This window comes from Neoarius graeffei, chromosome 23, assembly GCF_027579695.1.
Source record: "Neoarius graeffei isolate fNeoGra1 chromosome 23, fNeoGra1.pri, whole genome shotgun sequence".
Classification (NCBI taxonomy): Eukaryota; Metazoa; Chordata; class Actinopteri; order Siluriformes; family Ariidae; genus Neoarius; species Neoarius graeffei.
In genome coordinates, this window is record NC_083591.1 from 39289508 (window position 1) to 39577865 (window position 288358).

The window sequence follows — 288358 nt, forward strand, 5'->3', positions numbered from 1 at the left end:
GCGTGGCGCTTGGTTGATCAGTGTTCGCACTAATCTCGTCGCAATAGTTTTGTGCATATTTTGTGGGATCCAACGACTGTGGGGTTTTGTTTTGTGTAAAGCTGACTAAGTTTATGTCGCAGGGCTTGGTTGGGATTGGGTCGCCTTGTGAGAGCCGTGTGTCTGAGAAATGGTGGTGAAGACTTTAGCGCACATGAGAGGTGCGTCTTGTGTGTTTGCCTTCGCCACCAGGGGGGGCCCTACATCCTGACCCTCGCCTGCTGTTTCAGAGGGATCTCCTCCCCCTTTCACGAGATATACCCGTGGTTCCTGGCCTAGTCATGCCAGTGAATGGCCTTTTGCCATTTTTCTTGGGCTCTTTTGTTTTATCTGTTGAGGGGTCTGACGTCTCCTGTAACAGTTCTTTAATCTCAGCCAACTGGGCTTTTAAAGAGTCCAGCTCTGAGTGGAACTCACCAGGTTGGTCTGAGTCACTGTGTTGGTCGTCTCTACCCTTGCTTTTAGAGCTACGGTCGGAACGCTTCTGCCGTTTCTGGTCAGAGCGGGGATGACGGTTTTGCTGCCAACCGTTTTGTTCCCTACGACCCTTTTCATTTGATGGGCGATTGCCATCGTCACTGTGGACTCGCCCTCGGTCCCTCCTGGCCTTACCTTGTCGATTTTTCCACTCACCATTGTGATGGTTCGGCAAGGATCGGGCTGGACCGGAATTCTTCCAGGTGGGTCCCCCTTTCGGTGCTTCACCTCCTAAGGTTAGCGGGGGCTTGTCCTCACCCTGGAGACTAAGGACTCTGGGTTCATCATCATTTCCGTTTGCGGTTTTGACGATGGTCTCCCAGGTCATTTGGGCTAGTCGCCTAATTTCCCTCATCGAATAGCGACCTTGTCGACACGTCAGTGTGACATGGGTCCGCACGCTTGGGTGGAGGTTATGCAAGAAGAGAGATATGAAACCTCTATCTTCTTCCAACCCTGGTGCACTACTACCTTGGAAATAGGCAGTACGTAGCCGTCTGTAATATTCACGAGGCGCCTCAGACCGTTTTTGTTTGACTTGTAATGCACACAATATCGCGGAGGTTTCGTCCGTGTATGGCGCATATTCTTCCCTCATGTAATTGCGAAGTTTCGAATAACTATCGCGAATGTTTGGGGGTAGTGTCTCTAAAAAGGCACGAACGCTACTACTGGAGGTCTTCCAGATTAGTTTAAGTTTTTCACGTGTTGTGGCGTTCGGCAGGTCCATCAGGCATCGATCAATTTCTCGTAAATAGTTATTTACATTTGTTCTTTGATTGTCGGGATCGAACTGTTCGACATCTTTGGCAAGTAGGTCAATTTGCCGTAAACGAAGGGTTTGGTGCACGTCCTTGTGCGACCTTCTTGGCTCTTCTGAGTACTCACTGTCTGAGCTACTCTGGAATCGCTCCCGCTTCGCACGAGATGCGTGGTCTGATTCGTCTGGAGATGGATCAGGGAGACTGAAGCGCACTGACCTAGGTGTGCTACGGGCCTGGGCTCGGGATGAGCGCAGGGCGGCTCCATCCTGGCTAGATGACGACGGAGTCGTGTAGCGAGTTGATGGAGTTTGGCGGGGTGTCTGGTCCTCGACCAGATCATTTACGGTGTCCGGTTCGGACGCCTCTTCCCGCTCTGAGCTTTGGCGCATTGTTGGGGGTCTTTCACGCCCCTCGCGCTGCTCTTGGGGGGTCTGCTCCTGGGCAGCCCTCTTAGCAACCATTTCGGCTTTCTCTAGCCGCTCGGTGCAATCATCAAGGGAGGTCTTCAAGAGCTCATACTCCCTATGTAAATCATTATGATCGGCTGTCAGCTTGGCGTTGCTGGTGGTCAGCCTTTCAACCTCTCCGCGAAGGCATCTGATTTCTGAATCAGCATTTTGGAAGTATGATAGGAATAGCTTACCTAGTGCCACTTGGATACTAATAGTTGTTCTCTTTGGATCTCTCATATGTTTGTTTGAATTGTCTAGGTTGTTTTGGCATTCACTCTCACTCATGTACTTAATGTTTGCCTTTTCGGAGGCAGAGCAGTGAATGAGGTCTGCAATGACCTCAAGGAGAGACACGTCTTGAGCGTTGTCTTCCATTTTTGAGACATGAGGGGATGCCATTTTACTTAGGCTGGATGTTAGATAATTAATCAAGTTAATTATTAATTTAATCATTATTAATTAACTATGTAATTAATTATGAAGGTTTATTTGGAAATGCTCTCTTATCCTAAGTTGAATAGGTTATGAGTATTGGTGATATGGTTATCACACTACTGTTATCTGTTTTAACACACCTGGGGATATACCTTAGCAGTTGCTGAATTAAACTGATAGTTTATTTGTTGTTGAACAACAATCCAGAAGTCAACAAACCAATCTCCTCACACGGGGCACCATTTTAACTGTGGGTGCAATCAGTTAATTATTGATATTAAGTGATCAATCTCGTTAAATCAGTCTCATTAAATTTTGAAGGTCAATAATTAAAATGAATCAATCCCATTGAATCATTTAATTTGACTCGTTTGAATTGAATCATACCATAGAATCACTCTCATTTGAAGTGAATCGTTCAGTGAATCGTTCAATGAATCATTTAGTGAATCATTTAGGGAATTGTTCAATGAATCATTTAGGGAATCATTTAGTGAATCATACCATTAATCCTGGTGCTTAATAATAAATTACCAAACAGCTAAATTATGGTACATTTCCAAATTATTAAGATCACTTACCATATTATATAACATTTGCACCCTTTTTGAATTCTTTGAGAAAATTGGGGACTTCAGATGTTGTTCACACAAATAAACACAGTTTGTTTAATAAATGAATTTATTATACAAAGATAAAAAGATAAATCAATATATACAAGCAGTGAAGTGTGTGTGTGTGTGTGTGTGAGAGAGAGAGAGAGAGGGAGTGTGAAGGACTTGACCATGTGTTTAGCCTCGTGTAGCTAACTACACGTGGTGGAGGCCTAGCTTGTTGGTAGCTAAACAAAAGAATGTTATCTAAACAGAACAAAGGATTAGCTCTGTGTTTAGCCTCGTGTAGCTAACTACACGTGGTGGAGGCCTAGATTAGCCTTGTGTTGCTAGTATGTGTTTGTGAAAGGCCCTATAGCCTAGCTAAAGTGTGTTTGTTAGGCCTGATGGCTTGCTGAGCACATGGTAGGCCTTGATTAGCTTTGTGTTGCTAAGCAGACAAAAGCGAAGCTGTAGCTAACCCACTAGCTCATAACCATACTGAATCCACTGAAATCTTAATGACATCAAGATGTATAATAATGAGAACTATATGTTAGTAGTAAAGAATAAAAGAGAGAAGCATGCGCAGCCTATCTATTAAACAATTGAGAGAACATAGAACCAAAATAAATCAACACGCTGCGTGTTCAACAGTGTAACAATAAACCTGGGTTTAAATTCACACTATTTCAAATAAAAGCAAATTCCTAAGACTATCCTAATTATGCCCAAATGCCAAAATCTTACTTAATCCTGCCTTTAGCAAGATATGAAGAACTATTCGCCGGTGTAGTCTCGGGCCTCGCCGTGGGAGCACGTGAGCCGCTCGTGATGGAGGCGGAGAAACTTTCGGGTCGAACGGAGCACTTGGGTGGTTCCCGTGAAAAGCAGAGGGTTCTTGGTCCGAACCTCAGCGTTCGTGAGGAAAAGTCTCTGATCAGAATAAGATGCACAGCGCTTTTGAGTTAAAAAGGATTCAATCGCTTCTTAACTTCTGACTGCCTGGGCTGCAGTCGTGACGTCACTTCTAATGCAAGTAAACCGGTTGTAACTCAGGCTGAGTTTAGAGATCGCGCGACTCTAGAGTTTACCTTTGCCAAGGGTAAGAAGCAAAATCGCGCTGAGTGATGGATCTTGCAAGAAAGAAGACGTCTTTTTGGGGTGGAGAGCGCCTCTTTATACGTCCAGATCCATCGGGAGCCAGCCGTGAGAGAGCAAAGATGGAAGCGTTGTCCCATTGTTTTATGTTTCCTTGTATGATGACGTAGTTGATCCCGCCCACGCGTGACGTAGGTCACACGGAAGTGGACTGGGAATTGTAGTTCTGACACAAGATGGCGGCATGATACCTACAGAAGACATACAAGACCACTGATAATCTCCCTCGATCTGGGGCTCCACGCAAGATCTCACCCCGTGGGGTCAAAATGATCACAAGAACGGTGAGCAAAAATCCCAGAACCACACGGGGGGACCTAGTGAATGACCTGCAGAGAGCTGGGACCAAAGTAACAAAGACTACCATCTGTTAGGGTTTTGCTGGGATTCGAACCTGGTTCGTTGGTGTGATAATCCAGCAAACCCCCACTAGGCCACCAGGGGGATGACTCAAATGCAGAGGCGGAAGTAGAAAAAGAATCAAAAGGTTTATTTAAACTATATACACTATATACAGGGCAAAACAAAAGACAAAAAAAAAAACAAAGAGTATAATCCAAAAGAAAAGCAAAGTGCAAAAATTCAAAAGCTAAGAAGATCAAAAAACACAGTACAAAGGAAACTGGAGATAAACATAACAGCACAAAGACTCCGTGACAAGAGGACTGAACTCAGGGGTATAAATAGACAAACTAATTAAGGAGACAGGTGAAGATAATTAGGCAATTAACACAAACACAAAACACAGGAACAGTGGCGGCCTCTAGAGGCCAAAATAAACACGACATGAAAAGGAAATAACAGCGGCCTCTAGAGGCCAAAACAGTCCTAGTCCTAACAGGACCCCCCCCTCTAGGAGCGTCTCCTGACGTTCCCAGGGCGATCCGGATGGGCCGAATGGAAGTCCCGACATAGTTCTTTATCAAGGACATCCCGAGCAGGAACCCAGCAGCGCTCCTCAGGACCATAGCCCTCCCAGTCCACCAGATATTGCAACCCGCCGCGGACCCGGCGGGAGTCAAGCAGGCGATTCACAGTGAACACAGTCTGCCCCTGGAAGATGCGGGGGGGTGGGGGGTTCCTAGGGGCAGGGGCATACGTAGACGTCAGTACGGGCCGTAACAGGGAAACATGGAAAGTGGGGTTGATCCTCAGAGTCCGGGGCAACTGGAGCCGGTAGGAGACAGGGTTCACCCTGCGCACCACCTTGAAGGGGCCAATGTAGCGAGGAGCAAGCTTGCGGTTCTCCACCCGCAGTGGAAGGTCCTTAGTGGACAGCCAAACACGCTGCCCAGGGCGGAAAGCGTGTGCAGGTCTTCTATGGCGGTTGGCCTGAGTCTGGTTGGTTCTGGAGGTCTGTATGAGGGTCTTCCTGACCTTGCTCCAGGTCTTGCGACACCGTCTCACATATTGGTTGACCGAGGGCACCCCCGCGTCCTCCTCCTGGTCCGGGAACAGAGGTGGCTGGAACCCGAATTGGCACTGGAATGGCGACAGCTTGGTGGCCGATGACTGCAGGGTGTTGTGGGCGTACTCCGCCCATGGCAGCCAGGTGCTCCACGATGTCGGGTTATCCATAGCCAGGCCTCGCAGGGTGGTTTCCAGGTCCTGGTTGAGCCTCTCCGTCTGACCATTGGACTGTGGGTGAAACCCAGAGGAGAGGCTGGCAGTGGCTCCGATGACCTTGCAGAACCCGTGCCACACTCGGGAGGAGAACTGGGGCCCTCGGTCTGAGACGATGTCCTGTGGAAGACCAAAGACTCGGAAGACATGATTAAACAAAAGTTTCGCAGTTTCAAGAGCAGAGGGGAGTTTGCACAGTGGTATGAAGCGGCAGGCCTTGGAGAATCTGTCAACTAAGACCAAAATGACCGTGTTACCTTGTGACTCAGGGAGACCCGTGATAAAGTCGACTGCCACGTGGGACCAGGGACGCCGGGGAATGGTCAGAGGATGCAGGAGACCCTGGGGACGCTGTCGTGGGTTCTTGGTTCTGGTGCAAACCTCACAGGACAGGACAAATGACCTTACTTCCTTCTCCATGTTAGGCCACCAGAAGCGTCTTTTCAGGAAGTCCAGGGTCCTCCGAGCTCCCGGGTGGGCGGTGAGAGGGGAAGAGTGACCCCACTGGAGAACCTTGGCCCGGGCTTGATGTGGGACGTACAAGAGGCCTGGTGGCCCCGTCCCAGGACCGGGGTCCTGGCGTTGGGCTCGTCGGACAGCCTCCTCAATACCCCAGCGGACAGGGGCCACAATCCGGGACACAGGGATAATAGGCCCGACTTCATTCTCCCTGTTAGTGGCAGAGAACAGTCTGGACAGTGCGTCAGGTTTGGTGTTCTTGGAGCCGGGGCGGTATGAGAGGGTGAAGTCAAACCGACTGAAAAACAGGGCCCACCTAGCCTGTCGAGGGTTCAGTCTCTTGGCTTGCTGGAGGTACTCCAGGTTCTTGTGGTCAGTCCAAACCAGGAATGGATGTTGTGCTCCCTCCAGCCAGTGCCTCCACTCCTCAAGGGCCAGTTTGACCGCTAGCAGTTCTCGATCCCCCACATCGTACCGGGACTCAGCAGGACTCAGGCGGTGGGAGAAGTAAGCGCAGGGGTGCAGCTTTCCTTCCGAACGTTGAGAGAGCACCGCGCCGACACCACTGTCCGAGGCGTCCACCTCCACGATGAATGGTTGGGAGGTGTCCGGGAGAACCAGAATGGGTGCCGTGCAGAAGCGGTCCTTGAGGTCTTTGAACGCCTTTTCTGCCTGAGGAGACCAGCCATAAGATCCACCTGTCCCTTTAGTGAGGTCTGACATGGGTGCTGCCACAGAACTGAAGTTCCTGATGAACTTGCGGTAGAAGTTAGCGAATCCTAAGAACCGCTGAACCTCCTTAACGGACTTGGGAGTAGGCCAATCCCGGACGGCCAGGGTCTTGGCAGGGTCCATTTGGAGTTGGCCTGTCCGTACAATAAATCCCAGAAAGGAGACCTCGGGAACATGAAATTCGCATTTCTGGGCCTTGGCGAACAGATTGTTCTGTAGCAGCCTCTGGAGAACCTGGCGGACATGGTGGTGGTGCTCCTGCACGGTCTTGGAAAAGATAAGGATGTCGTCGAGGTAGACAAAAACGTATAGGTTAATCATGTCCCTTAAGACGTCGTTGATTAGGGCCTGAAAAACAGCTGGTGCGTTGGTGAGTCCGAAGGGCATCACCTGGTATTCGTAGTGCCCAGACGGGGTGTTAAAGGCAGTCTTCCACTCGTCTCCCTGTCGGATACGGATGAGGTGGTATGCGTTCCGTAGGTCCAACTTGGTGAAGACGGTGGCGCCTTGGAGCAGGTCGAAAGCTGTGGACATCAGCGGAAGGGGATATCGGTTGCGCACAGTGATCTTATTCAGGCCCCTGTAATCAATACATGGTCGGAGCCCCCCATCCTTCTTGCCGACAAAGAAGAAGCCGGCTCCAGCAGGTGAAGTGGAGGGTCGAATAAACCCAGAGACCAGGGCATCTTTGAGGTATTCCTCCATGGCCTTGCGTTCTGGCTGAGAGAGTGAAAACAGTCTGCCACGAGGAGGGGTAGTCCCAGGGAGCAAGTCGATGGCACAGTCGTAGGCCCGGTGCGGAGGAAGAACGGCGGCCCTGCTCTTGCTGAATACCTCCTTGAGATCCCAGTACTCTGTGGGAACTTGAGATAACTCGGTGAGATCAGGGGGCTCGGCAGGAGACACAGGAGAGCTAGAGAGCAGACAAGAGGCATGGCATGCAGGGCCCCATTCCACAACCTGGCTTGTTACCCAGTCTATGCGAGGGTTGTGGCGAGTAAGCCAAGGAAGGCCTAGAATAACTGGGAACTCAGGTGAAGGAATCAGGTGCAGGGATATTTCTTCCTTGTGACCTTGAGACTGGAGGAAGACTGGAGAAGTAACTTGGGTGACTCTTCCATCACCTAACGCTTGGCCATCGAGGGCAGACACAGACAGAGGGACTTCAAGAGGTGCAGTAGGTATATTGATGCTTTGGGCGAAGTGAATATCCATAAAGTTCCCAGCCGCCCCTGAGTCTATCAAAGCTTGACAAGAGTGGACAGACTCACCCCAGGAGATGGAGACCGGGATGTAGATTCCTTGGCCAGGGAGTCCGGGAGAGAGGGTAGGCCCCGTCACAACCCTCCCTCGGCTGGACGGGGCGGTCCTTTTCCCAAGAGTTCGGGACATGATGCTCGGAAGTGACCAGGCTTGCCACAGTAGATGCAGCACTTGTCCCTCCTTCTGCGCTCCCTCTCAGATGCGGAGAGGCGAGTACGACCCACTTGCATGGGTTCTGGACAGTCACTGAAGGAGGTAGACGGTCTCCAGGTAGAGGTAGGGAGGCTGGGGGGGCTCAAGGCTTGGTGGCGTTCTCTCATCCTGTTGTCCAGACGAATAGCATGTGAGATGAGGGTTTCGAGGTCACTTGGGCATCCAATAGAGGCCAGACCGTCCTTGATGGGGTCAGACAGACCATGGTGGAAGGCTGACACCAGGGCAGTCTCGTTCCATCCACTTACTGCTGCGAGTGTTCGGAACGAGATGGCGTAATCTGCGACGCTTCCTCCTTGCCGGATGGACATGAGCTTTCGGGCTGCGTCGGTACTGATGTCTGCCTGATCGAAGACCCGAAGCATCTCTTCAGAAAACAGCTGGAAATCAAAGCACTCAGGTCCCTGTCTTTGCCAGATAGCAGTAGCCCAGGCTCGCGCCTTACCAGCTAATAAGGTGATCACAAAGGCAATCTTGCGGCGATCCGTAGTGTAGGTGGTAGGCTGAAGCTCAAAGGTGAGTTGACACTGGGTAAGGAACTCTCGGCACTCACTGTGCTTGCCGTCATACCTCTGTGGTGCAGGAAGGCTGGGTTCGCGAGGTGAAGAAGGCAGCATTGCAGGAGGCACTGGAGCAGGAGTGGGAGCTGGATCAGGAGCAGGAACTGGATCAGGAGCAGGAGATGCAGGCAGAGATGTCAGCTGTGCCAGGGTTTTCCCAATTTGCTGAAGCAGTTCCTCGTGGCGAGCGAGGGCCTCACGTTGGCTGGTGAGCGTACGTCCATGAGCGTCCATGGTCGCTCCGAAGCGTGTCAAAGCTGCCATAATTCCCTGAAGGTTGGCCGGGTAGACAGTTGAAGCAGCCTCTGCTGAGTCGGTCATGACGGAGTCTTTCTGTTAGGGTTTTGCTGGGATTCGAACCTGGTTCGTTGGTGTGATAATCCAGCAAACCCCCACTAGGCCACCAGGGGGATGACTCAAATGCAGAGGCGGAAGTAGAAAAAGAATCAAAAGGTTTATTTAAACTATATACACTATATACAGGGCAAAACAAAAGACAAAAAAAAAAACAAAGAGTATAATCCAAAAGAAAAGCAAAGTGCAAAAATTCAAAAGCTAAGAAGATCAAAAAACACAGTACAAAGGAAACTGGAGATAAACATAACAGCACAAAGACTCCGTGACAAGAGGACTGAACTCAGGGGTATAAATAGACAAACTAATTAAGGAGACAGGTGAAGATAATTAGGCAATTAACACAAACACAAAACACAGGAACAGTGGCGGCCTCTAGAGGCCAAAATAAACACGACATGAAAAGGAAATAACAGCGGCCTCTAGAGGCCAAAACAGTCCTAGTCCTAACACCATCAGTAACACACTACGCCGCCAGGGACTCAAATCCTGCAGTGCCACCAGACGTGTCCCCCTGCTTAAGCCAGTACATGTCCAGGCCCGTCTGAAGTTTGCTAGAGAGCATTTGGATGATCCAGAAGAGGATTGGGAGAATGTCATATGGTCAGATGAAACCAAAATAGAACTTTTTGGTAAAAACTCAACTTGTCGTGTTTGGAGGAGAAAGAATGCTGAGCTGCATCCAAAGAACACCATACCTACTGTGAAGCATGGGGGTGGAAACATCATGCTTTGGTGCTGTTTTTTTGCAAAGGGACCAGGACGACTGATCGGTGTAAAGGAAAGAATGAATGGGGCCATGTATCATGAGATTTTGAGTGAAAACCTCCTTCCATCAGCAAGGGCATTGAAGATGAAATGTGGCTGGGTCTTTCAGCATGACAATGATCCCAAACACACCGCCCGGGCAATGAAGGAGTGGCCTCGTAAGAAGCATTTCAAGGTCCTGGAGTGGCCTAGCCAGTCTCCAGATCTCAACCCCATAGAAAATCTTTGGAGGGAGTTGAAAGTCCGTGTTGCCCAGTGACAGCCCCAAAACATCACTGCTCTAGAGGAGATCTGCATGGAGGAATGGGCCAAAATACCAGCAACAGTGTGAAAATCTTGTGAAGACTTACAGAAAATGTTTGACCTCTGTCATTGCCAACAAATGGTATATAACAAAGTATTGAGATGAACTTTTTGTTATTGACCAAATACTTATTTTCCACCATAATTTGCAAATAAATTCTTTAAAAATCAGACAATGTGATTTTCTGGATTTTTTTTCTCATTCTGTCTCTCATAGTTGAGGTATACCTATGATGAAAATTACAGGCCTCTCTCATCTTTTTAAGTGGGAGAACTTGCACAATTGGTGACTGACTAAATACTTTTTTGCCCCACTGTATATGCAAGTACCATTTATAATAAGACCCTGTAGTTCTAGTAAAGTGGGTGATGTTATGAATCTTGCTTGACTAATAAAGTCATGGGTGGTACCAGTGTCATAGTCCAGTCACTAAACCTTGAGTCCGAGTCCAGTCTCGAGTCCCCAGTGTTCAATTCCAAGTCAAGTCCAAGTCATTAAAGAAAATTTTGAGTCGAGTTCAGTACTGATCTGAGTTGAGTCAGACACAAATCCCGCTATGAACAGGGTAAGTAACATGAGAGAGGGTTAACACTAGCTAGTTCATTGGTCAGCAAGCAAGCCCCGCTATCAACAGAGCAATGAACATAGCGTCTCACTTCCTTCTCTGGGTGGAGTCTTACCAAATGATGACTGAAGTTTGAGGTTGTCCCCGTCATCTCCTCGATAGTTCTTCTGCATATGGAACACCTAGCAGTGCAGTTTTTCCCACTGCATGAGAAGTCTGTATAAGCAAAGCTGACAATCCTACGGGCATTCTCTCCAGGCATTTTAGCGTCATTAACGTTTGTTTATTCCTGAACATGACGTATGAACAGGTGAATGTGCATTCTCTTGCACGAAATTAGTATAAAATTAATGTAGATATAAATATAAATATGCTAAATTATTTACAAAAATAAAGAAAAAATCCGAGTCCTCATCTCCAATTTACGAGTCTAAATGCAGTTAATGCAAGAGTCCAAGTCCAAGTCATCAGTGCTCAAGTCCAAGTCAAGTCACGAGTCCTTAAAATTAGGGCACGAGTCGGACTCGAGTCTGAGTCCTGGACTCGAGTACTATAAGCCTGGGTGGCACAGTGGCTAGAATGACATCTTATAGCTCCTGGTTCGATCCTAGACTTGGGTTATTGTCTGTCTGGACTCCCTATGCCCATATGGGTTTCCTTCATGTTCCTCGCAAATACCTGCATGTATGTGAACTGCATGGATACTCTAAATTTCCACAAGTGTGTGTGCTCTGTGATGGTCAACTGTCCTATCCAGCGTGTATAACTCACGTTTATACTTTACACACTATCTGCCTGCCTCAGACTGTCTCTGTTTATCTTTACTGTTCTATTTTTATTATATTTATTAACTCAGTGTTGCTTTATTACCTGGACATTTCATTTCACTTGATGCTTTATTCCACATGACACTGAAGGCATCTACTGTACCTTACTTACTGACTTACAGATAAGTGTGTCTTGTTCGTATTTGGTGTCTGGAATTTTATATGTAATGTTTGTAATGTAATTGTCTGCTACTGTGACAATACAGTTTTTCTTAGGGATCAGTAAAGTACTCTGTCTGTCTGTCTGTCTGTCTATTCCCTCCTTTTGTCCTGTGTTCCTGGGATACATTCTGGATCCACAGGAATCCTGTACAGAACAAAGCATTTACTCAATGTAAATGAACGTACAATCAAAAGTCACAGTCTTCTGATATATAACTATACTGAGCTAAATTAATGCCATGGCATATGGCACAAGCCTACATATGTTAGGTTGATTCAGACATGCTTGTGTCAATACCCAGTCACACCCACCTCCCACACACACACTTCCCTCCCTCAACCCCTGCCTTGTTTTCTGAACCCCCACCCACCCAAGAGCTTTGATCCTGACCTCGACCTTCAAGAACTCTCCAGTGTTTTGCTCTTACCATCATGACCGGTTTAGATGTTGAAAATGCATCATAATCGCATGCCATTGACTGCATTTTCACTGTGTAAATCAGCGCATACCTGAGAGGTGACAAACGTTGCCTTTCTTTCTTTCCTAGAACAGAAGTAAACAAGTCTTTCAGGATTCATTTCAAAGAATAAATCTTCAAAACCTGATAGACGGCTGATTTTGTTTTTGCATTACGTGTTGAAGCCATTAATTAAAATGAATAGCAAGAATAAGTGTCATCACGTTAATAACGTAATGACACGCATCTTTGCAAATGCATTCTGAAGGATTAAAAGCTACTGAGCCCTTAAAGTCCAGTAAGGGGATCTTTTGTTGTGCATACACAAGATATTAACTTGTGTCTAGAGGATAAGAATTTGTGTGGATAAGATAATAACTTGTACCCAGAAAAAAATAAAAACTTGTGCACACAAGATAACTTATTCCTAGAAGATAATGACTTGTTCCCAGAAGATAACTTGTGCACACAAAATAATAATTTGTGCACACATGACAGGGGCGGATCCAGGAAAATGGGAAGGGAGGTGGGGGGGCGTTAACCCAGTAAGGCTGGGGGTCCGGGGGCCACCAGAGGCCCCTGGAAGCTCTGCAGTTTTTAAATGCCCGGAGATGTTGTAAATCTCTTAAATAAAATTACCATATCAAAAATATGTTTTCAAAGTAGGAATTTTCAAAACCATTTTATGAGTCACTGAAAATTATATTGTCAGAGTTGCAGGTATATGCATAGAATATAATTACAACTGATATATGGTAATATTTATGAAAGTTGCATTGTCATATAACACATTACCACATGACACACTACAGTGTAGTACACTGACCACAAAACACCTTATATCAATAAATTATTACTATTTTAGCAACTGCAATCTGAGCTCCTGCTCAGGACATTCAGTGTACATATAAGACAGTGAATATACCCAGGTAAACTGAGGGAATGCAAGTGGCCACTTAAGGCAGAGCTTAATACCGAGATAACTATAAACAAAGACTGCAAGAGTTGCATGTCTATAATACAAAGTCAGTAACTGCAATCTGAGCTCCTGAGTCCAACAGACTGAGATAACTGTACAATGATTGTGCGAGTTCATGTGAACAAGTCCGATAAGAAGTCTTAGTTCCCAAGACTCAGTGGATTTCAAGCAGATTTTCTTCAGAGCCATTGCAAAAATCAACATCTCTCACAGACCCATCCAGCCGCTGTCATAATAATCAAAGTGAGGTTCACCCCCAAAACAGCACGTGTCCCATGTACATACACCGGGTATAGTGAGTACAGGGATACCCTGTTAATGAATATGAGCAGTAGACGGACAGCCGACACGTGTGTGTACGTCGTAAGCCTGCTGCAGCATCTTATCATTTTGGCTTGTGAACATGCGTGTTAACGATACCATAAACATAAAAGAATGGCACACACCCTGTACATGTAGTCTATAGTGCAGTTTGGGAATACAGTAGGCTATTATGTCAATGCACGAAGTTCCCATGCCCTGTTAAAATCCAACAGGACTCGCCCAGCTTGCTTTTCACTGCATTCGTCTCACGAGTGAAAAAAACCTAAGCTCAGACCTACTATTAAATAAAATATAAATGTACAGCATGAACTCTTCAGATCAATCCCACATAACAATTTATTTTGTTTATTTTAAAAAAACTTGTTAATTAAAAAAATGGTGGGCATTTCTCAGTATCTGCAATACAATCAAGTCACAATTCCAAGTAGCCATGTACTAAAACTTTTTTTTTTTGACAGGGGCCCCACCGGATGCCCCCCTTAATCTGCACCAGCAAGATAATGACTTGTGCACACCAGATAATGACTTGTGCAGACAAGATAACTTGTTTGCACAAGATAACAACTTGTTCCCACAAGGTAACTTCTTCTTGAAGACAACTTGTGCACACAAGATAAATAAATATTACCTTTCGGTACTTTAGGGGCTCCTTAAAAAGAAAATAGCACGCTGTTAGTTCAGTCAACCCTGGATCCAACCCTGGGATTGGAAAACTTTGACTTAAAAATGAGGGGCGGCACGGTGGTGTAGTGATTAGTACTGTCGCTTCACAGCAAGAAGGTCCTGGGTTTGAGCCCAGCGGCCAGCGAGGGCCTTCCTGTGTGGAGTTTGCATGTTCCCCATCCCCTTGGGTTTGCTCCGGTTTCCCCTACAGTCCAAAGACATCTCTCAGTCTTTTACGTCCTGTCGGACGGTCTGTTCAGTGCCGATGGTCACGACCGTGGGCAACTAGCCCAGCTCAACTCTTACAGAGCTTGCCGCAGGTTTCACAGATGAATTCCATTGTTTGGCAAGGTTCATGTCTCTTAAGTCTTCTGTCAGACTCCTTTGTCACCAGATCATTTTCAAGTTTTTTTGGCGCCTTGGTGGAGCTTGTGCTGCCAAGAAATATGATCTTGGGCGAGGTTCTCCCAATCAGCTCCGATGTTGAATAATTTCAGGTCATGCTTGCAAATGTCGATGAAGCGAAGCTTTGGACGCCCCCTGTCGCGTTTGCCATCTGCAAGCTGACCGTACAAAATTTGGTGGGGAAGACGAGACTGGGCCATGCAGGACATGTGGTCCAACCAATGCAGCCTACGTTGTTTCAGGATTGGATACAGGCTTATGGTGCCACATCTTATGTGGATCTTCAAGTTTGGAACTTTATCGATCCATGTAATCCCACAGATCTTTCTGAGGCATCTAAGGTGGAAGCTGTTAAGTTTCCTTTCAATGTGAGCATGAGAAGCCCATGTCTCACTACTGTAGAGCAAAGCGGACAGTACGCAAGTTTGGTATATGCGCACTTTGGTATGAATTGTAAGGTACTTTTTGTCCCAAGCATGACTTTTCAATTTCTCCGGTTTCCCCTACAGTCCAAAGACATGCAGGTCAGGTTAACTAGTGGCTCTAAATTGACCGTAGGTGTGAATGTGAGTGTGAATAGTTGTGTCAGTCCTGTGATGACCTGGCAACTTGTCCAGGGTGTACCCTGCCTCTCACCCATAGTCAGTTGGGATAGGGTCCAGCTCGCTTGCGACCCTGTAGAACAAGTCAAGCCAAGTTTATTTGTATAGCGCTTTTAACAATAAACATTGTCGCAAAGCAGCTTTACAGAATTTGAACGACTTAAAATATGAGCTAATTTTATCCCAACTCTATCCCCAATGAGCACGCCTGTGGCGACGGTGGCAAGGAAAAACTCCTTCAGACGACATGAGGAAGAAACCTCGAGAGGAACCAGACTCAAAAGGGAACCCATCCCCATCCGGGCAACAACAGACAACATGACTATAACATTAACAGTCCTAACATAAAGTCAGCTTCGTTGATGCTATAAACCCCCCACTGACGGAAACCCGAGCGCAAAACCGTTCACGACAACCGTAGTCCCAAAGTCAGCAAGTCAACTGCAGTCCCCAGCCACAAAAGCACCACTGCAAGAGTCCAGAGTGTCCTCCAGGCGCGACCCTCAACTGTCCACATGGGGCCGTCCTCCACAGGAGCAATGCGATGAGACTCCAACCAGACACAAGGCACCAGGATGGATCAGGCAGGTCCGAGGAGCAGAAGAGGTCAGCATCTCGATCCCAGGACCGACATGTAACTCAGAGGGACAGAACACAGGTTGTTAGGTATGCCCAAAGTCACCTGAATAAGTAGGAACAGTATACATATTGCCCTGAGTACAAGCAGCGACTCCTTGCAAGATAAGCGGCTACAGATAATGGATAGATGGATGGATGGATGGATGGATGGATGGATGGATGGATGGACTTAAAAATGAAATATATTATTGTTTCCCGGCGGCACGGTGGTGTAGTGGTTAGCGCTGTCGCCTCACAGCAAGAAGGTCCGGGTTCGAGCCCCGTGGCCGGCGAGGGCCTTTCTGTGCGGTGTTTGCATGTTCTCCCCGTGTCCGCATGGGTTTCCTCCGGGTGCTCCGGTTTCCCCTACAGTCCAAAGACATGCAGGTTAAGTTAACTGGTGACTCTAAATTGACCGTAGGTGTGAATGTGAGTGTGAATGGTTGTGCCCTGTGATGACCTGGCGACTTGTCCAGGGTGTACCCCGCCTTTCGCCCGTAGTCAGCTGGGATAGGCTCCAGCTTGCCTGCGACCCTGTAGAACAGGATAAAGCGGCTAGAGATAATGAGATGAGATGAGATTATTGTTTCCCCACTGTATTTGATGTGCACACAAAAGCATCAGCAGTTCCACCTTAAGAAGGAACAGGGATGCGCGTCCCCGTGAGGACTTGTGCGAGATCATGTGCGAGTCCACGCGTCCGAAAAGTAGGTTAGCAGGCTGGATTGAGAGAGAGAGAGAGAAAGAGGGAGGGACATACACACACTCCTCGCTCACGGACAGCAACTCTAAACCCACACAAAACGTGTCATCAACGTGGTTTGTTGCATTATTTTTATTCTCAGCGCCACAGAGACGGTTCAGGAAGTAGACCGCTTTAAACGCGTTTGGTTTGGTTTGTTCCCCCCCGATGATGCGCTCCATCAGAGATGAAACATTAAATTGGTTTAGCTTAATAGGATTAGTTCAGCAATCTACATAGCTCTCCAACTTATTTCCTTTTCAGCATCTTGTGGACTTCCAAATTCTATACTGGGGGAAAAAAAAACTCCCAAAAATGAGAGGTAAGGCTGTTTATTTATTTATTCTCTTTTCTAAATCTGGGATTTAGGCGCACCATATGGCTCTTCCGCTATGTGGTGTAAATAAGTAAATAAATAGGCTGTGCAGTATTTAGATTTGTTTGTTGATGTCATTTGCGCGTTCTCGCACGTGCGGTGCGCGTGTTTACAGCGCCGGTATTTCAAAGTGCGTAGTCAAGCCTACTGAGCTCATCCTTCCTCACATTATTATTATTTTTTTTTCTGATCAGATGATCATCCTGTGATCATTTGGAAGTCTTATTCATGCATTTGCTGCATGTGCTGCTGTTTCTGACTTCCATATTATTATTATTATTATTATTATTATTATTTCTGATCAGATGATCATCCTGTATTTTTTTCTGATCCATTAGAAGTTTCATTCATGCATTGCTGCATGTGCTGCTGTTTCTGACTTCCATATTATCATCTATAACATTTCGTCTAGCCATGAAACAAACACCTACATTGTGGCAAACACGTGAGATCAGACTGCTGCATTCCTGGATCTGACACTTCAGGAAAACGTGGATGGTTTATGGAGGGTTGATGTTTTCCAGCTCCATTCCATACGTGATTTTGAACTTTTATTAAATTTAAGCGAAATAAAACATAAGATCTGAAATCATTCCCCACTACTACTAGTACTACTACATCAGAAGTGCATTTACATTCATCACACTGAGATGTCTGTATATATACAGTATTATAATTGATATATATCTTGATATAGTATATAATATTGTTGAAACGTGTGTGGTGGTGTGATGAGTGTTGTTGTTGTTTGGGTACCAGCATGGCCGGCTGTGTGAGCAGGGGCTGTTCCACTGACCCACTTACGTCAGCGCGCATGACACAGCCAGGGGAAAGGGGAGGGGCTAATGAGGCAAGGGGTGGAGCTTAACCCAGAGTCGTGCAGAGCCACGCGGTTTGTTTGCACATTCTTACCTGTGTGTTTCTTTTGATTTAATCATCAGTTCCATGTGGACTCAAGGAAATTGTGCTCTCAACTATGTTAGAGCTTTGTTTTATTATCCATCCATCCATCCATCCATCCATCCATCCATCCATCTTCTGCCACTTATCCAGAACCGGGTCGCGGGGGTAGCAGCCTAACCAGAGCAGCCCAGACTTCCCTCTCCTCAGCCACCTCCACCAGCTCTTCCGAGGGAATACCGAGGCGTTCCCAAGCCAGCCGAGAGATGTAATCTCTCCAGCGTGTCCTGGGTCTGCTGCGGGATCTCCTCCCGGTGGGGCATGCCCAGAAAACCTCCCTTGGGAGGCGTCCAGGGGGCATCCTAACAAGGTGCCCGAACCACCTCAACTGACTCCTTTCAACGTGGAGGAGCAGCGGTTGTACTCTCCCAAATGACCAAGCTTCTCACCCTGTCTCTAATGGCCCTTTTCCACTACCCTTTTTCAGCTCACTTCAGCTCGCTTCAGCTCACTTCAGCCCGACATGGCTCGCGTTTCGACTACCAAAAAACAGCACGACTCAGCTCGCTTCAGCCCTGCTTAGCCCCTAAAACTCGCACCGTTTTGGAGTAGGGCTGAAGCGAGCCAAACCGAGCCGAGTGAGGCTGGGGGCGTGAGCAGACACTCCCCTGTGCACTGATTGGTGAGGAGGAGTGTCCTCACATGCCCACACACGCCCCACGAGCGCGCTGGGATCTGTAAACACCGCAAACCCGGAAGAAGGAGAATTACGAATTACGAGAATTTCTGAAGCCTTATGCGCCTCGCCTCATCTATACGCTCTTGCCAGTATCTGTTGGCGTTGTCGGTGACAACAAGCCACAGCACCAAGACCAGCAACACTAACGACTCCATGTCCTCCATGTTTATTGTTTACTATTCGGGTCGTGAGACTACCACTTAAAAGCTCACTGATGTCACTGTTTGCACCGCCTAACGACATCACGTGACGTCCACCCACTTTCGCTAACACCACCCAATGTGTCCACCCACTTCCAGCCAGCACGGTTCAGCGCGGTTGTAGTCGAAATGCAGCTCCAACAGCCCCGCTCAGCCCAACTCAGCACGGCACGGCTCAGCCCGACTCAGCCGCGTTTGTAGTGGAAAAGCGGCATAAGGGACAGCCCAACCACCCTGCGGAGAAAACTCATTTCTACTGCTTGTATTTATGATCTCATTCTTTCGGTCACTACCCATGGACCAGTAAATTGAGAGCTTTGCCTTTTGGCTCAGCTCTCTCTTTTCCACAACAGACCGGTTTAGCGTCCACATCACTGCTGACGCTACCCCGATCCGTCTGTCCAACTCCTGCTCCCCTTTACCCTCATTCGTGAACAAAACCCCGAGACACTTAAACTCCTCCGCTTTAGGTATCAACTCCCCCCTGACCCGGAGTAGGCACTCCACCCGTTTCCGGATGAGCGCCATGGCCACGGACTTGGAGGTGCTGATCCTCATCCCAGCCACTTCGCACTCGGCTGCAAACCGTCCCAGCACATGCTGTATGTCACATGAAGCCAACAGGACCACATCATCCGCAAAAAGCAGAGATGTGATCCTGATGCCACCAAATCAGACACCCTCCGCCCCTTGGCTGCGCCTAGAAATTCTGTCCATAAAAGTTATGAACAGAACTGGTGACAAAGGGCAGCCCTTTGTCACCTCAATAAAACTCAATAAAACACACCATGTTTTATTATTATTATTATTATTATTATTATTATTATTATTATTATTATTATTATATTTTGACCTGTTTTGTCAAATATAGACTAGTATTTGGGATTATAATTTAAAAAGAAGGGATTTTAAAAATTCAGTTTTCAGCACTCTCGAACAGCAATCGGGTTCTGGGTTGGAACCTGCTGGTCAACTGGGTGGAGTTTGCATGTTCTCCTTGTGCTTGCGTGGGTTTCTTCAGGGTGCTCTAGTTTCCTCCCACATATGTGGATTAGATCAACTGACTACTCTAAATTGCCCATGAGCGTGAGATCGAATGGCTGTCTCTGTGTTAGCGCCATGACAGATTGTCCAAGGTGCACCCCGCTTCTCGCCCAATGTCAGCTGGGGTTAGCTTCAGCTCAGCTCCAGTCCACAATGGATGAACGGACAGATGGATGGATGCTCATCCATTAATTAAGTGATTTAGTGTACTGATTGATTTTTATTATTATTTTTTTTTTTTGCCCTGTGATACATTACCTTTTTGAAATCCCTTTTTGTACACTGTGAAAATGTCATTGTTACTGTGACTCAAGAGTAACAGGAACACCAACATTGTGACAAGGTGACAAGTGTGCCAAAAAAAAAAAAGAAAAACACAAATACAGATGGAAATTAATATATTTCCATACTTCTGACAACAATATGTGTTCCAGTGGCATACTGTCTGCAAGATGAGCTTTATTTTGGCCCAAATGCACCATAACAAGCAAAAACTAAACTAAACTAAAATAATTTAAAAAAAAAACCCTCAAAAATCACAGTGTAGCTGAAATTTTATTATATCATGAAAATTCATGTCAAGTTCATGCAGCAAAAGGAAACACCAAGCCAAGATTCAGTCATTCAAAATTAAACAGACCTGTATTTTTTTTTTCGATCTACACAGAGTTCGCTTTAATCAGCATTTACATTCTCTATTTTTGAACTACTTTTTGAAAGGAGATTGGTAAGAAGATTTGAAAGGGGATTTAATGGTGGGTTTTAATTTTACACGAGATGCACTTTTATTTTTTGACACACAAAGAATATTATATAGCATGCTCCACATCTAGTGCATTAGCAAAGCACTTACCATGTAATACACTGGAGCATTGTTTTTAATTGGAAAAAAAAATCAGTACAATTAAATAATCTCCTGTAGAAATGGAGACATTTTATGTACATTATAATGGCCCCATGTTACAACTGGGGCTCTGTGATGACCTGTTATGCCACAAGAGTGTGTTGTTAATTAACATGTTTTTTGATGCTCTACTTCCTCATATATCATTGTTTGTGTTGTCTCATCTCATTATCTCTAGCCGCTTCATCCTGTTCTACAGGGTCGCAGGCAAGCTGGAGCCTATCCCAGCTGACTACGGGAGAAAGGCGGGGTACACCCTGGACAAGTCGCCAGGTCATCACAGGGCTGACACATAGACACAGACAACCATTCACACTTACAGTCAATTTAGAGTCACCAGTTAACCTAACCTGCATGTCTTTGGACTGTGGGGGAAACCGGAGCACCCGGAGGAAACCCACGCGGACACGGGGAGAACATGCAAACTCCACACAGAAAGGCCCTCGCCGGCCACGGGGCTCGAACCCGGACCTTCTTGCTGTGAGGCGACAGCGCTAACCACTACACCACCGTGCCGCCCTGTTTGTGTTGTATTTCTTCAAAGTTATATTTAAAATTTGACCTGCTATACTAGTGGGCTCACTGCATCAAGGAACACGGCTATAAAGTAGCTTTTTGGCCTATTTTATTTTTTAAAGCTTTTAAACTATTTTACAAAATAATTTTTATTCTATTCTTCGACTGGCCAAATGTAAATAGAAGGATTCATACATGTAATCAGAGGGCACTTTATTAGGTACATACTGTATGGTACTGTATATAGTGTCACTATACTGATGTTAGATCTGCATCTATCTATATTACTGCATATTTTCCTTTGTTGGTAATAATGTTTCATCAGTTGTATTCTACGACTGAAATCAGGCTCTTTTATCCCTAAAAATGCATTGAACAGTAGTGAAGCATAACCTTGTGATTTTTTTAAGCTCTAAACAAATATGCAAATAGAAGGGAAGCTGATATAATCTAATATGCTTCATTAGCTGCTCATTTTCCATGATTTGCAGTGAGAGACCCACTGATAATACTATGAGTTGAACACAGGGAATAAATCCATTTACTAATAAATAATAGCAGTTTGACATTTTGTCATTTTTCTATAACTGCAGAACCTGAAGTGTGTTATTCAGTGTGTAAGTCCTCTTAATCCACAGCTATTTGCCAACAATTCTGAATTTTTTAACAAATGAAACAATGTGCTTTTATCCATTTCTAGTTACTTTACTGCTCTGGCACGTCCCTGAAACAAGTTAGGTCCTTTTACCACTTACGTTATATCAGTGATAAATAGTAATTTCATCACCAGGCTCTCTTTTCCTCTTACTTGAATTTAATATTATGAAAAAAGCAGCATAACACATGAGAATTGTGTTTATGTGCAGTGTACACTGTTCTCAAAAATGAATCCACAGCTCCACACATGAACTGTTGCCACATAGTTGGTAGCACACAACTATTTAGGAGGTCTGTATGCTGTAGTAGTACAGTTTCCCTTCACTGGAGCTAAGGAGTGTGAAACCTGTGTAATATTGTTATTTAATCCAACAAGTCATGTTGATCATATCTTGAGATAATGAAATAATTGCGCTATTATTGTTATGCTCTGGCAAGAAAAAAAGTGATGTCTCAAAACTATTTGTAGGTGTGGTTCGTAATTTAAAACATAACTTTCCAGTAACGCCTCAGTGTTATAAACCATGTCTTTAAAGCCCTACCTGTTGTTGATTGTAGCATTATTTGGATTTAAATGAAAATGTGCTTCCCGTAATTTTACGCAATGCTGCTATTTTCTGCACATCTTAATTAGTCAGCCATTAGCATAGACCATAATAGCATAGAGTGTAATGTTTAAGGACTATAACCTGCACTTTACTTTTTAACAGCTAATTTCACAGGCATGCTTTGTTTAAATGTTTATAACTGATTGATTTGACACTGAAGACATTTGAACACATTTGGGTTTGAGATCAAAAGATGAATTGCTTGCAATAACTGAACCAAGCCTTTGACCAACTGACATCACCAAACTCTTGCATTCTTCTTTATGATGTTTTTCCAGGCTTGTACCACAGCTTGTTTCAGTTGTGGTTTGTTCTAGGGGGTTTCGCCCTCCAGGAGGTGAAATGCTGCTCAATTGGGTCAAGATCTGGTGACTGACTTGGCCAGTCCAAAACCTTCCACTTTGTCCCGCTGATGATGTCCCTTATTGTGTTGGTATTGCCAGGTTTCGGTCACGTGACTTTTATTAGTGGTTTTACCGGAAGTGAAATAGCTGGTGGTCTAAACGACTGCCATTGTGCAAACAACTAGCGATAACTTATCAGAGCATGCTCGTAATCTAGAAGCCACTGCTCGCTTTAGGTATATTCAGGAGATCGCTATGTGCAATGGAATCGACCCCTACAGTCTGGGAAAGAAGGATTTGTCATACGATCTCAAAAACTACCCTTCAGTCGAGTTCCCTGACATCTCCAACTATCTGGTGTTGCGGACATCCTTCTACACCGCAAAACAGATGAAAGTGTGGAAGAGTACGGAGGCTTACAACTTTTTTTGTACGTGGCTGGGTAAAGGACCTCGGGATCAACTCGCTGCCGAATGAATCCTGTATTGTTTTTGCCTGTATAAGTATGTTGTTGTTTTTTTAAGCTTTTTGTTCGCGTCTTTACAACGAAGCGCTGCAAGTTGAAGTGTAAACAAACAACAGTTGGCTTGATTCTCACTTGTGTTGGCTCTTATCTCCCAGGTAAATCATTCACAAAGATCATCAGAAACCCCTTTAAAGACCTGGATCTTAGTTAAACAAGACGGAGAAGTGATCACGGCACATTGTAACTGTATGGCTGGGTAAGAATTTTGTCACGACCTTCATGCATATGGACTTTGTGAGGAGTGAAGAGTAAACAAAGAAACAGCTGGGGACTTTAGCGCTTCGTGACTAAAAAGAGTACCGTAAAATAAAAACACATAGCAAGAAAAGTACTTGGAAAACTCTAAGGACATAGCTGAGAGGGAAATACAAACCTATCACCAAGTGATTACTGCAAACTCGAGCATGCTTCAACTCGGCTCCCTTCGATTTCAGTGAGAGGTTCAAAAGCCACCTTTCTCGACATCTTTTTCTGAAATCCTGTGTTTGTTCACCCTTTTTTATTAGCTCAAGGGGAACCCTGAAGAAACTTTTATCAGTTTCACGGTTTGATCAATTTGAACAACCTAAAACAACGCAAGCGTACACTGTAAAATATAATAAGTTGACTTTACTTAAAAAAAATATGCAAAGTCGTTGCCTCAAAAAAAGTCATTTATGTTGATTTAGATAAATTAGATTGGGTTAACTTATTTTTTGTGAGTTTGCAGTACTCAAATTAACTTAGATTAGTTTGATTACATTAACTTATTTATTTTGAGTTTGCAGTACTCACATAAACTTATATTAATTTGATTACATTAACTTATTTATTGTGAGTTTGCAGTACTCATCTTATATAATTTTGATTACATTAACTTATTTATTTTAAGTTTACAGTACAAGTTAATGTAATCAAAATTATATAAGATGAGTACTGCAAACTCACAATAAATAAGTTAATGTAATCAAATTAATATAAGTTTATGTGAGTACTGCAAACTCAAAATAAATAAGTTAATGTAATCAAACTAATCTAAGTTAATTTGAGTACTGCAAACTCACAAAAAATAAGTTAACCCAATCTAATTTATCTAAATCAACATAAATGACTTTTTTTGAGGCAACGACTTTGCATATTTTTTTTAAGTAAAGTCAACTTATTATATTTTACAGTGTAAGGCATTTTTCATGCAAGCCTTTCACCTACAAACCTTTGTCAACTAAGCTTTGGTAGACCACCAAATAAAGTTTTGAATAAATAATGAGGTGGATGTGATGTCACGTGAAACCCAGCTATTGTGTTTTGTGTCATTGTCTGCTGCATGATGAAGTTCCTCCCAGTTGCATTGGGTGCATTTCTCTGTAAAGTGGCAGACAGAATGTTTCTGTAGACTTCTGAATTCATTCTGCTGCTACCATCATGAGTTACATCATCAGTAAAGATGAGTCTGTTCCAGAAGCAGCCATGCAAGCGCAAGCTATGACACTACCTCCACTGTGTTTTGGATCATTAACCATCCTTTCTTTCTCCACACTTTGGCCCTTCCATCACTTTGGTCGAGGTCAATCTTGGTTCCAGAACTTTTGTGGCACATCTCTGTATTTCTTTGCAAATCTGGCCTTCTGATTCTTACTGAGGATGAGTGGTTTGCACCTTGTGCTACAGCCTCTATATATCTGCTCTCAAGTCCTTCTTTGAATGGTGGATTATGATACCTTCACCACTGCCCTGTGGAGATTGTTGATGTCACTGATTGTTACTTTAGGTTTTTCTTCACAGCTCTCACAATGTTTCTGTCATTGACTGTTGCAATTTTCCTTGGGCAACCTGTTTGATGTCTGATTGTTCGTACACCAGTGGTTTCTTTCTTTTTTCAGAACATTCCAGATTGTTGTATTGGCTATGCCTAATGCTTGTGCAATGGCTCTGATGGATTTTCCCTCTTTCCTCAGTTTCAGAATTACTTGCTTTTCTCCCATAGTTAGCTCTCTGGTCTTTATGTTGGTTTATCCTTTTTAACAACAAATGCAGTCTTCACAGTAAAATCCCAAGGCTCAGACCAAGAGTAGACATTAAGAGCTATTAATTATTATTTGTTTAAACAATCGATCTAACAGGGCACATCTGTACAACAAGAAAAACCTGCCAGTCACATCTTCCAGTATTTTTGATCACTTGAATAATGGGTGGATTCAAACAGAAGGTGCCATGCTCTGTTTCTGAACAAATCTAGATGTAAATATCAGGAAATTAAAGCTCAAATTCTTATCTATCGTCTCATATTCATCTTTTGATCTCATACACAGATGTTTTCAGTGTATAGCAAAAACAAGAATTGGCCTTGCCGTTCCAGTACTTTCAAAGGGGACTGTAGATACTGTATAGTGTATATGGTGTATATATAGTACATTTATTTTTGTACTCTTCATCATTGTAATACAAGGATCACAGTTGTTGTACACATTCGAAATGAGTAGAACAGATTTAGGTAATTATCACACAAACTGTTTTTGACAGTGCTGCAGTTATGGGAACAGATTTTCGCTGTAGTAATAACAGAACACACAGAACAAGACATGAACATGTTGGAAAATTAGGCTTTGAAAGATGAGAATGATTATATGAAAGTATGATCTGTCTTTCTTATTTTTGGGAAGGAAAGTTCCAGTAAGATTACACAGCTAATTAAGGACTTTTATCGCAAATGCCCTGTTTCTCAAGAAACTTTACATAATTGCAGTTACTAGATAGAATGCACAGTTACTTCCTGGATATGCTATGTAGTGTCATTAGTTCAACGGCGAACTTGAAGTCCTTTGCTTAAAATATAAATTGTCATAAAATGTCATTTTATGTTTTGAGTCATGAAATGAAATTCAGAGCAATGTAGGTGAGCCTGTGATAGGTAACATGACGAAATACTTCATTTCTGTTTTTGGAGTGTGTACAGAGTCCAACACAGCAGTTGCGTCTCTCATTCAGACACCACTTAACTATGTTTTGCTTTTTGTTCTGTGATGACAAAAGGACAAATTAGGTAACAATGGCGATCTGTTTTGGGAAAAACAAATCTCTGTTGACACAGCACTTGATATGTGGCTATACGAACTATTCTGTGATATTATATACATATTTAGGTCAAGATTTACATGCAAGGAAGTGAATGAAAAACTCGAATTCTCAGTATATCAGATTCTTCTTCTTCCAGCTGCACCCATTAGGGGTCGCCACAGTGGATGATCATGATCTGCATATTTGATTTGGCATAGGTTTTACACCGGATGCCCTTCCTGACACAACCTCCCAATCTATCCGGGCTTGGGACCGGTACAAAGTATACGCTGGCTTGTGCAATCCCACTGCCTGGGTATTTTTACCTCATCTGCATGTCCTGGTGAAAATTGTTCAAGGTTCTTCAAGGATCCGTAAAGTTCTTTGTGAGGGTCTTTGAGAATCCTGTTGAGGATCCCAATAAAGATCCTCAAAAGATCTTGTAACTTCTTGCCAAGATCTTCAAGGATCTTCAATTTTCTAAGATCTTTGAAAGATCCTTGAGGATCCTTGCAAAGATCTTTGCAGGGGTCATTATGAGGATCTTTGTAGGATCCTTAAAAGATCTCTGTCAAATCCTTGAGGATCTTTACAAATGATTTTGCATCTGAAGCTCTTTCGAAGATTCTTTAAGGATCTTTGGCAGGTCTTTGAGAATCCTCATGGATCCTTAAAGATCCTGTGAGGTTTTTCACCAGGGTGCCTTTGAACAGTGAGAGGTAATCCATGAAAACATGGGGACAGCATGGAAACTCAAGGTATCTTGAGGTTCGAATCTGGAACCTTGCTGCTGTGAAGCGACAGTGCTAGCCACTGCACCACCATGCTGCCTTTTTAGTATATCAGATAAAGCATCAATAAATCAGATCGGTGCTTTTGCAGTCCTGTTCGCTTCATCCCACTTGCTAGAGACACATTGCAAGCCGTACTGCACAGTCCTGAATTCTTCATCGGATCCGATCTTTCTGCTTTGGTGAGTCACATTTGTTTGTAAGTCATTTGTGTTGAACAGACCTCTGAACCAATGTGCACTCATTTTCCAAATCTATAACGCCACATCTGCCATGAACAATAACACAATAGCCATATTTTCAACACAATCCATAATTGCGAAGGCAAAAAAGACAATTACATCGATAGTACAAGAACTTTTATGTGGACAACAATGTGGATGATGATGTGTAACCAAACATGATATTAAAAAAAAAAAAAAAATATATATATATATATATATATATATATATATATATATATATATATATATATAAAATAATTGTGTATTTATGCATACTATGTACAAGCAAAACACACTGTCTCTCATTTATCAATCTAGAGTAGAAACCAGCAAATTCGAGTGAAATCATCATATGACCGGGTTCACGTGTGATTCATGAAATTGTTGTATCTCACCAGTCACAGAGTAAGAATGATCAGATGTTGATAAATGTGGTAGCTGAAAACCATCATCATTTAAATATCACACCCCTAAATATTCTCAGTTTAGAGGCCATGACCCCAGACGTTACAACATAGAGAGACGTAAGATAGCTAGGAAGAGAAACTTCTCTGCCCTCAGAATAGAAACTCTAATGTTTCAAGTCCAACTGAACAAATTATTTACAAGAAAAACACACTAGTCAATCTAGAGTAGAAACCAGTGCTATGGTCTAAAGATTAGTGAAGCAGCCTTGTGCCCAAAGGGTCACTGGTTTGATTCCCTGGATGAGCAGGAAAAATGTGGGGAGAGTGATTGAACAGAACCCTCTTTCTGTATCCATGGCTGAACTGACCTTGAGCAAAGCACCCAACCCCTAATTACGCATAGCTGCCTACTGCTGTGGGTTTATATGTGTTCACTGCTTCAGATGGGTTCAATGGAGAGGAAGAATTTTGCTGTGCTCTAGTGTGCATGTGACAAATAAAGGCTTCTTCTTCTAAATTATTTCTAATTGACAGCCTGAAAAGTCGCATCATAGGACCGCAGTATCGAATGAAATCACTGCTGTGGTCGATAGTATCACCATAAACAACCAGAGTTTCTTTATTTCCTCATTTTAATGATATTTCAGATCAATCAGAGCCAGAAACCAGTGGTGTTCAGCTAGACAAACTAGCCTGGAGCCCCATAGAGCCAGGAAACCGCAAGCTGTGAGAGAGAGCACAAGTCCACCCCCATGCTGGCACACCTCGGCCCTGGATGCTTTGGGAGATGAAAGCGACTAAATAATCACTTGTCATTCTCCATAAAATTTTTTTTTAAAAATCAGTGTGTTCTTGAAAACCTCTTTCATGTTTTACCGACATGTAGAGGTCTTCTAACAGAGTCAGATGTGCCATTGCCGAGATTTGATGTCTGGTAAAGCTCTTGTTTAAATGGATGACTGAAAAGGCATCAAATCTATCACATCGCAAATTGGTTAACCTACCCATTGCTTTTAATTGCTATTAATAATTACAAATTTTATAATAATAATAAGTTCAATTTATATAGCGCCTTTCACAAACCCAAGGACACTTTACACAGGAGTTACCAAAAAAAAAAAACCCACTAGGAAGATTAGTGTGAGGTAAAGAGAAAAGTTTTCAAGTTAGCTTTGAAGGAAGAGAGAGTGGAACAGTCACGAAGCGATTGTGGTAATGAGTTCCAAAGTTTAGGAGCAGCAACACTGAATGATCTGCCACCCATAAATTTTATTTGTAATTATATCACCAGTAGCCGAACCTAGCCTCAAAATGAAAGGGAAATTGATCTTACACACACACACACAAATAAATAAAAAAACCTGTTAACCGTAGTCGTCAACTTACGACTGTGTTTGGTTACGACTGACCGGTCGTAAACTGATCTGGTCGTAAGTCGGCCTATGTTAAATGAACGTAAGTATATTGTGATGTGTAATGATATTGTAATCATCTTAAAGTCTTATTTTATCAACATTTTCTTATTTCATTACCTTGGCTCATTATTTGGTTTAAGTCAAACACTGCATACTACACTGCGTACAGTGCAATTCGTTTAATATGTGCAAAACAAAAAATACGAAATACAGGTGTGAAAAATAGAAAACATTTTAGTTTGAAACATACCAAAATACAAATGTAAAATATAGCCTCGTCTCGTCTCGTCTTCTTCCGCTTTATCCGGGACCGGGTCGCGGAGGCAGCAGTCTAAGCAGGGAAGCCCAAACTTCCCTTTCCCCAGACACCTCGGCCAGCTCCTCGGGAAGAACACCGAGGCGTTCCCAGGCCAGCCGAGAGACATAGTCCCTCCAGCGTGTCCTGGGTCTTCCCCGGGGCCTCCTCCCGGGGGGACATGCCTGGAACACCTCCCCAGGGAGGCGTCCAGGAGGCATCCGAAAAAGATGCCCGAGCCACCTCAGCTGATTCCTCTCGATGTGGAGCAGCAGCGGCTCTACTCCGAGCTCCTCCCGAGTGACTGTGCTTCTCACCCTATCTCTAAGGGAGCGCCCAGCCAAATATACGAAAATATATATATAAAATATAGCAAAATACAAAATTTAGTGACCGCTGGCATCACTGGTGCTTGGCTGTGGGTCGTCTACGTCATCATCAGCTGTTGCAGCGCTCGGGCTGGTGGGAGCATTTGCTCGTTTCATAAACCAGGAGCTGGGGCGGAAACTGTATGACGGAGTGCGCGAGAGAGACTGCGCATGTGCCTGGAGCTGGGGCGGAAACTGTTGTACGCGGCGAGAGGCGCTGCCGGGAGTTGGGGCGGAAACTGTCGTACGCTCAGCTAGCTCAGCTGGGAAACACTTGCCAGTCATAACCAGCCGGTCGCAAAGTCGATCGGTCGTAAGTCGCATAGGTCGTAAGTCGACGACTACCTGTACATTATGATGCATAATCCATGTAGGCCTTTAATATTATATTTAAATATAATATTTTGCCAAACTACTGAGCTCCTGGCATTTTCACACACACACACACACACACACACACACACACACACACACACACACACACACACAACTGTCTTTTGGAATTTACACAGAATGGTGCAAAAATGTCTTGTGTTCCAGAAACACCTTGTTGATGAGAGAGATCAAAGGAGAACGACGAGAGGTGACAGGAAGGCTACGGTAACTCAAACGAGACAGCGTAGCTCACTCCGGCCCCGTGAGAAATCAAATCTGAGTAGAAGTTATGGGCACCCTAGGTACCCCTACCTTCATGCCAGAAAGAATCAAAATCGGTGAAGAATTGAGGGAGAAGACGCAATTTGTGTAGAAACTGCTCGTTAGGACTTAATTACTCCATATCTTCATTATTAACTGCAATTATGCAAATTTGGGTAGAAGCTATATGCACCCCAGGCAGACCTACCTTCCAGCCAAAAAGAATAAAAATTGGTGAAGAATTGAGACAGAAGAAGCGATTTTCATGAAATGTGGACAACAGACCCTTCCATTATGTAAAAATTAAATACTGTATGATAGTCATTTATTGTTTTATTTATTTATTCATTTATTTATTTTTGTTACTACATCACCACTCATATGTTTCAAATATTTTCGAATTTTAGAGAATAGGTCTGAGGTGCCGGATAGGTTCCACCTTAACAGACAAAAGAGGAAAAGCCTATTCAAATGAAGTGCGCTAGTCCGTCTCCTGCTTTTTGAGTGAGAAAGTGTGTCAGTAGGACATCAGGCGCACATGGGCTGACAGCCAAATGCTGCTGAGTAACATTTCTTCCAGCCAATCACAGATGAGGCTGTATACGCCTGTACCAATATGCACGAGAAAGCACTGAGTAGGTGGAACTGGTGTGTGTCGAGAACGAGCACCACTGAATCTGTAGACTGTGCGTAATTACACTGGGCTGGAGAAAATGACGCTGTGTTTGTAGATACATAGTTACAGTCTGGAAAGATTTGTAGTGATGTGGATGGGTTTAAAGTAACTGAGATGAAAAACAATCAAGGCAATCTGCCCACAGATGGCAGTTATATAACTGAAAACATCAGAGCGGGAGGGGCCGAGACGCTCAGGGCTTTACCGATTTTTCCGCTTCATGCCCCGGAATACAATGTCGTGGTCATTTGCCTTCAGCAGTCTGATGTGTCAGAGACAAGAATAGAAAATGGAGGACAAACCGTTCTCTAGATTGTACATTAGATTGTTAAGGTTTATCATCTTCCTTTTCGCACTCTGTAAAATAAGTCGATAACCAGAGAATGCTACAATGCCTATGTTAATATATTATGTCATTTTTTATTGTATATTGCAAACACACCACTTGTTCTTTCCAGTACGTTTTAAACAAGCTCAACAAGAGCTGATAGAGAAACATCTTTTCTGGTGGGTGAAAAAATTCGACAAAATAAAAGGCAACGATTCAAACCTGTAGCCTACAATCACCTTTTATGCTATCCACAATATTCCAGGACATTTTTCCATGTAGTTTGAGTGATTTATTATTCTAACCCAATACTAGTTTTAGCTCCAATAAGAATAGAAAGGCTATGCAATGATGCACATCACATTAGTGAATTTAAGAGGAGTTAAAGCTAGACTACCTTTCAGATTTTTCAAGTTTAGGTCATAAAAAGAATTTTCCGACACCCAATTACTTTTGTTTAGTGAACTGAAAGCTCCTGAATTCGAATCACAAACTTCCAACTGTATTATTTTTTTAAAAAAAAGAACAATTAATGAATTTAGGGCCACATGGCCCTAAATTCTCCGCTATTTTTTCCTGCTTCACCATGACCCAATTCAAAATACCACATCATGCATGATGTGGTGGGCTTTTCCCCGTTCATGCAAGGCATTGTGGGATACAAATTTGAAACAGGAGAGAAAAATGGAGGACGCGAATGAAACATGAAAGACCGACTACAGTAATGGAAAGCGAGAAGAAAAGACGTTATGTTGCAAAGGAAAGGAAAGGCAGGACCAAACTAATAAATATTGGCAGGCAGCGAGCACCTCGGTGTGATCAGCTGTTCGTTTAGCGACAGAATGATGGAACTGTCAGTGCACGGTCAAAGTTAAGCCTGCGCATGTGCACACGGACTTCCTCTGTCTGCTTGACTGCACAAAGTGAGCGATTTCATGCACATTATTTGCTCGGGAATCCGCTCAAATTAAGTAACTTCCCTGCCACAGAATGGCCTGGGTTTTTTTGTTTGTTTGTTTTTTTTGATATTACAGAAATAAACATATATCACAATGACCAAATTTCACCGATTTTATGAAATCGAAAGGCTGTCTACTTTTAAGTGAAGTGAAGTGAGGACGTGGAAGTGGTCAAAGCTAGTTTTTCACACATTTCATTACATTACGTTTACAACTTTTCACTCACAAACCTAGTTCCTATATGTTAAAATGTAGATTTTTTTATTTTAAAAAAAATTACTAGTTTTATTCAAAGCATAGTTAATCTAGTTAACCTAAGTTGCAATTATTGATTTATTATTTACATGTAAGAGTTGCATCATTAGGTTTCTTACTTGTGTGTATCAAAGCTTTGAGAACAGCAGATTGAATTAATAATTCCTGTGCATCTCCCACTCAGCGATTATTTTCCTTACAGGCCCAGGAGTGACATCACTGAAGACAGAGATCAGGTTCCGAGATGTTTCTTGATTTATTGAAAGACAAGCTTGAGTATATATTCACACATAAGGGTGCACTGAGATAAACATGATTGGTCAGTCCGAACAAAGAAACGCATGTATTCCTCTACGACTGGTTAAGACATGGCGGCAGATAAATGACGTGCATAGAAACGGATCCAGGAATTCAGAGCACTACCAAGTAAGAAGTTGACCTTGGGAGTAGAAGTATAGACAATAACAGTTTTGTGTGCTGTTGGAACATCCTGTGTGTTCTGAAAAACTGAGAAACAAGTGTGCCCTAAATATTAATTTTATCACCCATTTAATTAAATCCAAGTGTCTATCCGGTTAGGCTTCTGACGAGAGTGATTTGTTTTCTGAGGGTTTCTAATGCTGAGTAATGGCATTATTATTATTATTATTATTATTATTAGCATATGAATTGGAACAGCAATATAAATGGTTTCAAATATAAGCAGTGATTGATTCTAGATGTACAGTACCAGTCAAAAGTTTGGACACACCTTCTAATTTAATGGGTTTTGTTTGACAATTGGTAACTGGCTTTGCCCATTTCATAACTGAGTTTTATATTATGTTTTAACAAAATTCTGTACATGGATCCTCACATTTCTACCAACTCTGGTGCCATGTTATACAACCCCGATTCCAAAAAAGTTGGGACAAAGTACAAATTGTAAATAAAAACTGAATGCAATAATTTTCAAATCTCAAAAACTGATATTGTATTCACAGTAGAACATAGACAACATATCAAATGTCGAAAGTGAGACATTTTAAAATGTCATGCCAAATATTGGCTCATTTGAAATTTCATGACAGCAACACATCTCAAAAAAGTTGGGACAGGGGCAATAAGAGGCTGGAAAAGTTAAAGGTACAAAAAAGGAACAGCTGGAGGACCAAACTGCAACTCATTAGGTCAATTGGCAATAGGTCATTAACATGACTGGGTATAAAAAGAGCATCTTGGAGTGGCAGCGGCTCTCAGAAGTAAAGATGGGAAGAGGATCACCAATCCCCCTAATTCTGCGCCGACAAATAGTGGAGCAATATCAGAAAGGAGTTCGACAATATAAAATCTCTGTGCGTAAGGGTCAAGGCCGGAAAACCATACTGGGTGCCCGTGATCTTCGGGCCCTTAGACGGCACTGCATCACATACAGGCATGCTTCTGTATTGGAAATCACAAAATGGGCTCAGGAATATTTCCAGAGAACATTATCTGTGAACACAATTCACCGTGCCATCCGCTGTTGCCAGCTAAAGTTCAAAGCTATAGTTCAAAGAAGAAGCCGTATCTAAACATGATCCAGAAGCGCAGACGTCTTCTTTGGGCCAAGGCTCATTTAAAATGGACTGTGGCAAAGTGGTAAACTGTTCTGTGGCCAGATGAATCAAAATTTGAAGTTCTTTATGGAAATCAGGGACGCCGTGTCATTTGGACTAAAGAGGAGAAGGACGACCTGAGTTGTTATCAGCGCTCAGTTAAGAAGCCTGTACCTCTGATGGTATGGGGTTGCATTAGTGCGTGTGGCATGGGCAGCTTACACATCTGGAAAGACACCATCAATGCTGAAAGGTATATCCAGGTTCTAGAGCAACATATGCTCCCATCCAGACGACGTCTCTTTCAGGGAAGACCTTGCATTTTCCAACATGACAATGCCAAACCACATACTGCATCAATTACAGCATCATGTCTGCATAGAAGAAGGGTCCGGGTACTGAACTGGCCAGCCTGCAGTCCAGATCTTTCACCCATAGAAAACATTTGGCGCATCATAAAACAGAAGATACGACAAAAAAGACCTAAGACAGTTGAGCAACTAGAATCCTACATTAGACAAGAATGGGTTAACATTCCTATCCCTAAACTTGAGCAACTTGTCTCCTCAGTCCCCAGACTTTTACAAATTGTTGTAAAGAGAAAAGGGGACGTCTCACAGTGGTAAACATGGCCTTGTCCCAACTTTGAGATGTGTTGTTGTCATGAAATTTAAAATCGCCTAATTTTTCTCTTTAAATGATACATTTTCTCAGATTAAACATTTGATATGTCATCTATGTTCTATTCTGAATAAAATATGGAATTTTGAAACTTCCACATCATTGCATTCCGTTTTTATTTACAATTTGTACTTTGTCCCAACTTTTTTGGAATCGGGGTTGTAATTTACGTTGGCATAAAATCATAGTACTGAACTTCTGCTTCACCTCCATCTATATAATAAGCAGCAAAGTTTGTTTGTTTGCCTTGGGCTAATGTCACCATTTCTCAACGGATTTTCACCAAATTTGGCAAGTAGGTCCGGGGATGACCCGGAATTTTGCAGATATAAACAAAATTCATGTACAGGCCCCAGGGAGGTCCCTGGTGGGCACAACATCCACCCACCCCCTTCCTCAATGCCTTTCATGTTACATTTATCAACACAAACTCTCAACAGATCTTCATTAAACTTGGCACATAGGTACTGGAGATAGCCACAATTTGGCAGAACTCAGAAATTCCATATTTGGGCCTCTGGGTGGTGGATGTTTGGATTTTTGTTTGTCTTGGGTTAACATCACCATTTCTCGATGGATCATCACCAAATTTGACATGGAAGTCTGGGGGCAACCCAGAATTTTGCAAAACCCGGGCAACGCCGGGTAACCTGCTAGCATATAATATACCGTACCAGTCAAAGTTTGGATACACCTTCGAATTCAATGGTTTGACAAAATACAGATAGGTCACAGACTATGGAAATATAACAAAAAAGGATACAACATACAGACTGGTTACGGATTTTAATACGGATGCATCACAGATGGTAATAATTTATGGATCGGTCACAGACGTTTCAGTATATTACAGATTGGTTAGATTTCATACGGATGATGCATTACGGATAAAAAAATTAACAAGTTTAAAACAAATGCTTGGACTGCCAAAGTTCATAATTAAAATATCTTACCTGCATTTATATGTTTACTTTATTAATTTAAATTTTCATGCTTTGTATTATATATATTTTAGTTTCCATGAATTCGTATTCCGTGACTTCATGATGCAACAAGGATGTACAAAGATGCCCAAGGAAAAATAGCACATGCTTACGACAACATCACATGTAAACAATTACCTGATTTTATCGGATCAGGTCCAGGCCTGGAAAAATCGCTCCAGAAGCAATCTCACTGATATGGATAAACCCAGGCCTGGGCTATAGGTATCGTTATCGGTCTGGTGTGAGCACCAACCACATAAACCGCAGGGGATTGATTTATTTATAGTTATCGTTATTGTGGGACCAGGCCTTAAAATGATCCAGCAATCATTTTAACATGAACGGATTCATATGAACAAAAGACTCTTTCAGATTTGGAGATGGTGTGAGAGTAGGACAGAGAGAGAAAATGCAGGGGGGGGGGTATTCTTTAAGTAAATTGCATTAATTTGTTTTCTTTCTCTTTTTTTTCACTTCACTTACTGTATGCATAATTAGTTAGGGCTCTTTGGTCAAAGACACCAGTGTAAATGTATTTCACAGCCCATCTGTTCATTACAACATTTAAATGTGCATGTAAGTGCTCTATCACAAAAGCAGCCATGTTAATGAGCTGCTGTTGGAATGTCTAACCTTTGCTGCTTCACTTTGTGTTTAATGTATTTTACTCCCAAGTACAATTCATCATTAGATTACTGTCAGAAAAGTGTGACCAACCATGGTACCACATACCGTTGCCCTTTGTCTTGTCGAAATGGCCTTCCGCGATTGTAGTATCTTTTAAAAATGTTAAAAACATTTTATGTTTAAAAGGCACATTGGTAGTCCATGTTTTTATTCTGCTGGTGAAATGGCCGAATGCATAATTCGTGTGGGTTTAGAGATCTTTAGGAAGAAGCCATTATGCTGTACATCAACAACAGCACTGGTTTTCTGTAGCCCCTATTATATGTGTGTGTGTGTGTGTGTGTGTGTGTGTGTGTGTGTGTGTGTGTGTGTGTGTGTGGCTTCCTGTCAGGCTCTGAATTTGTTCTGTGTCTATTCATGATATTTCTGCAGCTCAAATAGAGGTGATTCCATGTAAGATCTGTGGTGACAAGTCCTCTGGGATCCATTATGGTGTCATCACCTGTGAAGGCTGCAAGGTAAAAATTGTTTTCCATCTTATTTTCCATTTTCATGAATTTCAAATCACAGCCCACAGAATAGAATCTTATACAAGACCAGATATATAAGCCATATTTGAAAAAAAATTCTTAAAGAAGCACTAGCAACATAATTATTTGTCTATGTATGTTTATATATACACAGTCGTGCGATCAAAAAGCTCCGAGACAGTTCCTTTTGCGAGCGAACAGAGCAGGGTACGGTTATTTGCATGTACGAGGAGCAAGCAGTAACTCAGTGCGTTTACATGCACATCCAAATCGAGCTACTGTCGGTAATCGAGCTAAGGGTCCCAGCAGGGGTGCCAGAGAAATCCAATCCTACATGCACACAAGGAAATCGAGCTATTGTGTGAGGTACATTGTGCCCCCGAGCCACAGGTGGCGCTACACGCCCCATCGTGTTGGTACACTTCCGGTTGTCGTCATGAAGAAGAGCTATTCAAGAGTATAAACAAAGTTATCAGTTCCTTGTTCACAAGAAGAACGACGACGAGGACAGCAACATCGATATATATATATATATATATATATATATATATATATATATATATATATATTAGTGCTGTCAAGCGATTAAAATATTTAATCGCGATTAATGTCGCGACTGTCATAGTTAACTCGCGATTAATCGCAATTTAATCGCACATTTTTGTCACATGAAAAACCATTGTAATTCTCTTATCAGCATAAAAAAGTGAATGGGCTTGCTCACCGTTCGAACTACGGGGGTACTCGGGGGATCCGAGATCCCCTGAAACAGACATGAGATCCCTTGAAAACATGATTTGGGAAATGTTGGGGGGTCTCTAAAATATTGGCAAAATGATGTTTATTGACATAGCAATCGTGTGTAACGGGAAGTATTTGCATATCCAAAGTGAGCGCGCAATGGAGATCCGCGCTCTGAGACAAGCGCAAGCACCACCCCCCCAAGGGAAAAAAAGGGGCCCCCCGAAAATATCGGCATAGTTCGAACACTGGTTGTACCAATGTTTTTTTTTTTTATTGCAGAGCATAACACGTCTTGTCACAGCCACTGCAAAGTCGGGCTGGAGCCGCCGATGGGAAAACGAAACCTAAGCCGAGCACTGTGGCTCTTCGTCCCGAGGCGCGGGGCTAGCGCGCCCTGCCCGCGCTGGTTCTTTGGGGGGAGGGCAGAGGACTCTGGCTGTGCGGGGCGTGGCATTACAGTCTAGCTGCTATCGTTTTTCTAAGCAAAGTCTCTGTTCCAAGTTCCTGGCAGTTTCAAAAGCTTATGAAAAACCTACATCATGTCACAGAGCGTTAATCTCGCAATAAAAAAATTATCGCCGTTAAAATTGAGTCAAGTTAATGTGTTAATAACCCGACATTTTTGACAGCACTAATATATATATATATATATATATATATATATATATATATATATATATATATTTTTTTTTTTTTCCAAGGGCGGCACGGTGGTGTAGTGGTTAGCGCTGTCGTCTCACAGCAAGAAGGTCCGGGTTCGAGCCCCGTGGCCGGCGAGGGCCTTTCTGTGCGGAGTTTGCATGTTCTCCCCGTGTCCGCGTGGGTTTCCTCCGGGTGCTCCGGTTTCCCCCACAGTCCAAAGACATGCAGGTTAGGTTAACTGGTGACTCTAAATTGACCGTAGGTGTGAGTGTGAATGGTTGTCTGTGTCTATGTGTCAGCCCTGTGATGACCTGGCGACTTGTCCAGGGTGAACCCCGCCTTTCGTCCGTAGTCAGCTGGGATAGGCTCCAGCTTGACTGCGACCCTGTAGAACAGGATAAAGCGGCTAGAGATAATGAGATGAGATATATATTCAGCTCCTTAAGCTGAATGAGCATGAACTCTATCTCCTCATTGCTCCAGAAGTGCACGTTTTTACTACTGTTGTCATGCCGACCGAGGCTGTTGTGTTTCCCGCTTGTGGTCTCGTCACTCGTCACTTCCGGAAGGGGCAGTGCTGAAGTAAGTAGCTCGACTACGTAGCTCAATAGGGTTTACATGCACTAAGTAGCTCGGCTACAATCGCATAATCTAGGTCGCGTAGCTCGATTACGAGAAATCCAGTTCGGTTCGATTTCAGCCGAGCTAAGGTGTTTCCATGGCATTTAGAACTTCGATTTCAGTCGAGCTACGGCAGAAATTCGATTTTCTCTATGTGCATGTAAACGCACTGAGTAACTTTTATGAGTCAGTACACCATGTAATGTTGCGCTGTCAACATCTGGACCTGTGTTACACGATTTTGTGATAACGTGCATACGCAGGTTGCAATTTTATGCAGAAAACAAGCATCAAATTCTCTGTCAAACCCAGGAAATCGGAAACAGAGATGCTTCAGCAAACCTACAGCAATGAAGCAGTGAGTAGGGCGAGGTCTTTTGAGTGGCATTCGCACTTCAAGAGGGGCAGAAGTCAGGGTGATATTTTCGAGAGTTGTACTTGTGAAGCATTGAAAGGGTCTGTGTTGCCGAGTTCCTGAGTTTGACACAGAATTTGATGTTTGCTCTCTGCTCAAATTTGAGGTCGATAGTACAATTGCAAATGTCCATACATACATTTTCACAAAAACGCATGTAACACAGGTACTGATGTTGATAGGGTGACGTCATACTGACTCAGAAAAGTTACTGATCACTCCTTCTGCATGCTCCATTCGTTCGCAACAGGAATAGTTTTGTCTCGGATAATGGTTATTTCACGAAATCGAGTAGTGCATGAGCTGATAGCCAACGAGGCACGTAGCACCATATTGGCTATAAGTGATGTACGACGAGATTGAGTGGAATAACTGTTTTATTCTATCCACATTCAGTGGATTTTGAGAAACAGAGCATTTTTATTTGATTTTTTTTTTTTTTGCAAATTCGATAAAGAAAAACTTGATACAAAACGTCCGACAAAATAATTTCCGCTTAGAAAGTAAACAAACCGGCAAAATGACAGTAGCAATTTGTGAAAAATGTGATAATAATTCTTTAAAAAATTTTAAAAGATATGTTCTTATCATCACATACTTTCGTTCCATATTTTGTTGCTTTTTTGGGGGTTTTGTTTTTGAGAAGAGTTTTTATTTCGTCCTCGGTTGTTTCAGTAACACACTCCACCATTTTCTTTTCTTCTTTCTTTGGCAGTCGGCAAACCAACTTAAAGGTGCATTACTGCCACCGACTGGGCTGGAGTGTGGAACGGACGATACGGGGGGGGGGGGACTATATTCTTTTATTTAGCTATTTCTGTTTCTTTTAAATACTTGATAACTAAGTGATATATCTGACTTGATGCGCTCCGTCATTTTGTTTTTCTCTACTCACGGACTATGAGCTGATAGCCTAGTAGTAGAGTAGCCAATCAGAGCATGCGATTTCTTATATCCAGTGAATGTGGATAGAATATATATATATGCATTCTATATCTAATCTATTGACCTATAAGCAACATCATTCATAGCATCATGAAAGATCCTTTTTGTATCATTTGCCAGGGATTTTTTCGCCGCAGCCAGCAAAACAACGCTATGTACTCATGCTCTCGGCAGAGGAACTGCCTGATCGACCGCACCAACCGCAACCGCTGCCAGCACTGTCGTCTCCAGAAGTGCTTGGCACTAGGCATGAGCCGAGATGGTAAGATATCAACCTTTCCACGACATATAAATGAAGTTGAATTGAATAGAATTGTATGCGAGCCACCAACTAGCAGCTGTAGATCATGATGAAGTTCAATCCTCTGGTACATCAAGCTTAATTAAAGTTGAAGGTGCTTTTTTTTTTGTGAGGTGGCTGACTGATTAATAATCCAAAAGTAGTACATAATATGACTTTGGTTGAATTAGAAGTGTAATTCTTCAGCAAATTTCTGGGAGAAGAACTCTCACTAAATATTACAGTACTCGAGGCAAAATTTATCAAACCAATTTAACGTGTTCATGTTTGTTCTCCCATAGCGGTGAAGTTTGGCCGCATGTCTAAAAAGCAGCGTGACAGCCTGTACGCAGAGGTGCAGCGGCACCAGCAGCTGGCACGGGAGCCCATAGAGGCGGGCGAGGACAGCGGACACAGCCGCTCGTACAGCAGCACAGGCTCCAACACCACCCTCAGTGATCTAGACGACATCACCACACTGCCTGACGGCCTGCTCTTTGACCTACCACTCACACCAGGAGAGGCAGCTGAATACTGTGCTCTCGAGCTGTTTGAGGGCGGGGCCAGTAGTGGAACAGCGAGTGCAGTGAGCAGCAGCTCATCCAGTCAGAGCTCTCCAGAGCCTAGTGTACTGGATATAGTAGAAGCAGGTCGGGTGAAGCACGAGTACCAGCTGCTCCCGGATCCCAGCCTGCTCTCACACAGCCTGCTGGGGGCGCTATCCAATGACTGCTCTCTGATCGATATCGGTGAGTGTTTGGCTCAATATAGATGGTCCAGGGCAAGGTTTTGATACAGAACTATTCCAAACACTGGTCCTGAATGAGTTCCTAGTTTGCAGGGGCTGTGATGCAAACTGCAGGTCATTCTGTTTGATCAGTCAGAAATGTTCAGTCCGATTTAGTTCACCCTGACAGAAAAAACAAGTTCCTGAGTTTCCATATAGGTTCCTGCACTGGAAACGTTTTTACATTTCGCATCGGGAGGGAACGTGAAACACAGCGATCCTAGTGGTAGCGTTCCTAAGCCGAGAGCCATACTATTGAAAATCCCATAGACCCGATTTTTAAAAAAAATCCCACGAAGTTATGACGTGGAACTTGTACACCCCCAAAAAATATGTTGTATATGTTGGGATTATCTACTAACTGTGAAAGTATCAGGTGAAATTTCGCTGTCTTTTAAAAGATCGAAATTGCACCTAACCTGTCAGAAACGGACTACAACCAAACTGTCCAGTCAGAGTCGCTCATATTACATCAGCAGTAGGCTTAGCTATCCCACGACCGGGAAGATCTGTGTATTTTGATCATGCTATGTTCTGCGCCAGACTGCAACCACCGGTCAGAGACAAATGGTTGCAAATTTTTTACTTGATGCATTTCTTATTGGTACAGAAATACTCTGCCAACCACGCTATACAAATCAGCATGTTGATGTAGGCTACTCGCCGGCCGCTACCTGCTACAGATTTGGAAAGGCGCTAGACTTGTGGTGACGTCGCATACGCGACGTCGGGTCCGTGTAGTCTTTGATCAGCTTATTAAAAAACATTCAAAACAATTCAAATCGGTGGAAAAAATAAAGTATGATCACCAGGATCGATAGAGCTGCCCGACATGCACAACATATGGAAGCCATTGTCTTAACTTTGCAGTGTAACCCGAAATGTAATTTTTTGAAAAGATATTCCCATTAATTTTGCCATAGAGGTTGGAACGCATCCAGTAGGGGGCGATGAGATTACTTTCTCTCCCTATTCACACATAGAAACAAAAATTCTATTACTTCTTCAGCATAAATATGTTAAGGACATATACTTTAACATATCATTACCTCGCCCACGACAGAGTAAGCAGGGTGAGGGATTGTAATCAGTGCGGTTTGTTTGTTTGTGTGTGTGTGTGTCTATTAACAATCTAGCATCTAGACGGTGGTACCGATTGACTTCACATTTTCAGGGTAGGTGGGCAATGGTCTGTAGATTACCTGATTAAATTTTGGGGGTAATCGGGTCAAGGTCACTGGAAAGGTCAACCTTTTGGTCAAAATAACATATTTTCCATTATAACTCAAAAACGGTTGCCGATAGACAAATGTTTACTTTTATGAGTGTATAGGAACTCCCATATGGCCTTTCATTTGGCACCATGATCTTTGACCATGAGTGACCCTGAAAGGTCAAACTCAAGGTCACAGATTTTCAGAGGGCTGTAACTTGAAAACGGTTGATGGTAGACAGATATTTACCCTTATCAACTTATAGGCAGTGCCATATGGGCTTTCATTTGGCACCATGATTTTTGACCTTGAATGACTTTGAAATGTCAAACTCAAGGTCATGGATTTTCATAGGACTATAATCGGACAGCTGATAATTGAGAAATATTACCATTATCAACATATAGGTATAAAATAAGTGTTGCCGTGCGAGGTTTGTTTTGCCTGGTGACACTTGTTAATGATGTGTTCATTTTAATTGATATCTTGGGAGCAGATTAGTTATTGGAACTCTAATGTTGAATCTGGAATCGCAGCCATGAGTCATTTAATTGCCCAAACCTAAGCAGGTAAAAAGTGACAACACAAGCCGAGTTAAATATGGATAAGGTGTGGTTCAGTTATGTGTGATTCTAGAAGAAGAAGAAACCTTTATTTGTCACATGTACACTTCAAGCACAGTGAAATTCATCCTCTGCATTTAACCCATCTGAAGCAGTGAATACACACACATACCCAGAGCAGTGGGCAGCCACACTACAGCGCCCGGCGAGCAGTCAGGGGTCAGGTACCTTGCTCAAGGGCACTTCAGCCCAAGGCTGCCCCACGTTAACCTAACTGCATGTCTTTGGACTGTGGGGGAAACCGGAGCACCCGGAGGAAACCCACGCAGACATGGGGAGAACATGCAAACTCCACACAGAAAGGCCCTCGCCCGCCGGCCACTGGGCTCGAACCCAGAACCTTGCTGTGAGGCGACAGTGCTAACCACTACATCACCGTGCCGCCCCATTCTGAACTCGGCCCATTATTCTTGCGCAACATCGACTCAAACGAGAGGCAGTATTAAGTCCAGCACCGCTGTCTAACAGCTTATTTTAACCACCATATGTCACACTGGAATTTAGAGTTTTGGCCTTTGTAAATAACTCCAAAAAACTATGGAATTCCACTTGAGACCAGTAGTAGATATGCAAATATGTCACTGCTTATTAATTCATACTGTGGGCTCTTTTAATTCAATGAAATTTTTTGTTCGGACATCGGTGGAGAAGCGTCTTAATCAAGGGCATTACTTATCTGGACAATTGATTTTTTTCTTTTTTATTTATGGATAAAAGGTCAACATCTGAAACTGGTCAGATTTTCTTTCCAAGACAATGCATCAAATAAACCAAAACATTGTCACTGTTCAAAAATTAAAAGTGATCAAATATCCAGCACACCTCAGAATAGTAGCGCATTACTTCATTAAGTTGTGAGAATCTGTCAGAGCACAAGAACTATAAAAACATAAAATTCAATAACAGTATCTGGATCAAGTGTTATTTTATTAGCTTTGTAAGGCGTTGTGTTTAAAGGTATTGATCTGACACTGTGATAAATCCCCATCTTAGACTCTTCTATTCAAGCAAAATCTGCCAACCTGGGAGGTGTGAACTACAGTATATACAGTTTGTCTACAGTATATGTGTCAGCCCTGCGATGATCTGGCGACTTGTCCAGGGTGTGCCCCACCTCTCGCCCATAGTCAGCTGGGATAGGCTCCAGCTTGCCCATGACCCTGCACAGGATAAGCCGTTACGGATAATGGATGGATGGATGGATGGATGGATGGATGGATGGAGAATAAAATGATGAGGAACACACTCTCACATTCTCTCCTGATATACTGTATCTGAGTTTGAAATACAAAAATAATGCATTTGAAGAACTTGTTCCCAAATTAATGAAGTACATATTCAGTCCATATTCTTAAGTACATATTCCATCGGTTCCGACTGTACACCCTCTCACTATGAATTATTAGTTCAGGATTGTCAGTACCCATGTCATGACCATCATATTTTAACTTCTGTTTTCCTCCAAAATCAGTAACATTCTTAATTTTTTTTCCCTCAGAACCCTCTGTTTTAATAATGCCCATTACAGTGTGTTCTTTGAAATAGTTATCGCTGATGTTGTATCATGTTCTTATATGATGTAACACGAATGTATCGATCTTTGTGTCCAGAGCGGGTCACTCAGAATGTGGTGAAATCACATTTAGAGACGTGTCAGTACAGCGCAGAGGAGCTGAAACGACTCACTTGGAACCTTTATACGCCCGAGGAGACCCGCTCATTCCAGCTCAAGGTACACACAATAATCAGCTGCTATTCAGCTTATTTCATGCAATGACAATAACATTGATGATGACTAGTGATTTTGGGATCAGACTGTACGAATTCAACCTGATTTTAACACGTTATGTCTGAATATGAACGTTGGGAGCAATGAATGGGCCTTGTAGTGTGGCATAATTGAAGAACAACAATGTACTGTCACGACACAGTGATGAAAAGTCTAGCATGTGAGAATTTTTTTGTATTTTCTCACCTGCTCCTACACTGTGTTCCTTGACATTCTGTCTGTAGCCATGACTGACAATTTCTTGCCCATCTTCCCCGAAAACACGCAAGGATGTGAATGATGATTGGTCGGGGTCACACTTGTAGTGTTGCCAGTCTCCCAACCAAGAATTTATGGCACTATGATCGCCTAATCTGACATGGCGATCATTTTGAAAGACAAAAAAAAATCTTGTAATTTGATCCCAGCATTAGGCAAATGAATAGCGGATGAATGAGAAAGCTGAGCGTTGAACTGTGTCCTTAACTAAGTACTATTTTTATTGGCCTTTGATGTAGAAGTGAATATTATAGAACCATGTTATAATCACTGTATTAACTAGGTCTTAACTCTGGCTCTGTTTTATACCTGTAATGCTAGACAAGTAAAACTTTGAGATTTGGTTTGTTTCCTTTTGTTCCTGTTTTGTCATGCAGCAATGACAAAATCTAACATATTCTCTGATAATGTTGCGTTATCATATTATTATTATTATTATTAGTAGTAGTAGTGTATATATATGTATATGTGTGTGTGTATGTGTGTGTGTGTGTGTGTGTATATATATATATATATATATATATATATATATATATATATATATATATATATATTAGTGCTGTCAAGCGATTAAAATATTTAATCGCGATTAATGTCGCGACTGTCATAGTTAACTCGCGATTAATCGCAATTTAATCACACATTTTTGTCACATGAAAAACCATTGTAATTCTCTTATCAGCATAAAAAAGTGAATGGGCTTGCTTTGTACCAATGTGTTTTTTTTATTGCAGAGCATAACACTACGGAGCCGTAGAGGGGACATGGTGAATAAAAAAAACAAAGCGTGGGAACGACTTATAAGGCGTGTGCACGAGATATTAATGCGCGCGCACGAGTTATAACCCATGCGCACGCTTTGTGTTAAGGCGTGCGCTCGGGTAATTAAAAGTGAGGGGACGAGTTACTATGGCTCCGTATAACACGTCTTGTCACAGCCACTGCAAAGTCGGGCTGAAGCCGCCGATGGGAAAACGAAACCTAAGCCGAGCACCGTGGCTCTTCGTCCCGAGGCACGGCAGCGCGAGCTGCCCGCGCTGGTTCTTTGGGGGGAGGGCATAGGACTCTGGCTGTGTGTGGCGTGGCATTACAGTCTAGCTGCTATCGTTTTTCTAAGCAAAGTCTCTGTTCTGTTCCAAGTTCCTGGCAGTTTCAAAAGCTTATGAAAAACCTACATCATGTCACAGAGTGTTAATCTCGCGATAAAAAAATTATCACCGTTAAAATTGAGTCAAGTTAACGCGTTAATAACGCGACATTTTTGACAGCACTAATATATATATAGTAGTGGTAGCAGGGCTCTACGTTAACTGTGAGACATGGTTGCCCATTCGGGCAACCATTTGTAGAAATCTGGTTGCCCGAACTCAGAACATGGTTGCCCAAATATTACATACTTTTTTCCTTTGAATATGCCACAAACACATATGCTTACAACACAATGTTCACTCGCATGCTCTACTAATGCCTCTTAAAAGCTTATTTTGTTGATTTTCTTATCCTTCTTTGTGTTCCCTTGGTTTCTGGGTTCAATTATATCGTGTCTAACCACTTTTTGTGTAAACCACCATGGATGTGCATTGTGTTCTTCCTTTGTGTGCTCATAATTCTATAGTTCCACAATTACAATTTGCTCTCTGGTGATGGTACCATTAAGTTTTCATTTCTACGCCATTTGAACAAAATAATTGGTTTCAAATTTGCACATTCATACCTGTCCCAAGTCATTAAATTTTACCTCATACAGTTTCTTTGAATTCACTGATGAGCTTGATTGAGTTTTCTTTTTCTTCTCTTCCTGGTCTTTGTTTATTTTAAAACCAAATTTCTCCAAACCAGACATAATGCCAAAGTTTGTGACTTTAATGTTTATTTTATTTTTTTTATTTATTATTCAACCTTCTCAGACGCTGTCTGTATCAACAAGCATTGACACTAGCGCCCCGTGCGAGTAATGCGGTAATTAGTCATGTAGTGAAGGACATACCAATAGAACACTGAATATGCACTACGCGATAATTATTAGCAATGGGAAACTGCATTGCGAGCCCGCGATGTGCAAATGTGAATTCCACTAGTTGTTGAACATCCCGTAATGATAACATGGACGCGGTCTTTCCGAGTCAAACAATCGCAAATCGTGATGGAATTTCATCATAATATGAATGAATAAACATCGTTTTTCACGCAAGTTGACATATTTGGGTAGTTGCCTGATCGGGCAAGCATTTGTGAGAGTCTGGTTGTCCGAATCTATTGAATGGTTGCCCCGGGCAATCGGGCTACTGTTAATGTCGAGCCCTGGGTAGTAATATAAATATGGTCCTGATCAAAATTAAGCCATATCAGTTTGGTAACTTTTTAGACATTTTTAATGACTTTATTTCAAAAAAGAGCCTAATGACAATTCTGCACACTTTTTAAGCTGGCAATAATGACTGTCTTGCACTCGACATGGCTCTCCTAGCTCACAACACAGCTGCTGATTAATACAAGTTGACAGACTTGGTTTTGTCGACTCACCACCAGTGTGTAAAACCCAAATGAATTGTACTTGAGCCCTTGTTCCCTGCAAAGTCACTGATCACTATTGTTTCCAGTGACCAATCACTGATCACCATCATCCCCAATAACCAATCACTGATCACCATTGTGCCCAATGCCCAATCACTGATCACCATTGTTCCCAGTGACTAATCAGTGATCACCATCGTTCACACTGAAGTCATTGATCACCATTGCTCCCTATGACCAGTCACTGATCACCATCGTTCCCAGGTGGGGTTTACATTAGACCGTATCAGCGGATCATCAGATTAACGTTTTTAAAACGATTAGTGTGCACACAGCAACACCAATACACGATTTGCGTGCACACAGCAACACCAATACACGGATACGCTCGACTCCGCAGGCATCCTGCGCTCCGAATCACTCCGCCCTGAACAGTGAGTGCCCTCTGGAGGGTGCGCACTCCGGCCTTGCGCAGCTCACAGAGCGTGCGAGTGAAGTGCACAAGCAGTGATTCGGGACTGAGCCGCTGTGTGTGTGATCCCAGCGCATATCACTTACCACTTGCAAGTGGAAGGATGGCAAGCCTAAAGACAATCATAACTACACAATGGGCAGTATTTGCATCAGTATTTGCAGTATTTTCATACTTTTATACTCTTTAATGAAAGGTGATACAAGGCGGAAGTCCGCGCCGTTTTTCAGCAGTCGCATCACATGACCAACGCCAGCGAATCAGGAAGGTGGAGGTCACAGTGACGTTGTCCAATGACGACGCCAGCTAGAGCTCAGCACAGCGTATCCGCGTATTCTCAATGTTTACACAGCACCGGACCAGACACGATCTGGATTGAATACGTGGACCCTGGCGGATTCCCGTTTCCCGGCGTTTCCAGGCGGTTTAATGTAAATGGACAGTGCATCCGCGAAGAAAACGAGACAGATACGGTCTAATGTAAACTTGGCCCCAGTTCCCAATCACTGATCACAATTGTTCACAATGACCAATCACTGATCACCATCATTTCCACCGAAGTCACTGATCACCATTGTTTACATACATTTCCATGCAATTTAATTTAGACACAGACACGTACATATGCGTGCTTACTTTTTTGTCGACAATCTTGATTTAAAAGAAAAATAGATTTTTTTTAAATACATACTGTATATAGTTGGAGCGAGATTATTTTCCAAATAAATATGTAGTTAGTTTGTGGTGCCATAAACATACATGACCTCTATCTATTCTGATGTCTTCAAAAAATGCTCCTTCTTCATCTCATATGATTTGATATGCTTATTAGTCTATGATCTCATCTAGCAGCTTCTAGTGACTTTCTGAACATGCATATTTTCTGAGCATAGCTATTTTCCTCTCAAAGACTTGGCAAAACTGGATGGATAGATGAGTGCTTGCATGAATGTTTGGATGGATGTGTGAATAGATAAATATATGGCTATGCAAGCTGGATAGTAATAAGTCTGTACTTTAAAGCTACATACTTACTAACCGGGCTTTGAGTGACCATTTCTTTGTTCCTGAAACACCAGACAAGCATTACATGCATCACTGGCTCAGCATTGACAAAAGGATTAATTCCCTGACGTATTCACGTTTGATCTTTGGAGCATGCATTCAAGATCTATCGCATTATCGATTGTCTGATTAACACATTGATCATGTCGTGTGCAGTCTGCTGAGTGGATGTGGCAGCAGTGTGCTGTGCACATCACCAACGCCATCCAGTACGTCGTGGAGTTTGCCAAGCGCGTCAACGGCTTCATGGACCTCTGCCAGAATGACCAGATTATCCTCCTTAAAGCAGGTCAGTGGTGCAGAACACGGCACACTGACCACCACTGAACTTATATTACATACATATATACACTTTACAGATTTCTGAAGGTCAGAATACAGCATTTTGCTCAATTTAAGTTTAAGACTTAAAACGAGTAAGTTGAATCAGAAAGGGGGATCATTAATATTTAATAATTAATACTTAATACTTAAATAGACTAGCAGAAATGGTCTGGTTCAGCTAAGTGAGGAATAAAACATGACTGGGCATGCTGTTATAGGAAAATCATCAACAATGAGGTGATGTAATGCTGACAGCACATCACAGAATGTTTTATTCCTTCTTATACCACAGCAATTCGCCAACCTCAACAATAATTTATATATTAAAGTGTGAGACATAGTTTTTATCCAGTTATGGTTGCATTTAATGTTGAAGTTAGGTCTTGTTATTGCTTACAGTATAGCACACACTAAAAAACAAAACACACACACAAACAAAAAAACCTCAGCTTGTCATGCTGGAGAGGAACTGCAAAATGCAAAGACCTCTGTCCTGAAGAGACAGACTTTCCCATGGATGAAAATTTAAAGCTGAACCTCTGATCATTACAAAGTGCTGACACTGGAGACTCCTTCCTTAAATGTTCACTAAAGTCAACATTATTTGTATTTGTTGATTTAAGCTTCGCGAAATCAACAAATTTGATGCATTTTAGCTTCATTAAATCAACACCGACACTGATTTTTAAAAAATAAATATGTTTACATGGCATGTCTGCCCCAAACGTCTCTGTGTAAGTTACTATAGAAATGATAACATGTTTGAAAGAGCAGATTAAGTATCACCCTGCGAGATCAACACCATCTGTCCAGTCGGAATTTAGGATTCAGCAGCGCTGTGGTATAAAGCACTATCCACATTGGATATGAGCAATGGTGCGCTCTGATTGGTTACTCTACTACGAGGCTATCAGCTCATATACCGTGAGTAGAGAAAAACAAAATGGCGGGGCATGTTGCTGAACCAACCGAGGACAAAATAAAGACTCTACTCGAAAACAAAACCCCCAAAAATACAAAAAAAAAAGCAACAAAATATGGAATAAAAATATTTGATGGCAAAGACGTACCTTTTTATTTTTCAAGAATTATTTATAGCATATTTATAAGGCCACCCATTTTTTATCTTTAGGTTCACGGATTTTTTCAACATATTTTTGATGATGTCGGTCGAAATAAAAAAAAAAGTGTCCTTGTCTAATTTTTTTTTTTTTTTTGCATGGCAAAATTTCAATGTCAGATTAAGATGATAAAATAATTTTAATTCAAGAGACACACTTTACATACATACATACATACACACACACATATATACAGTAGTGTGTGTGTGTTCTTGTGTATAAGTTTATAACACGGACTAGCATTCCAGTACCGACTTCTCTGAAGGTATGTGGTCATATGACCATTGAGCTCTCATGAGCACATCGAAGGCTGATACGTTCGTGCTACTTGATTCGATAGGACTCTCTGCGGCACCATCCTCTTCTAACTCCACAGTCAGATACTTGCAGCCAAAATCGCGAACTAACGTTATGGCAGGCATATTCGGCATCGCGCTCGTTACATCACCACCTTCTTTCTGAGAACCAAAGATCGTTTTGATCTTTTCATTGTTTACTTTCAACGCTTGAGAGACGAAATTGCCCACGTTTTGGTTAGTGAGACAGTGAAAAGACTTTTTTCTTTACCGCACTTTATGCTTACGTACAGTTGAGGCGATAGCTCGGAATCCATGCCGTCAGCGTCAGCCATGGTCAGCACGAGGTTGACACTGTCGTAAAGCGGTCGTAAATACCATAAAAACATTCAAGTCAATACTCAATGTTGTAAATAGTTTTGTTTTCGGACTCGGCTGAAGTGGATATATACAACACACATTGTCATCTGTATTTGCGATTCTAATACTTTTTACTTAAAGAAGTATGACCTAGTACCAGGGATACAGTGCTGTTACAAGAAAAATATGTGACTATTTTTTTTTTACATTTCTTTTTATACGTTTCGGCGGTAAAAATAAAAATACGCACAGACTTTTTATTTTTCTAGCAGTAGTATTTAACTGCCGTCGGCGGATCCGTGATCCGAAAAATCTAAAATGAGTCGCCTAACATAGCATTTTTCACAAATTGCTACTGTCATTTTGCCAGTTTGTTTACATTCGAAGTGGAAATGATTTTGTATGAAGTTTTTATTTATCGAATTTGCAAAAAATAAAAATAAAAATGCTCTGTTTCTCAAAATCCAGTGGATAGAATAAAACAGTTATTCCACTCAATCTCATCGTACATGGCTTATTGCCAAATCGGCGCTACATGCCTCGTCAGCCATCAGCTCATGTATGACTCGATTTCGTTGAATAACTATGAATTAGTCAGATCAGCTTAACATAACCACCAGGTCATATACACATGAAACAAAGCAAAGATGTCCATGAAAGAAAGCTCTGTATGTCTTTCACTGTTTACAACCGTTAAAAAAATATGTTTGCTAACATTTCTCCCTTCTTGTCTTTTTGTCTCCAACTTTCTTTTTCTCTATACATAACTTTTACATTGATAATAACATCCAAATTCTTTGGAAAATTATATTTTATATAATTATACTCTCATGTGATCTACAAACATTTTCCCCTTCTCTCCATTTCTATATTTAACATACCTTAACATACATTAACACTAACATGAACCCCCTTATCTGGAGAAAATCTTTCTTTTATTATCATTTTTATTTGCATGTTCTTTTGGCCTGGTGGAGCATGTCCTCCTCCGTCCCCTCTTTCCTCTGCTCTATCTCTTTGGCTCTCTGTCTCTATGTCGACACTTGCAGGCTGCTTAGAGGTTCTGCTGATCCGCATGTGCCGTGCGTACAACTCCAGCAACAACACAATGTTTTTCGACGGCAAGTTTGCCAGCCCTCAGCTCTTTAAAGCACTAGGTAAGTAAGTGTCTGTTATATCTGCGGGATCATGAGAACCTGGGCTGTCGTATTCATCCATTCTAACATGTAACTCCAGCAACACATATGTGCAGTGATATATGTGCTTTCTCAGTGATATTAAGTGATGTAATGTTAATGGTGTGAAAGCAATACTCCAGCATTTTCCAACCTGATCCATATCCATCACAGATGTAGTGTATGTCTGATTACCATGAACAAGAATTTTGGCACATTTTAGCACAAGAGCAGACGATCCATTGATTGAAGCACATTTACAGTACAACCCCGATTCCAGAAAAGTTGTGACAAAGTACAAATTGTAAATAAAAACGGAATGCAATGATGTGGAAGTTTCAAATTTCCATATTTTATTCAGAATAGAACATAGATGACATATCAAATGTTTAAACTGAGGAAATGTATCATTTAAAGAGAAAAATTAGATGATTTTAAATTTCATGACAACAACACATCTGAAAAAAGTTGGGACAAGGCCATGTTTACCACTGTGAGACATCCCCTTTTCTCTTTGCAACAATCTGTAAACGTCTGGGGACTGAGGAGACAAGTTGCTCAAGTTTAGGGATAGGAATGTTAACCCATTCTTGTCTAATGTAGGATTCTAGTTGCTCAACTGTCTTAGGGCTTTTTTGTCATATCTTCTGTTTTATGATGCACCAAATGTTTTCTATGGGTGAAAGATCTGGACTGCAGGCTGGCCAGTTCAGTACCCGGACCCTTCTTCTATGCAGCCATGATGCTGTAATTGATGCAGTATGTGGTTTGGCATTGTCATGTTGGAAAATGCAAGGTCTTCCCTGAAAGAGACGTCGTCTGGATGGGAGCATATGTTGCTCTAGAACCTGGATATACCTTTCAGCATTGATGGTGTCTTTCCAGATGTGTAAGCTGCCCATGCCACACGCACTAATGCAACCCCATACCATCAGAGATGCAGGCTTCTGAACTGAGCGCTGATAACAACTTGGGTCGTCCTTCTCCTCTTTAGTCCGAATGACACGGCGTCCCTGATTTCCATAAAGAACTTCAAATTTTGATTCGTCTGACCACAGAACAGTTTTCCACTTTGCCACAGTCCATTTTAAACGAGCCTTGGCCCAGAGAAGACGTCTGCGCTTCTGGATCATGTTTAGATACGGCTTCTTCTTTGAACTATAGAGTTTTAGCTGGCAACAGCGGATGGCACGGTGAATTGTGTTCACAGATAATGTTCCGTGGAAATATTCCTGAGCCCATTTTGTGATTTCCAATACAGAAGCATGCCTGTATGTGATGCAGTGCCGTCTAAGGGCCCGAAGATCACGGGCACCCAGTATGGTTTTCCGGCCTTGACCCTTACGCACAGAGATTCTTCCAGATTCTCTGAATCTTTTGATGATATTATGCACTGTAGATGATGATATGTTCAAACTCTTTGCAATTTTACACTGTCGAACTCCTTTCTGATATTGCTCCACTATTTGTCAGCGCAGAATTAGGGGGATTGGTGATCCTCTTCCCATCTTTACTTCTGAGAGCCGATGCCACTCCAAGATGCTCTTTTTATACTCAGTCATGTTAATGACCTATTTCCAATTGACCTAATGAGTTGCAATTTGGTCCTCCAGCTGTTCCTTTTTTGTACCTTTAACTTTTCCAGCCTCTTATTGCCCCTGTCCCAACTTTTTTGAGATGTGTTGCTGTCATGAAATTTCAAATGAGCCAATATTTGGCATGAAATTTCAAAATGTCTCACTTTCGACATTTGATACGTTGTCTATGTTCTATTGTGAATACAGGATCAGTTTTTGAGATTTGTAAATTATTGCATTCCGTTTTTATTTACAATTTGTATTTTGTCCCAACTTTTTTGGAATCGGGGTTGTAGAAGCACTTGGTGAATTCCTTTTAAACAGACAAAAGAGAAAGTTAGAAAGGATATTTTTAGCATTCCAACTTTTGAACATCAGTGGGCTCTAATTTACTTACACCAAGGTGTTGCATTTGAGTTGCATTGATGACTTTAGTAATATTCTTCTTCCCTCTGAGAAAGTACCGTAGCTCCATCTCTTAAAGATGGAAGTATACAGACTTAGAGGTGAGCTTACAAAGCTATAAATACTTCTGACTGAAGAATTAAAAAACATGAGCAGCAGAAACATGTATTTCAACTGCCTTATCAATGCCCTTAGACTTCCATTATGGGTGAGTTTTTGGCTCAGCCTTTGGCTGAAGCCTTTTGAGGCACCTGTCTGTATGTGTATGTTTAACCAAGTTCGAGCATGTTTAAGAATGTAAGATGGTCATTGGCATGCCAGCCTCAGATATCGATTCCACAGTTGTGGTGTGACGTCGCTGCGTACTGACTATGTAAGTGCCACGTTACATAACCTCAGTTCCTGATGGAACCTCAATCTGTGGCTGAGTAGTCTATAGTGCTGTCCAGGAAAGGAACAGATTTTGCAAAGTCGGTTCAAATCCTGGTGTTGATGTATTTCTGAGTGCGCTTTTTTTTTCCATTTATGTGCCTTTGTGCCAGTTCCTGAGACTTATTCCCCACAGATTAAGCTAATGGAAGAATTTACCATACTAAGTTGCTGATGTATAAAGCCTAGGCCATACCACTGCGTTACTGTAACCTTCTAGAGCCTCTAGTAGGTTATAGCAATTAGTCACACTCACTGGCATACTTCAGTCTACAGCTACTGGGCACTCGACCACTGGATGGTGGTGAGTCCAACCCTGAACAGGTCTGAACATAATTATATACCAGGCCCAGAAATTCATATATCTTTTCACCAGCCAGCCGGACTAGTTCCCTTCCAAAGTAACTAGCCAAACAGAAAATCAACTAGCCAAAATTTGTTCATGTATGAATTTTACTTCTGTCAGAAATAACATAAAAGAGAGTAGTTACCATTGTTCATGACTAATGTGCATTTATTTCAAGACCTGAGTATTTTGATACTGTTGTTAAATACATAAATGAGAACAACACAGAGCACCATAATATAATATCAACAAATAATAATATATTGGAAAACTTGGCGTATGAGTATTGAAAGCAAAATATACTTACGATCATGACTATAGCACCCAAAATATATCCAACATGCTTTCTGTATTTAACCATTTATGAGAGAGAAAGCATTAGGAGCTTCATATTGACTAGGAATCAACTTGAAAAAAATTAATTATTCCATAAAAATCATATCGCAGCCAAGGCCTACCCTGCTCCCACATTTGCTTACAAGTCCTTTGTTGTTTCTCCTTCTCGTATGCTTTATTGGCGGCCTTTTTCTCCTCTTCAGACCGAGGTTGCTTTGTCCCCATCTCTGGCGGTTTCTGTACACCTTTCAGAAAATTCCACATCGCAACGTAGCTTTGGCAAATGTAGATGTAAACAGCAACAAAAACGTGTTTAAATGGGCGATAATGTGGCCACATCTATTGAATTTGATAACGTGATTACTGCGATATTCAACGAGATGCGTTATATGCATGCGCAGTAGTGAAAAAACCGACAGCCTGACTCGTACACAATATGATTCGGAATTCTTCGGCATTTTCCGTCCTGCCGATAAACACATCGATTAACACAGACGCGGCACGCGCTTAATATGTGGCAGCTTTAGTTGATGGTGTGTCTGAATCTTCGCTTCATATATATATATTTTTTTCAACTAGCCAGCTGGGCTGGCTAGTGACAGGAATTACCCGCCAAATGACAAATTAAGTCGCCTCAGGCGACTGGACCACCGCGAATTTTGAGCCGTGTATACCCAGGCTCATGACGTACCATAGCTTCTATCTCCCAGTCAGAAAAAGGCTGAGCTCAGACTGGCACAGGTCTCTAGTTGAAGAAACCGTTTTCCTCATCTTTGCTCAGTAAAGGGAAACATGTTAGTTTATATCTATGGTAATCACACACCTATAGTGCAGATGCAGCAGAGAGAGTACACTGGGAAAAATGGAATATGTCAGTCAGATTTAAGAGGACATATTACCGGTACCTATAGTTTACATAAAAATATTACATTGTCTTCAAAATGTGATTTTGTTGTTTATACGAAACTTAATTGAGACAAGTTTCCAGTTACTAGATTGGATTCCACAAGGGGCGGCATGGTGATGTAGTGGTTAGCACTGTCGCCTCACAGCAAGGAGGTCCTGGGTTCGAGCCCAGCAGCCAATGAGGGCCTTTCTGTGTGGAGTTTGCATGTTCTCCCCATATCTGTGTGGGTTTCCTCCGGTTTCCCCCACAGTCCAAAAACATGCAGGTTAGGCTAACTGGTGGCTCTAAATTGACTGTAGGTGTGAATGTGAGTGTGAATAGTTGTTTGTCTCTATGTGTCAGCCCTGTGATGACCTGGCGACTTGTCCAGGGTGTACCCCGCCTTTCGCCCATTGTCAGCTGGGATAGGCTCCAGCTTGCCTATGACCCTGTACAAGATAAGTGGCTACAGATAATGGATGGATGAGTGTAATTGCTCCACAGTGCAAAATAAAGATGAGTGCGATTCCTGACAGATGGATGTTTTTGTTGAGTGAGTTGATCCGAGCTATTGGTGGCTTTCTGATGAAGCATGACTGAGCAGGAAGACTTTGATTCCGAAACTCCATTCATTTCAATGGGGCCAAAAATACATTGCTGCCAATGGGAGAAAAAAGGATGGACGAAAAAGATGAGTGTAGGTCATAGTTGATTTTATGTATGTGTTGGCAGAAATGGCCTGAGGTGTCATATTAAATTTGGTGACTTTTTGATGAAGCATGACTAAGCAGGAAGACTTTGATTCTAAAACTCAGGAAAACGAGAGAACGAGTGCATCTTTCCAAAAACTGTCTTCAAGCACAGGATGGACGAGACGAAGTTGGCTTGGGGTCAATATCTTGAAAACTGCAGGGGTAGAAAGTAGACTGACGGATTGCACAATCACACTAATAATGTAGATTGAGTGTGAACGATTCACATAGTATTAACATCAACCTGTTCCATTCTAAAATCTTGTTAGGATGTTGGTGCTGATGGGAACAAATAACTATAGTATTATATTAACGTGTTTAAAGCATGTGTGGTAGAATACCACAGGGGGAATGCAGCTGTTGCAGCCCCCCCAGTGACCTGGGTTCGATCCTCAGTGTGGGTGAGGGCACAGAGTTCGATTTTATTCAGGGCTTTGAAAATACATGATCAAATCATGTTGGGTGTATAAAAATAAATTGTGTTGATGTAACTCAGTTCAATCACAAATTTGAATTAAGTAAATTCAATGAGCTTTTTTTTTTAGTGTAAAAATGCAGCAGATGGAAATTAGGTTGAAAATGATGGTGTATTCCTTTAAAAATAAACTATTGAGTGATGGATATAAATGATATCCACTGAGTTGGAGCAAATCTAATGTTGATGATAGCCTCATGAATTAATCAGGTTTACTTCTTGTGTGTGTGTGTAGGCTGTGATGACCTGGTGAACGCCATCTTTGAGTTTGCCAAGAATCTGTGTCGCCTGCAGCTGAGTGAGGAAGAGATGGCCCTGTTCAGTGCCGCCATCTTGCTATCACCTGGTAAGCTACCCTCAAACACACAAATATTAGGGATGTAACAGAATACGACTGCGTTATATGAACAGATAATGTGTTTTAAATGGATACAAATACAGGTGTACTAGTGGGTTTTTGTTTTTGTTTTCTTAAAGATCGCTTTTCAATGAACTGTTGTATGTTTACACTTCAACTTGCAGCGCTTCATTGTAAAGACATGAACGAAAAGCTTAAAAAAAAAAACATACACGGGCAAAAACAATACAGGATTCATTCGGCAGCGACTTAATACCGAGGTCCTTTACCCAGCCACATACAAAAAAGTTGTAAAGGCCTCTGCATGCTCTTGCGACAAGGCTTTCGCAGATAGCTTTTCGCAGACAGTTGTAATTTATCGTTGAGCGGGGAGTAATAGGCGTGCGCGATGTTATTCAACGCTACAACGCAAGGGGGCGCGAAGTCGCGAAATCGCTAGGAGTAGTTGGTGGGTGTGGTTAGTGGAGTGTTTATCCTCCGGTTACTTATAATGACTAGAACTGGAGTCGTATAGATGTACGTACTTCCTCACTTCCTTGATCAACCGCTCTTCGTGCTGCTCCATCTTCGCTCGTGTTTTTAAAAATGGCGGTAGTGAAAACAAACCAAACCGGGAAAGTAGGGAAGCGGAAGTGCGTGTACAGCGGATGTAGAGTGGACCAATCAGAGCCCTCTTGTCTGCGACGCTGTCTGCGAGGCTTCTGCGGTGGTCACAATTTTTGGGAGGTGCGTGCAGAGCGTCTGCGAAGGTGGGGGGGCTACGCAGATGCTATCTGCGACACCGTCTGCAAGGACTGGGTTGTCAGCCTTAAGCCTCCATACTCTTCCACGCTTTCATCTGTTTTGCGGTGTAGAAGGACGTCTGCAACACCAGATAGTTGGAGATGTCGGGGAACTCGACTGAAGGGCAGTTTTTGAGATTATATGACAAATCCTTCTTTCCCAGACTGTAGGGTTCGATTCCATTGCACATAGCGATCTCCTGAAAATATCTAAAGTGAGCAGTGGCTTCTAGATTATGAGCATACTCTGATAAGTTATTGCTAGTTGTTTGCACTACGGCAGCTGTTTAGACCACCAGCTATTTCACTTCCGATAAAACAGCAATGGGGGTGTGCGTCAGGACTGGGATCTTGCACAGAATGCAACGAAAAAAGTCACATGAGCAATAAAAATCAGCAAAAAAGTCACTCATGGGACAAAGAAAGACCATAGCAATGTGATGCACTTTGAGTATCCTTTGCCACTGCCTGGTCAGGGTGTATGGCCCATTCTATAATTGCGGGTACACTTCAAGTGTTAAAAGAAAACAAAAAATCAGAACGATTTTTTTTCCATTAAACTTTTTTTTTTAAATTGACACAGAACACACTTCATTACACTTCATTACATTACACTTCATTCTAACATTACAAGTATTTTCAACTTTAAACCTGTATGACTAAGTATTTCTTCAAAAATTCACATCAAAATTTATCGTCAAACTGGGCAGTCCATTAACAGAATTGATGATAACAGAGTTGACATTTCCCACCATTTTGTGTCTTAACTCCACATGCTCACCTCAAAATAGCTACTGTATGGCATGTATAAAAACAGAATTTTATGGATTTTAATCATATTATTATTATTATTTTTTAAATCAGCGAGAGATTCACTCTAGTATCACAATAACAGATTTGACGAATAATTAATCTTCTCTTGGTGTATCCTCAACATTTTGTTCAAATTAATGAGAGAAGAAACGTAACATACACTACCGTTCAAAAGTTTGGGGTCACTTTGAAATTTCCTTATTTTTGAAAGAAAAGCACTGTTCTTTTCAGTGAAGATCACTTTAAACTAATCAGAAATCCACTCTATACATTGCTAATGTGGTAAATGACTATTCTAGCTGCAAATGTCTGGTTTTTGGTGCAATATCTCCATAGGTGTATAGAGGCCCATTTCCAGCAACTCTCACTCCAGTGTTCTAATGGTACAATGTGTTTGCTCATTGCCTCAGAAGGCTAATGGATGATTAGAAAACCCTTGTACAATCATGTTAGCACAGCTGAAAACAGTTTAGCTCTTTAGAGAAGCTATAAAACTGACCTTCCTTTGAGCAGATTGAGGTGGGGTTTACATTAGACCGTATCAGCGGATCATCAGATTAACGTTTTTAAAACGATTAACATGCACACAGCAACACCAATACACGATTCGCCTGCACACAGCAACGCCAATACACGGATACGCTCGGCTCCGCAGGCATCCTGCGCTCCAAATCACTCCGCCCTGAACAGCGAGTGCCCTCTGGAGGGTGCGTACTCCGGCCCTGCGCAGCTCACAGAGCGCGCGAGTGAAGTGCACGAGCAGTAATTCGGGACTGAGCCGCTGTGTGTGCGCTCTCAGTGCATATCGGGCATGCGCGTCACTTACCACTTGCAAGTGGAAGGATGGCAAGCCTAAAGACAATCATAACTACACAATGGGCAGTATTTGCATCAGTATTTGCAGTATTTTCATACTTTTATACTCTTTAATGAAAGGTGATACAAGGCGGAAGTCCGCGCCGTTTTTCAGCAGTCGCATCACATGACCAACGCCAGCGAATCAGGAAGGTGGATGTCACAGTGACGTTGTCCAATGACGACGCCAGCTAGAGCTCAGCACAGCGTATCCGCGTATTCTCAATGTTTACACAGCACCGGACCAGACACGATCTGGATTGAATACGTGGACGCTGGCGGATTCCCGTTTCCCGGCGTTTCCAGGCGTTTTAATGTAAACGGACAGTGCATCCGCGAAGAAAACGAGACAGATACGGTCTAATGTAAACTTGGCCTGAGTTTCTGGAGCATCACATTTGTGGGGTCGATTAAATGCTCAAAATGGCCAGAAAAATTTTTTGACTATATTTTCTATTCATTTTACAACTTATGGTGGTAAATAAAAGTGTGCCTCTTCATGGAAAACACAAAATTGTCTGGGTGACCCCAAACTTTTGAACGGTAGTGTACTTCACTGCCTTTCTGAAGTTTCCTGCCATAGGAAGTGACGTCTCTCGGTGCAGGTGTCATGCATATGTTAAAAGTCTTTGTGGATTTTATGCGATTTTATAACGGAGTTAACAGAGTTGACAAGAACATTGGGACGGATAAAACAAAAATCTATATTTTTTTATTACTGAAATTTTACATAATACAGAAAATAAACTTTCTATGCAATTGATTATATAACAGTTAATAGAATAAGTCCCCCCCCCAAAAAAAAACAAAAAAACAAAACCAGATCGTTAGACTGAAATATTTCATGTTTATTCGAGTTGAATGTATGAATCAGGAGTCGAAGACGGCCAGTAATGTGGGGGGAGGGGTGGGGGTCAATTAGTTAATGTTTTATGGATAAATTGGGTCTAAAATGGACATCAAACATTGCTATTGATGAAAGATTGTCATAATTGTTCAAAACTGATTCAATAAAGATTACTTTTGTGGAAAGTAACAAAGGGTTTCTCTCAGAGACGCGAAATGTACCCCAAATTCTAGAATGACCCAGATATAAAGTTCAACACACATCTCTAATTGAGACCAATTATGAATTTGCATGATGTAGCTGAGGTTGAGGAACAGTCAGAACCAGAATTCACGCACCGTGCTGACAATGCTAGCATCTGGTTTCTACATCTGGGTATATCCCCCCCCCCCATGTTTTCAGCAGCATAGTGGTAAGGTTCTTTTTTTTTTTTTTATTAGTTTGTGCCACACTCACATCAGGCTTAAATCTGAATACAGGTACAGGTCACTGCATCGTGTTCATGTGATAAAGTCTCATAAGAAAACTCTTCCAAATGCAAATACCCATAGGCTATGATTTCCTGCATTTCTCTCAATTCAATTCAATTCAATTCAATTCTAAACACTTTATTTGTCCCCTGGGGCAATTTAAAAGGCACACAGAGAAGTACAGTTAAACACACAAATAAAAAACAAAACAAACATGAAAATAAAAATGATGACAGTGTGCAAGGTGGCAGTGTGTAGATAAATAACTGCACAGTGGTACAATAGGTATAAATATGATAATTAAAAAAATTAAAGCATTTGAAAAAGCATTATATACAAAAATACAGTGTGGTGCAATTTGCTTATCATCATCATCTCTCTCCTCCTTCTGTCTTTCCCTCTCTCAGATCGCCCGTGGTTGTCAGAGAGTCAGCAGGTGCAAAAGCTGCAGGAGAAGGTTTATTTGGCCCTGCAGCACAGCCTGCACATGGGGGGAGGCAGTCAAGAGAAACTGGACAAGGTGAGGGCGATCACCTTGATTTTTTTTTCATCAAAAAACAAGATGCAAGCCTCCAAAATTAACATACCATATCTGTATGTAAATTCATAGTGTTCATTATTAGAAATTATACAGTTAAAAGAAAATGAAAACATGGGACAATTTACCTATCAAGAGCAAAAATTCGTTCCAGCGCTTCAGTTTATTGTTTAGCAGAAAATGACAGCGGCTGTTAAGTTTAATTGCATTTCCATGACTTTTCTTGATCAACAAATGTTTATTCTTTGGTGCAGTTTTGAGCTGATGAAGAGTTTTTGGGGTTAACTGTAATTCTCATTTCATTCTCATTATCTCTAGCCGCTTTATCCTGTTCTACAGGGTGGCAGGCAAGCTGGAGCCGATCCCAGCTGACTACGGGCGAAAGGCGGGGTACACCCTGGACAAGTCGCCAGGTCATCACAGGGCTGACACATAGACACAGACAACCATTCACACCTACGGTCAATTTAGAGTCACCAGTTAACCTAACCTGCATGTCTTTGGACTGTGGGGGAAACCGGAGCACCCGGAGGAAACCCACACGGACACGGGGAGAACATGCAAACTCCGCACAGAAAGGCCCTCGCCGGCCACGGGGCTCGAACCCGGACCTTCTTGCTGTGAGGCGACAGCGCTAACCACTACACCACCGTGCCGCCCATGTTAACTGTAATTACTGGTGGTAATTATTAGCGTTTTATATTTACACACCAAAAGAACTGTGGGTTAGTGTTGTAGTCAAGACCACCTAAACCGAGCCCAAGTCATGACCAAGACCAAAGTGGATTAAAACCAAGACAAGACCAAGACTTTGAGGGGTTGAGATCAAGACAAGACCAAGACCAAAGCAGGGCAAGAACGAGTCAAGACAACGACCAGACTAGTAGGTGTGAAGGGGGGGGTGACGGCTGTTAAAAGGAAGAAGATTTTCAAATTAACAATGAGTCACGTTATCGGTTGTATTTGAAGCAGGAAATTTCACATCCAATCACAGTAACGATGCACGGGCAATTTCGTGAAATTCCTACAGTTGTGGTCTTGATCAGTGTTGAAATAAAGTCCCGAGTCCTCTATGTCTGGGACTGAGGCAAGACCGAGTAAAATGCGGTTGATGCCGAGACAAGACCGAGACCTTCAGAAAGTGGTCTTGAGACTGGACTCAAGACCAAGATCAAGTACTAAGAAGAAGAAGCCTTTATTTGTTGCATGCACACTCAAGCACAGTGAAATTCGTCCTCTGCATTTAACCCATCTGAAGCAGTGAACACACGCATTCATACACACACACACACACACACACACACACACACACACACACACACACACAAGTGAGCAATGAGCACACATACATACCCAGAGCAGTGAGCAGCTATACTGCAGGGAGCAGTTAAAGGTTAGGTGCCTTGCTCAAGGGCTGGTTAGAGTCTCATCACATCCCTCTTGTGGAGGACGGCCCCATATGGACAGTTGAAAGTCACACTTGGAAGATGTTCTGGACACTTACAGTAATGCTGTTATGGCTGAGGACTACAGTTGACTTGCTAACTTTAGGACTGCAGTTGTCATGAACTTAAGTTTCCATCAGTTGAAGAGTTACAACATCAACGAAACTGACTTCATGTTAAAACTGTTAATGTTTTAATCATGTTGTCTGTTGTCGCCCGAATGAGGATGGGTTCCCTTTTGAGTCTGGTTCCTCTCGAGGTTTCTTCCTCATGTCATCTGAGGGAATTTTTCCTTGCCACCGTCGCCACAGGCGTGCTCATTGGGGATAGATTAGAGATAAAATTAGCTCATGTTTAAAGTCATTCAAATTCTGTAAAGCTGCTTTGCGACAATGTCTACTGTTAAAAGTGCTATAGAAATAAACTTGACTTAACTTCAGCCCAAGGCCACCCCATGTTAACTCCAACGCTACTGTGGGCTACTTGTTAAGTTTGTAGAATGTAAAGGTGTTGACGCTGTTTAACTTGCTAAGAATGGTATGTAACATATTTGCTAGGCAGGTTATAATTAGGAAAGTTCTACTCTTTCTCAAAAGAAGTACCTGTGAGAATGGAAATGCCTGTGGGTGGAGACATACAAGCAGAGAAGTGGCGTTAGTTGGATCAGATTGCATTGGGTTGCGGATGTTGGAATGTGATGGCTTGTTTTTGACCCCTTTCAACCACCTCGTATAGTATAAATGAATCTGGAAGGGTGGCAAAAGGTAAAAATCACAGACATCCTGGCTATTTTTCACAGAGCCCTGGGGATCCCTGGACTTGACATGAATAGCCATAAATTTGAGAAGCACCATCTACCTCTATGTTTAACAGTTTCTTACTAGCTCCCCCTGCTGGACATAATACCTATGGGACTATGTCAATGAAATTGAACACAAGTATTGACAGAACGATGTGTTTCAGAAGCATTTTCTAATTTCGCAATTCCTCTTTTGATCTCTGTCTTCGTAGATGGCGTCCAAGCTGCCGCAGATGAAGTCAATCTGTAACCTCCACATCGATAAGCTGGAGTTTTTCCGGCTGGTTCACCCTGAAACAGCCTACAGCTTCCCTCCTCTGTACAGGGAAGTGTTTGGCAGCGAGATCAACTTCCCTGACTCCACTAACAGTTAGAGGCGAGAAGAGAGGGCTGGAGGGAAGTGGGGGTGGAGATGTGGCAGAAGAGGAAGAGAACTAGATTCACTGGTGCACAGAGAGGATGTGTGAAAGAGAGGATGTTAAAGGTGGATGAATATAAAGAATAGTGGAGGCCTGAGGTGTGAAAATGTTTGAGTGTAAAAAAGAAAATCGAAAGCTGTAAAAACCACTTAACAGCCCAGGCAATCTGGCGTTTTTAGTTATGCTTGTGTACAAAGAGCACCACAAATTGGTACAGCGTCCAACACACTGTACTCCTCTCTACACACATGACAAACACATCACACACTCCTCTTTAAAAAAAAAAAAAACACCACTACAACACCTGAAAGCACTTTTGTATTATTTAGGAATATCTATAAAGGCAGAGGTTCATAATCCTGTCCTCAGGGATCCTCTGCCGGTACGGATTTTTGTTCCTGTCCTTTTCCACTTAATTCCATTGACGAATTATGAATGTATGTCCCTATAACAGCACTTGCTATAATGCGGCCGAATGTATGAACTGCACTTTGGTTCGCAGAAACGCTTTACAAAACCCACGTCGGTTACACGTGACAATCAAGAATCTCCTTCAAACCATTCAGTGCCCAGATGTCTGGTAGTATAAAAGGACCAACCTCCATGATGCTGGTAGGGCTGGGCGATATGATGATGTGATATTGATCTTGATGTTGATATCATGATAAATTCCATCACAAGACACCTTTCTGAAATATGAATGGTATCATGAGTGAAACACTATCTAAATTCATTGTTACTGAAGATATCAAGCAGAAATACAGTATATTAGTGTTCAAAATTGTTTATTTTTCAAGTTAAATTATATGTTTTTGTAGTCAGAAATTCAAAGTGCAACTTCAGGGGTTCACTACGACTATGCAAGCACTACGGGTGTAATGATATGGTACTGTACATCGTATCATTCAATACAAGGCTCTCAATTCGATATGTTTGTGTAAACAAAGGTAATAGAAAAATATTATTTTCGTAAAATACCACTGATATCACATGAGGTATAATAAACATCCATCCATCATCTGTAGCTGCTTATCCTATACAGGGTCACGGGCAAGCTGGAGCCTTTCCCAGCTGACTATAGGCGAGAGGTGGGGTACACCCTGGGCAAGTTGCCAAATCATCCCAGGGCTGACAAACAACTATTCACACATTCACACCTACGGTCAATTTAGAGCCACCAATTAGCCTAACCTGCATATCTTTGGGGGAAACCGGACCACCTGGAGGAAACCCACACAAACACGGGGAGAACATGCAAACTCCACACAGAAAGGCCCTTGTCGGCTGCTGGGCTCAAACCCAGGACCTTCTTGCTGTGAGGCAACAGTGCTAACCACTACCGTGCCACAGGTATAATAAACATTTAAACTTAATCAAGCCAACGGTCCATTGCAAGAAGTAAACTCCTCTTTATCTCAAATCAGGAGAGGCTATTTGAGTTTACAAAAAGCATGTTTATTCTAAGCATGCTGTTTTTCACGCACTAATATACTAGCATACAATCCTAGCTAGAGAAATTCATTCAGGCAGCGATACTACCATGCAAAGGCAAACTGCAGTATCTGCATATTGTGTCGGTGGCAAAAGACGGTCCAATGGCGAATAGGTGACACTCATTGGCTGTCCATCGCTAGCGATGATGACTGCTTCATTAGGATGCACAGAAATCTCCTTTCCTAATGAAGTGCCTTGCACAGTAAGATAAAACAAGCAATGTCGTGCCACAGACCTGACGGGTATAGAAGTTGCCCCACAGTGACAACTGACTTGCTGAGTGATGCCATCTGTTGGTCATTTGAGTGGCTCTTCCGCATGCCATCTAGTGGTGTGCCATTGATCCTGTTGAGTTCATCTGCCACATTGCACCGAAAAGTGCCCTGCTGCCAGCGCCTTATTGGTGATGTACTATTTAACCCATAGCTGGAACCCAGGCAGGTGCTCCCATTCCAGGTCAGAGCAGACCTGGGAGCAATGGTGATTAATAAGTAACTCCACTTGCCCCAATACTCAAGTCCTCCTGAATCTGAGACTCGCCACCGGTTGCAGTTCAAAGTCATACCCAGGACTAGGTGACACTATTGGACCGTCTTTCACCACCGACACAATATGCAATTTGCCTTTGCATGGCAGTATAAATCTCCGGTTCAACCCAAGCTAAAGAAATCTCCATGGTAATTGGGAAGTATGTATCCAGTAAAGGAAAACACAGAATCAGATCCACAAATGCATATAGGGCTACAGATAGCTGCTTGACTCTGAAAGGAAAGCGAGCTAACAGCAGAATGGGACAGGGTACACCCCCTAGTGAGTCAAACCAGTAGAAGCGAGCCATGTACTTTTACAATATTGAATGGTGGCACGGTGGTGTAGTGGTTAGCACTGTCGTCTCACACCAAGAAGGTTCTGAGTTTGAGCACAGTGGCCCACGGGGGCCTTTCTGTGTGGAGTTTGCATTTTCTCCCCGTGTCTGTGTGGGTTTCCTCCGGGTGCTCCGGTTTCCCCTACAGTCCAAAGACATGCAGGTTAAGCTAATTGGTGGCTCTAAAGTGACCATAAATGTGAATGTGAGTGTGAATGGTTGTTTGTCTGTATGTGCAATGACCTGGTGACTTATCCAGGGTGTACCTCGCCTCTTGCCCATAGCCAGCTGGGATAGGCTCCAGCTTGCCCGTGACCCTGCACAGGATAAGCGGTTATGGATAATGGATGGACAATGTTGAATGTTTTAATCAACCGAGAATGAAATCCGAAGGCACATATGCATGCAATGCTCATATCATTACACCCCTGGCTCGCACTTTCGAAATATCATGATATCTCTTATCTTCAATATGATATATATGCCATATCGCCCAACCTTAAAAGCTGGGTTTATAGTGTGCAATAAAAACATCACAAAGTAGTACGTCGGGCAAAAGAAGGCTTGTACAAGCTCGCACTTCCTCAGGCATGAGTGTTCAGATAGTATTCGGTGCTGCTCTTTAGTTACTTTTGTTTTTATTATTGAAAATGCAATGAGAAACCTCAGTCCCAGTGCACCTGTCTTTGTAAATGCCACTTAAAGAAAGTGTAAGAATCGTGTTCCTTTTTATTATGCATTCATTTAGAGATATTTTGGTTAAGGATCCATATAAATAGATACATATGTATATGAACAGAGACACATAGAGCAGGAGTAGAAGACAGGAGGACTAAAAGGAGTACACATCAGGGCTTTAAAGAAAGCGTGGGTCCTGGACTCGGGAATCCAATGGACATGATCAAGATCAACGACCAGGAGGCAGGAAACTAGACGGTGCAAGCAAGGAACGTTCTCTTTGAAACACGTTACAGTTGTCATCGGATATTCTGCTTTTCTGAGTATTTTGGGCGCTGTGTTGTGAACACTGCAAAATCTGCTCTGTAATACTGGACTTATTACAAGCCTACATGATGAACCTCCATAAGATGTGTATTTTTGACCCAATGAAGAAGCAAAGAAGGACAACGTTCAGGGACCTGCACGACATTCAAGAGCCCTTTCTCATGGCTGATGGTCTAACGAGCATCTGAATGACTGACGTGCTGTTCCAAGAGCTGATGCATAGACTATCATTGATGAAAAGCTGACTGTCAGTGTGTAACACTGTATAAAATGCACGTTCATGCACGCGCACACACACAGGGTCAGACTGAAGTCAGGAAATGTTCAGGTTTGTTCGCTGTATTGTTTTTGTAAATTGTGGCTATCTTTTACCTGTCTCAGTGTCCCACTTCCTGTTTCTGCACACCTCTCTTCCTGCTTGCAGAAGGTTTCCTAGTGAGTAAGGGTTTAGCATAGTCGAAAACACTCTCAGATAATTCTCAGATATTTTTCAAACACTGTTCTTCAAAATCCACTGTAATCTGAAAGCACCCCTCGCTGCGGAACCAAAAGTCCAAGGGGTGGATTCGGACCTGATCTAGCTTGGACAGAGTTGAATCAAAAGGCCAAGGGGTGGAGACAATGCAATGTGTAGTGTGTTTGTTGTGCTGTGTTATACAGCATCTTATGGGTTAGGGGTTAGGCTTATAGGACGAGCTGGATCAGGTCCAGCTCCACCCCGTAGACTTCTGGTTCTGCACCAAGGGCTATCTCAAATCCCGAGCAGCTTGAAGCGTTTAAGAAAATTAAGAGAAATTAATACATCATTAGCAGGAGGGTTTGCACAGTATGGATAGCTTTAAGCTATGTTGCGAATGATGTAATAATAATTACTGTACAGGTACCGTATTTTGGTTTTAGATGTATACTATGGCATCATTTTTGAAGGTACATGGACATCACAAGCAGACTAATCTCTCTGTGTGCTGAGTTTGATCTAGTTATTGGTTGTAAGAGGAAAAAAAATTGTTTTCCATCCACTTGTTACAAAAATGAGCAATTTATATATAAACCACTCAGGGAGCTACCTGGTCTCTGTTCTACCAGTCTCCTCAGACACTCAACACACACACACACACACACACACACACACACACATTTGTGCACATATAAAGGCACCCCACTTTTTTGCACCGAACAAGAGACCCGTATCCTCAAACACTGTGTCCTGTAGCTTGGTGTGTGTATATATATATATATATATATATATATATATATATATATATATATACAGTATATATTTTTGTGAATGTCAAGCACAAAGTGTCAGACACCCTTTCCTCTTTCTTCTAATGTTAAACTGTAAGTTTTTTATTCTGAATTATATTAGGTATAGTCTATGAACTAGTTTTAAAAAACAATGATTAAAAATGAATCTTATTCATTGACGTATGTTGTTTGATGTGAGCTCGTTTGGTCGGACAGTAGTCATTGGTCCATTTATAATTGTGTGTCCACCAAACCTGTCTTGTTTGTTTCATAGTCTGAAATGCCTAAAAAATGTCCTTTTACATCTACTGGATGTTTTATAACAAAATCGTTGAATCTCATAACAGTTTGTCTCAATGTACCATGTAAAGAAAATGTGCTTTAAAGAATGTAATAAAGTGTTTTTTTTCTACTATTGAAGAGATACAACAGTTTTCAGTTTATTAAAAAACTTAGACAACCAACAGGGCGGCACAGTGGTGTAGTGGTTAGCGCTGTCGCCTCACAGCAAGAAGGTCCGGGTTCGAGCCCCGTGGCCGGCGAAGGCCTTTCTGTGCGGAGTTTGCATGTTCTCCCCGTGTCCGCGTGGGTTTCCTCCGGGTGCTCTGGTTTCCCCCACAGTCCAAAGACATGCAGGTTAGGTTAACTGGTGACTCTAAATTGACCGTAGGTGTGAATGTGAGTGTGAATGGTTGTCTGTGTCTATGTGTCAGCCCTGTGATGACCTGGCGACTTGTCCAGGGTGTACCCCGCCTTTCGCCCGTAGTCAGCTGGGATAGGCTCCAGCTTGCCTGCGACCCTGTAGAACAGGATAAAGCGGCTACAGATAATGAGATGAGATGAGACAACCAACAATACTGAAATTGCTGTTTAGTAAAAAAAAAAAAATCATCTGGACAAATACAGTTATTCAGAAATGTGCAAAAGTCTTAGACACCCTAATTTTGTTTATTAGTACAAATGTTGTACAAAAATGCTTATTTTGTGTCTTCTGCATTATTGAGTCAGTAAAAGACATTGTATATTACTTAAATATTACTTAAAGATTCTGACTACAAAGTTGAATTCTGGGTGAAATGTTCTATTTCTGTAGCTGTTGGAGTTTCGAGACGTTTTGCTGCTGCACACACCATGTGTCCTATGTGTAAATGTTTTGCCGAGATAAAAAGCGTCCCACGTTTTACGATTCTGGAGATTGCCGAAGTAACTGAGCAACAATATCACATGACCACTATGGGGCATGTTTGACCTGCTTTTAACCGAAACAAGTTGGCATGGGCAAATATGAAGGACTCGGCTCTCCCTCCAGCTAAAAATCAGCAGAAAAGAAAAGGCTGCCTAGTGAGTGCAGCTGCAAGATAGAGCAAGGTTAGATGACTCAATCATTCCAACTGGTGTTTAGCTATCTTAGCCTTAGAATACATGGACTCGACTCCACAGTAGCGAGTATGGAGTTATACACCTAATGTTTTGATCTGACAGAGAAAGAAATGATAACACAAAAGCAGTAACAGAGAAAATATATAATTATTCGTCTTTTGCTTCACGGATCTATTTGCGAATGTCAACCACAAATTACATTCTTGTGACTCAAAATTCTCAGAGGTCAATGCAGAGTCACGATGTTTTCCACGCATCGCCATCTTAGTGTGACGCAGTTCCATAGTTATGCTAATTAGTTCACTTTCCTCGCATTCGGCTTTTCCTTAGAGCCATACTGTTTACCTCAAGAGTGAGGATATTCGGTCCCAAAATGGAGAAAAGCGACCCTCATCATGTCAAAATGATCACGTCTCGTCCGCACGATATTGTTTTTGCGGGACATGGGAAAATGCCATGCACAAAAAAACAGCAAGCATTTCAGACGACTTTGCAGTCGGCACCTTTAATTCATTCATTTCCTATACTGCTTATCCAGGTGATCTGGAGCCAGTATTAGCTGACATCAGGCGAGAGGCGGGGTACACTCTGGACAGGTCACCAATCTATCATGGGGCTAACACGGAGAGAAAGAGACCGACAGCCATTCACACACATTCACATATATGGGCAATTTAAAGTAGCCAGTTGAACTAATCTGCATATCTTTGGACTGTGGGAAGAAACTGGAGCACCCGGAGGAAACCCACACAGGCACGGGCAGAACATACAATCTCCACACAGAGAAGCCCCAGTTGAAACCAGAACTGGCTTGCTGTGAGGTGACGGTGTGAACCTCTGCACCACAATGCTGCCCCTAAATATTACTTTTCCAGAAAAAAAAAGAAATATAACAGAAAAATGTTTGTGTGACTCCAGAAGAGCTGCAGCAGATTCTCCATGATGCTCAATAAAACTTACCTGATAACTTTCTTAACCAGCGAGTGGCCTAGTGGTTAGTGTGTCCGCATCTCGATCGGGAGATCGCGAGTTCTACTCACGGTCGGGTCATACCAAAGACCATCATAAAGATGGTACCTACTGCCGTCTAGCAAGGCATGCTGCAATACAGATGCGAGTGGGGAGTCAAACTCTCGCGGTTACCAGAGGACTAGCCCCCCACTGTAACCCTAGCTATGTAATAGGCGAGAGGCCGAGGGCTATGGAAACGGAGATCGGCGCTGCCCTATGCGCCACGTGGTGTGGGAAAGACTTTGATTTGATTGCTTTGATAACTTCCTTATCACACAAATTGTACCTGAGACTGGTTAGCACTGTTGCCTCCAGTTCCTCTGGGTCCTCCAGTTTCCTCCCACAGTTCAAAGACATGCAGATTAAGTAAAAAACACCCAGTCATTAGGGTTGTACAAGCTAGTGCATACTTAGGCCAAGTTTACATTAGACCGTATCTGTCTCGTTTTCTTCGCAGATGCACTGTCCGTTTACATTAAAACGCCGGGAAACGGGAATCCGCCAGGGTCCACGTATTCAATCTAGATCGTGTCTGGTCCGGTGCTGTGTAAACATTGAGAATACGCGGATATGCGGATACACTGTGCTGAGCTCTAGCTGGCGTCGTCATTGGACAACGTCACTGTGACATCCACCTTCCTGATTCGCTGGTGTTGGTCATGTGACGCGACTGCTGAAAAACGGCGCGGACTTCCGCCTTGTATCACCTTTCATTAAAGAGTATAAAAGTATGAAAATACTGCAAATACTGATGCAAATACTGCCCATTGTGTAGTTATGATTGTCTTTAGGCTTGCCATCCTTCCACTTGCAAGTGGTAAGTGACGCGCATGCCCGACATGCACTGAGATCACACACACAGCGGCTCAGTCCCGAATCACTGCTCGTGCACTCCACTCGCGCGCTCTGTGAGCTGCACAGGGCCGGAGTGCGCACCCTCTAGAGGGCACTCACTGTTCAGGGCGGAGTGATTTGGAGCGCAGGATGCCTGCGGAGCCGAGCGTATCCGTGTATTGGTGTTGCTGTGTGCACGCGAATCGTGTATTGGCGTTGCTGTGTGCACACTAATCGTTTTAAAAACGTTAATCTGATGATCCGCTGATACGGTCTAATGTAAACCCCACCTTAGTGCTGGTCCCAAGCCCTGATAAATCTACGGGAGGGTTGTATCAGGAAGGGCATCTGGTGTAAAAACCTACACCAAATCAAATATATGGATCATAATGATCTGCTGTGGCAACCCCTAACAGGATCAGCTGCAAGAAGAAGAGTTCCTTGATTCTCTGAATTGGGTTTTAAAAAGGAAAAGGATGTCACACCAAATATTGACTTGTTTACTGCTCTTTATAGTTTTTTGTTCATGTAGAAACGTTTGATTTCATTATTTTTGAAAGCATCTTTGATTTACAGTGTTTCTTTGATGTACCCAATACTTTTACACAGCAACAAGACAACAACACCATGACAGCTATTAGACAAAATTATAGTTTGAGATGCAAGAAGGTCCGGGTTCGAGCCCCGTGGCCGGTGAGGGCCTTTCTGTGCGGAGTTTGCATGTTCTCCCCGTGTCCGCGTGGGTTTCCTCCGGGTGCTCCGGTTTCCCCCACAGTCCAAAGACATGCAGGTTAGGTTAACTGGTGACTCTAAATTGAGCGTAGGTGTGAATGTGAGTGTGAATGGTTGTCTGTGTCTATGTGTCAGCCCTGTGATGACCTGGCGACTTGTCCAGGGTGTACCCCGCCTTTCGCCCGTAGTCAGCTGGGATAGGCTCCAGCTTGCCTGCGACCCTGTAGAACAGGATAAAGCGGCTAGAGATAATAAGATGAGATGAGATGAGATGCAAGAGAAGGGGCGTGGTCATGCGATGGGCGTGGTCTCCACGTGGCCTTCTAAAACCTTCCGGAAGTTACCTTGGCTGCATCCCATTTGAATATTATTCACTACTTAGGGGATAAACATTTATTATTATTATTCCTTCTTAGTGCTTTTAGAGAATGAGGGAACCCGTTTTTAAAGTTTCGTTTTGTTAGTGTTACTGTCAAATTCTAAAGCTTCCGGTTTCTCTAAATGTAAACAAGAATGTTACTAAATATATTTAAATGTAGTACGGGATATGATATATGATTTTAAACAAATCTTGAAACGTTTTTTTTTTACAAATAGTGTAGACCGTTGGAAAAAAAAAAGAAAATAGTATAAATCCGAGAACAGGAAGTTTCACAACGCCTCGAGAAATCCCGCCTTCTGTTCTGTGACTGGCTAATTTTTCAAAATTCTTCCTGTTTGGCAGTGTTTAATAGGTGACTTTGGTTGTCAGTATGGAATCTTAGCCAATCCTTGCTGAGGAGGAGGGATATTCGGAATACGGATAGGAGAAAAAGATATAGCCGCTGTATAGTTTCTCGGAAGGTAGTGGTGCAGGAGGGAGTGTTAGTTAGTAACAACCAAAGAGAAAAGAACAAGTTTCATATTTTCCCTGGTGTAGTGTGACAAGCCGACGCAAAGATGTCTGTCGCTGGCTTGAAGAAACAGTTTTATAAAGCGAGTCAGGTGAGTCTGCTCACTTTGAAACTTTTCTCTTCTGATTAGTCTATAGAGTTGGTTTACATTGGTGGTAAATAAACGCCCGTTTCTGTAAACACAGCTGAGATGCAGGGTGTGTTTCACCATATACCTGTGAAAAATAATGGTTATTCAGCATGTCATGTTTGCTTCTTTTGCTAAATCTGTGTAACCTCAGGCTGTTCAGGAAGCTCCAACCTGGAAACTTCTAACTCCTGCTGAAAATCCAGCTTGGTCTGTCAGAATGCCTAAACACAGGTCCAGCTGGTCAAACTGGTGGATTGAAACCGGCTTCAATTTCAGGTTCCAACATTTAAAGAGAAGTTGTTTTTAAAGAAAATAATGAGGGATTAGAAAGTCTTCAAATTCCTTGTATGTGAGAACGTACTTGGTTCTGATGAAGCATACATTGATCAGTGTGAAGTAACGAGGAAGCTGGAAAATAACTTCAGTTGGCAAGGAGAACACAAAGAGCTCCGAGGAAAATTCCACCCTGAACCACATGAAATATCTCGACATTCTAATCTCTTTATGTGCTTGGAAGTTTGAAGGATAACTTCTTGGTTGGTGTTGTATTTTTGTTGTTCTTGTGCTGACATCACAAGGGGGCACTGCACTCCCCCCACCCCCCACCCCGTTTCCACCAGTTCAAGACCTGGTTCAGAGCTGGGGCCTAAACCTCAAACCAGTTCTTCAGTTTCGACAGCTAACAAACTGGCACTTGGTGAGGAAAGCTGATTCGAGAGCAGCATCAACACTTTGCTGATCTAGAGCCAAGAACCATTTACGTTAGGGGCTGGGGGTAGGATTATCGTGACCAACAAGACCAAGTAAAACTTTGTGAGATGCCCATTTAGACTCGCAAAGCCAGGAGCAACACTTGTAGACATGCTGTCTACACACACACCTTTTCCACCAAATCGGTTCCAGGGCTGGTTTGGGGCTGGTGCTGGTTCACAACTTGTTCAACTTGCGAGCCAGCTGAGAACCAGTTTGCTTTTCCATAGCTCGGGGTGCTAAGGGGAGCCACGTCATTACGTCACTGTATACGTCAGTTATGTCGCTGCGTTTGCATAAACCTTGGCACGAACATCGAAGCAACAACAACAACACAGAGAAGAAGAAGCAGCGGCAACAACAATGGATGACTGCTGCTTTACTGCATCCATGATATCTCGTCGCTTATTTAAAAATGGCGACCTTTCGTGGTCTTGCTATTGTTGTTGGTCTTAACAACCCTCCCCCGCCCGCTGATGTAAGTGGTTCTTTCCTCTGGCCCAGCAGAGAGTTGGTGCTAGCCTGGAACCGGTTTTTCCGGCCCCAGAGCCAGTTCTTTGTCAGTGGAAACAGAAACCCCGGTTCCAATCTAAGCACTGGCCCCGAACCAGCCCTGGAACTGATTTGGTGGAAAAGGGGCAACAGTTGTTCTACCGCTTTTTCACCAACATGGAACGGGTTCTTGAACCGGTTCCATTCAGGATTCTTTGAACCTTGGTGCCAGCTAGTGAACTGGCCCACGTTTTCACCAGTTTTGAGTGGAACCCTTGAAATCAAGGATGTATCATGAACCAAGGACATTGCACAAATTACAACAGAAGTAAACAGTAGTAGCAAGATGGCAGTGTGCATTGATTGATTACCTGCAGATTTTTTGTTCTGTTATTACAGATGTTTGTTTTCGGTCCTTTTTTCCTGAAGATGTATCCTTTTCCACTGTTGCACTCTACTTCCTCTCCAAACTAATGACACGCCCACTGATGTCATCGTGGTTTGTGCTGAAAAAAGCAGCTATATTTTGGTTCCAGCTGGGAATCAACTTTTCAGGTTCTGAACCATTTTATTTTTGGTCGAAATTTTGAACCGTTCAGAACATTTGGTGCACGAATCAGAACGGAACCCATTCCCTGTTGGTCAAAAATGGGTAATATTGTTGTTCTGCTTGGTGCTAGCATTGCTGGAAAAGCAGTGATGTAATGACCTGGTTCTGTGGTGGCTCTCAAGCCTGTGGAAAACCAAACCGGTTCTTAGAAGGTTCTCAAGTTGAACTAACTCCAAACTAGCACCTAGTTCACATTGGTGGAAAGGGGGTAAATGAGATCATAGGAGAAATTTCAAAGATTTGGGATTCAAACACGCGTTTCAAAAGAGCTTCTTTTCTCACTCGGTATTTTCCAGTAACATTTGGTTTCCATCCACCCATCCATTATCTGTAGTCGCTTATCCTGTTCTACAGGGTCGCAGGCAAGCTGGAGCCCATCCCAGCTGACTACGGGCGAAAGGCGGGGTACACCCTGGACAAGTCGCCAGGTCATCACAGAGCTGACACATAGACACAGACAACCATTCACACTCACATTCACACCTACGGTCAATTTAGAGTCACCAGTTAACCTAACCTGCATGTCTTTGGACTGTGGGGGAAACCGGAGCACCCGGAGGAAACCCACGCAGACACGGGGAGAACATGCAAACTCTACGCAGAAAGGTCCTCGTCGGCCGCTGGGCTCGAACCCAGACCTTCTTGCTGTGAGGTGACACCACTATGCCGCCTGTTCGACGTCCTATTAACGAGAAATCCATCATAGTAGTGGGGACGGCAAATACGAGACTCCAGGTTCCAGAATGCTTTACTATTACATCACGTCGTTGCACTGAATTACAATAGAGACTCTGTTCGTTAGCAATCTACAAGATGACGATTGTGATGCTGTCAGGCTTGATGAATTTTTTTTTTTAATATAGTGCGTACGGATGAGGAGGTGAGAGCTGGACGGATGATGGGAGTAAAGTGCTGCTGCATCGCTCTGTTTATGTAAAGATGAAGCAAAACTTAACACTGGCTCCAGTACAGCAGCTTGTTTCTTCCATTAGAGGGCATATCATGGGTAAATTCAGGAGCAAGATCAGTGCAAGTCTCCTATTTTATATTAAACTATAGTCAAATATCTGTAACATTTCTGCATTCTCTGCAAATTTTTTTTTTACCTTGCACAATACCAGAAAAATTCAGTTGAAATCAAGCCATTTGAGGCGAATTGGTCCGCCTCTGGAAAAAACTTGCTATTTGGATTTCCCGGCAAACACTGATTTTCGTGACGCCGCGTGCGGGACGCCTCCTTCTGAATCCTATGTCAGCGCTGGTTTGTTTATGAGAAAACAACCTGGTGGTTTTCTGCAAATTTCTTCGTTATCGCGTAATTATTAAAATGGTTAACAGATGTATCATAGGAGGGTGTAGCAACACCAATCTTGACGGGATTAGTACTCATCGTTTCCCAAAAGACCGGACAATGAGAGAGAAATGGGAGCGCTTGGTCTACACAGGCTGTGCACTGAAACCGTGCAAAGCTCGCGCAGCCTGCTGGCGCTTCCGCAGGTAACGTCACGAATCTGGCTCCAGACTCCCTTGGGGTTTTTCCAGATGCGTTTTGTTTTATTTTTTTCAGCTGAAGACAGATGGCCTTGTGCAAAATTACCCTTCTGGATGAGTGTGTAAAGGGACATTCTTTCATATGAAAAAAAAATTGGTCCAGACTATGCCCTTTTACAGTAATGTAGGAAACTGTTAACCAAAGGGGAAATGGACCAATATGATGAAACTATAAATGGGAGGGGGGGAACCCTCAGAATTTTCATACACGATAAATCTTGGAGGCTTTTTGATGCCAAGTTGTTCATGCTGGAATTTTCCTTTAGGACTAAACATACATTTTGGAATCATGAGGGCGTATTTCTTTCCAAGTGTAGCTTGGATGTTGGACTGGGTATACCTCAAATAGTGCTTTGAAACCTGGATCCACCCCGTAAAGTGTGTCACGTATCCAGTACGGAGTCTCTTGGGACTCTGCCGTATAATAGGATGCTGTTTAAGCTGCCTAAAGTACCATGTCCACTCTGGGATGATATCAGAGTCTCCTCTTTTCTTTTTAGCTTTTCTTGTTTTGGTTTGAATGGAACAGTCAGTCTTGTATTGTTAATTCTAGACTCTTTACAGATTATTTTGGTTCCTGGGCGGCACGGTGGTGTAGTGGTTAGCACTGTTGCCTCACAGCAAGAAGGTTCTGGGTTTGATGTTTGCTGCTTCAGATGGGTTAAAGGACATGGGACATGAATTTTTTTTTCTGGGTATAATTATGTATAAAGGACATAAGAAATGCCATCTAAATCACTGCAGGGCGTCAAAAATGTGAAAACCATCACATTATTCAAGTTTTTTATACATCAGCGTAAAACAAGGATTCGTTAATGAGCTAGGCGGTCACGTGACCCGTGACGTCACAAAAACTTTCCAAGGAGCCAGCGCTTGGGTATCTAATGTAAACAGGTTACCGAAATGGACACCATCGACAGTGACATTCCCGATGTTTCACAGAGATGTGAAGTTAGACCCTATCAATTCGAACCAATAGCTGGAAATTCACATGAACATAGATCTTGTCTTTACTCTGATGGGTCAGATGATTGAGTGTGAGGGTTCATTCAATCCCCATGAAACTGAAAGCGGTTGGCTCGATAATGCATCCTGGTAAGTTAAAAACAATTCTGCTCAAAGGCTAATGATCTGTTGAAAGAAGTATTATTTTTGTATCATACATTGAAAGTTCATCATAGATCTAGCTAAAGTCCGTTGCAAGCTAGTTTTTTTTTTTTTTTTTTTTGCTGATATTTTTCGAGATTGATTGAGATATAATGCTTCCAGAGTCCGAGATGAAAACATTCAAAATGGCGAAACGAGTCAGAATTATGATTATCAATAATTGATACACCCAAAATTATAATACTAATCCTTACCGCATGAGGCCCATGGTAAAACCACACTTCCAGGAGGGGCTGCCGTCTGCCTCCCAAGCCGGCCGAGAGCGCTCCTCGTCGGGCACGGCCAGGCGGGTGAATGCCCTGGTCCGTCCGCCCTGTCTAAAAAATAATGGTACAACTCCGAGTGAAGGTATCAATGCGTTGTCGAAGCGCACAGAAGGTGTTAGTACGCCTGTCATTATAGTGCGGACTTTCCATAGCATAGAAAATCGCCACGTTTCAATTTGTGTAACTGAACTTGTTTCATATCACTGGTCATATAAACCTATGTAAACAGGAAAAACGCGGAAGAGTTTGGTCGCATCTAACTACAGCCCCAAAAAATGCCATTGGCCATACTGAGCCTAGCTACATTGCTAACAGGAGTGACAGCGCGTCTGACTGACTGGGAGGTCGCAATACACCATGATGTTCAATGTACGTTAAACACTCTAAAAACGAAACAATTTTCTTGTCATCCAAGACACAAAAACTATTTTGTCGCATTCGTCGTCATCACGATTCACACTTCTCCATATTCATCTACCCGCTTGTGCTGTACCCGAAAGTTTTTGTGACGTATGATCACGTGACAGCGGCTCTTCCGGTTGTAAAATATGCATATCGGAGCTCGAGCAGAAATGCCATATAATCATCACGAATATAACGATTTTGCTGAATTTAATAGATAATTTTGTATTTGTTGATGCAATTATTTCATATTTTTAATGGAAAGAAACTGATATAGCGTGCATTTACGTTTCACGTCCCATGTCCTTTAAATGCAGTGGACGAATTTCACTGTGCTTGAGTGTGCATGTGACAAATAAAGACTGCTGCTTCTTCATCGTTCAGTCTGCTGTGTATTTACTGTTTTCAGGACCAAACAGAAATGAAAACTATTAGGCATGTATTACGTCCCGTAAAACCCTTGGTGTTACATTTTTGTCCTATGAAATCCAGAATGCACATGGTCTTAAATGGTCTTTCTGTCCATGGATATTTTGAGCATTCAAGACCCGTTTGAAAAATTGGTCTCTCTATATTGTTTTGGATAGAAATGATTTAAATGGCAGCTTTTTTAATTTTTTTTTATTCAGTTGATCAGCGTTTTTAGATGATAAATTATTCATTTGATTTGTAATGATTCATCTTACTTGTAAGAATAAATATAATACATATTTGATCAGTTATGTTTTTATTTGTTTACCTGTGTGGGAGTTTTTTTTTTTTAAATAGAAATGTGATGAGTGATTTGTAATCCTTCAGAACTGATTGCTGAAGGCTACGGTTAGACTACAGCTCACGATGGATCAGGGCTTTCCACTAAGGGCCTCTGCATGCTCTTGCGACAAGGCTTTCGCAAATAGCTTTTCGCAGACAGTTGTAATTTATCGTTGAGCGGGGAGTAATAGGCGTGCGCGATGTTATTCACCGCCACAACGCAAGGGGGCGCGAAATCGCTAGGAGTAGTTGGTGGGTGTGGTTAGTGGAGTGTTTATCCTCCGGTTACTTATAATGACTAGAACTGGAGTCGTATAGATGTACGTACTTCCTCAATCAACCGCTCTTCATGCTGCTCCATCTTCGCTCGTGTTTTTAAAAATGGCGGTAGTGAAAACAAACCAAACCGGGAAAGTAGGGAAGCGGATGTAGAATGGACCAATCAGAGCCCTCTTGTCTGCGACGCTGTCTGCGAGGCTTCTGCGGTGGTCACAATTTTTGGGAGGTGCACGCAGAGCGTCCTGCGAAGGTGGGGGGGCTACGCAGATGCCATCTGCGAGGACTGCGTTGTCAGCATAAATTGGCCTTAAGGCTCATACTAGCCAGCCATGACAAATAAGTAGCCAGCCGGGGGGTAAACACAAAATAAACTCCTGTGCATGCAGTTCCCAGGATTAAATGTATTTTCCACAGACCATTTATTTATTCACTTTACTCAAATACAAAGTAAAATGGCAGTAAATCATCTTTCTTTTCTTGCATATTGCATCATGAGGCGTTCCTGGCTTGTAAATCTCTTATTTTCAGTGCATGACACATTCACGCAACTGAGCATGCTATGAATTAACGACAACGGTCTGCAGTGGGGCTAGACAATTACACACTCAGTGAACATTTCTCCATTTGTGTATGAAAATACACTCCAACCACTCAGTTTGGGTTCATTTACAACCAACGGTGTCTTTTGATGCCAGCACGTAATTGAACGAGAGAAGACTGGTTTACCGGAGACAAAATAAGCGTCATCTCTGCTTCTGTCCCCTCCGACGGCCCCGACACACTACTGCCTCCGCCGAGTGCGCGCGCACACCGCATGTCGGGGCCGCGGATGAGTTACTCTCCCTTGATCAACAAAGTCCGCGGGGAATTTGTGGTTATTATCGGTACAAACAGCGCGAATCACAACTTAAATGAGTGCGGTTCAGTTTGACATTATTGTCAGTCCGTTAGATAAGCATTTGATTTTATTAAATTGAAAATTTTAATATTTAGAGCCTGTGGGCTACAAAAATAAATAATTAAAGTAGCTGGCTGGACTTAATTGTGTAGTCGGCTGTATGGCCGGCAGCCGGCGCTTGTGGAAAGCCCGGTTTGCGAATACTTGATGATAAATGGTTCCCATCACCACCAATCGGGCGATACGTGCCATATGTTCTCCGAGCTTCGCCTGTTGTTGTTGTTGTTGTTGTTTGGTGCATCTCCGCCTCATGAGTGGCCAAAAACATTGTGAAAATTTTCAATCCGTGCATTGAAATTTGGTGGCACTGTTTTCGTCGGCAAACTGAGCAGCAAATACTCAAATGGGTTTGAGAATACTTCCCAAAGCTTAGGAAAGCATTGCCACCAAATGCCTCATTTTCATCAATAACCTTCTCTTCCCTCTTCTCCTCCTCCTTCTTCAGCAGACTGAAAATGATGAGTTGCCTCTCGCACTCTGTTATTAGTTTCAGAAGCATGGGAGGTGTGACGGTCTCGCTCTTCACTCACTGCTATAACCGAGGCCAGGTTTGAAAGTCTTAATTTACTGGGAGCTAAATGTGAACTACTTCACAGGAATAGAAGAAACAAGATAGTCTGGTGTTTTTGTTCTACGTCATGCTGAGGTTTTATTCTGAGCTCAACAAAACGTGAAGCCTCTTCACCATGACGGGTGGCGAATTCTTGTAATTCCTGAAGAAAAGGCCACCGAGACGGGTGTGTTGCCCAAGCTCGCGTTCACGTTTGGAGGAATTGGGATGAAGGAGAAATTTTGTTGTATTTTATGAACAAAGTCATTCAATCCAAAACTACAAGAGCGAACCACACCCTTCCACGAACATGAAGCATTCATAACTTTTTGAAGAATTTGGAATGAATGTACAGTCACATGACTGTACTTTAACTGTTCTGCATTGTTCTACAGTATAATATTTGTCCTCTGCTCCTCTTTATTTATGATGTCTGGAGTATTGCATAGAGCCTGAATGTGTGTGCGCGCTTTGTATCCATGTAAATCCATCTGTATCTAATCTCCCAAGCAAGCTATCGCACACTGCTACATCAATATCATACAGTACTGAAGGCATTTGCATGATCCGAATAGAAAACATGCCAAGGTGTGCTGGTGTAGGAAATTATTATACACAGGATTTTTTTTTTTTTTTCGATGGAGTAGAAACCTTTCTTTCATTTGGTTTGATAGCATGCAATATCGTTAGCATATCACTTATCCTGCGTGTATTGCGTCACACTACCCAATGGAGAATGAGATTACATGGCTGTCAAGACATGACGTCACACATCGGAGATGTAAAACTTCCGCACCAGCGAGTGACTGTGACAATGTGTAAACAAACATGGCCGCCAGGTTTGCTTGGTTAAATACGGAAGATTTTGAAAGAGAAAGATGCGTTAAACACCCAAAAGGAATGTGTAAGGATTTATTCTTGATCTCAGTTTAACCAAGAAGGTATTAACTTATTTGTAATCTTTTGTTCTTATATGCTATACTGACGTGCAAATATTTTGTCTTAATACCAGCTATCTTAAAGGAACAGTCCACCGTACTTCCATAATGAAATATGCTCTTATCTGAATTGAGACGAGCTGCTCCGTACCTCTCCGAGCTTTGCGCGACCTCCCAGTCAGTCAGACGCGCTGTCACTCCTGTTAGCAATGTAGCTAGGCTCAGCATGGCCAATGGTATTTTTTGGGGCTGTAGTTAGATGTGACCAAACTCTTCCGCGTTTTTCCTGTTTACATAGGTTTATATGACCAGTGATATGAAACAAGTTCAGTTACACAAATTGAACCGTAGCGATTTTCTATGCTATGGAAAGTCCGCACTATAATGACAGGCGTACTAACACCTTCTGCGCGCTTCGGCAGCGCATTGATATCTGAGCTCAGATATCAATGCGCTGCCGAAGCGCGCAGAAGGTGTTAGTACGCCTGTCATTATAGTGCGGACTTTCCATAGCATAGAAAATCGCCACGTTTCAATTTGTGTAAGTGAACTTGTTTCATATCACTGGTCATATAAACCTATGTAAACAGGAAAAACGCGGAAGAGTTTGGTCACATCTAACTACAGCCCCAAAAAATACCATTGGCCATGCTGAGCCTAGCTACATTGCTAACAGGAGTGACAGCGCGTCTGACTGACTGGGAGGTCGCGCAAAGCTCGGAGAGGTACGGAGCAGCTCGTCTCAATTCAGATAAGAGCATATTTCATTATGGAAGTACGGTGGACTGTTCCTTTAAGAACAGGCTGTACATCAGAAATGTCTGAACATTCTGCTTATTATTGCATACCATTTGCCATAACGTGTCCTGCTCTGCTGCAGATAACTTGACCCACTTAGACCAAGGTGTCCTCACTCGCACGCAGCCTTCACACACACACACACACACACACACACACACACACACACACACACACACACACACACATATATATATATATATATATATATATATATATATATATATATATATATATATATATATATATATATATATATACCGTAAAATACCAAATAATAGCCCGGGCTATTATTTGTCTCAATCACGTAAGAGACCCGGCGCGTATTAGAGACTAGGCGGCTATTTGGAACAGGCGATTAATTCCTTCTTCACAAACACCTTCCCCAAAATCTACCTCAAAACGGGGAAAAATCATTCTCAGATAGGCCTACTTTTAACCAGTATAACTTAGTTTGTTTAGAGTTAGATTACAGATAGCACGGTGCCGACTTCGGGGAATTTTGAAGACGCCAGAATGCATCTTCGCATGGCACAGTCGGGGTGGATAAAGGATAAATCACACACCTTTTCCTGTTAATGACTAGTTAAGCGCATGCTTTACAAAATAATCAAGAAACCACACCATTGTCTGTGCGCAGCACTGTGATTTAATTACTCTGCAAAGTTATGGTCACTTGCTATCACCCTCACCCATGCAGCCTCCACCCTTTGCGCTTCGTGATGTCTGTCAATCTGAAATTGCATGGAGGGCGCGACGTTGAAGCAACATAATTAGGGTGCGAAGTGTCAAACCAAAGGGTTTTTTCTTATGCTGAAAAATAAGTGACCTGCAGTGGCTACATACTGTCATCTTGCATTCTCACGTTTCTCTCCAAGACGTCTCCCTATTTGGCCGATATGAGCCTATTCCCCGAGTGAGTTGGTACGGTGGCTCGACCCCGTAGAAAACTTAAAGTTCGGATGAAAGTTAGTTGAATAGGTTACTGACTTGTAGGCCTACATGTTGCCTGCCTGACGCGTGCTTCTGCCCAACTTGCACGACAGATTACTTGTTGAAAAGGCCCCTTGGATTAGATTGGCCGCGAGCAGACTGAAATGCATGTTAGAACGCTCTCACCTTTTTTGTAAAGCGTCTCCAGATCCGAATGGGTAAGGGCAAGTGGAATGGTATAAGGTCTTTAATAAAACTCAGTGTGTGCTTTGACGCATGCATTCGGCAATTTAGGTCGTTTAACAGAAGCAGCAGTCCAACCTTGGAAACCCGCAGTCCTCAATGTCACCACACACGCTGGCTTTCGTTGGGTATACCCAAAGGAGTATTCCTCATTCGATGACGTAAGTGATATCCCACACACCCATGTCAAACGTAATTGGCTAAGACATCTGTCAGAAGTTACGGAGTTGCATTCCTCAAGAAATATTACGGTAGACCAAGATTATAACATTGAAATGGCATGTTTATTATCACGTAACAAAATGTTGTAAACAGTATTATAGAAATAATTTCATTTTTCATTCATTCATTCATTCATTCATATTGTTTCGGTAGAAAACTATGCAATGCAAAATCGTTTAAACACCAGAAAACCAGAAAAGTGCTGGGCCTCAAGATTCTAGATAGAACGTTCGGACGCTTTTTTTTTTAGACCCCGGCGAGTATTCGGAACCGGCCTTTATTTGTCACAACACACGCGTACACCCGGCCGTTAAAGGGAACTCGGCGGTTAATTGGAACTCGGCTATTATTTGGTATTTTACGGTATATATATATATATATATATATATATATATATATATATATATATATATATATATCCCCTCCTTGAACTGCCACCTTATTGTGGTGGAGGGGTTTGTGTGCTTGAATGATCCTAGGAGCTATGTTGTCGGGGGCATTATGCCCCTGTCAGGGTTTCCCAAGGCAGACAGGTCCTAGGTGACAGGCCAGACTAAGAGCAGTTCACCAAAACCCCTATGGAGAGAAATCCAAGGACCGTGACGTCGCCCGGGATGACGCAGCCGGGGCCCCACCCTGGAGCCAGGCCCGGGGTTGGGGCTCGTATGCGAGCGCTTGGTGGCCGGGCCTTTGCCCATGGGGCCCGGCCGGGCTCAGCCCGAAGAGGTGACGTGGGCCCGACCTCCTGTGGGTTCACCACCCACAGAGGTAGCAGTAGGGGACTGGTGCAATGTGGATTGGGTGGCAGTCGAAGGCAGGGGCCTCGACGACCTGATCCCCGGACACAGCGGCTGGCTGTTGGGACATGGAATGTCACTTCGCTGGGGGGGAAAGAGCCTGAGCTTGTGCGGGAGGTTGAGAGGTACCGGCTAGAGATAGTCGGGCTCACCTCCACGCACAGCTTGGGCTCTGGAACCCAGCTCCTCGAGAGGGGCTGGACTCTCCACTTCTCTGGAGTCGCCCGTGGTGAGCGGCGGCGGGCTGGTGTGGGCTTGCTTATAGCTCCCCAGCTCAGCCGCCATGTGTTGGAGTTTACCCCAGTGAACGAGAGGGTCGCCTCGCTGCGCCTTCGGATTGGGGAGAGGGCTCTTGCTGTTGTTTGTGCCTATGGCCCAAATAGCAGTATAGAGTATCCGGCCTTCTTGGAGTCCCTGGGAGAGGTACTGAGGGGTGCTCAGACTGGGGACTCCATTGTGTTACTGGGGGACTTCAATGCTCACGTGGGAGATGACAGTGACACCTGGAGGGGCGTGGTTGGGAGGAACGGCCTCCCCGATCTGAACCCGAGTGGTGTTTTGTTATTGGACTTCTGTGCTAGTCACGGTTTGTCCATAACGAACACCATGTTCGAGCATAGGGGTGTCCATAAGTGCACGTGGCACCAGGACACCTTAGGTCGGAGGTCAATGATAGACTTTGTAGTCGTTTCATCTGATCTCCGGCCCTATGTCTTGGACACTCGGGTGAAGAGAGGGGCTGAGCTGTCAACTGATCACCACCTGGTGGTGAGTTGGATCCGCTGGCGGAGGAGGAAGCTGGACAGACCTGGCAGGCCCAAACGTATGGTGAGGGTCTGCTGGGAACGTCTGGCCGAGCACTCTGTCGGGGAGGTCTTTAACTCCCACCTCCGGGAGAGCTTTTCCCAGCTTCCGAGGGAGGCGGGGGACATTGAGTCTGAGTGGACCATGTTCTCTACCTCCATTGTGGATGCAGCTGTTCGGAGCTGTGGCCGCAAGGTCTCCGGTGCCTGTCGTGGCGGCAATCCCCGAACCCGGTGGTGGACACCAGAAGTAAGGGATGCCGTCAAGCTGAAGAAGGAGTCCTATCGGGCCATGTTAACCTCCAGGACTCCCGAGGCAGCTGACGGGTATCGGCAGGCCAGGCGTGCTGCAGCTCGGGCAGTTGCGGAAGCAAAAACTCGGAACTGGGAGGAGTTCGGGGAGGCCATGGAGAAGGACTATCGGTCGGCCTCGAAGAAATTCTGGCAAACCGTCCGGCGCCTCAGGAGGGGGAAGCAGTACTCTGCCAACACTGTTTACAGTGCGGGTGGGGAGCTGTTGACCTCGACTGGGGACATTGTCGGGCGGTGGAAGGAATACTTTGAGGATCTCCTCAATCCCACCGTCATGTCTTCCACTGAGGAGACTGAGGCTGATGACTCAGAGGTGGACTCGTCCATTACCCAAGCCGAAGTCACTGAGGTGGTTTGCAAGCTCCTCGGTGGCAAGGCACCGGGGGTGGATGAGATCCGCCCTGAGTATCTCAAGTCTCTGGATGTTGTGGGGCTGTCTTGGTTGACACGCCTCTGCAACATCGCGTGGCGGTCAGGGACAGTGCCTCTGGAGTGGCAGACTGGGGTGGTGGTCCCTCTTTTTAAGAAAGGGGACCGGAGAGTGTGCCCCAATTATAGGGGAATCACACTTCTCAGCCTCCCAGGGAAGGTTTACTCCAGGGTACTGGAGAGGAGAATTCGACCAATAGTCGAACCTCGGATCCAGGAGGAACAATGCGGTTTTCGTCCTGGTCGCGGAACACTGGACCAGCTCTATACCCTTCATAGGGTGCTCGAGGGTTCATGGGAGTTTGCCCAACCAGTCCACATGTGCTTTGTGGATCTGGAGAAGGCATTCGACCGTGTCCCCCGTAGTATTCTGTGGGGGGTGCTTCGGGAGTATGGGGTTCGGGGCTCTTTGCTAAGGGCTGTCCGGTCCCTGTACGAACGGAGCAGGAGTCTGGTTCGCATTGCCGGCAGTAAGTCAGACCTGTTCCCAGTGCATGTTGGACTCCGGCAGGGCTGCCCTTTGTCACCGGTTCTGTTCATAATTTTTATGGACAGAATTTCTAGGCGCAGCCAGGGGCCAGAAGGAATCCTGTTTGGGAACCACAGGATTTCATCTCTGCTTTTTGCGGATGATGTTGTCCTGTTGGCTTCTTCAAACCAGGACCTTCAGCATGCACTGGGGCGGTTTGCAGTCGAGTGTGAAGCGGCTGGGATGAGAATCAGCACCTCCAAGTCCGAGGCCATGGTTCTCGACCGGAAAAGGGTGGCTTGCCCTCTCCAGGTTGGTGGAGAAGTTCTGCCTCAAGTGGAGGAGTTTAAGTATCTCGGGATCTTGTTCACGAGTGAGGGAAGGATGGAGCGTGAGATCGACAGGCGGATCGGTGCAGCCTCCGCAGTGATGCGGTCGCTTTACCGGTCCGTTGTGGTGAAGAAGGAGCTGAGCCAAAAGGCGAAGCTCTCAATTTACCGGTCGATCTACGTTCCGACTCTCACCTATGGTCATGAGCTTTGGGTAATGACCGAAAGGACAAGATCGCGGATACAAGCGGCCGAAATGAGTTTCCTTCGCAGGGTGGCTGGGCGCTCCCTTAGAGATAGGGTGAGAAGCACAGTCACTCGGGAGGAGCTCGGAGTAGAGCCGCTGCTGCTCCACATCGAGAGGAATCAGCTGAGGTGGCTCGGGCATCTTTTTCGGATGCCTCCTGGACGCCTCCCTGGGGAGGTGTTCCAGGCATGTCCCCCCGGGAGGAGGCCCCGGGGAAGACCCAGGACACGCTGGAGGGACTATGTCTCTCGGCTGGCCTGGGAACGCCTCGGTGTTCTTCCCGAGGAGCTGGCCGAGGTGTCTGGGGAAAGGGAAGTTTGGGCTTCCCTGCTTAGACTGCTGCCTCCGCGACCCGGTCCCGGATAAAGCGGAAGAAGACGAGACGAGATATATATATATATATAAAAGTGTGTGTGTGTCTCTCCTGTTGTTTTTTCGTTTTCTGGCGGATTGTGAATAAAGACTGTGAAACTAATTTTTGGGTTCCTGTCTGGCTTCACGATTCGCCCCAGAGCTCTGGGTGACACGGGGGGACCGATCTGCGAGAGGGTGATCGCTCTGGTTGGAGCAAGAGGAAGAGATGGTGAATCTCTGACCTAACAGAATGTGTGTGTGTGTGTATAACAGTATTGTAGTAGAGTCACTAAACCGTGAGTTTGAGTCCAGTCTCGAGTCCCCAGTGTTCAAGTCCAAGTCATTTAAAAAAAAAAAAATCGAGTCGAGTCCACTATTGGTCCGAGAACAAGACTCCAACCGCACCATTTGACGGTGGTTGTTTTAGCACCATTAACATTAGTTTGTTCCTGAACATGACGTATAAACAGGTGAATGTGTTTCTCTTTATCAGGGAGAGCAAAGTATTCTGTCAGAGATGGTTGGGAGATGGATGTAAGTGTAGAAGGTGTGTTTATTAATCCAAGTGAAGACAGATAAACAATCCAGAACAGCAGGCAAAATCGTAAAATGGTGAAACAGGCAATAGGTCGAGCGAGGCACAAACAGGCTATTGTACACTCGGCAGAATCAAAGACAAGAAACAGGAAATCAGGGATCAGGAAACCAAACAAGGAAATAAGGCTCGGTAATGTGTCGGCAGCGCAACTCAATACTTCACAAATTTAAGTGTGTTTTTTTTTTTTTTTATTTGCACACTGATTGCACCTTAATCCTGTGCAGGTGCGAGTTGTTTACGGCGCATGCGCGAGAGTCTGTTTGGCATGCGCGCTGTCCAGAGTGCGCCCGAGAATTTATCTGATGCACGCAGCAAGACGTGCAGGTGTGACCCTCTTACATGAAATTAGTACAAAATTAATGTAGATATAAATATCTTGTGGCAAATTATTATGGCATGTTAGCAAAAGAAAAAAATCCAAGTCCTCGTCTCCATTTTCCGAGTCCTAATGCAGTTAATGCACGAGTCAGAGTCGAGTCACGAGCCCTTAAAATTAGGGCACGAGTCCTGGATATACCACGAAGAAAAGCCGATATTATTTAGTCAATGGGATGTGATATGTCCCGAACTGTTTTACTGTACTTATACTACAGCAATTCACCAATGATGGATGGATTATTTTTTTAATTATTAAAGAATGATTGATTGATTTGTATGGTTTTTGTTTTATCCATTTGGTTACATTTAATGTTGTTTAACGTCCACAAAAATTGGCATTCTGTGATTTGATATAGCAGCGATTAAACATTCACTCACTAGCCATCTCTCTCTCGCATGCACAAAGTGAATTTTAAGAAAATGCAAATGTGCAATCATGCTGGAAAACCTACAGACTGTTCGAAAGTGACACTGGAGACTCCTCCTATAAATGTTTAATAATAAATGGAGATTTAAAAAAAAAAAAGTGAGACTACATGGAAAGACGACCATACTAGTCCATGTGAATATCGTTTCCATAGTAACGGCTGCCGGTATTAGATCGAGCGCATTTTAATATAAACCTATGATTTGCATTAATCGTGTGGTTAGGTTTTTTTTTCTTTATCAGACATCTAGTTTTAGGTTTGTTTACCTGACATGTTTCGACGTACGTAACTGTCGTCTTCCTCAGAGTGTCACCGGATGTTGTTGGTGACGCATCTTATCAGCTGATGTTTCCGAAGGCGTGACCTTCCTGTCTGGGTTTTTTTTTTTTTTTTTGGGCCCTTTTCACCTCCACTGGACAGGACAGTGCAGAGACAGGAAACGAGCGGGAGAGAGAGACGGGGAGGGATCGGGAAATGACCTCGGGCCGGGGCCAGACCCACGGCACAGCGCCCCAGCCACCCGAGCTACGACCCCCCCCCCCCCCTGTCTGGTTTGACAGGTCGGTCATGCCTTCTACTGTCTGTTCGTCCCCTGCAAAATAGCACTCCAGGTATGGGAGAGCATGTATGCTCCCTCATCCCGGTTGATGGTCCTCGGGCTCCGCTTTCGGATCTCCATGGCCTCCCTGATCCAGCGCTGATGTTTATTATCTTCTGCATTAATTATTATTAATATATAATTATCTGTGCATTAATCGTGGTTTGCAGTCATGATAGAAAATTTAACCAACACCTTCGGAGCAATGACTTTCAAGAATTCAACAGTGTCATGGTGTAAATCACGATGTTTGTAGGTATCGGACTGCCCGGTGGTGGTGGGGGTATTGTAGGTATTAGGGCTGTGCAGTACCTTTTGAGTAACAAAGGGAAACTTTGACATGGAAACTTGATCAGGGTGAGAAAGAAGAGCAGCGTTTGTCACATATGCAAATGTGGTACAATGAAATTCACTGCTTTGTAGCAAGCTGGAGTCGGAGCACAGAGTCGGCTGTGAGCCCATGTCCATCAAGCACACACGGCTAGCTGCGTTGCCCAGGGGCCCAACAGCGGCAGGTCATGGGATTTGAGCTGGGAATCCTGGGACGCGATTGGTCATCCAGAACCTTATTTGCTTAACTTTTAACCATGAGCATACACAACTGAAACCTGGATGACTTTTTTTATCTTGTAGTCAGTTAGGCAAAATGTGTAATCCATCAGAAGCAGAGGAACTGTGTCGGTCATTGGGGTTCGCTGGTTTTATTACCAGTGCCAACTTTTGTTGAAGGTTATGTTTTCGCCTCCTGTTAATTTTTGTTTATTCTTTTCCCAATGTAACTTAAAGTAGAGAACGGATTTGGATGAAATTTTGAGGAAAGGTGGGTCATGGGCCAAGGATAGAGCTGGGCGATAAATCGATTTTATCGATTAATTCAAATTTACAGGGCGGCACGGTGGTGTAGTGGTTGGCGCTGTCGCCTCACAGCAAGAAGGTCCGGGTTCGAGCCCCGTGGCCGGCGAGGGCCTTTCTGTGTGGAGTTTGCATGTTCTCCCCGTGTCCGCGTGGGTTTCCTCCGGGTGCTCCGGTTTCTTCCACAGTCCAAAGACATGCAGGTTAGGTTAACTGGCGACTCTAAATTGACCGTAGGTGTGAATGTGAGTGTGAATGGTTGTCTGTGTCTATGTGTCAGCCCTGTGATGACCTGGCGACTTGTCCAGGGTGTGCCCTGCCTTTCGCCCATAGTCAGCTGGGATAGGCTCCAGCTTGCCTGCGACCCTGTAGAACAGGATAAAGCGGCTAGAGATGAGATGAGAATTCAAATTTACAGTTAAAGACAATGTAGGTGGTTTTTTTTTTTTTTAATGAAAATCCGTTTTCTCTCGGTTTTAACTTCCGCCACCGACCCTCCCCTCTGTGCATGTGCAGAACGGATCGGGCAGCAGGGACGGATCGGGCACTGACACTATAGCCCTCGTCCTGCACGCTTGCCATAGACACACACAAACATGGCAGCGATTGGGGGGAAGCCACAGCTTGTGCCCAAGAAAGGAGTAACGACGTCGGACGCAGACCAAACAAGTCCTCGTTGTAAGGTGTGTTTTTGAAAGCGGTTGCTTCCAAAGGAAGCAGCACGACGAATTTATTCCAACACCTTAAACAGAAGCATGCAGCGGAGTGGGAGAAGCGCTGCTCCCAGCGGAACGAACACAGCCCCAGCACAAGCGCACCATCCACAGTAAAGCAAGAAACCATCCCTGACACATTTTCAAACTGTTTGCCTTATGATAAGACTGGGGCACGGTGGAAGGCAGTCACAGATGCTATCGCGATGTTATCTCCAAGCTTGTTTTTTGGCTTCTTTTTGGTTTCTGGTTGTGCTTTAACCCCAAAGGGGAAATTTAAGTGAAAACAAAATAAAGGTGAAACTTGTTTTGAACCATTTCTTTGTCATCTGTAGTTTGATTTTTAGTAGGGGGGAAAAAATCTATGAAAATCGGGTTTTTTGTGAAAAAATCGAAGGTTTTTTTTTTTAAGGCCATATCGCCCAGCTCTAGCCAAGGAACAATCGATTTAGATTTTGATGCAAATCTGGATATGTATGTAATCCAGATGTTAACTAGGATATTTTAATCTGTGGTTTGGCAGAGGTATGCAATCTACCAAGTGCCCTTGTCTAAAAATGTTTTAGTGAGATGTCCTGCCTTTTTTTGTTCCTTTTAAAATGTACAAATCTTAACCCATCAAGTTGGCAATCAGACAATCTAACATTTACACCGTGATCAAATTTATAACTACACTTTTTCTGACACATTTTGAGATTATTTTATAATATTACACACACCACATGCGTGCGCACACAGTACTGTATGCAGAAGTATTAGGTACATGTAAAGAAATGCTGTAGACCAAAAATGGCTTTAAAAATAAGGAAACGAAATGTGGCTCGCTCTTTAAGGGGTTGCATATGCCAGTTTTGTGTGGTTGTGTAGCATGAGTGAGAATAAACAGAAATAAAAACAAAAAATATCGTTTGTGGTCTTTGTACAGTGGTGCTTGAAAGTTTGTGAACCCTTTAGAATTTTCTATATTTCTGCATAAATGACCTAAAACATCAGATTTTCACAAGTCTTAAAAGTAAATAAAGAGAACCCAGTTAAACAAATGAGACAAATATTATACTTGGTCATTTATTTATTGAGGAAAATGATCCAAGATTGCACATCTGTGAGTGGCAAAAGTATGTGAACCTTTGCTTTCAGTATCTGGTGTGACCCCCTTGTGCAGCAATAACTGCAACTAAACGTTTCCAGTAACTGTTGATCAGTCCTGCACACCGGCTTGGAGGAATTTTAGCCCATTCCTCCGTACAGACCAGCTTCAACTCTGGGATGTTGGTGGGTTTCCTCACATGAACTGCTCGCTTCAGGTCCTTCCACAACATTTCGATTGGATTAAGGTCAGGACTTTGACTTGGCCATTCCAAAACATTTAACTTTATTCTTCTTTAACCATTCTTTGGTAGAACAACTTGTGTGCTTAGGGTCGTTGTCTTGCTGCATGACCCACCTTCTCTTGAGATTCAGTTCATGGACAGATGACCTGATATTTTCCTTTAGAATTTGCTGGTATAATTCAGAATTCATTGTTCCATCAATGATGGCAAGCCGTCCTGGCCCAGATGCAGGAAAACAGGCTCAAACCATGATACTACCACCACCATGTTTCACAGATGGGATAAGGTTCTTATGCTGGAATGCAGTGTTTTCCTTTCTCCAAACATAACGCTTCTCATTGAAACCAAAAATTTCTATTTTGGTTTCATCTGTCCACAGTGTTCTCCTGATGGTGGACTCATGAACATTGGCTAATGTGAGAGAGGCCTTCAGTTGCTTAGAAGTTACCCTGGGGTCCTTTGTGACTTCGCCAACTATTACACGCCTTGCTCTTGGAGTGATCTTTGTTGGTCGACCACTCCTGGGGAGGGTAACAATGGTCTTGAATTTCCTCCATTTGTACACAATCTGTCTGACTGTGGATTGGTGGAGTCCAAACTCTCTGGAGATGGTTTTGTAACCTTTTCCAGCCTGATGAGCATCAACAACGCTTTTTCTGAGGTCCTCAGAAATCTCCTTTGTTCGTGCCATGATACACTTCCACAAACACGTGTTGTGAAGATCAGACTTTGATAGATCCCTGTTCTTTAAATAAAACAGGGTGCCCACTCACACCTGACTATCATCCCATTGATTGAAAACACCTGACTCTAATTTCACCTTCAAATTAACTGCTAATCCTAGAGGTTCACATACTTTTGCCACTCAGATATGTAATATTGGATCATTTTCCTCAATAAATAAATAAATGACCAAGTATAATATTTTTGTCTCATTTGTTTAACTGGGTTCTCTTTATCTACTTTTAGGACTTGTGTGAAAATCTGATGATGTTTTAGGTCATATTTATGCAGAAATATAGAAAATTCTAAAGGGTTCACAAACTTTCAAGCACCACTGTAAGTTACGATCGTTCAGATAGTGTTTTTAAAAGGGTATTTTTAAAATTAAATAAAAACCGTACGTATGCGTGTTTTAAATCTGAGTGCTGTCGAGTGGTTTGTTTTTTTTTTTTGGCAAACAAATTCTGACACATTTGTCTTTTTATTTGGATTTAAATGTGCGGTCGTGATCCTCCGTCCAACTGTTACACGCAAAGCAGGTGCCCACTAATTCCTCCTCGGAAGTGTTAAGACTGGGCTAACAAGGTCATGGGGATCTTCAGACACACTCGTGATGTGAGGTCACTGTGCGAAACATCCAGGATGCATATAATGGCGGTAAGGTAAGTAAAAGTTGTAGTCTGTCCAACAAAATTACGATCATGTTACAGGCGTTGCGCACCAGTGACTCCCTGCAGTTTCAGTTCATAAATATTTTATGAATAAAGGTGGGGCGTGGTTTTTTTTTTTTCTTTTTTTCCCTCCCCCCCTCTGGGTGTTTCTCAGGTTAAATAACAACCTTACAAGGTACATTTTAGTGTTATCACCTATATATAACAGTTGGTGCCAATTTATGCATTTTTAAAAAAATTTTCCTGCATGATATTTGAAATTTTTATTCTCGAATAAGAAGAGTTCCTATATTATATCCCTATGAGAAATCATGACGCTGACTATTTTTGTAAATTTCTTGGCTCAAAAATTAGTATTCAGGTTACAAGTGTGACGCCAGATTTTGACGGTTTTCAGTGTGGCCTCCTGCACACCACAGCGGGAGAGTCATCTCTTCCTTATGATGTGTATATACCAGGGGAATATAACTATTAATTATAATCCATATTTAAAGCGCTCTTTGCTGTTTTAAATTGAGTAGTATGTCACAAAGTAGTAACCTCATCATAGAAAGAACCATGTTTCAACCTCTCATCTCATTATCTGTAGCCGCTTTATCCTGTTCTACAGGGTCGCAGGCAAGCTGGAGCCTATCCCAGCTGACTACGGGCGAAAGGCGGGGTACACCCTGGACAAGTCGCCAGGTCATCACAGGGCTGACACATACAGTAGACACAGACAACCATTCACACTCACATTCACACCTACGCTCAATTTAGAGTCACCAGTTAACCTAACCTGCATGTCTTTGGACTGTGGGGGAAACCGGAGCACCCGGAGGAAACCCACACGGACACGGGGAGAACATGCAAACTCTGCACAGAAAGGCCCTCGCCGGCCACGGGGCTTGAACCCGGACCTTCTTGCTGTGAGGCGACAGCGCTAACCACTACACCACCGTGCCGCCCCATATTTCAACATACTTACTGTAATCAGTAAGCTATAATAAATGAAACAGTCAGTATTTGGTGTGAGACAACCCTTTGGTTTAAAAAAAAAATAATAGTAGTAGTCTGCGGTAAAATGAGTGCAGTTTTATAAGGAAATGAGCTGTAGATTTTACTGAGCATTTTACAGAACCAGCCCCAGTTCTTCTGCACACTTTGTCACACTTGCATCTTAGTTTTGCACAAAAACCCAGTAGCCTTCATTATGGTTTTATTTTTGTAAACTCTGAAAAGTGGTCTCTTTATGTAATATGCTGCTCAGATACCCCCCCCCCCCCCGGTTTAATTTGGTGCTGGAGTGCTGGAAAACGAATGTTTGGAACTTTTTTTTTTTTAACTGACTTGATAATGTGGAAGTCATTTAAAAAAAGTGTGTGAAATAGATATTTGTGGCAGCAGGGGCGTGGTCGGGCGTCGGCTGTGAACGGCGAGGAGGCAGGTTGAACCGGCAGGTAACGTGATGAGGTGCACCTGTGTCAAATTACTGGCTGTCTATTAACCTGGGTCTCTCTGAGTCTTATAGACAGTCAGGAACGAGGGAGGGAGAGAGAGAGTGGTGATAACCCAGTCGCGTGGTTTTTTTTTTTTTTGGTGTGTTTGGTGAAAGTCACTGAAAAGTGTGTACAAATAAAAACTCTCCTGTTTCCCAAAATCAGAGATCGGTCACAATATTCTACACACACTTTACATATACACATTTATCTATTAGGGTGTTTCAAAAAATGTGATATTTGAGCTGTAAATATCCCAGAAACTACATAGTCTAGTCAAATGAAACTGAACAGGCTTAATGTTGAGCAATGTAAGATTTATTCCTCAAAATTTGAATGAGAAATTCAAAGGTATGTGGATTCCATGAACGATTTCACAAATTCAGTATTCACGCCGCCTGAGACCACGGCACGCGCGCACACAGACAAGACAGCCTTCCTCTTTGAACTTTTTGTGCCGTGTCCAAATCTGCATTGCAGTTGGTGCGTTTTTAGAGAATTCTCTTATAAATGCACGCTGCAGTGTCTTGTTCGAGCGTACTCTAACACACAACTCCTTTTCTTTTCCAGTGAATGGCATTTCTATGCCTAAAAAGATTTTTAAAAAAAAAACGTAATTTTGACCTGCTTCCACACATGCTGTTAAAGTTTGAGGTCCGTTGAACGAGAACTGGCAAAAATATTAGTTTGTGAAATGTTAATTTTTGAAATGTATATAAATATAGGGTGTTTTCAAAAAATTTTATTTATTTTGTGTGTGTGTGTATCGTGAAATACCGTGATCGAGGTCTTGAAAGTACTGAGCGAGGCCCTCTGGGCCGAGGTCAGTATTCAAGGCCGAGGTCACGGTATTTCACCATACGGATCGACCTTAAGCTGGTAAATATTTTTTCTTAACCAAATTCTAACAGAAAACGAGAGCGCCCGAAGGGGAAAGCCGAGCCGCCATTTTGAATCATTCACAGTTGTTATGCAAATGGCTTCCTCCTCGGTATACAAGTGCACTTCCATGGCAGGAAAAAAAACTACATTTTGCCGCCTATGTAGTCCCGTGTCCCCCCCCCCCCCCCATTTATACAAAATTGAGTCATTCAGGATTCAGCCATGTTTTTGCTCGGCGTTTAGCAATTAGTTACAGGTTTTTAGCTTTCTCATGAAATGTTTTCTTTTATTTTTTCTTCCTCAGGGTAGTAAAACTCGCTTTCTCTGTGAAGACTGTTGTCGCCATCCGTGATGTAAAATTAATGCTATTCTGAGAAATGCTGGCAAAAATGTATAAGATTTTTGGTAATCTTATAAATAAATCTTATTAAAAAAGATAAATGTTGACAAAAAAATGCTATGTTTGTTGTTGTGAATGAACGAGTCGCCAGAGGTCTGTAACTGGGGTCTGTATTGTCGGATACGGACCCGCTTGCCAGCCAATCAGAGCACAGGATTTGATGGAAACCGCACCGCGAAAAAAAATCTCTTGCCCACAGGGTTAGTCAAAATTATGTTAACACTTCAATGATAGAAAACACATTCACAAAACATAGCATATATATATATATATATATATATATATATATATATATATATATATATATATATATATAAATAATGCGCGTATGCAAGATGATTTATAGGACAGTCTCAACTTGTTCGCAATCATGTTCAGCACACAAAAACCAGCGAGCAACAGGACCATTTTTAAAGCCCGGATACACATTTCTTGGGAATAGCTGATGCCACAGTCTTCATCCTGTCACTGATGTCATGAACTTTCCTGCTGTACACGTACTCCTTCACCATACCCCATAACCAGAAATCACAGGGCGTCAAATCAGGGGAGTGTGGAGGCCACGGCAGCGGTCCACCGCGACCTATCCATCGACCTGGAAATGTGTGGTCGAGATGAGCATGAATAGTACGGCCAAAATGCGGCAGTGCACCATCCTGTTGGAAATACCCCGCCAATCGGATCTGTAATGGAAGTTTATCAGTGGTGTACTGCTGCACCATCTGTAAGTAGACGTCTGACGTCACTGTTGGGGTGTCAAAAAAGTACACCAGCAGCAGTCACGGCGCACCACACATTCAGGAGAAAAATAATCCATTCGTGTTAACATAATTTTGACTAACCCTGTGTGTGTGTGTGTGTGTGTGTGTGTGTGTGTGTGTGTGTGTGTCACACAAACTTCAACTTTTAAACTTCATTTCATCTCAACAAAATAGACGGGTTTGATTTTATTCCCCACAAAATCTGTTCTTGCTTTCATTACAAGCTTTGTATTGTGTGTGTGTGTGTGTGTGTGTGTGTGTGTGTGTGAGAGAGGGAGAGAGATGGTGTAACCCTTTTGGTGGCCATCCACAGTAGTGTAAAACAATCAGAGTCCTCTGAGCTGTGTAAACTCAGTGCGTTTACATGCACATCCAAATCGAGCTACTGTCGGTAATCGAGCAAAGGGTCCCAGCAGGGGTGCCAGAGAAATCCAATCCTACATGCACACAAGGAAATCGAGCTATTGTGTGAGGTACATTGTGCACCCGAGCCACAGGTGGCGCTACACACCCCATCGTGTTGGTACACTTCCAGTTGTCGTCATGAAGAGGAGGAGTGATTTTCCACTTTACATTCACACCACATGTCATTGCCACCTGTTGGCTACAAACTGTCCTGCGCAGACCACTGTTTTGTAAGACAACTTATTTTGCACAATTGTATATTTTTCTAAAGTCCATTTTTTTGCTTACAATTTAACTTGTGTCTTAATAAACACACACAAAGTTCAATTGTTTTTGTTTTTTTGTCTCCTTGTTCCTCCTGACCTCTTCTGCTGCTCGCTACTACTACTGTTGTCATGCCGACCGAGGCTGTTGTGTTTCCCGCTTGTGGTCTCGTCACTTCCGGAAGGGAAGTAAGTAGCTCGACTACGTAGCTCGATAGGGTTTACATGCACTAAGTAGCTCGGCTACAATCGCATAATCTAGGTCACGTAGCTCGATTACGAGAAATCCAGTTCGGTTCGATTTCAGACGAGCTAAGGTGTTTCCATGGCATTTAGAACTTTCGATTTCAGTCGAGCTACGGCAGAAATTCGATTTTCTCTATGTGCATGTAAACGCACTCACTGTAATGTTTTGAATAAGGATCCTGCTCTCTGAGACAGTCTGAGCTTTTGTGAAGCAGGTTGTTAATCAGCCTCGAGCCCAGAAATCTGCTGCGAGTTTGTTGACTTGGTGAAAACGTTGTTGCCAAGCGCTCCATAATTACACCTGACGCTGTAGTACACGTGGCATTTGAAGTTTTGTTCCACATCTATGCGTTTTGTACTTCATAGCTGCTTTAAAAAGAGCGGAGTCATTTCGTTAATCATTTCATGCTTCCAGTTTTGTAAGGTAACAAACTGGTCAAGAACCTCCTTTTTCTTCCTCTATTGTGTGCTCGCTCTCTCTCACACCCACAGTCTCTCTGAATCTTGTCAGGTGAATCATCTTGATGAATCATTTTTATTTTGTGCTTGTCGGCGGGCTTTGCTAAAGCTTTAGTCACGTCACTCTCAGTTTAGCCACATGGTGTATATGGTTTAACCTTTAACCAGGATGTGACATTCTGGCATTTTACAACCAGATGTCTGAGTCCAACACTGCTTTTTGTTCTCGTACAAAACATGTTAACACTTCTTCCGCAGCTTGTGCATGGATCTGCCTCGCTCAGCTTAATATAAAAACAGGCTCTGTGTTTTCCTTTGTGATGAAACCTGTTATTCAATTATGTTAATGGTTTGTGTGTAGCCCTGGCTTCTTGACCGCCAGTATGTTTACTTAATAACAAGGCAGTTATAATGGAATTTTAAAAAATAAACAAACAATTAGAAATATTTGCAAATCCAGATTTTGGTCCATGCAGCCGTGTCATTGTTTGTTTTTGTTCAGAAATGTCTTCCATGTGACTTGAATGAATAAATACTGTATAAAGATCATAATCCCACCTATGTGTTTTGGTTCTTTTACAACCACAGTTGTTAGCCAGATGTTAAATTTTGCGCCGAGTGGCGTAATGGAAAATCGGTTTGACAAGATGCAGTTAGCTAGCGTCACATGTTTCAAGGCAGGTTTCCATGAACTGGAGTTTGAGAAGTTCAGCGAGTTTGATATTCTGAACTTTGAGTAATGGAAACAAGAATAAAAAAAAAAATACTCAAATTTTGCAAAAATGTATACGCTTGCATGAGGTGTGTGGGTTTTTGTTTGCTTGTTTTCTCTTCCCCAGACAATCCGACAAAGCAATATTTCGCAAAATGGAAATACCCTTTGTGCATTTAAGTCACATGGGTGCAAAAGAAATCACCATGCCAACGCTTATGTCTTAGAGATCTGTTGCAACGTTTAATTAGGATGACTATCATGTGAGGAGAAAACCTAACTTTAATCGTGTGACATCACGGATCATTCGTAATTGTATTGTCGCTTCTATTTTGTGCTCCAGTGGAAACCTGCGGTACGGGAGGGGGGAGAAAGGGGAAGTGGGATCAGACAGCATACCCAACAATCAAAGACGTTAACGGTAGCCCGACTGTCCAGGACAACCAAATGTTTGATCCGGACAAGTCAAATCCTGATCTGCCTGTCCGACAGGACAAGTTGAATATTTGTTGAAAATCCCCATTTTTATAGTAATTATTCAAGAGTTACGTCAAAGTTCCAATAAAACTAGTTCAATCGCCTCGATCTGGCAGTGTTCTTGTTTATGAAATTCCAGGGAAGCAGAATACAGCAGGGATGTGTGTAAAATAAATAAATAAATAAATAATAATAATAAATTAATAAAATATAATAATAACCACATCATAATATCTAATTTATAGATGTTTATTTCATTTGGACATTCATTGTATTTTTCTTTTGTATGGTACACATTAACGATCATGAACGTTGTAAAATATTTTGTGGGAATTTTACAACAGTGCTGAACTCAGTTATGGTTTGTTTTCATTCACAACATGATTGTCACCCTTATCATGTCCAACTTGTTTTCTTTCAGTTTCATTTCTTTCAATTAATTTATGCTTCAAGCTTTACTGGATTAATCAAGATTTAACTTTTATTTCCTCCAGAGGTTTTGAGTTTGGGTGAGTCTAACTCTTAAAGTGCCATTCCACCATTGGATGTATTCTTTGGCATAAAATACAACATATTTTATGACAACATGACTAGACAGAGAAATCTTTTAGCTTCAAAATGAGATATCAAACAATTTTTTGACAACGACAAGTATATTAATTTTGCGACCAAAGTCACCTACCCTTTTAATTTCCGCGCGGTAGTGAAACGTGATGTCATCGGCAGGTTCCCCTTCTTGTGTACCACGTGTCGGTCTATTTTTAGACCAGGAAACCCCCAAAGTGAGAGAGTCATTTCTCCTCGTATATGGGGGCCAAAAAAATTGCGAAAAATTGAGTTAATCTTTCAGTTAGCTAGATTTATTGGTATTAGCTAGATTTATTGGTATTATTTTTATCACGTTCTATCCGCCATTGCTGATATGTGCCACGTCACATGGTACACAAGAAGGGGAACCTGCCGATGACATCACGCACGGAAATTAAAAGGGTAGGTGACTTTGGTCGCAAAATGTAATATACTTGTCATTGTCAAAAAATTATGTTTATCATTTTGAAGCTAAAAGATTTCTCTATCTAGTGATACCATTTATATATGTTGTCAAAATACATTGTATTTTATGCCAAAGAATACATCCAATGGTGGAATGGCACTTTTAAAACTGCAGATCAGGTCATGGGTTATAACAACACACTCGCCATAATGGGACACTGGATCGTGTTTCTCCCCCACTGGCCAAAAGGCCCGAAGGGGGATTATGTCGTGGCGATGTCCCATCCCGTGAAGTGTGCTCACCTTCTGAAATCAACTCTTCTCACAATTTTTGGAGGAATTTCATGAAACTTTGCAGGATTCTTTATGTCGGTAATACGCATATTGTAATTTTGTTAAATTAGGTCACATTTTACCAGAGTTACAGCCCTTGATTTAACAATTATTTGACAATTTTATGAGTATGTTTTCCTTCTGAAATCAACTCCTCTCACAATTTGTGGAGGAATTTCACAAAACTTTGCAAAAGGCCTTGTATGTCGGTAGTACGCATATTGTAATTTTGTTCAGTTCGGTCACATTTTACCAGAGTTGTGGCCCTTGATTAACAACCTTGTACTTTCCCAATTTCACGAAGGTGTGCTTGCCTTCTCACATCAACAACTCCTCACAATTTTTGAATGGATTGGATGTATATTTAAGTATTCACATTTATTTTAGAACAATAATTAGAATAATTTTTATCCCCCGCTGGCCGAAATCCCCCTTCAGGACTTATGTCGTGGCGATGTCCATCCGTCCCAGGAAGGGTGCTCACCTTCTGAAATCGGCTCCTCTCACAATTTGTAGAGGAATTTCGCCAAACTTGGCAAAAGGCCTTGTTGTATGACGGTAATAGGCGTATTGCAATTTAATTTCGTTTGTGAAAATTTTCCCAAAGTTTTGACCCTTGATTAAATAACTTTGACGGTTTCATGAGGGTGTACGTTCTTCTGAAATCAACTCCTCTCACAATTTTTGGAGGAATTTCACGAAACTTGACAGGATTCTTTGTTATATGTCAATCATACACATATATATTGCAGTTTCATTCAGTTCAGTACCAGAGTTGGAGCATAGTTGCCAGTGGGGGGGTATTGTGCTCTCTGAGCACTCTCGTTGTTTATTATTACAGTTAAAGTTTGAGTTTTGTTGAAAAATTATAAATCATGAAAGCATAATCATGATCATAACACAGTCAATACACAGTAATAAAAAGGTTATGGTCCGAACAAGTGAAAAATCTCGCCGCTGCCCCCCCCCCTGCTGGCAGATGGAAAGTGTTTATGAAAACCCACTATTACTTCTACACACTAGACAGGTTTTTAAGGTTTTCGAGAGGGGGGGGGAAACAGTAAAGCAATTAAACATCTGAAACCGTTAGTAATAAGAGAGCTAGAAAACAGCTGGCACAATTATGAATTTGTTTTAGCAGCTGGTTAGATGAAGCTGGATTGAAAATTTTAGGACAGTCTCCAAGTTTTCCAGTCAATGTTTGGTGGGCAAGTGCACAGATATTTATACAAGGCACTTACCAGAGAATCTTGGTAAACATGTAAGCATTAGTCACTCAGGTTTCTGGCGCACAGCAAGAAACAAACGCGGCTGAGAGTTGAGTGTATGAGCGTTGCTGACGCTGAGAAACGAACCTGTCTCTGTAGGTATGGAAATAGTTAGTTTACACACCATGAGCCACTGTTTAGCAGTAAACCAAACAAACTCGGATGAGCAAAGATGGAGAATTTGACGTACAACAGAAAAGGCAAGGAGTGGAGTGAAATTATTCGAGCGGTCACTTGTTTTAATTGGCTGTGCTACATTAGGCGACATTGTATGTTTGGAAAGCACTGTTAGGGAACGCCATTATCGCAAAAACCTCCTAAATAATGTAATAGTATTTCAGATACTTGAGAGATCTGATACCCAGAGTGCTCATGAAATCTTACAATGGACTGCTTAATTCCAGTTCTAGAGAGAGACTTTCCTCCAGAAGTTCAAGCTTTTCCTATTCCCAGATGCGCCGCCTTCAGATCATTATTCAATAATGAAGATTTATCTGAAGTGGATCAGGTGTGTCTTGGGAGTAACTCTGCAGCCCAGTGGGCCTGTAGGACAAGAGCTAAGAAATAATCTTGATCTAGTGAGAATTTGTGGAAAAAGATGTTCTGTGAACGGAAAGCTCAGGAATAAAAACGCTACACTCTGAAGAACAGTTCGAAAAGACGCAGTTTGCTAGCTTCACATGTTTCACGGCAGGTTTCCATGAACCTGAGTTTGAGGAGTTCAATGAGTTTGATGTTATGAACTTGATAATGGAAATGCGAATTTAAAAAAAAAAAAACGCAAATTTTGTAAAAACTTGCATGAGGGGTGTCGTGTCCCCCCCCCCCCCGAGAATCTGACGAGGCAATATTTTGCACATTTAAGTCACCGGTGTTCAAAAGAAATCACCATGTCAACGCTTATGTCTTGAACATCTGTCGCAATGTTTAATTAGGATGATTATCGTGCAAGAAGAAAACCTAGCTTTAATCGCATGACATCACAGATCATTCATAATTGTATTGTCGCTTCTATTTTGTGCTCCAGTGGAAACCTGCGGTATGGGAGGGGGGAGAAAGGGGAAGTGGGGTCAGACAGCATGCCCAACAATCAAAGACCGGGCTCAACATTAACTGTAGCCCGATTGTCCGGGACAACCAAATGTTTGATCCAGACAAGTCAAATCCTGATCTGCCTGTCCGATGGGACGTGTGCTATGAATAAAAATCTTCAATAAACAGCCAAAATATAATTGTAGACACTTGGATGTCCCTGATATTTGAGAAGTTGGATTATGTTCATAAAAATAAAGGAATTGGAAGCCCGTGGATTTTAATTAATTAATTTTTTTAAATATATAAATGATCAAAGGGTTTTCTTGTTCAAAACTTTTGAGAAGCCAGCCCTTGTCATCACTGCCGAGCCCGATCCGGGCTTGAGGCGAACCATGCTTGGTTGACTTGGCCAGAATTGCAGCAGTAGGGTGGCCAGTTCCTACGCAAACACGGGGAGGACATGCAGCCTTGACACAAAGGCTGCTGCTGGCCCCTGGGCTTGAACCCAGAACCTTCTTGCTGTGAGGTGACAGTGCTAACCACTATACCGTTGTGCTGCCCACCTGGCCTTAGAGTGAACAGTGTTTCCCCCAAGTTTATTGTGGGGGTGTGGTGTTTTTTCTTTTCTTGGGGGTGCTGGATGAGGGTGGTCACCTGCTGGACCCCTCCTCGCATCTCCGATTACAGAGCATTTGGACCTGGAAAAAGAGTTAAAGGAGTAATTTAAGTATTCACATTTATTTTAGAACAATAATTAGAATAATATTTATCCCCCGCTGGCCGAAAGGCTTGAAGGGGGATTATGTCATGGCGATGTCCATCCGTCCGTCCCGGGAAGAGTGCTCACCTTCTGAAATCGGCTCCTCTCGCAATTTGTAGAGGAATTTCACCAAAACTTGGCAAAAGGCCTTGTTATATGACCGTAATACACATTATTGCGATTTTTTTTAAATTTTTTTTTTTTGAAAATTTTCCAGGAGTTTTGACCCTTGATTAAATAACTTGTACTTTTGACAATTTTATGAGGGTGTACGTTCTTCTGAAATCAAGTCCTCTCTCAATTTGTGGAGGAATTTCACCAAACTTTGCAAAAGGCTTTGGTATGACAGTTTTATGCATATTGAAATTTCGTTTAATTTGGGCAGATTTTACCACAGTTATGCCCTTGATTTATTAACAAACTTGCAGCATACTGTGGCAATTTCATTAAGGTGTGCTTGCTTTCTGAAATCAACTTCCCTCACAGTTTTTATTATCCCCCTCTGGCTGAAAGGCCCGAAGGGGGATTGTCATGGTGATGTCCGTCCCAGGAAAGCTACTCACCTTCTGAAATCAACTCCTCTCATAATTTTTGGAGGAATTTCATGAAACTTGGCAGGATTCTTTGTTGGTAATAGGCATATTGCAACCGAATTGAACAAAATAGCATTTTACCAGAGTTATGGCATAGTTGCCAGCGGGGGATATTGTGCTCTCAGAGCAGTTTTGTTATAGTAGAACTGTGTGTGTGTGTGTTCGGCAGAGTCCCATTGGGGTCCCCCAATATAACGATAGGGGAAACACTGACATAAGGGTTGTTTTACAATCAGGGTACGCAAGCTAAAAATCACATTTAACACTTAGTATCTTCAATATCAAAAGGCTTGACTAATGGCCCTTTTCCACTACCCTTTTTCAGCTCGCTTCAGCCCGACACGGCTCGCATTTCGACTATCTAAGAACAGCACGACTCAGCTCGCTTCAGCCCTGCTCAGCCCCCAAAACTCGCACGGTTTTGGAGTAGGGCTGAAGCGAGCCAAACCGAGCTGAGTGAGGCTAGGGGCGTGAGCAGACGCTCTCCGTGCACTGATTGGTGAGGAGGAGTGTCCACACACGCCCCGCGAGCACGCTGGGATCTGGAAACACCGTAAACCCGGAAGAAGGAGAATTACGAGAATTATGAAGCCTTATGCGCCTCGCCTCATCTATACGCTCTTGCCAGTATCTGTTGGCGTTGTCGGCGACAACAAGCCACAGCACCAAGACCAGCAACACTAACGACTTCGTATCCTCCATGTTTATTGTTTACTGTCCGGGTCGTGAGACTACCGCTTAAGGTCACTGATGTCACTGTTTGCGTCGCCTAACGACATCACCTGACGTCCACCCACTTTCGCTAACTCCACCCAATGGGTCCACCCACTTCCAGCCAGCACGGTTCAGTGCGGTTGTAGTCGAAATGCAACTCCAACAGCCCCACTCAGCTCGACTCAGCACGGCACGGCTCAGCCCAACTCAGCCGCGTTGGTAGTGGAAAAGCGGCATAAATAAACTTGGTTGTTTATTGTAGCCCTGTGATAGCTCTATTTACCATGCAAAAAAAAAATGATGACGTTATTTTTTGGTGAATGTATGGCAATATATGTCATATATTTAGCAAAATTACTCGTGTCATTTAGAAAAAGTGCTTTTTTGACCACAGGTAGCTCCAGAAGGGATGCACTTAAATCATTCTTTATACCATAAAACAAATATTTGGTTCCATATCATTGGAAACAGTTAAGTTTTAATGTTGAATGCCAGTAAGTTTTCAGACTACTTTGATCAAATTAGTATGTAATTGTGTCAAAAAAAAAATGTCCTCTCCGAGACAGCTAATTTTTCAATATAAAATAACACATCTAAAATGATTATTTTCATCCTAAAATGTGGTCAAGATATTGGGACATAAATATTAGAGACAACTAGCACAAAGCTTACAGCCTTATATTTAAAAGCACTATGGAAGTAGTGGATTCTGAATTGTCAAAAAAAAATGTCCTCTCCGAGAATCACTTCATTCGTTTCTCCCAGCCCTGCTTAAAGCTACACTTAATTTACTTAGGAAAAAAAAAACCTAAATAGTTCATGAACATGCTATAACATTAGGTGAATGTTATGGACTACTAACAATTTCTTAACTGTTGGAATTTTATTTCTATCAGCTATTTTTTGACAAGGAATCTTTGATAACATTTTTGTTACTTTTCTTTATCTTATAGCAGATTACACAAAACTTAGCCTGGGAAATCCCATGCCGCTTTGCACAATCGGTCCGATCTGAAAAGACAGCATGGAAACTATGGTCTAAAGGCTCGCCTGAGTTAGGGAGCCAATCAGAGAGTGGGGAGGGGTGGAAAGACGGTGACGCGTACTACTCGACAAACGGAAGCTTGTAGTTTATTTGGGACTGTTTACGGATCACATTTAACATGGCGGCGAGCGATACGAACCAAACTTTCGATCAAGCTTTAGACACTGTTCTGAATAGTTTAGAGCGAAAGTTTGTTTTAAAAAAAGAACAGCGTTTGGCGTTAGTCTTTCTTCGTCGCTCTAACTACGTCACCGGGTACAACTGCCATGATTGGTCATGGGCTACGTATACGCCAAATGATAGACATTTGCAACGTCCAATAAACGGCCGTTGACAATCGTAAACCACACCTCCCCTACGAGAAATTCAATAGGCGGATTCCAGACCATATTTCACTTGTGATATGGTCTGGTGTTAACCAGACTACACAAAACTACCATACACATGTCAAAAAATTACCTGAAATCTGTTCTTTAACTTGTCCTTCACTTAAAAACTGGTACAAGAACCAGTTTGAATCAATTTGAATTTTGGACCCCTGTGACACAAACTTTGTACCCTGATTGTAAAACAACCCATAATGTAGTCTGCAGTTTATTAGAGGGAAAAAGAAGTAGGGCACTATTTCAGATGCAAAGATGGTGTACATCTCTAAGATGTAGAGAGAGGAATTTATGTTGCTGTGCAGTTATAATGTTGCTGCAGGGCAATAAAGTATATTTGTAAGGCCAAGGGTTTTGTTGAAGTTAATCGGGTGGGGGCGCGGAATTGAGAGCGCCAGGTCATGGGCACTGATTGATTCAACTTCTCAACGAAGCCTGTCAGGAGTTGGATTGGGTGTATGGGAGCCAAGTCAACAGTACATTTTACTCTGTTGTATCTTTTCAAGGTCTGAGTTTTGCGCTCTTGTTTGAACTATAGATTGTCTGCCGTGCCGTGCTGTTCTGCTTGGACAGCCAGTGTAGCGTGCCACGATAGACCTCTCCTTCTGACTTCAACATGTGTGTGTGACAGAGTGCAAGCCCAGTACAGGGTGTTACTGACACATCATTCAAAGTGTAAACAGTGTGATAGGTCCTGGGTACTTTGATACTATTCATGCAGGCAAAATGGATAGTAACAGTGCCTTTTTAAAAACTGATTAATTTAGTTATAGTTAATTATTTATTACGTTATTCGTGTAGGTTGTGACTGAGTTGTTTTGAGGATGAGGAAAGCTGCCATGCAAGATTTTCAGGTTAACAATTTCCTGATGTACATAACCGGAGATGGGGCGGCACGGTGGTGTAGTGGTTAGCGCTGTTGCCTCACAGCAAGAAGGTCTGGGTTCGAGCCCCGTGGCCAGCAAGGGCCTTTCTGTGCGGAGTTTGCATGTTCTCCCCGTGTCCGCGTGGGTTTCCTCCGGGTGCTCTGGTTTCCCCCACAGTCCAAAGACATGCAGGTTAGGTTAACTGGTGACTCTAAATTGACCGTAGGTGTGAATGGTTGTCTGTGTCAGCCCTGTGATGACCTGGCGACTTGTCCAGGGTGTACCCCGCCTTTCGCCCGTAGTCAGCTGGGATAGGCTCCAGCTTGCCTGCGACCCTGTAGAACAGGATAAAGCGGCTAGAGATGATGAGATGAGATGAGACATAACCGGAGATCGTTGAACACATAGCAGCATCGAAAGGTCACCATTGATTCTAGTGCATGTGGTGACTGTTTGTTTGTTTGTTTGATTGAAACCTACTTGTTAATGTTAAATGTGGCTTTTAATTAATGGTAATGGCCTACCAGGTCTGTAAATGTAGAACTTGAAACCTTTTATTCTGCAAGAGAACACATGGGCAGTGATTTGGCTCTTGATGTCTTAGCAAAGCAAATACTTCCATTGTTGGCAGTGTTTGCTGCAAACATGCATGGGGAGCAAATCAATACGCCTCTCTCTTCCAACTTCTGATTGCTCAAACCACTTCAAGAGGTTGGTCACATTTTTAAGAATGTGTTCTAAAGGCCAATTTATGCTGACAACGCAGTCCTCACAGATGACGTCGCAGATGGCGTCTGCATAGCCCCCCAACCTTCGCAGATGCTCTGCGCGCACCTCCCAAAAATTGTGACCACCGCAGAAGCCTCGCAGACGAGAGCTCTGATTGGCCCACTCTACATGCGCTGTACACGCACTTCCGCTTCCCTACTTTCCCGGTTTGGTTTGTTTTCACTACCTCCATTTTTAAAAACACGAGCGAAGATGGAGCAGCACGAAGAGCGGTTGATCGAGGAAGTGAGGAAGTACGTACATCTATACGACTCCAGTTCTTGTCATTATAAGTAACCGGAGGATAAACACTCCACTAACCACACCCACCAACTACTCCTCGCGATTTCGCGACTTCGCGCCCCCTTGCGTTGTGGCGGTGAATAACATCGCGCACGCCTATTACTCCCCGCTCAACGATAAATTACAACTGTCTGCGAAAAGCTATCTGCGAAAGCCTTGTCGCAAGAGCATGCAGAGGCCCTAATACATCCCTCCAAGTCACATTTGGCAACCGAAACCCCTTTTGACATATTGCAGCATAATCTCAGTGGCGCATCACTGCCTGAACTGAAATTGGAAGGAAAGAAAATTGTATACGTCTATATAATCGTGGGTTGGTTATTTATTTTTTGCGCTTAAAACCACTTGACCAAGGCAAGAAGTTGGTTGTCCTGTTTCATGAGGTGATTTGCAGATTAGGTATGATCAGATTTCAGTCTGGATAAGCAGAGATGCCGTTCACTACACTGCAACTGTGTTTAGTTAAAATCGTATAATGATGCAGTCGATTTCAGAGCTAACGGTTTCGTAACACACGTTCAGCATCCTGGTAAAATATGGGCATGCAGAAAGAACAGCATGTAAGTGAAGAAATGAAGACCTGCAGGCTAGTGACCTTACAGTCATCATGGTGACATTGTTACATGTTCTAAACCAACGATTACCGTACTCAGTATGACTTATTTTTTTTTTAAATAGAACAGTTAATGAATTTCGAGCCATGTGGCCCTAAATTCTCTTTTTTTTTTTTTTTTTTTTTTTTTCCCCCTGCTTCACCGTGACCCAGTTCAAGATACTACATCAGGGGTGTCCAAACTCATTTTGGTTCAAGGGCCACATACAGCCCATCTGATCTCAAGTGGGCTGGACCAGTAAAATAATTGCAAAATAACCTTTGTCAACTCCAAATCTTTAGCATTGTTTTTTCAGTAGGCTATGCTTTATGCTTCAGCCTACATTTGTAGCCTACACAATCACTGATCACAAGGGATCTAGAGCAGGGGTGGGCAATTATTTTTTTCCATGGGGCCACATGAGAGAAACAAAATTTTGTGGAGGGCCGGACCAAAAGGCTGAACTAAATTCTGCATAATATTAATTGTATTTCTTTATATAAAGCAATAAATTGTTTTTACAAGCTGCTAAGACTGGTAAGAGTCTGGAAAAAACGAGGTTACCTTACAAAAAATGTCATTTATTCAATCAAATTTCCCAAAAACAATGGTTAACAAAATGTGAACGTTTGTACCTTTTTTTTTTTTTTTTTTTTTTTTTTTTTAACCTCCCAGTCACATTCACCCCAAAACACAATAAAGACATCACAATATTGTCTTTCTACTCCAAATATCAAGCAAGATACATTATATTATAATAATGATGCCCACATTTGTAGTCTAATCACCTCATTTGCTGCTTTTCGCCGGAGATCGGCTCCGGCGCCTGCTGGTGACGTCACACGATGTGATTGGCTGGACCGTTTGAAGAATGACGTACAAGTTTGTGGTTGATCTGGACAAATTACGGAAGTAGTTATCGCGGGATTAGGTTTCGTGGGATTTCATGTCATGTTCACATCGCGCGCATTGCGTTTTTGTTGAACACAACTTCAAAATAAAAGCAATGCACATTCAGTCCATGCATGAGGTAAAATTAGAAAATACGTTTATTTTGTAACTTCTCATTAACCTTACGCGGGCCGATCAGAATGAACCAAAGGGCCGGATGCGGCCCGCGGGCCGTAAAATGCCCAAGTCTGATCTAGATTATTACACGTTTTATTCAGAGAGGCCAGTGGATTTGAAATAAAACGCATTTCACTCTCAAACAACTGGTTTATTTTTATACAGTTGAGTGAATACGTTTTATATCTGACAACCTGAACCAACCCCCCACATGAATGTTGGCAAAGGCAGATTGCTTTTCAGGGCACACGACTTCTGTAGCCTTCAGCATGCATTTTTTTCACAAGTTCACGATCAGAAAATGGCTTGGATGCTTGCACCAACTTGTTTGCAAAGCTTTCACTGCTCCATCACTGACCTCACGGCTGCGCGTAAATGCAGACTGCTGTTTCTTCAGATCAGCTAACAATTCGTTCATCTTCTCTTTTCTTAATTGTCCATACAAATTGTGAAATTTTTCTTTATGATGAGTCTCATAGAGGCGCTGAGTATTATATTCTTTGAGCCCTGCAACCTGTTGATTACATACCAAGCACACTGGTTTTGTATTCACCTCTGTGAATAAATAATACTCAGTCCATTTTTCCTGGAAAACTCTGCACTCTACGTCAACTTTTCTTCTTTTTGACACAGACATTTTGGTAATGGGGGTATCACTCTTGATAATTTTGATAGCAACTTAATAGAGGTGAGGCAAGACTGCCATTCATGGAATCAGACAGCATATCTGGGCACGTTGCTAAAATGTGTTTATTTCCTGATCTCTTATGTCAGTACTGCTTTTTTTGGCTGCCCCTAGCGGCTGAATTGAGCATTTCGGTTATTTCTTTAAAAATTCACAAGTCGTCACAGGAATTGGCTAGAGATTTACTTTATTTTTTGACATCTTTTAGAAATTTTTTCTCTACAAGCCTGGGGCCGGATTAAACCATCTAGCGGCCAGCGGGCCGTATGTTTGACACCCCTGTACTACATCATGCATCACGTGGTGGGCTTTCCCCGTTCACACAAGGCATTGAAGGATACAAATTTGAAACGGGAGAGAAAAGTGGAGGACGTGAGTGTGCAAATAATGTGAAAGACCAACTACAGTAACGGAAAGCAAGAAGAAAAGACGTCATGTTGCGAAGGAAAGGAAACGCAGGACCAAACTAATAAATATCGGCGGTCAGCGAGCACCTCGGTGTGATCAGCTGTTTGTTTAGCGACAGAATGATGTAACTGTCAGTGCATGGTCAAAGGTAAACCTGTAGATGGCAGTAATGCAACATTGTGGATGCCAGCTGCTGTAAAATCGAAAAGAAGGTGGTAAACCTGCGGATGCGCACACTGGACGACGTCTGTCTGCTTGACTGCACAAAGCGAGCGGTTTCATGCACGTTATTTGCGAAGGAATCCCTTCAAATTAAATAACTTCCCAGCCACAGAATGGCCTGGTGGGTGTGTTTTGAGATATTACAGAAATAAACATATCACAATGACCAAATTTCAGAGGGGACTAAATTTCACCAATTTTATGAAATCGAAAGGCCGTCTAGCTTTAACTGTAGTATGTGGTCCATGATTCTGGTTTTATCATTGCAGTAGAGGTGTTTTTAGTTTATTTGTGAATGTCTCCTGTGGTTTACCTTGGTGGACAAGTCCCCTCATGTTGGGTTCAGTATTCCTGCATTCCAGGAGCTCCTGGAAGGAGTGTGGGTACATAATGAGGGTGTCTGGTTCATGTTGTACAGTATAATAAATACAGTTAGGTCCATGTATATTTGGACACAATTTTTTTTTAACCTGTTTACTGAAACATTATAGTTATATAATGGACATGCACATAAAGTCCAGACTTTCAGCTTTCATTTGAGGGTATCCACGTTAAAATTGGATGAAGGGTTTAGGAGTTTCAGCTCCTTAACATGTGCCACCCTGTTTTTAAAGGAACCAAAAGTAATTGGACAGTTGACCCAAAGGCTATTTCATGGGCAGGTGTGGGAAATTCCTTCGTTATGTCATTCTCAATTAAGCAGATAAAAGGCCTGGAGTTGATTTGAGGTGTGGTGCTTGCATTTGGAAGATTTTGCTGTGAAGAAAACATGCAGTCAAAGGAACTCTCCATGCAGGTGAAACAAGCCATCCTTAAGCTGTGAAAACAGAAAAAAAAAACCATCTGAGAAATTGCTACAATATTAGGAGTGGCAAAAATCTACAGTTTGGTACATCCTGAGAAAGAAAGAAAGCACTGGTGAACTCATCAATGCAAAAAGACCTGGACACCAACAGAAGTCAACAATGGTAGATGATCGCAGAATAATTTCCATGGTGAAGAGAAACCCCTTCACAACAGCCAACCAAGTGAACAACACTCCAGGAGGTAGGCGTATCAATATCCAAATCTACCATAAAGAGAAGACTGCATGAAAGTAAATACAGAGGGTTCACTGCATGGTGCAAGCAACTCATAAGCCTCAAGAATAAAAAGGCTAGATTGGACTTTGCTAAAAAACATCTAAAAAAGCCAGCACAGTTCTGGAAGAACATTCTTTGGACAGATGAAACCAAGATCAACCTCTACCAGAATGATGGAAAGAAAAAAGTATGGCGAAGGCGTGGTACAGCTCATGATCCAAACCATACCACATCATCTGTAAAACACTGCGGAGGCAGTGTGATGGCTTGGGCATGCATGGCTGCCAGTGGCACTGGGTCACTAGTGTTTATTGATGTGACACAGGACAGAAGCAGCCGGATGAATTCTGAGGTATTCAGAGACGTACTGTGTGCTCAAATGCAGCCAAACTGATTGGTCGGCGTTTCATAATACAGATGGACAATGACCCAAAACATAAAGCCAAAGCAACCCAGGAGTTTATTAAAGCAAAGAAGTGGAATATTCTTGAATGGTCAAGTCAGTCACCTGATCTCAACCCAATTGAGCATGCATTTGACTTGTTAAAGACTAAACTTCAGACAGAGAGGCCCACAAACAAACAGCAACTGAAAACCGCTGCAGTAAAGGCCTGGCAGAGCATTAAAAAGGAGGAAACACAGCGTCTGGTGATGTCCATGAGTTCAATACTTCAGGCAGTCATTGCCAACAAAGAGTTTTCAACCAAGTATTAGAAATGAGCATTTTATTTACAATTATTTAATTTGTCCAATTACTTTTGAGCCCCTGAAATGAAGGGATTGTGTTTAAAAAATGCTTTAGTTCCTCACATTTTTATGCAATCATTTTGTTCAACCCACTGAATTAAAGCTGAAAGTCTGAACTTCAACTGCATCTGAATTGTTTTGTTCAAAATTCATTGTGGTAATGTACAGAACCAAAATTAGAAAAATGTTGCCTCTGTCCAAATATTTATGGACCTAACTGTAGTCAATACAAACTTGACTTGTTTTCTGACTAAAAGAACTTAATGAAGGTCATGGAGATGGTCTTTATAAATAACTTTACATGACTCCTATGTGGAAGAGTTTCCTGGCTCACATTGCACATCTGTCTCTTTCAGCCTTTGCTTTTGTTTTTTTTAAATGCCTATGTATTTGTGTATTAAGTACTATATATTTATGTATTTTCTTACATGTATGTCTCTTTCCAGATGGTGAGTGAGAAAGTAGGCGGAGCAGAAGGCACGAAGCTGGATGAAGACTTCAGGGACCTGGAGAGGGTGAGAGGCAACTCAGAACCTCCTCTAGAAGGAGATGGAGCTCTAAACAGCTGTCATTTTTAATAATAGGTGCCATCTATGTGCCTTTCCAAACCCCAAGGGCTCTTAAATATAATCAGAACCTGCCACATATAAATCGCTGACTTGAAACACAATCAGCAAAGCAGCATTTGCTAAAAAAAAAAAAATTTTTAGTAAAACGGTCGAACCAAATGCCAGTCAAGATGTAATATGTGAATTGAAATTGTGCATCTCTTCAGCACATCACTTTTTACCTTCATCAAAAAAAAAAATCCAGATTTATTTGCCTACCCCTTCCTCAGGCCTTCATTTCTTTAGTGGAACCAATCCCACCCACTACTGCAAACATTATGACCAATCATACAGGCCCCTGTAGAAGTTTTGACCAGTTCCTCCCGCTCCTTCAGAAGTTTTCACCAATCTTTCCCATTCCCACAAACATTTTTGACCAATCTTCCATGCTCTTGCATAAAGCTGTCCCAATCCCACCCACTACCATAAACATTTGGGCTAATCATGTCCACTTCTACAAAAAGTTTAACACATCCTACCCATTCCTGCAAACATTTTGACCAATCTTGCTTGCTCCTCCAGAGGGTTTGCCCAGTCCTGATAGCTCCCATAAACATTTTGTCCAATCCTACCTGCTGCAGCGTAAAGCTTCACCAATCCCACCCCAACCATAAACATTTTGTCAAGTCTTGCCTGCTCTTCTACAGTGGGGCAAAAAAGTATTTAGTCAGTCACCAATTGTGCAAGTTCTCCCACTTAAAAAGATGAGAGAGGCCTGTAATTTTCATCATAGGTATGCCTCAACTATGAGAGGCAAAATAGAAAAAAAAAATCCAGAAAATCACATTGTCTGATTTTTAAAGAATTTATTTGCAAATTATGGTGGAAAATAAGTATTTGGTCAATAACAAAAGTTCATCTCAATACTTTGTTTTATACCCTTTGTTGGCAATGACAGAGGTCAAACGTTTTTTGTAAGTCTTCACAAGGTTTTCACACACTGTTGCTGGTATTTTGGCCCATTCCTCCATGCAGATCTCCTCTAGAGCAGTGATGTTTTGGGGCTGTCGCTGGGCAACACGGACTTTCAACTCCCTCCAAAGATTTTCTATGGGGTTGAGATCTGGAGACTGGCTAGGCCACTCCAGGACCTTGAAATGCTTCTTACGAAGCCACTCCTTCGTTGCCCGGGCGGTGCGTTTGGGATCATTGTCATACTGAAAGACCCAGCCACATTTCATCTTCAATGCCCTTGCTGATGGAAGGAGGTTTTCACTCAAAATCTCACGATACATGGCCCCATTCATTCTTTCCTTTACACGGATCAGTCGTCCTGGTCCCTTTGCAGAAAAACAGCCCCAAAGCATGATGTTTCCACCCCCATGCTTCACAGTAGGTATGGTGTTCTTTGGATGCAGCTCAGCATTCTTTCTCCTCCAAACACGACAAGTTGAGTTTTTACCAAAAAGTTCTATTTTGGTTTCATCTGACCATATGACATTCTCCCAATCCTCTTCTGGATCATCCAAATGCTCTCTAGCAAACTTCAGACGGGCCTGGACATGTACTGGCTTAAGCAGGGGGACACGTCTGGCACTGTAGGATTTGAGTCCCTGGCGGCGTAGTGCGTTACTGATGGTAGCCTTTGTTACTTTGGTCCCAGCTCTCTGCAGGTCATTCACTAGGTCCCCCCGTGTGGTTCTGGGATTTTTGCTCACCGTTCTTGTGATCATTTTGACCCCACGGGGTGAGATCTTGCGTGGAGCCCCAGATCGAGGGAGATTATCAGTGGTCTTGTATGTCTTCCATTTTCTAATAATTGCTCCCACAGTTGATTTCTTCACACCAAGCTGCTTACCTATTGCAGATTCAGTCTTCCCAGCCTGGTGCAGGTCTACAATTTTGTTTCTGGTGTCCTTTGACAGCTCTTTGGTCTTGGCCATAGTGGAGTTTGGAGTGTGACTGTTTGAGGTTGTGGAAAGGTGTCATTTATACTGATAACGAGTTCAAACAGGTGCCATTAATACAGGTAACGAGTGGAGGACAGAGGAGCCTCTTAAAGAAGTTGTTACAGGTCTGTGAGAGCCAGAAATCTTGCTTGTTTGTAGGGGACCAAATACTTATTTTACCGAGGAATTTACCAATTAATTCATTAAAAATCCTACAATGTGATTTCCTGGATTCTTTCCCCCCCATTCTGTCTCTCATAGTTGAAGTGTACCTATGATGAAAATTACAGGCCTCTCGTCTTTTTAAGTGGGAGAACTTGCACAATTGGTGGCTGACTAAATACTTTTTTGCCCCACTGTAGAAGGAGGGCTTAACAAAATCCACCCACTCCCACAAAGTTTTACCAATACTGCTTGCTCTCTGCAACATTTTGCCTGCTCCTGCAGTTATTTTTGTGTGTACCTGCTGACAAAATTTTCTAGTTGATGCCGTTTCCCAAAATGTAAGCAAATGAGCAATTTAAACCATATCAACCCTGGCCAGAATAAAACACATTTATGTAAGCTGACTAATACCTTTTACTCTGTTCATTTACACAGTACTGCACAAGCAACCGGTCAAATCAACAGTGATGGCTCAATGGTTAAGGCTCTGGGTGACTGATCTGAAGGTCATGGGTTCAAGCCCCAGCGCTGACAAGTTGCCACTGCTGGGCCCTTGAGCAAGGCCTTTAACCCTGTCTGCTCCAGAAGCACTGTCACGTACCCCCTTGTTGTCTGTCATTTTGGATAAAATGTCATCTAACAGTGCTTCTGTGTTGATGTTTTACAGAAGGCTGATATCACCGGTAAGGCCATAATGGAAGTGTTGTCCAGGACGTCTGAGTATCTGCAGCCCAACCCAGGTAATGAGCACAAAGAGAGAAGCTGTCTGAGCCAGAATGCGTTTAGGTTTGAGCTGATGGTGGAATTGCGAATTAATTATTGATGCTCTTGATAAAGGAAAGAAAATCATGTAGTTAAGGCAAGGGCTTTATTTCAGATGTATTGCTAAAAGATGAAGGACTCGGATGTGTATAATTAGACTAATGACTTATTCGGTTCTGATTATGTATTTTATTATAATAAACTTTTGATTAATTTATGTATATCTAGACACACATTGAAATTGCAGTAAGTTTTTAACCACAAATTTGCATGTGATCTCACTGTATCGGTGTTCCGTATTCTGTTGTCAGCACATCGGGCCAAACTGTCCATGCTGAACTCTGTGTCGAAGATCCGGGGACAGGTGAAGAGTACCGGGTATCCACAGGCAGAGGGAGTTTTGGGGGAATGCATGGTCCGATACGGCCGTGATATGGGGGAGGACACTAACTTCGGTACGTGTGTTTTGTATTGGTATGAGTGTATAAGCAGAAGACACTGCTCACAGGAATGTGACTATGGGTCTGTACTAGAAGATTTTGATCTATTGTGAATAAGGGACACTAATTCACAAAATTGGCGACTGAGGCGAAGAGGAAGTGAAGAAATGGAAATAAATGTCTCAAGGATTAAGGACTAATGGCGAGATTAAGTTTCATATGTGAGAACTGAAAAAATACACAGAATGGGTAAACACATCACATCCTAACTATCGGTTTTCTTATCTCATAAATGAAGAAAACAATTTTTAGAGTCACACAAGGCCCCTACACTTTTACTCTCATCAAGAAATCCAGATTTACGGTGTGCAAGTCAGAAACATGGGCGGCATGGTGGTGTAGTGGTTAGGCACTGTCGCCTCACGCCAAGAAGGTTCTGGGTTCGAGCCCAGTGGCTGACGAGGGGTCTTTGTGTGGATTTGGTTTGTTCTCCTCGTGTCTGCGTCAGTTTCCTCCGGGTGCCCTGGTTTCCCCTACAGTCCAAAGACCTGCAGATTAGGTTAATCGGTGGCTCTAAATTGACCGTAGGTGTGAATGGTTGTTTGTCAGCCCTGTGATGATCTGGCAACTTGTCCAGGGTGTACGCCGCCTCTCGCACAGTCAGCTGGGATAGGCTCCAGCTTGCCCGTGACCCCGGTTACGGATAATGGATGGAAGTCAGAAACATCCCCAACTCTAGATGTTTCCACCTCATCTTCAGGCCTTCATTTGCTTCATGGAACTTGATTGGCTCATATATTTTCTGATACAATAACACTTGACCGCTGCATGTTCAGTATTAACTCTGATTCTGCTCTCCCAATTTCTAACCATTTTGGCACTTTGACGAATATGCATGTGCAAATAAATGCCAGGAAAAAAAAAAGAGTTTAAGCTTAATACACCTGTTGTATAAAGTTTAAGAAGACTTTGAACATCGCTTAGTGTTAGAACGCTGCTGTGAAGGATGACCGTAAAATGTGTGTCCTGCGCTCCAGGTGGTGCCCTTGTTGAAATGGGGGAGTCTATGAGGAGGCTGTCTGAAGTAAAGGATTCCCTGGATATTGACGTGAAGCAGAACTTCATTGACCCTTTCCAGACCTTCGTAGACAAGGATCTCCGGGACCTCCAGGTAGGACCTTAAGAAGATGATTATGATTATTGTTATGTACTAGGTACAGCACAGCTTATAATTTAACATTTACAATCTCTCTCTCTCTCTCTCTCTCTCTCTCTCTCTCTCTCATTTTGTTTTCTGTCTGTCTCTCCCCCACCAGCACCAGCTGAAGAAGTTGGAGGGCCGGAGGCTGGATTACGACTACAAGAAGAAACGGCAAGGAAAGATTCCAGACGAGGAGCTGCGCACTTCTCTGGAAAAGTTCCACGAGTCCAAAGAGGCTGCAGAGATAAGCATGCACAATCTCTTAGAAACTGACGTGAGTATTGATTAAGGGTAAAATTTCCCCAAAGCAGCCCAATAGAGATATAAACTATGTCTGGGATTCAGAGACATTTGCGGTTGACTGGATTCCTGAACTCCATGTGTTTACCATGTTCAAGGCAGTAATGTACTGTAGATTCAGCTTCACGACTCACTGGGCTTTTCCCCAGCCTCCTATCCTAATATAACGACACTCTCAGGGGATTCAAGCAAATATCAGGGGACGTTCTCACTTGCAGCCAATTACCCAGCAGCCCGCACCATCTGCCTCCTATTAGCATATGTTTCAGACACTGGAGGGAATATGGGTAGACATACTCCACTTTTGCATATGTGCCCCCCCCCATGTAATGCTTTCAGCATGTTTAAATGAAGGGTAAGTTAAATTCAGCTGAATCATTAGAATCCCCAAAATGACAGTGATTATTCATTAATTAGCAATGGAGAGAGTAAAAAAAAACTGAATACAAAGATTATGCCAGGGGTTCTCAACCTTTTCTACTTTAAGGCCCACCTATTCATGCTTGTAACGAGTCGGGTCCATTAAAAAAGATCCCCAATTATTTTGGCTCATCTATTCTATTAGAATCTAATAATCTACTGTAAAGTGTACAACCCTGATTCCAAAAAAGTTGGGACAAAGTACAAATTGTAAATAAAAACGGAATGCAATGATGTGGAAGTTTCAAAATTCCATATTTTATTCAGAGTAGAACAGATGACATATCAAATGTTTAAACTGAGAAAATGTATCATTTAAAGAGAAAAATTAGATGATTTTTAAATTTCATGACAACAGCACATCTCAAAGTTGGGACAAGGCCATGTTTACCACTGTGAGACATCCCCTTTTCTCTTTACAACAGTCTGTAAACGTCTGGGGACTGAGGAGACAAGTTGCTCAAGTTTAGGGATAGGAATGTTAACCCATTCTTGTCTATTGTAGGATTCTAATTGCTCAACTGTCTTAGGTCTTTTTTGTCGTATCTTCCGTTTTATGATGCGCCAAATGTTTTCTATGGGTGAAAGATCTGGACTGCAGGCTGGCCAGTTCAGTACCCGGACCCTTCTTCTACGCAGCCATGATGCTGTAATTGATGCAGTATGTGGTTTGGCATTGTCATGTTGGAAAATGCAAGGTCTTCCACGAAAGAGACGTCGTCTGGATGGGAGCATATGTTGCTCTAGAACCTGGATATACCTTTCAGCACTGATGGTGTCTTTCCAGATGTGTAAGCTGCCCATGCCACACGCACTAATGCAACCCCATACCATCAGAGATGCAGGCTTCTGAACTGAGCGCTGATAACAACTTGGGTCGTCCTTCTCCTCTTTAGTCCGAATGACACGGCGTCCCTGATTTCCATAAAGAACTTCAAATTTTGATTCGTCTGACCACAGAACAGTTTTCCACTTTGCCACAGTCCATTTTAAATGAGCCTTGGCCCAGAGAAGACGTCTGCGCTTCTGGATCATGTTTAGATATGGCTTCTTCTTTGAACTATAGAGTTTTAGCTGGCAGCGGCGGATGGCACGGTGAATTGTGTTCACAGATAATGTTCTCTGGAAATATTCCTGAGCCCATTTTGTGATTTCCAATACAGAAGCATGCCTGTATATGATGCAGTGCCGTCTAAGGGCCCGAAGATCACGGGCACCCAGTATGGTTTTCTGGCCTTGACCCTTACGCACAGAGATTCTTCCAGATTCTCTGAATCTTTTGATGATATTATGCACTGTAGATGATGATATGTTCAAACTCTTTGCAATTTTACACTGTCAAACTCCTTTCTGATATTGCTCCACTATTTGTCGGCGCAGAATTAGGGGGATTGGTGATCCTCTTCCCATCTTTACTTCTGAGAGCCGCTGCCACTCCAAGATGCTCTTTTTATACCCAGTCATGTTAATGACCTATTGCCAATTGACCTAATGAGTTGCAATTTGGTCCTCCTGCTGTTTCTTTTTTGTACCTTTAACTTTTCCAGCCTCTTATTGCCCCTGTCCCAACTTTTTTGAGATGTGTTGCTGTCATGAAATTTCAAATGAGCCAATATTTGGCATGAAATTTCAAAATGTCTCACTTTCAACATTTGATATGTTGTCTATGTTCTATTGTGAATACAATATCAGTTTTTGAGATTTGTAAATTATTGCATTCCGTTTTTATTTACAGTTTGTACTTTGTCCCAACTTTTTTGGAATCGGGTTTGTATTAATGGGATGCAACCTCACTCCCTGTTACAGATTGGAGCCCAGGAATTAAATAAATGCTATAAAAACAAACTGTTTTAATTGTAGTTATTGTATTTAAAACTGTATGGATGTGCCAGAAGCCAAACCATGCATGCAGGGCATTCTCAGTCAAAAGGGATTAATGATCCCAAAGTGGAGTCTGGGTGATTAACACAAGAACTTATTGACATGTTTGTGTTCAGAAAACAAGCAAGTTATTGAAACCAAGAAGTACACTCAAAAGAAGTGGATATAGAAACCACTCAATGGGATTCGATCTTTACACGCTAACAAAGAAGGATTTTTCCTATGAAAGATAAATTTGACATTAGTAGAATAAATTTTTATCCTATTTGTAGCTGTAACTAAATACAAAGACAATAGTTATGCATACAGTACTATTAATTAACTTAATGCGAAGATAATCAACAGATTTAAGGTGGTTTTTTTTTTAATAAAGTTTGTGTATAATTTTTAGTCTTTATTTGTATCTGTACATGCACGACCCCACCAGCTTTGATGATCAACTTATCATGTTTAAATAAAATCATTCATTCATTATGAGTTGGAAAATTATCCATCCGTTGAGTTCCCCGACATCTCAAGCTACCTGGTGCTGCAGACATTGTTCTACACGGACACACAGATGAAAACCTGGAAGATCATGGAGGCGTACAACTTTTTATATGTGGCTGGGTTAAAGATCCAGGGATCAGGACACTACAAGATAAATCCTGTACCATTTTTGCCTGGGTAAATAGGAATTCCTGGGCTTTTTGTCTGCATCTTTGCGATGGTTGGAGTTTTAGTATCGGGTGAAAACAAACCACAGCTGCTCGATTCCTAGTCCTCTCTGCTCTTCTCTTCCAGCACCGATCCATATAATTTACTAGGGGTGTAACGATTCATCCACTACATCGATGAATCGGTTTATTTTCCTACGATCCAACTACAATGATCTGTGCTCGGCAAGTTGGCCTTCCGGACGACATACATCGATCTAATATTGTTTTAAAAGGTAATCAATCGATTGTATCGATACTAGGAAATAGCGCATTGGATTTAAGCACGTCAGACTTTATATTGATGTGGGTTTTTTTAGCACTTTTAATGATAAAGGCGTTAAACGTTACCCGATTCAGTCTGCCTGTCTGTGACGTCATCGTCACGCGCCAGCAGCAGCACAAATCAAAACATAGCATGATAGCAGATAGCAGAGGAGAAGCCGGCGAGCGGGAAATTTTCAAACCAGCATTACGGTCCAGTGTGTGGAAACACTTCGGATTTTGCAAGGACGGAGAGGTCCTAAATAAGTCGCTTGCTGTATGTAGACTATGTAAAGCTCAAGTTAAGTACCACAGCAACACCACGAATCTTTCCAACCACCTACTGAGGCGCCATGGGATTTCACCAGTTAACACCGACAGTCCAGGCACCTCTCGCAGCGTTCCTACTGCAGCAGCAGCGCGAGGTGCAAGCTCTGCAGAAGCCTCAGGCCTCGCCAGCATGTTTAGTCAGAAACTCAGCTCGGGCGAAAAACATCACGGCAACAATTGCCAAGTTTATCTGCAAAGACATGCAACCCTACAGTGTGGTTGAAAACCAGGGGTTCTGTGAAATGATTCAAACATTGGAGCCAAGGTATAAGATACCGAACCGACCACACTTTTTTCAGAAAAGGTTATTCCTGCGTTGTACGAAAGTACAAAAAAAATGTGAAGCTATCGCTTTCTCAAGCTGAACGAGTAGCGATAACGACGGATGGCTGGACGTCATGCTCAAATCAAGGGTATGTGACAGTTACCTCTCATCACATTGATCCGTAGTGGAAAATGAAGACATTTGTTCTGCAAACCAGAGTTTTAAATGAAGCTCATACTGGTAAAAATATTGGTGCGTTACTGTGTAAAGTCTGCACAAAGTGGAAAATCTCTGACAAAAATCCCGCGATCGTCAGTATATCCATAATTATACCTGATTCCCTTACAAGAAACAACAGGAATCTAGAAAACTTCACCTGCACTGTCCAGTATCCAGGTATTTATTTCAGTCACACTGGTTTAATTTTTGGCTAAAAAGTTACTGAATCGATTTCAAGTCACTGAATTGTATCGGATCGTATCGTTCTAAATGAACTAAGATCGTCCTTGAATCGTATCGGCAACCACGAATCGTGAATCGAATCGTTGTTACAACGAATCGTTACACCCCTATAATTTACCCACAAACATATATATTTATCTATTCAGCCCACTGCACTGTGCGTGCGTGCGTGCATGCACAGGTTAACCGTAGAGGAGGAAAGTGACAAAATAAAGGCTTGTTCTTCTTAATTTACCCACAAATGTATTTATTCCAATTGAAAAGCATATGGCAAACCAGCTCCCCGATTTGGGACCCTACGACATCCTGAACTGTTTAGTATTTGGCTTCAAACTTGAAGAAAAATTCCCAGCCCACTTGATGCTGCTTCAGAGAAACAGTGGATTATGCAGTAACGAAACCAAAAACACTTAAACAAAACTAAAAAGCATCAGCAAAACCAAACCACCTACAGCACAAAAAAAAGCAAGCAAGCCACATCCAGACCAAAAACATGACAGCAAAACCAAAAACATGAGTGTTTTATTAGTAAATCAAAAAAATGCAACATCACCACAGCATTTTCTGTTTTAATGTATACCTATAAGCCACTGTGATAAAACAGATTTTAAAAAATTGCTTTTATATCACACCATTTATCATTTACTGTTCAACATTTTATTGGTTTTAGCACATTGATCACTATTTTACTTGTACAACATTTCTTCATTTCCTCACTGCGATGAGGTGCGTTATTTATCCACGTAGTATCTAGCAGCCGTGTGTTTAGTTTACATTTCTAAAGGTTTTTATTTCTATCCATTGTTTATTTAAATAGTTTAGTTGGTTTTGTATTAATGTTTTCTTATGTTGTATTGGAGTATGTGGATTGGAACAGGTGGAGCTTGCTTACATGACGCAGTACAATAAAACAGACTTCAGTGGAGGAAGCATCTGTGCTTTAGGAATGTCAGTTTATCATATGACCCGTACGGACCAGCGTGCGCTCTTAATAAAACCATTGGGAAAAGTCACATGACTGACTGGGCAGATATGGATTTTTGAATCCGGTCCGGAAAAAGTTGTAGGCGGCCCCGGACCCGTTTCCCTCGCTTTAATACATTCTACAAAGTCTTGTCCTTCCAGGTGCTCATGTCGCATCCATTATTCTGAAAAAAATGACGTTTTATCATCGAGTAGTCGTCATCGTCAGATGAAGGTTGAACTGACTCAACTGCCGACTCGCCCCTCTCGTTTTCAAATCGAAGTTCTTTTGTGTAGGTTTATATTGATGTCTCCATGAACTGACCCAAGTTTGAACTGACTTACTAATGATGTGATCTTAAAATCGTTTTCATTTCGAGAGAACAGTCAAGTCAGTTGTATTTTATAGAATTCGGACGGTTATTTCAAACTTGTGCAAAGGTGGTTCGGCATATAAATGGTTTGCTGTCAGTCAAATTAAAAATTGATGGGTTTGTTTTTCGCACACAAACGTTCATTGTTTTTCACCGTGTATGTTAGTTTAAAAAGGTCATATGATAAAATGCTTATTGACCGAGTTAGGTCAAGACGGACAGGAAAATGTTTGGGTCTTGGTCATTTGTACGGTCCGTATGGCATGACCTCGGGCCAAATATTGTCCCTTCCAGCCCTCCTACTCGGTTGGTAAGCACATATTACTAGCTAAGATGCATTTTTTTTTTCTATTTTTGGCAATGGAAAAAAACACGTTCGCACACAAACGGAAAATTACTGGGCCTAATACAACATGTATGGACACTTGGTGTATTGCTTTATTAATGCTGTAAAATTTCTAGCCATGTCATCATGCAGAAAACCATATTTCGTATATTTGAAGTATTACAGGACAAATAAATAAGTACAAGTATTACAGGGGATTATTAATTGCTGTTGATCAGAAGAGGAGCAGATTTCCCACTGCACTGTTAACACCGAGCCAGTACCCATGTGTATCCTTATGACTCTCTCGTGCTTAAAAGGATTATTGAGCAGTGACTCAGAGTCTAAAGACAACATCTGAAGCATTTCGGTGCATTATTAATCATTGCTTAATAACGTTTGTGTGAGACAAAAGCATAAAAGGAAACAGAAAACATTGAGTAAAAGAGTGAAGTCGGGTCCAAGCAGTGAGGGACTTTAGGAAATGTTGCACAAGTCGCCTCATAGCTCGAAGGTTCTCAGTTCGAGCCTCACAGCCGACGGGGCCTTTCTGTGTCTAGTTTGCATGTTCTTACCGTGTTTGCATGGGTTTCCTCCCATTTCAAATAGACTTGCAGATTCTGCAAAACTTGTTGAACTTGTTGTACGTCGCTCTGTATAAGAGCATCTGATAAATGCCTGTAATGTATAGACTGAAATACTGTAGGAAACACGTAACAAAAAGATGAGGAAAGCGACAAGTTAGGAAAACAGACAAGAAATGATGAATGAAAGAGTAATGTAAGGTTTTATTGACTTAAAGTAAGCATTGCTTTGAATTATTTCCTAAAGTCTCAAATACTTTTTTTTTTAAATATTATTTTTACTCCCTAGATGACTTTTTAATAACACGATCACTTGGGAAATTTCATTAATTGGAATATAATGGCTACATTTACATTGCTCCCCCCCCCCCCCGATTTTTTTTTTTTTCCTTTCAAATCCAATTTGAGCCACTTTCATACGTGTTAAGGCCAATTTATGCTGACAACCCAGTCCTCGCAGATAGCGTCGCAGATAGTGTCTGCGTAGCCCCCCCACCTTCGCAGACGCTCTGCGCGCACCTCCCAAAAATTGTGACCACCGCAGAAGCCTGACAGACAGCGTCGCAGACAAGAGGGCTCTGATTGGTCCACTTTACATCCGCTGTACACGCACTTCCGCTTCCCTACTTTCCCGGTTTGGTTTGTTTTCACGACCGCCATTTTTAAAAACACGAGCGAAGATGGAGCAGCACGAAGAGCGGTTGATCGAGGAAGTACGGACATCTATACGACTCCAGTTCTAGTCATTATAAGTAACCGGAGGATAAACACTCCACTAACCACACCCACCAACTACTCCTAGCGATTTCGCGACTTCGCGCCCCCTTGCGTTGTGGCGGTGAATAACATCGCGCACGCCTATTACTCCCCGCTCAACGATAAATTACAACTGTCTGCGAAAAGCTATCTGCGAAAGCCTTGTCGCAAGAGCATGCAGAGGCCTTTAGATCAGATGTATATCTGTGACCCATAAGGCGACTCATTTTAGATTTTTCGGATCACGGATCTGCCGACGGCAGTTAAATACTACCACTAGAAAAATAATTTCCTGTGCGTATTTTTATTTTAACCGCCGAAACGTACAAAAAGAAATGTAAAAAAAAAAGTCACACATTTTACAGTGCTGTTACAAGAAAAAAGTATTAGAATCGCAAATACAAATGACAATGTGTGTTGTATATATCCACTTCAGCCGAGTCCGAAAACAAAACTATTTACGACGTTGAGTATTCACTTGAATGTTTTTATGGTATTTACGACCGCTTTACGACAGTGTCAACCTCGTGCTGACCATGGCTGACGCTGACAGCATGGATTCCGAGCTATCGCCTCAACTGTACGTAAGCATAAAGTGTGGTATAGAAAAGTCTTTTCACTGTCTCACTAACCAAAATGTGGGCGATTTCGTCTCTCAAGCGTTGAAAGTAAACAATGAAAAGATCAAAATGATCTTTGGTTCTCAGAAAGAAGGTGGTGATGTAACGAGCGCGATGCCGAATATGCCTGCCATAACGTTAGTTCGCGATTTTGGCTGCAAGTATCTGACTATTGAATTAGAAGAGGATGGTGCCGCAGAGGGTCCTATCGAATCAAGTAGCACGAACGTATCAGCCTTCGATGTGCTCATGAGAGCTCAACGGTCATATGACTACATACCTTCAGAGAAGTAAGTACTGGAATGATAGTCCATGTTATAAACTTGTACACAAGATAACACACACACACGTATGTATGTACAGTGGGGCAAAAAAGTATTTAGTGAGCCACCAATTGTGCAAGTTCTCCCACTTAAAAAGATGAGAGGCCTGTAATTTTCATCATAGGTACACTTCAACTATGAGAGACAGAATGGGGGGAAAGAATCCAGGAAATCACATTGTAGGATTTTTAATGAATTAATTGGTAAATTCCTCGGTAAAATAAGTATTTGGTCACCTACAAACAAGCAAGATTTCTGGCTCTCTCAGACCTGTAACAACTTCTTTAAGAGGCTCCTCTGTCCTCCACTCGTTACCTGTATTAATGGCACCTGTTTGAACTCGTTATCAGTATAAAAGACACCTGTCCACAACCTCAAACAGTCACACTCCAAACTCCACTATGGCCAAGACCAAAGAGCTGTCAAAGGACACCAGAAACAAAATTGTAGACCTGCACCAGGCTGGGAAGACTGAATCTGCAATAGGTAAGCAGCTTGGTGTGAAGAAATCAACTGTGGGAGCAATTATTAGAAAATGGAAGACATACAAGACCACTGATAATCTCCCTCGATCTGGGGCTCCACGCAAGATCTCACCCCGTGGGGTCAAAATGATCACAAGAACGGTGAGCAAAAATCCCAGAACCACACAGGGGGGACCTAGTGAATGACCTGCAGAGAGCTGGGACCAAAGTAACAAAGGCTACCATCAGTAACACACTACGCCGCCAGGGACTCAAATCCTGCAGTGCCAGACGTGTCCCCCTGCTTAAGCCAGTACATGTCCAGGCCCGTCTGAAGTTTGCTAGAGAGCATTTGGATGATCCAGAAGAGGATTGGGAGAATGTCATATGGTCAGATGAAACCAAAATAGAACTTTTTGGTAAAAACTCAACTTGTGTTTGGAGGAGAAAGAATGCTGAATTGCATCCAAAGAACACCATACCTACTGTGAAGCATGGGGGTGGAAACATCATGCTTTGGGGCTATTTTTCTGCAAAGGGACCAGGACGACTGATCCGTGTAAGGGAAAGAATGAATGGGGCCATGTATCGTGAGATTGAGTGAAAACCTCCTTCCATCAGCAAGGGCATTGAAGATGAAACGTGGCTGGGTCTTTCAGCATGACAATGATCCCAAACACACCGCCCGGGCAACGAAGGAGTGGCCTCGTAAGAAGCATTTCAAGGTCCTGGAGTGGCCTAGCCAGTCTCCAGATCTCAACCCCATAGAAAATCTTTGGAGGGAGTTGAAAGTCCGTGTTGCCCAGCGACAGCCCCAAAACATCGCTGCTCTAGAGGAGATCTGCATGGAGGAATGGGCCAAAATACCAGCAACAGTGTGTGAAAACCTTGTGAAGACTTACAGAAAACGTTTGACCTCTGTCATTGCCAACAAAGGGTATATAACAAAGTATTGAGATGAACTTTTGTTATTGACCAAATACTTATTTTCCACCATAATTTGCAAATAAATTCTTTAAAAATCAAACAATGTGATTTTCTGGATTTTTTTTTTCTCATTTTATCTCTTAGTTGAGGTATACCTATGATGAAAATTACAGGCCTCTCTCATCTTTTTAAGTGGGAGAACTTGCACAATTGGTGTCTAACTAAATACTTTATTGCCCCACTGTATGTATGTATGTCTTAATCCGACATTGAAATTTTGCCATGCAAAAAAAAAAAAAATTGGACAAGGACTTTTTTTTTTTTTTTCGACCGACGACATCAAAAATATGTTGAAAAAATCCGTGAACCTAAAGATAAAAAATGGGTGGCCTAATGACGGTCATTTACATATCACCACTTTTCTTTCTGTGCAGATGTGCCAATAATGGCTGCAAATATTGCAAAATGTGTGTTCCACCTATACAGCTTGCTTTTCTCCCACCGTCTCTCCGTGATCATGAGCAACTAATGACCTGCTACCTGACACTCGAAGCAAAAGCCTCGATTTGTACATGATCATTTTAGCACTAATGCCGTGATGTTTGCCATTTCCATTTTTCTTGACATGACTCCGGGAAGAGGCCTCGGATAATACGGGTCACTTAGAAACAAGAATGTGAACCGTCAAGCCAGGAAGATTAGATCTGAACAAAAACAAAGTTTGTAATGTGGGCATAGGTTGAGGATATTTTGATACTAGATATTTGTGACCTTGTGTCTTTTTCAAGCACCGCAAACTGCTTCCATGCGAATTTGATTCCTTGTTCGTTTTTCTCCTCTGCAGGTCATGAAAGTGCGTTTTGACGAGAGAAACTCTAAACTAATAGAGCAACAAGTTAATAGCATGCTTTTATTAAATCCATAGTTCAAACTGCACTCGTAGAGCTATTCTTGAACCCTTTTAGAAAATGACAGTGCTTATAATTGAATATTTCTGGCGTTTTCTGCACTCTATTGTTCACCGAGCTGTTAAAATATTCCTTAAAAGCCATTTAAGGGGAAACAAATTCATGTGCATTCGTGTAACTGTGCTCTGAAATGAAATGCAGCAGGGAGAAGTGTTTGTTGTTGGTTTTTTTTTCATTAAAAATGTGTGCTGTCATGCTTCATTTTCTCTCTGCTTGCTTTCTTGCAAATCTGGCAGAAGGTGTAACTGCTTGTGCAGTAGGTTAAATTAAGAATGACAAAAATGAAGCTACACCACAGGGATGAGCATTATGATTTTGGTGCAGATCATCATAAAATTGTTCTCCGCAATAATGAACTGAACAACAGTGACTCCTGGTTTGTTTTGTTTTTTTGGAAGAACAGGATTCAGTTACATATTACACACCTGAGTATAGAGGCGGAGTGTTGACATGTCACATCTGGAACTGAAGTAAAAGTTCAGTAGGTCAAGCACCAAACAGGTCAGGTGTGAAAACGCACGAAGTTGCTTCTGTCCCTCCGCAGGATTGATTCTCGGCTTGTTTAGAGGGTGCATCATGTTCACGTTTTTCACACAGAGCGATTTCCTTCCGACACATTGGTTAATTTGGCAGTTTTATGTGATGCATCTCTTTGGGGTGAAATAAGTTCTGGATTGTTGAGAGTCAGCTTATTCAGGTAACCATGTGGAAAATAATACATTTTACAAAAATTGGCAGAACCAGTGGAAAGCTTTACTTGGATCTTAAGAACTATGTGAAGAGCAAAGGGGTGAAGAGTAAAAGGGTGGTTCGTTTCCCTTTGATCACAAGTGTGTGTGTGTGTGTGTGTGTGTGTGTGTAGGTGGAACAGGTGAGCCAACTCTCCGCGCTGGTGGAGTCTCAGCTGCAGTATCACAGGCAGGCGGTGCAGGTGCTGGAAGAACTGTCCGAGAGAATGAGGGAGAGGTATGAAGCTCTCACTCCTCTTCGGTTTTCTCCTCCTCTCTGCAGTTACATTACCGTCTTTTTTGTTTCTTGCTTTTCCTTCTTTTTTTCTTGTTTTGCTTCCTTCCTTCCTAACCCCCACCCCTTTCTTTCTTTCTTTTTCTTTCTTCCTGACCCCCACCCCTTCTTTCTTTCTTTCTTTCTTTCTTTCTTTCTTTCTTTCTTCTTGACCCCCACCCCCTCCTTCCTGACCCCACCCCTTCTTTCTTTTTCTTCCTGACCCCCACCCCTTCCTTCCTTCTTTCCTGACCCCCTTCCTTCCTGACCCCCACCCTTTCTTTTTCTTCCTGACCCCCACCTTTCTTTCTTTCTCTTTTTCTTTCTCTTCTTTCTTCTTGACCCCCACCCCTTCCTTCCTGACCCCACCCTTTCTTTCTTTCTTTCTTTCTTTCTTTCTTTCTTTCTTTTTCTTTCTTCCTGACCCCCACCCCTTCCTTCCTTCCTTCTTTCCTGACCCCCTTCCTTCCTGACCCCCACCCTTTCTTTTTCTTCCTGACCCCCACTCTTCTTTTTCTTTCTGACCCCACCCCTTCTTTCTTTCTTTCTTTCTTTCTGACCCCACCCCTTTCTTTCTTTCTTTCTTTCTTTCTTTCTTTCTTTCTTTCTTCTTGACCCCCACCCCCTCCCTTCCTTCTTTCCTTCCTTCCGTCTTGACCCCCACCCCCTTCCTTCCGTCTTGACCCCCCCCCTCCTTCCTGACTCCACCCTTTCTTTCTTTCTTTCTTTCTTTCTTTCTTTCCTGACCCCCACCCTTTTTCTTCCTGACCCCCACTCTTTCTTTCTTTCTCTCTTTCTCTTTTTCTTCTTGACCCCCACCCCCTTCCTTCCTTCCTTCCTTCCTTCCATCTTGACCCCCGCCCCCTCCTTCCTGACTCCACCCTTTCTTTTTCTTTTTCTTTCTTTCCTGACCCCCACCCTTTTTCTTCCTGACCCCCACTCTTTCTTTCTCTCTTTCTCTTTTTCTTTCTTCTTGACCCCCTTCCTTCCTTCCTTCCTTACTTCCGTCTTGACCCCCGCCCCCTCCTTCCTGACTCCACCCTTTCTTTCTTTCTTTCTTTCTTTCTTTCTTTCTTTCTCTTTTTCTTTCTTCTTGACCCCCACCCCCTTCCTTCCTTCCTTCCTTCCGTCTTGACCCCCACCCCCTCCTTCCTGACTCCACCCTTTCTTTCTTTCTTTCTTTCTCTTTTTTTCTTTCTTCTTGACCCCCACCCCCTTCCTTCCTGACTCCACTCTTTCTCTTTCTTTCTTTCTTTCTTTCTTTCTTTCTTTCTTTCTCTTTTTCTTTCTTCTTGACCCCCACCCCCTTCCTTCCTGACTTCTTTCTTTCTTTCTCTTTTTCTTTCTTCTTGACCCCACCCCCTTCCTTCCTGACTCCACCCTTTCTTTCTTTCTTTCTTTCTTTCTTTCTCTTTTTCTTTCTTCTTGACCCCCACCCCCTTCCTTCCTGACTTCTTTCTTTCTTTCTTTCTTTCTTTCTCTTTTTCTTTCTTCTTGACCCCACCCCCTTCCTTCCTGACTCCACCCTTTCTTTCTTTCTTTCCTGACCCCCACCCTTTTTCTTCCTGACCCCCACTCTTTCTCTCTTTCTCTTTTTCTTTCTTCTTGACCCCCACCCCCTTCCTTCCTGACTCCACTCTTTCTTTCTTTCTTTCTTTCTTTCTTGCTTTCTCTTTTTCTTTCTTCTTGACCCCACCCCCTTCCTTCCTGACTCCACCCTTTCTTTCTTTCTTTCTTTCTTTCTTTCTTTCTCTTTTTCTTTCTTCTTGACCCCACCCCCTTCCTTCCTGACTCCACTCTTTCTTTCTTTCTTTCTTTCTTTCTTTCTTTCTTTTTTTCTTCTTGACCCCACCCCCTTCCTTCCTGACTCCACCCTTTCTTTCTTTCTTTCTTTCTTTCTCTTTTTCTTTCTTCTTGACCCCACCCCCTTCCTTCCTGACTCCACCCTTTCTTTCTTTCTTTCTTTTTCTTTCTTTCTTTCTTTCTTTCTTTCTTTCTTTCTCTTTTTCTTTCTTCTTGACCCCACCCCCTTCCTTCCTGACTCCACCCTTTCTTTCTTTCTTTCTTTCTTTCTTTCTTTCTCTTTTTCTTTCTTCTTGACCCCACCCCCTTCCTTCCTGACTCCACCCTTTCTTTCTTTCTTTCTTTCTTTCTCTTTTTCTTTCTTCTTGACCCCACCCCCTTCCTTCCTGACTCCACCCTTTCTTTCTTTCTTTCTTTCTTTCTTTCTTTCTTTCTTTCTCTTTTTCTTTCTTCTTGACCCCACCCCCTTCCTTCCTGACTCCACCCTTTCTTTCTTTCTTTCTCTTTTTCTTTCTTCTTGACCCCACCCCCTTCCTTCCTGACTCCACCCTTTCTTTCTTTCTTTCTTTCTTTCTTTCTTTCTTTCCTGACCCCCACCCTTTTTCTTCCTGACCCCCACTCTTTCTCTCTCTCTTTCTCTTTTTCTTTCTTCTTGACCCCCACCCCCTTCCTTCCTGACTCCACCCTTTCTTTCTTTCTCTTTTTCTTTCTTCTTGACCCCACCCCCTTCCTTCCTGACTCCACCCTTTCTTTCTTTCTTTCTTTCTTTCTCTTTTTCTTTCTTCTTGACCCCACCCCCTTCCTTCCTGACTCCACCCTTTCTTTCTTTCTTTCTTTCTTTCTTTCTTTCTTTCTTTCTTTCTTTCTTTCTTTCTTTCTTTCTTTCTTTCTCTTTTTCTTTCTTCTTGACCCCACCCCCTTCCTTCCTGACTCCACCCTTTCTTTCTTTCTTTCTTTCTTTCTTTCTTTCTTTCTTTCTTTCTTTCTTTCTTTCTCTCTTTCTTCTTGACCCCACCCCCTTCCTTCCTGACTCCACCCTTTCTTTCTTTCTTGACCCCCACCCTTTTTCTTCCTGACCCCCACCCTTTTTCTTCCTGACCCCCACCCTTTTTCTTCCTGACCCCCACCCTTTTTCTTCCTGACCCCCACCCTTTTTCTTCCTGACCCCCACCCTTTCTCTCTTTCTCTTTTTCTTTCTTCTTGACCCCCACCCCCTTCCTTCCTTCCTTCCGTCTTGACCCCCACCCCCTCCTTCCTGACCCCCCACCCTTTCTTTTTCTTCCTGACCCCCACTCTCTTTCTCTCTAACTTCGTGTTTGTGTGTACGTATGTGTCTCAGAGTTGACCATGCCCAAGCTCAGCCGCGTCAGAAGCGAATGCCCAAGTCAATGCCCAGCTTTGACTTAGACCCAGATTCTAATGGGGGCTTCAGTCCAACACCTGCTTCCCCGAGCTTTAACGCAGGTGAGCTTCACCTCACATCCTGCCTCTGTTCCCCTGTTCTGGTAAAAGTTGCCACAAGCCTGAGTCATAATAACTATATTACCTTTTATATTACAGCACTGTTGAGCTTCCAATCACAAGCTGTGGATTTGTTTTTCTGGTACATGTTGAACTGCATATTTTTTTTTGGGTCTGATTAACTTGGAGAGAGAAAAAGAGTCTGGTGAAGGAACAGCTATTTATACAGTGCACTGATTTCATTTTTTTTTTTTTTAATTTCTGCAGCACCTGCTCTACCCACCCGAACCTCTGTACGCCAGAAACGGCAATGTGAGTCTGACACACACTTCTGTACTCTACGGTCTCTCTCTCTCTCTCACTCACTCACTCACACACACACACACCCCTCCTCCTATAGTCACATGTACACCCACACACCACCTACTGTACAGTCAAAAATGTACAGCACAGTTCGTGTATATTCAACAGTCTCTGTTACAAGAATATTTGAACAATATTTACCCAGATAAACTTTATACCTTTTTTATATTTTTTTTAAATTAGTGTAATTTTATTATTATCTGCATAACCTCCAGCTGTCTGAAACAGTACCACCTTTAAACATTTTGAGGAATACCAGTATGTGCAGGTTGAGACATAGCCAGTCAGGTCCATAAGTATTTGGACAGCGACACACATTTTATCTCTGTCCATCACCACAATGGATTTGATATGATGACCTCAAGATGCGATTGAGGTATAGATGTTCTGTTTTAATTCAGTGAGGTTTTAACAAAAATATCACATTAACCCTTTAGGATTTACAGCCATTTTGTACATAGTCCCTTCATTTTCACAGGCTCAGAAGTAACTGGAACAACAAACATAACTGTAAGCATAATTTTTAATACTTGGAAGAAAATCCTGACTGCCTGATGTTTGGAACACATGGACATCAAACAAATGCTGAGTTTCCTTCCTTGACATACAATTGGGTTGACTGACTGACTCAGTCATTTAAGAAAATTTATTTGCCATAAGAAGCTCTTGGGTTGCTTTCGCAGTATGTTTTGGGTCATTATCCATCTGTCCTGTGGAGCACCGTTCCTTTTGGCAGCATTTGACTGAATCTGAGCAGAAAATATAGCTGTATAATTCAGAATTCATCCTGCTATTAGTAAACACCAGTGACTCCGTTCCACTGGCAGCCATGGATGCCCATGTCCACCATGTTTGACAGATGATGTGGTATGTTTTGGATTAATGAGTCCTTTCTTTCCTTCTCCATACTCTTCCCATCATTCTGGCACAAGTTCATCTTGGTTTCATCTGTCCAAAGAATCTTGTTCAAGAACTAGGCTTTCTTTCTAGCAAAGTCTAATCTGGTCTTTCTGTTCTTGAGTGTTACCAGTGGTTGGCATCTTGAGGTAAACCCTCTGTAAACCCTTTCCATTCATTTTTTTTTCCTTTCCCTTCACTAAGGAAATTTTACAATCTTTCACTTTAGTTGCCTTCTATGGTCTTCCAGGTCTTTTGGTGTTGCTAAGCTTGCCAGTGCGTTCTGTCTTTTTAAGAATCTACCAAATTGTTGATTTAGGTATTCTTAAAGCTTCTGCCATCTCTTTGATAGATGTGGGGATTTTTAATGATGATCTAATGATGGCCTCCTTTACTTGCATCGATGATTGATTGATTGATTGATTGATTGATTGATTGATTGATTGATTGATTGATTGATTGAACGAACGAACGAACGAACGAACGAACGAACAGTTGCCAGATTCAAACTCAACACCTTTTAATCAACTCCAAACCTTTTATCTCCTTAATTTGTTATAACAAGGAAAGATGCCATATCCGGCCATGAAAATGCTCATCAGTTACAGTGGTGCTTGAAAGTTTGTGAACCCTTTAAAATTTTGTATATTTCTGCATAAATATGACCTAAAACATCATCAGATTTTCACACAAGTCTGAAAAGTAGATAAAGAGAACCCAGTTAAACAAATGAGACAAAAATATTATACTTGGTCATTTATTTATTGAGGAAAATGATCCAATATTACATATCTGAGAGTGGCAAAAGTATGTGAATCTCTAGGATTAGCAGTTAATTTGAAAGTGAAATTAGAGTCAGGTGTTTTCAATCAATGGGATGACAATCAGGTGTGAGTGGGCACCCTGTTTTATTTAAAGAGCAGGGATCTATCAAAGTCTGATCTTCACAATATGTTTGTGGAAGTGCATCATGGCACGAACAAAGGAGATTTCTGAGGAGCTCAGAAAAAGCGTTGTTGATGCTCATCAGGCTGGAAAAGGTTACAAAACCATCTCTAAAGAGTTTGGACTCCACCAATCCACAGTCACATTGTGTACAAATGGAGGAAATTCAAGGCCATTGTTACCCTCCCCAGGAGTGGTCGACCAACAAAGATCACTCCAAGAGCAAGGCGTGTAATAGTCGGCGAGGTCACAAAGGACCCCAGGGTAACTTCTAAGCAACTGAAGGCCTCTCTCACATTTGGCTAATGTTCATGAGTCCACCATCAGGAGGACACTGAACAACAATGGTGTGCATGGCAGGGTTGCAAGGAGAAAGCCACTGCTCTACAAAAAGAACATTGCTGTTCGTCTGCAGTTTGCTAAAGATCACGTGGACAAGCCAGAAGGCTATTGGAAAAATGTTTTTTTGTGAATGGATGAGACCAAAATAGAACTTTTTGGTTTAAATGAGAAGCATTATGTTTGGAGAAAGGAAAATATTGCATTCCAGCATAAGAACCTTATCCCATCTGTGAAACGTGGTGGTGGTAGTATCATGGTTTGGGCCCGTTTTGCTGCATCTGGGCCAGGATGGCTTGCCATCATTGATGGAACTATTAATTCTGAATTATGCCAGCGAATTCTGAAGGAAAATGTCAGGACATCTGTCCATGAACTGAATCTCAAGAGAAGTTGGGTCATGTAGCAAGACAATGACCCTAAGCACACAAGTCGTTCTACCAAAGAATGGTTAAAGAAGAATAAAGTTAATGTTTTGGAATGGCCAAGTGAAAGTCCTGACCTTAATCCAATCGAAATGTTGTGGAAGGACCTGAAGCGAGCAGTTCATGTGCGGAAACCCACCAACATCCCAGAGTTGAAGCTGTTCTGTACGGAGGAATGGGCTAAATTTCCTCCAAGCCGGTGTGCAGGACTGATCAACAGTTACCGCAAACGTTTAGTTGCAGTTATTGCTGCACAAGGGGGTCACACCAGATACTGAAAGCAAAGGTTCACATACTTTTGCCACTCACAGATATGTCATATTGGATCATTTTCCTCAATAAACAAATTACCAAGTATAATATTTTTTGTCTCATTTGTTTAACTGGGTTCTCTTTATCTACTTTTAGGACTGGTGTGAAAATCTGATCATGTTTTAGGTCATATTTATGCAGAAATGTAGAAAATTCTAAAGGGTTCACAAACTTTCAAGCACTACTGTAATTTTCCAATTACTTTTGTCAGGTAAAAAATGGCTGTAATTCCTAAACGGCTGATGCAATTTTTTTTTTTTTAATTCAACGCCTTGGATTCAAGCCGAAAGTCTACACTTAACACATCTTTACGGCTTCATTTCAAATCCATTGTGGTGGGGTAGAGAGACGAAATGAAATGAAAACTATCTCTGTCCAAATACTTACGGACTTGACTGCACACATGTGAGATTTTAGTTTAAAGAAACATGCATTCGCCTCAAAAATGAACATCAGATAGCAAAAGACTACGTGATCAACTACACAAATGGAAATTGAGTGTATTTGATTTTTTTCCCCCATCGAATTTGATCGAGTCCTTTAAACTTTAATTGGGAAAATAAGGAAATGGACAGTCATGCTGCATCACCTGCTAATAATTTAGTGATCCTGAATTTTCTCGCTCTCTCTCTGTCCTGTAGCAATGGAACAGCCTTGCTGTAAGGCCCTGTATGACTTCGAGGCCGAGAACGAGGGAGAGCTGGGTTTCCGTGAAGGTGATGTCATCACCCTGACCAACCAGATCGATGAGAACTGGTACGAGGGCACGCTGCGTGGCCAGACCGGCTATTTCCCCTGCAACTATGTGGAGGTGGTGATACCACTACTTCACTGAAGCCCACTGACTGGAGAAATGAGGGATGGAGGGGAAGAGAGATTGCAGTGGTGATGAGATGGAGGTTTAAAAAAAAAAAACAGCAAAGGCTGGAGACTTGGAATAGTGTTTGAATATGAACTACATCATGAGACACAAAATACTGTTCTTTCCTGTGCAGTTTTCTCCAGTATGTCTCTTCAGTCAGATTGCCATGGGAGGTGGGTCTCAAACACTATCATATCCCGAATTCTTACCCGGCCCTCTTGATGGACTGACTGAGCCAAGAGATTATATTCTGTATTTTCCCTATATCTAAAAAAAAAAAAAGGGGGGGGGGGGTTCTTCACAAATGTTTTTTTTTTTTTTTTTTTAAATCATGCCGTACAACTGTTGATTCAGTCCCTCTTCCGTCTTACTTTGACAATTATGTAAACAGGCTTGTCTTTGCATTTTTAATCAACTGGACCTCATTTTGTTTGTGCGTGTTGACTCTCTTCCCCCTAGTGGCCATGCCATGATACAGCACCACAAACCAGTCGGAGTATCTACATCAGCTTTTCATCAGTGTTCTGCTTCTGATTTCATCCACTTTTTTTGTACCAAATGGTTTGATCTTTGATAGGAGTTACTTATGTCCAGATCTTTTTGCCAACGAATCTGAAAGTCGGACCATAATCCGCCTATAACTCGTGTTTATTTGATAAGTGTTGCTCAGACGTCCCTGTAGTTTTATAGTCCAGTTCTGCAACACTGATGAATGATGCTCAACCATTTCTCTAGCTGGTTAGGAGAAATGATAAGGAAAGATTCTTTAGACTTGATCCATAAATTAGGACTCAACCTCTTGATGTTTACAGCACTTGTTTGGAAGAAGTACTGGGAGTGTTAATGTGACAGTCGCAATTTGACCAAAAATTAGGGCTTTTTTTTTCCCCCTCTCGCCCTTGTGTGCTACGTAACCTCTCTTTCAGTCGCTTCTCTTCTCTCGGGCGGTCTTTGTTGATCGAGGTCAAGAAACTCCTGTATTGCTCTGTACCTTAGGAAAAATGATCTGATACAGAGGTGGACATGTCATAAATACATTTACTTGGCTAGTGGGCTGACTAAAGCGCTAATGTGCCGCCCAGTCTCATGTTTTGGTCTCCCAGAAACTGAAATGCTGGATAAAATTGGTAGCTATAGAATAAGTGCATTTAATACATCCTAGTCAAGCAAACATGTATATGATGGTTATCCTCTTCTAGAACATCGTATTTCTGCCTTCAGCACACACAAAAAAAAATCTACAAGTCGCTGCCCGAAGTTTTAGTTCTGAGATGAGCTTCTGCCTGTGCATCATAAGAGTATTTTGGTATCTACATTCCAAATGAAGAAAAATTTTGAGAAAGCCAAGAAGGGAGTAAGATTTTCTTTTTTTTTTTTTGTTCGTAAACCAGTCAGTCAGACTCCTGAGGATTGCAACAGAAAACTGTTCACTATTATCTAGTGTGTTCAAATCCCTGTATTGAATGCTATACTCCTCAAGCGTCAATCACCGTGACGCTAGCCAATCGTGGGTCTCTGTGAGCTCATGGATGTGGAAGAAGGCAGATAGCGCTTCTCTGATGAGCATATTACGCTGTCCTGCGACAGAGCATGAACAGCAGTTTGAATAGATGAGGTTGGTTGGTGTCTCTGACCAAATTGGAACGAAAATGATTGTTTCAAATGAAAACGTTTGTTTTGCAGACTTCGGTAAATGAGTAGAGGGTTAGGGTGTTTTTTGTCCTGCTTTTTACGTTTTCCGACTTGTCCGTTGAGCAACTATAAATAGCTTTTGCTTCCAGGTGACTGTTTTGTCCGCCTCTGTAATATGAAACTTGTATGTAACATTTTCCATAAAGGGAAACCAAGCTATTGGAACATCCTCTTTGATTTTGATCTACATTGTGTACGCGAGTACTGTGCTTTATGGTGTAATGCGATCCTCTCCGGTTCTTCCTGTCTGGATGAAGCCTAGCTGCTTTCTGTATGAGTTTTAAGCTTTAACTGAAGACACAACTTTGATCCTATTATCTATTTTTAATGGTTTGTGTATGTTTTTTATATAGTGTGCGTGTCTGATTGCACAGCAATGTGTCAAAGGGTGCACAGAGTTTTTTTTCACGGTTTTTCACCTCCGTTTTCTTTTTTTTAAACTTGTAAACTGTTTAACACGAAGCCTGGAATTAAAAGCCAAAGCAAGAAGCTGGATTTATATCAAGAGTTTTCATTCATCTTCCATGTCTGGGTTTAACAAGTATCATCTCTACTTGGACTTTTCAGACTGCGTTTTATAAGTGACACTACAGAACTCACCTCATATCAGGATCAAACTTCTGTAGGAAGCCCTTTTATTTATTTTTTCCCCTGATTTTTCTCATTAGCTGCTATCTTATTTTGCTTAATTAAAACTGGTCTACCGTATTTCTATAATGGAAACATTCCAGTGCCCTTTCTCTTCAGAGTTCACTCTACCACATGCACATTTTTAATGGGGGTTTAATCAGCACAGTGAAATGAGGGTGTCTGTCTTTTTGTAATGAATTACATTGTCATAGCATGTGCAGTTTTTTTTCTGTCTTTTTGCTTTAATGCTTCTGAGGACAATCTGGGGAGGAACAGATGGTCTCACACTCCGTATGGTATTTATAATGAGGTATTAAACTGCAAATCCAAATGTCACCAGATGATTTTTTTCTATTATTTTTCATATGTGAAATATTAACTACCAAAAACCGAAAGCATTTATTTTAATACGTTGCAAAGACCAGCAACTAGGCCTAATGGAGAACATTTTACATAGTAGGTGATATGAATTTCATGCTGACTATCGTATAGCTTTAGCGTCTTGTCTTGTAAGGGCTCCATTTTGAAATAAGGTTTATATTTGTGATGGGTTTTAAAGCCTAAAATGTTTGTGTCTGTCTCTCTTCCGTTATTGTTTGAAATGTTTCCCTGATGTTCCAGTGAAATATGACCTAAAAAGATATATTTTCATCTTAAATAAACGGAAAAATGAAAGTCTGTGTTCTGTTTGTGATTTGTGGGTTGATGTTATTCTTGGGCAGTACAGTGGCATAGTAGGTAGTGTTGCCATCTCATGGGTATACTAGTGCATCTCAAAAAATTAGAATACCATGAAAAAGTTCATTTTTTTCATAATTTAATTCAAAAAGGTAAACTTTCATATATTCTATATTCATTACATGTAAAGTGAAATATTTAAAGCCTTTTTTGTTTTAATTTTGATTATGGCTTATAGCTCATGAAAATCAGAAATCCAGTATCTCAAATTATTAGAATATTCCCTAAGATCAATCAAAAAAGGATTTACAATACAGAAATGTCCAACTTCTGAAAAGTATATTCATTTATACACTCTACTTGGCTGGGGCTCCTTTACCATGAATTACTGTATCAATGCGGTGTGGCATGGAGGTGATCAGTCTGTGGCACTGCTGAGGTGTTATTGAAGCCCAGGTTGCTTTGATAGTGGCCTTCAGCGTATCTGTATTTTTGGGTCGGGTGTTTCTCATCTTCCTCTTGACAATACCCCATAGATTCTCTATGGGGTTCAGGTCAGGCAAGTTGGCTGGCCAATCAAACACAGTAATATCATGGTCAGCAAACCATTTGGTAGTAGTTTTGGCACTGTGGGTAGGTGCTAAGTCCTGCTGGAAAAGGAAATCAGCATCTCCAAAAAGCTCGCCAGCAGATGGAAGCATGAAGTGCTCTAAAATCTCCTGGTAGATGGCTGTGTTGACTTTGGACTTGATAAAATACAGTGGACCAACACCAGCAGATGACATGGCACCCCAAATCATCACAGACTGTGGAAACTTCACACTGGGCTTCAAACACCTTGGATTCTGTGCCTCTCCACTCTTCCTCCAGACTCTAGAACCGTGATTTCCAAATTAAATGCAAAATGTACTTTCATCTGAAAAGAGGACTTTGTACCACTGAGCAACAGTCCATTTCTTTCTCTCCTTAGCCCAGATAAGACACTTCTAACATTGTCTCTGGCTCAGGAGTAGCTTGATATTAGGAATGCGAAAGTTGTATCCCCTTTCTTGAAGATGTCTGTTCGTGATGGGTCTTGATACACTGACACCAGCCTCAGTCCACTCCTTGTGAAGCTCTCCCAAGTTCTTGAATCAACTTTTCTTGACAATCCTCTCAAGACTGCGGCCATCCCTGTTGCTTGTGCACCTTTTCCAGCCACCCTTTTCAGCAATGACCTTTTGTGGCTTACCCTCCTTGTGGAGGGCATCAGTGATCATCTTCTGGACAACAGTCAAGTCAGCAGTCTTCCCCATGATTGTGGTTGTGTGTACTGAACTAGACCGAGAGATACACTGTGTTCATACTGTTTTACTCAAACTCGAAATGAAATATTCTAATATTTTGAGATGTTGTTTTTTTTTTTTGTACTGTATGCCATACTGATTAAAATAGAAAAATGCTTGAAACATTTTAGTTTATGTGTAATGAGTCTATAACATGTTCACTTTCATAACCTTCATCCTACCAAGTGGAGTCCATCTGGACCCCGCACCTATGTTTGTTTGCCATTTTAAAAATATGTGACATACTGCCTCACCGTTTTATGAATTTGTCGGAATTTATGTCTTAATTAAAACACTAAAGCACCGGAAGATCAGCTTTTTGCATTGTGAAGGTATAATTAATTTGTTACTGGGGTCCAACCGGACCCCAGAGTAAAGTTTATCTGTCTTTCATTTTATAATTGAATAGCACACTGAAAGTTAACTTCTTAAATTATTTTACAATTACTTTTTTGTTTTAAATTCTGTAAGAAAAGACCCAAGTTGTAATCCAGAATGTTTTACAGCTGCATGAGCTGCAAAAATCATGTATATAATGCCAATTTTTTGGGGGGCGCTATAATTTGCTACGTGTATGCTAGTTATTGCAATATTATTGCAATGTTATTGCATTTATAATACATCATTGATATTCAGCCATAGTGGATTTTGTTCTTCAATAAAGTTATGTCTGTTTGCTGCATTGAATTGGTTCTTACTGCATTGATTTCAAGGTATTCCCTCCTGGGGTCCATATGGACCCCGCCTGGTAGTTTGTGTATGTAAAATTGGCTGGTAGGATGAAGGTTAAGTGTGTTCTTTATGCCTTGGGCCCTTTAGTGTATTGCTGTTATTAATACAAGATGTTCTGAACAAAACTTATCTGGTGATTTTGTCTTTATAAGCTTTAATTTTAAAGAAAAGTATTGGGGTCCAAACGGACCCCACATGGTAAGATTAAGGTGTAAAATAGCATGGTAGGATGAGGGTTAATAACTGATGGAAAATATTGAACTTTTTCACAATATTCTAATTTTTTGAGATGCACTAATATAGGTTCAATCCTGAACTCGGGTTACTGTCTGTGTAGAGTTTCACACATCTGCTCTGTGTCCATACAAGTTTCCTCAAACTGTCCAAAAATGTGCCTCTATGGGAGGAGTGACCCAAATCCCACCCCAGGACCAAATGCAGTCTGTGGCTTCTCTTGCTCTTAAAATGTATAAGTGGCCTTTCAGCTCACGGTGGTAGCAGACTGTGTTAACATGGTTAGCTACGGTTTAAAAGCCGCCCCCCAACTACACGTGCAAATTAATTTACCCAGTGATGGTCATGCCAAATTAAAAAGAACTGGAAACCACAAAGTATGGAAAAACCTTTTGTGAATACTTGAAAGAGTACTTAACTAAAGTGGATTTGCAACCAAGTACTAAAACGGTTCTATACATAAGCAAGAAATTTTAATAGTGAGGCAAGTGACATTCTGGACACAATATGGCCAAACGTTTTGTTCATTTTTGTTCTGCGAATGGACATGCAGTACCAGTCAAAAGTTTGGGGACACGTTTCCTAATTCAATTGCAGTTTGTTTGGTGTGTCCCCCCCCCCACCACCACCTTTTATTTTTATTCATTAAAAGTCACTTCATGTCTTAGTCATGATGGATGTCATTTCTCTTTGCTTAGTTGAGCGGTTCTTGACATAACATGAATTACCACAGCTGTGGAATAGGGCTATTTGCTGTATTTTTATTCACCGTTTTGCTCTCAAATGCATTAAGAAGGCAAGAAATTACACTAATTTAACTTTTGACGAGGCACCTGTTAATTGAAAAGCATTCCAGGTGACTTAACCAGCTTCATGAGGTAGATAATGCCAATAGTGTGCAAAGCGTCATCAGGGTAAATGCTGGCTACTTTGAAGAATCCTGAAATGTGGTGGTGGGGTGGGGGGTTTAACCACAATTCTATGCACGTTCCATATATGTTATTTCATAGTTTTGATGTGTTCAGTATTTTTCTATAATGTAGAAAATGCTCAAAATTACAGGAAAAACCTATGAATGCATAGGAGTGTCCAAACCTTTGACTGGAATTGTAGATCCTGAAGAAGCCACACTCACTTTCTAGGCTCACTAGCTCACACTGATTTTGTATATTCCTTTTAAAGATACTTCCTGTAAAATCGTCATCGATTCTTCTTTTTCATCTTCAGCTGACGGACTTTCTTATTTTAAGTAAAAAGTTATATACCTGAAAAGAATTATTTGCCATGTCTGCTGATGTCGCCTACACTACCGTAGTAACCGATTAGAACTAGGAAATGGAATTTTACGTGATGAGCAGAGTGATGCACACAGTGAAATGTCCCAGAGCCTTTGTTATGAAATATCAGCACTCTTTTTTCTTGTAGCACTGTTCGAATAATCAAATTAGTGGACCAGAACAAACTGCTATGTTTATATTTTATATAGCTATTAGAGGATATTACATGGTTGTGCAAAGATATGAAGTTTATCTTTGAGTGGTGAGCATATTTATGAGTCAGCGAAGCCAGTGAGTGATATATTTTTCAACATGATAAGCTTCGTATCTTCGTGCCACCGTGTAATGTTCTTTATATTATATGGACACATCCACAAAAAAAATGCAAGTTAATCAAATTCATTTTCATTTTGAACTGGTTCACCATTTTGACAACGCATGTCTAGTCAGCGGGAAAACACTGGGAGTGATGTCATTGGAGTGAAATATCGGAAATTATTATACATATAGGACACTTTTTCAATGGAATAAAAACATTCTATTCCCTTCTCACAGGTTTCATTCATTTGGTTTGATAGCATGCAATATTGTTCACGTTTTGCTTATCCTATGTGTATTACGTCACTCTACCCAATGGAGAATGAGCATTGAATATGGTTTACGATATTGCATGGTTGTCAAGACAACATGACGTCACATGTCAGAGATATAAAACTTCTGCGCTAGCGAGCGACTGTGACAACTTGTAAACAAACATGGCCACCAGGTTTGCTTCATTAGGCACGGAAGATTTTGAGAGAATTTTGGAAGAGAAAGACGTGTTGAACACGAGAAAGGAATGTGTATGTATAATAATGAATAATAATAATAATCAGGCTCGTAGTACTTGAGTCCAGGACTCGGACTCAAGTCGGACTTGAGCACTGATGACTCGGGCTTGGACTCAGACTCGTAAATTGGAGACGAGGACTTGGATTTTTTTTCTTTATTTTTTGTAATATGCCATAATAATTTGGCATAAGATATTTATATCTACATTAATTTTTGTACTAATTTCGTGCAAGAGTGTCACACCTGCGCACCTTGACACGTGCATCAGATAGACTCTCCAGCGCACTCCGGACAGCGCACACGCCATAAACAACTCGCACCTGCACAGGATTAAGGCACAATTAGCGCACCAATATAAAAACTGTGAAAACGCAGGCACTTTGTGAAGTATTGAGTTGTGTTGCTGACACATTACTGAGCCTTATTTCCTTGTTTGGTTTCCTGATCCCTGATTTCCTATTTCTCGTCTTTGATTTCTGCAGAGTCTACGATAGCCTGCTTGTGCCTCGTTTGACCTATTGTCTGTTTTATGATTTTGCCTGCCATTCTGGATGGTTTACTTGTCTTCACTTGTATTAATAAACACACCTTCTGCACTTCCATCCGTCTCCCAACCATCTCTGACAGAATACTTCACACTCCCTGATAAAGAGAATCCACATTCACCTGTTCATGCGTCATGGTCAAGAACAAACTAATATCAATGGCGCTAAAACAGCCACCGTCAAATGGTGCGGTTGGAGTCTTGTTCTCGGACTCAACTCAATTTTTTTTTTTTAATGACTTGGACTTGACTCGGACTTGAACACTGGGGACTCAAAACTGGACTCGGACTCAAGGTTTAGTGACTCGACTACAACACTGATAATATTGGCTGGCTTTTTTTCATGGTATATCAGATATATTCCATTCAGAAAGCATGACTTGTCCGATATCATGCTAGATAAATGGAATATATCTGATATACCACTCAAAGCCAGCCAATATTATTTAAATGTAAGGCTCACTAGTATTTGATGTGGTGTAATCTGGCCCCCTTTGAAGAAGAAAAAAAAAACCTGAACATCCCTGCAGAAGGGGAATTGGCTACAAGAAATTGTCCTTAGTTTGTTTGTTTGTTTGTTTTTGTGTGTATGTGTGAGAGAAAGAGACAGACAGACACACCCGGGGTGTATTCTGGCCTCACGCCCAGCATTCCTGGGATTGACTCCGTATCCACTGCAACTCTGACCAGGATAAAGCAGTTACTGAAAATGAAAATTTTCTTCTTTTAAAACTATAGGGTTAGTCTTAAACTATAACCAAGCTATACTACTTGTTTATCATTTTTATAGTGTATTAAACATGTCTACTTTAAGGTGGTGCTGTAGTTTGAGGATTCCTTTGATCCATATTAATGAAACTAAATCCAGTGAATAGGATATACATTATTATACAACAGCTCTGTCAACATTTACAGAAGGTGTCTCCAGTGTCAGTGTTTCATAACAGTAAGTTTTCCACCACAGCCGAGTCTTTCAGTGTCTCTGTAACATGACAAGCTGCATTTTGTGTGTGTGCGCGCGCATTTATTACCTTAAAGAAAGAGTCTGGTGAGGAAATGAATGTTTATGAGCCATTCCACCGAATCGGTGCCATTTCCGTCCCTAGAAAATTATATGTATAAATGGACATAAAAATGTACTTTAAAATACATTTCCTTATTACGCAGAATGTCCTGCACATTGATCTGATTTCAAATTTAAGATATATAATTGTAAGGATTAATAAAAACTACCTAAAACACTGAAAAATAGCATGTGTTACCTGTCCCCGCACTCTAACTTTATACTTAACTATGAAATATTATGATTAAAATCCTTCAGAAACAGTATTTCTTTTGCACTGTTGTGTGACTCCATATCCTATCCATGGTTTAAATATATTTTTTTCATAAGAAATCCACAATATCTTAGTTAAAATACACATTTTAGTCGTGTCCCTGGGTTTTCACTCAGTACTATTACCCAAACATATTACCCCATCTGACAAATTTGGAACATTCCATAAATCACATGCTCAACAGGAAGTTACATCAGTTGTGTCTTCTAAAGGCCATGGGAAGACCAAAAGTTAGTTCTCTCATTTACTTTTCTGTATATTTGACGATTTTTTAACTTTGACTGATAAGGTCAATGTCAACATACTGTCCTGTTACTTAAATTATTTCTTAGATGATATTTGTTTATTTTAAAAATACAGATTTTTGGTAAATCACTAGAATGCGCCAAGTGTGGTCATGCTATTAGCAATGACGCCATGTGGCTTAATTCCATGTATTAGCTAATCCTAGGCTAAAAACTCAGTCCTGTTACTTTCAGAGTTTTGGTAACAGGACTGAAAAAAATGCAGCCATCTTTGACTTCCAAACCTTGTAACGTAGCCTGAGGTTGACCAATACACATTTTGAATAGTTAAATATGTGTGTTATTATAATCAGTGTTGAAAAGATATAACAAATTAAGTTTAATTTGTGAGTGGTACAACAAGCAAATGGCACCCATTTGGTGGAATGCCCCATATGATAACATGGACAAACTTGTCATGTGAGCATTGCACAACATTAAATGTAATAATAAATGTGTACTTCATTAATAAATTGTGGTATAACAGAGATAAAACACTTCTAAGCATGCTGTTATTGGAAAATAATCAACCTCAGAGCAGTCACCATCCCAGCAGTGATGATTTTCCAATAACAGCCCAGTTTTATATGTTATATTACATTAAATTATGGCTAACTGAACAATGAATGTTGATGACTATCACAGTGTCAAGTGTTTATATGAAATTTTCCACTCCTTTAAAAATGTATGATAAATATATTATTTTTTAAAAAAGCATTGGTAATAGGCTTGTACACAAGCACAAACTCCAGATTTTTGTTTGTGTTTGTTTACCTCGACATCATTTAAAAGATTGCTTTATCCTCTAAATGCCTTGAGGGAACAATCTAATCAGAGCCTGCCATATTGACTATCCTGGATATGAGCTGTGAGCAGACTATTGTGTGTCTGTGAGGATTCATCTATTTGCAGATGGATGTGTTCTGCCAGCTTTCACCCAGAGAAGGCGTGCCATTCCCCCCCTGGCAGGCTATACAGTATATGGAAAGCCAAATGCTTCAAAATGGCCTACTTTTGCTAGAAGCTTAATTCTCATTCAATTTTCTTTCTTTCTTTTTTTTGGGGAGGGGGGTCATTGTTCAGGATTTGTTGTCATGATGTGTCACGTTTAAATAGTCTACAATGACAAACAGAGGTGGACAGTAACAAAGTACATTTACTTGAGTACTGTACTCCATGGCAGCGCCAGAGATTTTTCCTTAGGGTGGCAAAAGAAGGGCATAGGTTCCAGGAGGGGGGCATAGGTTGTCGATGCAGCAGTTTATGTAAATCGTAGAAATCATTTTTACTTACGCTCAAGAAAGACTCACAATCAAGTCATCTTGTCAAATATGTATTGAGTTATTGTACCATCAAGGAAAACGGATTCAACCGTCTAAACCATCTTTTCTGAAAGTATATTCCCAAGCAATGAATGGAACTATTCTGCCCTAGCGATGTATCAAAAAATAGACAGATAGCGAACGGTTTAGATTGGGGATCTTTACTGAAGACTTCAAACTTATACAGATATGTTCATCCTTGATTTCCATAAAACTAAAAGAAACAAATTAAGTATATCGCTAAACTGAATAGCACACAGGCGAAAACGCGAGCTAGGCTGACCTGCTAGTAATGCTAACACACAAGCTGTTTACTTTCTAAAGCCTATCACTTTACAAAACTATTAGCTTTCATTTCGTTGCCTACAGTAGCATACACAGAAAGTAAAATATAACTTACAGGTATAGCTACTACCGGAACCTAGCGAGACAGCACTCCATACATCCAACCAATGACCGTATAGCCTACTGCATCCAACAAAAAAACTAACATTTTAGAAAAACTAATGTCTCTGATTGTAATAAAAATATTGATAATAAAGATAGCTGGGCTAAAAGAATAATTGAGTACCAAAATGTATTTAACATAGAAAGGACAAGACTGTGTTCTATCAGGTGAAAACAATTTGACCAACCTCTTTGCTCCAGCACGTTCCCTCATCAGAAGTCGGGCATTCAGAAGAATCATAACAGAAGAACGTCTCTCTCTGGGTGAAACCATTTCAAAATTCCGGGGGTGGAGTGTGAAATAACGTAAATAACGGTAGGTAGAGATGAGATGAGGGCTTAGTATCTCTGTAGATAGATAATTGAATTTCAAAAATGTGTTTTAATAAATAATTCTTTTTAAAATAGGGGGGCAACTGTAGTGGCAAGACATATTTTTACAGTGGCAACTGCCACCTTTTGCCACGCCTTAAAACCACGCCTGACTGTACTTAAGTACACTTTTTGAGTGTCTGTACTTTACTTAAGTATTTTTTTTTGGAAACTTATGACTTTAAAGTGCATATCACAGGTAAATTCAGGAGCAAGATCAATGTAATTCAACTATTTTATATTAAACTTTGGTCAAATGTGTGTCACATTTTGCATTTTGTGCAATTTTTTTTTTTACCTTGCGCAATGCCAGAAAAATTCAGGTGAAATCGAGCCATTTGAGGTGAATTGGTCCGCCTCTGAAAAAATTTGGCATTTGGATTTCCCGGCAAACATTGATTTTCGTGATGTCATGTGCGGGACGCCTCCTTCTGAATCCTACGTCAGCGCTGGTTTGTTTATGAGAAAACGACCTGGTGGTTTTCTGCAAATTTCTTCAACGTTATCGCTTAATTATTAAAATGGTTAACAGACATATCATAGGAGGGTGTAGCAACACCAATCTTGATGGGATTAGTACTCATCGTTTCCCAAAAGACCGGACAATGAGAGAGAAATGGGAGCGCTTGGTCTACACAGGCTGTGCACTGAAACTGTGCAAGCTCGCACAGCCTGCTGGCGCTTCCATAGGTAATGTCACAAATCTGGCTCCAGACTCCCTTGGGATTTTTCCAGATGCGTTTTGTTATTTTATTTTTTTCTGCTGTAGACAGATGGCCTTGTGCAAAATTACCCTTCTGGATGAGTGTGTAAAGGGACATACTTTCATATAAAAACAAAACAAAACAAAATTGGTCCATAATATGCACTTTAACTTCACTACTTTTGAAAGACAAATGTCGTACTTTTTACTCCAATATATTTCTATCAAGGTCCTCATTACTATGAAGCAGCTTTGAAAGTGGGTGTTTTTTCTTTTCTTTCCTAAAATTTGATTGTTTTTTTTTTTTTTGCAGGTGACACTGAGACAGCTGATCAGTAATCACTAGGGTCACATCATGTCCATAGACTGTATAAAATCAAGTTCAGTGATTTCTCAGCAGTATTATTTGAACACAATCAGTTGATGGCAGAATGGAAGGAGGCAGTTCTTTTGGGGAATGCACGCACCCATAGCCCATGAACCCATGTTTCAGTTTTCTGAAAGGATTAAAGATTCATTTCGTTTTAAATGTTTGCTTTGTTTACCTAAAACGAACCACATCACGGCCTACAAAAACTCGCCATCCGACCTGCGGAAACATTTTGAGGTATGTAAACGTTTTATTCCAAGAGAAAGCTTGCAATGAAGTTGTCTGTGCTTTTAGAACTAGCGATAATGTTGCAATAGCTATGCAGTCTGATTAGTCAAATGACTTTCTATGGATTTGCCTGCCAAGTTGCTGTAGCCTTGTCCACGGCTAACGTTAACACATAGCTAGTTAACTTGGACACTGTTAGTTAGCATGTAAAAACGGAGTTACGCTAACATGAATAACGTTAACTTATCTGAAGTCCTTTCAGAAATATGTTTTAGCATAATCTTGCCAAATAAACAATGTAGAAATCCTTCTTTTCTAGTAATGTTAGCTACCCAATATGATTTTGAGTTTGAAAAGTGTTTGCTAGCATGTCAGATGGCGCTTCACTGACTAGCTAGCTTAACATTAAACCACCATGATGGCACAGCATGCATTAATTTTGTGAATTCACAAAATAATCCAGTAGGTTGCTTCAGAGGCATGAGGTATTATAAGTGTTGTCAATAATACGTGTTGACAGAAAATGTACTTTTAATACTTAAGTATTTTTAAAAGCAAGTACTTCAGTACTTTAACTTAAGTAAAAATTTGACTGGACAATTTTCACTTGTGGGCGGCACGGTGGTGTAGTGGTTAGCGCTGTCGCCTCACAGCAAGAAGGTCCTGGGTTCGAGCCCCGGGGCCGGCGAGGGCCTTTCTGTGTGGAGTTTGCATGTTCTCCCCGTGTCCGCGTGGGTTTCCTCCGGGTGCTCCGGTTTCCCCCACAGTCCAAAGACATGCAGGTTAGGTTAACTGGTGACTCTAAATTGACCGTAGGTGTGAATGTGAGTGTGAATGGTTGTCTGTGTCTATGTGTCAGCCCTGTGATGACCTGGCGACTTGTCCAGGGTGTACCCCGCCTTTCGCCCGTAGTCAGCTGGGATAGGCTCCAGCTTGCCTGCGACCCTGTAGAAGGATAAAGCGGCTAGAGATAATGAGATGAGATGAGAATTTTCGCTTGTATCGGAGTAACATTTGACCAGTGGGATCTGTACTTTGACTTAAATAATGAAGTTGGGTACTTTGTCCACCTCTGATGACAAAGTTCTTCATCAGTTCTACTTATTGCTCATGAATCCCTGCCATTTATACACTGTTTATTATTCACATCTGTGACATCATGAGATAATCTGGAAATGTTTATGAGCCTGAAACCAAGTCAGTACCAAACTAATAGTAGATGACAGATGGTCTTGCAAGCTTCCCTGTCTATTCAGAGACATTTATTTCAGTTTTGAAACACTACATGCTTCTCTTTTCTCCTTTTTTTTCAAGCAATTTGTTTTCTCTGGCCAGAGTGTATACATTCCTCCTCTCAAATGTGTTTTCTTTGAAACTTTAAGGGGAGGTAGAGTTCTGAATGATGATTCTGCTCCTGAGGAATCTGGTCTCTTGTCATGAGACATCTGTTTACAATACCACACCCTGATATAATGTTTATGTCATGATGTCATGCCTCACAGACATTGCTTAAATAGCAAGGATTCCCCAGCATTTACGTGGTGAACGGAAGAAGCCTATAAGATGAGCAATGAAACATAGACATGTGCTGAAGTCCAGCAAGACTTATGACTACAGGACAAAATATCATAGTCGGAACATGGTGTTTGAATTGAGGATAAGGTTACATAATATGTTTAAATAACACTTTTTAATTATGTAACACGTTGGCCATCACAAGCAACGTGTGTCTTCTCTCCTCCAAACTTGAAATGTAACTACTTTCGTGAACCCCACCCTGAAATACTTTATGACCGTTCCCAGTGCTTAACACACATACTGCGTCGATTACTGTATGCACTACATGTTAAATAACATTGCCTTTGCACAGTAATAAGCTTCTTCAAAGGTCAGTGAAGTCATCATTATCATTGCTATGATGGCCTTGGGCCATGTATCAGTATTAGTTGTTGTGGCCTGCCTTCTGTTTCCCTTTTCAGGTCCTAATCCTTGGCTCCTCCTACCTCATTGGGGAATTGGCTTCAACTGCTTGGGAGACTTTATAAGCTGGTTTCCTCCCAAAATGGCTCCCTCTCCCCTGGAAGGTTGGTGCTTTTCAGGCTCCCAGCTTGGTTTCATTTGGTTTGGTGTCATTGTGTTGGGTTTATCCTTTGTTTAGCCACATGTAGTTTTAGGTTAGCCCAGTTCAACTTCAGTTTGGCTGATTTTGAGTTATCATTAATAAATAGTTAATTTAATTAAATTGTTACTGTATGGATCTCCCTTCTTTGTTATGCATTGAATGATCTGGGCATAACATTGCTCAGTAATTAACTACCCTAAGTGTGGTCCCTTGGTATCTGAATTAAAGGAAGTGCAGATCTGGTTTTATAAGGTGTTGTTTACTGCCTATGTTATCATTTTATTTCAATCATTTTCAGTGAAATTGTAATGATGTAAGAAAGTAAAGTTATACTACTTTCTGCACCTATTATAACATTATTAGTATGCCAATATTCATTAATGGTAGATCATCATTCATCTTTAGTCACAGCTTTAACCTGGTCAGGATCAAACCAGGACCCCTAGAGCTATAATGTGGCAGTGCTACCCATTCTGCCACTCAGGATAGATCATCTCATCTCATCTCATTATCTCTAGCCGCTTTATCCTTCTACAGGGTCGCAGGCAAGCTGGAGCCTATCCCAGCTGACTACGGGCGAAAGGCGGGGTACACCCTGGACAAGTCGCCAGGTCATCACAGGGCTGACACATAGACACAGACAACCATTCACACTCACATTCACACCTACGGTCAATTTAGAGTCACCACTAACCTAACCTGCATGTCTTTGGACTGTGGGGGAAACCGGAGCACCCGGAGGAAACCCACGCGGACACGGGGAGAACATGCAAACTCCACACAGAAAGGCCCTCACCGGCCATGGGGCTCGAACCCAGGACCTTCTTGCTGTGAGGCGACAGCACTAACCACTACACCACCATGCCGCCCCAGGATAGATCATACTTTACATAAATAAATGAAAACTCTGAAAGCCTGAATGCTACTACTGTCTGTCATCCACCCAGAATTCATGAATGGATTGTACTAATCACTGTAATCATACAAATCATATGGTAATCTTATTTAACATATTTCCTCATCCCACTGAAATGAAATTCCTGGCTATGCATCCATGATACATGTGGATGTATTGTACAAGCAGAAAGAAGGAAGTCATTGGTGTTCATGTTCAATATTTGTGTTTTCTACCTTGTTTATTTTTTAGCCAGCCAGCTAACGTGTTAACTGAAACACTAGAGCATGTTATTCAATATGTTGTATTCTGTACACTTGAAATTTCTTTGCTAGTAAAATAGTAAATAAATATTCCGAGGATATGTATCAACTATGAACAGGTGTTGTTAATTCCTCTTTCTGTCAAACCATTTGTAAGACCATCCACACTTGAATTCATCTTAAAATCATGGTAGGTATGACCACCGTAGCATCCCTACCCTGCAAGACATGAACATTATTTTAGCATAAAAATTCACTTTCTCATTACAGTATTTTTTCTTTTTAGGTTAATTTAAAGTTCTTATTGTAGATGGGATACGTGGTTTTTGTTATCTCTTGGCCATCATTTTAGGCATCTGTAATTGATTACACTTCCTGGTTTGCCAGAATGACATCTGGGCCTTTATCAGAGACAGGCAATCTCTAAGGGGAATTGAGTAGACTGAAAGCCAAGTCCCTCCACAGTTTGTTTCATCTGTCTTGGAGCTTAGTCAGTGAGAGAGTTTTCAGTTCATCCTGATAAGATAGACAGGTCGAGAGGTACAGGAGAATGTGTGTTTCTCATAAATATCATGGTCAGGGTATAGCATTTAGCTCAGTTTAGTGTAATTTTAATGCAAAGTGACCCAGCTATCTAGGTTATATAGAACCATCTGAGGAGATACTTTAACTGGATTGTACACATGGATGAGATTTACATCATCCACATTTTCAAAATCTGTGGTAGCACCACTAACCACAGAAAACCTACACCATTGCTACTTAATTGAAATAAATAGTGATGCAACTAGTAATGTTGCTGCTTCACAGCTCCAGGGTCTATGTGTTGATCCTGAGGTTGGGTTACTGTCTGTTGATATTTGCATCTTCTCCCCATGTCTGCATTGGTTTCCTCATCTCATCTCGTTATCTCTAGCCGCTTTATCCTGTTCTACAGGGTTGCAGGCAAGCTGGAGCCTATCCCAGCGAAAGGCGGGGTACACCCTGGACAAGTCACCAGGTCATCACAGGGCTGACACATAGACACAGACAACCATTCACACTCACATTCACACCTACGGTCAATTTAGAGTCGCCAGTTAATCTAACCTGCATGTCTTTGGACTGTGGGGGAAACCAGAGCACCCAGAGGAAACCCACGCGAACACGGGGAGAACATGCAAACTCCACACAGAAAGGCCCTCGCCAGCCACGGGGCTCGAACCCGGACCTTCTTGCTGTGAGGCAACAGCGCTAACCACTACACCACCATGCCGCCCTTCTCCGGTTTCCTCTCACACAAAAAACATGTTGGTAGGTGAATTGTCTAAACTAAAATTGCCCCTATAGCTGTGACCTGGTTTGATCCTCAGTTTGGATGAAAGCATGGAGGGTTTGTTTGTTGGTTGGTTGGTTTGTTTAAATTCAAGGCTTTGAAAATACATGATCAAATCATGTTGAATGCACGAAAACAAATTGTATTAAGGTAACTTGATTCAATCACATGGAACCAATGTATGCATTTGAAATAAGTAAATTCAGTGAGCATCTTGAACACACATGCACTTTCCAACACTGACCTGAAGCTGCTACTGACATCCCAGAAAACTTTATTTAGCATCTTTAAAACTTTGCTGATTTACAGTATTGACAGCTTTGATGGTTCTGTAGCAAAGCTTTGTTTTTTTCTGATGCAAACTGATCTCACAGACCCTTGGTGGTAAGTTATTTGCGGTTTTTCTGGTGCGTTGCTCATTTTGATGTTTAAGCTAAATCCATGTCCTGATATTATAACTAGCCAACGTGAGAGAACAAAGTGATGGAATAAACCAAAGCAGTTAAATTTCTGGCTACATTTCATAATATTTTACTGACTGTATGACCTTCATGAACACTCAAAATAACTTGGTAAGGTTAGTTAAAAACTAGAACTGTACAGTTAAAGACTGAAAAAAGACCAGGTCACTTTTTTTCTTCTAATCTTCAACTGTCAACAGTTTGGGTGAGTCTGTCCCCATGATAGCCTCAGACTCCTGTTTTTGACTGACAGGACTGGAACTCAATATGGTCTTCTGCAGTTGTAGCCCATCCACCTCAAGGCTTGATGTTTTGTGGGTGCTGACATGCTTTTCTGCTCACCATAGTTGTAAAGAGTGATTATTTGAGGTAATATGTTCTTCCTGGCAGCTCAAACCAATCTCGCTATTTTCTTCTGACCTCTCTTATTGACAACACATTTCCACCCACAGAACTGTCACTCAATTTTTTTTTTGCACCATTCTCTGTAAACTCGAGATTGTTGTGTGTGAAAACCCCAGGAGATCAGCAGTTTCTGAAATACTCAAACCAGCCCTTCTGGCACCAACAACCATGCCACGGTTACAGGGGTAGTGTGAGGTTACAAATCTGAAAGTGAATTCTGAGATTTGATCATCTTTGGTAGAGACATCATTTCAAGAACTATCTTTGTAAACAAAAGCCATTATGTGTACTTATCGAAGCCGATCGTTGCTATTGTCCTGTTCATCTCGCATTATTTTCACATTAAAAAATGGCATGTCATTGTGTCATGATGCGTTGTTCACATTCAGCACAACAGTTGTTTGAATGGCCGAAAAAACAGTGATCAAGCATGAAAATGGACACATTTTGTTTAAGCTACATGAGCCTATTTCAACTCCATTAGTATGAGTGTGCTATGTTTCAAGTACTTTGAACACTTAAAGGTGGCAACAATCTGCTGGGCTGAAGAATAAAGTCAAGAGTTGGGTTCAGAATTGACCCCAAGGCTGATTATCAACTGATCTTATTTGATTGTACTCTTTTTTTTTTTTTTTTTAAATGTGAGTGCAACACAGTAAATGCATGTAATGCACAGGTATTATCATGACTTCATCATAACTTTGTAGACCTACAATATATCATTGATTCATTATGTACTTGTGGCAGCGGGGGTGTGGTCGAGCATTGGCTGTGAACAGTGAGGAGGCAGGTTGAACCAGCAGGTAACACATGATGAGGTGCACCTGTGTCGAATTACTGGCTGTCTATTAACCTGTGTCTCTGTGTGTCTTTCAGACAGCCAGGAATGAGGGAGAGAGCTGCATCATCCCACATGTGTATTTACGTATGCATGTTAGTTGTCACTGAAGAGTGAAAAATAAAAAGAACACACCTGTTCTGAAGCCTGCTTCCAGTTCCTCTGTTTCCCACAAGTTAGAGAGTTGTTACATTGGTGCCAAAACCCAGGACTGAGGAACAAACGCTGCCATGGAGTCCAAACCAGTCAGAGAGCTCCTCCAAATGCTCGCCACTGACCTCCAGCACCAGCAGCACGCCCTCATTGCGCTGTCAGTAGACCAGGGGCAGCTCTTCCAGGCTCTGCTTGAAGCCCAAGCAGAAGACCGGCAGGTGATCCAGAGCTGGATCCAGTACACAGGGTGCTCCAGCAGTTGTCCCTACAGCCAGTGTGCCCGTCCAGCTGGTCAAGATGGGGCTGCAGGACGACCCTGACGCCTTCCTTGAGCTGTTCAAGCATGTCGCGGAGGGGAGCTCATGGCCAACCTCACAGTGGGCAGCTCGTCTAATGCCATTCCTATCGGGAGAAGCTCGGCAGCTCCCGGCCACCAACATGTTGGAGTACCCCCACCTGAAGCGAGCCATCCTACAACAGGTCGGCCGCGGCCCAGAAAAGCAGCAACAGCACTTCTGCTCGCTGGCATATGGTGAAATGAGCCGGCCGTTTATGTTCACACAACAGCTCCAAGATGCCTGCCGACAGTAGCTGCTGGCCGGCGAGAGCGACGTTGAGTCCATCATCGAGTGAGTGATACTGGAGCAGTTTGTTGCCCAGCTGCCGAGCAAGATGTCAGCATGGATCCGATGTCATCGAATGGCATCACTGGAGGAGGCAGTCCGGCTGACTGAGGACCACCTTGCTGCATTTCTGGGAGCAGGCGCTGTTACAACTTCTCCTCTCTCTCTCTCTCACTCATTTTTGCTTTCTCCTTCTCCCCCTCCCTCTCCTTGTCCCTCCCCTACCCCAGCCCTGCAGAAACGGGGGCCAATTCCCCCCAAACCCGCTCCCTGCACTCACGTCTGTCTTTGTGTTTCTGCTCTCCTGTCTCCTTCTGTGCCCGTGCTGCCATTGACCTCCTCTCGTTCTCTACAGGTGAACTCATCCATGTTCACCAGAATTGAAAGCGAGCCCGGGCAGGTCTGTAGGCATGGAGGGAAGGTGGAGAATCAGTGCTTCTGCAAGGAGGCGGGGCTACTGATTCACATCTCCAATGCACCACAGGCTTCCCCGATCAAGCTGGGTTGTATATGATAGTTTTGAGTATTCAAGGGGGTATACATCAGGCTTTGATGGATTCAGGTTGTAATCAGACCGCCATACATCAAAGCCTGATTCAAACTGGGAAATGTACGTTTGGTGAAGGTTAAGTGTGTGCATGGTGATATACACAAATATCTGCTAATGCCCATCATTATTCATTTTCAAGGAGAAAAGCATAGTGTGGAGACAGCGGTTAGTCTGAGCCTCATCCCCCTTCTGATCCTGGGAACCGATTGGCCAGGGTTTAAAATGTTAATGAAACATATAGTAATGGGTGGGTCCTGCAGTAATACATCATGGGGTAATCCTGCTGCAACATTAGCTGGGGAGGCAGTCCTAGGGTCATCCGCTTCAGCTCCGCATTATGATGTCACAGAGAGTGGGGAGAGTCCTTCTCCCTCTCTGGGGAATGCCTTAGGGGACTTCCCATTGGAGCAGGTGTGTGACAAGTCTCTGAGACACGCTTTTGACCAAGTGAAAGTAATTGATGGCCAAACCCTCCAGCTTAACGTTGCACTTTCCTTCCCATACTTTTGTATTGTTAAGGACAGGCTATATCGAGTGACGCAGGACACTCAAATGAAAGAAAAGTTGATGCAGTTATTGGTCCCAGAGAGCCATAGGGAACTTTTATTCTGTGCAGCTCATCATAATCTTATGGCTGGACATTTAGGACAGGATAAAATGCTAAATCATCTCATGGCCCATTTCTGTTGGCCAAGGATTCATATCGATGTCCGCAGGTGCTGTGTGGCATGTCGCGAATGTCAGCTGGTAAATCCAGCGGCCACACTGAAAGCACCATTGCGCCCATTGCCATTGATGGAGAGCCCCTTCAAAAGAATTGGCATGGATCTCTTCAGGCCATTAGATCGATCTGCATGCGGGTATCACTTTATGTTAGTCATACTGGATTATGCAACCCGATATCTGGAAGCAGTGCCTCTCCGCAACATCTCAGCATGTAGTGTTGCAGAGGCACTCTTCCATGTTATTTCCTAAGTCGGGTTTCTATAAGCAATCCTGACTGATCAAGGCACTACTTTTATGTCACACACACTGTGTGAATTGTACAAATTATTGGGGATTAAATCGATTCGTACTCATGTTTATCATCTGCAAACGCACAGGCTGGTCAAACGATTTAACCAAACACTTAAGAACATGATTTGTAAGTTCATTCATGCGAATGCTAAAAACTGGAACAGATGGCTAGACCCTTTGTTGTTTGTAGTGCACAAGATCCCACAAGCCTCCACCGGGTTTTCCCCGTTTGAATTACTGTATGGGCACAAGCCCTGAGGTGTCTTAGACATCATTAGAGAAAACTGGGAGGAGGGGCCTTCTCAAAGCAAAAATTAAATTCAATACATTCTTGACCTGAGAGCAAAACTCCACACACTGAGTCACATAACCCAGGAGATTTTGCTACAGGCCCAAGAACATCAAGCTCACCTGTACAACAGAGGGACATGGCTAAGGCAATTTGCACTGGGAGATAAAGTCCTCATTTTACTGCCCACTTCAAGCTCAGAATTGCTCGCCAAGTGGCAAGGGCCCTTTGAGGTCACACGGTGAATTCGGGAGGTTGACTTTGAGGTCAAACATCCAGATAGGGGTGACACATGTCAAATTTACCACCTCAATCTCCTGAAACCATGGAGAGAGGAGGTTCCTGTAGCTCTGGTGATGGTAGTTCCAGAGAGGGCAGAGCTGGGACCTCTAAAAAGTGTGGCCCAAATTCACCCCGGTCCCCTGTGGAGACCACCTCTCACGATCCCAGAGAGCACAGGTGATTAGTTTGCGGGAGGAATTCTCCGATGTGTTCTCGCCCCTCCCCCCCTTGAAACTCCCCCCAGGGGTGGTGGTGCACAGCCAACCATATCAGCTCCCCAAGCACAAGAAAAATGTGGTTCAGGACGAACTCCAGGCTATGCTTAAGATGGGAGTAATTGAGGAGTCACACAGTGACTGGAGCAGAATGGTGGTCTTAGTTCCCAAGACCGATGGGTCGGTCCAGTTCTGTGTGGACTATAGAAAAGTTAATGCAGTGTCTAAATTTGATGCACAACTGATGCCTCGCATTGATGAACTGCTCGATCGGTTAGACGCAGCTCGTTTTTACTGGTCTGTGAAGGTTCTCAGTCATCCAGGTCATAGTAAACTGTAGGTGCTAAAGAAGGCAACTGGACTTGCTTGAAATTCTTGAAGATGTTTCACCTCTCATCTGGAACTAAAGAAGTCTTTTGGGTGAGAGGTGAAACATCTTCAAGAATTTCAAGCAAGTCCAGTTGCCTTCTTTAGCACCTATGGCTCACTTTTACTCAACACTGGATTTAACAAAGGGATATTAGCAGATCCCCTTGACTCTATTATCCTGCAGGAAAACAGCCTTTTACTACAACTGTTAGGTTTCTTCACCTCTGGCCCTCACCATCTCGAGATCAGTCCCCCCGTGTCACCCAGACGTCTGGGGGTGAGTCACGAAAGAAAGACAGGAAATGTTTTGTATGCCTGGACACGCTGCTGCAGTAACGTGTAATAAAGCACAAGTTTATTCAACACGCCTTATCTGTTCATCACCTAGAATAGAACAGATATGAAAAAAAAAAACATTTTAAAACATTCACTTAAATTAAACAGACATGGTAAAAACAGAAGAAATATATTTAAGGCTTAGAGTTTGATTAATTCAGCCAAATCAACTATCACTTTCAGATTTGAAGATATTTATCAGGAATCATTTTTAAAATATTGAGTAGTACACCACTTCCTGTTCAAAGGCATAATAAAAGGTATCAAATATATTTACCCTACTTGTGAATGGAAATGCCGAAAAGTTTAACAACGACCTAATGTTGATCTAAAACATTTTAAAACTGATCGTGTAGTGGTATTTTTTTATTAATCATATGTAACTGGCCCATGTTCATCCCGGACAAGCCCCCAAACTGTTAGGTTTTCTTCACCTCTGGCCCTCACCATCTCGAGATCAGTCCCCTCGTGTCACCCAGACGTCTGGGGGGACTTGTGAATAAAGATTGCGAACTCATGGGGTTCCTGTCTTTCTTTCGCGACTCACCCCCAGATGTCTGGGTGACACGAGGGGACTGATCTCGAGATGGTGAGGGCCAGAGGTGAAGAAAACCTAACAACTCCGTTTGGCTTACACCAGTTTGCCACCCTTCCTTTTGGGTTGTTTGGGGTTTCAGCGTCTCATGGTCTGAATTCTCCATCCCCACAATGCGTATGCAGCGGCCTACTTAGATGACATAATCATTTATAGTAATGATTGGGAGCAGCATTTACAGCATCTTAGGGCAGTCCTGAGGTTGCTGAGGTGCACTAAGCTCACAGCAAACCCAAAGAAGAGTGCAATTGGATGGGTGGAAGTACGGTATCTGAGCTTCCACTTGGTTTCATGGGCAGGTACGTCCACAAATTGATGAGACTGCAGCAATTGTAGCCTGCCCGAGACCTAAGACTAAAAAGGGGGTGAGGCAGTTCCTGGGACTGGCTATTATAGGCGGTTCATGCCTAACTTTTTGGACGTCACCAGCCCACTGACTGACCTCACTAAAAAAAGGGGCACCAGATCCAGTCCAGTGGACGGAGCCATGCGAACAGGCTTTTGCTCAAGTAAAGGCGGTTTTGTGTGGGGGCCCGCTGTTGCATTCTTCTAACTTTTCTCTCCCTTTTGTTTTATAGACTGATGCATCGGACAGAAGGTTGGGGGCCATTTTGTCCCAGGTGGTGGAGGGGGAGGAGCGTCCAGTGCTGTATATCAGCTGCAAGCTCTCCATGCAAGAGTCAAAGTAAGGCATGATAGAAAAGGAGTGTTTGGCCATCAAGTGGTGGGCCTCACTCTCTGGTACTATCTGTTAGGACACCCATTCATCCTCTGTTCTGACCATGACCTGCTCCAGTGGCTCCACCATATGAAGGATGCCAATGCACAGATCACTTGTTGGTATCTGGCCCTTCAGCCTTTTAAATTCAAGGTGGTCCACAGGCACAGATGGTGGTGGCGGATTATCTCTCCTGCCAGGGAGGAGTTAGCTGCAGGCCGGAAGGTGATAAAAATGGTGATACTGCAGTCTTTACTCAGTGGGGAAGCGATCCAAAGTCGGATCTCATCCATTTTGTTTGTCAAAAACTGAACATTAGCCGAGAAGATGCTCTATGTTCTCTGTGGGCTAGCGTTTAACCTAGCTAACAGTCCTCTGCGCTTTCTCCACTTTTATATGTGACCCTCCATTACAAAACCAGTTGGAAGTCGCAAGTCATGATTTTGAAATAAATGGGGAAATGCATTGTCTCGTCTTCTTCCGCTTATCCAGGACCGGGTCGCGGAGGCAGCAGTCTAAGCATGGAAGCCCAAACTTCCCTTTCCCCAGACACCTCGGCCAGCTCCTCGGGAAGAACACCGAGGCGTTCCCAGGCCAGCCGAGAGACATAGTCCCTCCAGCGTGTCCTGGGTCTTCCCCGGGGCCTCCTCCCGGGGGGACATGCCTGGAACACCTCCCCAGGGAGGCGTCCAGGAGGCATCTGAAAAAGATGCCCGAGCCACCTCAGCTGGTTCCTCTCGATGTGGAGGAGCAGCGGCTCTACTCCGAGCTCCTCCCGAGTGACTGTGCTTCTCACCCTATCTCTAAGGGAGCGCCCAGCCACCCTGCGAAGGAAACTCATTTCAGCCGCTTGTATCCACGATCTTGTTCTTTCTGTCATTACCCAAAGCTCATGACCATAGGTGAGAGTCGGAACGTAGATCGACCGGTAAATTGAGAGCTTCGCCTTTTGGCTCAGCTCCTTCTTCACCACGACGGACCGGTAAAGCGACCGCATCACTGCGGAGGCTGCACCAATCCACCTGTCGATCTCACGCTCCATCCTTCCCTCACTCGTGAACAAGATCCCGAGATACTTAAACTCCTCCACTTGAGGCAGGACTTCTCCACCAACCTGGAGAGGGCAAGCCACCCTTTTCCGGTCGAGAACCATGGCCTCGGACTTGGAGGTGCTGATTCTCATCCCAGCCGCTTCACACTCGACTGCAAACCGTCCCAGTGCATGCTGAAGGTCCTGGTTTGAAGAAGCCAACAGGACAACATCATCCGCAAAAAGCAGAGATGAAATCCTGTGGTTCCCAAACAGGATTCCTTCCGGCCCCTGGCTGCGCCTAGAAATTCTGTCCATAAAAATTATGAACAGAACCGGTGACAAAGGGCAGCCCTGACGGAGTCCAACATGCACTGGGAACAGGTCTGACTTACTGCCGGCAATGCGAACCAGACTCCTGCTCCGTTCGTACAGGGACCGGACAGCCCTTAGCAAAGAGCCCCGAACCCCATACTCCCGAAGCACCCCCCACAGAATACCACGGGGGACACGGTCGAATGCCTTCTCCAGATCCACAAAGCACATGTGGACTGGTTGGGCAAACTCCCATGAACCCTCGAGCACCCTATGAAGGGTATAGAGCTGGTCCAGTGTTCCGCGACCAGGACGAAAACCGCATTGTTCCTCCTGGATCCGAGGTTCGACTATTGGTCGAATTCTCCTCTCCAGTACCCTGGAGTAAACTTTCCCTGGGAGGCTGAGAAGTGTGATTCCCCTATAATTGGAGCACACTCTCCGGTCCCCTTTCTTAAAAAGAGGGACCACCACCCCAGTCTGCCACTCCAGAGGCACTGTCCCCAACCACCACGCGATGTTGCAGAGGCGTGTCAACCAAGACAGCCCCACAACATCCAGAGACTTGAGATACTCAGGGCGGATCTCATCCACCCCCGGTGCCTTGCCACCGAGGAGCTTGCAAACCACCTCAGTGACTTCAGCTTGGGTAATGGACGAGTCCACCTCTGAGTCATCAGCCTCAGTCTCCTCAGTGGAAGACATGACGGTGGGATTGAGGAGATCCTCAAAGTATTCCTTCCACCGCCCGACAATGTCCCCAGTCGAGGTCAACAGCTCCCCACCCGCACTGTAAACAGTGTTGGCAGAGTACTGCTTCCCCCTCCTGAGGCGCCGGACGGTTTGCCAGAATTTCTTCGAGGCCGACCGATAGTCCTTCTCCATGGCCTCCCCGAACTCCTCCCAGTTCCGAGTTTTTGCCTCCGCAACTGCCCGAGCTGCAGCACACCTGGCCTGCCGATACCCGTCGGCTGCCTCAGGAGTCCCGGAGGTCAACATGGCCCGATAGGACTCCTTCTTCAGCTTGACGGCATCCCTTACTTCCGGTGTCCACCACCGGGTTCGGGGATTGCCGCCACGACAGGCACCGGAGACCTTGCGGCCACAGCTCCGAACAGCTGCATCCACAATGGAGGTAGAGAACATGGTCCACTCAGACTCAATGTCCCCCGCCTCCCTCGGAAGCTGGGAAAAGCTCTCCCGGAGGTGGGAGTTAAAGACCTCCCCAACAGAGTGCTCGGCCAGACATTCCCAGCAGACCCTCACCATACGTTTGGGCCTGCCAGGTCTGTTCAGCTTCCTCCTCCGCCAGCGGATCCAACTCACCACCAGGTGGTGATCAGTTGACAACTCAGCCCCTCTCTTCACCCGAGTGTCCAAGACATAGGGTCGGAGATCAGATGACACGACTACAAAGTCGATCATCGACCTCCGACCTAAGGTGTCCTGGTGCCACGTGCACTTATGGACACCCCTATGCTCGAACATGGTGTTCGTTATGGACAAACTGTGACTAGCACAGAAGTCCAATAACAAAACACCACTCGGGTTCAGATCGGGGAGGCCGTTCCTCCCAACCACGCCCCTCCAGGTGTCACTGTCATCGCCCACGTGAGCATTGAAGTCCCCCAGTAGCACAATGGAGTCCCCAGTCTGAGCACCCCTCAGTACCTCTCCCAGGGACTCCAAGAAGGCCGGATACTCTATACTGCTATTTGGCCCGTAGGCACAAACAACAGCAAGAGCCTTCTCCCCAATCCGAAGGCGCAGAGAGGCGACCCTCTCGTTCACTGGGGTAAACTCCAACACATGGCGGCTGAGCTGGGGAGCTATAAGGAAGCCCACACCAGCCCGCCGCCGCTCACCACGGGCGACTCCAGAGAAGTGGAAAGTCCAGCCCCTCTCGAGGAGCTGGGTTCCAGAGCCCAAGCTGTGCGTGGAGGTGAGCCCGACTATCTCTAGCCGGTACCTCTCAACCTCCCGCACAAGCTCAGGCTCCTTCCCCCCCAGCGAAGTGACATTCCATGTCCCAACAGCCAGCCGCTGTGTCCGGGGATCAGGTCGTCGAGGCCCCTGCCTTCGACTGCCACCCAATCCACACTGCACCAAACCCCTACTGCTACCTCTGTGGGTGGTGAACCCACAGGAGGTCGGGCCCACGTCACCTCTTCGGGCTGAGCCCGGCCGGGCCCCATGGGCAAAGGCCCGGCCACCAAGCGCTCGCATACGAGCCCCAACCCCGGGCCTGGCTCCAGGGTGGGGCCCCGGCTGCGTCCTACCGGGCGACGTCACGGTCCTGGATTTTTTCTCCATAGGGGTTTTTTGGTGAACTGCTCTTGGTCTGGCCTGTCACCTAGGACCTGTCTGCCTTGGGAAACCCTAACAGGGGCATAATGCCCCCGACAACATAGCTCCTAGGATCATTCAAGCACACAAACCCCTCCACCACAATAAGGTGGCAGTTCTAGGAGGGGGAAATGCATTGTATGGGCTAAAATAGTCTGATTTTGGTATCGGATTTTGTATATCATCAGAGTATAATATCTACACTTTCTTTTGTGAATGAAGTTCTTGCAAAAATTCATACACTATGGCCATTAAAACATGTTTTATTGATATGTGATATTCAAATTCTAGTAGAAATATGTTAAAGAAAAAAAAAAGTTAAAAATGCCCTTCAGACTTTGTACCTTCAGACTGTGTATTTCTGAGGATAACCCTTCATGTCTGGTATCAAAATACAGTGAAATTTCCCACTCACTAGATTGACTGTTCAATCTGAAGTAATTTCAGTGAGTAGCTAATACAACTGTACAAAACAAATTCATCTTTGTGTAAACAACATTTGTATTATGGGATTTAATCTCCTTGTTGCTATGCATGATCTATAAGAAGGCTTCTGATTGGCGGCACTGCTCCTTCGCATGTTTAGTTCACAACACAGCCTGTTTCCTGTATGAACTATAGCGGGAGAAATCGCAACAATAGTTAAAAGTTGAGAGATTTAGGTGCAGATTTCTTTGCACAACCCTGGGATGAGGATATTTTAACTGATATCAATAACCACGAAGATGAATTCAAGGATGATTTTGACCTGAAAAAGACTGATTGTGAGTTTGTCATGGAAAGTGTTGCTTGTGGTGAATATGTCACCGATGCCAGTGGGAGAAAGCTTCAGAATTTAGGTGAGTCATGTTTTTATATCTGATGGGTGGTTACGATGATCTTTCTGTATTATGTTGTGGAAGTTGTTATTGGGGGTGGGGGTGTGCATCATAAACACAATGGGAATCACAATAAATTTCATGAGTATGAGTATTCATTTAAAAGTTTTACAGAAGCCTAACATTACATCATTACATTTATGTACACTGTGTGAACAATGCATAGCACTGAAGACACACATAAAGTAAGCAACCATAAACCAGGACAAGAAGTTTCAGTCACATTTAATTCCAAGATTTTGACAAAGAACTGAGATGTAATTAATGTGTACAGACACAGACAAGCCTTTCTTTTTCATGCCCTTTTATTTTTAAATTGACGAGCATGGGTTGTCATGCTGAGTGCCTACAGTGGCTGCACATGACAGACTAGACTAAATTTAATGAAATAGGCCTAATATCTTTTGTTGTATTGGTTTCCTAAAGCTCGGTGAACTCCTCTTTTTTCCAGCTGCACATGCCAGACCCAGCCTGATAGAACACCATGCTTTCACCTTTTTGGACCCAAAGAAATGATCCAGGTGGTTGTCCAGTCACACTTCCCTCACCTGGATGTCTGCTAGCTAGACAACAGTATCTCCACAAACACATCTGATACTTTGTTCCTGAGACTTACAAGGACATAACGTGCCCTAAACCAGATGTGGTGCCCCTAGAAGGGTCAGAGAATGAAGAGATACAGGTGCAGGAAGATGAAGGGCAAGAAGGACAGATATAATGTAGAAAATTCAAAGGCATAATGAAAAGATGAGGGTGTTGGTAATATAAACAGTTTTATCTATATGACTAAAATTGCAGGGCGGCACAGTGGTGTAGTGGTTAGCACTGTTGCCTCACAGCAAGAAAGTCCTGGGTTCGAGCCCAGCGGCTGGCGAGGGCCTTTCTGTGTGGAGTTTGCATATTCTCCCCGTGTCTGTGTGGGTTTCCTCCGGGTTTCCTCCACAGTCCAAAGACATGCAGATTAGATTAATTGGTTGCTCTAAATTGACCGTAGGTGTGAATGTGAGTGTGAATGGTTGGTTGTCTCTGTGTCAGCCCTGCAATGACCTGGTGACTTGTCCAGGATGTACCCCACCTGTCACCCACAGTCAGCTGGGATAGGTTCCAGCTTGCCTGCAACCCTGTAGAACAGGATAAGCAGCTACAGATAATGGATGGATGGACTAAAATTCCAATATGTTAACTTGTCATCCACCACAAATGTATTTCCATGGCATCAGGATTTGTGGAAAAACTTCACCAAACATGTCACATCTCGTGAACTCTAAGCTTTCAGAAAATTTCCACTTCCAAAGTTGTGAATACCCCAAGAGAGACACGTTCATATGGACTCTTCTTGAAAATATGGCTATTTGAAGGCGCCAATAGACACAGACGGACCTAATCCAACTCCTCATATACCCCTTTTCCACCAAATCAGTTCCAGGGCTGGTTCGGGGCCAGTGCTGGTGCTGGTTCACAACTTGTTCAACTTGCGAGCCAGCTGAGAACCAGTTTGCTTTTCCATAGCTCGGGGTGCTAAGCGGAGCCACGTCATTACGTCGCTGTATACGTCAGTTACGTCGCTGCGTTTGTATAAACCTTGGCGCGAACATCGTAGCAACAACAACATGGAGAAGAAGCAGCAGCAGCAGCAACAATAATGGATGACTTCGCGTTTGTACAGCTGCTGCTTTTCTCCGCTTAAAAATGGCGACTTTTCGCGATCTTGCTATTGTTGTTGGTCTTAACAACTCCACCCCCCTGCTGATGTAAGTGGTTCTTTCCTCTGGCCCAGCAAAGAGTTGGTGCTAGCGTGGAACCGGTTTTTCTGGCCCCAGAGCCAGTTCTTTGTCAGTGGAAACAGAAAACCCGGTTCCAAACTAAGCACTGGCCCCGAACCAGCCCTGGAACTGCTTTGGTGGAAAAGGGGCAATATAAGACTAACCCTAACTCATAAGATGTACTTATCCACAGGGCCGCGTTAACCCTTGCCGAGGCCCTGGGCAGACACACCCCCGAGGCCCCACCCCCGCCTGTTGTCAACTGCGCTCAGCAAATTCACCCCCTCAGACGTGCCTGTCTAACTAGACACAGAAACTTAAATAATGACAGTGGCACAATTAGAAATACTATTGAACGATAAAACTTTATATCCATCATCACCTATTTAATCGAGAAAAAGCAATGGTGAAATAGGCAATTGCATGGTGAAAAAATCCATCAGACATCACGGTTAACAAGTCTGGTTAACTACAGTTTAGCCTCAAGAAGCCTTTGAATGAGTGAGTCAATGAAAAACATGTCAAGAACATAACCTAGGCCTACAAGTTTCTTTAGTATTCAGAACAAGAACATTCATTTGGTATATAACTGTTCGTTTTCATTTTGGAATCCAGGCGACTTTTAACTTGTGAAAACAAAGAGCGATAACAAAGAAAGAAAAATATCTTGCTTCTCAGAAATAAATCTCAAAATGTTAGGCTATGTGAAGCATTTCATCCTTTCACACACGTAATGTCCCAAACAGCAGTGGCACACAGCTTTGCGCATTCAGTTTGACAGCCATGGGTCAACTTACAAGGGCACTTTCCTACTTTTCTGGAAAGCGAAGTCATTAATTAAATCATTGAACTCAAGCTGGCGTAGCATGTGAAGACATGGTGGACAGTGATCATATTGACAATGACGGGTGATTTATGCGACGGGACAAGGTGGGCTTCCTTACGGGTGGCAAAATGCATCAAAAATGTTATCAATATGATAACTTCTGAAAATATCGTTTCATATTTTCCGATCTCGCTACCTCCGAGGCCCCCTAGTGGCCGAGGCCCTGGGCAGCTGCCCATGAAGCCCATTAGCACGGGCGGATCTACCGGGGTGGCATAGGGTGGCAAATGCCACCCTAAAAGAAAGCCTTGCCACCCCTGCTGCCACCCCAGTTGGCAGCGACGAATTCAAAGAAAAATTATGGCCAATTTGACATTTATGTGCGCGAATTTCCAATGTCCAACTGCGGCGAATGCAGCACGAGATAACGCCAGAGATTGGTTGTTTTGGAAAATTGAGATGCGCGAAGCGAGGGAGCCAGGAGTCGCGAGGAAAGGAGACACGGGAGGAAAGAGGTAAAAGCTGATTAACTATCTATCAAGAAATTAAATTATAATGAATGAACAGTGCTAGCATAGTTGTGATGCTGATTTTGGCTCATAAAGACTTATTTGCGGTCGACTATGACAGAAAAGAGACTATCAAGTTTGGCTGTACTCAACATTGAATTAAAGCGCACAAAAGAATTAGATCTTGATAAATTTGTGAAGCGTTTTGCTGAGCAACATGGAAATCGCCGCATTCAGCTGTTGTAGGCATGACAAGTTCATGTTATGCTCACTGGTGAGCCTTTACAAAGTGTGAGAAAAAAAAGCTATAAAATGTGACACTGGTGTAAATGGTTTAAATCATGCTGAACTTGAAGCAGTGTTGTTATTGTTGTTGTTTTTTAGTGTCTGTTCTTTTGCATATACGGTATAAAACTGTCCAGAAACGGTATAGACCTCATCTGAGAATGTGTGTTCTTCGTGAACAATAAAAGCACGAGATTAAGTTTGTCTGTATGAGTTTGTAAATGGCAGCCTGTGCCCTTTTGTAGTGTGTACATACTATTTGTCATCAAACTGTGATAACTGTGATTAAATTCAGTATACGTCTGTTACCCCTTTTCCACCAAATCAGTTCCAAGGCTGGTTCGGGGCCAGTGCAGGTGCTGGTTCACAACTCATTCAACTTGCGAGCCAGCTGAGAACCAGTTTGCTTTTCCATAGCTCGCGGTGCTAAGGGAAGCCACGTCATTACGTCGTTGTATACGTCAGTTATGTCATTACGTTTGCATAAACCTTGGCGCGAATATCGAAGCAAAAACAACATGGAAGAAGCAGCAACAACAACAACAATAATAATAATGGATGACTTCGCGTTTGTACAGCTGCTGCTTCTCGTCGCTTAAAAATGGCGATCTTTTGCGGTCTTGTTATTGTTGTTGGTCTTAACAACTCCCCCCCGACGTAAGCGGTTCTTTCCTCTGGCCCAGCAGAGAGTTGGTGCTAGCCTGGAACCGTTTTTTCTGGCCCCAGAGCCAGTTCTTTGTCAGTGGAAACAGAAAACCCGGTTCCAAACTAAGCACTGGCCCCGAACCAGCCCTGGAACTGCTTTGGTGGAAAAGGGGCATGTAATACGTTGCCGCCCCTCAGAAATTCCTGCCCCCCTCTTGCCACCCCATAAATATTTTTCGAGATCCGCCCCTGCCCATTAGGATAACGCGTCCTTGCTTATCCAGCCTGAAACACACTGATGCATGGAGTTGTGTATCTCCACCTCTGGACGTTTGCTTGACTCCACCTCTGGTGGGTGGAGCTGGACCTGGATCTGGATCAGATCCGACTCCTCTCAGTGGACTTGTGGTTCTGCAGTAGAGGGTGGACACGCCTGTTAAGCCACTCTGTTTATGCGTTCTGATCTTTTCGGCTTTCCATATCAGGGATCTGCGCTTTGTCCCCGTGCTGCCGGTCCAGTCACATCCCGAGCTGGCTACGGCCATGGCGGCGGCGCCGGTGAAGCAGCGGACCGGGGCGAGCCGAGCTCAGCTTCCTGCCTGCTATTATGAGGGATATCTTGAGAAAAGGGGACCTAAAGAGAAGGTATGAGAGTGTTTGTTTGTTTTTCTTGTTATATCATGTCGGGTTAAAGGCTGCTTTTCCAGGCTGCAGTGAAAGTCGCACCCACCGGCTTTATTGCACACATGTCTCTGCTGTGTGTGTGTGTGTGTGGGCGAGGCAAAGTGACAGGCTGCCTGCTCAGATTGATCAGATGTAAGAAGCCTAATTTTGTGCTTACCAAGAAAAACAAAAGGTATTTTGGTGCCAGGTTTTTTTTTTTTAACACATTGATATTTAAATTGCATTATTATTATTATTATTATTATTATTATTATTAGTGTGTGTGTTTGATACTAAGCATTAAATGTGGTGCGTGTACATCACACACACATTTCAGTGATGAACCCAGTGTTAATTAAATGCGCCTAATAGGCCTATTAATCTTACACTTGCGCTATAATAAACGAGCCCCGCCCCTTCACTTCACTCCGCCCCGCCCCGCCCCGCCCCTCACCTCACTGAGCACCCTACAGAACCAGCCTCAGTTCTTCTGGAGACTTTGACTGTCACACTTCTTAATTTTGCAGCAAAACCCAGCAGCCTTCATTATGGGTTGTTTTACAATCAGGGTACAAAGTTTGTGTCACAGTGGTCCAAAATTCAAATTGATTCAAACTGGTTCTTGTACCAGTTTTTAAGTGAAGGACAAGTTAAAGAACAGATTTCAGGGAATTTTTTGACATATGTGTATGGTAGTTTTGTGTAATCTGCTATAAGATAAATAAAAGTAGCAAAAATGTTATCAAAGACTCCTTGTCAAAAAATGGCTGATAGAAATAAAATTCCAACAGTTAAGAAATTATTATCTGAGCTACTGTGTGGAGATATGGGGTAATACCTACAAATCTAACCTGCAGCCGTTATGCACATTACAAAAAAGAGCAATAAGAATAGTCAATAATACGGGATATCTTGAGCATACAAACGCATTATTCGTAAAAGCACACACTCTGAAATTCACGGATCTGGTTAAACACAAGACTGCACAAATTATGTATCAAGCAAGACATAACCTTCTTCCGGGTGAGGTACAAAATACGTTTATGGAAAGGCAGGGTGGGTATAACCTGAGAGGGGAAATGAATTTTAAGAGATTAAATGTTAGAACAACTCTGAAAGGTATGTGCATAACAGTCTGTGGGGTGAAATTGTGGAATGGTCTGGAAAATGAACTCAAAAATAGCACCAACATAAAACTGTTTAAAAAATTATATAAAAACATGTTAATAAAAATATATGAGAATGAGGACAGGCAGACTATATAGGTGATGATGAAATTGAGAGTAAGTCTGTGACTGGTCTTCTTGTATTTAGTGTATAGTTATAGGTATGTGTATATGTATGTACTGTATATATGTATGTATGTATGTATATATGCATAACATAAGTATCTGTATAAATGATTTGATTTGGTCGATATTATACCATGTCGGTATGTTGGTATGTTTTCTTTTTTGTTTATTGCTTTTGTTTTCTTTTGTATATAGTTTATTATGGTGGAAAGTGACATTTGATTAGCGGTGGTATAGAGGGTTAGGATTGGATAAGTTATTACTTCTTCCTAATCCTTTCTGAACATTGTTATGTTATTGCCTTGTGGCTACGCTATTCTGTTTGTTTATGATGATGTTTTGATTATTGTATTTTTTATTTAAATTTTTATTTTTATATCTTCTTTATTGTTCAGAATAAAGTAATCAATCAATCAATCAATCAATCAAAAAGAAATTGTTAGTGGTCCATAACATTCACCTAATGTTATAGCATGTTCGTGAACTATTTAGGGTTTTTTTTTCCTAAGTAAATTAAGTGTAGCTTTAAGCAGGGCTGGGAGAAACAAATGAAGTGATTCTCGGAGAGGACATTTTTTTTGACAATTCAGAATCCACTACTTCCATAGTGCTTTTAAATATAAGGCTGTAAACTTTGTGTTAGTTGTCTCTAATATTTATGTCCCAATATCTTGACCACATTTTAGGATGAAAATAATCATTTTAGATATGTTATTTTATATTGAAAAATTAGCTGTCTCAGAGAGGACATTTTTTTTTTTTTGACACAATTACATACTAATTTGATCAAAATAGTCTGAAAACTTACTGGCATTCAACATTAAAACTTAACTATGTTTCCAATGATATGAAATCAAATATGTGTTTTATGGTATAAAGAATGATTTAAGTGCATCCCTTTTGGAGCTACCTGTGGTCAAAAAAGCACTTTTTCTAAATGACACGAGTAATTTTGCTAAATATGACATATTGCCATACATTCACCAAAAATAACGTTATCACCAATTTTTTTTTTTTTTTTGCATGGTAAATAGAGCTATCACAGGGCTACAATAAACAACCAAGTTTATTTAGTCAAGCCTTTTGATATTGAAGATAAGTGTTAAATGTGATTTTTAGCTTGCACACCCTGTTTTTGGTTTGAAAAGTGTCTCTTAAAATATCCTACTTTCTTTACTGACATACCAGACATTTTTGTGTTGGAGAACAAATATTTAGAAATCTAAAATATATAGCAGTCTATAACAAGCTTTGTACTAAATAAAAAAGGTACCTAAGACTTTTGCACAGTACTGTGTGTATATCCAGGACCAGTCAAAAATCTGGACGCACCTTCAGATTCAATGTTTTTTCTTTCCATCCATCCGCTTATCCTGTGCAGGGTCACGGGCAAGCTGGAGCCTATCCCAGCTGACTATGGGCGAGAGGTGGGGTACACCCTGGACAAGTCGCCAAATCATCGCCGGGCTGACACGTAGAGACAAACAACTATTCACACTCGCATTCACACCTATGATCAATGTAGAGCCATAAATTAGCCTAACCTGCATGTCTTTGGACTGTGGGAGAAACTGGAGCATTTGGAGGAAACCCACGCAGACACGGAGAACATGCAAACTCCATGTAGAAAGGCCCCCGTCAGCTGCTGGGCTTGAACCCAGAACCTTCTTGATGTGAGGCGACAGTGTAGTGGTTAGCACCACTGTGCTGCCTGTTTTTTCTTTATTTTTATTGATTATACACATCATGTCTTAAAGTAATGATGAATGTCATTTCTCTTTACTTAGTTGCGCGGTTCTTGATGTAATATGGATTACTACAGTTGTGGAATAGAGCTAGTTACTGTATTTTTATTATTTACTATTTAGGTCTCAAACACTAACTTTTGATGAGGCACCTGTTAATTGAAAAGCATTCCAGGTGACTACCTCATGAAGCTGGTTAAGATCATGCCAATAGTGTCCAAAGCATTATCAAGGTAAACGCTGGCTATTTTGAATAATCTAAAACATAAAACTTTTTTTTTTGTTTACCACAAATTCCTATATGCTATTTCATAGTTTTGATGTCTTCAGTATTGTTCTCGACTGTAGAAAAACATATGAATGTGTGTTCAAACTTTTCACTGGTACTGTATACAGGTATAATCTACAAAATGTTTGATTTCTGTATATGCATGTAAAGTATGACATGTAAATCATACTTTACATATAGACAGCAATGTAAATATGAACAAATCATTGCGTGAGGGGCTAAAGACAGACTAATGTACAAAAATAAAGAAATATAAAAAATTATGTAAGTAAATAAATAAATAAAAACCTGAAGCACATCATATAGTCTGGTGAAACTACAAGACCTTAAACAAAAATGGTCAATTTGGAAGACAGATACCATGTTTTAATAAATTTCTTGGTGTATGAGGTAATGTGTGTTTGCATATAACCTTCCACATTTTTTTAAGAGAAAAAAAATGGTCAAACCTTGTAAAATTGCACCTCTACACAAACCTTGCACTTTATTCGTAAAATTGTCATAACATCTGAAATTAAATGTTAATTTCCCAGATCTCATATTAAATTAGTAAACCCAGTTAACACGCATTCTACATGCAGTTCGAATTCATTGAAACGTCTCGAAATAAGGCCAGATATACTTTTACCAAAGTTTTCATGTGTGATTGCAGTGCCATAACAAATGCAGCATTGTAATGTACACAATGAACAACTTGTACTGCTGTCCATTTTAAATCTGATCACTGCTGTATAATGTGATTTTGGTATATGTTGTAATTCAGTCTCTACTGAGGACTGTCATTAGTCTGTCTCTCTCTCTTTCACACACACTGCAGATTGCTGGCTGTATCATTTGCTGCCTGCTTCATGGTGTGTATAATGTGATTTATGACTAAGTGTTAATGTTTTAGGCATCAGCTGGCTCTTAAGTAAAATGTAATAGAGGAAATTCGAAGACAAAGAAAGCGAGACAGATTGGACAATAAATATTCGGGGGGTTCAGGTGCAGTGGGTGTGTGAAGGGGGTTGTTGTGGGGGTTGAATGTATAGATTGTGTGTGTGCACGCGCGCGTATGAGGGACAGATGTGCTCCATGTTGCCCTTGAGGGCTTTAAGCAGCCTCTGAGCTTTGGGTTTTGCAAAACAAGCCCGAGAGAATTAAGAGAGAGTGAATCTGTAATCTATGCAGAAATGACCATGTACTGCTTCACCATTTGTGTTAGGAGCTTGGCTGCTGCTGGTGATGATGATGAGACTAATAAATACAGAAAGTTGTGATAATTACAAATTAGTGCCACACCCAATATTTTTAAAGATGACACTGAACAGATTAGAGAGATTATTTCTAGAGTCTGGTGGGGTTTATTTATTTATTTTTAAGAAACTGATTTATGATTATGGACAGTATGCATGATCAGCATTTTCCATCAATGTGTTTGTAAGAACAACAAGAACGTGGCCGTGTTTGTCATATGAATTTAGAGAGTGCAAATGGCTACTGTACAGGACACAAAGACATTGATGCAGTATAGATGTAAGCAATTTATTAAAACATACTCACTGGCCACTTTATTAGGAAAACCCATACACCTGCTGCTTTATGCAGGCAGCTCTTTGACAGCAGCACAATGCATAAAATCATGCCGATATAAATCAAGAGTTTCAGTTAATGTTCACTTCAAACATCAGAATGGGAAAAATTGTCACTGTGTCATGGGTGTTGGTGCCAAGGTTCGAGTATTTCAGAAACTGCTGATCTCCTGGGGTTTTTACACACAATAGTCTGTCGAGTTTACACAGAATGGTGTGGAAAAACGAAAAACATTGAGTGAGCGACAGTTCTGTAGGTGGAAATGTCTTATTGATAAGAGAGGTCAGAGGGAAGTGGCCAGATTGGTTCGAGTTGCCAGGAAGGATATGGTAACTCATGTAATCACTCTTTCCAACCGTGGTGAGCAGAAAAGCATCTCAGCATGCAACAGCAGAACAACACATTGGGTTCCAGTCCTGCCAGCCAAGAACAGGAATCTTAGAATCAAGAACAAGTTCCTATTAAAATGGCTGGTGAGTGTAGAATCCAATGAATGTTAAGTGGAAAAAACACAAAACTTCATCAATATAATATTAAGTGTTTTTGCCTCGAGGATTTAAGCTATTGTTATACGCTTGCGTTTCTTAGAGGTGCAGTAGCCACTTTTTTTTTTCTTACTAGTGCGACATAAATAATGTAAAACATGATAAGAAAAAAATAATGGTTTAAGCCATGACTTCAGCACAAGTTAGATTAGATTAGATAAAACTTTATTGATCCCTTTGGGAGGGTTCCCTCAGGGAAATTAAGATTCCAGCAGCATCATTACAGATAAACAGAGAAAAGAAATAGCGAGAACTTCTAGATAAATTAAAATAAATTAAGTATTTACATATACAAATATATAAAAAGAATAAGATATGGGGAGGGGGGAGAAGAAGAAGAAAAAAAAGTGCATTATGTGGCTGAGAACTTGTTTTGGAACTGTAGGTTGGGACGGTCTGCTTGTTTGTGTTTATATGGCTAATTCTTTATAGACCTGCTGCAATGCGTTTGTTCAGAAAGAAAATAAAAACATGGCGCAAAACACCCAGTACAGCCAGATACATTTATAGTGAGCAAAAAAAAACAAAAAAACACACACAATGGATCAAAAAACTTTATGAGAAATAACATAGTAAAACCAGAATAAACACTGATCCAGGATGGAGTAATTTCTTTTTGAAACTGGATCCAGAATTAGTGACATTGATCCTAGAAAGGTTTGAATTGTTGGAATAGCCTGTTTTACCTAACAAAACTCTTGACCATGCTTATAAATCAGTCTGACTGGAATTTTGCATATTTGTACAGTTAAAACTCGGCTTTCAAACAGCTTGGGCGGCACGGTGGTGTAGTGGTTAGCACGGTCACCTCACAGCAAGAAGGTTCTGGGTTCGAACCCAGCGGCCGGCAAGGGTAGAGTTTGCATGTTCTCCCTGTGTCTGCGTGGGTTTCCTCCGGGTGCTCCGGTTTCCCCCACAGTCCAAAGACATGCAGATTAGGTTAACTGGTGACTCTAAATTGAAAAAGGCACTCTTGACCATTTTCAAACATCAGCATGAAATGAATTTTGTGTTTATAAAGTTATAACTTGTGCTTTCAAGCACCTGAATGGCTGAGTGTCCTTGAAAGTCATGTCGTGACAGTCCTTGCTAATGTTTACTCTAGTTAGCGTATTAATTCTAGCTTAACTACTGTATGTTCTGGAAGCAGAGTTTTGTAAGAACATGGGGGCGGGCTCAAAGAGTAAAACAATCATTGAAATCTTATTTAACTTGACCCGTTTAATTATTAGAGACTTGGTCTTGAGAAATTTTGATCAGTTTTGCCGAATGCACCTTCAAATTCAAAGAAAATATTAAGCACTATGTCTTGTTGGGAATCTTTGTAAAATATTGAGTATTTTTCATACAGAACTACATTTCTTTCTCTTATTACGCAGGTGTCCCGGCGACTATGGACATGCTTGTGTGGCAACACCTTATATTTTTTCAACAATGCAAAGGACACACACGTAAGTAATACAGTGAATCTGAACAATTCTTTTCTGAAAACAAATTAGGGAAAGAGAACACATTCAAATGTCCAAATCTTTTCTTTGATTTTGTCAAACAATGTACATTTCCGTGGAAAGAAAATTGTTTAAAAAAGGGCAGATATTTATGGTAAACAACAAAATACGTGTGTTTTACAGATTTATCTTCATTATCAGTTATTTTTGGGTGATTTTTTTTTTTTTTAAACTAGAGAGGCACCTTTTCACTCAGAAACCGTGGGGGTGCAAACTTTTGCACGCAAACATAGTCTTCAGTCTCACTAAAACTGTGTGTCTCCATGCAGTATGTAGAGAAATTGGACCTGAGTGGGTTTGTGTCTCTGATCGATGACTGCAGTCGGGACAGAAATCTGGAGGCAGCTAGAATGAATTTACGCCTGAAGGATGGAGAAATCAAACTAACTGTGAGTTCACATGAAGCTAAATACACAAAATAAATAATACACATTATAATATTTGGATGTACATTCTGTATGTAACTAGAAAAGAACTCCTGCTTCTAATCATCAGTCATAGTTGGTTCATAAGTCTTGGTGATGTATGATGTTTTTGCATGCCATTAAAATGCATGTCAAATGTATTTCTAATTTTTTTTTCAACAGTGTGAAAATTTGTTAGATTGATGGTTATTACATGATATGATAGGCTTCATATTAGCCAATGAGCAGTGCAAGCTAACTGTACTAGCTACAGACACTCATGAGAGGCACCACCAAAGGCCTATATATTTTTATATATCTTCTAACTAGTTAAACACAAATTAAATAATGCTCTAATCAGTGTGAACATTGGTAATTTGATTTAAATGTTATGTGCCAGGCTTTGTTTTAGCTTTGTTAGCAGATTAGCAACACAAGCTAACTATACTAGCTACAAACGTCCTCCATAGGTATTAATGATCTCTGCTACTTCCTTCCAAGGTCTACTTTTCTTGTCTGTGCATATTTATTGAGAATTTGTCTATGATGATAAAATCTGAAACCACAGATAGTTTACACAGGAAATAACTGCAGATAGGAACTTAAAGCTGTGAATGGGGAAATGAAAAAAAAAAAAGTAGTTGTAAGCACTCACTGTTGTAAACTTACAACAGCGAGTTTATCTTATACTGTCATATAGCGTTATACATTACAAAGAAAAACAAAGGTTTAAAGGAAGTAGCCGAGTCTCTGCTGAGGGTACGTAGCTACTACAAATAGTTTGCGTTGCAAATGTGCCAGTTAAGTTAGTACAAACCTAGTATGCACCAGGTAAATCAAATTAAATTTCATAACCATTAGTGCACTATTACCTCCATCAACTTTGTTGGAGGAGGTTATGTTTTCACCTTCGTTTGTTTGTTTCTCTGTTTCCAATGTAACTCAAAAAGTAGTGAACAGATTTTGATGAAATTTTGAGGAAAGGTGAGCCATGGGCCCAGGAACAATTGATTAGATTTTGATGCAAATCCAAATATATGGCTTGGTCGAGGTATGCACTCTACCGAGTGCCCTTCTAGTTTAACGTGTGTTTAACTAGTTAGCATTAGAAGCTATATGGAGCTATTACTTTTTCTCAGGGGAACTTACAAAAAAACCAAAAGGAAAAATGCTAGACAGTGCACACACACAGGTGGCTACAGTAATGATCACGAGACACCCACAGTTTGTCTCAAACTACAAGTGATGCGAGTGACTTGTAACAAGAGTTGAAAGAAGACTATTTAGAAAGTCCTGACTCTTTCCCAAATATCTTCAAACTGAAAGCTTCATCATCGCAACAGTTACACAATTTTTTTTTTAATCTGTCCACCATACAAGTCACTGGTTAGCACTGTCGCTTCGCAGAAAGAAGGTTCCAGATTTGAACCTTCCGGCCAACAGGGGCCTTTCTGTGTGGAGTTTGCATGTTCTCCCCATGTCTGCGGTGGTTTTCTCTGGGTGCTCTGGTTTCCTCCGACACTTCTAAGACATACAGATTAGGTAAAAATACCCAGCTGCTGGGGTTGCACAAGCCAGTGTGTGCTTAGTGCCAGTCCCAAGCCCTGAAAGATGGGGGAGGGTTGCATCAGGAAGGGAATCCGGTGTAAAACCTATGCAAAGTAATACCTGAACTCTATGAAACATCTCAGAGAAACTTGAAAATCAATTGACATCCTATCTAGTTCTCTCCAGACGTTGTCAGTGCATGCTGTTCTCGTCTTGATTCAGAGAATGTGGACATGCTTATCTTTTTACAGAAGAACCTCAACATAAAGGACTAGATATCTCATATGGGGTACCAATTTGATGTTGCACTTTGTTTTTACATTTAATAGTGCTTATACAAGTATGTACCCTGTTTATTTAAAATGGAGAAGGCAAAGGGTACAGGTTGTCAAAGTTACGAAGCACTTTTAATTTCTTCCATTGATATAATACAGTAGAGTCAGAAACCAGTGATGCTGCTATTTTTCTGAATGGAAAGGCTTATTCTTCTCTAGGCAAAATAAAGAGTGCATTGTTTAAAGGGTGGTGTTTAGCGCCCCCCCCGCTGAAATATTAAGATGCCAAAACTATACTGTTATCGTGGCCCAAGAACTGTGATGCGTATCGTACCGTGGGCCCATTGTACCGTTACATCCCTAATATCAATGACATGTTATACAGAAATAACCAATTGTAAAATGCCATAAATCACCAATCAGAATCCAGTATTCAAATGAGCCATGTAATAAAGCAAATTAATAAACATCATCTGAGTCAATCAGATTTGAGAATTCAACTGTGCTGTGCTATAAATGACCTTCGTATGTGACAAATTTGGAGGAGTTAATCCAACAACCTCCTGGTGTTGTTTAACTGCAAATTATGTGACACTTTTGCAACTGGAAATTGATCTTAAAATTAGTCTTGATGGTTTTTTTTTAAGGTTTTTCATGACACTGAGTTCTGTATGCCACATCTTGGTCATATGAATGCTGTCTTTGTCCCGACTAAGTCACATGACAGCAAGGCAGATGTTTGATTAAATCAGTCACACAGAAGTCACAGATTTGCACGGATTTGTGTGAGATGTTTCTTGCATTACGATGAATTCCTCAGATGAATCATTCAGGTGATTTTTCCCTCTCACTGTCTTTGCTTCTTTTCCCAGGCTCCTAACTTGGAGGCACGAGAGTTGTGGAAAGGCTTCCTCTACTCTGTAGTAGATGTGAGTGCAACGTTATAAAACGTATGACAAAACATTCAAATGAGTTCTGGGGAGCAAAAATACTGCAGAACCTCCCTGACATGTGATTTGAATTTATCTTTATCATGTGCGTATTAGAGTAAATGTATTAATCAAGAAGAACATCAGGCATAATCCAGATGGTCCAGAACCTCCACTTTTCAAACACGGAACAACTCGATAGTGAAATATACCAGTTTTTGTTACCTAACAGAATGAAGTACAACAAAGCGGAAACACAGAAACTTATTATAGCGGAACAACATGATCATATTCATTCTTTTGTGTCATTGTTCTGTGTGTTGACACTTTTAGACGCCATTTGAGTATCAGTTTACAGCCTCAGTCTGTAGCCTTTCCAGATTTGTGTGTGATAGTCTTTATTTTGACTTGTGGGTGCTTTGGGTTCTCTCATGCACCACACACAGTACAGTTTGAACATTAGTACGTTTATTGATTCTGTTCTGCACCACACTTTTTCTTAGTACAAGATAACTGCGAGAAATATGGAATTATGTTTTTTTTTTTAAATTTGTTTGTTTTGGGTTTTTTTTTTTAAATTAAAGTTCCTGCTTGTTTTTGAGGGCTTTCAGTTTTACTTGGAATGAAATCATCGGGATCCTCGGTTGCATTCCAGTCAGCTGATTAACTTACCCAGTGAAGAACAATCCTGTTTTTGTCCTGGGAAATTCCACATTCATTGCACAGCTTCACTGAGCTTTGAGACTTTTTGGTTCGATCTGAGCAGTTTCATTAGATCACATGCTATTCTTGCTCCTTTTGGCGCTCGTGTGCCAATATGCCATAAAAAAGACGTATAACTCACTTCAGCTAGCAACAACAGATACCCATGCCACCATATTTCACAGGTTTTCACTACAATTTCATCTTTCTGTTAGCATGATCCAGGCTAATTTTATCCAGGTTATACTTTGTTCAGAACTCAATAGATAGATACATAGATAGATCGATAGATAGCTCGATCAATAGATCGATCGATCTTTATCAATCCCTTTGGGAGGGTTCCCTCAGGGAAATTAAAATTCCAGCAGCATCATTACAGGATAAACGGAGAATAGAAAAAAGAGAAAACTTGTAGATAAATTAAGTATTAACATGTACAAATATTAAAAAATAAAATATGAAAAAAGTCTAGCAGGAGAGGTATTGCATCAAATTCTAACCTTTTTCAGTTTGTTTAATTAATTAATTAATTAATTAATTAATTAATTAATGCATGTTTAAAAACTCAATTGTGTTTCTCGCATCTCTTTTTAATATTCGATTTCGGCTAAACTTTAAGTGTTTGTAATCTGCTGAGTACTTGGAAAAAAGTGATTCTGAGTGCATTTTCAGTGGCTTGTGGAGAATAACAAGCATCAGTGCCAGTTGCTTTGGTAATATCTCTGATTTATAAGATAATGTGAATTCCACGTCTACAATTTAGCTGTAAATGTGTTCTGTTGTGCATTAACTAATGAAGTGACAGCACTCACCTGGCCACAATTCACCTGAGAAGCGAACGGATGGTATTAGTTCTCAGTGTGTTGTCTGTATTAAAATGATCCAACTTTGAACAAGCTACTCTTTCCAGCAAGACACTCGCCATATGATTTCTAGATGTTTGTGTCATCGGAAAATATAATCTTGGTTGATGTATAGAATGCTATTATTATGATAAAGTGGCACATGTAAATATAAATCATGGGTTTATGTTGGTTGTATCTTTCATAATAGCTGATTTAGTCAGACTGATTGATTGCGTGTCTTTGCCCTTCTAATGATTGATTCTTATTTGAACACGATAAAAAGATGAATGTATAAATGAAACTAAATGAAAAGCTTTTTGCCCTTAATTTTATCGCGCCAGTTCCCACCCACCAGCCCCTGCTCTCCCCATCACACCTATGACAGCTTCCGGTTAGGGAGGGTGAAGTCTAATACATGCTTTCTCAGAGACACATGAAGCCTGTCACTCACATGCTGCATTAAAGGGCAGTATAACACAATCGGATGAGAGTGCTATCCGCCGTCTTCCACATACATGAGCTTATAGGTGGCCATGATTGGCTAGTGTCATGCGATTGATAGAGGAAAGAGATCATGCCATCCGTCCTGCCCAGAGAGTATGGCCAATGTTCATTCACACGGCCCTTGACATTCATTACAAATAGCTGTGGCAGGATTCAAACTTGCGATTGTCTAATGACGGAGCAAACATTTTTCAGCTATGCCAGTCAGGACCCCTAAAACTATAAGTTTGCACAAAGATGTATAAGCAGAGACTAAATGCAGTGTGAGCACAGAAGTCAAAAATCTTTTTCCAAAGCAAAAAGCAGTGTCTCTTAAAAAAAAAAAAATGTGGTAAAAATGATTCAGGTTATCTTAGTGCACCATATGCCACCACCAATGCCATTCAAATGAAGGCTCAAAAACTTTCCTTAAAGGTGTCATTCCACGACAAACTGTTTAATACTTGCTCTTTTTGAAATACCTTAGGTCACTCCGAGTTGCATATGCATGCTGCACGTGAAAATGTTCTTCTACCCCCATTCCCTGTATTAGCCTATGAAAGAAAATAGATGGAAATACGAGTGAATCAGAAAAAGCCCTACGAACTTAAGTCACTTCAAAAATTAGTAGTCATGGCCTCGCCCATAACCCACTGGAGGGAGCATCTCAGTGCTGTTAGCCAATCAGAAGCGATATGTTTACATGTCATGAATATTCATGAGTAAGAGCTGAAATCCTGTCATTCTCTCACCACCCACTCCTCCACCAAACTAGAACAGCCTGAAACAGGAGCACCACAGCATTTTTTTCACCAAAACCGGCTCACAGGGCATTCATTCATACTAGAGACCACCACACAATTAATGAAAAAACGATGCAATGACACCTTTAGAAAAAAAAAAGTTTGTGATTTTCTATATAGCTCAACAATATGGATCACAGTAGCCTTGAATTAGGGCGGCACGGTGGTGTAGTGGTTAGCGCTGTCGCCTCACAGCAAGAAGGTCCTGGGTTCGAGCCCCGGGGCCGGCGAGGGCCTTTCTGTGTGGAGTTTGCATGTTCTCCCCGTGTCCGCGTGGGTTTCCTCCGGGTGCTCCGGTTTCCCCCACAGTCCAAAGACATGCAGGTTAGGTTAACTGGTGACTCTAAATTGACCGTAGGTGTGAATGGTTGTCTGTGTCTATGTGTCAGCCCTGTGATGACCTGGCGACTTGTCCAGGGTGTACCCCGCCTTTCGCCCATAGTCAGCTGGGATAGGCTCCAGCTTGCCTGCGACCCTGTAGAAGGATAAAGCGGCTAGAGATAATGAGATGAGATGAGAGTAGCCTTGAATTAAAGCTGATCATCTGCATTTTGGCCTTACTGCCTTTGTTTCAGTGCTGAAGTACACAAGCCCAACTGTAAAATTATACCAGGTGGGGGAGCTCAGAAGCACGGCAGTCCAGAACTGAGTTCTCAATAACTCTTTTTATTTTAGCTTTTATATTCACTCATGTATACACACACACGTGTTCTGGTCAGGAGAGCTCCCTTCCTCTGCGCTCCCTCTCCTCTTATAGGGCGCGGTCACTGGGGAAGACACACAAACACAGGTTAATTTCCGTCAGGTGCAGTGATTCTGCCACTTACCTTCCCTGACTCTGCCCTCCCTTCACAGACTGATGCTTGACCACACCCCCGCTGCCACATACCCCCACTGCCCAACTCAGGCCGGGCAGCCGTCCGCCCTGCAGCCAATTCCCCCCCCCCCGACGGGAAAGAAAGTCTGCCACGACCATCTGCGCCCCCGGCCTGTGGACCACCTCGAACTTAAACAGCTGGAGCACCAGATACTAACGGGTGATCCGCGTGTTGGCATCCTTCATGCGGTGGAGCCACTGCAAGGGCGCGTGGTCCGACCAGAGGGTGAAAGGGCGCCCCAGCAGGTAGTAGCGGAGGGTGAGGACCGCCCACTTGATGGCAAGGCATTCCTTCTCTATGGTGCTGTACCTGCCCTCACGCACCGACAGCTTGCGGCTGATGTACAGCACTGGACGGTCCTCCCCCTCCACCTCCTGGGACAGAACAGCCCCCAGCCCTCTGTCCGATGTGTCTGTCTGCAAAACAAAGGGGAGAGAAAAGTCAGGGGAGTGTAATAGTGGCCCCCCCACACAGTGCAGCCTTTACCTTAGAGAAAGCCTGCTGGCATTGCTCCGTCCACTGGACCGGATCTGGTGCCCCCTTTTTAGTGAGATCACTCAGTGGGCTGGTGACGTCCGAATAATTAGGTATAAACCTACGATAGTAGCCAGCCAGCCCCAGGAACTGTCTCACCCCCTTTTTGGTCTTGGGCCTCGGGCAGGCCGCAATCGCTGCTGTCTTATTGATTTGGGTATGCACCTGCCCATTGCCCAAGTGGAAGCCCAGATACCATACTTCCACCCACTCAATCGCACACTTCTTCGGGTTGGCTGTGAGCCCTGCTCGCCTCAGCAACCTAAGGACGGCCCTCAGGTGTTCTAGGTGCCGCGGCCAGTCATTACTATAAATAATGTCGTCCAGGTATGCAGCCGCATGGGTGGCGTGGGGGTGGAGGACCCTATCCATAAGCCGCTGGAACGTAGTGGGCGCCCTAAACAGCCCAAAAGAAAGTGTGACGAACTGGCGTAAGTCAAACGGTGTGGAAAAAGCCATTTTCTCTCGGGATAGCGGAGTCAAGGGGATCTGCCAATATCCCTTTGTCAAATCCAGTGTCGAATAAAAGCGAGCCGTGCCTAGTTGATCGAGTAACTCGTCAATACGAGGCATTGGGTACGCATCAAATTTAGACACCACATTGACTTTTCTATAGTCCACACAGAACCGGACCGACCCGTCAGCCTTGGGAACCAAGACCACTGGGCTGCTCCAGTCACTGTGGGACTCCTCGATGATGTCCATTTCGAGCATGGCCTCAAGTTCTTCCTGAACCACCTTTTTCTTGTGTTCGGGCAGTCTGTAAGGGCGGCTGCGCATTACTACCCCGGGGGGCGTCTCAATGTGGTGTTCTATGAGGTGGCTGCGGCCGGGCAGGGGCGAGAACACATCAGAAAATTCTGTTTGCAACTGGGCTACCTCCGTGAGCTGGGTCGGGGAGAGGTGGTCTCCACAGGGCGATGGGCGATGTCAATTTTCCCTTTTGAACCTCCAGCCCCAGCTCTGCCTTCTCTGGAACCACTGACACCAACACCACAGGGACCTCCTCATTCCAAAGTTTTAACAGATTGAGGTGGTAAATCTGTAACGCCCCACCCCTGTCCGTTCACCTCCCCTCATAGTCGAAGTCCCCGACTCGCCGTGTGACCTCAAAGGGTCCTTGCCACCTGGCGATTAATTTGGAGCTCGACGTGGGCAACAGCACGAGTACTTTATCTCCCGGTGTGAACTCCCTAAGGCGCGTGCCCCTGTCGTACAGACGGACTTGACGTTCTTGGGCCTGCCGCAAATTCTCCTGGGTTAAGTGCGTGAGGGTGTGGAGTTTGGCGCGCAGGTCGATAACGTACTGAATTTCATTTTTACTTGTTGAAGGTCCCTCCTCCCAATTTTCCCGCAGCACATCTAGAATGCCACGCGGCTTACGCCCATATAATAATTCGAACGGGGAGAACCCCGTGGAGGCTTGTGGGACCTCTCGCACTGCGAATAACAGGGGCTCGAGCCATTTATCCCAGTTGTGTGCGTCCTCGCTTACAAATTTTTTAATTTTGGTTTTGAGGGTGCGGTTGAACCGTTCGACTAAGCCATCCATTTGTGGGTGATAAATGCTGGTGCGGATAGGCTTAATTCCCAGTAACCCATACAGTTCGTGCAGTGTGCGTGACATAAACGAAGTGCCTTGATCAGTCAGAATCTCTTTGGGGATTCCAACTCGGGAGATGACATGGAAGAGTGCTTCCGCAATACTACATGCTGAGATATTGCGAAGCGGCACTGCTTCCGGATATCGCGTTGCATAGTCCACCAGAACTAAAATAAAGCGATACCCTCGTGTTGACCGATCTAATGGCCCGACGAGATCCATCCCAATTCTTTCAAATGGGGTCTCGATTAATGGCAAAGGCACTTTTGGAATGGCCGTTGGATTTACTAACTGGCATTCGCGGCATGCCGTACACCACCTACAGACATCGCCGCGAATCCCTGGCCAATAGAACCTGGCCATTATTCGGGCTAGTGTCTTATCCTGCCCTAAGTGTCCGGCCATGGGATTAAAGTGAGCCACCTGGAATATAGATTCCTGGCAGCTCTTTGGGATTAAAAGCTGTGTGATCTGCTCCTTCGTCTGAGTGTCCTGCGTCACTCGGTATAATCTATCCTTAAAAATGGAGAAATAGGGGAAGGACGGGATGGCGTTTGGCTGGAGTGTTTGACCATCGATTACTCTCACTTGGTCAAACGCGTGCCGCAGGGTCTCATCTCGCGACTGCTCTAACGGGAAATCCGCGAGGGAGTCCCCGAGAGAGTGAGGAGGAGCCTGCTGCTCCTCACTCTGACGCGGTGGTGACGTGGATGGCTCTGTGACAGCTGCTCCCGCCAAAGCTACACCGGGACCTCCCCCCACTAAATTATGCCAGGCCCCACTCTTCACTTATGTGTCATTAATTCCCCGAATCCCAGCCAATCAGTCCCCAAAATTATTGAGTGGGTGAGGCAAGGATTAACCGCCGCCTGTACTCTAAATTTCTCCCCTCGAAATAGAATGTGGACTGACACTAAAGGGTAGTTGTGAACATCCCCGTACACACACAACACCTTCACCAATTGTGCTCTCCCCAATGCCTCGTCTTGCACCAGGCTTTGGTGGATTGAGGTCTGATTACAGCCGGAGTCCACCAAAGCCTGATACATATCCCCTTGGATACTCACCGGTATGCGATACGCTCCGGCCCGATTGAGGGCCATCCCTGGTGCATCGGGGATCCAGACCACTGCGCCCACCTCCATCACCAAGCACTGATGCTGGAGGTGCCCTGGCTCCCCGTAGCACCAGCAAACCAGCCCAGGCTCTCTCTCTGCACCGGTGTTCCGGAGATCACTCACCCTGAGGGGGGAAAGACACAGACCCGGAAGTAGGAAATAGTAGGACACTGCGGGTGTGGTGGGCTGGCTGGGGTGGAGCTGGCCCCCGTCTCCGCAGTGGGGGAATGGGGCGAGGATGAGGAACAGAAGCAGGGGGGAGAGAGAGAGGGGAGAAGGGGAGACATGCTGTCCTGCCTTCGGAACGGCCGCCATATGGTCCTCCGTCAGCTCGATGGCCTGATCCAGCGACGCCGGGCGATGGCACTGGACCCACTCCGCGGTTCCTTCCAGAAGTCGAGCGACGAATTGCTCCAGCGCCACCAGATCGATGATTCTCTCGGCGTCGCGGTTGTCGGCCCTCAGCCACTGCCGGCAGGCGTCCCGGAGTTGCTGGCCAAATGCGAACGGCCGGCCGACCTCCTCCAGGCGCAGCGCGCGGAAGCGCTGCCGCTGCTGCTCCAGGGTGTGACCCACGCGCTGGAGGATGGCCCTGCGGAGGTCCACATAGATCAGCCAGCTGTCAGCAGGGAGCTGTAGCGCGGCCAGCTGCGCCTCGCCCGTTAGCAGGGGGAGGAGGCGCGCCGCGCGTTGTTCCACTGGCCAACCCCATGCCTCGGCTGCCTGCTCGAAAAGAGCGAGGAAGGCTTCGGGGTTGTCCTGCGGACCCATCTTCGTTAAGGTGAGGTGGGGCGGGTCTGCGGCAGTGGTGATTGGGGCCCCCGCTGACGCGTGCAGGTGCCGGAACGCCTGGTGATCTTCCTGTTGCGCCAGCACCAGGGCTTCGAAGCGCTGTTCTTGTTCCTTCCGGAGGGCAATCAGCGCCTGGTGCTGGCTCTGTTGGGCCGTGGCAAGGGCATGGACCAGGTCCTGAAAGGGGAGGACTCCATGTGGCGGTTCCCTTCTGCACTATCCCCGGGTTTCGACACCACTGTAGAATTATACCAGGTGGGTGGAGCACAGAAGCACGGCAGGCCAGAACTGAGTTCTCAATAACTCTCTATTTTAGCTTTTCAGCTTTTATATTCACTCCTATACACACACACACACACACACACACACGTGTTCTGGTCGGGAGAGCTCCCTTCCTCTGCGCTCCCTCTCTTCTTATAGGGCGAGGTCACTGGGGAAGACACACAAACACAGGTTAATTCCCGTCAGGTGCAATGATTCTGCCACTTACCTTCCCTGACTCTGCCCTCCCTTCACAGACTGACACTTGACCACGCTCCCGCTGCCACACCAACATCATCAGGGTGCTGAGACAGGAATGAAGGACTTAATTAACTTAAATGAACAACATTTATGTCTGTGTATTAACATCTCAATAAGAGCGTTTCTTCATCTTGCCCTCAGCTGGCAGTGCCCACGACTCTAACCCTGCTGCCTGGGCAACTGCACATGCTAAAGGAGGTGGTGGAGAAAGAGAGACAGAGAAGAAGAGCGCGATCGCTCTCCAGAGCTCCCGCATCCCCCCTCTCGCTCCCTTTGGTAGGAGAGATCCCTGCGTAAGTATTTCGCCTTCCACAGTTTGTCTGTATTAAGGTGTTTTTTGTATTTTCATGGTTCAAAGAAGGAATTAAAATAATAACATAATTATTCTAGTTAAATGGTTGGTTTTTTTATGTTTGCTTGGTTGTAGGTATAAATTAACATAGTTATGAATTTTCTTTATAATGTCTGCGGTCAGTTTATTCACTAGTGAGTTTATTTGTTCTTATATCGCAGTACTGTTGAATTCTTGATTCTGATTGGTTAGAAGGTGTTGATTCATTTTCTATAACAGCAGCTCTGACAATAGTGCCAACGCCAAGGCAGATCACAAGTTTATATTAATGCGCTCATTCTAATACATTATCAATTCTATAATAACCTGTAACTCTCAGGGACTTGTATGGTACATGTTCATACAGTTGTGGTCAGAAGTTTCCATACAGTGACATGAATGTCATCTTGGATATGAATGTCATGGCAATCTGTGGTTGGTTGAAGAGAGCAACTGGACTTGCTTGAAGATTCTTGAAAACGTTTCGCCTCTCATCCTAAAGGCATCCTCAGTTCTGTCTGACTAAAGGGAGTATCCAGTATTTATCCTCTCATGGATCATCATAGAATCCGAATCAGAATGCTGATGGCTGCATTGTAGGTGGCTGATAAAAGATGTCATAGACACCCACTTCTGTCCAATGATGGTCGTTCCAGGTTGACAAAAATGAAACCTAGTTAACATAGTTATGAATTTTCTTTATAATGTCTGGGTTCAGTTTATTCACTAGTGAGTTTATTTGTTCTTATATCGCAGTACTGTTGAATTCTTGATTCTGATTGGTTAGAAGGTGTTGATTCATTTTCTATAACGGCAGCTCTGACAATAGTGCCAACGCCAAGGCAGATCTACGCACTTTGGGATGAGATCCCTTCGACTGGTGCGGGAGTATGAGAGGACTTCCAGAAAACTGGCAGACATCTTGGCCAGAGAGGATCGTTCATTTTTGTCAACCTGGAACGACCATCATTGGACAGAGGTGGGTGTCTATGACATCTTTTATCAGCCACCTACAATGCAGCCATCAGCATTCTGATTCGGATTCTATGATGATCCATGAGAGGATAAATACTGGATACTCCCTTTAGTCAGACAGAACTGAGGATGTCTTTAGGATGAGAGGCGAAACGTTTTCAAGAATCTTCAAGCAAGTCCAGTTACTCTCTTCAACCAACCACAGATTACTATGTACCTGGATGACTGAGATTTGTCACAGGAATGTCATGGCAATATTTGGGCTTTCAGTAATTTCTTTGAACTGTTCTTTTTCTGTGGCAGAATGTACAGCATACATCTTTGAATTAAAAAAAAAACCACTAGAATTTGGTGCGCAAGTTTGAATTTTCTTTGGGTTTTCTGAAATCAACACACGGTCAAAATTATACATATGGCACACCTAATATATGGGTAAAATGTCTCTTTGCAAGATTCACCTTGACCAAACATTTTTGTTTACTATGAACAAGCTTCTGGCAGAATTCTGGTTGGATATTTCATGACTCTTCATGGTAGAATTGGTAGAGTTCAACTAAATTTGTTTTTTGTTCTTGGCATGGACTTGACTTACAAGCACAGTCCATATATTTTCAATCGGGTTGAAGTCAGGACTTGTTTTAAGCTTAATGTTAGCCTGCTTTATTCTCCACAACCAACTCTGATGCGTGTTTGGGTTCATTGTCCTGTTGTAAGTCCCAAGTCGTGTTCAAGTTTCTGATGGTTTATGCTGAAGAATTCTGAGGTAGTCCTCCTTCTTCATTATTCCATCCACTTTGTGCAATGAACCAGTTCCATTGGCAGCAGCCCCAGAGCATGATGGTCCTACCACCACCTGGTACAGTGTCCCTCTGTACATGGTGGTCATTGTGGCCAAACAACTCAATTTGTGTTTCCCCTGACCATACAGCTTTCCTCCAGAAGGCTTTTTTCTTTGTCCGTGTGGTCAGCTTCAAACTTTAGTTAAACTTGAAGGTGTCAATTTTGGAGCAGGGGGTTATTTCATGGATAGCAGCCTCTTAGTCCATGGTGATGTAAAACTCACTGAACTGTAGACAGTGATCTATCAGCTTGCAGTTCATGGCAGGACTGTGCCATGGTGGTTCCCAGGTTGTTCCTGACCATCCAAACTAATTTCCTTTCAGCTGAGGGTGACTGTTCTGAGTTTTCTTGAAGCAAAGTGGCTTGGCAAAGTGACTACACCTCACAGTAACTTGGATACAGTTGTTTGAACTGATCTTGGAATTTGCAGTTGTTTAGAAATGGTTCCAAGAGACATTCTGGAGTTGTGTACATCTGCGATTCTCTTTCTCAGATCTGCACTGAGCTCCTTGGACTTTCCCATTTTATTGTGTGTTGGTCAATCCAATGAGTGCTGTAAACAAACCCTTTTTATGAAGGCACATAGAAGCTACCAGCTGTAGTCAATCATGATCACTAACAGGAAGTGAAGAGACCTTAGCCGTGGCAAGATAAAGAGAATGTGAAATATACAGTGCCCTCCACTGTATATCCATTGGCACCTCTGGTTAAGATGTGTTAAAAGCCTTAAAATAAATTCAATTTTTATTGCAGAAGCATAATCAACTGAAAATTGTAGAAAATTTTAACCCTTAACTCAAGTGAATTTAAAAAAAAAATCCCTGACCAAGAAATAATTATTTTTCATAAAATCACCTGTTCTACAATTATTGGCACCCATAATTCCTAGAAAATAAATGTAATTGAAGCATTTGTCATTTTTACTGTAGTTTATAAAGTTGATTAGAGTATCTAGGAACCTTTTAATTAGTAATTCATCACATCCTGTTTCCCTGGGGTATAAATATGATGTGACACAGAGGCCTATTTCTCTTATCCACTCTTCGACATGGGAAAGACAAGAGAACACACCATTCAAGTAAGGCAGATGTGTCAACCTTCATAAGTCAGACAATGGCTACAAGAAAATAGCCACTCGCCTACACCTGCCCATATCTACAGTCAGAGGAATCATCAAGAAGTTTAAAACACCTGGAGCAGTGGCAAACAAGCCTGGACGAGGATGCAAGTTTATCTTGCCATCACGCACAGTGAAGAGGATGGTAAGAGAAGTAAAAAGTTCTCCAAAGGTCACTGTTGGAGAATTGCATCAAAGAGTAGCATCTTGGGGTCACAAAGTCTCCATAACAACCGTCAGGCGCTATCTACATGCCAACAAGCTGTTTGGGAGGCATGCACGGAAAAAGCCTTTTCTCACTTGCAAGCATAAACGTAAATGTCTGGAGTTCACTAAGCGGTACTGGGACTTCAACTGGGACCATGTGCTTTGGTCAGATGAGACCAAGATAGAGCTTTTTGGCAACAAACACTCTAATACATCACAAAAGATAGTATGCGGAAAAGCACCTCATGCCCACTGTGAAGTATGGGGGAGGATCGGTGATGCTATGGGCCTGTTTCTCTTCCAAAGGCCCCGGGAACCTTGTTAGGGTGTATGGCATCATGAACTCTTTGAAATACCAGGACATTTTAAATCAAAATCTGGTGGCCTCTGCCCGAAAGCTGAAGATGGGTCGTCACTGGGTCTTTCAGCAAGATAATGACCCTAAACATGTGACCAAATCTACACAAAAATGGTTCACCAGACACAAAATCAAGTTCCTCCCATGGCCATCTCAGTCCCCAGACCTCAACCCAATTGAAAACCTGTGGGGTGAGCTGAAGAGGAGAGTGCATAGGAGAGGACCCAGGACTCTGGATGATTTATACCCCTTTTCCACCAAATCAGTTCCAGGGCTGGTTCGGAGCTGGTGCTGGTTCACAACTCATTCAACTTGCGAGCCAGCTGAGAGCCAGTTTGCTTTTCCATAGCTCACGGTGCTAAGGGAAGCCACGTCAGTTACTGTACGTTGCTGTATACGTCAGTTACGTCGCTGTATACGTCAGTTACGTCGCTACGTTTGCATAAACCTTGGCGCGAATATCGAAGCAAAAACAACACGGAAGAAGCAGCAACAACAACAACAATAATAATAATGGATGACTTCGCGTTTGTACAGCTGCTGCTTCTTCTCGTCGCTTAAAAATGGCGATCTTTCCTGGTCTTGTTATTGTTGTTGGTCTTAACAACTCCCCCCCCGACGTAAGCGGTTCTTTCCTCTGGCCCAGCAGAGAGTTGGCGCTAGCCTGGAACCGGTTTTTCTGGCCCCAGAACCAGTTCTTTGTCAATGGAAAAAGAAAACCCGGTTCCAAACTAAGCACTGGCCCCGAACCAGCCCTGGAACTGCTTTGGTGGAAAAGGGGCATTAGAGAGATTGTGCAAAGAGGAATGGTCGAATATCCCTCTCTGTATTCTCCCATCTTGTGAAATGTTATAGGAGAATATTAAGTGCTGTCTTGTTGGGAAAAGGGAGTTGTACAAAGTATTAACATCAGGGGTGCCAGTAATTGTGGCAGACATGATTTCATGGAAAAGAATTATTTCTTAATGTGGGATTTTTTTTTCCACTGAATAAATGCACTTGAATTAAAAGTTGGATTTTTACTCTTTTTTTGCATTGTTGTCCTAATATTTTTAAAAAATGAATTTATTAGAAGCCTAAGAACACATCTTAATGAGAAGTGCCAATAATTGTAGAGGGCGCTGTATATGAATAATAAAACACTTGATGTTTGGATGTGCTGCTATATCTGTGAAGAAACTCAGTCGTCCAGGTACATAGTAATCTGTGGTTGGTTGAAGAGAGCAACTGGACTTGCTTGACGATTCTTGAAAACGTTTCGCCTCTCCTCCGAAAGGCATCCTCAGTTCTGTCTGACTACTAGGGAGTATCCAGTATTTATCCTCTCATGGATCATCATAGAATCCGAATCAGAATGCTGATGGCTGCATTGTGGGCGGCTGATAAGATGTCATAGACACCCACCTCTGTTCAATGATGGTCGTTCCAGGCTGACAAAAATGAACGATCCACTCTGGCTAAGATGTCTGCCAATTTTCTGGAAGTCCTCTCATACTCCCGCACCACAATGCAGCCATCAGCATTCTGATTCAGATTCTATGATGATCCATGAGAGGATAAATACTGGATACTCCCTAGTAGTCAGACAGAACTGAGGATGCCTTTCGGAGGAGAGGCGAAACGTTTTCAAGAATCGTCAAGCAAGTCCAGTTGCTCTCTTCAACCAACCACAGATGTGCTGCTATAGGAAAATAATCCACTGTAATAAGTGAATTAGTGGAATAATAAGCCTGTTCTGTTTTATTACTTCTTATCATATTCACTTGTCAGTCAGTCTATTTAACTTATGGCCACACCAATTTAATTAGTTGGTTCTCGGATTTTTTCAGGAAAAATATGAAGCGAGCGGGCGAAATAAAAATAAAATTAAAAAAAAATGCTCTGGTAAAATTAGCGGTGGAAATAGACCAAACAATACAGGCAAACCAGTAAACAGAATTTCAGCATACCTGTCAAAGATTTTACGCTTCTGTTCGCTGAATATCCTAACAATCACAAACACAGGCTTTGTAGGATTCCCCTCCACAGGCATGTTTCTTCCACAAGTCTTTATCTAAAGTGAAAGGGGCGATTTGATTGGTTTTTTGGTGTCACGTGACCTTTTCTGTTGGCGGGAGTTTGATTTCGATTTTATTTTTTTTTTCATTTTGCATTTTTTTCAAGCGGCGATTCCAAGAACCGACTAATTAAATTGGTGTGGCCTATGTATGTTATGTATTAATTGTTTGTGTGTATTCTCTCTGGAGCAGCTGTTTCAGGCCTGTCTCTCGTACAGAAGCCGAGGTTCTGCTAGAGCGTCACCCGGACTGTGGAAACATGCTGCTGAGACCAGGCAGAGATGGCACATCACTTGCAGTGACCACGCGACAAGACCTTAATGGGTATGATCTGGGATTAAAACACCTTTATCCCTATCTGTATCTCGGAATATATTTTAGACAGCATTCCTATTTTTACGCCGATACTTTTCCTCATAGGGTCTCCTTTACCATGTTACTCTTTCATGTTTTTTTTTTCTGTCTTACTGTCCTTTACTCCGTTACCTTGTCAGTTACACTCACATACTGCTTTCTGCTATTTGAATGTTCAACAGCTCCGTGTTCAGACACTATCGGGTTACCCAGAAGCCTCAGGGAGGTTACATCATTGATGTGGAAAACCCGGTATGTACGGGTGTAGAAATGGATAGATAAGATAATAAAGTAAGGATCAGTGTTGAGACTGGAGGGAAGAAAACAACGTGTGTGTGTGTGTGTGTGTGTGTGTGTGTGTGTGTGTGTGTGTGTGCGTGCACGCAGATCCCATGTCCTACCCTTCATGATGTTATTAACGCACTAGTGGATAAAACTGCCGGGACGCTTCAGCCTTTTCTACTAGAGGAGCCTTATGAAGAGAATATCAGTATGTCTAACACACGCACAAAGAATTGTTCCAAGATTACATCAGTATGCCAAGTAGCAAACATGCACAAACATGACCATGCTGGAGCAGAATCCTTATAGGAACTACTGTATATTAACACAACACACATGCACATTTAATGAATAAGCCTTGGTCATTAACTCCTCATTCCTTGTCTAGCGTACATTTCATCCAACGATGAAAACGGAGAGCGAACACTACACTGTGCGCCCACAAGCACTTTCCCCAGAGGACCCTCCCTGCCCCCAAAAGGTACAAGAACACCTCACCTCTCTATTCTCAAAGAGTCGGTGTTGGAGATCTATTTATACCATTTTTCTGTGATGTGTGTTTTGAGCAGGATCAGAGAGATGGACGTTGAGATCTCACTCTAAATCTCCCAGCCCATCTCACAGGTCGCTAAGCCCTCCAGGTTCGCCGTCCAGCCCTATGAGACGACTGGTGCTCTCACCTTCGCCCTCACCACTAACACAAAGTGAGTGTGTGCACATAGAATACACACTGATGGCCGAGTATGGAATAAAACATGATGGGGCATTCTGTTATAGGAAAATAATCATCGACAGAGAGGTGTGATTCAGTGTGTAGACGTAAGCATATATAAGGCCTCAGTATACAGTGTGGAAACTTTTGCGAGTTTACAAGCTCATATACTCCCTGTGGTTTTGTATTGAGCACAGCTACAGGAAGAGGGTTGCCCACTGCAAGGTGCCAACAGCAGAAACTCATTTGTAACTGGCATTCACAGAATTTCTCATGTTTGTGTACAGAGTTTGGCCAGTTGGTGTATGACACAGTTTTCCTATAACAGCTCGTCCAAAGTGTGTTATTTCTTCTATTCCAAAGCCAATAATTCATCTCATCTCATTATCTCTAGCCGCTTTATCCTTCTACAGGGTCGCAGGCAAGCTGGAGCCTATCCCAGCTGACTACGGGCGAAAGGCGGGGTACACCCTGGACAAGTCGCCAGGTCATCACAGGGCTGACACATAGGCCCAATCCCAATTCTAATTTCTACCCCTTCCCCTCCGCCTTCCCCTCCGCCTTCCCCTTGGCCCTTCCCCTTGAAACTGAGCTACAAGGGATAGGGCTTGAAATTCAACCCTTACGTATTGGGATAGCCCTTCAACGATTGCATACGTCATCGCGTACCTCCGTCAGCGTTTACGTTAGCAAAACGCGACGCGTCATTGGCTGCGACCAGCCGCTACAGTCAGAGCCAGAGGCAGAAATCTCTGCTGGCAGGGTGTGTTTTGTTAACTAACACCACTGAATGGGATATCTTTGGCGCTTCGTGCACCACATCCGACAGAATGAGGTGTCAGAACACTCATGTAAACAATAAAAGCGAGAATAACAGAACAAAACGTACGCAGTAAAGCAACCGAAAACAATACTCACTCCCAAAGCTTTTTAGCAGCAGCTTGGATTTCAGAAATCGCTGCTCATTCTCAGCTCGAAAGCGAATCAAGCGGCGTGTTTCCTCTGGATAACAACTTAAAACACGTAAATAATGGAGAAAATACATTTATGACAATCTTTCGCCGCGGGAACCGCCATCTTTCTGAAATCCACATGAAATCTCGCTGAAATCCGCATGGCATTGTGGGAAATCACTCAAACCCCTTCGTTCGGAGTCAGCTCCAGGAAAATCTCCGTTTGGAGGGGTACAGAAGCCCTCCCCCTTCCCCTACCCCTCCGCGTTAACTGGGATTGGGATACCCCTACCCCTTCACGTGAACGCGCAAAATGGAGGGGAAGGGCCAAGGGGTTGGTCCAAGGGGTGAAATGTGATTCGGCCATAGACACAGACAACCATTCACACTCACATTCACACCTACGGTCAATTTAGAGTCACCAGTTAACCTAACCTGCATGTCTTTGGACTGTGGGGGAAACCGGAGCACCCGGAGGAAACCCACGCGGACATGGGGAGAACATGCAAACTCCACACAGAAAAGGCCTCGTCGGCCCCGGGGCTTGAACCCGGACCTTCTTGCTATGAGGCGACAGCGCTAACCACTACACCACCGTGCCGCCCAAGCCAATAATTATTTTTTTAAATTTATTCACTCATAATGCATCATGTTTTTTGTTTGTTTGTTTGTTTGTTTTTTGTTTTTGTTTTTTTTAATCCATTTATTAGCTCACCTGGCCATAAGGCCAAGGAGTTATTGCCATGGCGTGGCGTCCATCATCCGTCAGTCGTCCACAATTCAGTTAAATCGTATCTCCTCCAACAGTTCTGTTCTGACTGTTTTGTTTGAAAGAACTCATAACTCCGCACAAAACTCGGTCTTTGTTTTATCAATTTTTTTGCTAATGACTTAGTAATTAGGCCAAATTAACAAATTTTCCAGGCCTCTCACTAGAATTTTATCTCCCCTCTCTCATTTCTCATCTGATTCTGGTCCTTCTGCACAACACTTGGTCATTGTATCGTCAAATTTTTGCTAACGAACTGCTAATGAGGTCAACTTGACGAATTTTTGACTTCTCATTAGAATTGTATCTCCTCTTGCAGTTCTCACCTGATTTCAGTTCTGATCGATGTTTTGGGTAGATCTTCCCTCGGGGAACAAAACTTGGTTGTTTTTTGATTTTCTTGTTGTCAACCATTTGTTTACAACTTTGTTTATTTTCAGTTAAATCGTGTCTCCGCCCTCAGTTCTCAATGAATTTCGGTTCTGATTGTTTTATTTGAAAGAACTAGATCTTCTGCACAAAACTTGGTCATTGTATTGTCAATTTTTTGCTAACAAATTAATAATTAGGTCAACTTAAATTTTCTTCTGATTAGAATTGCATCTCCTCTCTCATTTATCATGCAAATTCAGTTCTGATCGATGTTGTGGGTAGATCTTGCCTTGGGGAACAAAATGTAGTCCTTTGTTGATTTTCCTGTTGTAAACAGTTTGTCGTGGAGGTTGGTCATTTCAGTTCCTCAGATCTAGCACCTCTGCTAGATCTCTTCTGCAAGTTTTGAGAACGAGGAACTTGCTGCTGGTGTTCCCAAATGTTGACATTGCCCTACGACTCTTTCTGACTTTGCCTGTGACTAATGCCAGTGGAGAGCGGTCTTTTTCTAAACTGGGATTGGTTAAAAGTAGACTGAGATCCACCATGGGCCAATGCAGATTGAATCACCTGTCTCTAATGTCTCTTGAAAGTGACATTCTCCGTTCATTGGATTTTTCAAGTCTAATTGATGACTTTTCTACAAGAAAAGCTAGGAGGACAAACTTTTAAGAATGATACTGGTTGTTGATCATTAGTTTGTTTACTTTGTCTTTATTGCCTTTCATTATAGCCTCTTCATCGTGTACTTGAGAGGTTCAGTTGCCTAAAAGGCCTACAGGCACATTCAGTTGACAGTTGCATAAGTTGTGATAAGTTGTTGTCAATCTAAACCTTTATAGTTTTTGGTGTTCTGTTTTGCTGGCCCAGCTGTACAAAGTTTAATAATGAAAAAAAAACTTTAAAATGTAGAAAATAGACAGTTCTTTACAGGTAGATGGGATAAGATGGTGGTGGCCGGGGGGGGGGGCTACGCTACAGCAACTTGTAGCCTAGGGGCCCCTGGCCATGTTAATCCGGCCCTGCATACAAGAACACACAGACCCCTTACACAATCAGCTTTACTGCATATGTATGCATGTACACATTTAGAGCTGTCAGAACAAATTTCACTGTTATACAGTACCAGTCAAAAGTTTGTACACCCCTACCCATTCATAGTTTTTTCTGTATTTGACTATTTTCTAAATTGTAGAACAATACTGAAGACATCAAAACTATTAAATAATATACGGAGCAGATATGGAATTATGTGGTAAAGGAAAAAAGTGTTAAAAAAAAAACCCAGTGTTTTCATATTTTGGATTCTTCAAACTATCCAGCGTTTATCTTGATGACACTTTGCACACTACTGGCATTATCTTAACCAGCAGTGGCGTGCACAGATAGACACGAGGTGGTGCTCAAGCACTTGCCCCTCTGCCCTCTGTCCAAAAAAGTGCCCTTTTGAATTTTTTTTTTTTACAGTTTACTGAGGCCAAGTGTCGACATGATCTTTTAGAAAAGCCGCGGCATTAAAAGCGTGTGTGAAAATAATGTCCCGATGTGTGCCCCCTCCGCGCACACACCGGACCTCTGTCTCTCTTGCTCTGTCACGTGAACAAGCGTGCAGTGCATTCAATGTGAGGTTGCAGCAGCATAGCGTCCTGGAAGCCACGGCCTTGTCGTAGCGCAGACAACACATCGGGCAGTCAGTCAGCTCTTCCCCTGCCCCACCAGCCAGGTAACACATGAATCGAGTGAAAATGTATTGTTTGCCCTCTAAGCCCAAGCTGTAATTATTTTGTCGTGAAGTAGCCCGTCGCATACAGAAACAACTGCACATGGCAGCCTTTGCCAGCTTATTTGCTCCCTTTCCATATGGAGAAACAAACTGAACAACATTTTAAATGTAGCCTAAACCATTGAGGCAACCCCACTCTCCATCAATTCCGACCTGTTTTTATAACATGATTAAGAATATCACGTTATGCTAGTATGCACGCCGTTATGCAAATAAAGGAGAGCTCCGTTGAGCCCATTGAGTGTGTATATTTCGTTACAAATTTTAAGATGATCTCACGGAAATCTGTGAATAAACACAGTCTTGAGACTCAAGTCAGTGACGGGAAGATCAGACTTTCAGACTTTTTAAAGATGGAACTACAGGAAAATACCCAAAACTTTGATATGATTATGAACACAAGAGGAGGGTTAAATCTCAGACTTTTATAATAAGGTGTTCCACATGCGCAAAAAAGTGCCCTTTTTTCCCCCCAGAGCACTTGCCCCCCAAAATGTCTGTGCACGCCACTGTTAACCAGCTTCATGAGGTAGTCACCTGGAATACTTTTCAATTAACCAGTGTGCTTCGTCAAAAGCTAATTCGTGTAATTTCTTGCCTTTATGTGTTTATCATCAAACAGTAAATAATAAAAATACAGTAAATAGCCCTATTCCACAACTGTAGTAATCCATATTGTCAAGAACCGCTTAACTAAGTAAAGAGAAATGACAACCATCATTACTTTAAGACATGAAGTGTCTTTTAATTAATACAAATAAAGAAAAAACATTGAATTAAAAGGTGTGTCCAAACTTTTGACTGGTACTGTAAGTAAAGGGTAATGTACAGCAAGCTGGTCATTATTGCAAAACAAACCCAGACAGACTGATGCAGTAGTCTGGCTAACGCGACAAAGCTCTACGAGCTATTGGTCTGGCCAAGATATTAAGCCCAACCGTTTCCCAGAGCCCGTGGTTGACCCGCCTCCCTGAAATGCCTCAGTTTGCTACTGGTCGAAGCCAAAAAAGGCTGTGACAAAGCTTAAACCAATCACATCACTCTTTCCTCTGACGTATGCAACGCGATGGGGCTAACTGGTAGATTAAACTCTTACCGCAGCCGGTCGGGAGCAAGGCGAAAACGTCCTTCCTTTCAATAAATACCTCCAGGGCTGCTCTTTGCTCCGTTTTCAATGAGAACTTCCCGTTAAATGCTTTCAATACAGCATCTATGCGTAATAGATGCGGAAGCGTGAATGAAGCGCTTCCGGCATAGATTCTGTAAACAATCTATGGCTTCCGGTCGCAGTTCTACTACGTCAGTGCCTTGAACACGCCTCTACCCAGGGCCGTTGGAGATGCTCAAAGTTGATTGGTTCCCGATTTTTCGGGAGCTTGGAAGAGCTGTAGATAGCTTGCCTGGCCAAACTAAGCTCGCAACAGGCCCTCGTGTTGCGTCACGCTTAGGATGGGCGGGCCCAGGCTACTGATGCAGGACAACGACACAAAGTGGAGAGGTCTCGAATCACCCTGAAAGTGTTTATTTTACAATAATGACCGGCTCTATGTATATTATTGTGCTTATTACATGGCTTCTTAATAAAGAAATCAAAAAGTTGACGCAAAGTATTGATTTCAAAATTACTTTGTTTCCGCTAATGACGTGGCCCATAGCAACACAATGTAGAATGCCGTAATTGACCAATCAGAATCAAGTATTCAAATAAGCCGTGTAATAATACATTTTAATCATATTTACTAGTTGGTTTGCCAACCACCAAAAAACCCTAAAGAAGAAGAAAACCCAAAAAAATACAAACCAAAAAAAAAACAACAAAATATGGAATAAAAGTATTTGATTGTAAGAACGGATCTTTTTTCAAGAATTATTATTATAGCATATTTCACAAATTGCTATGGTAATTTAGCCGGTTTGTTTACATTCTAAGTGGAAATGATTTTGTTGGACGTTTTGTATAAAGTTTTTATTGATCAAATTTGCAAAAAATAAAAATGCTCTGTTTCTCAAAATCCAGTGAATGTGGATAGAATAAAACAGTTATTCCACTCAATCTTGTACATGGCTTAAAACCCACTCGGCTATCTGCTCTTATACGACTTGATTTTGTGGAATAACTGTGCGTGTGTGTGTTTTTAATTTATATATATATATATATATATATATATATATATATATTTTTATTTTTATTTTTATTTTTTCCACATGATATGAAGTTTATCTTCAGGTGGTGAATCTGTACATCACGAGTGAGCGAAGCATGAAGACAATCTTCATATCTTCGCGCCATCATGTAATGTTCTTTACATGGACACATCCACACCAATAAACGCAAGTTAATCAAAAGAATTTTAATTTTGAACCACTTTGCCATTTTGACATGTGTCTAGACAGTGGGAAAACGTTGGGAGTGACATCGTTGGAGTGAAATATCGGAAATTATTATACATACAGGACCGTTTTTCCATGGAATAAAAACGTATTCTATTCCCTTCTAGTAGGTTTCACTCATTTGGTTCGATAGCATGCAATCTTGTGAGCATATCGCTTATCCTACGTGTATTAGTCACTCTCCCCAGCAGAAAATGAGCATTGAATATGGTTTACAAAATTGCATGGTTGTCAAGACAGCATGACATCAGACGTCTGAGCTGATGCAGATATTCAGTGAGAGAGTTTCCTGCTGCACATACGCAGAAGCATTTCTTTGCTGGAAAAGAGAAAGCTGTGTTGAACACCCAAAAGGCTACCAAAACTTAGATATTCTTCACGCATATTTACAAGCAGTGATGAACCGTTACTATTAGAGCTGGGACTTCGGTTCAACCAAAACTTAGCCAGACACACCAAAAAAAAAAAAAACCAGGGCAAAGGATTTTGCAAGGGATTAGTGGCAGGCTGCCAGGTCGCTCCGTTGTGTGTGGTTGTTGATGTTGACTTTAAAAGTAACAAAGTAAATTACTCAGGGAAATTAATAAGTATGAGTGAAAAATACTGTCATAAGCATGCGTGGAAGAAGGGTCTGGAGACAGAAATCTTAGTTTCTCGGTCGTTAGCCTATGCTACTTGCTCTTGATAGCACTGGCTTGACTGCTTTATTAGCATTCACTAACACTACTGATGAACACTACACCAGCTAGAAGGGTGACTTCACTGCTGCACTGATGGTGCCGACTCGAGGGTAAGCTAGCGCTGGCCTTCAAGAATGCTGATGTGAAGAGCATGTGTATGTATACAGTAATAATATTGGCTGGTGTTAAGTGGTATATCAGATCTATTCCATTCAGCTAGCATGATATTGAACGAGTCGAAGATGAGTTTAATATCATGCTAGCTGAATGGAATATATCTGATATACCACTCAATGCCAGCCAATATTATTTAAATATGTCACTCAGGTCCTCGATGTATTTCATATGAAAAATGCAAGTTTTTCAACACAAGAAGATGAACTTCATATCTTCAAGCCAACGTGTGATTTTTTTTTTCTTTTTATTATATAGACTCATTCACAAACAAAAAGTACCCAAATTTATCAAAACAATTTGATTTCCTCATGAGTGACATATATGTCACGGATTTAGATCTCCATGTCTTGGATGTAGCTTGTTTTGAAAAGTGACGTATTTCCCAGTGAAACATTCATGTCCATATTATATAAAATGCCATGTAGGTTCTATAATGACATTATAGTGTACCCTATTTACTGAGCATGTTAGTGTATCCTATTTAGTGAGTAATTTGGGATTCAACCTTACTGTGTGTTAGAGTGGTTAATTATCAAATTAAATATACCTGAAGACAAGTTTGAAAATGGTGGCTTTTTACATGGAGCCCCAATAGAAACGTGAATGAAAATATTTCTGTATTAGCAACAAGAATGCATTATGGGTGAATAAATGTAAAAATCTGAAACGTAAATTTATTTTTGATCAAACTGTGATCCTGTCTTTTGGTTATACTGGCCACAGTTTTCCCTGCTACTCCTAATGTTTGTCTGTAGTAGGATAACAATAAAGGCTTATTATTATGTGACTACATTTTTATACTTGTAAGTATGGTTTAAGTATTTGAAAGTTGAATACAATCTTTCAAAAGGAATTTGAACCTGACTCACTCGTCATATTCCAGCAGCTTTCACAGAGGAGCTCAAACAGAAGCTGGAGAAGAGACGCACCAGTCAGGACTGACTTCCTGCTTTTCCTCAGCCGATCAGCAGCATGGCCTCATCCCCTGGTTGTCTGATTCTGCCACTGCCTTTGTGCCTTTGACAGTCACTGCTCCTAGACATTTGATCTTATTTCCGTGGCGCATCATTATCAAGCTGAGCAAAAAGATCCAGGAAAGTCTTCTGCCTTTGGAGATGATTCTTCAAGAAGGACAATGAGGATTGACCACAGGGATATCAACTGAGCCAAGAATCAGTGTTTCTCCAGACTAATGGTGCTTCCTGGTAGATAGGTGGATTATGCAGAGAGACAATGTTGTCTCATGGTGGATTTCTGATTTACAGAGAAGCACGAGCTGCAGCTGTACAGTAATAAATGTGCTGATATTCTTCTCATTTAACTGCCATTAATGTTATAAAATTCTTGCGTGTTCTAAAGACAGCCGTTAAATTTTCTAATTTCATTTGATGCATTTTGTCAGCAGCTGCAGCAGGTAAGATCATTTTCTGTTAGGTTACAAAATAATATCAGTGAAGAAGTGTCAGAAGTGTAAGTTACTGCTCAGAACAGTGTGTACGGTGTTTCTGTAGTGAATTTTTTGTGTTGGTGCTCCAGGTTGAATACTAGACTGGTTGTCATTACTGGTTTGTGTAATGAACGTGCATGGTGCTACTGTTTGTACAAAGAGTTTGTGTATCACTGTTCATTTTTCTCATATTTATTGAAATGAAAGGGATTTTTCAATAAAGTTGATTTACTGTATATCTAATACTTTTCTTCCTCAGTTCTTGAGATATTAGTTTATCATGGAGCTAGAAGGGCACTCAATGGAATCCATACCTCTGCCAAGCCACATATTAGAATATCCAGATGTTTGTATACATATCCAGATTTGCGTCAAAATCTGATAAATTGTTCTTTGGCCCATGGCTCACCTTTCCTCAAAATTTCATCAAAATCCATTCACTACTTGGAGTTATGTTGGGAACAGATAAATGAATGCAAAAACAGAACCTTCAACAAATTTGGTGAAGGTAATACAGTACATGTAATTATTCCCTTTAACTGATTGCCATGACAGAATTAAGACAACAATTACATTTTTAAACTTTTTTTTTTTTAATTAGGCTTACGTTTTAGTGTAATTGGTATTAAAATGTGATGTTTCACAGATGTTTCTTTATACAAGTAACAAAAAAAGTTAAATTAAGTAAGGAATAAAACATGAATGAGCATCTTTTTTTCCTTAGCCTTTACTCCCTGATCATCTCATCTCATTATCTCTAGCCGCTTTATCCTTCTACAGGGTCGCAGGCAAGCTGGAGCCTATCCCAGCTGACTACGGGCAAAAGCCGGGGTACACCCTGGACAAGTCGCCAGGTCATCACAGGGCTGACACATAGACACAGACAACCATTCACACCTATGGTCAATTTAGAGTCACCAGTTAACCTAACCTGCATGTCTTTGGACTGTGGGGGAAACCGGAGCACCCGGAGGAAACCCACGCGGACACGGGGAGAACATGCAAACTCCACACAGAAAGGCCCTCGCCGGCCCCGGGGCTCGAACCCAGGACCTTCTTGCTGTGAGGCGACAGCGCTAACCACTACACCACCGTGCCGCCCCTCCCTGATCATTTTCCTCTTTTATTTTAACTGCTCAGCCTTCAATTTGATTTCATTACTGTATTGTGTACAAAGATGGTATAGTGTGGGCCTCATCTCATCTCATCTCATCTCATCTCTTGCCGCTTTATCCTGTTCTACAGGGTCGCAGGCAAGCTATTTTCCTGCAGGGGGCCAGGTGTCTTTGGGCTTTCACGCTTACCTTGAGACCTGTGAACACAGCCAACTTTCTCTCCTGCAGTTTGCCTACGATTTAGTTTGCCACTAAATCGGCATTTTATCACCTAAAAAACATTTCCAAACTAAGAGGACTTATGTCAAAAAATGATCTGGGAAAACTTATACATGCCTTCATCTCTAGTAGGGTTGATTACTGCAATGGCCTTTTCACAGGCCTGCCAAAAAAAGACCATCAAACGACTTCAGCTGGTTCAAAATGCAGCGGCTAGGGTTCTCACACGAACAAAAAGAAGAGAGCACATTACTCCAATTCTAAGGTCCCTTCACTGGCTTCCAGTAAGCTACAGAATTGACTTTAAAGCATTGTTGCTGGTGTACAAATCTCTAAATGGTACAGGGCCCAATTACCTCTCTGATATGTTGCAGCGGCCTAACCCAATCAGATCTACCAGATCGCAGCAGCAAAATTTACTGGTAAAGCCTGTTGTTAAAACAAAGTGTGGTGAAGCAGCTTTTAGCTACTATGCAGTACAGCTATGGAACCAACTCCCAGAGGACATTAAAAATGCTCCTGCTGTTGGCAGCTTCAAATCTAGACTAAAGACCAAGCTGTTTTCAGATGCTTTCTGCTAACTGATAAATATAATCATCTTTACATGTTTTAAACTTTACTTAACTTTTACAGTCTCTGCATGTTTTAAACTTGACTTTTATTCTATTTTATTCTGCTGTTTTTACTGAACTTTTACTTCATTTTATTATTTTATTTCTACTATTGTTTAATTCTTATTATTTTCTCTCTTCTTCCCCCTTTATTTTATGTAATTTTATTTTCTATTGTTTACTGTTTTGCTCTTACCTCTGTAAAGCACATTGAACTGCCACTGTGTATGAAATGCGCTATATAAATAAACTTGCCTTGCCTTGCAGGTTACGCAGGTGATGGGCCAAGTGCGCGGCTGTGTTTTTCTGCCTCTCCAGCGCCTTGACGGTATCGTTGAACGACGACAGCTGATTGTGCAGAAACCACATCCAGGCCTCATTAAGCGGGTTGTGTAAGAATTCAGCGATCGCCACAGGTGGTCTGTCTTGAGAGGCGAAGTAGGACTGCAGTGCAGGATAAACCTTCAGCACTCTTTCGACAGTCGGACCTTGGGACAGCCACCGCATCTTACTTGTCCCAAGGATTGTTGCGTACTCGAGCTCAACAAAGTTGTAGAACTTTTTTAATTGCTCAGTTCGGACAGTAAAGATGTGGAAATGTCCAAAAACTTTCACAATAAAGCTCTCGATGTCACAGGGAAGGGTATCTGCAGCAGTTTGGAGAGCATTGTGAGCGATGTGTGCAGCACAGCCCACTCCCACTAACTAATTGGTGGAGGCCTTGTTTAATTTGAAAAAAAAAAAAGTTGTTCACGCCAGCCCTAGCTCTCGCACCAAAGTTGATGTTGGTGTTGTCAACACAGAACCCAACAACTTTGTCAAGCAGGTTAAAAGCTTGGCGACTGCGACTGACCTCCCCAACAAGAATGTTGGATGTCTCACCTGGAACTGATGTGAATTCCAGGATTTTCACCTGCACCCCCTCTGTATCCTTGAAGTAGTGGATCATGATGGGAGTAAGCTTCACCGCTTTGTGATTGGATGCATCGATAGCCACCGAGACGTGATGAACCACTTCTAGGTCTGCCTTTAACAGATCCATGGCATGGGGTGAGATGATATTTGTCATGATTGCTTCGGCCTTGGTTCGTGCACAAGTGAAGCGTTCATCGTAAAACTTCCTTATCAGGCCCACGGTGTAGTCCATAGACCTGAAACTTTGGTTGTGGTTCACCAAATGATAGGCAAAAGTACCCTCCTCAGCAGCTTGTTTGAGTTCAGCACTGCCAGCACTAACTTTACTGAGGTAAGTGGCCACACTGCTAGCCCCTGCCTCTACCCACCACTTGTGCTTCGCTGTTTTGAGGTGATCTTTAACATCAGCACTACCACCATGAGCAATGGAGAAGGAGCACTTGCAGTGTGTGCAGTAAGCTTCATGTTCAGCACCCTGGACTTCTTGGAGAAAGGGGTAAGCAACCTGCAAATCTTTTGAAAATGAACATTTTCTCTTCAGCATTGTCGCGTAGTAGTTGGCAGCCGCTAGTGAAAAAAATGTTATAACGCGGCCTCTATATTGCAACATTGTACAAATAGATACATTGTAAGGTTGATTGTGCACACACGTACATTGATGCTGAATTGCTAGAAGCTTTATTGACATCTTGTTGGCTATATATGATCGCTGTAACCGGGACAGTTTGTTAGTGTTTGGTGTAAACCGGAACATTTCAGCGTCCCGACGGACCTTTGTCGGGACTGGGGACACGCAACTCAAAATCGGGACTGTCCCGGTCAAACCGGGACATCTGGTCACGTTAGGCAGGGGGAATCAAGAAGACACGATACCAATGAGCTGTAGCGAGATGAGGAAAGTCTACAAGAGACAGTCTGGAAAATGGAGTAGCTCCAAACAGTTCTTAAAAAGCCCTGGCTGATGGGAGAGGAGTGGTAGCAGGTGTGGGAGTGCTGCTTCAGGAAATGGCCTTCAGCAAGGCAGGACTGAATTCCTGTCCTGGAGCCGGCATGGAAGTCCCACAGTCTAAGGCATGGATGGACTGGATCGGACTGTGACAAACTGGGAACAAGCCTGGGCAGGGCTGTCGGCGCGGTGGGAAGCCAGGGCTTTTCCGGAATCAGCACTTCTGCAAGGAGGCAGGGCTAATGATTCGCATTCCTGATGCACCACAGGCTTCCCCTAATCAAGTGGGAATGTACAGAATCTCTGAGAGTATTCAAGGGGGTACACATCTGGCTTTGGTGGTGTAGATGCAATTGGTAATTAAGTGATCAATCTCATTAAATCAGTCTCATTAAATCAGTCTAATTAATTAATACCATTAATTTTGGTGCTTAATAATAAATTACCAAACAGCTAAATTATGGTATATTCCAAATTATGATCACTTACCGTATTACATAGCTCATATGCACCTTGGAATTCTTTTGAGATTGGATGGCTTCAAAAATATTGGTACAGTGAATAAACACACAGTTTCAATAATAATTGAATTTATTATAACAAAGATAAAAATGAATAATAGCAGTTGGGATCATTATATACAAATATGATATGGTCATATACTTGAGCGTGTGTGTGTGTGTGTGATAAAAATTAAATATTAGCAATTGAAATACATTCAAATATGATATGGTCATATACTTGATGAGCGTGTGTTTGTGTGTGGGGGAGGTGACCACATGTTTCTAAGTAGTACAAAAGAAGAGAGTTAGCTTTGGTTGCTAGCTAAGATGTGTTTGTGGGTGTGTGGCCACGTGTGGAGACAAAGATTAGCCTTGTGTTGCTAGCTAAGGCCAAAGAATTCTACCTCGTGGGGTTAAGAACAAAAGGTGTGTGTGTGTGTGTGGCCTAAACAGAGGACTAGCTTGGGATGCTAGCTAAGACAAAGGAATGCTAGCTAAGGTGTGGGGGTCACCACGTGGGATTTGAGGAGAACAAAGGGGGGGGGTGTCACCACGTGGGGTTTGAGAACAAAGGGTTAGCTCAGATTTGCTAATTCACTAGCTTATAACATTCCTAAATCCACTGAAATCTTGATGAGGTCAAAATATGGGTAATGATGAAATTAAAGTATTAGAAAGGAAAAGAGAGCATGCAAAACCTATCAAACAATTGAGAGATCAAAACAAAATAGAACAATCATCAATTCAACACACTGCGTGTCTACAGTGTAAACAATTAAACCGTTCCTGAGTTTAAATTCACACTATTTAATAAAACTAATTCCTAAGACTAGTCTTTTTGCCCAAATGCCAATCTTACTTCAGTATCTCGCCTCTACACAAGATTATGAGAAGATGTTCCGAGACTTGTGGAGGCCTCCGTGAAGCACAGAGAATTTCTTGGTCCAACGCGTGGTCGTTCGTGATGAAAAGAAGTCTCTGATCAAACAATGTGCACAGCACTTTTAGTTAGAAGGGATCTGGTCGCTTCTAACTTTTAATTAAACTGCTTGGGCGGCAGTCTTGTAACATTACTGACAATAGACAAACAAAAACCAGTTGTAACTCAACCGAGAGAGATCGCACAATTCTGGAGTTCTACCATGGCCAGTGGCAAACGAAAACACCCTGAATTCTTACTTGCAAAGCAGATGTCTCTGGTGAGCGGGCCTCCTTGTGTCCGTGTTGAATTCGCGGTGCCAAAAGAGGAAGAAGGAAGCGTTGCTCAGTTACTTATGGCTTCATGGAGGATGTGACGTAGGAAATCCTGCCCAGGCGTGACGTAGGTCAACGTGGAAGTTGGCTGATGGGAAATGTAGTTCTTAAAGGGACTGCACCTACAGTGGATTCTGGTTGTAATCAAACCACTGGGAAATGCATAATTGGTGAAGGTCACCATGCATACACCTTACATTCACAGATATCTGCTAACGCCGGTCACTGTTCAGTTCTGGGGAGAAAAGCATAGTGTGGAGGTGGCGGTTAGTCCAAGCCTCACCCATCCATTTATCCTGGAAACAGATTGGCCTGGGTTTAAAATGTTAAACAATTAGTAGCAGGTGGGTCCTGCAGTAGTACGTCATGGGAATCCCGTTGCAACGTTAGCTGGGGAGGCAGTCCCAGGGTCGTCTGCATCATCTCCACATCTTGAGGACATGGAGAGGGCCCTCCCCTCTCTCGATCACTCTTGTGCTCTCTCTCTCTCTCTCTCTCTCTCTCTCTCTCTCTGGGGAATCCCTTAGGGAATTTTCCATTGGAACAGACACGTGACAAATCTCAGAGACATGCTTTTGACCAAGTGAAAGTAATTGATGGCCAAACCCTCCAACCTAACGTTGTGCTTTCCTTTCCGTATTTTTGTGTTATTAAGTATAGGTTATATCGAGTGACACAAGACACTCAAACTAAGGAAAAGACGACAGTTGTTGGTCCCGAAGAGCTGTAGGGAACTTTTATTCCATGTGGCCAATCATAATCCTGTGGCTGGGTACTTGGGTCAGAATAAAACATTAAATTCTCTCATGGTTCATTACTATTGGCCACGGATTCGCACTGATGTCTACAGGTGGTGTGTGGCTTGTTGCGAATGCCAGCTGGTAAATCCTGTGACCACACCAAAAGCGCCACTGCGCCTGTTACCATTAATTAAGATCCCTTTTGAAAGAATTGGCATGGATCTCGTCAGGCCATTAGATCAATCTGCATGAGGGGATCATTTTGTATTAGCCATAGTGGATTATGCAACGCGATACCCGGAAGTAGTGCCTCTTCACAATATCTCTGCATGTAGTGTTGCAGAGGCACTCTTCCGCATTTTCTCCTGAGTCGGGATTCCAAAAGAAATCCTGACTGATCAAGGCACTACGTTTATGTCAAGTTTTTTTGTGTGTCTCATTTCAACCATAAACAGTTGGTACAGTACACAGTTAAAATGAAGCAACATTTCTCCAGGACCATGGTACTATATTAAATGTCACAAAACTACAAATCTACATATCATAAAGTGCGTGAGTGCAAACATTGCAGACAATAAACTACATACAACATAAAGTGCAAACAACAAGGACAGTGCAAAAACAACTAGCACAAACAGACAGTACAGATCATACAACACCAGTTTATCTTTGTTGTAGTCTGCCAGACTGTGGAGAAAAGTGTCGCGGAGGGCTGAGGGATTCCAGTCACTCTGGCGAGCTTTGGTGCAAAAGTCTAAGGAGAAAAGTTTGCCATGATCTGGTTCCCCTGGTGCATGCTCACCAAGCCCCATGCTGCATTGGAACAGACAGCCCCCATGCCAAAAACCTTGTGGAGCTCCTCAGAAAATGACTGGAAGGAGGCACAGGTGGGAGTTCATCTCTCCCACTCGATGGTTCCCCGTAAGCTAGCTCTCCCCATCAGACAGTTGATGGTGAAGGCTACCTTGGTTTCTTCAGAGGCAAATGTGTGGGGTTGCAGGTGGAACAACAAGGGGCAGTTTGTCAAAAAGGGACCACAAGTTTTGGGATCCCCAGAATAATGCTCCGACGTCCCAACCCAGGGGTTGGGAGCATTACTAGGTAGAGGGTGCAGGAGCCGGCTGTGCTGGGGAAGGAGCCTTGACAGCTAGCAGGGTTAAGGTGGTCATTAGCTGCTGCATCTGGGTTGCTAACACTGTGATTGCCTGTGCTTGGGCATCAGTGGACTGTCTTACTTCTGCAGTGATGGCAGCCATTAATGCTTCGTATTGCTGTAGGATGCCCTCAATCCTTTCAAAGCAGGTCTGTGGTGATGAGGTGTGTACCGGATCCATGTCAGGCCAGATTGTACTGTCAGGGGTGGAGGTTGAATCCAGTTGCAGCACAAAACACCACAGGTAGAGTTGGTAATGACCTTTATTGCTGATAATGGTGAGTATGAAGGGTAACAGGAGGACTACAGCAAAGTTCAATTTGTTAGATGGGAAACTTGCTTTGTGAAGTAGTAGCAGCAGAACACTCAACAGCCATGGGGACAGGCAGACAGAAACCTGGAGGTACTGAGGCAGAACTCATGGTTGGGGACAGAAGGCTGAGGCATTTACTAGGACAGAGATGAGGCAGGAGGGTCAGAAACAGACAGGGTCAGCAACAGAAGATCAGTCCAGTGAAGAGTGCTGGAGAGTCTTGCATGGGAGCACAAACAACAATCTGGCAGGCAGGAGAAGCATATACCGTATACTGGCTTGATGCAGATGAGTTTCAGGTGAACAAAACTGGCTGACGAGATGGTTGTGGCTTACTGGCAGAGTGGAGATGAGTGGAAAAATACCAGAACAGCAGGTGACAAGGAAAGCATGATGTGACAAATGTGATAATTTGGTATCACGTTATAACGTGACGACTTTAAACTTGTTTCAATCTATGGTTTGAATGAGGTGTCTGGAGAATAAACTGGGTAATATAGAATAGAATAGAATGCCTTTTTTGTCACTATACACATGTACAATGAGATTAAAGCATCTCCAATAACAGTGCAAACAGCGTGGAGAGAGAGAGAGAGAGAGAGGGGAAGGGGGGGAAGGTGCACAGTCTGAGGTGTATGTGTTGTGTTATACATTATGGAGTGAGGTATTGCACATATAAAGTATTGCACAGAGACAGTCACATAAATTATTGCACGAGAGAGTCACATTATAAGATAAAATATTACACATTATGAAGTATTGCAAGGTAAGGTGCACAGACTTGAGGAGTATGTGCTGTGTGTAAGGTGCACAGTCCTGAGTTGTATGTGCTGTGTGTAAGGTGCACAGTCCTGAGGTGAATGTGTTGCGTTTCACATTATGGAGTGAGGTATTGCACATTATAAAAGTATTGCATAGAGAGAGTCACCTTATAAAGTACTGCACATTATAAATTAGTAAATAGTAAAATAAATAGACTATAAAGTCAGAGCATATCCAAGTTCAGGGTGGTTATGGCTTTTGGAAAGAAGCTGTTTTTTAATCAATTTGTCTTTGTCCTGATGCACCTGTAGCGCCTCCCTGAGGGCAACAGGTCGAACAGATCAAAGCCAGGGTGGGAGCTGTCCTTGATAATATTCTTAGCTCTGCTAAGGCAGCGGGAGGTGTAAATGTCCATCAGGGAGGGGAGAGGGCAGCCAGTGATCTTCTGTGCTGCCTTAACTACCCTCTGGAGCCTCTCCCTGTCTACAGCAGTGCAGCTGCCGTACCATACTGTAATACAGTACGTCAGCAGGCTCTCGATGGATGAGCGGTAGAAGGTCAGCAGCAGGTTGGAGTTTAGGTTGTACTTCCTGAGTACTCTCACCTACATGACAATCATGTAAGTGACCCAAGGCTCAGCAGCGGCTACACTTCCTGAGGACTCTCAGGAAGTGTAGCCGCTGCTGAGCCTTGGGTCACTTGCATGATTTAATCAAGTTATATTTCATGCTTGGGTTGAACTGTGGTAAAGTTGGAAATATATTCACAGAGTAAAACTTCCCAGTTCAATAACTTTGAAGTAAAATGTTGTTAAAACACAATAGACGCCTCTTTCCTACTGTACCAAGGTAGACAACGAGCTATAAACTAACTTTCATCAAAATGAGCTACTCTCTGAGCTAGACAAATAACATTGGTCTCTCTGTACAGCCGGCTGTGAGACGAGTGTGCAGGGACTGTCCAAAAAGTGCAAGACTGAAAAGAGATGCTACAAAAATATTCAGTAACTTCACTCACATTCACTGTAGTGTCACCAGAATCACTGCACACATCGACAGTCTCCTGTTGGTTATACTACAAAAGTTTTTTTTTTTTGGGGGGGGGGGGGGGGGGGATTGTGCTTTTGCATAATTGTGGGGAATTTTTATTGGGAAAAATATTCAGTGACTTTACTGTTACACACTGTCATGTCCCCAAAATCACTAACAGGAGACTGTTGATGTGTGTAGTGATTTATGGGGGAGCTGCAGGGGAAACCAGAGCACCCAGAGGAAACCCACGCAAACATGGAAAGAACATGCAAACTCCACACAGAAAGGTCCCTGTTGGCCACTAGGCTCGAACCTAGAACCTTCTTGCCATGAGGCCACAGTGCCATCCACAAACATGAGTTTAAAGTCATCATGTTATAATGTGATACCAAATTATCAGGTTATAACATGAAACCAAATTATGTTATAACATGAAAAGTTTCACGTAATAATGTGTAAATATATTGTTATAATGTGAAAAATATATTGTTATAAACTTTTCACATTATTACGTGGTACTGATTTTTTTTTTTCCCTGGTGTGGCAGCAATACAAAAGTTTGCACACCCTTAGAACAGAATGTGCATGGTAAAGTATTAGGTGTGAGAAAAAGCAACATGATACGAGTTCTTTTAAGTCCGTGGCACGGTGGTGTAGTGGTTAGCACTGTCGCCTCACAGCAAGAAGGTCCTGGGTTTGAGCCCAGCGGCCGGCGAGGGCCTTTCTGTGTGGAGTTCGCATGTTCTCCCTGTGTCTATGTGGGTTTCCTCCGGGTGCTTCGGTTTCCCCCACAGTCCAAAGGCATGCAGGCTAGGCTAATTGGTGACTCTAAATTGACCATAGATGTGAATGGTTGTTTGTCTCTGTGTCAGCCCTGCGATGACCTGGCGACTTGTCCAGGGTATACCCCGCCTGTGACCCTGTAGAACAGGATAAGCGGTTACAGATAATGGATGGATGGGACTTATAAGTCCAAGTTTAGCCTCTGTCCTCTTTGTGTATCCTTTGAGCAACTTTTGGGTTCTCAGAGTTATAATATTTACTCCTATCATCTCTATTTTGATGTTTTCAGGCCACTATTTAACCATTCTTCTTTATTTACCTGTTAGAACTCTGCCTGTGCTGATACACTGTCGTCTTCTGATCAAATCCCCCCCTTGCTGGTTTGGTGTGTTGCACTGCAGAATGCACCAATAGTTTTCACATTTGAAACTGTGGAGGAAGAGCAGGTGCAAGTTTTTGCACTCAACTGTGTATGCTGTATTAAAAAAAAAAACAGGTCAGTTGATAACCTCATTTTATTCTGACTCAGTCAGCAACTTGAATCTGTCGTGTCTAAATATAGCATTTTGTGCAAAATGACCGCTAGATGGCGGCGGTGACGCATCCATCCACTCATCCATTGTTTTGCTTATACAACTAAGGATTGCGGATGAAGCTGGAGTCAATCTCAGTTTACAGTGGTGCTTGAAAGTTTGTGAACCCTTCAGAATTGTCTATATTTCTGCATAAATATGATCTAAAACATCAGATTTTCACACAAGTCCTAAAAGTAGATAAAGAGAACCTAGGTAAACAAATGAGACAAAAATATTATACTTGGTCATTTATTTATTGAGGAAAATGATCCAATATTACATATCTGTGAGTGGCAAAAGTATGTGAGCCTTTGCTTTCAGTATCTGGTGTGACCCCCTTGTGCAGCAATAACTGCAACTAAACGTTTCCAGTAACTGTTGATCAGTCCTGCTCACCGGCTTGGAGGAATTTTAGCCCATTCCTCCATACAGAACAGCTTCAACTCTGGGATGTTGGTAGGTTTCCTTACATGAACTGCTCACTTCAGGTCCTTCCACAACATTTCGATTGGATTAAGGTCAGGACTTTGACTTGGCCATTCCAAAACATGAACTTTATTCTTCTTTAACCATTCTTTGGTAGAACGACTTGTGTGCTTAGGGTCGTTGTCTTGCTGCATGACCCACCTTCTCTTGAGATTCAGTTCATGGACAGATGTCCTGACATTTTCCTTTAGAATTCACTGGTGCAATTCAGAATTCATTGTTCCATCAACGATGGCAAGCCGTCCTGGCCCAGATGCAGCAAAATGGGCCCAAACCATGATACTACCACCACCATGTTTCACAGATGGGATAAGGTTCTTATGCTGGAACGTAGTGTTTTCCTTTCTCCAAACATAACGCTTCTCATTTAAACCATAAGTTCTATTTTGGTCTCATCCGTCCACAAAACATTTTTCCAGTCGCCTTCTGGCTTGTCCACGTGATCTTTAGCAAACTGCAGATGAGCAGCAGTGTTCTTTTTGGAGAGCAGTGGCTTTCTCCTTGCAACCCTGCCATGCACAGCATTGTTGTTCAGTGTTCTCCTGATGGTGGACTCATGAACATTAACATTAGCCAATGTGAGAGAGGCCTTCAGTTGCTTAGAAGTTACCCTGGGGTCCTTTGTGACCTCGCCGACTATTACATTGCCTTGCTCTTGGAGTGATCTTTGTTGGTCTACCAATCCTGGGGAGGGTAACAATGGTCTTGAATTTCCTCCATTTGTACACAATCTATCTGACTGTGGATTGGTGGAGTCCAAACTCTTTAGAGATGGTTTTGTAACCTTTTCCAGCCTGATGAGCATCAACAACACTTTTTCTGAGGTCCTCAGAAATCTCCTTTGTTCGTGCCATGATACACTTCCACAAACGTGTTGTGAAGATCAGACTTTGATAGATCCCTGTTCTTTAAATAAAACAGGGTGCCCACTCACACCTGATTGTCATCCCATTGATTGAAAACACCTGACTCTAATTTCACCTTCAAATTAACTGCTAATCCTAGAGGTTCACATACTTTTGCCACTCACAGATATGTAATATTGGATCATTTTCCTCAATAAATAAATGACCAAGTATAATATTTTTGTCTCATTTGTTTAACTGGGTTCTCTTTATCTACTTTTAGGACTTGTGTGAAAATCTGGTGATGTTTTAGGTCATATTTATGCCAAAATATAGAAAATTCTGAAGGGTTCACAAACTTTCAAGCACCACTGTACATTGGGTCAGAGGCAGGTTACACCCTGGATCAGGGGCGTCACTAGGCCTTTTTTACTGGGGCACGTGCCCCAGTAAAAATCAGCTGTGTCCCAGTAAGAAAATGTTGAAAGATTTTCATAACAAACTAGTTTCTTTGGCAGATCATTTATCTACTGTAAGTGGTAGGACAGAGCGTGTTTCAAACTTCTATCGCCTCTTCTTTCTAACTAATTTTCTGATTGGTCTGGGAGATTCTCACTGTAAACATAGTGTGCGTGCGGCGTGCCATGAGTTCATTTAGCCTACTGGAGAGATGAGTCTACTCTTTGGATGAGTCAGAGAATGGGCTCTGGATGAGTTAAGGTAGTGCGAAGTTTTTGCAACAAAACTAAGCAAACCATATTCTAACAAACCCATTAAACTACATCGAATTAAACGATATTAAATTACTTTTCCAGATGGATATCAGACAATTATTCTCACGAAGCAGAGACAGGGGCAGGGAAACAGTGACAGATGAGGAGGAGGGTGAGAGAGGTAAGATTAAGGTTGTAGGCTATGTGCTAGTCAGTCATAACTAACCAGCTAAGTTCGTGAATCGTGAGAGTTGAGGTGACATGTTTAGCATCAGCATGCATTAAAAGCCCAAGTGCCAACAATAAATTTTTTGGGGACTGGGATGTGTTTTCCGTCTCGTTGACCTATTCCTCGCATAACTTCATCCACGAGAGCATGAGAATTATCCACTTTGCATAGGTTGGGGACAGGAACATTAAGGTGCGTTGTGCGGGGGGGCATTTTGTGTGTGTGTGTCGGGGGGGCAGTGCCCCAGTAAAGCTTAATTCCTAGTGACGCCCCTGCCCTGGATAGGTTGCCAATCTATCATGGGGCTAACAGAGACAGACAGGTATTCACACCTATGGGCAATTTAGAGTAGCCAGTTGACCTAATTCATATATCTTTGGGCTGTGGGAGGAAACTGGAGCACTCGAAGGAAATCCACACAAGCCCAAGAAGAACATACAAGCAGAAAGGCCTCAGTTGACCAGCAGGTTTGAAGCCGGAACCATTTTGTTGCAAGGCAACAGTGCTAACCACTGCATCAAAGCGTCCTATAAGAAAGATCAGAAATCCTTCGCAATACACAGATTTCTTTAATAACTGTGGTGCATTATATTTAATTTTGGTATAATCTGTCGATTATGTGATGTTTGTGAGTTTTATTGTGCCACTGTATGAACATTTTCACATGCAGATCAAATTAAAAGTAAACAGTCAAGTTCAAAACAACTACATGAATGCCTGAAAGAGTGAAAGTGTAAATGCATGCATGGTCAGGCTGGGTTAAAATAAGTTTGTGCTGACATTTGATAATGATTTGTTATCAGCCCAGATCTTTGTTTTGCACAGTCATGTACTTAGCTTGCTCAGGGTAAACTCAAGGTTCAGTCAGTATTAACATGCTGGCAGGCTTATTTCATTGAAGTGTTTCACAACAAGGAACATCACTGTTTTGAAATTTGTGTGAGACAAAAAGGAAGAAAAGAACACGCCTTCTGAAGCTATGAAACTCATCTGTTCGTGTCAAGGCTTGCCACAGGTGTTTTGTATGCAGTCATTTACCACATTGAAAAACAAGAAGTCTCATACATTTCATAAGACCTTCGAACATAGATTGTGTTCATCTTAGTTCTCTATTTTAATATGGTGCTAGGATTGGGGATGAAGTTCAAGCCCCTTTGACCAGGAAACAAATGTTCACATTTATACAAGCAGTCAGCATGTAAAGTGTTTGTGCTCCCCTATATACCTCTTCTTCCCTTCTTTTCTCCCTCCTACAGTCACGTGTATGTGTATATGTGTGTGTGTGTGTGTGTGTGTGTGTGTGTGTGTAGCCTGTTGCAGCATGTCCTTTCTTCTCAGCTCCTCAGAAAGTTGAATCTAACTGTAGCTCTTTCACACTTCACTGCAGGACTCTAGCAGTTTGACTTCCAAAGCAACAATGCAGCCTATTCCATGACCTCCACTCACACTGGCCTGGAGGAGCGACAACAGCTTATCCACATTGCCTTGTGACACTGTGCCGCCCCCCCTTTATACACTTCAAGATTTGCTTGTTTTGCTTAAAAGACAAGAGGAGCATGTGTCAGATCAAGCTGCAAAGCTGCAAAGAGACTGAGAGTGGGTTACAAAAGGTAAGCCTCTTATCTGGATTGTCAAATTTGCACTGAAATCAAACTGGCTTACCATGGGAACAAGTTGTTGATGAGATTTATTGATTGCCTTTTTTTTTTATGCATTTTGGTATCAGATCGAGCCAGACAATATTGCACTGAATTTATGAATCTGCCTATGCAATGATGTAGTACTTAAGTCCTTGACTTGGAATTAACAAATACAGTGCTGTTCATGGCCTAAAAGCAACAAAGCTGACTGAAATTATGATTCTCCCACCACCATGCTTTACAGTTAGCAAGATATGTTGGTATCTCGTTCCCTTTCCCCATCAAAAACATAGCATTTGTTGTTGTTGTTGTTGTTTGATCTGTCCATAGAACTTTAAGAAATGGTATGGAACATCTAGATGGGCTTTTGAAACTTTGTGCAGCAATATTTATTTGTCGATTGATTGATTGATTGATTGATTGATTGATTGAAAATCAGTGGCTTTGTCCATAGTGTCCTTCCATTTGCATTGTTCTAACAGCAGATACATGAACAAGCTTTTGCAAGGTCTAGTTGCTTATATTTGCACTTGTCATAGTTATAACAAATACTTCTGGATTAAATACTGTATATCGATTGCTTTTTTTTCCTGTTCATTGTAAATTTCTTTGAGCATCAACTCAAACCTGACAAGGAATTCTATCTGTAGTGTTGTAGGGTTCGAATCCTGGACTTGGAATTAAGGTAACTATTGATGTCTTGTATCTTGACAACCTTTTTTAAAATTTTGCATGAAATACAGTACCTGTAAATTGACTTGACTTGAGGGTAAGGGTGAGATTACTTTCATTTCAGAGCAAGTGACTCAATTACAATACTCTGTCCTTCTGTAGTATAGTATGCATTCTAAATAAAAGAATATTTATAGTCATGGAAATTTCCCAAGACGCACTGGTCTGATGAGTATTTCTGTAAGCTTCACTGCAAAACATTTCAGCCTTGTTTAGTTGTGTTCACTTACTTTTTCTCTTCAACTCAACGAGCTCTGAAAAGTGTTTTAATTTGAACTAATCTGTGCAAGTTTTCAAAGGTTAGACTTGAATTACTGAGGTGTCTTGATTAATTGAGACTTTTTCTGAGTTGAAACGAAGATAATCGTCAAATTGAGTTAACTTGCATTTTCAAGGCAGCAGGTGAACTTGCATTTCCAAGTTAAACTAATTTGAAATGTTTTGCAGTGTACTCTTTCTCTGGGTTTTTTTTTTAAGTTTCCTATCAGGAAATGACTTATTTTTTAAACCTGTGTGTACATGCATTTGTTGTGGGCACATTTCTGGGTACTTGACCCTGGACTATGTAAAGCTGCAAAAACATTTTCTGACATTGTGACAGGTTTTGGCTCATCTCCTCAGCCTGGGCGCAGGCATGTTCAGAGCATAGTGCTCACTGGTCTCCGAGCAGCATTGCTCAATGGCAATTCCAATGCCATTGAAAAACACCCTGCAGGGTTTGGCTTGTTTCATGATAAGGGCCGAAAGTTACAGTTTAAGTTCTAAAGTTTATTTACTAGTCAGTGTCGAGAGACTGAAATTATTCTTCCTTCCTCCAACCCATGTAGGGTGCACAACATTTTTTTTTTTTTGTCGTGGTTGTTTTCACTTCCTCTATGCATTTTTGTCTTCCATCTTGCTGAATACCTGGTTTGAGTAAGCAACAGGCTATAATTAACTGTCTCATGTGTGTTAGGAGCTGGGATTAAATGGACTAGTCTTCAGGGCTATCTATTTTATGAGCAGTGGTCAAATTGTGGTCTATTCATATATCTGGGATTAGTCTGTCCATTTCTTTAAGTTTCTCTCAAATGTATTTAAATTGCTTTAAGCCTGTAATGAAATCAAACCAATTTCACAAGAAGAAGGAAGTGGCTCTTCAATTTGAGGATGCTTGAAAAAGCTTACAGTGCCTTTCAAAAGTATTCACCTTGCCCTGGTGTTTTTCCTATTTTGTTGCTTTACAACCTGAAATTAAAATGGATTTTTATTTGGATTTTATGTAATAGCGCGAACAAAATGGTTCACATGGTTGAAAAGGGATGGAAAAAAATGCCTTGCTTAAAAGAAAAAAAAACAAGAAAACTGAAAAGTTGTGAGTGAGTGCACATGTATTCACCCACTTTATTGTGAAACCACTACATAAAATCCAGTCTAAACCACTGACAACTTGTGACTTCAGAAGTCACACAATTAGTTGATTAAGATCCACTGGTGTGCAATCTAAGTGTTACATGATGTCAGTATAAATACACCTGTGCTGAAAGTCCCCTGAGTCTGCAACACCACTAAGTAAATAATATGAAGTCCAAGGAACTATACAAAAAGGTCAGAGATAAAGTTGTGGAGAAGTATAAATCAGGGTTGGGTAATAAAACAAATATCAAACTTTGATCATCTCATGGAGCACCAGTAAATCCATTATAACAAAACAGAAAGAATATCACACCACTACAAATCTGACAATAGAAGCCTACCCATCAAAACTCACAGACCAGGCAAGGATTCAACAAAGATACCAAAGATAACACTGAAGGAGCTGCAAAGATCCACAACAGAGATGGGAGTATCTGTCCATAGGACCACTTTAAGCTGTACACTTGACAGAGTGGGGTTTTATGGAAGAATGACCAGAAAAAAGCCACTGCTCAAAGAAAAAAAAAAACCCTGAGAAAGCACGTTTGGAGTTTGCCAAGTATGTGGCAGACTCGCCAAACACATGGATGAAAGTTCTCTGGTCAGATGAGATTAAAATGGTACTTTTTGACCACCATAGGAAACACTATATGTGGTGCAAACCCAACACTTCCCATCACCCTGAGGTCACCATTCCTACAGTTGTAATGGAAATTTCTAATAAACACTTCAAAACGCTTAGCAGTCGTCTTTTCAGTTATTTATTATAGTAGATCATATAAACAGATATATAAAATAGGAAGGGAAAGAAGAAAAGAAGAGAAGACACCACTTCTGATGCCGAGAGTATGCGTACTCTGAGTTGTGTTTTAGTGGCTGTTATCTATTATACTCTAAAGGCATTCGCTTACTGCTTGCATCTTCACGTGATTGGCTCAAGATTTTCTATGAAGCTTTGTTAAAGCGTGCACCTGGCGTGCTCTGGTATGTGCAGGCGGATGCAAGTTAGGGAGAGCTCAAGCTCCCTGCTTATCACCACCGAGGTCAGGAAAGGTGGTTACATCATGAGAAGATGCGTAGTTAGGACGAACTCAAGCACCCTGCTCATTACCACCAAGGCCACAGAAAAGTGATTACAACCAGGGCCCGTTCTGCCCTAATCTGGACCCGGGTGCAACATCGAGCAACCCCCCCAAAAAAAAAAATCACACACGCACCAGTCTAAATCAGGACAACCATCACATAACTATAACTATAAACATTTTACATCAACTATTTTAACTAAATGGGCTATAATAAATAAGCCTGCAGCCACAGCGGACTGCCTTAAAAAGTAACCATTCAATTTCGACCCTGCATTTATTTTCTTTCCTTTTCTGAAAACCCGATTTGTGTCCAGACATTTTGTTCTGCTACCAATGAACTAACTCGTCAGGTCTCGTCTCTCAAGCCCGCGATGATTCCCGTGGGAAGGGCAACAATTGGTACATTTTTACAAACAACCAATAAACAGCCAATAGGGAGGTTGCAACGTTCAGGCTCTCCTTTGCTCAGAGACACTCAGTAATGCACTTATTCAGGAACAGAGAGAACTCTTTATTTTTTATTCTATCTTATTTTTGGGGGCCCCTCTCCACACCAGTCCTGGGTGCAAATGCTACTGTTGCTACCCCTCCAGAACCGGCCCTGATTACAACATTGGAAAAAACATCTTTCTCAGTATATTAGGCCACTTGAGCTCAACACACAGAGAAATAGAGAATATGAATGTTCATCCACTAAATTTCCGTCACATTCTCCCCCCTTTTTATCCTACAGGATAATAATTGCTAAAGGAAAAGAAATGTACACAATTTCAGTTATAAGAGTTCCCAGAGAGATTCGACTTAACACGTCATTGAGTGTACAGGGATAATGCTAAGGCTGTTTTGTAAGACATAGACATCTTAAGTTAATGCTAGCAAGCTATATACATAGATCAGGAATAATAGAACAGATCAAATCAAATCAAGTTTATTTGTATAGCGCTTTTAACAATAAACATTGTCGCAAAGCAGCTTTACAGAATTTGAACGACTTAAAACATGAGCTAATTTTATCCCTAATCTATCCCCAATGAGCAAGCCTGTGGCGATGGTGGCAAGGAAAAACTCCCTCAGACGACATGAGGAAGAAACCTCGAGAGGAACCAGACTCAAAAGGGAACCCATCCTCATTTGGGTAACAACAGGAAACAATCATAAATGAAATTGCTTTAAGTTAGGACTAATTCATGTCAACTGTGCTGATATCATCAAACGGTGGGTTATAGTCTTTGTGTGGGTTTGGAGGCCAGTCAGGTAAGTCATCTGAGTCTATTTTCCCATCTGGTAACCAATATTTGTCAGCTGCCTCTGAAACACAGACATACAACATTGACAGAAAACAGGGAGCAAACATAGCATCACAATCACTAAGCCCAGGACCGGTATGGTGGATAGAATTAGAGTCTTCCATCCACTAAACCAACATGATCAGCTGTCTTCAACTCCTCCATGTTCATCTGCTCATAATTGTTCAGCAACCTTGCACATCTTGTTCAGTGCCTCAGTAATGTTACCGAGTTAACCCTTGCCCTTCTTGACGTGTATTGGTGCTCAGAGGGCGGGCACGCCCTATCAGCCCTCGTCCCACCTCACCGGGACTTGGAGGAAACTCGAAACCCTAAGACTTGTCTATCGGCTAGACACTGAAATGCTCTTCCCTATTGAGGGTGTGTACGTGATTGATGTGATACTTGCACTGTTCCATGCAGTGATGCCTTTCTTCCTCACAAGCTTTAGTCAGCGTCTGGTCACTTAGGCCTTCCTCTTCCTCCTGCTCAGCCGGTTCAGGAACCCTCCTGTAGTGGCTAGCGTGGATCCACATCACACTGCCTGTGACCTTCACTGCCATTGGGGTCGTGAGCAGGACCTGGAATGGGCCATTCCACCGTGGCTTGTTCCACTTGGTTCATTGGAAGTCCTTCACCATGATCCAATCCTCTGGTTGTAGATCATGCAGAGGTCCCTCAGTGGGTTTGGGAAGTGCTTCTTTTACCTGTTTGTGGATAGATTTCAAAGCAGAGGACAACGTTGCACAGTAATTCAACATTGCATCATCACACAGTGTGGTGTCCGGCAGTGTTCCTTGAACTGGCCCTATCCCCATGTTGGGTACTCGTCCAAACAGAATTTCAAAATGGGCTTAACCCATGTTTAGGTCTAGTTTGCATCCTCATTTGTGTGAGTACTACAGGGAGGACCTTTGTCCATCCTAGCCCTGTTTCTGCACAAGCTTTGCTTAGTTTATTTTAAGGGACCCATTTTCCCTCTCTAAGTGTCAGTTCAATGAAGTCCATTTGGAGATGATCAAATGGTTTGTCTGGTATTGGGTGTGCTGCTTGAGTTAGTTTGATACCTTGACCTGCATTATGTTGTGCACATATCAAGCATTGCTTGCAAAATTTTGCAGCATAATTTGAAAACCCATTTGTGAACCATCTCTTTGTTACTTCTGCTACCATCCCCCCTTTTGACACATGGGTGAGTCCATGTGCCAATTTTGCATAGAAAGGGAACATGTATTTTGGTAAACAGGGACGGCCCGAGGGACAAACCCAGACCAAGTTTGCAAAGATACAGCCGGCCTGTTTCCAGACTCGTCTCTTGTCCTGGGTGGCAGTGCTCTGAAGGTCCGCTAGCTGTAAACAGGGGGTAGAAACCTGAGGAAAAAACAAGGTTAGAGGGTGAACTGGAAGCTGAGGCTGCACACTTAGCTGCCACATCCGCCCTGGCATTCCCTTGAGACACAAGATCAGTATTGTTAGTATGGGCAGCACACTTACACACAGCAATGGCTCTAGGGAGTAGAATAGCATCCAACAACTCAGAGACCAGTTTATGATGTGCAATGGGAGATCCTGTGCTAGTGAGAAAATTTCTGTGTTTCCAAATGGTGCCAAAATCGTGCACAATGCCAAATGTGTACCTGCTGTCTGTAAAAATATTGACAGATTGCCCTGCAGCCAATTTGCATGCCTCAATAAAGGCACAGAGCTCTGCGGCCTGCGTCGATAGGTTTGAGGGCAGACACGATGCCTTGAGGACCTTGTGATCTGAGACTACGGCAAAACCTACTTTGTTCTTTCCCGTCTCTGGAGGCTGAACCATCCACATAGAGGACCATGACTGGATTTTCCAAAGGGTCACTCTTTAAGTCTGCCCTGGGGGAACAAAAATCGTTAGTGAGAGCAACACAGTCATGTGGCTCTCCATCGTCCTCTGTAGGGAGAAGAGAGGCAGAATTCACAACAGAACAACGTTTCACAATGATGTTAGGCATATCAAGCATGACCGTGTTATACTTCAACCATCTCTGTGCTGACAAATGTGACGTCTTTTTCTCCAACAGAAGCAGGGAGACAGCATGTGGGACCAAAAGGGTGAGGTTAGAATACCCCACAATATTTCTGGAGGCAGTTGCCGCCTTTTCAGCTGCAGCAACTGCACGCAGGCAAACAGGGAGTCCAGCCGCCACTGGATCCAGCCTGTTGGAGAAGTAAGCTACAGGTCTCAATCTATCCCCGTGTTTCTGCAAAAGAACAGAGGTCATAAAACCCTTTTTTTCATCGACAGTTTGAACAAATGGTTTATTGGGGTCAGGCAGTCCCAGAGTGGGTGTGGTCTGCAGAGCGCTCTTTAGGGACGTCAGGCGCGTGCGGGACAGCCGCAGCATTGACTGCGTGCAGATCTTGGACAAACCTCCACTCATCGGGCTGGGACAGTTTTCTTGCCTTCTTAACTGGAAAAATAGGAGTGCGCACTGGAGAGCCCTGGAAAGGGACAATTACATCTGCCTTCAGCAACGAATCAAAGACCGGTCTTATACCTGCGATTGCTTCTGGTTTGAGTGGGTACTGGGTCTGTTTAGGCCTGAAATCTGATTTGGGGGTGATCACCACTGGTTCAGCATTCTTTATTAGGCCCACATCATGTTTACCCTTTGCCCAAACGGAATTTGGAACTCCCACCAATTTGGGGTGCACCTCTGCTGGAGTTATGCCTGTGGAAACAGAGACAAACAGGCCACTATGGCCGGGGTCCCCAGGACCCTGGTCATCAGTGGCTAATATTACGCTGCACTTAACTTAGCATGACTTTGTTTGTAGACCTCAAGCTTTTGGCAAAACAACACACTAGGGTCCTCTGTTTGGGACCATTCATTGCCATTGGCTGCGCACTTCTTGACCCACTCCCCACGTCTTTCCAATGGGCGGCTCGTGGCCTTGCTAATGAGACATGGGATATAGAACTAATGATGTCTAAGAAATCATGTTGGCAGCAGTCGACCTCAGAGTCCTTGGACATGAGGCCGCATATAACATGTTTGAGAACACTGCAATGAACATTGATGCAGCTGTTTGGACAAAAAGTAAAGTGGACCTGCACAGCGGAATAATGTTTAGATCAATACATAGTTTGAGGGTCAATCTTTCACATGCATGGGGGTCTGCAAACCAAGTCTTTTCAAACTCTACATCTTGCCCTTGGTGAACATGTGCTGTGCAGTGTAAATCTTCCTCTTTCATATAATCTGTGTCAACTGATGAGGTGTTCAAGTGTGCGAGCTGTACAAGGTGTTTGGGAGTTTGTGCGAGTTGATCTGAGCAGAGCCACCAGACATACACATACAGAGGGCTTCCAAACCTATACACACCGCACATTTCACTTACTTCAATAGTTAGTCCATCTGGAGTGGACGTGAGATTTACTCCTAATTTGCACATTAAATCACATGCTAACAAATTTACTGGACATGTATGTGAGATGAGAAATGAGTGGGATGTAACTTTTCCTCCCTCGCTTTCACATGGGAGGTTGACTGAGAAAGTTTCGGTTACAGGTCGTCCTGAGATGCCCATTGTCTGAATAGAATTTGAGCTGAGCGGTGGGTCTACTGGAAGTACCCCATGTTGTATCACTGAATGTGCTGCTCCAGAATCTACTAAAAAGGTTAACACATGCCCACACACAGTGAGGGGCATGCAAGGGAGTTTAGAGAAGGGAGTAGTTGTGTATTTTAACAAACTTAATGCAACTTCAGGTGTATTTATATGGACTGGTGTATCGGGCGTTTCCGTGTAGTCTTGCTGTTGCATGCAGGTGCTGCCACTAATGTGTTTAATGTTATGTGAATGCTCCTGTCTATGTGTATGTGTATCATCAGGTGTGTGTGTGTGTTTGTTACCTCCCCTGTTCTCTGTGCGGGGCCCGTTCCCGGAGTCCACCCATCAGTCTGCTTTTCTGTACTCCTCACAGGGCCTCTGGCTGCTACTGTGGAGACAATTTCGAGCAATGTGTCCCTTCTGATTGCAGTTGTAGCAGGTTGAGCCTTTTATCCAGGACGAGTAACTCCAGGTCGTCCTGTCTCGGCCCCTACTTCGACCTCTTCCTCTAGGTCCAGGCTGAGCAGTCTGGAGAAGAGTTAGAGTGGCGGCGTGTAGGTCTTGGTCTCTTTGTGCCGACTTTGTCTTCTCCTTCTCTTTCAGCAGCTTTTCTGCATGCACAGTGTACTGCTCAATCTTGGTGAGGCTCAGGAGTGCCCTCCACTGCAGCCAGGGTCACGGGCCTGGTCAGGCCACTGTGTTTTTTTCTCATGCGCGGCGGTGAGACGGGCGAGAAACACTGACACCACTTCACATCTTCTTGCTTACACATACTGATCTTAGTAATGTCTATGTTCAAGGGAAAAGCACTGTCCAGACGAGCACAGAGAGCAATGATGGTATCTCTGTACTCACCATTGCCAGCCACGCTCCAGTCTGGTGGAGTCATTCGCTGGTCAGCTTCCGGCTGCTCTTTGGAAACTTTGTTCCAATCTGTACCCATCTTGGTCATGATTAGGCGGCGAAGTTCATGGGTGGTCGGTCAGAATTCTCTGCAAAACATCAACAGTTCATTACCAAATCTCTTTCCTCCTACCTCTCTCACATTGGGAAGAGAAGCCATGCTTTCCTTCATGTCAGCTGTCATCCAGGGTCTGCAGACTAGAAGCACGCTGTCAGCTCCAGCCACTTCCACCATTGGAAGATGAAGAACTTCAGACTTTAGATTATGGCCTTGTGGACCCACTGGTGAGCACGTGGTCAGGTCCAGGAGGGTGTCTTTTCCATCACCATATGCAAGACCGGATCTCATGTGTGACAGAGAAGCGCTGAGAGGCGCTGATGCTGGAGGCGGCTGGTAGGCTGGGAGAGATTCCAGAGGCTCAGTTTTTTTTTTTGTCTCGACTTCTCCCCCTTTCTGTGGGTGAAGCGCTTGTGGGAGTGATGCTCCGCCTTGCTGAGGAGGCAGTGTGTGTCGGGGTGGTGGGGCAGACTCCAGGTCAGGGTCCATCTGAAATTTCAAACACTGAGAAGAGGGTGAGAGCCCTGCCTGTCGTTTCTCTCTTTTGTACTCTCTCTTAAGTGTTTCTTCTTTCCATGCAGAAAACGCCCTCCAGTCCCCTAAAAACTTAACATTATCTGCAGACTCTTCTTTTCCCTTCTGTTTCAACTTTTCTTCTAACTGTCCTATCTGCCTGGGACTAAAACTGTCCTTCTCAGGGAATTCTAAGTCCATTACCCATATATCAAACTGTGCCAAATAATCCTCACCATACGAGGTTTTCAGAAACTGGATGTTTGGGCTGTCATAGGAACAGCCAATTCTTATTATAGCACATGTAGCTTCACACTTACTTGCTTTTTCTTTTCTTTCCCTAACTTACTGTTTCTGTTCCTCATTATACACTGTTATATCAATAGGTTATGACAACAATGGATGAGTTTTTATTTGGATCACAAGAAGAACAAGTTGGACTATGTCCAAAAATGCAACACAATAATCTTTTAGGTGTGTTCTTATTAGTAAACAATTTATCTGACATTTGCCTTAAACTAAAGTAGGTATCATTTAGCACAACAACCTCAAAGACAACTCGCGCTTGTGCACAAAATCTATTTCTCTGTTTTAGAATTTGGAGGAGGACAGTACTCTGTTAATTCATCAATATTTTGCGTGCACATCGGTGTGTCTTTGCGTTTTCGCGATCGAACCTCTCTATCCCATTCCCCCGATGGGCCAGTTGTTCACACAGAACAAAGGGAGCAAGATTCAATTCCCACGAATCGCTGAACGTGAATCCGTCGAAACACGCACCCGTACTTCCCCTCCTCAAGTAGGCGAGCGATTACCCAGTCGTCACTTAGGCGGATAATTCTCTTACACAACCCAATAAACTACTCGCAGTTTATTGTCTCAAAATCGTGTTTTATCCGTTGTCTGCAAACATATTGATGGTACCACAGCTTAGCAGTCCTCCTGGGCTCGGACAAACTTCTGTCCGTCTCTTATATCAGTCTTCCTTGACTGGGACAATCTCTGTCCATTTCTTATATCAGTCTTCATTGACTAGGACAAATCTCTGTCCGTCTCTTATATCATTTTTTAAATATTAGGACAAATCTCTGTCCATTTCTTGTATCATTCTTTAAATGCTGTTTCCACTAATTTCTTTACACAAGAATGCAAAGTCATCACTTACTGGTTTGGTGAGCCCTGATGGCCTGGTCTCTCGTCCGAGTTCTCAGCTCTGCACCGTAGCCTTGGGAGTGTTCCGTCGTCCGAGGATCAGACGCATAGGGCCCACCCAGGGGACGCCAAATTGTAATGGAAATTTCTAATAAACACTTCAAAACGCTTAGCAGTCGTCTTTTCAGTTATTTATTATAGTAGATCATATAAACAGATATATAAAATAGGAAGGGAAAGAAGAAAAGAAGAGAAGACACCACTTCTGATGCCGAGAGTACGCGCACTCTGAGTTGTGTTTTAGTGGCTGTTATCCATTATACTCTAAAGGCATTCGCTCACTGCTTGCATCTTCACGTGATTGGCTCAAGATTTTCTATGAAGCTTTGTTAAAGCGTGCACCTGGCGTGCTCTGGTATGTGCAGGCGCATGGGAGTTAGGGAGAGCTCAAGCTCCCTGCTTATCACCACCGAGGTCAGGAAAGGTGGTTACATCATGAGAAGATGCGTAGTTAGGACGAACTCAAGCACCCTGCTCATTACCACCAAGGCCACAGAAAAGCGATTACAACATTGGAAAAAACATCTTTCTCAGTATATTAGGCCACTTGAGTTCAACACACAGAGAAACAGAGAATAGGAATGTTCATCCACTAAATTTCCCTCACACAGTGAAGCATGATGGTGGCAGCATCATTCTGTGGGGATACTGTTCATCAGCAGGGAATAAAAACTGCTCAGGATTGAAGGGAAGATGGATGGCACAAAATACAGTGCAATTATTGAGGAAAACCTGTTTTAGTCTGCCAGAGATTCAAGACTCAGACAGAAGTTTAGCTTCCAGCAGGCAGAGGTGGACAGTAACAAAGCACATTTACTCGAGTACTGTACTTAAGTACACTGTTTGAGTATCTGTACTTTACTTGAGTATTAATTTTTTCGGCAACTTATGACTTTAACTTCACTACATTTGAAAGACAAATATCATGCTTTTTGCTCCACTACATTTCTATCAAGGTCCTTGTTGCTCGTTACTATGAAGTGGCTTTGAAAGTGGATGTTTTTTTTCTTTTCTAAAACGTGATTGATTTTTTCGCAGGTGACACTGAGACAGCCTATCAGTAATCACTAGGGTCACATCACATCCATAGACTGGATGAAATCAAGTTCAATGATTTCTCCACAACATTATTTAACACAATCAGTTGATGGCAGAATGGAATGGAGCAAAAGGTGGATCTACAAAGTATTAACTTGGGGGGGGGTTTAATACCTATGCACACTTCAGATTTCTGCTTTTTCATCTTAATTATTGTTTGTGTCACAATAAAACAACAATTTTCACATTTAAAGTGGTAGGCATGTTGTGTAAATCAAATGGTGCTAACCCTCCAAAAATCCATTTTAATTCCAGCTTGTAATGCGACAAAACAGGACAAACACCAAGGGGGATGAATAGTTTTGCAAGACACTGTACAAACTGTGAACAGGGTTGTTGGCTAATTTTGAGCTAAAGTATGGCCTTTAAAATGAGCTCTTCAGCTCTCAGTTTCGGATGTCTGAGGTTTTTTTTTGTCATCGATATGTGCATAATTATAGTATCAGAATCATTCGTGCTTGTTCGACTATAATGTTAGGACAGGAAACTGTAACTCATGTATAAACTAGACAGAAAGAAATTAAGAGTGAGCTATACTGTCCTGATTGAAAACAACTGAGTGCTGTGTGAATGACAAAAGTCCCTCAACTCAACTTTGTAGAATGTAATTGTATAGAATTACAATTGTAAAAGGTATTTACACTTCAAAACATTTTAATGTTTTTTTTAAATACAAATATTAGTCACATAAAAATACTTGTTTCTTACATGCCATACACATTCCTGAGATTTCTCTTAAAGACAAGTGAGTGCATATATGAGAATTTACAGTAAGAGATTTAATTCCTTGTCTCAAATGTCATTTTTAAATCCATATCATGTGCAGGACAACAATTTGATTATAATCTGTTCGATTATAATAAATGTTTATAAATCCACACGCTTAATACTTCATGTTGGAAAAAATAGAATTGTTTCACATTGAGTAAAAAATTAAAATGAGTCATTTTGAGTCTGAAGTTGAAGTGATATGCGTGCTGATCTGATGCTTGGCTTAAACTGACAAAGTTCAAAGAAGTGGCTCTTGGCATCTGTGGTTTTGCTACATCCTGTACCAGCATTTACAAAATGTTACCAGAGCAGAAAGAACTTTTGAAGCCACATTTACATCACTATAGCAGTATAACAGAATTATTGCCGCTTCTTATGCTTTTTTCCCCTCCAAATCTCTGTCTCTCTCTCCTTGCTTTCCCAGATGGCCTCACATGGTTCCTGGATCTTTGAAGCGGCAGCCTACATGAATAAAACCAAGCTATATATCTCAGTATGAAGGTGGTGTTGACTGCAAAAGAGAAGTAACGTGGTGAGGCTGAGGTTAAAAAGCGCGGGCAGAAGTCCAGTATTTTACAGTGTCATTGTTTGAGAGACTAAGAGTGGCCTTGTGCTGTAGCAGAGACTTGAAGCGCTAACGACATGTTGTTCCTCCTCATCTTGTCTGTTTGGGGGCCAGCTGTATTGACTTCTGGCCAGGGTTGGCCTTTGTACAGCACACCACGGAAAACGGTTTCTCTGAGCAGTAAGTGAACTGTTTTTTTTTTTCTCTGTCTTTTCAAAAAAAAAAACCCAGGTGCAGATTGGGACTTGGCTGCAAGACATTGCTGCATAATGTTACTGTGATAAGCCTTGCAATAAATTAAAAGCATGTTAATGAGTTGTTGAAGTCATATGGTTAAAAACTGTTCATTTCAATACTTAATTTTGTGAAGGGTTGTTTCACAATCGGGGTATACTTTTTGGGTCCACAGTAGTCCAGAATCAAATGAAAGATTTTTCTGTTGTCCTGCTGCCAAAAATGACCTTTTGAGGTGGAAATGAACTGCACAGAATTTCAGACCTACAGGTCATATACTGGGCATGTTAATTGTGTGAGAAGACAGCATATAGTGTATTTCTAAAATTAACCCACTTTCTTATAGTCTACAAACAGCAGTGTTTGTACATGGTGCTCATTTTTGTAACAACTGAAATAGTGAGAATTCTTGTGGTTTTCTCACGCATTTCAACTGCATATGAAGTTCTGCTGCAAATGTGTCCCACATCTGTTTTAATTCCTGTTTAAAAAATGTTCCCCCTATTGTGCAAGAACTGAGTATTCTGTTTCAAAAGAGATACATCCTGTATTTTCTTTGTTTTTTTAAAAATAATTTACATGTACAACCTCATCATATGGCGAGTGTTTTCCAGAGAGGACGTTTCTGATGGATGAAGGATACACTCGAAGAAACACAGTTTACATAAAAATGTAACTTCCACTTAAGTATTTTTCTATTGTGGATGAAAGTTTATGCTCCAAAATAAAACTTAGTCAGTGCTAAAAATGCCATTCTGAATTTAACCAGTAAACCAGTTGTCTAGAAGTTCAGCACTTCGTGTACCTGACTTTTGCACTCGTTGTACATCGCTCTGGATAAGAGCATCTGCTAAATGCCATGTAATGTAATGTAAAATCTAAATGTAATGATTAAAGTAGAATTAAATGAAATAACCACAAGGTTGAAACTGAGCCTGCATTTGACTTTTACAAATATATTTATAAGAAGTTATAAGATGTCTGTGAAGATTCTCAATCATCCAGGTCATAGTAAACTGTGATACAACCACTTATGAAACATTGAGGAGGGACCCCACAAGTGGTAACAAAAAGAAAGTTGTTAGCTGCTTGCAACAACTAGAAAAGGACCAAGCCATCAACCGATCTGTTTACTACAGATTGTACCCTGGGGAAGCCGTGCCTCTCATATACGGACTCCCCAAGATTCACAAAGAAGGAGCTCCTCTCAGACCTATTATCAGCAGTATAAACTCAGTCACATATAACATTGCTAAACACCTAGCCACCATCTTGGCTCCTCTGGTTGGGAATACACCATATCATGTCAAAAATTCCCAAGATTTTGCTTCTAAAGTTGCAGACCTCAAACTAGATTCAGATGAAACCATGGTTTCCTACGATGTCACTTCTCTGTTCACCTGCATTCCCACCACAGAAGCAGTCGAATCTGTAAGAAAACGACTCCTTCAGGATAGCTCCTTACTGGATAGAACGAAACTCACCACGGATCAGATTTGCACCCTGCTTGACCTCTGCCTGACTACCACTTATTTCCAGTTTAATGAAAGTTTCTACAGACAGAAGCATGGATGCGCCATGGGATCACCAGTGTCCCCTATTGTGGCCAATTTATACATGGAGGAAGTGGAACATATAGATTTGACCACTTTTGCAGGAGTTGCTCCCAGCCATTGGTTTAGATATGTGGATGATACTTGGGTTAAAATCAAAATCCAGGAGGTGGAAGCTTTCTTGAAACACATCAATGCCGTGGATAGCAACATCAACTTCACTCGGGAGGATGTCAGTGGGAATAATCTAGCCTTCTTGGATTGTGATGTACACATTAGACAAGACAGAAGCCTTAGTATCGAGGTCTACCGGAAACCCACACACACAGACCAGTACCTACTTTTCGACTCTCACCACCCACTGGAACATAAATTGGGGGTAATTTATGTTCCAGTGGGTGGTGAGAGTCGAAAAGTAGGTACTGGTCTGTGTGTGTGGGTTTCCGGTAGACCTCGATACTAAGGCTTCTGTCTTGTCTAATGTGTACATCACAATCCAAGAAGGCTAGATTATTCCCACTGACATCCTCCCGAGTGAAGTTGATGTTGCTATCCACTGCATTGATGTGTTTCAAGAAAGCTTCCACCTCCTGGATTTTGATTTTAACCCAAGTATCATCCACATATCTAAACCAATGGCTGGGAGCAACTCCTGCAAAAGTGGTCAAATCTATATGTTCCACTTCCTCCATGTATAAATTGGCCACAATAGGGGACACTGGTGATCCCATGGCGCATCCATGCTTCTGTCATTAGGACCTTGCAACACAGGGCTCAGAACATTCCTACAACATTAGAGGGAAAAGAGAAAGAGCAGAATCATATCAAGAAAGCACTTCAGAATTGCGGTTATCCCAACTGGGCTTTCCTAAAGAGCATAAAAAGGAACATAACTGACAAGGATGATAACAGGAACAAACGCAAGAACATTGTCATTCCCTACATTTCTGGTCTATCTGAGAAACTCAGGAGGATCTTCTACAAACACAACATTCTGGTACATTTCAGACCCAATAACACCCTGAAACAGAAACTGGTCCACCCTAAGGACAGAATACCCAGACACAAACAGGACAACGTAGTGTATGCAATTCAGTGCAGTGAGAATTGCACAAATTTGTATATTGGGGAGACGAAACAACCGCTATACAGGCACTTGGCCCAACACAGGAGAGCCAGCTCCTCAGGCCAGGACTCGGCTGTCTACATTCATCTTAACAATGAAGGACACTCATTTCGGGATTGTGACATACGCATTTTAGCCAGAGAGGATTGTTGGTATGAGCGAGGAGTCAAAGAAGCCATTTTTGTCAACCTGGAACAGCCATCACTGAACAGAGGTGGGGGTCTAAGACATCATTTGTCAACCATCTACAAGGTGGTCTTGGACACTCTTCCCAGACGGCTGGGTGTACGCCAGGACCCAGCTGTTTTCGGGGACTCACAGGAGGACAGAGAGAGTCAGATTGCCATTGATCACCCTAACGGGCAATCCTTTGATCACCCTAATGACTCGCCGTTCACACCCAGCCTCCAGCGACCCACACCAACATGATGCCTCAATGACACCTTAGATGAGCTGGTCATCAGAATTCTGATTCTGAACCAGGAGAGGATAAATATCTGATACTCCCTATTAGTCAGACAGAACTGAGGAAGCCTTTTGGACGAGAGGTGAAACATTTTCAAGAATCTTCAAGCAAGTCCAGTTGCCCATTTCTACCACCCACAAGAAGTTATAAGAGACAGTACTGCTGTTGATAGGGCTGCTGTGTCCCTGTAAAATAAGGTATAAGAAACTCCAGCATGTACATACTGAACCTAGCTGCAGGAGTTAGTTGGTGTTATTCAAAAAGACAACCATGATTGTGAAACAGCCCTTACATTGCACATAGAAGCTCTTACAGGAAATATGGAAAATCCTCACAATATATAATTAAAAAAAAAAACAACTGAGCATTTGGGGCATTTGAATGCTGCAGCATTCAGAAGGTCAGTATTGCAAATCCAAATAACACAAAGCATTATTGGGTTACTGATTAACCAACGATAAAGTATCTTCTGCTAATTTATCACCAAGTCTTACATCTACTTCACTTCTTTGGACTCTTCTTTATTAGAGCAGCACGAGTCTTCCCTCTCAATAGCTACTCCACAACGCTAAGCCCTAAAAGTCTGTTCTGCTGTTGCTAGGTGACAGAGGACATGTTTTTCAAGAGGAGGGAGTGTGGAATTACTCCACCATGCTCCTGAGAGAAGACACTGGTGTGCTCATCCTGGGAGCTCGAGAGGCCATCTTTGCCCTGGACCTCACAAACATCACCCACAAGAAGGCTATGGTCAGGAAAATTATTATTATTATTATTATTATTGTTATTAAAGCTTGTTCACAATCCTCAGGTAGCATTATTTTAATTTAGAACTGACTATAAAATGTTATTCCTAGTTTTTAAATCTCTTGGTACTTCAGGACCTACATCTCAAAATGTCTTCCAGCTTGTGTCTAAAACCTTCACATTCAACATATTAAACTCATGAAGCAGATTTTGGTTTTTGATACCAAACATGTTACCTTTAAATATTATCAACCTTCAAAACTTTTTTCAGTGTAACTTTTAACTGGTGTTTTATTATTTGCCTTAGCCTTACATTATTTTTACATTGTTTATTTTAATTACTGTACATTTATTCTAGTTTCACATATTTATTATATTTTATACATCATTTAAATATTTTTTTCCTTTTTGTCAGTTCTATTTTTATTGCATATTTGTTTCACTATTTTATTTGGCTACATTTTGTTTCATTATGTCTGTATGCATTTTAAATGAATGAAAGGTGCAATAATGATGATGATGATGATGATGATGATGATTATTATTATTATAATTGTTGGGTGTAGTAATACATTTTAACCTGTACTGTATTTAAGACTATATCAGTGGACAATTATACTGAGTATCTCTCTTGTAGGTAAAGTGGGCGGTGACTCCAGATATGCAGAAGACATGTTCATACAAAGGGAAAAGTTTGGAGGTGAATTTTTTTTTGCTGTAAAAATTATAGTTAAATTATCCAGATCAAACCTGTGGGAGTTCCATCAGGGGCTTTTGTTAGATTGGATGTTGACAGGATGTATTTCCTCATAATGTATTGTACAAGAATGATTGTACAACATATATATTTTTAATTAAAAAAAAATACAAATTCAGTGCACAATTTTTAATTAATTTTGGATTTTCTCAAATCAACAGCGTCAAAAATATACATACAGCACACCTAATAATTAGTCAACAGAACAGTTGTTGAATGAATCAGTGATTATTTCCGCAGCGGTGTTAGCAGAGCTCAGGGGAGTGACGAAACAAGGATGAGAACTTTTTTTAAGCAATGTAAATAACTTTTCCTTCAGGATGGTGACACATATGAATGATGTTGATAATCAGTGATAACTCATTTCCTATTGTAAACTTACTTTAAAATTTCGATTTTGACAGTGATGTCTTTACATAAGTAAATTAGGTTATAAATCTAGATGAAGGCAAGATATATTTCCATGGAATTAAAATTAAATACTTAAATGTAATCTCATTCTTTCCTTTTTCACTTACTCACAGTAATCAGGCTTTCAAAATGTTGAAAAGTAGAAGACTTTACTTATGCTTGATATATATATCCAAATAAGACACCAATTTAAAGACAGGAAAGCATATATATATATATATATATATATATATATATATATATATATATATATATATATATAAAATCAGAAAATATCAAACTTTTACTGTATGAAAGGTTTTCCAAGGCCACCACAGATATATATATATATATATATATATATATATATATATATATATATATATAAAGTCTCAAATGTGTGTAACAAATCATACATTTCCTAATACAGTAAAGAACCCAAGGCCATGTTTCTTTCAAACCCTGGTTAGCTTCAACACTTTTGTGCAGTAAATATAAAATGTCCTCTGGAAAGTGTACTAGTGAGGACTGTGTGTAAAACAAACATCATTACTGACAGATCATCTGATTAAGAACAGGTATGCTATCATATAAAGCCCTCATCTGCATCTCATCTTCAGTGAGTCCTTAAACTAGCTCATGTAATTATTCCACGTTATTCGTCTGTCTTGTGTTGTTCTGTGACCTGGTCTGGAATGAACTGAATCTCTGTTTTCTGACAGTCCAGACTGAGATAATTCACTGGACCCTGTTATTTCCGTTCCAGACCGAATGTCGTAATTACATCCGGATCCTTCATAAAATGCCAGACGGCAGGATGTATGTGTGTGGTACCAATGCTTTCAATCCAACCTGTGATTTAATGGTGAGTAATATCTCACATTATTTCACTGCAAAATGTCATTATCATGTTATTGTAGTCATTAGTAAACTTTCAGTCGTTGTGAATATTTTGCTGCATTGTAACACACCATGTAGATGTTTCATGTAGCCTGTGCTGTGTTCTGTCTTCCAGTCTTATACAGACGGCAACCTGGCTCTGGAAAATAAACAAAATGATGGGAAGGGGAAGTGTCCATTTGATCCTTTCCAGAGATACGCCTCTGAACTTGTCGGTAGGTGCTTCATCACTCTTAATGCATAACTGCTCCATGACGTAACAAATTAAAGGACACAATGTTCAGTTAGGGAGTTATTTAAAGTTTAACTTCACTCCAGCTCTGAGCTTAACTCAGTGCATAATTTAGAAAAATGGCTTTTCAAAAAGTAGGCAAGAGGGTCAGGAGACAAGGGAGGTGGGGAGGGGATGAAGAGGGGGTGTAAACTCCTTTGAATGACAAGTCTCAATCAACATGTACAACCCCGATTCCAAAAAAGTTGGGACAAAGTACAAATTGTAAATAAAAACGGAATGCAATAATTTACAAATCTCAAAAACTGATATTGTATTCACAATAGAACATAGACAACATATCAAATGTCGAAAGTGAGACATTTTGAAATTTCATGCCAAATATTGGCTCATTTGAAATTTCATGACAGCAACACATCTCAAAAAAGTTGGGACGGGGCAATAAGAGGCTGGAAAAGTTAAAGGTACAAAAAAGGAACAGCTGGAGGACCAAATTGCAACTCATTAGGTCAATTGGCAATAGGTCATTAACATGACTGGGTATAAAAAGAGCATCTTGGAGTGGCAGCGGCTCTCAGAAGTAAAGATGGGAAGAGGATCACCAATCCCCCTAATTCTGCACCGACAAATAGTGGAGCAATATCAGAAAGGAGTTTGACAGTGTAAAATTGCAAAGAGTTTGAACATATCATCATCTACAGTGCATAATATCATCAAAAGATTCAGAGAATCTGGAAGAATCTCTGTGCGTAAGGGTCAAGGCCAGAAAACCATACTGGGTGCCCGTGATCTTGGGGCCCTTAGACGGCACTGCATCACATACAGGCATGCTTCTGTATTGGAAATCACAAAATGGGCTCAGGAATATTTACAGAGAACATTATCTGTGAACACAATTCACCGTGCCATCCGCCGTTGCCAGCTAAAACTCTATAGTTCAAAGAAGAAGCCGTATCTAAACATGATCCAAAAGCGCAGACAACTTCTCTGGGCCAAGGCTCATTTAAAATGGACTGTGGCAAAGTGGAAAACTGTTCTGTGGTCAGACGAATCAAAATTTGAAGTTCTTTATGGGAATCAGGGACGCGTGTCATTCGGACTAAAGAGGAGAAGGACGACCCAAGTTGTTATCAGCGCTCAGTTCAGAAGCCTGCATCTCTGATGGTATGGGGTTGCATTAGTGCGTGTGGCATGGGTAGCTTACACATCTGGAAAGACACCATCAATGCTGAAAGGTATATCCAGGTTCTAGAGCAACATATGCTCCCATCCAGACGACGTCTCTTTCGTGGAAGACCTTGCATTTTCCAACATGACAATGCCAAACCACATACTGCATCAATTACAGCATCATGGCTGCGTAGAAGAAGGGTCCGGGTACTGAACTGGCCAGCCTGCAGCCTTTCACCCATAGAAAACATTTGGCGCATCATAAAACGCAAGATACAACAAAAAAGACCTAAGACAGTTGGGCAACTAGAATCCTACATTAGACAAGAATGGGTTAACATTCCTATCCCTAAACTTGAGCAACTTGTCTCCTCAGTCCCCAGACGTTTACAGACTGTTGTAAAGAGAAAAGGGGATGTCTCACAGTGGTAAACATGGCCTTGTCCCAACTTTTTTGAGATGTGGTGTTGTCATGAAATTTAAAATCACCTAATTTTTCTCTTTAAATGATACATTTTCTCAGTTTAAACATTTGATATGTCATCTATGTTCTATTCTGAATAAAATATGGAATTTTGAAACTTCCACATCATTGCATTCCGTTTTTATTTACAATTTGTACTTTGTCCCAACTTTTTTGGAATTGGGGTTGTATTTGAAAATGAGCACAGTTTCACAGACTCCCACTCAAGCGTGGGAACTGGGGGACGTGGACTTCCCACTTCTGATAAGAGGGTGTTAACATTCTTTTTTTTTTCCTCTCGAAAAATTTAATGACGTAGAGACATACCAAAAGGTTGACTCTACGTCAGCATCGGTCTTGCAAGAATAAGGATTATTTTCAGCAACAGATGGCGTTTTGAGCCATTTTCATCCCCCACACACAAAAAAAAAACAACGATACAATTGTCAGTTTGTCAGTATTAACAGCAGCATTGATGTGTTTCATCACAGTACAATCACCTCGTTTAGTTTACAGCTCAAAAAACACATGTAAGTGGACCTCTTTAATATGTTTCATTCTTTACTCTTTTTAATTAGTAAATGCATTATTTTTTTTGTGAATGCACATCCACTTTAATACAGATGCTGCTCATGATAGCTGATATGATACTTTTGATAGTTTTATAGGAAAGTAACCGAATGATATCATCCTAATGTTATAATAATATTACAGTTCTTCTTGGCATTTAGATGGAGAGCTGTACTCTGCTACATCTGTGAATTTCCTGGGCTCAGAACTGGCTATGATGCGAAGCTCAGATGACACTGTACGAACTGAATTCATAACCTCCTGGCTCAGTGGTAAGAATTTGTGTGCATGTGCACGCGTGCACACACAAAAAGTCAAGTTGGTCAGTGTGAAAATCAAACATGACGCCAGTATCAATTTTTACATAAATCTTATTGCACTTGGAAAGGGATAACTAGAAGATTTTAGTATTGAAATTGAACCATTTCTGGTATTGTATAAAATTGAAACTTCTAGTTTATATCTAGTTTAGTTGTGACAATCTTTGAACATGAGATTCTTCTACTCAGCTTAAGATTATCACTGATTAGTTCTGTGATTTCAGAGCCCAATTTCATTGGCATGAAGCACGTTGCTGAAGGAAAGGAAAACCCAGAGGGGGACGATGACAAGATTTACCTCTTCTTTAGTGAAACAGCTGTGGAATACGACTCCTACAATAAGCTGGAAGTGTCAAGGGTGGCTCGTGTCTGTAAGGTACTCTTCCCTGCAACAGGATGTTCCTTGGCCAACATTACAGCACTTTTCCCAAATTTAGTCATTTGCATGCAAACAATTAGTTTCCCTATCACACACAACAGATTTTCTAACAGCTCGTTCAACATCTTAGAGCAGCTAAACATGATTGGAGGAGAGCACTAACTGTCCTATTTCATACATCATCATGGGAAAAAGAAAGTATAGATAGTTTTCACTGACATCACGGCATTCCGGGGAACGCCCCCCCAGCCGCCATCTTGCGGGGCAAACAAAACGGACCATTGCCACTACCGGCTATGTTATCTCGGACGAATTTATGAAGTTATATAGTCAGTTTTCTAAAATAAAGATCAATGTCGGCAAAATTAAGCAAACAGAAGTATATAGATACATTAGACGACATCTCACCACAACGGTATGCAGCCAAACTGGCCTTGATTGGGGGAATTGACCCCTACGAAGTGGACAAAGATGCATTTTCAAGTGACTATGCAGGGCTGCCAAAGCCTGAAACTACCAAAGCCTGCTCCAAAACCTGCAACTGACTTCATCAAACTTTAAAGGCTGTCTGATATATACAACTTTATATATTCTACAGCGTGCCTTTTGGCGGATGCCGCCTGAATCGCGCAGATCCGATTTTTTTTTTTAGGGGGGGGCGTTGGAGTGTCTGATTATAATAAGTAAATTCTGTATTAAAATTACTAAATAAGCAAATCCATTACAGTCCATGAAACAGGAAGTATAAGGATGAGAAAAAAACAGTTTAAATTGGAAAGCTGTGCACATTTGCGCAGCCCGAGCGGTGTGCAGGACTGCGCAAATGTGCGCAGCTTTCCGATTACTGTTTTTTTTTCTCATCCTTATACTTCCTGTTTCATGGACTGTAACGGATTTGCTTATTTAGTAATTTTAATACAGAATTTACTTTGAAATTATAATCAGACACTCCAACGCCCCCCCCCCCCCCCAAAAAAAAAAAAAATCGGATCTGCGCGATTCAGGCAGCATCCGCCAAAAGGCGCGCTGTTTGCATCCCAAACACAAATCAAATCATACAGAATAGACCTAAAATGTTTTTCAAAAATGACCCTTGCGTGAGTGAAGTGACAAGTTTCAAATAGAAACATGACAAACGAGCGATATTAAGTGTACATTACAATGTAAACGTACACTCAGCGGCTCCAGTTAGGCATTCTCCAGAGATTGTTCACATGATGTTTTGGTTTCCAAAAACAAACTTAAACACAATTGATTGTTTATTTAAACAACTTAGCACTTATAAAATGATCGGAGCAGACTATGCTGTGTTTGGAAGGCTGATAATCCTTGCAGTTGATTCTCGCAAGCCATAGATTTCTCCTTTGTATGCTGAGTTTCTTTGTTTGCTCGCCTTCGTGCTCCCGTACAGTGGGAATTCCATAAAAGCTCCACTTGACTTCATCACCTGACCTATTACGACAGCCGTGAATACAACAGGTGTGCACCATTGCTAGCTTTAAATAGCCTGCTTGGGTTCTTTTGAAGACTTTGTACTCGCGCGTTACAATGTGTGCTCAGTCACCCGTACGGTAAGCTTGACCCGCAAGATGGCCGCCACTAGGGAATCCCCGACTCTGTGATGTCATGTGAAAACTATCTATACCCTTCTTCAAGTCTATGTTTTTATTCATCGGGGCCTAAATAACAATTGTGCAGTCCTCTCCAACTTCTTCTAGAAACAACCAACCAACCTCAGGTGATGACGAAAAAACTTTGAAAAATGCAATTTCAAAAAAACAGATTTCAATATGTAGTCATTTTTCTCCAAAAGTAAACCAAGATTCTGAAACCAAGTGGAAAAATTCCTTCCTACTTCCACAATTATTAAGAGAGTGATGATGTTTGTCCTTCAGGGTTGAAGATGACCATGACTTCAATTTGGTGGGTGGCGGTTGTGGGTCCAGAGGTGACTGATGAGGCCAATCCAGGCTTTGAAGATACGCCCACATGTTGGGCACGCGTGGGTAGGTGCTGTAGTGGGGGTGGCGATAGTTCAAGCTTTCCACACAGCTAATTTCTTCTGGGCTTCTGTGATGAGTTTCACCTCTGTTGCACATGCGCCACTGGTGAGTTTTGCTTGCCATGGTGGATGATCCTGAGCAAGCAACTCACAGGAGTTGAGGTCAATTTCTTGGGTTTTGAGGGACACTTTGAGATTGTCACCTTCACTATCTTATTTATTTTCTTATTTATTGTATTTGTTGACCGCTGAGTGGGATCCCCGCCAGCCATGGTGTGCTGGCCAGGGTGAGGTGAAGCAGGCTATATTTGGGGCACTTTTTCTAACCCCTTCCTCCATGAAGGTGAGCAGAGCGAATCCTAAACAGGGCTGCTCAGACACACGGGGCTGCCGAACTCCGCTGCTGCTTCGTTCCAGCAGAGAGCGACCCTATGCCCTGGGCCATCTACGTGCAGGTTCATGACTACAGCTTCCAGTGTTTCTGCACCTGCTGCTTCGCCACTTGCCCATTGTCACAGGACTTGAATTTGAATTTGAAGTTCAGACTTGGTCATGACTTGGATTAGCGTGAGGGAGAGTTGTGCAGCCATCAGCTTTGTTCTCTTGTCCCAACCTGACTGGGTCCAGGAGCAAGACAGAATCAAGATGGCTGGAGCTAGGTTGGGATACAGCGGCTGGCCAACAGTGTTCTACGTGGTGCCCTGTTCCCTGATCGTGCTCCACAAATGCTTTGCTTAAGAGAGTAAGTAGCAGCCAGGTGTTTCTAAAGAAATGCACAAGTTTTGTTAATCATCAAGAAATGTATCTACCTCTATAAATGCAGAAATTTTGACAGTTTGGAGTTCTGGAGCACTCAGATGTGTGTCTGTGTCATGCCAAGAAGAAAGATCATCAGCCTTGACTTCAGCGAAGCAATTGTTTCTGCTTATCAATCTGGGAAGGGTTATAAGGCCATCTCCAAACAATTTGAAATTCACCATTCTCCAGTAAGAAAAATTGTTTACATAATGAGAGCTTCAATTTTTCCAGGAGTGGACATCCCATCAATTTCAGACTGAATAATGCTGAGATACTTTTTTTTTTTTTGAGGTATAACAAAAATCCAAGAGCTACATCATATGACCTACAGGCCTTTGTAAGCACATTAATCATTCATGTTCATGACAGCACAATCAGAAATAACAAGTATGGCTTTCATTGAAGGGTGAATCAGAAAAAGTCACTTCTCTCCAAAAAGAATGTGGTAGCATGACTTAGTTTTACAGAATTACATATTTAAAAAAATAATTTTAAAAACTTCTGGAACAGTATACTTTGGACTGATGAGCCCAATGTAGAGATGTTTGGTCATCATGGACAGCGCCATGTTCGGTGAAAACCAAGCACAGCATATGGCCACAAAAACCTCCTACCTACTGTCAAACATGGTGGTAGGGGTTGCATGTTATACCAGAATATTCTTGAGATGAATGTGAAGCCATCTCAGCAGGTAAAGCTGGGCCAAAAATTTACTCAAAATCCCAAGCACACCAGCAAATCAACAATAGTACATGTCACAACATGTTGTCCAAGAACAGTTGTACATGTTACTAAATTATGGGGTGTACTTTATTTTTTGTACCTGGTTTCTGAATGTTGGTTTATGTTTTGAAAAAAAAATGACAACATATTGAAATCTGTTGTGTATTTTTGTTGTCACCTGAGGTTATTTGTTTGTTTATATGATTGGTGAGGACCTCACAATTGTTATTTCAGCCCTGATTAATAAAAACGTAGACTCGGTACATGAGCTAACAGACACCCACAGTTGGCTTTTGGATAGCCATACATGTCACAAATTGAGTCATTTATGTTTTGAACTCATGATCTCCTGATGATTGAATTCTACACTTCGCTCCACATAAGAGCACCATCTATGTTCATTTCAATCAGCAAGACCACTTCCAACTTGCCTTCACTGAAAAAAACCCACATCTTGGCAAGTGAAAATATCTTGAATATGGGAAAATTGATAAAATATTTCTACTTTGAGATCATTATAAATCAAATATAATAAGATTCAGCCTGCCTTTGATATTTTCATAGATCACTGGAATATGTTTTTCTTATTCTCTTGGCAGATAATTTTGCTTATTTTGAAAAATAAATGCCTAAAATGTTAAGTATTATCTGCCCATAGAACAATACTTTTCCAATAAATATTTGGTTACATTTTATCATTGGAAATACTAAATAAATATGACCAGAGTCACTTGCGAAGTTTTTTTTTTTTTTTTTGCAGCATTGTAGCAATTATTCTCATTCTCTCTGATCTCTCCTTTCTAGGGGGATATGGGAGGAGAGCGGACATTGCAGAAGAAGTGGACTTCATTCCTAAAGGCTCGTCTGGACTGTCCTGTCCCTCAAAGCAAATTGCCTTTAATTATACAGGATGTTTTCCTCTTCTGTTCAGGCCCCTGGAGAACCTGTGTGTTCTATGGAGTCTTCACTCCTCAGACGTGAGTATAGTTCAGTTCAAACATGACAAAAGAGTAGGTTTGAATAACTGCAATGAAGACCCTGCAAACAAATCACCATTATAAGACAATTATTGGTGATATATGTAAATTTCAATCACGATTATGGTTTTATACCAGTCCAACAATGCACATAGCACTCAAACCCTAAAATGGAGGACTTGAACATTACCACTTGTATTAGATCAGCCTAAGCTTGATGTAGGGCCAAGGTGATTAGGACACATGGATAAGCTAATAAGCTTTTAACTGTTATTTCTAGTGATTTATGGTTTGCCATTAACTTCAGAATTGCACACTGTATTCCTAATTTGCAATGTGTTCTCTTTTAAATTGCAGTAGCCTTTCATTTCTAATTTAATAACTACATTTGATTTGTTAAATGTAATAGTAGATATGTAATAGCTTATATGTGTACCATATACCCATAATGTACCCGTACACCAAAGGGTACCATACATATACAACTCCAATTCCAAAAAAGTTTGGACACTGTGTAAAACATCAATAAAAACAGAATGTGAAGATTTGCAAATCATGGAAACCCTGTATGTCATTGAAGACAGAACAAAGACAGCATATTAAATGTTGAAACTGAGAAATGTTATTGTTTACACACACACAAACACATTTTGAATTTGATGTCAGCAACACATTTCAGAAAAGTTGGGAGGGGGCAACAAAAGACTAAAAAAGTTGTCATGCTAAAAAAATAATTTGTTTAATTGGCAACAGGTCAATAACATCCATCTATCCATCCATCCATCCATCCATCCATCCATCCATCCATCCATCCATTATCCATAACTGCTTATCCTGTGCAGGGTAGTGGGCAAGCTGGAGCCTATCCCAGCTGACTATGGGCGAGAGGCAGGGTACACCCTGGACAAGTTGCCAGATCATCGCAGGGGGTCAGTAACATGACTGGGTATAAAAAGAGCATCCCAGCAAGGCTGAGTCTCTCAGAAGTAAAGATGGGGAGGGGTTCACCGCTCTGTGAAAGACTGCATGGGCAAACAGTGCAACAATTTAAGAATAGTGTTCCTCAGTATAAAATTGCAAAGAATTTGGGGATCACACCATCAATGGTACATCATATCATTAAAAGATTCAGAGAATCCGAAGAAATCTCTGTATGCAAGAGACAAGGCTGAAAACTGGCATTGGATGCCTGTGATCTTCAGGCCCTCAGGCGACACTGCATTAAAAGCAGACACGTGTCTGTAGTGGGAATCACTGTATGGGCTCAGGAACACTTCAGAAAACCATCATCTGTGAAAACAGTTCATTACTGCATCCACAAATGCAAGTTAAAATCAGATATAAACAATATCCAGAAACACCGCCACCTTTTCTGTGCCCGAGCTCTTTTACGATGGACTGAGGTGAAGTGGAAAATTGTCCTGAGGCCTGATGAATCAAAATTAGAAATTCTTTTTAGAAATCATGGACACTGCATCCTCCAGGCTAAAGAGGAGAGCGACCATCCAGCTTGTTATCAGTGCACAGTTCAAAAGCCAGCATCTGTGATGGTATGAGGGTGCATTAGTGCAGATGACATGGGTAGCTTGTACATCTGGGAAGGCATCATTAATGCTGAATGATATATACACGTTTCAGAGCAATATGCTGCCATCCGGACAAAATCTTTTTCAGGGAAGGCCTTCCTTCTTTCAGTATTACAATGCCAAACCGCTTTCTACACATATTAAAACTGCATGGCTCTGTAGTAAAGCAATCCGGGTGCTAAACTGGCCTGCTTGCAGTCCAGACCTGTCTCCCATTTAAAATGTTTGGTGCATTATAAAGTGCAAAATATGACAAAGGAGACCCCGAACTGTTGAGCAACTGAAATTGTATATCGGGCAAGAATGGGACAACATTTCTCTTTCAAAACTACAGCAATTGGTCTCCTCAGTTCCCAAAACATTTACAGAGTGTAAACAGTATACAGTGGTAAACATGCCCCTGTCCCAACTTTTTTGAAATGTGTTGCTGACATCAAATTCAAAACGAGCATATATTTTAAAAAAAAAACATAAAATTTATCAGTTTCAACATTTGATATGTTGTCTTTGTACCATTTCCAGTGAAACATAGGGTTTGCAAATTATCACATTGTTTTTATTTACAGTTTAGAGTTCAAAGACATGCGGTTAGGTTAACATGGGGCAGCCATGGCCTGAGGTTGGGTTGAAGTGCCCTTGAGCAAGGGCACCTAACCCACAACTGTTCCCCAGGCACTGTAGCATAGCTGCCCACTGCTCTGGGTATGTGTGCGCGCTCATTGCTCACTTGGATGTGTGTGTGTGTTCACTGCTTCAGATGGGTTAAATGCAGAGGTTAAATTTTACTGTGTGCTTAAGTCTGTGCTTGAGTGTACGTGCGACTGATTCAGCATCCCAACTTTTTTTTATAATTGGGGTACACATTCACACACTCATTCACATCTATGGGCAATTTAGTGTAGCCACTCTGTGTACTGTCATGTTTTTGGGAACTGGGAGGAAACAGAAAAGCAAACGAAATCTCCACACAAACTGTAACCCGTGTACAGTACCCTGGTGCTGTGAAATGGGCATGCCGCACCACTTTGCTGTCTTTATATTGTGTACACCAGTATATATTAAATACTGATCCTCATAATATGCAGTATGTGAAATTTATTATTTGGTTTACAACACAGTCAAATGAAATCCTGTCAGTCAAATTCAGTCATGGATATAATTGCCTTAGATACTGCTTTATTTTTGTGTAAAGTATTTTCACTACAGTGTTGTACTATGAACTTGTGTAGAAAATAATCATAACTCTAGCAGAAACCCAACACTTAATTAGAAGTAGTTTTATTAAGCTCCATCCTAACACACTCATTTCATTGCTGTGATTTGATTGACAGGAGCACATCGCAGTACTCTGCAGTGTGTGCCTATGGGATACAAGACACCAGGAAAGTGTTCTCTGAAGGCAAATTCAAAACACTGTATAATGTTAATTCCATTTCAAAATGGGTGACGTACAATGGAGAAGTGCCTGACCCCCGTCCTGGAGCTGTAAGTTCAACACTTATCAAGTAATTCTGCAGCAGTCATTTTTACGTTAACCGTGATGAAGGAAAAAGGATTTTAAAGGGGCCGATTCCCCTTTCCCAGAATCTTGTTTGGTGTTTTTGTTTTGAATGCACGTGACCCATTTAAATAACCATACAAAAACGGAATGGATCGCTTAAAAGAATTAAAAACATAGATACTTTGATAAAATATCTTCGGTTTCACATTCAAACTTAAGACCTATGGCCTAAGATGTCACCAAATTGTTGCGGATTGTTACAGATTATTTTTTGAATATCATTAGCATGGAAAATGGATACTCGCTACTCGGTACAGAGGATTCTGGGAAGGGTGAGCCAGTCTCTTTAATTATGTCAGAATATAATAAAGAGAATTATACCACAGCTGAACGCTCGCTTTTGATTCATCAGAAGGTGTTGATTAATTTTCTATAACAGTGTGGCTCGGACAATAGTTCTAGTTGCAAGAGTTATATTAATGCTCCTGTTAACATTTCCTTATAAATACATGGGGCTTGCATGGAGTATGACATTTGAATTGGTTTATTTTCTGTCCAAAAATACACTAATACAACTTGCATTTGTACTGCCTTTCTTCACACAGAAAGTGTTCCATATAAAAGTCTAGATACGCCAAAGTAACAAGCTGAATAATGCTAGCTGTTGCACTGTCTGTGTGTGTGTGTGTGTGTGTGTGTGTGTGTAGTGTATTAACAATAACGCAAGGCAGAAAGGGTTTTCCAAGTCCGTGCATTTGCCTGATAAAACCCTTCAGTTTGTCAGAGACAAGCCTCTGATGGATCAGGCAGTGACTCCGTCCTCTCACCGGCCCCTACTGGTGAAGAAAGGAGCTGCATTTACACGTATAGTGGTGGCCAGCACTACTGCCCTGGATGGGAGCAGCCATCAGGTCATGTTTATTGGCACAGGTAATCATTTAGTGTACGGTTTACATCATTTATAAAAAAAAAAATAAATAGATCAATTTTATGGGTTACATAAGTCTAAGCAAAACACATTTAAATACATCCAGGACAGCGAATTGTAGTGCTTGCTCACATAAGCATTCACAAATAAAACGTGTTTGTAACAGCAAGCGGTTCAGTGCTGAAAGCAGTCGACTATAATGGAGAGATGGTGATCATAGAGGAGATGCAGCTCTTTAATCATTCTGACCCAGTGAAGATACTGCGCCTCTCCACCACCACGGTAAGCCTCAGAATATTTACATTCGATTTTCTCCTCCCTGAAGCTACGCCAAAAGTTTATTGGTTATACAGTCACATGAAAAAATAAGTACATCACATGGAAATTGTCGACTTTTCTCAACATATTTAAACAAGCAAATATTTCACCCTTTTGAGACAGTGACTACAGATAAAAGTAGTATACTTGAACAAAACAACAAGGAAAATCAGCTCTTTCCATCATTTATTCAACAAGAATATCAATAGATGTAATATTCTTCTGTGGAGAAAGTAAGTACACCCTTGGTTTCAGAAGCTTCTATTGCCCCTTTAACAGAAATAATGTCTCGTAGGCATTTTGCATACTTGTCCACCATTGACATCTGACATTGGCTTGCTGAAATTTTTTTGACCATTCTTCCATGCAAAATGCCTTCAGTTGCAAGATGTTTGAGGGTTTTCTCACATGTACTTCTATTTTCAAATCTCCACACATTTCATTGGGGTTCAAATCTGGGCTTTGACTAGGCCATTTCATAACCCTCCATTTCTTCTTTTTGAAACATTCCTTAGTGGGACTTGCTCGTGTGCTGAGGATCACCATCATGTTGAAAGGTCCACCTCTGGTTCAACTTTTGAACAGATGATCTCGTATTATTTTCAGGCACTCTTTGATATGATTCAGAATTTATAGTTGAATCAATGAATGCAAGCTTCCAAGTCCCTCAGGCAGTGAAGCAACCCTAAATCATAACATTTCCATCACCATGCTTCACAGTTGGTATGAGGTTCTTGTCCTGAAAAGCCCTCTTTGGTCTGTACCACACGTGTACTTTTAATGTGGCCAAACATCTCTACCTTTGATTCATTTGTCCAGAGCATATTATTCCAAAAGGCCTGGGCTTTGCCTATATGTTCACTGGCAAACTATAGTCTTTGTTTAACATTCCTTTAAGGTCAAATTTGTCTAAGCTATTTCTGATTGTAGATGTATGCACTTTCACATCAACAGTTGCAAGAGTTACTTGCAGATCTAGTGATGAAATATTGGGGTTCTTGGAGACTTCGTTTAGCATTGAACAGTTTGCTCTTGAGCTGAATTTGCTGGTGTAGCCAGCCCTGGACAAATTGTCAGTTGTTTGAAATCTACGCCACTCAGAGATGATTTTCCTCACAGTGGAATGATTTCTCCTCTCATCTCATCTCATTATCTCTAGCCGTTTTATCCTGTTCTACAGGGTCGCAGGCAAGCTGGAGCCTATCCCAGCTGACTACGGGCGAAAGGCGGGGTACACCCTGGACAAGTTGCCAGGTCATCACAGGGCTGACACATAGGCACAGACAACCATTCACACTCACATTCACACCTACGGTCAACTTAGTCACTTAACCTAACCTGCATGTCTTTGGACTGTGGGGGAAACCGGAGCACCCAGAGGAAACCCACGCGGACACGGGGAGAACATGCAAACTCCGCACAGAAAGGCCCTCGCCGGCCCCGGGGCTTGAACCCGGACCTTCTTGCTGTGAGGCGACAGCGCTAACCACTACACCACCGTGCCGCCCGTGAAATGATTTATTTCTAATAATTTAGAGATCTTTTTAAATCCCTTGCCAGATTCATAGGCATCCACAACCCTTTTTTCTGAGGTTCTTAGATAACTTTAGATGGTGGCATGATGACATCACACACTTTAATAGCAAAGAGAACGCCAGACCCTACATATCATGTATAAATAAGACAGGTTCCACCTGCATCTCCATCTGCAGCACGTTCCAATCAGTGGCACCTAAACTGGAACACTGGAGTCTAACTTTATGGACATGAAGGTGTGATAAATGTAGGGGTGTACTTACTTTTTCCAGTGTGCCCTTATTTTTTTTTTACTTTTTTTTTATTTAAATTCTGAAAATGACTACAAAATGTTCATTTTATGTGTCATTTGTCTGCACCACACATGTGTATGCTTACTGTGGCCAAACATCTCTACCTTTGATTCATTTGTCCAGAGCACATTATTCCAAAAGGCCTGGATTGTTTTTTTTTTTTAAAGCTATCACCTTTATCTATAGGCGTTGTACCAAAGCGAGTGAAATGTTTGCTTGTTTAAATATGTTGAGAAAAGTCAACAGTTTCCATGGGAGGTACTTTTTTTTCTCCCCACATGACTATATATAAGCGGTCTGTGAAACTGGGTGCAGTTCCAGTAACTGATCCCTGGTCAACCTAAATAAGGTGACTCATTTCAGGACTACCGTAGATGTTGGTTAAAGTGGTTCAGTTGTCATGCTACGTTCCTGTTTTAATGTTCATACAGTGGGGATGGGGAAATTCCCCCAGTGCCTTCTGGTTGTACAGGGCAAAGAAAGAGGCTATTTTTTTGGTATATAAGTGAGCAACTTCACCTTGCCTCAATCTTGTAAAAAAAAATAATAATCTCATCTCATTATCTCTAGCCGCTTTATCCTTCTACAGGGTCGCAGGCAAGCTGGAGCCTATCCCAGCTGACTACGGGCGAGAGGCGGGGTACACCCTGGACAAGTCGCCAGGTCATCACAGGGCTGACACATAGACACAGACAACCATTCACACTCACATTCACACCTACGGTCAATTTAGAGTCACCAGTTAACCTAACCTGCATGTCTTTGGACTGTGGGGGAAACCGGAGCACCCGGAGGAAACCCACGCGGACACAGGGAGAACGTGCAAACTCCGCACAGAAAGGCCCTCGCCGGCCCCGGGGCTCGAACCCAGGACCTTCTTGCTGTGAGGCGACAGCGCTAACCACTACACCACCGTGCCGCCCTAAAAATAATAATAATAATTAAAAATAAAAACTAGTTACATTTGTTGTGAATTTTCTTTAAGTTAGTTTTGTCAAACATTTTACACCTATTACCGATGTCGGATGTTTATGACCCCTAAGAAATGTAAGATTATGACTTAGCCACCAGCTTTTCACATCATTCTTTCACTCAGACTTCACTTTTGACGCTAACCTTTCTTGCTAGCAGCTGTGAATGATCAACAAGTCATATTAGATGCATACATGCCCAACTTAGGGTGGTTATATATATATCCAGTGGAAAGCCATTGAAGGCTTAGAGCAAACTTTCTTGAAGCTTGGCTAATTTCGAAATTTGGAATTTATTTCAACTCCATTCACAAATATTTGTCTTAGCTGAGCTCTAAGCCAAAGTGAACAGTGCTATTCGCAAGTTATTAGCCAGGCTGCTAATAACTCAATGCTAAGAAACATATGTAGCTGCCCCCCCCTTTTTTTAGACACAGCCACATAGATAATTCTCAATAAACTGTATCGCCTCTGTATTACAGTATGTAGTATATTGACTAAACAGGTTAAAGTGTAACTTCATGCCCAGCTCTGAGTCTGTCTCCACCCACTGTAAAATTTAGAAAAATGCTAAAAAGTCAGCAAGGGTCTGGGAGTGGCTGAGGAGGGATGTGGGGTGGGGATATAGCATAAACTCTTGTGAATCAGTCTCGATCAGCACATGTTTGAAAATGAGCACACTCAAAGGCTGGGCTTGGGGAGGTGGGCTGCCCACCTCTAACTGCAGGGCATTAACATTCTTTTTTTTACAACCCCGATTCCAAAAAAGTTGGGACAAAGTACAAATTGCAAATAAAAACGGAATGCAATAATTTACAAATCTCAAAAACTGATATTGTATTCACAATAGAACATAGACAACATATCAAATGTCGAAAGTGAGACATTTTGAAATTTCATGCCAAATATTGGCTCATTTGAAATTTCATGACAGCAACACATCTCAAAAAAGTTGGGACAGGGGCAATAAGAGGCTGGAAAAGTTAAAGGTACAAAAAAGGAACAGCTGGAGGACCAAATTGCAACTCATTAGGTCAATAGAGATCTTGCAGTCACGTGACCGGAAAGTACACAACCGCCATCTTGTCGGTCAAAAACACAGCTGAATACTGCTGCACTCGTGTACAGAATGGATCAATTTCAACCGACGGACTACACGGCTCATTTTTCTAATGAACAGATAACTAGATATATGTCTAAAATAAACGATCTAAAGATTTGTGACCCTTATGGCTTTCCGGACGGAGTTTTCACGACCGGATTTTGAACTGCCAGCGGAATACCCGGACGTGTATAATTACCTTATCAACTTTCCCTCGCTGTTCAGTGGTGAAGCACTGCGTGCTTATAAATCTCTGGACAGTTATCTTTACAGAAATTCAGGATTTGTCAGCGACTCAGATGTGGCATCTTGTAAACAAGAATCCTCATTGGATGGGTAAGTCACTTAAGTATTGAGTACAGCACTGACCAGCCGATTATAGAATAGAATAAGGTAATTCCAAATCGTCCGTCTTGTTTACATGGATCTGGCGTTGGAGAGGTAGAGGCTTGGCAGTGGAGATTTGAGTGGCTGTTTTCTGAGCTTAGTCAACAGGCTGGCTCTGCAGCCTTGCTTCCGCTCCCGGCGCCGCCTCCTTCACTTTGCTTCCGATAACAATCCATGGAGACCCCGCTGGTCTCGCTATCTCGTCCGGAATGTTTTTTTTTTTTCTTGTCCGGAATGTTGTGCATGCGATGGAAATCGCTACAAACCGTCATTTTCTGCTGGAAACCAATGTCCAGTAAGTCCATACGGTTGTAGTGGATATTGAAGTCCGGTACAGACGAACAACACGCAAAAATACACACAAAAAAACATAAAAAACGTGCACAGGTAGGGAGAGCTTGTAGCCGCAGCCGTTGTAGTAGAATTGTATATAGTAGGGTTTTCCAGAAGAAAAGGTAGAAGTGAAAGCAGAAGTAGAACCAGAAGTAGAAGGCGGAATATGGCGTTTGACCGACACGATGGCGTCTGTCAATCTGGATCGGCTGTGACGTCACATGCAAGTGCTCCATAGGCAATAGGTCATTAACATAACTGGGTATAAAAAGAGCATCTTGGAGTGGCAGCGGCTCTCAGAAGATGGGAAGAGGATCACCAATCCCCCTAATTCTGCGCCGACAAATAGTGGAGCAATATCAGAAAGGAGTTCGACAGTGTAAAATTGCAAAGAGTTTGAACATATCATCTACAGTGCATAATATCATCAAAAGATTCAGAGAATCTGGAAGAATCTCTGTGCGTAAGGGTCAAGGCCGGAAAACCATACTGGGTGCCCGTGATCTTCGGGCCCTTAGACAGCACTGCATCACATACAGGCATGCTTCTGTATTGGAAATCACAAAATGGGCTCAGGAAAATTTCCAGAGAACATTATCTGTGGGCGGCACGGTGGTGTAGTGGTTAGCCTCACAGCAAGAAGGTCCTGGGTTCGAGCCCCGGGGCTGGCGAGGGCCTTTCTGTGTGGAGTTTGCATGTTCTCCCCGTGTCCGCGTGGGTTTCCTCCGGGTGCTCCGGTTTCCCCCACAGTCCAAAGACATGCAGGTTAGGTTAACTGGTGACTCTAAATTGACTGTAGGTGTGAATGTGAGTGTGAATGGTTGTCTGTGTCTATGTGTCAGCCCTGTGATGACCTGGCGACTTGTCCAGGGTGTACCCCGCCTTTCGCCCGTAGTCAGCTGGGATAGGCTCCAGCTTGCCTGCGACCCTGTAGAAGGATAAAGCGGCTAGAGATAATGAGATGAGATGAGACATTATCTGTGAACACAATTCACCGTGCCATCTGCCATTGCCAGCTAAAACTCTATAGTTCAAAGAAGAAGCCGTATCCAAACATGATCCAAAAGCACAGATGTCTTCTCTGGGCCAAGGCTCATTTAAAATGGACTGTGGCAAAGTGGAAAACTGTTCTGTGGTCAGACGAATCAAAATTTGAAGTTCTTTATGGAAATCAGGGACGCCGTGTCATTTGGACTAAAGAGGAGAAGGACGACCCAAGTTGTTATCAGCGCTCAGTTCAGAAGCCTGCATCTCTGATGGTATGGGGTTGCATTAGTGCGTGTGGCATGGGCAGCTTACACATCTGGAAAGACACCATCAATGCTGAAAGGTATATCCAGGTTCTAGAGCAACATATGCTCCCATCCAGACGACGTCTCTTTCAGGGAAGACCTTGCATTTTCCAACATGACAATGCCAAACCACATACTGCATCAATTACAGCATCATGGCTGCGTAGAAGAAGGGTCCGGGTACTGAACTGGCCAGCCTGCAGTCCAGATCTTTCACCCATAGAAAACATTTGGCGCATCATAAAATGGAAGATACGACAAAAAAGACCTAAGACAGTTGAGCAACTAGAATCCTACATTGGACAAGAATGGGTTAACATTCCTATCCCTAAACTTGAGTAACTTGTCTCCTCAGTCCCCAGACGTTTACAGACTGTTGCAAAGAGAAAAGGGGATGTCTCACAGTGGTAAACATGGCCTTGTCCCAACTTTTTTAAGATGTGTTGTTGTCATGAAATTTAAAATCACCTAATTTTTCTCTTTAAATGATACATTTTCTCAGTTTAAACATCTGATATGTCATCTACTGCATGTTCTATTCTGAATAAAATATGGAATTTTGAAACTTCCACATCATTACATTCCGTTTTTATTTACAATTTGTACTTTGTCCCAACTTTTTTAGAATCGGGGTTGTAAATGTATATTTCACGATAGATAAGTCCAAAATGGCTGACTTTATCGGCATCAGCTTTGCATGGTTCAGGATGATTTAAACCAGAAGATGATGTTTTGAGCCATTTTCAACCCTCAAAATGCCGAGTACAGCTCAAAAAACTCATTTAAAGTTTGTAGTAACTCTTATGGACTTGAGCTGCTTTTGAGTTGAATATAAAACTAAAGCCAGTTAGAGACTGCCATGCGCTGTGCATCTATTGGTGTGAGAATCTGATAGGCAAGGCTTTTTTTCCCCCTCACTTTCCAAAATATATTTTTATATATATTTCTCTTATCCTTTTGTTAGTTTTCCAAAACAATATAGAAATACAATTTTCCTCACATTTTAACAATTCTGTAGTGTAGTTTAAGGAACATGCACACCTAAAATATTAATTTTGTGCTATCATCAATCACACTTGCATCGCATAAAGCTGTTATGTTGTTGCTTAATCATGATTCAGTAATTATATGATTATCCCAATACTTATCCAATTCGTGTTACAGTTAATTTAACTGTTCCTATTTCAGCTTGAGATTTGGTTTCAGTTTGATTCTGTTTTAGTTTGACCCACATTCTGGTGCACATATTTTGTCAGGGTCAGCTGTATGCAGGCTCCGAGGCGGCAGTGGTGCAGGTGCCGCTGAGTGCATGTGGCCATTACATCTCCTGTATGGACTGTGTGCTGGCCAGAGACCCGTACTGTGGCTGGGACTTCTCCTCCAACAGCTGCATTGCCATAAACAACACTCACCAAGAGACAAACAGGTACCTAACATACACCACTCGTGTTCTGTAATGTCATGGTGGAAGGAATAAAACATGATGTAGAATGCTGTCATAGGAAAACAGGAATAGGAACAATGGGGTGGTGTGATGCAACCTGAAGTTAATCCTACAAAAGCATTTCCTTAAGAGTCTTATTCCTCCTACATATACCACAGCGATTTGCAAATGATTGCAATTTTTTTATTCATTAGAGAATGACATCATAGTTTTATCCAATTATACAGTAATTACATTTAATGTTGTTTAATGTCCACTAAACAAGCTAGTTCTTGTTATGGTTACAGAAGCTATAGGCAGCTGTTCCTTGTTTAAAAAAAAAAACTGTTAGAGTGCACTGGCACTGGGGACACCTTCCATTAATGTTGAATAATCAAATAAACAATCACCTTAAGAAAAGCATCACTATATCAATTATTAGGGTTTTTTAAATTACATTTCTTTATTCTTTTATGAAATAGATTACGTGGTGCGCCCACCATACAAGTGCCTGTGAATGAGCTGTTACTATAGAAACAGTAGCGTATTAGAATGTAGACATTAATATAAACCGGTGATGTGTCTTGCAGCTAGCACTACTCTCAGTTACTCTTATAGAAAAATTGATCAATTAATCACCTTCTGGATCAAGAATTGAACAGCACTGTGGTATAAAAGATTATATTGACTTTACTAGAGCATATATCTGAAATGGGAATGTTAGATATACTGGATTTTCTCTCATATCTCTGTATTTTTCCTGTATTTCTCCCAAAGTGAGGTGATTCAGAGTCTGAGAGATGGAAATGCCACACATTGTCCTCCAGTCGGTATGTTAACAGATTTATTTATTTTTTATATCCAGGATTACAGCTCATACAGTTTAGTTTAAACTTTATTATACATAGAATACAAAAAGATAAACCTTATTTACATTGGAGCTGTGTTTAGTTAAAGGAATTATGTATATGTACATAAAAAAATATATATATATATACACACACACACACACACACACAAATAAAAATTAACAAGAATTAATAATAATAAAACAAAAATAAGAAACTACTGTATTTATCCTTATAGAAGCGCCCTCCCTATTTGACGTGCCTCCACGATTTTCAGAGCTAGAATAGTATTTACCAACCATTTTCTTCATTTAACAAACTTTAGATCCAACAAACCACAACAGAGACGTTCAATTTCACCGCTGATTTTTTTTTACCGGAAATCGCGTTAGTAAACATGGACAGTATAAAATACGGACATTCACTCTGCTGCGGATATCAATACGGGTGGAGACGTACCTTTTGTTTGCACCACTCTTGTACACGTTTATGGTGAACATTAAATGTTTTTGCAGCCAAGTGTTTGCCTTTCTGCTCTGCCAGTTCTACAACCTTTAACTTAAAACTAGCAGTGAAGGATCGTTTTGAGGACGACATTTTGTTTTGTGAGCTCATAAACATCGACGATGACGTGAATTGTGACGTCACTACAGATAGTTTACTTACCAATGTTATCCTTATAAGCGAGCTGGACATTGTTTAATTGACTTTTTGGGCATATAACTGTATTTTCATGTGTTTCAAAATAAATGTTTTAAATTCCGATGATTTTGTCATGTTCGATTTTTGTCATTTAAGGGTCGAAATCGGCGCTCCCCCTTCATGTTTTGCATCGTGCCCGGGCGCGTTTATTAGGATAAATACGGTACATTAACAATTCTACATAACATCAGATGAAATTATATCGAAGGTCAGATTAGTGCAATACTTAAATATGTACAAAATATGCAGACTAATAATAAACTTTAGATCAATAATTATTAGTAAAAGCCCTCACAGAAAAAGATTTCTTGATACTGTCAAGACTATTAAACAATTTGGCAGCAGAAAAGGAAAAAGAACGAAGGCCAGACTTAGAAGAAACTTTTGACATATGAATACTATTTCTAGATCTAGTGTTATAATTATGTACTTCTGAATTCAAGCAAAAAATATTTGACAAATATGACGGGCAAAAGCCATATAAGCATTTAAATACAATCAAACACATGAAAATTCCACCTGGCGGTTAAACTAACCCAACCAAGACTTCTAAATAATATTTCTGTATGTTCATCTCTGACTTTCTTAAGATAATACGAGCCCCTCTTTTCTGTAGCCGATGCAGTCTTTCAAGACTAGTAAGATCTGCATTAGTCCACACTACATCACAATACTCATATAGAGGCTGGACCAAGGATGTATGCAGCTGTCGACAAGTATCCTCATTCAGATATTTTCTGATTCTACTCAGCAGACTTAGCCGGCATGAAACCTTAGATGCAACAGTGTCTATATGTGAATGCCAGTTCATAACAGAGTCAAATGTCAAACCAAGGTATTTTATGGTGTCAGTGAAGTCCAGTGTAGAAGCAGCAAACAACAGAACAGGTTGGGTACATCTAGCAAGCCCCTGTCTACTACCAAACAGCATTACTTTTGTCTTCTTGCAGTTAACTATAAGTTCATTGTCATTGAACCATTCATTCAGACAATTTAAATCATGCTGGAGAGAAGACTGGATGGTACCAACATCATTGCCAGTGAGGAATAGTGCTGTGTCGTCGGCGTAAATTACAACTTTACTATGCTGGACAACACTCGGCAAGTCATTTTATATAGATAATAAACAATAAAAGACCAAGTACTGATCCCTGTGGAACTCTCAATGTAAGATCGAATTGATCAGACAAAGTTCCGTTGACACAGACAGATTGTGTTTTCTGGCTCAGATAGTTGTCAAGCCACATACCACACCATATATACCAATATTCTCTAGTTTACATTTGAAAAGAGAATGACTTACCATATTGAACGCTTTACTAAGGTCCAAGAAGACTGCACCAATGGCTTTACCATTGTCAAAGTTCTTCAAAATATAATCTGAGACGTCCAAGGAGGCAGTACACGTAGAGTGGTCACGCCTAAAAGCAGACTGATGTACAGAAAGAATCTTATTGGATACCAAGTGATCATAAACCTGTTGATGTACAGCATGTTCTAAAATTTTCATCACAACCGGAAGAACAGAAATGGGCCTGTAATTATTTGCATAAGTCAGATCTCCAGATTTGTGCAATGGAGTAACAATAGCTGATTTCCAGAACTGAGGAAGCTGGCCGATCTTCAGGGACAGAATTGTATATGGAGGTGAGAGGTATGGCCAATATGTCAGCACTAAGCTTTAGATGATGTGTATAGGGACATTTTTAAGACCTGAGGACTTTTTGACTCAAAGAGAAGAAAGTTCTTTCCATACAAAGTCAGGTGATATATTCTTGAAGGCAAAGGCTGGGACATCAGACAAACTGCTGCAAACTACGGATGGACTGCCACTAAGAGAACCAAGAGTACCACGCAGTCAAGATCCAATGGTTGTAAAAAAATTCATTAAAGCAGCGAGCAATACTTGAGTCATCAGTGTATCTCAGAGCTTCATAAACAAGTTCATGCAATGACTGTTTTTCTTCAGAATCAATTTTCTGATTATGGACCAGACCTTAGAAGTGTCATCAGCATTGTCAGAAAGTAAGGTGTTCTAATGATCACGCTTAGCCTCGTTGATAAATTGGGTAACCTTGTTTCTTAGCGTTTTGTAGCAAATCCAGTCATCATAAGACTTTGATCTTACAGCTTTACGCTTTAGTATATCATGACTTTTGATAGCGGTTCTGATTTCTTCAGACATCCAAGGAAGCTGGCTACCACGTACTTGAAGCCTACGTAGAGGAGCATGCTTGTTGCAAAGATCTTCAAGGAAGGTTTCCATACAGAACCAGGCATCGTCAGGGTTATCAAAAAGACTAATGGTATCCCAAGAAACACTCTCAAGATCATTTATAAAGGCAATGGGATCGAAGGTCTTAAAACTATGAGCATTGATCACCTTAGCCTTAGGTCTTGGGACTTTGCAGGTCCTGTTATAATAAATCAAATAATGATCACTGAGGGAGAGATCAAGGGCACCAGAGTTGGATACACGACTAGCGTTGGTAAAAATCAAGTCAATCGTAGTGAAAGAATGTGGTGTGACACGAGTTGGCTCTTTTATGAGTTGTTTTAGGCCAGTATCCTTCATCTTTTTGATAAAATCCTTCCCCTGCTTTGAAGCGGTGTTGCAGTTGAAGTCACCGAACAGAAAGAATTCTGAGGTTTCAAAATCAACACCATTAAGATAATTAAGTAGACTAGAATAGAAGGTAGCAGCGTTAGGAGGGCGATAAACACATCCAATGAGTAGAGGCTTAGATTGAGGAAGCTTGATGTTACAAAGAACTATTTCCAAGTCATTGAAATTAACAGGCAATGAAAGGCAATTGTAAACAAAGCGTTCATGTAAATAGATGGCTGTTCCACTACCATGTCTGCTTCTATCGCGACGCTCCAGTTGATAACAGTCAATAAGGATTTCTTCATTTGATACAGAGTCATCCAGCCAAGTCTCTGATAAGGCTATGACATCAGGACGTGTGTCAAGAAGGGCAAAAAGATGTAATTCTTCAATATTTCTTAGGAGACTATGAATATTCAAATGAACCATTGTAAGTCCCTTTATATGTTTAAAACTAAATCGGTCAACCATGACGAGAAAATTCAATTCAGAGTTTAATGAGTTCATATTATCAGAAATTAAATTATTTGCATCTGCAGCAGTGGCGGCTGGTAGTCTTTCAAACGGAAGGCTGGTCGGTTACGATATTTCCAGATCGTAAAAGAAAAAAGAAAAAACACATCAATTTTGCCCATACTCTTGCCTCTCATCTGGCTGATTGTTGGCAGGGTCACAAACTGTGAAATAACAGGTTCTTTTGGCCCATTAGCCTACTGTCCAATATACATGATGGTGGTGTTTGGGGGGGGGTATATTTTAACATTTTATATTTTAAAATTGTGGCATGTTGTTTAAAAATTGATCATTATTGAAAGCAGCTCTTTGTCAGGAACCTCAGCAGTAACAGCAGAGTGTTCTGGAATAGGCACAAGCACTGACCTTGGGGAGCCAAACATAGAGCTGGGTGCCACACATTTCATTCAATGACACTTTCCCTATATTTTACTTATTTTGACTGAGAAATGTTTTATTGACAATTTTGATAACCCTTCACTTTTAATCCAGGTCTGTAGTGTGAAATGTTCTCGGCTGTGTTTTTGTTTAAAAATGTTTTCCAAATTGTAGCTGTGTTTAATTCATATCCAGAGAAATATATATTCCAATATAATATACTCAGCATAAACATTTTAAATGGATTCTATATTTTTGGTCCATCCATGACATATTACTAAAGTAGCCTATTTACTGTTGTTGATGTGGGTCACATATTATTCCCTACCTTTTTCACCAAGTCAATTTGAGGCGTTGGTCTACCCTGCTCTTTAATTTTAATTTTTTCCTCGAAAGGAAGACTGGCAAATGGCTTCGCCAAAATTAAATCAGCAATGCTTGGCCTCCGTGCGCAGCTTTCTTGCTAGCTGACTAGCCCCCTCAAGTTCAAGTTCAGTCACTCAAATAAACGAAATTTCTGGAACTAAGATAGCAAACTTGACAACACTATACTTTATTTACAATGAAAATATATACAAACTAAAAAAGCTGGTAGAAACCGTATGTAATGAATGAAATCGAAATGTAAGCTGATCTCTTACAATACACCACACCACTTGCGAATCCGCATGGGACTAAACTGAAATTCACCGCTGCCTGTCTAGATTTGAAACGAGTTGTCAATCAAAGAAAATATCCGGCCGCTTTCACCAATCACCAGTCTCGCGGAAAGCTTTGCCATGTCCCTCCCACTGTGAGGCTGGGAGTCTGGTGGGCGGGCGTTTTCGCAGTATTTGTCCAATAACCGTCTTGCATTTTGATATTGAAAACTGCATAGCTCCCAAATGCCATTGAAGTCTACTGAGGTTGGGAGTCCGTGGGCGGGCGTTTTCGCAGTATTTGTCCAATAACCGTCTTGCATTTTGATATTGAAAGCGCATAGCTCCCAAATGCCATTGAAGTCCACTGAGGCTGGGAGTCCGTGGGTGGGCGTTTTCGCAGTATTTGTCCAATAACTGTCTTGCATTTTGATATTGAAAAGCTCATAGCTCCCAAATGCCATTGAAGTCCACTGAGGCTGGGCTGCATCGTGCTGTCACGAGGGGGAAAAACTCACGCACACATTAGGCGAACTGGGGAAAGTTATAACGGAATGATTTCGCACTGTAGTTGGGTTGAGCACATATATTTCTATGATTCTGGATCTGAAATAGCAATGTTATAAGATCGGCTATACAGTAACATAAGCCTAGCGCAATTCATCCTGCACGATGTTCGTCATTTTTAGAGGAGGCTGAGCCTCCCTCGTTGTCTTAGAGCAATCGCCCGTGATCTGCAGATACAAATAACGATGAATCACTCACTGGAGAAAACAGGCATTTGATGCAGAACCAGTCGCTGTCCTGAGTTTGAAATTCAGATATGTACTTTCAATGAAATTCATGCACGCAACCAGAACAAGCAATATGGCATTGAGTTCTCATAATAGTCGAATTACAAGCTCCATATACAGGTTGTCTAACTTTAGGTCCAGGGTTCAAATGAATATCACCAGACAATGACAGCATAGTTGACAACAAATACTTGTATACAGAGACTGTGCCATAGTCAAGAGAACTTCTTCGAAGCCTAAATAAACTTGGCTTCGACTGTACATCTTCAACACCAGTAAGCTTGTTCAGGATTTCTTGACCAAACTGACGCCTGGGACTGCAAAAACTACCACAAAAACACTGTGTACAATTTAACTTTGAACTATAATCCTTGTGGGTCGGCAGTGAATTATGTTTAAAGCTAACAACAGCCCTCTCACCGCAATCGTGGTGGGCGTGATTCTTCCTGTGTCTGTGTATTTACACTAAAATGTTTTAATGAACTTCATTGACTGAAAGGGTGAATATACATGCAGCAGAAGTGTTTTAAGTCCATTCTTACTTTGTCATTAAAATTCAATCTTAATCTCAAGGAGAAAACTAAAAATATAAATGGAGAAAAATTAAGATGACTGAATTATGATGTCATTTTCGTGTTACAGAGAGCACAAAGACCATTAAAAACTTCTACCCGGGTAGTATGGTAGAGCTGCAGTGCCAACCTGGATCAAACCGGGCCCAAGTGAAGTGGCTTGTCAACAATCATCCAGTTAAAAACTCCAACATGCACCACATTCAACAAAACAGCCTGTTGATCCTCAATGCCACAGACAGCGACATGGGCCATTACACCTGCACCTCTGAAGAGACCTCCAATGGCAAAACGTATGTCACCCAAATTATTATGTATGAGCTGAGGCTGGAGGACTTCACGGGGCCTCCTTCAATCCAGCCACTGGTCAAGGAACAGCAGAACACCCTCTTGGCTCTCAAAGTTCTAGTGGTCATCTCAACATTGATGTTATTTACGCTTGTGTCATGGAACGTCTACAAAGGGTATTTTCCCATCCTGAGATACTTCAGTAAAGCTGAGGAAAGACCACAGAGCACATCTGGATGTCAGGAGCCACTGCAAGTAGTAAACAGCAATAAGGCAGCATCAGCAGGGTACAGCAGCAACAGTAATAATAATCATAACAGTATAATTGAATTCCATAATACTGGAAACCAGCATAATGGAGACAAAGTGTTGTTGTGAAGTTTGTTACTGTATTTATATGTCTTATTCTGCAGATCCTCATGGACAAACCCAGTAGAGTACAGTTCCTTAGTTCAAACCACACACTCTGGATTGGTTGGGGTTTTAAAACAGACTGTGAGACTGTGCACCTTTTGCAAGAGTGTATTTCAGAAATTGTTTTGCTGGAACTTAGTGTTATGATGTGCCTTCAGTACTATTTAAAATGCCCTAATGCACTGTAACGGTTTTAAGCACAGCAGGTTTTGTTGCCAATTCAAAAAAATGCCAAGCTGCCAAATTCATTTGAATATGTATGGAAGATTAGATATAAAAATGGACAGGATTATACAATCAAACATATCTATAAGAACAACCAAGAACCGTAAGATCCGACCATAATCCAGATTCCATTAAAAATAAACAAAAATGACTAAAATATTGAGGGAACCTAGTGATGGTGACAGACATGCAACAGCAGAGGTAAGGTGCAAAACAGGTGGTATTTTTATTCACATCTGTGGCTGGAGAGGTGGTGCAGTAGGGAGAACTTGCAGTGGATTTGGCAGTTTGAAGCAGGGGGTGACCAAAGGTGCAGGGTGAAGAGTTGGAGTCTAATTTGGCTGGCTGGCGGCTTTTCCTCCATCCCCGCATAAGAGTGAGTCATCTAAGCTTGAATGTGTTGAGGAGAAACACACAGAGCATTAGATGAGCATGGTGAAGACATGCTCACTCTCTGCAGCGTGCACAGCCCTTACATACCCTGCTGTGAACTCTGGGAGGGTGAATACCTACGCTGTAATTAGTGCCTGCCAGCCGTGTTGTGTTAAACTGCTCCTCCTCTGGTGTGTGCGGCACTGTCTTCAGCCGGTGGTGCTGAACCACTGTTGTCTGCTTTCGGTGCACCGACTGGGGGCGCTGTCTTCTTCAGCACAATGATGGCGCGAGGAGCGCTTCCAAAGGAGGAGACAGCTCTTAACCCACCATCGTTATAATATATTCAGGTCTAGACAGTGCATGAGAATAATACCACCAATAAATGATGTTTTGTGAAGATCTCAGTGCACACCTGGAGCCCACGCATGTCTTTTCAGATAGGATACAACAATATTTATCTCAAAATTCATGCCAAAAAGCATATTTGGCACATCCAGACCTCTACGTTGTGCTTTTAAAATGTGTCCTGTTCAAACTTGCAGCTGCCTTGAGGTTTGACACTCTGCTGCCAACACAGTAACTCACTGAAGCTTGCAGAACTTTACACCTCTCTTATTGCTCATTGTGTATAACTGTTTTTTTTTAATTCTAACATTCTGTGCAGAATTGTTTTCACATTAAAATAAACTGTCTTGTGTGTGATTCTGTTATATCTTTGGTGTGCAGAACCATGATTCTCAGTGTATATGATGTGACCTGTAAGAAAATTCAAAGTGCAAAGCTTTATATTCTGATGAGGTTTCATTAAAAGGATGCTGCTCTTTCATGTGTCATTAACTGATCATTGGATATGGAATACGATGTCAATTGTAAAATGTGACATGTAGCATAATCTATAAATTACACAAGGAAAAGCAACATCTATTTAACCAAACCTCTTCAATTATAATCCGTCTTACAAAGGCAGCAAGAACAATTTAAGAATTTAACAATTTCCTTTATTGTTAAATTATAGAAAGAAACACTGGAATATGATAATTTGAGAATAGGTAAACCAATTAGAACTAAAATACCAGAAAACACAGAATTTGCTTTTCCATCACTTCCAGTACAAGGTCTGATATTCTCATTCGTTTGCCCAGTCCTTTCAAAATACTTTTGTTCTCATGAGGCTTGGTGTAAAGTTAATGATTACATGGTTACAAACACCATGGTTCTGCATCCATGGCTCAAGACATAAGAAGACTTAAGAATCCACATAGCAATTTATACTTAAATACAACATTTGTCATCTAACCGTTTATCTTCAAACTTGAGCCTCAAAAGAAAAAACATGGAATTAGAAGGGGTGTCCAAACTCTTGCCTGGTACTGTAAGTAACGGATAAGATACAGCAAGCTGGTCATTGTTGAGAAATAATCTCCGGCAAAGTGATGCAGGACCACAACACAAAGGTGAAAGGTCTTGAATCACCCTGAAGGGGTTTATTTAGCAATAGTAACCGGCTCCGTATAATATCCCGCTCATTATATGGCTACTTATGAAAGAAATCAATAAGTTGACACAAAAAAAATATGTAAAATCTTATTTTTCCTGCTGTTGACGTGGTCCATAGCAATAGTATGTTATACAGAAATTACAGACTGTAGAATGGTCTATTATGGCAATTAGAATTGAGTATTCAAATGAGCCGATACATTTTAATGATATTTGATGAAATGCACTGAAACATTTCCTAAATGTTGGAGACGTCATGCAAGAAAAAGGCAGTAAATGTCTCAGGACATATTTTTTTATTGTGTATTAATTTTCTAATTAAATATAAAAAGCTGAGTGAAAAGATCCAGGAAGGTCTTCTGCCTTTGGAGATGATTCTTCAAGGAGGACAATGAGGATTGACCACAGAGACATCCATCTGAGCCAAGAATCAGTGTTTCTCCAGACTAATGGTGCTTCCTGGTAGACAGGTGGATTATGCAGAGAGATGATAATGTCTCATGGTGGATTTCTGATCAACAGAAAAGCACGAGCTGCAGTTGTACAGTAAAAAATGCTGATGTTCTTCTCATTCACCTGCCATGAAAGTTACAGAATTCTTGCGTGTTCTAAAGACAGCCGTTACATTTTCTAATTTCATTTGATGCATCAGCAGCAGGTAAGATCATTTCCTGTTAGGTTACAGAATAATGGCAACGAAGAAGTGTAAAAGTTACTGCTCAGAACAGTGTGTACGGTGTTTCTGTAGTGAGGGGTTTTGTGTTGGTGCTCCAGGTTGAATACTAGACTGGTCATCATTACTGATTTGTGTAATGAATGTACAAACAATAGCACCATGCACGCAGAGTTTATGCACATCACTATTCATTTTTCTCAAATTTATTGGAATTAAAAACAGATGATTTTTCAATTCAGTTAATTCATGCTATGTCTAACACTTTCCTCCTCTGTTCTAAAGATATTAGTTCATCATAGAACTAAAAGGGCACTGGGTAGAGTGTAGACCTCTACCAAGCCACATAGTAAAAATCTGGATATTGTAATATGTTTGTATACATGTATGGATTTGATGGCATTAAGACTGACATTTTTTAACTTTTTAAAATTGTTATTAGGCTTGCATTTTTTGGGCATTTGGTATTAAAAGTAATGTTATAGAATGTTCATGAAACAAGTTACTTTCTGGTAACAACAGCCTAACAGTTAGGGAAGCAGCTTTGGGACAAAAAAGGTCACCGGTTTGATTCCCTGGACCAGCAGGAATGGCTGAAGTGCCTTGAGCAAAGTACTGAACCTCCAACAGCAGCCCAGGCTGCTCTGGGTATGTTGTGCATCACTCTGGACAAGAGCATCTGCTAAATGCCTGTAATGTAATATAACGTGTCACTTACATTAGATATGATACATTAATTCCCTCACTGCTCCCCTTTTCTCCCTCTCTTTAAAGACGACGTTATGGAGGTTAAACTCCTCCATCCTGCAGACTTTCCTGTGGCTATCTAAAGAAATGACTTTGGCTCTGACTGCTACAAAGTGCTGATAATGGAGACTCCTTCCAAAATTCAAAATGTGTGTCCCAAGAGAAAATTTCACCATATCAACAATTACATGTTTACTTGTTTGTGTGGAGCATCTGCCATACAAATCCCAATGAATGTTTCTGTTGTAACAGCTCAATGTATTAGAACGAGCGTATTAATATAAAACTGTGATTTGCTTTTTGACCAGAACTACTATCAGAGCTGCTGCTGGAAAACAGTAAATTAATCAAACACTGTGTGACCAATGAGTGGGGAAATTCAGCAGTGCTGTGGTATAAAGAATAAATTTTCCTTTCAGTTGACTACAATATTTTGCACACCCTTAGACCAGAATGAAAAAATTATTTAACATCATGTTTCATTGTATTATTTTCCCCAGATCTCATCTCATCTCATTATCTCTAGCCGCTTTATCCTGTTCTACAGGGTCGCAGGCAAGCTGGAGCCTATCCCAGCTGACTACAGGCGAAAGGCGGGGTACACCCTGGACAAGTCGCCAGGTCATCACAGGGCTGACACATAGACACAGACAACCATTCACACCTACGGTCAATTTAGAGTCGCCAGTTAACCTAACCTGCATGTCTTTGGACTGTGGGGGAAACCGGAGCACCCGGAGGAAACCCACGCGGACATGGGGAGAACATGCAAACTCCACACAGAAAGGGCCACGCCAGCCACGGGGCTCGAACCTGGACCTTCTTGCTGTGAGGCGACAGTGCTAACCACTACACCACCGTGCTGCCCCATTATTATTAACCCCGCCGACAGTAGTCGGAGGGGTTATTATTTTCACCTGCGTCAGTCTGTGTGTGTGTGTGTGTGTATATCTGTCTGTCTGTCTGTCTGTCTGTCTGTCTGTGTGTCTGCAAGATATCTCAAGAACCAATGGATCGATTTGGACCAAATTTTGTACATGTGTTGCCAATCACCCAGGAAGGAAACCATTAAATTTTGGAGGTCAAAGGTCAAGGTCATGGCAGAACTTCGAAATTTTCGCCCAATGTATTTTAATAGGGAAAAGGCGGGGTTTGCACTCGTTAGAGTGTCCCTGTCTAGTTACTATTATTATTATTATTAGCTTCAAATCATGTATGTTAAGATATTCGGTATGGGAAAAAGCAACATGAGGGCGGCATGGTGGTGTAGTAGTTAGCACTGTCACCTCGCAGGGTGTACCCCGCCTCTCGCGCATAGTCAGCTGGGATAGGCTTCAGCTTGCCCCCGACCCTGCACAGGACAAGCGGTTATGCATTCAAGGAAAAACTTCAAGAGCATTTTTTCCACATCATAATTTGTTATATGAAGTTTATGATCATGTCCATCACATAATTCACTTCATGAAGTTCAAGTTCAATAATCTGCCTTTTAAATAGGTCAACCCATTCAAGAAGAAACCTCCCGCTGTACCACATTCTTTTCACCAGGGTTGCCATTTATTTTCTCTTGGTGTTGAATACTTTTTCAAATCTACTCGACTGGAAAAAAATAGAATGGCTTCGGGCCCTTTTGTTCAGCTTATGATGGCATGAAATGGTATTTGGTTTCACGCAGACGCTTGACTTTTGAGTATGATGTTGAAGTCTGAACTTTCAAGCATTTAGCAAACCTCATCACAAGATAATAGCTGAGATGTTGTATAAGAGACCCTCTACCCTGTGTAACATGATGGTCTCTGGTTCGATTGTCTATTGCTTGTTTCATACATAATGCGCACGGTGACCACACACAAGAAGTACTTGCAGAATTAAAATGTTTTGGCAAAAAACTAGGACTTTGTAAGACTATTAGAATATGCCCGTAAGCCTGACAAAAACTGAAAAATCCACAAGATTTACAGCTATGCTCATAGCCTCTTTTGCTGTCATTTAACTTGGAAACAAGACATCTGCGAGGCAGCTGAGTGCAAAGATCTTTTCTGTGACCATGAAGAGGCAGACACGAGACAACTTCTGCATGCAAAGCATGCTAGTACATCACATTCCAGCATCATAATCACCAGATACAGATGTTGCCATCATTGACCTGAGCATTCTGGAAAGCTTCAGTGGCCGTATTTTCTTGACTGAGAAGAAGAGTACAAGTAGAAGCATTGACCTCACACAGATGCAAAGTAAGTTGGGTGCAGGCTTCAGTAAATGCCTTGTTGGACTGCACGCCTTCACAGGATGCAACTCAACAAGTGGCTTTTATGGGAAAGAAAAGCACAGAGCACTGCAAATTCTTTAAGATAATCCCAAATTCCGGGCGGCACGGTGGTGTAGTGGTTAGCGCTGTCGCCTCACAGCAAGAAGGTCCTGGGTTCGAGCCCCGGGGCCGGCGAGGGCCTTTCTGTGCGGAGTTTGCATGTTCTCCCCGTGTCCACGTGGGTTTCCTCCGGGTGCTCCGGTTTCCCCCACAGTCCAAAGACATGCAGGTTAGGTTAACTGGTGACTCTAAATTGACCGTAGGTGTGAATGTGAGTGTGAATGGTTGTTTGTGTCTATGTGTCAGCCCTGTGATGACCTGGCGACTTGTCCAGGGTGTACCCCGCCTTTCGCCCGTAGTCAGCTGGGATAGGCTCCAGCTTGCCTGCGACCCTGTAGAAGGATAAAGCGGCTAGAGATAATGAGATGAGATGAATCCCAAATTCCAGAATGTTTCACAAATCTGGGGAATCAGTTTTGCGTTGATGACATCTTGAATTCAATGGAGAAATTTGTTTGCCTCCTGTATGGTCATAAAGCCCACAAAATCCAAGACATGACTTTTGCTCTTCAGCAAGGGAACAAAGCTCATCCCCTGTAAAGATTCACTGACCCAATGTTGCAAGCAGTGAAATTACCAGGCTACAGTGCACAAGAGGGCTTTATAGAAGCAGATACTCGTGCTATCACCTACTGGACATGGTTGGGAAGTGGACAAGGGAAAGCTGACAGTTATATGGACAACCCAACCACCAGCTCCAGAACCTCTTGTGCAATGTGTGAGCTGCAGCCCAGGAAATGTGCAGAAGGTCAATGCTCTTGCCTAAATGCTAGTTTGCCATATAAGATATATACACAAATGTATGAACTGAGAGAATTCCCAGGCAGATGAAGAGGACATCATCTTCATCCCTGATTATCCAGAAAACTTGTCTCATGGCAATGAAACGATGTAGAGCAGGTACTGTACTATAGGTCTAGAGGACACAGTTGGATGGAAGGCTTATTCAGTGTTCACATGCTCTTGTAAGAAAAGATTTGAGCAGGAAAGGCAGTTCATATTGTATAGTCACTTAATACGAGTGAATAACATTCTCAATGGGCTTTAAAGGGAATTTATTTACAAAAATGGAAATATGTTTTTAGTTACTACAAAACTTGGGTTGTAACTTGTGCATGTAACTTATGCATTATTGTTGAAAACTAGCTGTAGCAGCAGGGGTGTGGTCAAGCGTTGGTTTGTGAATGGAGGACAAGGTCGGGGAAGGTGAGTGGCAAAGTGATCACACCTGTAGTTAATTGATGCTGTGCGTGCATGTTTTGCAGTGGCCAAGGGTTGATAAGGAGGGAGAGAGCGGAGGTGTGGCGTTTGTCTCCTGACTGGAGTGAGCGTGCGTGTGTCCGTGCATGCATGCATGCCTGTGTATGCACAAAGTAAAACACTGAGCTGATAAGCTACTGTGACCAAAAATAAAATTTTAAATTAAAAATATAAAAAAAAAAAAAACACAACAAACCACAAACAGAATTTACCATCACTACCCACCTATCTGTGCTTTAGTGTTCCACCTTCTCTCACAGATGTTTTACACTGGTGCCGAAACCCAGGACACTGAGCGGAATCACTTTCCTGGAGTCCTCCCCCTTCGAGGGCCTCATCCATGCCCTCGCCAACTCCCAACAAAGCCAGCACCAAGCGCTGATCGTCCTGCACAAGGAATAGGAACAGCACTTTGAATTCTTTGCTGCAGGCTCAGCAGGAGGATAGACAGGCCTTCTGGCACCTGCTTGTATCAGCAGGGCCTTCGGCCACTGTGTCTGCAGACCTCCCCCACATCACCCTAGTGAAGACGGGGCCTCATGATGACCCAGAGGCCTTCTCACACTGTTCAAGCAAGCCGCAGAGGTGGCCAGTCGAACAACGAGCTGCTCGCCTACTGCTGCTCCTGACCAGGGAGGCACAGCTCGCCACCCAAACAGTCCATGCCAACAACTGGCTCCACTATGCTGAACTGAGGTGAGCCATCCTGCCGCACGTCAGCCACACCCTAGCATAACAGACCGTGCTTGCGCACACTGACTCTGGAGGTCAGCTGGCCTTCCGCTTTTGGCCAGCAGCTCCAGAACACCTGCCCGTGGTGGCTGAGGGCAAAAGATCGCAATGCAGAGGGGGATCATCAATGCAGTGGCGATGGAGCAGTTCATCATGTGGCTGCCAGAAGGGACAGTGGAGTGGGTCCAGTGCCACCACCCGGCGTCACTGGATCGAGCAATCAAGTTGGTAGAGGACCATCTGGCAGCTGTTCCAGCAGCAGGCAGACATCCTGCCTCTTTTCTTTCTTTCTCTCTCTCCCCCCCCACTGCCCCCTCTTCCCATCCCCACCCCATCACTGCACCACAGAAGTGGGAGCCAACCCCCCTGTAGCCTGCTCACTGAGCCCATGGTGTCCTCCTACCTTCCCTTATATGTCTGTTTTCTCTCCCTCAGATGAGTGATCCCTGAATCGCCAGTGGACAACTGAAGTCTTGGCCAGTATGCTGGCATTGTGAGGAGCCTGGGCACTTCCAGGACCAGTACCATGCAATGGAGGTCAGGGGAGTGGTCCAGAACCCTGACGCACCAAAGACCAATCTTGATCAAGCTGGAGTGTAGCGCATACCAGTGAGTATTCAACAGGACACATCACACATTGGCAGATGCAGGCTGTAATCAGACCTCCATTCACCAAAGCCGAATTCAAGGTGTGGCACTGGGGAGAGCACGATTGGTGAAGGTATTGTGTGTGCATGGGGGTGTTCGGCTTGTGTCCGTTCACATCTATTTCCGGGGAATAAACCATCGTGTAGAGGTGGCAGCGCCTCACCCACCCACTGATTCTGGGGACAGATTGGCCAGGGTTTAAGTTTCTAACGGAGCATGTAGTAGTGGGCAGGTTCTGCAGTAACGCATTATGGGGGGGGATCCCAGTGTAGCATTGTCTGGGGAAGCCATCTCGGTGCTGTTCACATCAGCACCACACCAGAGCGACATGGAGAGAGGGGAGTGGCCTGCCCTTTCTCTCTCTTTTGGGGATTCCTTCAAGGATTTCCCTTTAGAACAAATATGAGATGAGACTACGTCTTGCTTTTGACCAAGTGGGAGTCATTGATGGTCAGACTCTCCAGCCAAACACAACACTATCCTACCCATACTTCACAATCAAAGATAGCTTATACCGAGTGGCACAGGACAATCAAACCAATGAAAAAAAGTAACCCAGTTGGTAATCCCAAAGAGCTGTAGGGAGCTCATATTCCATGTGGCTCATTTTAACCCTATGGCCAGACACCTAGGTTGGGATAAGACACTAGCCCGAATAATGCCCCAATTTTATTGGCCAGGGATTCGCAGGGATGTCCATAGGTGGTGTGCGGCATGCCATGAATGCTAGCTGGTGTATCCAGTGACCACACCAAAAGCGCCAATGCACCCTCTTTCCCTCATGAAGACCTCCTTCAAAAAACTGGTACGGATTTTGTTGGGCCATTAGACTGATCTGCACGAGGGTATCACTTTTAGGTCTAGTGGAATATGCAATGCAATACCTTGAAGCAGTCCCACTGTGTAACATTTCCATATGCAATGTGGCAGAGGCACTGTTTAAAATTATCTGCTGAGTCTGGAGTCCCAAAGAAATCCTGACTGACCAGGGCACTACATGTATGTGTCACACACTTCATGAAGTCTACAAATTATTAGGGATTAAATCCATTTCGCGTTTACCACCTCCAGACTTGGTCGAACGGTTTAACGAAACTCTTCAAAACTTGATATGCAAGTTTGGAAATGAACACACATGGAATTGGGATAAACTACTTGAGCCCCTGTTATTCACAGTATGGTCCGACAAGCCTCCACAGGATTTTCCCCATCCAAATTATTGGGTGTAAGCCTCATGGCATCTTGGACATGCTGTGGGAAAAATGGGATGAGGGACCTTCAAGTAGGAAAAATGGAATTCAATACTTTCTCGACCTGCACGCAGAGTTCCACCCACACATGGAAATTGCTGGCTTTTTTGGCTAATACCGGAAGTATTCACCATCTGGTACACTGCTGTCTCTGCCAGGGCCAAGGGTAGACTGCAGGGTATCATTCCCTCGGCAGAGAATGTGATCTGCTGCAGCCTGCCTTCACTTGAGGACCTGTTCACCTCCAGGACACTGAGGTGGCCAGGTAAGATTGTGACTAATCCCTCCCACCCTGGACATAAACTCTTTGAGACACTCCCCTCTGGCAGGAGGCTGCGGTCCATCAAGACCAAAACCTCACACCCAGGCCCGGCCCTTACCAATTTGACACCCTAGGCAAGATTTTAGGTGGCGCCCCCTCCCCAACACCAGTTAAAGCCACTGATAGTGTATCTATACTAACAAGAAATGGAATAGCTTTGTCTTAAAGGATATGGGACATGGATTTTTACCTGGGCATAATTATGTATAAAGGACATAAGAAATGCCATCTAAATCACTGTAGGGCGTCAAAAATGTGAAAATCATCACATTATTCAAGTTTTTTTATACATCAGCGTAAAACAAGGATTCGTTAATGAGCTAGGTGGTCACGTGGCCCGTGACGCAACAAAAACTTTCCAAGGAGCCAGCGCTTGGGAATCTAATGTAAACAAGTTACCGAAATGGACATCATCGACAGTGACATTCCGGATGTTTCACAGAGATGTGAAGTTAGACCCTATCAATTCGAACCGATAGCTGGAAATTCACATGAACATAGATCTTGTCTTTACTCTGACGGGTAAAGCGGTAGGCTTGATAACACATCCTGGTAAGTTAAAAACAATTCTGCTCAAAGGCTAATGATCTGTTGAAAGAAGTATTATTTTTGTATCATACACTGAAAGTTCATCATAGATCTAGCTAAAGTCCGTTGCAAGCTAGTTTTTTTTTTTTGCTGATATTTTTCGAGATTGAGATACAATGCTTCCAGAGTCCGAGATGAAAACATTCAAAATGGCGAAATGAGTCAGAATTATGATAATCAATAATTGATACACCCAAAATTATAATACTAATCCTTACCTCGGCTTTCAGTTGCTTAGCGCAGAGGTCTTCAACAGGGGGGTCGTGAAATCGCACCGGATCACTCATATCAACAAAAATATTCCTGCCCTGTCCCCTGGCCTCCGTGCAGGGATGCAAACAGTGTGCCTTTCGGCGGATGCCGCCTTTTTCACGGCTGAATCGTGCAGATCCGATTTAAAAAAAAATAAAAAATAGCGATATTAATTCATGAAACATGAAGTATAAGGATGAGAAAAAACAGTTTAAATCGGGAAGCTGCGCACATTTGTGCAGCCTGGCGCAAATGTGCGCAGCTTCCCGATTTAAACTGTTTTTTTTTTCTCATCCTTATACTTCCTATTTCATGTTTCTTGAATTAATATCGCTCAGTACCTGAGTATTAATGTTGAAAGAATCCTCAGTGAAATGGTCCGAACACAGTTTGTGGGAAACAGTAGGTGCAAAGTTTTTTCAACAGGTGTTCTGTAAAGTTATCCTACCTCTTGGATTTGTCCTACCAAGCCTACTGCGCATGCGCAGGTGAGCCCACACTTTCTTCAGCTTCGGGTCCTTGGGGAATGCAAAAAAAACTTACTCCAGGGCATTTCTCATTGGAATTATTGCAACCATAAGCAGCACAATGCACCATGATGTCCAATGTATGATGTCCAATGTACTTTAAAGACTATAAAAACAATTTTCTTGTCATCCACTTCTCCATTCATCTACCCGCTTGTGCTGTGCCCGAAAGTTTTTGTTACGTATGATCACGTGACAGCGCCTCTTCCGGTTGCAAAAAATGCATATCGGAAGTCGAGCAGAAATGCCATATAATCATCACGAATATAACGATTTTTCTGAATTTAATAGATGATTTTGTATTTGTTGATGCAATTAATTCATATTTTTAATGGAAAGAAACTGATATAGCGTGCATTTATGTTTCATGTCCCATATCCTTTAAAACATTCTTTTATTTAAACAAAAAAATTGCACGTTCAAAATACTTAAAGGCATTAAATAAAGAAATTGCACATTCAAAATATTTAATACTGAATTAAAGAAACAAATACAGAATATGAACTGAATATATGAAACATAATATAAATGGCTTACATAAAGTATTACATTTACAGTACTCCCAAAATAAAAAATGTAAACAAGTGTTGTAATTCGTAAATGCAATATAAATAAGGCATTGCACAAAATAAGATATTAAAGAAAACAGTGTGCATGAAAAATACAAGGATTTAAATAAAAATAAAAAAAATATATAAAATTGTGATATTAAAAAGACCTCTAGTGGTGTTTTTTGGTACTGCCTTCAACTTCAACTATTGAAAAACTAAAGGGGGAAAAACTGTTGATATGTAACTATATGTGTATAGGTTGATATTGAATATAGTACAAGGGAAATACTAGTTTACTATATGTTGATATGTTGTGCTGCTTTCCTATTTTTTTTTCTCAGCACTTTGATGTCTGTCCTGTCTCTGTCCACGTAGGGGAGAGTGAAAACGTAATTTCAGCTCCTTTGTATGACTGGTGCATGTGAGGAAATTGACAATAAAAGTTGAACTTGAACAACACCAGCGCGTCCTCAATCTCACATAACCTGCTACAGCTTTACCCTCCTAGTCTTTCTTGCAGCAAAGTCATCTACAGCATCATCATATGATAACTGATTTGAGACCACATGGTTGATGCTTATAATGGCAAGTCCACTGAGGCGGTGCACTCTTTATTATGCAAATTATATTAGTAATTCATACTGTATGTTAGTAATGGTAGGCTATCAATTGTATTGTTTATTACAGTGAAATGCAAATTAGCAGAAGGCAAAGAATTAGTTAACTGCAGTATAATATAGCATGTGAGAATGCCAAGTTATGCTCTAACATTAATTATGTACACTGATATAATGTTATCCATTGCTTTGCTGCATAGCCTAGAAAACAAGTGGTTAATGACGTTATCAATCATGGTTTTGCAACAGAAAAATAATATCGACATCATCTTACATTACTTCTGACATTACTTCTGTCTTTGTCGCGTTTTTCCTCCTCTTCTTTCCTTTTCTTTCTCCCCTGGGCTCCTGACAATTTTGGACGTTTTGACATTTTTTCAGCTTGCATTATAGCACGACCATCCTCCCCAAGTAGTAGTCTAGCATATGTAAAGCCTGGTCGGACGAGAGGGGGCGCCTTGGGAAAGTAACAAGTCTATTAATAATCTCATCTCATCTCATTATCTCTAGCCGCTTTATCCTTCTACAGGGTCGCAGGCAAGCTGGAGCCTATCCCAGCTGACTACGGGCGAAAGGCGGGGTACACCCTGGACAAGTCGCCAGGTCATCACAGGGCTGACACATAGACACAGACAACCATTCACACCTACGGTCAATTTAGAGTCACTGGTTAACCTAACCTGCATGTCTTTGGACTGTGGGGGAAACCGGAGCACCCGGAGGAAACCCACGCGGACACGGGGAGAACATGCAAACTCCACACAGAAAGGCCCTCGCCGGCCCCGGGGCTCGAACCCAGGACCTTCTTGCTGTGAGGCGACAGCGCTAACCACTACACCACCGTGCCGCCAATAATAATTATTATTATTATTATTATTTACTGAATTCCTCACCACCCGCTCGGTGAGTTGCTTTTGTGTCTTCTTCCTTTACAGGAGAGAAAGTGTGCCATTTATGCTATTTGTAAAGAGAACACATCTGAGTGCTTGTTTCGTTTCCCTGCAGTCTTGACGCACTGAGATTGTTTCTTGTTTTCAACGCGTTTATTATATATTTTCCTCCAGGAAGCTCTTCGCAACATGGTTGCTTGAATGAGCTGCTAAACTGTCATTTTAATGAGAACACAGATCAACAAAGCAACTTTGTTTTATTAAAAAAAAAAAATGTGCCAGGCACCATTGGAATATCTCGCTGCGAAACATGTTCGGTGCATAAAAGACCTTCACTTCAGCCCAGACTGCTCAACGACACCGACAGACTGCTCCAAGTGCAGCCATATTCAAAACAAGCAACAGATCTATGTCAGTTATCTACATTATGCAAAAACACTCTTTAGCCAACAACACTTAGGCTATTACATGGCCAAAACAGAGAATAGCCGCGGATGCGCACTTGCGCGCCCTTATTGTTTCATGATTAACAACCACCACCCCACCCCGCTTTTTTTGACAAATCGCACCCTGACTACATGCTTTGCTGTACAATTAAATTAGGCTAAGACATTATAATGCTGACTCGTTTTCAGAATAGTGGAAGTCATAATTTTTCTCCCCCCGTTTCTGCGCCCCTGGATGGACGCAGCGCCCTTAGCATTTGCCTACTGTATATTGCCTATGCCACGGGCCGGCTCTGCTCACACCGCAGAAACAGTTTCTTTCCTACCGCTGCTAGCCTCATGAACATGACTAGTGACTCCCACTTACTCTGCTCCCCTGCCAGTATCATACCTCAGATTCCTGACCCACTCTGCCCCCCACCTCAATAAACAAGTCCAGTGACCCCATTCACTCTGCCCCCAGTTGCTTACCCGATTTGCACATTTGTTTATTTTATTCTGTTGTTTACCTGATTTGCACAGTTGTTTTTGTTTTATCTTATTTTTCTCTTGTTTATTTAGTTCTTATTTCTTAATATCTTGTAATAAACAGTAAAGAAAAAGAAAGAAAGCACAACTTTATTCATCACACACTTGTGAAATTTCCTCTCTGCATTTAACCCATCTGAAGCAGTGAACACACACATGCACACACGTGAGCAATGAGCACACACATACCCAGAGCAGTGGGCATGCTAACAGTGCCCGGGGAACAGCTGGGAGTTAGGTACCTCGCTCAAGGGCACCTTAGCCCAAGGCAGTCCCATATTAACCTAACCCAACCGCATGTCTTTAAACTGTGGGGGAAACCAGAGCACCCGGAGGAAACCCATGCAGACACGGGGAGAACATGCAAACTCCACACAGAAAGGCCTTCGCCAGCCTCTGGGTTCGAACCCAAAACCTTCTTGCTGTCAGGCGACTGTACTAACCACTACACCACCATGCTGCCCAGTTTCTATGTAGCTCCTTTATTAGAATAGACTGTATTTAGTATTTATTTATTTAGCACCTTGACTCCAAGCCAAATTCCTTGTAGTTGCAACAATTACTTGGCAAGAAAACTCATTTGAACAGTTACAGTTTTTGTTCTTCAGGCTCTGTACTTCAGTATGTTCAGTTTGAAATAAAACCATGCATACTACATAAAAGCACACAGTCTCAACTTTAATTTGAGCAGGTTTACATCAATATATGTCAGTTCATGCGCAAAAGAGCTCACACGGAACTCAGAGTTGACTGAGAGTTACCATTTAAGTTTAGTTCTCGTCAGTATGAGATGTCATAAGGTGACCATGCAGGTTAAAAAGATAATAATGAAGCTCAAAAAAGCAAAAATCTTTCAGAGATATCAAAGATAGTTGGCTTGGCAAAATCAACAGTTAGATGCATACTTGTGGATGAGCAGAAAATCATTTGCATGGTGAAGAAAAACCCTATACGACTGCACAGCAAGTCAAGAATGCTCTCCATGATGTAGGTGGACTTTTTTTTTTGTCAAGGATCAAGAGAAGATTTCATGTTTACTTGTTCAAATATGTTGAAAAAGCCAACCAACAATTTACTTATTTTTGCACAAGTCAGCTACAGCAATAGAAACATTAGAACTTGTCAAATGATTTATTATAGTGCGCTGTCATCACTCAGTATGTTTTACACACGACGGACACCTCTTCCAGATATGAAAGACCCAATGATTTGTAATAACAAATGGGCAGGTGACTTTAAAATCTTAAAATATTTTCTACAAGTCATGGTACATCTGACTGGAAAAAGCAGTTAAACTGACTTACCACATACTCCCGAATTAGATTCCCATCTTCCTCACCTAGGTAGACACAAAGTGCCTTGAGGACTGCTGCCTGTTTGTGATAAACATCACTCCTAGCCTGTGTAAAGTAATTCTACTGATTAAAACATGCCTAAATACATAAATGACTCCAAAAAACTGAACTTTCCAACCGGTGAAAACCTTAAAAAGTATACACTGACTTCAAATCAAGTTTGTCAAGTCAATTTTTATTTATATAGCTCAATGTCAAGTCAAACATAATGCAAGTGGCCTTCCTTCTTTAAGTAGAAAATACTCAGTGTGGCTAGGCCTGTCACGATAAATTTTGTTGGACGATCTATTGTCTCAGAAATTATTGCGATAAACGATATTCTTGTTGACGTCTTTTGAAGACAATTTTATGCCACTAGTAAAATAATGATCATGCAAATACAACCTTTCAAAGAACAGAAAACTTTTTAATTAAGTCAACTTATTCAAAAGTGGAACATAAAAATATACATATATAAAATAAATAACCTAAAGAAATAAATCAAACAAAACCACTCACAACAATAAATAAAATACAATCTATGGCTCTTATGTCTTTCTTCTCCAACATCAACAGGAATATGAACAATGCCCGTGTGCTATTTTCAACAGTAGAGAAGCTAACTAATCCCCCACCACAATTAGCACCTGAACTTCTCTCAGTTAATAAATGCAATGAGTTTGCATCCTTCTTCAAAGATAAAATTGATAAACTATGGCAGAATATTGGGTGGCACGGTGGTGTAGTGGTTAGCGCTGTCGCCTCACAGCAAGAAGGTCCGAGGGCCTTTCTGTGTGGAGTTTGCATGTTCTCCCCGTGTCCACGTGGGTTTCCTCCGGGTGCTCCGGTTTCCCCCACAGTCCAAAGACATGCAGGTTAGGTTAACTGGTGACTCTAAATTGACCGTAGGTGTGAATATGAGTGTGAATGGTTGTCTGTGTCTATGTGTCAGCCCTGTGATGACCTGGTGACTTGTCCAGGGTGTACCCCGCCTTTCGCCCGTAGTCAGCTGGGATAGGCTCCAGCTTGCCTGCGACCCTGTAGAACAGGATAAAGCGGCTACAGATAATGAGATGAGATGAGATGAGATGAGATGGCAGAATATTGCTCATAATATATCTCAGTTGCAAATAACAAAAGCTGCAATCACCACTGACACAGACAGACAATTTCAACACAATCAGGGGTGTAGTGGGCGTGGTACGCGGGGGTATGCCGTCCACCCACTTCTCCCGAGGTGAGATTCAAAAAAAAAAAAAAACTGTCATTCAATGGCCTGAGTTTATACGCTCTTGACAGCCAACGTCAAATGTAAGTTATACGGATTTTATTTTTTCACTTTCGAGGCAGCATGATCTGTCGGTTTAAAGCTTTATGATCTTTGAAGTTCTAATGCGATTTTTGCTCAGTATAGGCCTATGATTTTGAATAGCCTAATAATAACAGTAGGGTCTCTCTCTCTGTGTGTGTGTGTGTGTGTGTGTGATTTCCGGGCGTTCATGGTAGCAGCACCGAGAGGGCAACAGAACTGATATAATCGCCTGCCTGGTCATCCTTACGCGGATAATTTCACCACATACTGTATTATATATATGATTTGAAATTCATAATCTTTGTGGCCTTCCTGTTTAGTGTTTTGTTGTACATCCAAAAATGTGAAATGACAATAAATTTAAAGAAATACTCAAGTCTTTAAAAAGGAGTGCATGGTAGGGCTTAACCCAATGGCTACATGTGTTTTGTATACGCAGGTGCCTCAATCGCGCCAGACTAAATGCTTGATTTATTCGATTGGTGCCTTTTATAATAAATTTCAGCCCATTGCTGGTTTGTATGCGATGTGAGTGACGTGACTTTTTTTGAACTTCTGGACACATGCTGTAACTGTTGCCACGGTAGTAAGTAGGCTAGTAAAAATATCGAATTCCGAATGCAGCTTGGCTCAAATGAACATGAATCGAACATGAACAAAGGTGTTTGTGTATCATAATTTCCAATATTTTGGCTTCACGCCTGATAGTCCATGTTAAACCTATGCAAGGTTTATGTTGAGTTCCAGCAGCAGAGTGGTGCTGTCTGCGACGATGCATTCGGAAGGAGAAGGCGAATTTGTTCCTCTTTAGCCATTTCGGCATATTTATTGGAGACAAAATAAACCGCGGCTTTTCGCCATAACAGTTGGGCTGTACTGACAAACACGAATGAAAACTGCACACATAAAAATGTCTGGAAAAAAGTGTCTTCTTGTGCCCTCTTGTGTTGTTAAAAGAACGTAACATTTATACAAATCATTCATACCAAACATAGGCGACCAAACAAAGGCTGCCGCTTCTGACATGATATCAAATCGATGACGTCACGAATCACGTACCCCCACTTTAAAAATCTCCACTACACCACTGAACACAATGTCAGAATTTTGTTTGATCGATTACGAGACTCTTGAAAAAACTGTACAAAATCTCAGTTCCTCAACATCTGAATTGGACGTTCTGCCCACCAACTTTTTTAAGTCTGTTCTTCACCTCATAATCACAGATGTGCTTCAGATCATAAATACATCCCTAGAGACTGGCATTGTTCCTGTGTCCCTGAAAAAAGCCATTGTAATACTGATGCAGGCAAAACATCGGTCCTGGTGTTACTGGACCACAGTGCAGCTTTTGATACTGTTGATCACAACATACTGCTATATCGACTTGAACACTGGGTTGGGCTGACTGGTAAAGTTATCAATTGGTTAAAATCATACTTAAAAGATAGAAGCTTCTTTGGGAAATTGTACCTCAATGTCCTTGACCTGTGGTGTCCCCCAGGGGTCAATCCTTGGACCATTACTATTCAACCTTTATATGCTCCCACTTGGATAAATAATCAAGAACAACTCAATTTTGTATCACTGCTATGCAGATGACACCCAAATTTATTTTGCTCTATCACCTAATGATTATGCCCCCCTTGAATGTCTCTACCAGTGTATCGACCAAATCAACAACTGGATGTCACAAAATTTTCTTCAGCTGAACACAGATAAAACAGAAGTAATTCTATTTGGGGAAAAAAGATGAAAGACTCAGGATTACCACTATTCTTGACACAAAGGGGATTAAAACAAAAGATATGGTTAAAAATCTTGGTGTTTTCATTGA

At 42.2% G+C, this 288358-nt stretch overlaps 5 protein-coding genes across 9 annotated transcripts; 4 read left to right on the forward strand and 1 right to left on the reverse strand.

The window, feature by feature from the left end:
* The first annotated feature begins 16510 nt into the window (after window positions 1-16510).
* Window positions 16511-66366, forward strand: rorcb (RAR-related orphan receptor C b). Its single transcript, XM_060906141.1, has 10 exons — window positions 16511-16864; window positions 37047-37132; window positions 40632-40773; window positions 41094-41540; window positions 45026-45147; window positions 49670-49802; window positions 52664-52771; window positions 58231-58341; window positions 62528-62640; window positions 65115-66366. Exons 1-10 carry the CDS (start codon window positions 16858-16860, stop codon window positions 65274-65276), a joined length of 1431 nt encoding a protein of 476 aa, XP_060762124.1. The 5' UTR covers window positions 16511-16857; the 3' UTR covers window positions 65277-66366.
* An 8326-nt stretch (window positions 66367-74692) lies between these two features.
* Window positions 74693-143198, forward strand: sh3gl1a (SH3-domain GRB2-like 1a). The gene is made up of 10 exons (XM_060906142.1): window positions 74693-74874; window positions 116253-116321; window positions 119136-119208; window positions 119542-119685; window positions 120708-120841; window positions 120987-121145; window positions 132655-132758; window positions 135937-136061; window positions 136326-136370; window positions 139981-143198. The coding sequence occupies exons 1-10, from the start codon at window positions 74830-74832 to the stop codon at window positions 140172-140174; spliced, it is 1092 nt and encodes a 363-aa protein (XP_060762125.1). The 5' UTR covers window positions 74693-74829; the 3' UTR covers window positions 140175-143198.
* A 30470-nt stretch (window positions 143199-173668) lies between these two features.
* stap2a (signal transducing adaptor family member 2a) lies at window positions 173669-208309 on the forward strand. Of its 2 annotated transcripts, none has more exons than XM_060905335.1 (11): window positions 173669-173895; window positions 180736-180807; window positions 181134-181253; window positions 183964-184020; window positions 192442-192593; window positions 198378-198509; window positions 198722-198791; window positions 198927-199029; window positions 199210-199302; window positions 199391-199525; window positions 207542-208309. In XM_060905335.1, exons 1-11 carry the CDS (start codon window positions 173794-173796, stop codon window positions 207598-207600), a joined length of 1095 nt encoding a protein of 364 aa, XP_060761318.1. In that variant the 5' UTR covers window positions 173669-173793; the 3' UTR covers window positions 207601-208309. The 2 variants fall into 2 exon arrangements, with proteins under 2 accessions (XP_060761318.1, XP_060761319.1); XM_060905336.1 differs by having other exon boundaries at window positions 207545-208309.
* Window positions 208310-222597: 14288 nt separating this feature from the next.
* Window positions 222598-270681, forward strand: LOC132871713 (semaphorin-4E-like). 3 transcript variants are annotated; one of them, XM_060906144.1, is made up of 16 exons: window positions 222599-222908; window positions 223589-223623; window positions 236010-236330; window positions 240131-240276; window positions 240911-240973; window positions 242187-242285; window positions 242436-242535; window positions 244917-245027; window positions 245300-245451; window positions 249782-249954; window positions 252872-253025; window positions 253749-253971; window positions 254136-254251; window positions 261458-261627; window positions 262402-262454; window positions 268748-270681. In XM_060906144.1, exons 3-16 carry the CDS (start codon window positions 236228-236230, stop codon window positions 269341-269343), a joined length of 2259 nt encoding a protein of 752 aa, XP_060762127.1. In that variant the 5' UTR covers window positions 222599-222908; window positions 223589-223623; window positions 236010-236227; the 3' UTR covers window positions 269344-270681. The 3 variants fall into 3 exon arrangements, with proteins under 3 accessions (XP_060762128.1, XP_060762127.1, XP_060762126.1); XM_060906145.1 differs by lacking the exon at window positions 223589-223623 and having other exon boundaries at window positions 222598-222908; window positions 253818-253971; XM_060906143.1 differs by lacking the exon at window positions 223589-223623.
* LOC132871714 (uncharacterized) lies at window positions 225813-232631 on the reverse strand. 2 transcript variants are annotated; one of them, XM_060906148.1, is made up of 3 exons: window positions 231333-232631; window positions 229223-230147; window positions 225813-228807 (listed from the first exon to the last, which is right to left on the reverse strand). In XM_060906148.1, the coding sequence occupies exons 2-3, from the start codon at window positions 229854-229856 to the stop codon at window positions 228515-228517; spliced, it is 927 nt and encodes a 308-aa protein (XP_060762131.1). In that variant the 5' UTR covers window positions 229857-230147; window positions 231333-232631; the 3' UTR covers window positions 225813-228514. The 2 variants fall into 2 exon arrangements, with proteins under 2 accessions (XP_060762131.1, XP_060762130.1); XM_060906147.1 differs by having other exon boundaries at window positions 229223-232630.
* Window positions 270682-288358: the final 17677 nt, after the last annotated feature.

Coding starts and splice junctions, on each gene's coding strand:
- rorcb (XM_060906141.1), top strand. Junction 49,803..52,663: donor GATTATCCTCCTTAAAGCAG/GTCAGTGGTGCA, acceptor CGACACTTGCAG/GCTGCTTAGAGGTTCTGCTG. Junction 58,342..62,527: donor CGCCATCTTGCTATCACCTG/GTAAGCTACCCT, acceptor TCCCTCTCTCAG/ATCGCCCGTGGTTGTCAGAG.
- sh3gl1a (XM_060906142.1), top strand. CDS start 74,830: ATGTCTGTCGCTGGCTTGAAGAAACAGTTTTATAAAGCGAGTCAG. Junction 74,875..116,252: donor AGTTTTATAAAGCGAGTCAG/GTGAGTCTGCTC, acceptor GTCTCTTTCCAG/ATGGTGAGTGAGAAAGTAGG. Junction 121,146..132,654: donor ACAATCTCTTAGAAACTGAC/GTGAGTATTGAT, acceptor GTGTGTGTGTAG/GTGGAACAGGTGAGCCAACT.
- stap2a (XM_060905335.1), top strand. CDS start 173,794: ATGGCGGCGGCGCCGGTGAAGCAGCGGACCGGGGCGAGCCGAGCTCAG. Junction 181,254..183,963: donor ATGGAGAAATCAAACTAACT/GTGAGTTCACAT, acceptor TTCTTTTCCCAG/GCTCCTAACTTGGAGGCACG. Junction 199,030..199,209: donor GCCTTATGAAGAGAATATCA/GTATGTCTAACA, acceptor TTCCTTGTCTAG/CGTACATTTCATCCAACGAT.
- LOC132871714 (XM_060906148.1), bottom strand. CDS start 229,856: ATGAGTGGAGGTTTGTCCAAGATCTGCACGCAGTCAATGCTGCGGCTG. Junction 228,808..229,222: donor CAGAGACGGGAAAGAACAAA/GTAGGTTTTGCC, acceptor TTTTTTCCTCAG/GTTTCTACCCCCTGTTTACA.
- LOC132871713 (XM_060906144.1), top strand. CDS start 236,228: ATGTTGTTCCTCCTCATCTTGTCTGTTTGGGGGCCAGCTGTATTGACT. Junction 253,026..253,748: donor CTGACCCCCGTCCTGGAGCT/GTAAGTTCAACA, acceptor GTGTGTGTGTAG/TGTATTAACAATAACGCAAG. Junction 262,455..268,747: donor CACACATTGTCCTCCAGTCG/GTATGTTAACAG, acceptor TTCGTGTTACAG/AGAGCACAAAGACCATTAAA.